We start from the raw sequence: 288,358 nt of genomic DNA, 5'->3' as shown, positions 1-288,358 counted from the left end.
CGGGCCTCCAGCGGTTACACAAACCTGCGAACCCTGGTCGACGGCAATGGACTTCGACGGCGGCGATGTCCGGGTGCTTACTTCGATCTCCTCGGCGGTCCAGTCTCGGGTCGGCAGCCTTTCGAGGGTCTGTCTTCCAGGGCGCTTCGGCGAAGATGGAGCGGTGCTCGATGGTCCTTTGGAGCACGGGAAGAGGGCGCCTTACCAGGTCCTCTCTCGGGTCAGTCTTCGACGATTTCGGCAGCCTTCGGATCGGTCGAAGCAAATGCAGCAGCAAGTCTTCTTCTTCCAGCTGGACGTCGAGGATCAGCAGTTCCAGTTACTCTTAGAGTGAAGACTCAGCTCCAGAACGCTTCTGAACAATTACCAGTGGTGAGAGGTCCCCAGATATACTATTCTGTCTCTCACCCACACTGCTGGCACACATTCAGCAGCCAATCATACAGAAGGGCATTCATGCAGTCAGTCAGCCAATCAGGCACACAGTGCATTCAGGCCACACTCCTCCCTTTCAGACACTCACAACAAGGAATGTGGATTGGGACAAGTACCCAGCCATTCAACACTACACACTGCATTCAGGCCAGTTTCGGGCAGGGCTGTCTCAGTCTTTGTCTCTCATGCCAGAAACCAGACAACCACAACAAGGAGTGTATATTGGTCACACACTCCATTCACCCAGGTCCCACCCACAGGAGGTACCCACAACATACAGTCACTGGGAAGGCTCCAGTCAGTCTAGCTGGGCCTTCACAACAACACCATATATGGAACTTCCACCCAACAGCCAGTCAGGGGGAAGGGACAGAGTCAGGGCTTCCCAGGACTTTGGGAAACAAGGTAACAGGCAATAGAAAGCAAGAGGCCACAGGGGCCATCTTGTTTCCTATCAGGAATCAACTGATCCCAATGGCAGGGCCTGGGTATCCCAAAATGGAGGACACCCAGAGCACCTGTCAAATTCAGCATGGAGCTGCCACCAGCCCATACCCTGCTCTGTGGGCCACCCACAGGTGCCCAAAAACATACACTAGGGGCACAGGGTTGTACCCCTACCCATGGGTGCCATAAGGGTATCCCATGGGTCTGTTCACCAAACCAAAAGAGAGAGCTGCACTGCCAGGAGTCCCACATGGATTCCTGGGCAGAAAACAACACAGAACACAATATGAAAAAGGACTACAGGACAAGGACAGGGAGGCCCTGTCCCTCCAATGCCTTTCCAGCATCACAATGAGCACCTAACTTCCAGGCCGTATACTGTGGCCCGGGCCCTCACATCGCACAGGTATAGCCTCTCGTACCTGGTGATAAATCAAATACAGGTTTTTAGTCAACTGGCTACAATAATCTGAAAGTAATACATTTTCAACGTTTCTCAACGAATTGCATTTAGGAAGGTTCCAGATATTGGCAGGTCTCCCCATTACCACCTAAAATGGAGAGAGCCCAGTCTTAGTTTGAGGGGTTGTACGCATGGATAACAACACGATCGGTAAGGCGTCCGGCCATTTTAATTTAGTGCCGGCGAGCTTGTTCTTGATGATACCGTTGTGTCTTTCTACTCGTCCGGCGCTCTGAGCATGTCTCGCCGAATGGAACCGTTTGTCGATCTGTAATGCCGCACATATCTGCAGAATTACAGCAGTGACTAAATGTGGACCATTGTCCGACGAGATGACTCTTGGTAGCTTGAACCGTGGAAAATATTCCCTTAACATGGTTTTCGCAGTAGTCATGGCTGTAGCATTTTTGACGGGGAAAGCTTCAACCCATTTACTAAAAGCACAGATGACCACCAGCGCATATATTTTGTTGTTGCATCGTTCCATTTCAATAAAGTCAAAGTGGATAACTTCAAAGGGGACAGAGGGTGGCCTAAAACTTCCCCTTGGAGTTGCTGTCCCCTTTCCCACATTGTGTTGTAGGCAAATCATGGAATCATGGAATCCTGGACGTAGCGCTGGGCAATTTTCGAAATTTTGTCATTTGACCAAACGTTTTCTAACATCTTTGTCATTTTCTGGGCACATACATGCGTAGGACCATGGGCCATGATGACCATCATCATTATATACGCGTCAGGGAGTAGCCATTTCCCTTCAGCTATGTCCACCCAACACCGTCTTCATCATGTTTCCCCAAGCCTTCAGCCCACTTATTTGATTCTTCTAACGTGGCATCAGCTTGGATATCCCGTACAGACCCAACACCCTCATCCATTGCATAAGCATTTACAGTCTCCCTTGAAACATACATCTCCGTAAGGGGATCGGTAGCAGTTTGTCTAGCTATCTGATCAGCAAAAGCATTCCCTTTCCCAATGTCATCTGTAATCTTTCGATGTGCTGCACATTTCATAACTGCTAACTGAGTAGGGAGCGCAAGCGCTGAGAGCAGTCATACTATTAGGGAGCCATGTTGGATTTTAGTGCCATTTGAAGTTAAGAACCCTCTCCCTGACCAAAGTCTCCCAAATTTGTGAACCACCCCAAAGGTATACCTACTATCAGTATATATGCATTACTGCAAGCCCTTCAGAAAGTTCACAAGCTTGGGTCAATGCTATAAACTATGCGTGATTCTCTTGGTTTCCACGACCGTGCTTAATGTGGTGATTGAATAAGCAGCTGTGGATGTACCATCTGGAAGTTTGAAGCAGGAGCCATCACAGAACAGCTCTCCTTGCGGATTATCCAAAGGAGTGTCTTTCAAATCAATTCTACCCTTTGTTTCTTGGTCGGTAGTATAGAAACAATCATGTGACTCTTCATCGCTGCAAGTAGTATCTTGCGGGAAAGGTAGGAGTTCAGCCAGATTAAGAACACAACACCTCTTAATTTGAATGTGAGGAGCAAACAAGATCAATTCATATCTTGTCAACCGTGCAGAAGTGAGGTGTTGCATTTGGGTTTGGTTCAGTAGAACATCTACAGAGTGAGGCACCATTAGGTTAGATCATGGCCTAGGACCATTCCCTCACTCTGTTTTACAGACGCAGCAGCTGCAGTGACAGCTCGCAAACATCTTGGCAAAGCGCATGCTACAGGATCAAGGGCGGAAGAAAAGTAACCGCACGGCCTATTCTTCCCTCCATGTTCCTGCGTTAATACAGCCAAAGCACATCCATCACATTCATGCACAAACAACACAAAGGCCTTTTCAAAGTTTGGTGTGCCCAAAACTGGTACAGAGCATAATGCAGTCTTAAGCAAGTCAAACGATTGCTGGTGTTCCGCGTTACATGGCAATGGCGAAGAAATGCCCTTCTTTGTCAAAGCCAACATCGGTTTCATCACTAGTGAAAAATTTGGGATCCACAACCTACAGTAAGAAGCCATACCTATCAAGGCTTTAACTTCCTTCTGTGTATTTGGGACAGACATGCCAGAAATGTGTTTTATTCTTTCAGGTTAACCATATTCAAAGAAGAAAAAGGTGTCCTGGTAGGAGAAACACTGCACTGTATCGTGTCTACATTGCAGTGATGTGGACCAAGCCCAAAGCGGAGTATATATTTCTCACAGCTAATGGGATGTCCTAACAGTACTACCCTATTCATAAAGGGGAGAACTTGTAGGTATATATGTGAGCATATCACAACTCTCTATATTTTGCAGAGAATCCCTTAACCTCTACGAACTCACACGTAATCAACCAAAAAACCACGGTTTCTTTTTTAATTCTAAACAGGAAAGTAATCTTAAAATTAGGATAACACTTACATATTAAGAAAACAATAAATGCAGTGTCACACACATATTGTATACAATTTTGAAACAGCAACAACAACAATATTGCGATAGATTCTGCAGATTATAAATACAAACAAAGACAGAAACATATATTACAAATGATTCTCATATTCTTTCAGGTGTCAATCTTCTTCCCTCCTTTGACAGCAGCAATATTGAAACCTTTTAAGCGAAGCTTTGTGACCATGCTTAGGTAGATGGATAAGCAATAACACAGTGCCCTCCTTACAGGCGCTCTCAGAGTCAGCAGCTAAAAGCAAATCATCAACGTACTGAAGCAATGTACGAGTAGAAGGCAATTCAAGGGTATCAAGTTGTTCTTTCAAAGCCCTACTATAGATGCTAGGACTCTCTGTGTACCCTTGAGGTGCACGAGTAAATTTGAACGAGCGCCCCCTAAGGTGAACGCGAACAAGTATCTACTATCCTTGTGTATAGGAATTCCAAAGAAAGCATTCTTTAGATCCACAACACTAAAGTAAGTAGCTGTGGCTGGAATCATGGTTAATATTAGCTGTGGCTGGAATCATGGTAAGTAGCTGTGGCTGGAATCATGGTTAATATTGTCGTCACATCAGGCACAATTGGAAATTGCGGAGTGACGAACTTATTAATGGCACGTAAATCAATTATGAAACGGAATGGAATTGCATTATTGCCTTTTTTGTACACGGGCAAAGTCGGACTATTGCACAAACTTCCTGAAATTTCTTCAATCACCCCGCGATGCACAAAATCGGAAACAATGCATTTCAAAGCTTGCTCGCCCTCAACTGAAATCTTATACTGGGGAATGCGTGGCAGCTCAATTCCATGTTTCAAAACTATCTTAACAGGTTCAATCTGTAAAACACTGACATCATTGTTGTCAACAGCCCATAAGCTCTCTGGTACATTAATGAATTCTGGCGGCAAAGGTCTAGTCAAGAATTGCGAGACAGAAAATTGCTGCGGTGAAATCGTCATGCGCATTCCATCAGAAGAACAATAAATCACTGCATTTAATTCTTTTAACAGATTCAACCCCAGCAAGTTTTCCCCACAATTCGAAGTCAACAGAAATGGACAGTGGTCCATAAAGGGACCCAAAGAAATGGGTATTGGCGAAGAAACCGGACAAACAACTGGTGTGCCAGAAAACCCTACAGAAACATTGGTTGTCCCTGACAGTGGAATGTTTGGAACCCGTGAATGATCAATGGAACACTTCTGTGCTCCAGTATTTATCAAAAACGGATGTTTCCTATTTCCCATCACCATTTCAACGTAGGGACCTTTCTGATTGATGGGAATATGTGTAGGTTCCAAACTCTGATTCGGGCAATCCTAACGAAACAGAATATCATCAAAAGGAAGCTCTTCAGATAAATATGCAGCAGAAGGATGATCAAATATGTTCCTCGTATCCACACTCGGAGTCTGATTATCCTGTGAAAAAGGTTGCTGAGGATCCTGTGTAAACTGACCTCTACCAGGGCCCCGTACACCCGGGCGACCTCTGGATCGTCTACCCATATTCCCAAATGTGTTGTTCGACCTCTGTCGAAGAATGGGGCATTGTGCACGCCAATGACCCTCTTGACGACAATAGGCACACTGGTTAATGTTCACAGGACCCAAGGGCACATACCCTTGCGGGACATACTGACCTCTAATCTGAGAACTACCCCCTCTGGGACCTCTAACAATTTGCTGTAATAGCACTTTAGTCTTAAAATTACCTTTTCGTTTTTCAACTCTATCTTTTTCATTATTGACACGGTTCTCGTAGTACTGAGCCATGTGCAGTACTTCTGATTGGGACTTCGCCTGCCAAGCGCTCTCAGAAGACCTAATCTGTGACTGGATGTCAGGCAGCAATCCACGCACAAATTTGTCCACAAATAACCATTTGCCAGACTCTGTGTCTAGGTCTTGTCCGCTGAAATCCGAGAATACCTTTTCGAACCGATTAAAGAACTCAGTAGCACCCTCAGACTTCCCTTGGACACAGGCCGTAAGTTTGTCCCAAATAATTATTTTCTCTGGAATTATAGTTTTCAATTTTGCAATGATTCTATCAGGCAAGTTAGTATCACCTGAGGCGGTCTTTCACCAGCTGACCTTTCTGCATCGAGTCTAGTTATATTCACCCATGTATCTCCCAACCCTGGTACTTCGTCTATAGTTCTAACTTGTTTTCACAAATCTATGGGCAGGAGTACAGGAAATAACAGATCAATATCTCCTAAGGTGAACACTGAGGACTGCAAGACGTACTCTATTTCTTTATAGAATCCTGTCGGATTTTTCCTAATATCAGGAATAGATTGCCTAATAGTATTCACTTCCTGTCTTGCGAACGGGACGTGAACGAATTGTGATACATAATGTACAGTAATGTTCACAGCGACTACATTTGTTGCAGGATCAGCCACAATCTCAACCTTTGGGACAAATGTCGGAGGAACCTCTCTCATAGGCAACTGAGAAGTAGGTGACTCCGAACGCTTACTAAGCAACAGAGCTAAGTCCAGCGCTAAAGCAGTCGAAGAAGTGTCAAGTGAAAAAGCTCTCTTATAAATATTCAATAACTCTGTGGGACAACTAATCTTTCTTTTTGCACAATCATCCTGTAGGTACTCTATCATTACCTGTATCACTTTCCTCTGCATTTCTGGCATATACGGACTATATGTGTCATATACTTCAACTGGAGTTATCGACATATCTGAAATACATCTAAGCGCGTCCTTCATACAAATTCGTGCTTCCTCAGATATCGATTTACGACAAGGAAGGAACCGTTTCTGTACATACATACTTTCCCCCTCATCATCCTCATTCTGCAACTTTTCTAACTCCTTTCTATATCCAAATAACCTCTCGAAATGCTCATTTACTTTCTCCAAAGTGTCTCTAGAAAACGCTAAAGTATTTAGATCCCTTAACCCTTGCGGGTGATCTGTATTATTTAATTTTCCCCACATTACACATAAATGAATCCCTAAACCTTCAATAAAACATTTTTCTCAGGAACATTATCCATATTACAAAGTGTGGCAAAAACATTAGCTTGATCATCCCTCTCGATACAAAGCTTAGCCCATGCAATCAAATCACGTTGTTTCTCTGGTGGTACAATATTGCGAGTGACAACCTTCGACCGTGCACCTCGATTGACAACAAGCGGCTCAGGACCACTTGGAAGAGAGGGAGCAGGCAAAATCAATTGAGGTACTGTAACTGGTGCGATAAGAAGAGGTGGAGGAGCTGGAGGAAGGGGAACATTAGGAGGAGCAGGAACAATGGGAACAACAGCAGGTAGAGCAGGAATAGCAGGAGGAAGAGGCAAAGCAGCAGGAAGCGGAACATACAGAGGTGGCGCAGAGGCACCTGGCCTTCGTTCATTCAACAATTTGTCTATGAATTCATCGGAAGCATGGAGGTCTTTGGAAGGATAGATTTTCTGAATTCCAAGTGAGAAAGCCCTGTCCATATTCCTAGTCAATTCAGAATGTTTATCTTGGTCATACAATAATGCCTTTTCTCCGTTCTTCTTATGACGGCGCGCATGTTTTTCTTTTAAGTTGCTGCAACGCTTCTTTTTTCCAATTCTGCAAAACATCAAATGCTGCAGGTCTAGCCTTCTTCTTTAATAGAATTGACTCTAAATACTCAATACGAGGGATTTCAAAACTACCATTGATTGGCCACTGAAGTTCGGAGGCATGTCTGGTTTGTCTGTGCCAAATGTCATTAAATACTATACTTCCAATGCCGTGCTTACAGTACATAGTACATGCCGGCAACCCCTCCTGTGGTGTGTGAAGGCTAAATTCCAAAGGTGTCTATCGCTGCGGAACAACGCCCTGAAGCAGGTAGACAATTTCCCAGGCATATCAAATTATTGGTGTTACCTGGTCAATAATTGTGTCTGCAGATACAATGCGCCAAATTCAAATTATCAGGGTTGAATTAAGAGTTGGGTCGCGACTCACCTGAACAAACCTAAGGAGGTCCGATCGGATTTCAAAGAATCTTACCTAACTAATCTTACCTCGTGTATGGTGATTTCGGCAAATCTGCCCGCGTCGATTAGTGGACCCTCGTCAAGATGCCGTCTCGGACCAAAAGCTAATTGTCCAGGTATCGGGTTGTGCAGCGCTGCTGAGGTGTCGCGTCTCATTCAGTGGGGCCCCTTTTTGTCACACCGTCCGATCCCGGTCCGATAGCCTGCGTCAACCTTCAACAATCCAGCATCAATCTTGAGGGTCCCTATTCGGGTGCCAACTGTGAAAACAAAATCAAAATATCGAGGCTGAGTACCCCAAAAAGGATATACACCGAACACGGGTCACAAAGGAACATACAAATTACTTTATTTTATACTGAATCCAGTTACGAAGAACAGAGCAAAATCAGATAGCTATCGGCCCTCAGTGCAACACAACGAACTCCAGCGTGGTTCAGTGTGTTCAGTGAGAGACGCTGTACATTAGAATGCATTTGTCTTTTATACTCTTCGTGAGCACGATGTCCAGCCCTACTTCGGGTTAATATTCCGCTAATACATCACCGATTTAGGGTTCATGCCGAGTTTCGCACATCCACATGTAACTGGTTTGCTTTTAATACGTATATCAACAAGCCTATACAGCAACTGTGTATTCTGGGATTTCCCATGCAGGTCTTCTCAAACATTATTACAATGTAGTTAAACAAGTGATCTACGTTCAGTATTTGAATACATTGTTCTTAACATATGCTCGCAGATTAGTTTCATTGCACGAGTAATCCTTTACACACAGGTCAACGAAGGACAAGGTCTCAGTTCACGACCTCAACAAGTGGCCTACAGGCAAGTTACATATTAGCTACATACAGAGGTCAAGACAGCCATGTTGTATTTCGGAATGACATCGTCCACCATTTTAACTCAAAGGGTGACTTTACAAAGCGAACCTAAAATGGCGGATTGACCTAAAATGGCAGCTTACATTAATTTTTAAGGTCAGGACCTTGCAACACGGATTTCTTCGCAAGTGACTTGTAAGCAGCTTGGTGTAGGCCAATATATATATTTATCACGATAGGAGGCACGATATAATTTCTCATTTGACAAGATGACATAGCTGTACGGCCAACATTTCACTTTCTATATTCTTTCTTTTACTCCTGACATGCTGCACAATGGTTTGCAACAGTCACTAATTCTGGCAATGGTTTATGTTGCCTCCTATATAAATCATCTTCAACTATGTTTGAAGTTTGTTTTGAATTCCACTGACAAAATGCATTAGCCACTGCCTGGCAGGCTGTGTCTTTGGGTTTCACGATGACTAAATATTGGGTGAACAATACTTTCAATACTTTCAAATGATCTAAGTGGTCTTCCGGAGACTCTCACTTATTCTGCCTGCAGTTGTTTATCTTGCCCAGTCTGTTTTCCTGGGGCATATTTCAGGGATAATCATTAAGATTCTATTTCTAGCTTGCATTAGTTTGGCTCCTATTTTGGGGTTTATTCTCAGCCATTGGGCCTGCTGAGTGAGTCTCTGCCTACCCTTTAGAAGCATAATCACCCTCAAGAGGTGCTTCATGTCAGTTCAAGCCGGGTTATAGCACTGCACTACAGACTGGAGCTCTTCAGAAAACTGATGAGACCCACCCTAATTTTGGGGAATTCCTTAACCAAGTTTTTTAAGTATTCAGGCTCCAGGGAACACATACTGTTACTAGGTCACTTTCATCTGTGCCAGCACCTGTCCCCCGCCAGTATTTCTCCTTATGGTGTTTGTAAAGTGGCCAGGGCCATTTGGTAAATTGTACCTCATCTGGTAAGAAAGGCAGTGGATGGAGAATTAATAAGTAACAGTCCAAATCTGGGGGCAGCCAACCCTCCCAGAGGCCAATGTTTGAGAGTCATAAGTGCTTGGTGGAGGTTGTCAAATCACATCTACTTTGATGGAGTGGCCATAGCGAATGTCAGGGGTGAGTAAGCCATGTTGTCCACCTGCCAGCCCTGTGAAGCTGACGTACCTACGTTAATGAAACAATAAATTACATCTTTGTGTATTATTAACGGTTTATTATATACAATCTGTCAGTAGAGTAGTGTGTGGGGTGGTGTGCATGCTCCCGTACAGCAGCCCTTATTTCTTACATTTTTTTTATTTGGGCCTTCAATTTCTCATTTGAATCATTTAACCCCTGGTAATTTTAGATATATTTTGCCTTTCTGTTGCCTCTTCGTACCATGTGGCATGAGCAATTTCTTTTCTCTGATCTATTTTTCCATTGTTTGATTAAAATGCGTGCTTTAATTTGGCTAGCTTCTCTAGGTGGAAAGTCCATTCTAATGGGAACTGTGTGTGTTGGTTTTCCTGTCTTAAATAGTGTCAGGTCTCGATGAACTTGCTTGTTGTACTAGTATACTTTGTGGGGGAAAAAAAAGAGGGGGAAAAAAAACGGATTCTATCAGAAGTAACTAGCCTGATGTGCCACGCACTTGCAGAAGGTTGGATTGACGATGACGAAAAAATATTCTTAATTAATAACCATCCCATCATCCCGGCTTTCTATTTACTTCCGAAAATCCATAAAAACACATCAAATCCACCAGGTAGGCCCATTGTGGCTGGTATAGGATCAGTTTTGGAACCCTTGTCTATCTACATAGACCATTTTTTGAGACCATTTATCTGCAAAATGCCTTCATATGTTCAAGATACCACATCAATGATTAGGAAACTAGACACCCTACAAGCTGATCAAGACGACCTACTGGTGACACTAGACGTTGAATCTTTGTATACTAGTATCCCACAAAAAGAATGCATACTAGTGCTCAAAACCTATCTAGACGCCAGAACATCTATGGACCCCCTGACCGCTTTTCTTCTTGAGTGCATTCATTTAGCCTTAATGGAAAACTACTTTATTTTTAAACAAACCTTCTATCAACAGTGCCATGGTACCAGCATGGGCGCCACTTTTGCCCCGGATGTAGCAAATTTGTTCATGGACAATTTTGAAAAGATCTCTATCTACGCAGAACACAACATCTTCAAAAATTCAATTGGCTGCTGGTTACGATATATCGACGACGTTTTTATGATCTGGAAAGGCACAGAGGAGGACCTACACTCATTTCTGAAATGGTTAAACTCCCAAAATGCTTGTATCCAATTCACCATTGACTACAATAAAAACCAGATTCCTTTTCTAGATTTAGAAATATCTAAGAATCAAGACAATTCCTTGAATACCACATTATATCGCAAACCAACCTCCAAAAATACTTTGCTAGAGTATTCAAGCTCCCACCCCTTGGGCCTCAAAACGAATCTGCCCTTTGGTCAATTTCTACGTATCAGACGGAATTGTTCCACATTGAGTGAATATGATCTGAAAAGCAAAGAACTAGCAACTAGGCTCAAAGAACGTGGGTATCCTAGCCACATTATCCGTCAGGCAAGAAGAAGAGTCAAACATACCAACCGAGAGATCTGCCTCACCCCAACTGTCAGAAATCAATCAAAGGAAAAAATGACCTGCGTTACCACTTTTACCCCCATGAGTAATTCTATACGAAAGGTGATTCTCAAACACTGGGATAAGCTACACACAGATTGCTTCAAACCGGAAAAACCACGTTTTGCGTTCAAACGCAATCGGAATCTAAAGGACATCCTTGTACACACATATACTGAGGTTGATACCACCAGCAACACCCAACCCACACTATGGCAGCTACCCCCGGTGCAAGGCCATTTTAAATGCGGAAACTGTTCTGTCTGCAGCCTAACAGCGAATATCAAGACCATTGACCTTAAAGGAAATCCGTGGACACTCAATTCCTTCACCAATTGTAAAACCAAATGGTGTGTTTACATTATAAAGTGCCCGTGTAACCTGATATACATAGGCAAATCAAAAAGAGAAATCAGACTACGCATATGTGAACATCAATCGTGCATACGAAATCAGGTCGATGACAAACCTCTGGTGGCACATTTTAAGAAAATGAAACACACTCACAATGACTTATTCTGGGCAATACTACAAACAGTCCGCAATCCCTTCCGCGGAGGCGATAGAGATCTCGCCCTCCGCAAACTCGAACAAAAGTGGATCTACCGGTTGGACTCTGTGAAACATGGCCTCAATATCTCGATTGAATGGAATCTCTTCTTTAACAAATAGTCCATTGTTTCGCTACACCAGAGACTACACTACTATAGCTTATGTGTGCTCATCCTCAAACCATTCCTGTGGCTGACCACTGTCATGACACACCCCGGGATCTGTTCCCCGCTTTCACTATGACTCTTTGTTAAACATCTCTCAATGTGTCTAAAATACCTCTCCAATGACATACATTGATTAAAACAAAGTGCAATACCCTTTTTTTGTTGCCACATGCAAAACAATGTAGTAAAATGCCATAAAACATCGTATATTTGAATATTGTCTTAATCGTTCTGATAATATGTTGTTACGATTGCCTTGCCTTTTCTGTATTAATAACAAACGGACATCTAGCATTGATATCTTGGATACATCAGCCCTGCGCATCACATAAATGGCGCACGGCACATACACAGCCACCAGCATCCTGTCTCACACCGAGACTTGTCCACCACGCCTGCGCACAACCTCAGACCTACACAGCTCACTGGGGCAATTTGTGATTGCAATCTACTGCACACGGATGGCATATTCAAATGACACACCATGTAAAACACAAGGTCAAACAGTGTTTTTCCATGCCAGATTAATGGTGCACCACTATAAATAAGCTTCACAATGTCGGATATTTAATCATGTTTTTCAACGTGGTCGAACTGATTAAGTATACTAAACTGGTGCCTGATGGGCTGGCCCACTGGCGCACAACGTAGACATTACTACCCGGCGCATGCGTACTGACAAACACCTCGACTTATACCGAGGCTTGTCCACTACGCTTGCGCACAGATTTCGACTGACACAGCTCACTTGGCCAACTAATAGGTAAGCTCACGGCCACACTTTTGCGTTCCGTTTTACAATATTTGTCCGATACAATCCCCTTGGACCTACTTTCACTATCTTACCGGCACTCGACCTCCGGCCCATATCTAGAACCACTGTCACGGCACCCATTGTTGATAACTCTGCCGACGAAGTCACAGGGCCCCAAATACTGGCCGTACTTCATTCTCTCCATATGCACAGCAGATATGAAACAACGTCGTACCGCAACATGCATATTTTATTTATTTAGTTTCCACCCTAACCACGTCATTTACTACTGTTGGGGCTTGGCCCGTTTTAGTCTTTTTTCAGCCAACAGCACTCCCGCACTTAGTAGGAGCAAAACTTCTATGCCCTTTTCCTAATAGTCTTTCCTCTCAATTATAGACTCGAGCGCCTGATTTATGCAGTTCGGCCCCAGCCGCACCTTAAGCAGCTGCCCCCACCTATGGACTACAGCCAGAGCGTTTATTAATTCACTGCCTGGTAGGTCTTTGTTCCTTACATTCCCTTTTTTCACTAATGTTAGACAAATTCACCATTTTAAACGTTAGTTTTCCATCTCACTGCAGGATGACGCCATATTTTGACCACTGATGCACACGTCCTGAAGACAGTTCGGTATCCATCTTGCAGCGCTGTCTCATGTTTACCAGCCCTGCGCTCCGCCAACCAATTACCGAACCAGAAACACACATCCAAGTGACGACACTGTTTGATATATTGTGACCTTGAACAATATGTATAAGAGATTGTTATCAACTTAACAATGTTCACTGTACAATGGCGATACACTGAATGTTCTGCAACCACCTTTTACTAACCCACCACCGTGCAGAGTATACATGCACTTTTATATGTACTTGTGTTGTGCCACGGCACATAAGAATTCCTTCAGACAAAACTTCTTCTCTTTTCTTTGAAAATAAATGCTGATCATTGTTTCATGCACATCGTGGTGATTTTTGTCTGTGGTTAACTATCAACACAGTATTTTTCTTGCAAGGTCCTACCGACCACCTATCACGTTACTGGCTAGGGAAGCCTGTTGACTCTACCCCCTTATAATCTAGTATACTTTGTGTACATAATATTAGCAGGTGCCCCTATCGGGCACATAGAGACCTGCTTAGATTGCCCGTGCCCATAGATAACCCTGGTCTCGGCTCGTTTCACACACTTCACCATTTGCGCCTGTTACAGACATACACTGACTCCACTTTCTTCATAGCTCTGAGAGGGAAGGGGAATATACTAACAGAGACTCTGCAGAGTGGTCCTGAGAGGGAAGGGCATTCATCCTTCACATGACCCATATGTCCCTATTCACAGTCCCTCTGACCTTCCTAAGAGATATATGTTGGAGGGTCTGTTGAATCCATTAAAAACATTTTTTTTTATTATTAACCTATATCATATATATCAATATACTCAGACAGATATATACCAGATTTCAATTATTCATACCAGATATCTTGTAACCAGACCATAACATATTAACAAGAGTTCCCAACAAACCTGAATAAGAGAAAAAAACAGAGAGCCTCGTCATACCAATCACTGTGAAACTCAAGTCACCTCTGGGTGGCTACGCAAAAGCACTGATTACAGTCAGCCACCTCCCGACCACCCCTTTGGAGTATTTCAAGTAGGACCACCTCTGTGCATGCAAGCTGGAAGTGTCCAGAATGAAGTGAACCACAAGCCATCAGTTCTCTCAGGCAGCATGACAGGTTCACGTTACTGCGCCAGAATTGTCAGAGAAAGCAAGTTCACTCATCAATTTCAAGAACAAGTCAGCAACAACTTAATTTTATTTACAAGACAAAGAACAATAACATCTCATCCTAATGGGAACTGAACGCAATAACCTAACCCACCGATGGGTTCATTATCCTTTATAGGTTATCAGTCAAGTGGATGATTTGAGAGCATTTGAGAATCACACTCCCATGTACAAGCCTCAAAGTCTTTATTATCGACCAGCTACTCTCCGATGGCATTATTGAGCCCGCCACGGGGCCCACTCCATGGGTCTCACCCCTGGTCATTGTGCCGAAAGAGGGCGGGAGGCTGCGCCTCTGTGTTGACATGAGGATGGCAAACACAGCTATACAGAGAGAGAGAGAGAGACACCCGGGCCCGTGCATTGAGGACATAATCGTGCAACTCAACAATGCCCGAATGTTCTCCAAACTTGATTTGATACAGGGATACCATCAACTGGAGCTGCATCCTGACTCAAGAGTGATAACAACATTTTTCCACGCACAAAGGGCTGTTCTGATACCGGAGGCTGAACTTTGGAATCTCCTCAGCGGCATAGATCTTTCAAGGGGCTGTAAGGCAACTCATCAGGCCCATCCCCGGGGCATTGAACTACAGCGATGACATTCTCATCTTCGGAGCATCCAAAGAGGCTCATGACTCTGCGATCCTTGCCACTTGTTCAGCGGTCAAGGCCGCAGGCCTCACGCTGAATATTGACAAGTGTCGGTTCAGTAAGTCCAGACTAGAATTCTTTGGACACATATTCTATGGGAAAGGGATGACGCCCGACCCGGAGAAGGTCGACACAATTACCAAGTTGAAAGAGTTGCAGCAAGTGGCCGATGTTCGGTCATTCCTGGGGATGACTGGGTACTGTGCGAGGTACATCCCCCACTGTGCTTCGATTATTGAACCACTCAGGAAACTGCTACAGAAAGAGGCCGTGTTTGAGTGGTCCCCCGCATGCCAACGGACGTTCGAGTCCATCAAGAAGGCCCTGATGGAGGCCCACCGCATGGCATATTTCGACCCTTCCTGGTACATGGAAATAACAGTGGATGCCAGTCCTGTTGGCCAGGGTGCCATCCTGGCACAGACAAGCGGAGCTGACATCAACCTGAGACACATCGTGACATACGCTAGCAGGTCCCTGTCCAAGCTGGAGTCCGCCTACTCGCAGGCCGAGAAGGAGAGCTTGGCCATGGTCTGGGCCTGCGAGCATTTCCACAATGTTATCATCAGCAAGACGTTCACCTTGATCACTAACCATTAGGCGTTGCTGTCCTTATTTGGCAACCCATGCACCAAAATGCCCTGAGGATCGAGCGGTGCGGCATCAGACTGCAGGAGTACGACTATGACATTGTGCACACACCTGGAGCAAACTGAACCCGGCGGACTACCTCTCCCACCATCCAGCAGACCCTCCTGTCACCAGAGGGGGTGACGTGGCGTACATTGACTATGTGGCTGCCAGCTCGCTCCCTCGTGCGCTGTCCCTGGACATGGTTGCGGCCGCATCGGCGGTTGACCCGACAACCTATCTTGCCATCAGCATGATGAATACCAACAAATGGAAGGACTACTTACGGGTGATGTTGGCCCACCCGGGGGTGTGCAAGGAGGATATGGAGAGACTGGCAAGGGTGCATTCTGAGATGGCTGTAAAGGACCACAATATTCTCCTGAGAGGTTGTCGCATCATTATTCTGGCCGCTCTCAGGGCTGACGTTGTCCGAACTGCCCATGAAGGGTACCAAGGGGCTGAAAATACCAAAAGACAACTACAACCGCCAAAAGACAACTACGTTGCCACGTCTGGTTCCCTTTCCTAGACTCGTTGATCGATGAGTAAATCAAGAACTGCCTAGCCTGCCAGTGTACGGTGCTGGCCGAGCCCCCAGTGCCCCTTCAACCCACACAAATTCCAGAGCAGCCATGGGAGAGAGTTGCGGTCGACTTCTAGGGACCATTGGAGTCTGGGTAGTACCTCCTCCTCCTGATTGACGAGTACTCTTGCTTCCCTATCGTTAAGAGAGTTGACACCACAGTGTTCCCTCAGGTAGCGGCCACCGTGGATGAAGTGCTCAGTGAATGGGGCATCCCGAGAGTGATCATGTCAGATAATGGCCCGCCGTTCAATGGCCATGAATTTGAGGCGTTAGCGAAACACCTAGGATTCAAACACCTGAAGACAACACCAAGGTGGCCACAAGCGAATGGCGTCAATAAAGAAACACTTCAAAGGGCCCGCATAGAGGCCACCAATCCCCATAAGGCCCTGTGCTGGCTTCTACGGGACCAGTGGCGGCTGGTGACTTTGAAAGCTGGTGGGGCGCACATTTTTGAGAAAGCGTGCGCAGCGCACGTGCCTACACCACCCAAGGGGGGTGCGTGTGGGTTCTCCCCCCGGGAAATCTTTTGATAAATGTCCCCAAAAATGTGCAATTTACTGTCCAAAAAACCCACCGAAATATGACAGAAAGCGTTAGGTTTTACATACTAATGGTTACATTATTCTTACGTGTGCAAGTGTGATGGTGTATTTTACAGCAGCTTGTATTGAGAATAGCTGGTACAATGGTGTATGCATAAAGAAATTCATTTATATAGTCAGTAATGATGGAAACATATATGTTTGTCATGTTGTCACTGGCATTCATATGCGTTCATCCTCTTGCTAAGGTGGGATTTTAGGCTTTTCTGAAAGGGGGGAGAAACTAAGTTCAAAAATATAACTTTTTAATTTTTAACCACTTAATTAATGCAACATTTGTCCTATCTCTAATGGCTGTCTTCCTCGCTGAGTTGCCATTGCTTCAGTTGCTCAAAGTTGAAACACGTGGAACGTACAGGTCACACAAATAGCACATAGATATTGCATGGAGAAAAATGCAACAGAAATAGTGGTGTCAGTGAGGTGGTCGGTGGGCTGTAGGAGGTGGGAGTATCTGTGCATGCCAACTTTCCATATTTAGTACAGCGGGTGCTTAGATTCCTTGTCTGTGCTTTCTGCCTGCAAAATAGCACACCTTCATGTATCTGGGCAAGATGATTGATTCTCTGATTAGGGAAGATGATGAGTGAATAGTGATTGCTGAAGACTATGCTGTGTGCTGTACTCTCATCATGGGATTACATTTAGAACAGAGTCTATCGTCATCGGTGGGCTGGGAGGATAGCTCAGGGGCAACGCGCTAGTCTTGGAAGCACTAGGATGCCGAACGAGCAACCCAGGTTCAGTCATTGGGTCAGTGCTTAGAAATCTCTGGGTGTTAAGCGCGTTATAAATACCCAATTAAAAAAGCTCTTGGCTGGAAGTGACTGGCTGCAATGTGACTTAGACTTTACATTCGCCCTAGTCTGAGAGGGCTGGTTTGGTTGTGTTTAGGTATTTGTTTTCTACAGTACAAAAAGTGTACTGTACTTGCAAACATGATTCATGTAATACCAGTTAGTAGGTTCATGCAAAGCTCTGATTTTTAACTTTGCCTGCTGGGACTTGCAGTTCTCTTTTCTTATTGGGAAAGAGTAGGCTGTGCTTGAGTTCTATGGGATCCCTTGCCAGCAGGCCCCAACCTGAAGGGGTAAAAGAAAAGCCTAACATTGTGCATATTGTTGCTGTGCAGGTGTGTGTGTGTGCATTTTCGAATCCACATTTGAACGTCGTCCATGACGGGCCTTGTTATCAGCTGGAGGCGGAACATGTCATGCTGACTGACATTCAGAATTCGAAGTGCATGTACATTCAACAAATAAATCCGCTTCTAGCGCAAGCAAACTTGGCCATTGTACACATATCTGGAGCCTGTTGACGTATTTCTCCATGCCAGGCTCTGTTCACCATCATACTTCTTCATGACCTGGAACTGTCAGAACAGTTGTCGGTTTTTCTTCCCATAATCTCTGGCCCTGTGATGGATTATTTGAATTCTGCGGCATCCACAGTGCGGGGGGCCGTAAGGTTTGCTCCCAGGATGCATGGCACTAGCCACCGAGTCAGTTCTAAATGGGTGTGGGTCCCATCCTTAACTGTGTTGCAAGTGTGGGATTGAGGACTACGAGTCCCAGAATGCATATTGACGTCAATATGCATTCTGGGAATTGTAGGGGTTCCCAGCTGGGGGCTAGTGAGTGGACGGTAAATACCCCGCTCTGCCCTCCAATTGACTATCTCTTGCTGTCCCAGAGGGCACTACAGTAATTTGTGACGTCAATATGCATTCTGGGAATCGTAGTCCCCAAATTGTAAAAACAAACTGAGAGTGCAGCACTACACAGGGCACGGGAACAGGATGTTGACCCCATGCCCCATCCCCATGACTATCTTATCTTGCCCCACTGGCAGCATGAGCAGTGCACTGTCTGAGATGGACCTCTCCCCACCTTGAAAAGCCGAAGCCATCTCGAACGCACCTCTCTCGCAGTGGCATGACGAGAGAGAGGTGCAGGCGCAGCTGCCTGACTACGTCACTATGCCTTTCACTTATCTGTGCACTGGTGCCTGTTCTTTACACTGCGAAGGCTCTTCCTTGGCCGTGGAGCATGAATCGAGAGTTGCTGTTTTCTTTCTCTTGGGATCAGTGTGGGGGGAAGCGGTCATAAAGCTGCAGCCTAGAACAGGGAGGGGAGGTGCAAGCGAAGCGAGGGGGAGAATCGAGGGTGTCCTAGAACTGACAGAATTCTCCTTCTCGGATCTCTTGCTCACGTCTCAGTCATGCTGCATCTCACTCATCAGTCTGCATTCATTCGTCCGTATTCTTGCATCTCACTCCTCCTCACATACATCACGCATCTGCATGAAGACCCGCGAGAAGTCCAACAAAACCCAAGGCCTCCCCCGCTGCAAAGGCACGCAACATAATGCGACTCATTCACATGTTTGTATTTGACGAGTATGAGCCCAAATATGATGTCCAGTTCCTGGAACACAGAACATTAATGTGAGGCCCATCAAAAAGAAGTCTGGGTCTTGCAGAGCAGAGGATGGGTCCCAAAATGGGAGCAGGAAGTGGCTCACAAGTGAGGGTCAGTGGCTAATAAGAGTGTGCAAATGGCTGCTGTCGGTGTATGGCCAGAACCCCATGTAGTAATGCACCTGACTCCCCCCCCCCCCCCCACGGCTATTTCAAGTCCAGGCTTCTTTGCAGTGCCTGCATCTACCATGGTGGTCACACTGCTTTCCTGGGCACAGGGTGAATGTCAGATGTGTGCTGGCATTCTGGTGTGGGTTGCTTGACATGTGTCCCTATAAACAATAACGAACTTGCAATATGTTGAGAGGCTGCTGTTCCTCTGAAAGTCTTGCAGTGCGTGGGGCTGAGGCGGCCACCTCTCAGTCATCCCTAGAAGGCTGGCACTAGAAAAGGTGTAGTGTTCGGGGCATGGCAGGCACGCCTCAGGCTTGTAGTCCTGGCAGAGATTCCGGCAAGATGTCCGGCCTTTGATTCTGAAGCTGGGTCACAAGATGACTCCATAGCAAAGGGAGAAACGTGTTTTCAGTCTTTGGCTTGTGTCCCAGGCTGCATATTGCTTTCTGGGAGTTGTAGTCGCGGTTACCGTTAAGTTAATGAAACAGATGAAAAAACCCTCAAGCCTGGAGCACATCGGTGTGCCTTGCTGCAAGGGAACAGAGAGCAGACCTACTCTGGGGTGCTAGCAGGGCTGGGGATTACAGGCCTGTGTGTGTCCGTCCAGTCAGTGTACAGACCTGCTGGGACTGGTGAAAGGAAGGTGGGCTGTGTTGTTTGTTTAAACAAAACGTGTAGGGCCTATCAGGGAACTCCCCTGACAGGCCCGACACGTTTGGGACATTTGGTGCAGAGTTCCGTCTGCACACTGGCTTCTGGAGCTCAGCCCAGTTGACTCGAACACTATGAGTAGGCCAAGAATAGGGCAAGCAACAATTAAAAGTTGACATGGCAAGTACTGAAAAAGTTACTTACTGCGAGTCGAAGCCGGAGGCTGCCTTTCTCTCAGGTGGACCATGGGCTCGGCAGAGCAGCACAAACACCAACACGTAATCACGACGACGATGAGAGAAGCGCGGGTGGCTCATGCACCATGAGTCATCATCGGCCCACCCTCACACTCAAGTGATTGGCTGCCTCCTGCATAGATACACTAATGTCATTGGCTGTTTACCAGCCATTAGCAAATAGCCAATGACATAACTGTATCTATGAGAGGGAGGGAGACTATAGATCTTTGGTGCGCTGTTTGCGCACATAGCGATGCTGGTGGGGCCACCCCTGAAGCGCCCCGCCAGCCTCCTACTTAAAAAGGTTACGTAAAGTGCGTGGAGCTATGATCTCCACGCACTTTACTATGGGCAAGAACAATGTAAAACGGGACGCGCCCCGCTGTTGCAGCCTGCTGCAACAATAGGAAGGTAATTGTTGCCACAGTGCCCCCACGCTGCTACAGAGTCAGAAGAACTTAATCTAATCTTCTGAATCTGTTTAACACTCACACCTGGTGGGGGGTTCTAAGTAGGGGGACGGCGCCCTTCCGCCCTATGATAGCAGCCGCCACTGTACGGGACTATCGCAATACTCCGCATGAGGCCACCAACAAGACCCCGGCTGAGTTGATGGTCCGATACGACGTGCACACACGCATCATGAGAGACTCCTCTACTCCGGGGGAGCGGACAATGAGGTGGCCCACAGAGATGCTGATGTAAAGGAAAGGACGAACCAAGAATCCGATGCAAGACGCCGAGCGGTGCCCAAGGACTTTAGGTCAGGTACGAGGTGCTCGTTCAGCAGCCCATGATCAAGAAGATGGATTCTCGGTTTGCTCCGAAGCCCAGGAGTGTCACGACCGTCAAAGGAACGATGATGACGGCCCAGAATGAAGACAAGGCCGTCACGAGAAATAGCTCTCTATTCAAACATCTGGTCACAAGAGAAGTGTGAGTCTCCTCCTCCAACGGAACCAGATCCGGTATCTCGGTAACCTTGGGATGACCTTTGGGTCCCACCTGGAGGAGACCTAGGACAAGGAGAAGTCCTGTTTTATCCTTTGGGAGGAAGAGAAGGTGGAGAGCGACAAGCCAGACCACAGCGGGTGACGCGGAAGCCCTTACGCTGAGTCGAAGAATGTTGACCCGGATATTTGAACATTCATCTGGGGGTGGTGTTACAACCTCCCGTGCCTTTAAGACACATGCCTGCTGGGAAAAGGGGTGTGTCTTATGACGAGGGGCTAGAGGGAGTAGTGTTGGCGTGGACACGCCAGTTCGTATTGTAGTTTAAATAAATTCAGTTGTGTTCCTTATCCCTCCAGCTCTGCGTCTTTCTATCGTGTGTTTCCAAGCCCAGTCCGGGCTATAATCAGTTAGCCTCAACGGTATCAGGTCTGCCAAATCGTGTGTTTTCTGTGTGATGTTTTAAAACAATCACAGTGAAATATATTTGTTCCTATGACTGCCACGATATTCCAAACTCGCTCTAAAGCTGTAATTGTAATAGTCGTGTTGGCCACAAGATGGAGCCTGGCATTCATATTTGCAGTTCAACGAAAAAACAAGCTCGATGTGTGAAACGTAATCAGGAGTTCCTTTTTAAAGAAAATACTTAATACACAAACATATATATTTAATGAACGCAAAACATGCGAAGAAATAAATGCCTAGCTTAAGCCTAGGCCGTTTAGAAGAGTTACCAAACGAGAAAGAAGAGCACCCAGGCGCATAAAGTCCAGGGATTGGGAGACAAACATTGCAAGTAGCGTTAATGCTGTTTCATATTAGTAGTAGGGAATCGTCCTGATGCAAAAATGCATTGCTATTTTTTTGGGCATTTGGCAATGTTTTCACTAGTGCCAAAGCTGTACAAAATGAGACTTGCAGAGCTGCGATATTTCTGTAATGTGGCCCTCGGTGCCTAAGGATTTACCAGGTAGTTTTATACTGACATCTGCACCAACTAATTTTCTGTGATTAGTGCAAAGGTTGTTGCAAAATGCTGGAGCGAAACTGCCCACCAGCTCTGCACTTTGTGTGATCTGGCCCCCAGAAATCTAAGTTAGACAACAATGATCCTAGGCAGTCCCCTGCAGGCATCCTTGCAGGAAGTCTGTATGTTAAGCCAAGCTTCGAATACTATAAATTTCCTTGGGGGTGTTCAGGAGACATCTGAAAAGTGCCAGTAGCACTGGGGACAGTTAGAGACATGACTTTAAATTTAGTGGGAGCAGTTATTTTTTTATGTGTGTGGTTTTCTGTTTACTTATATAGGGGTTTTGTGCAACACAGCATGCTCACCATTGCTTCAGCTGCTGAGTTGTCAGACTCTGACCTGATGCAGTTGGTGCTGGTAGTGGCCAAAAGTGCAAATGGTGTATCATTTGCCTTACAGAACTTCTAGTAAAATATTGTCTTGCACTTGTTTCGCACAATTTGTGCAGCAGGCTTCTGTCATGTTGGGATGCATGTCCAGCCCCCATGTCCCCCAAACCGGTTCAGGTTGAGAAACATATATTAAGTGCATGCAGAAATGAACGTGCGCAGCTGTAGGGGAAGAGGGGTGCGAAGTATGCAGAGTACGGATAACGTGTGGCGCAAAGGTACAATGAATTATGAACTTATAGTTAGACTAGATTTTTGGGTGTATGTATGTCTGTGTTAGTAGAAGATAGTTATGAAAGTGGCAAACATTTATAATGTAACACTCAGCCCTGAGCCCCGTCGTAAGAAACACTGAAACAACAGCATATTAAAAGTGAAGCCTAGATTGCCACAGACTGCAGCAAAAGTAGCAGCTCATCATGGCAACGAGTCCTGAAACACTTTCCTCATCCCCTTTTCTCAGGGAGCGAATCAGACAAGGAGGCATTCAGGCCGATAGATAAACCTTTTCAGGCCTGCAAAACTAGAAAGGAATGTTGATGGCCGAACACGGGCAGGGCTGTGCCCATCCCAAAGGTCATACCCTTGGGAATCAGGGCAGAGGTCCTGGGCTGCCAAAACAACCCATCCCAGATTTAGGCCACTGGAGCGCCCAGAGATAATAGTCATACTATTCGAACTGCCAGATGCTCAAAACTCCTAAATCCCTTACAATTTGACTGATAAGTGTGGTCCTCACGTGCCCCAGTTGGAGGCCCAGGGACGGGTAACTGCCAAGGGGGGAGCACAGAGCACGGTCTCCAGTGATTTGTAGTACGAAGTGCAAGCAGTGATGCCGACAAATCTATGTCTGCGCCGGGGAGGCATGGTGGGGGCACCTGCTTTTCTGGGATTACAAAAAGGGATTTTTTATTCAAGAAGGCCAATTTGGCCTCAAAAGTATCCACTGAGCTCATGTCATCGACCAGGTGCACATTGCTTGATTCGGCCCAGGAGGAGGGTAACATTCTCACATGTCCACCAATCATGTGCCGAGAAACCTAAGTGGCAGGGCAGAAAGCCATGTATTGGGTTTGAGTTAAATTGGATGCAGCCAATCAGTCCAGGTACTATAGGGGACTGGTAGTATGAAAATAGGGAAGGAATACCATATACTGTTTGCGTCATGATTTTCAACATTAGGCCTCATTATGAGATATTCAGTAACCCGCTGGTACTACTGACGGTTTTCCGTTAACCTTGTAACACTGTTTCTGCCACCTGATATCCCAGTGCCACCAGAATACTATAAGTCCCGGCGGCACGGGATGTCACGTGGCGGGCACTGTAAGTCCCCATTCCCGTGGAGTCCCACAGGACATTGGGAATTGGGACATGGAAGCACCGGCACTGTTGCTAACAGTGCTGGTGCTTCCGTGAAAACCATGCCTGCAGGGGCCGGTGATCCTGGCAGGTCAGACCTGCTGGAAACACCGGTAGTCTGGCAGTCCGTAAAGGGTGCCAGTACATTGCTACCACCACCCTTATTTCCAGACCGCCAGGCTTGTAATGAGCCGTATTATCTCTTAAAATGCTGTGTTTGTCGTGAACTAACCAGTGCGCTCTGTGGCAATTGGTTTTAAATGCCCCCACTGACACGTTTCTCCTTTCTGTATATTAAATAAACCTTGTATTCCTTGCAAGAGGTCCACCAAGCCTTTTTTCCTGAGAGGATTATTTTACTTGTCTGGTTGTCTGGTGGTCTGCCTTACAATCATTAAACATAAAAGAGGGTTCAGGTGCTGCAATGTATCAGCTGGACCAAGCCATTCATTTGGAAGTAGGATGCAAGGGCCCTAAAACGGTATTCTAAATGCCACATGTTATTTGCATCTCTACCCCGTATCGCCTTTGCTCTTTGCCACATTCACGCTTGCTACTCTAATTTCGAATTATCACCTATAACAAGAATGTTACACCTATCTTACTGGGCAAAGCAAGCACATTCTCATAACCTAGAATATTCATATACATTATTTTCTGAAGACAGTCTGGTGCACTCATATTGTACTCTTCCACAATACCTTTATGAGACATATAGCACCAATGAGGATTCCTGACTGCTACGCATAAAACGAAAAAGCATTTTTGAAACATAAGAAAGATCAGATTGCTATATTGGAAAACACGTTGGTTATTAAAGAGCTGTATTCTTGAATCACTAAGTACATAATGCATGCTGGGTTATGTGATCTGTGGGCTACACTCACCCACTCAACAGAATTCTTCTCCATAACCAAGCTGTGTTTTGGCAGAAACAGCAAAATGGCTGCGCTGGCTCCTTTGAGCACCACTGCCTCACACCAAAACTGCATTTGGCAACTACAAAAAGATGGCTGCACCATCTTGCCAAGCACATATTGGGCAGGATGGAGCAAGGGGGCGCACTGAAAAAGCCTTCCAGTGTGTTAATTACATGTACAAAATAAGGGGAGTGAAAATGCAGTGCTGCTTTGCTGCAAGCCCAAAATTCCCATTGAAAAAGGGAATATTTCACATTGAAAAGGATGCTGCTCTGATGCTATTTTCATCTATTTTCATCTGTTTTTCTGTTTTCATCTGTTTTCATCTGTTTTTGATCACTGAATGTCAGGCACTGTCAGCCAAATATGGGAAAAATTTCAAAAGCTTTACTTCAGTTACACGGAAAAATGCTTGACTTTTGCTACAAAATGTCAAAAATCACTGCTTGAAAAGAAATTTTAGCTCTCTGCGTACATGTCAGTCTCAAGAGACCTTGGCCTTGTACAGACTGTTGTGTACAAGAAGTTAACTATGGCTACAAAACAATGTGGAAGGCAGATGGAAGAGACAAGCCGAATTTGCAAGGAAAATGCCATCTGGCTTTATACATGGAAAGATGGGCTTTTGTAAACCAGAAAAAAGAAATGCCTGTTTTAAAAGTATCATGTTGAACAAAAACGTGTCTGTGCATAGCAGTGTAATGGGGTTTGTTGCTGGGAAACATAGAGGGGATGTTTTATCCAACAGGTTTGTTTTGATTCAGGACAAAAGAAAAAAAAAGAAAAGGAATTAAACTGCATTGGCTGAATTTTGCAAGCTCCAGAACAGGTTTTTCCCTGCTGGCTAAGCTAAGGCTTCCCCCAAAAGGGACCACCATAAACTTCCAGGACAGGAAAGTGATAATTGCTAGCTTGAAAAACTTTGAATAGACCAAGACAAAGAAAGTTCCCATGCTCGTCAGACATTCGTCTGTGCGCCAGTCTGGGACAATGGAAATCTGGGGCACTAACCTGTGAATTGGAAGCGGCCATAAAACCTCCAATCAAACTGGGAAACCCCCATCCCCACACTGAGCTGAAGTGACAGTTGGTGGTAGCTGAAGAAAAAAAAATGGTCCAGTGAAGGAGAAAAGCCAGCCCATTTGTTTCAAAAGACTATTTTATTAAGAAACTTTGAAGGCAGTTATTTTTGCAGCAGAAATTCACAAAAATGTAAAAAGTTAACAGTTTTCATGTTATTTTATGGGGTTTGATTTAAGACATTGTGGATTTCACTGCCATATTGGGAATAGAAATTGGAGAGAATTTGGTATTCCACAGAAAGTATACCTGATGCCACTGCGAATTTCAATGCTGACATGCCTAATGATAATACACACACATGTATAAAGTTATAGAATTTTAGCCCAAATATTTCACCTAAAAATGACCAAAAAGTATTATCAGGGCGAAACAATGTCTTACAGACTGCAGAGGTGGACTGGCATGTGCTGCATAAAATATGTAACCTGTTTATTTATTTATTTTACTTTTTATTTATTTTGGATTTGTCAAGCACCCAGTCGCCCGGAGGCATCGTGCTGCTGTTACAGAAAATTCAGCTTAGTACATGTTAGCAGCATTGGTTACAGGCAGGTATATATATAATTGTCGTACAGGTGTTCCGTGGTTACAGAGGAACAGTTTTAGAGGAAGTGCAGGGAATAAAGCATTTTTAGTTGAACAACTTAGTTTTCAAGGTTTTTCTGAATGTAGAGAGGGATTCTTCACTTCGAAGACTGGGTGGTAGGGAGTTCCATGCTTTAGGGGCTAGAACTTCAAATCTAGTAATGCCAGCTTTTTCTCTGTTGAAAGCTGGTACTTTGAGTTGGTGTGAGTATTTATTGCGTTTTGGTCTGTGGCTTGGCGCTAGATGTATTATTTCTGCTAGGTATGCTGGTGCTGTTTGAGCGAGGCATCTGTGTGTGATAATGAGAGCTTTGAATGTTATTCGCTCTTTGACTGGGAACCAGTGTGTATCTCTTCTTGCCTGGGTGATGTGCTCTCTTCTACAAATGCTGAGTGCCGCTCTGAGGGCATTGTTTTGTGCTATTTGTAGTCATTTGATGTTGTTTGTAGATGTACCAAGGAGTAGAATATTGCAGTAGTCTAACTTTGCACCTATTGTGGCTCTGGCAATGTTGAGGCGGTTCTTTGGAGATAGGTAGGGTTACACAGCATTTATGATTTCAGAGGTGAGAGCAACTGCTGATGAGATAGCTCTGACTTGCCTGTCGATGGATAAGGTTGAGTCTAGGTAGACGCATAGGGTTTTGACGGGCCGAGGTTTTAATGATTGTGTCTTCAATGATGAAGTATTGTCAAGTCTTTTTAGGGCTTCTTTGGGACCTACGAGTAGTATTTCAGGGTTTTCCCCATTTAGACATAGGCCATTTGCCGCCATCCAGGCCTGGATGTGGGCGTATATGTCTTAGAGGGTTTTGAGGTCTTGCTCATAGTTGTCTGTTAGGGAAATGAGAATTTGTGTGTCATCGGCATAGTTGGTGAATGCTATGCCGAATTCTTCTAGGTCGCTGAATAGGGGGAGGGTGAATAGGTTATAGAGAAAAGGCGAGGTGCATGATCCTTGTGGGACTCTGCAATCGATGGGTGATGGTATGGTAGATGCTTGGTCTGAAAAGACTCTCATGACTCGACCATCCAGGAAGGAGGTGATCCAGTGGGTGGCGTCTTTAGAGAAGTGGGCTGTGCTAGTGAGATGTTTACAGAGGATCTTGTGGTCAACCAGGTCAAAGGCTGCTGAGAGGTCTAAGAGGAGGAGGAGTGAGGCTTTGACTTTGATCTCAAGAAGTTGGTTCTTGAGGTCAAATAAGGCTGACTGTGTGCCTTGGCGGGGGCAGAAACCCGATTGCCTTTTTCCAAGGATAATGTGTGTTTCTAGGTGAGATTGAATCTGTAAATATGCAGCCCTATTCAGAATTTTCAGCAGAAATGGTACTGTGGTAATGGGGTGATAGTTGTTTGGGAAGTCCGGGTCGAGGGAAGTTTTTTTTAGAAGGGGCCGTACCCAAGCTTCCTTGAGGGTGAGTGGGACAGTACTGGTGGCGAAGGATGCATTGATGAAGGTGGTGACAAAAGGGGCAAGTGCTGTGGCACAGTCTTTGATTAGATTGGCTGGGCAGATGTCGCCTTTGCATAGTGATGGTTTGATGTGCTTCATGATTTGGAGGACATGTATGTAATTTGTTAAAATGCTACCACTGTACAAATGTGCCACTTAATGGCAAAACTGTATTTTAGCTAAAGTAAATGTGGGAGGGTCTGGACATTTTAAAACTCACATCATAAATCTGACTGATGCCTTTGAAACCCAACCAACTGAGAGCAAGGCGTCAACCGTTACCCCAGAACCAATCCAATTGTTTAGAGGCATGCTCAGCTAAGCCTGCCCCACCATATAGTTCTATGATGTCATCCGCTTTATATAAAGCGTGGCTGACACGACTCTGGAGGCACTCTTTCCTGAGTTTCCTGCGCTTGCGTTCCAGATTTTCCACATTCATCTTGTCAGATTCCAGATCCCCCTGCAAAGCCAAAGCATAGCTGATTCCAGATCCCAGTACAAGACCAAAGCATTGGTGACCATCACAGCAAGGCCTCAATCCAGAGACCCCAGATCTAAAAAATCCCAATAACCAAAGGGAAAGCTGTGGGTTTCTTTTGGGTAGCAAACTGAAAGCAGACCGGGCCTTTTTTATCCCAATAACTGCATGCCCACTTCAACCCGCTCGATCCCACTGAGGCGTCGCTGTGCTGTGACCAAACCTTTGCCCAGCTGTCTTTTGCCAGGAGAGTCCGCCGTCCGGTGACCCGAGCCCTAGAGTCCAGGACCCAGTTGACTGTTCCTAAACCCTAATTTAAGAGCGGACTGTGAGTATCCACATCCCATCACACATAGTCTACCCCATCTTGATTTGTGTCTTTGTTCCTCTCTCTAAGCAACCCTATCCATTGATACCTTGTCCAACTGTCAGAATTCTCTGTGCATCTTGTCATTTATCTCCACGCGTTAGCGCCACTTTCTTATTCCTCTTTGTCCTGCCTAGATCATAAATCCTTAGTCATATTTTGAGTAATCAAAGTTATTTCTGCATAAGGTTGAATACTGTTGTGACAGCGATGACGATGCAAATCTACTTTGGATCTTACTGTGCCCCTCTTTATCAATATAGTCTTGATAATCTAGTTTAAGTGAAACCTGTCCTTTCCTCAGCGGATTTTCTTTCCTCTTTTGCAGCTTCATTTTACCCAAATTGAACCTTTTTCTATCTTGCATATCTCATCCAGTTTCATAGCTAGAGACATCCTTTCACCTCTGTCTTATCCCTGTGATATACAACTGTCTCCCAGCCAGAAGACTCCATTGAAAATCCAAGTATTTCACCTGTTTTTCATAAAATTAATTTGTGTCATTCTAAACAGGAATTGAAAACAAATGCAATTTTCTAACGTGTGAATTCGGCTGCAGCATGTTCTAGCTTTCCACTTGTTTTAGAATGGTATGCCTTGTATTGATCCATTGCCTTGTGATTGCTAGTGTTTATGCCTTACTACCTTTGTGAGCAATCATATGTGCCTGCTTCATTTAACTGCATATTAATTATTTATTTGTCAATTTCTGAGTGTCATTTTATGCCATTGCAAAGGGTTTAAAATCTGTTTTTCTCTCTTATTTTGTGGGGGAAGCATTTTGATTCTGTTTGCTGCCTCTTATCCTTGAACTATTGCAATGAATTACTTTACTGACTACCATCCTGTCTGTATCCAGAGTAAATTCCCTTTCCTTCTTGAAACTGTCTGTCCTCTGCATTCCTTTACATTGTATGGTGTGCTAGAACTGTCTGTTGTGATAATAATAAACTAGATATTTTTATACAACCTTGACTGGACAGTGCCTTTTATCATTGGGTAATAATTGTATTTTTGCTGTGTTGCAACTAATGAACGGTCCACGACCTTGCAGAGATAAGCCAGCCGTTCCGTCCACATTAGCAAAATTGGACAAGGAGGCTTATAATGTGCTTGTGTTTTCAATCTGTTCCGATACCTTTTGGTGTACTAGAGGTGTGGAGCTGATTGATGGTTTAGAAACCGATATTCATCCATTGGCCACTGGTGCCCCGGAAGTTGATTCGTCACATTGGTGGCAAGCGGTCAGATCTAGTTGGTACCTTGCGCACAGCTTAGTCACCCAACAATAAAAGTACCGTTTCAGGCAACGTCTAGACAATGCTAGATATTTGTAATAATCATGTATCTTGAAATGGAGACTGTAAAAGGCATGATTAAGGATGTCCTGCATGTCCTATGCCAAGAGTGGTGACTTCCCCACAGCACTAAGGTTAATAAACCTGAGCTGCTGACTAGCCTCCAAGCTTGGGTAGAAGCGAGGGCAGTTGGGGAGAACACCCCAGGGGACAGGCTAGGACCTGTGTACCCGAACTAACCAGATTGACCCTTTGATCCATAACAGACAGGAAGACTTTCCGGGAGGGGTAGTGGAAAATGGCGAGGAAGACAGCATGATCAGTGTTTCTCACCAACCATCCCAAAGGTGGCAAGTGTGGTTTCTCAACACTCTAGAGTGCCAGTGAGAACAGGGGCTTGTGCAGCATCCCGCTGATCCCAGGCCTACGCACAGTCTCTAAGGGGCCCAGTAATTGTTCCGGTTGTTAACGAAGTAGTGGTTAGTAAGCTCATGCTCGACGAGAGGAGACAAGCGCTAGAGGAAAGGGACAGAAACAGCAGGAAATGGCAACCATAGAGCTGTGCAAGCTGGCACTCGAAGAGAAGAAGGAGGCCAACAGATCCACCTCTAGAGAAAGCAGCAGTAGTGGCTCAAACCAGAGTGCCCAGGATAAGCCCCGGTGGCACATCAAGACAGACAGCAAGCACCCACGTCAGAGGTGGCCATTCTAGGCGGTGAAGCTTTATGTATCAGTGACCAGATGCAAGGTCCTTTTCTCTAGGCACACAGCGTTGTTGCACGGAGACTTGCTGCAATGTTGTCCGGCGTCCCTCACCTTTCATGCCCTTCGCTCTGGGCGACCTTTGGCGGTGGCCGTGGAGGGAGGGATGTCGGCATATTCTGCAGACCTGGATGGTACCGGGGATCTTTCTCTGCTGCCCTATGCCTGTGCGAGCTCTGATGGTGTCTCGTTGAGCTTCGATGAGAGTATTGCTATTGCATTGTTCAGAGGTCCGTTGTGGTCCCTGCTTGTTAGGTCTCGTTATTCTTCTTCAACTATGGTGCTCTTGTCCTACCCTTATTTTACCCATCCCCTAGAAAGCAAATGCCAGTCACAAGGACATATATCATGAATAACAGGGTCAATAATGCAGACCTGCCTATTGAAGTTGTCTCTGGTACACCGCCTCATGCTAACCTTTCTGTTTCCTTGGGCAGGGTGGAACCCCTGCCACAACCTACATCTCCTGTTCTCTGCAGGAATGGTATTCGCTTGTCGGAAGTCCTGGCACTACATGCAAAAAGGAGACAAAGGCTCCAGAAAGACTGTCTCCTATCTACCACTAAAGTATGCCCCCCCTTTCTATGCCTATGCAGCTAATGAACATGGTACCTTCTTCTCATGATGTTCATGTGGGGGTATACGGGCTCCATTAGAGGGTAAGGGACCTGACAAACCAGAGGGCTATGTGCGTCCCGACAACTCCATCTCAGTTGGTAAAAGCAGGGGAGTCGATAGGAGAAGTCACCCCTGAAGGTTCTGGCAAGGGGTCTGATGATTCAAATATTTTAGGAAATTGGTTGCTCCTCAAGGAACACATGATGCAGGATCTTGATGCATGCTTAAATGCCAAAGATTTCCGTGCTTGGGTTGTTTCTTTAGGTCCCGATACATTCGTGCTACACCTATTAAACTTGGATAAATCCTGTCAAACTGAGCCTACTGGGCAGGAAAATTTCTTTCAAACTCCCCATACCCAGAACTGGGCCCATCAGGGCTGCTAAACCTTATTTGAAGAGTCTCCACACAAAGGAATGAATCCTCAGGTCATGGAAGCCAAGTCTGTTCTTGGCTCAGTTGGTGAATTTTCTTCTGGTGGTACTTTACATCTACTAAACCTGCTATCCCACCTAATCCCTTATTTTAGAAGGATATTCGCCTTAATAAGTCATCTATGGCCAGAATTACGGACCCCATTTTAAGGAGTTTCGCCATGGATTCCAGAAATATTATTATCACCAAAGTGGACAAGCCGAGGCAATATGAATCTAGGGACGCACTTAAAAATAAAATTCTAGCCAATCAAAAAGTGGGCTGTAACTGTGTCAGAACTCAAGACCTGAGAGTCCTTCGAAGGATACAGATTAATAACTGGTGTTGCCTTGACAACAGAGATTGTATTGTTATTGAATGTGGTTTAAGCAGTCTACCCTTGTTTTTGAACAAAAACATACATTTGCTGAATATGTCTCATTTTACTAAGCTAAGAATTATTGAGAACTGCCTTTTTTCATGGCTATGTATGCCTTGCTAACTTTTTTCCTTGATGTTCTAACATGCCAGATTATTTTATGTATTTTTATGTTATGTTTGTATTCCTGCTATGTTGATTTTTTTCAGCACACTGAGGCCTACAGGCGTACTGCGTTATATAAGCAATAAACTAAACTAAACATCCCCAAAAACTTAGTGCAGGCTAACAAAGTATGGAAGGATATTTTTAACTGGTTTGAAGTACTTAAGATGGCTTTTCAGCTACATGAGGTGGACGAGGTACTGTGGGGTGCAGCCCTGATGAGTCGCTTACCGACACCACCGACTGATGCAATTCTTGAGGTAACTCATGAGGAAAGGCCCGTTTATGAGAGCATGAAGGCGGCCCTCCTCAGGAACTTCTGTAAAACCCCAGAACAGTATCTCAAGAGCTTTATAGAGGTTGGAGAGAAAAGTGGCCAGACATTTTAAGCGTTCATACACTTGTCATTGAAATAGCTGAGCGGGTGAGTGGCTAGTAAAAAAATTGACACATTTAAAGGGATGTACAATTTGATTACGTGTGAGCATGTATTGAAAAATTGTGAGGTTGACCTACACCAGCATCTTGTGGACAGGACTATCACAGATCCTAGGGAGCTTGCAAAGGCTGCCAACAAGTTTGTGAGTACTTGAGTCCAGAAAAAGGCTCAGGCCAGCACACCCAAACCGGAAGATAAATCTCAAGACGAAATAGTAAACAAGGATGAGATCAGGTCCCCAAAACAATGATGGGAAATCCCAAAACTTTAGTTCAGCTGCACATACTGAAAATAAGAGTGCAGGTACCCCTAACACTGGTACACCTGCATTCTCACCACTCAAATATTGTTTTGTGGCTTAACCAGTCGTTAATTTGTGCCAGTGTTTGCCGGAGGCCAACACCGGCATGTTTTATTCGGCGGCAGCACTTTTTTTTGGGGTAGATTTGACTGCTCTCAGCAGTGCTGTACTGCGGAACAGACAGATCTTCAAAAAAGAAAACGCTGGCAAGAACAAGGTGGCCCGCGCCGCACAGCGCACCAAGGTCTGTCTTTGCAGCAGCTCAGCTATAGCACTCCAAGGTTTTTATGGCAGGACAGCAGCAACTGCAGGCCTTGCCTTGCCTTGCATTAGGAGGTTGGTGAAGATGGCCCAGGACACTGATTCCACACCGCACCGGGGTGCCATGTGGGTCAGGGGTGACAGGTCACCCCTAACATACATGCCTGCCAGCCAGGGCGTGCCTGATTCGTGGAATAATCTGTGCAGAACAAACGGCACTTGCGCAGGAAATCACGCACAAGTCTCAGTCCATTGATTCATGGAACACAATGCACGGGGCTTACCGTGGACTTGCGAGGAATCTGCACTATTTCACCACGTTACTGCGACCCGAAAAACGCCTTGCGCGAGACTCCAATGAGAAGGGCTGGCCGGCCCTGCACTGCCACCTAAAAAGGGAACACGCGGAATGAGTAAGAACAAGCAAAAATGTGGGAGTTACAATGAATGTTCCACCATCAAAAAATATCCCCGCCCATAAGCGTGCAAAACAAACGTATTCATGGAATTGAACAGGGAAAGCCGGTGCACGAAAAAGCACGTGCAAATCTAGAAACACCTATGCCACACGAAAGCAGGCATAAATGTCAATGCGCACACTAACAAATGCATACAAATCATGCGCGATCAACAAGCACAGGAGGAGGAGGATGGCCAGGGCCTGGATCTTCCATCCAAGGACCAGCCTTTTTGGGATGCCTGACAACCAGGTCTATGGCAAGTATAGGCCCCACCCCATATCATCCTTGACCTGGTCACGTAGTGGGAAGATTACTTCACATCACCCACCTTGTTCTCCCAAGCACTGAGCCCCTTGCAATAGGTGCTCTCAGTTATGCATTTTTTGGCCAATGGCTCATTCCAGTGGACCACCGCCACAGTAGGTGGCATCTACCAGGTCACGATGTTTACACCAGGTGTTGGCAAACATAAATGCATGTCCTTCTGTCTGCCGGCATATCTATATGCCCAGAACACCGGCTGAAAGGCAAGCAGTGGTCCAGGATTTTTACGGGGTGTTGCATTTGCCAAAAATGCTAGGTGCCATTGATTGCACCCATTTTGCTCTGCATCCACCTCGAGCAACAGGGCACATCTGCCGCAACTGGAAACATTGGCACTCCATCAATGTTCAGGTTGTGTATGATGCCAAGGGCATCATTACTGAAGTATATGCCAACTATTCTGGCAGCACACATGATAGTTACATCTTCAGGATGTCCCTGCTACAACAGGCCCCGGAAGCTGGGAAGCATGGAAACACATGGCTCATTGGTAAGTATGAATGGCCATGCACACATGTTGTACACAGACCAATATACACTGTCAACAAATGACAATGACAACCATTCTCACCTCTACAGGGGACAGTGCCTACCCACTGAGCACATAAAGGATGACGCCCATACACACCCCCAACACACCTGCCGAGGTAAGGTACAACACTGCCCATATTGTGACTCGGGGCATAAAGGAGCGCACCTTCAGAGTGCTCAAGCCACGTTTCCGCTCCGTTGACCACTCTGGTGCTGTGTTGCTATATGCACCACCAGTAAGGAGTTTGCAGGTTTATTGTGGCAGCATGTGTCCTGCACAGTGTTGCAACATGGCGTGGCGTCCTGGTGAACATAGTGGTGGCGTCCTTTCCACAACCACAGGCACACTGCTTGTGTATGGCTGGGAAAAGGACACGTGGAGAGGCTGCACATATCCAGCTTGTGCAATCTTATTTCGCCTAAAATCCTTCCCCTGTGGAGTGCACACAATCCTGCCAAATCCCAGGTGCCATTCAATGATGACAATGGTCCAATCCACAGTGCCCACAAAACCACCCTGAGAAAGTGCCCTTTAAAATGCACATTTGTGTGTATTCCTTAGAACTAAAAAGACATTTGTTTTTGTGTTTCCAAAAGAAACACATTGAAGAGGGAAGACACCACTACCACCATGCCAACCATTGATTGAAATCACCTCTTTGGCACCAAAAACATCCCATATCACTAACTAACAACTATGTCAAATGTGTAAGCAGCGATAAATCCAGAAACATTATGTCTGAGCTGCAAGCCATACATGGCCCAAAATTTAACATGGACACAAAATGCAACAAGCACAATGGCATGTAGCTGCACACATGTCCTAGAATGTGCATGATGCATACAAACAAATCCCTATTGTGGGGCGTAGAACAGCAGTGCAGCATCTATCAACAGGTTACTCAATTATGCAACATGACCACAAAAAAACCCCTACAAAAAGAATTTCACAAGAGGTAATTAACAATTGAGACAAAGAGGGCGATCAAGATAAAAGCACATCTTACCTGTCCATTTGGTATGCAGTCAACAGTCAAATGTCATTCCATGAAATAGCCATCATTCCCTGATGGAAGAATCTGCAGACAATGAACAAAATGAAACAGAGTGCAGCTAACTCATCCAATCAGGGGGTCCCCCTCAGTGGCAAAAAAAATCACATGCAAACAACAACTCACAAGACAACCATCAACTTGTGTGCCACTACACATGCAGCAACACCTGCACCCTTATTGCAAATCAAACACACAAAACACACACACTGACAAACAACAACAACCCGCACACTGCCTGTCCCCCACAATGACATGCGGCAAATGTGCATGTCACATATCCCCATTCACAAGATGATGGCACATACACAACGCATGCATCAGTCAACATGCTGCATGAAAATGAGAAGACATCACATGTGCAGAAAATTGAGACCACAAAAAAGCAGGGACACCACTGGAAGACTAGCAATGACATGACAAGGCATGCCAGCACCTGCGCAGTATTGGGACAGTGCACTGAACACAGTCATGGGAGCACATTTATTTATTTATTAAATTCTTGGTCACTTGTTAGGCGCTTATATAATTAGCAAAACTGTTTCAAAGCGCCCACAGGGCAACAGGGTGGGGACAGGGGAAGGTAGACAATGAATTACAACAGAGAAAAATAATTGACTTAATAGTCCTAACAAATCATGAGAATAACAGTGAGGGGAGACAAACCTACTATGCCTTGTGAGTGTTCAGAACATGCAAGTGCATAGGGGTGGGATGTAAGGCAAAAGGTGCTGAGGTGCTCATGGAGAAGTGCTTGGGGTGATGTCCTAAGAAAATAAATGAAAAACGTAAGTGCAACACCCCATGGGGAGGCTGAGCAAGTGCAGTATATAGACAGCCGCTTGGATGAGAGATGTGAGGGCTCAGGGCACCGAGTATACATAAGGGCCCTGTACATCAATCATGCTACTGTATGATTAGCAGGGAAGAGAGGAGGAGAAGGAAGAGGAAAAGAGAAAGGTCTTGAGGCTGTTTCAGAACTTAAGGAGGTCCTGTTCAAGACTCAGAGGGAGAGAGAGGCTATTCCACAGAAGGGAGCCCACAGCGGAAAGTGATCAACCACCAGCTCTCTGTTTAGCAAACCACTTCACATGCAGGGAGTTGGTGCCAGAAGAACGCATGAGTCTAGAAGGGGAGTATTTGGTCAGGAAGCGTTGAAGATAGAGTGGTCCTGGCCCAGATAGCCTTGTGGATGATACAGAGGGATTTGAATTTAATCAGTGCTGAGACCGGGAGCCAGTGAAGGCTTTGTAGGGCAGGAGAGATGCGGTCACTGGACTTGAGGCCAAGGATAAGTCTTGCTGCCCTATTCTGGGTAAGCTGGCGGGGTCGCAGGATGGACAAACAAAGATTAAGGAGGAGGCTGCTGCACTAGTCTAGCCTGGAGAGAACCAGAGCATGGGTAGGATTGATTCTCTGGTGGAAGGTGAGGAAGGGTAGACCTTCTTTGTGAAGGAAGAGCTGAAAGTGGGACTTCTTGACAATGTCCTGAATATGAGGGATGAAGGAAAGGGAGGAGTCAACGATGACTCCAAGATTCCTGGCTTCAGAGGAGGGGGCAGGTAGGGAGCCCATGGAGGAAGGCCGGCCGAAAGGGAAGAAGTAGGGTGCAGGGGATCCAATAGGGAGAATTTCTGTTTTGCTGGCTTTGAGGCAGATGTCATTAGCAGTGGACCAGGCCTCAATGGCAGAGAGGCAGTCAGGGATAAAGGAAGGCATCAGTAGCAAGTTTGAAGAAGAGTTGTGTGTCGTCGGCGTAGCACTGGAAGTTGTGGGAAAGCAGGGAAAGGTATATGTTAAAGAGCCAGAGCAAAGGAATGGAGCCCATGCGGGATGCCACAGGTGGAGGAGGATGTGGGGGAAGAGAAAGGGCCCTTAATGGTTTTGGAGAAATGGTCGGTTAGGAAGGAGGTATGCCATTCCAGTGCCCGCTCCGAGATACAAAGGGTATCATGAAGCCTTTGTATGAGGATGGAATGGTTCACTGTGTCAAATGCAGAATAGAGATCAAGGAGGATGAGGACAGCAGGGGAGTTGGAATTGAGAGATGCAGGCAGTTCTTCACAGGTATTCAGGAGAGCAGTTTCCATGCTTCTAGAAACTCAGAATCCAGCCTGGTGGACATGTAGACTGGCAACGAGTTTGGTATGAGCGTGGAGTTGGGGGAGAGCCAACCTCTCAAGCAGTTTTCCCAGGAAGGGGGTGATGGAAATAGGTCACTAGTTGGCTGGCCTTAAGGAGGGGGCGCACAAGGGAGGGCTTGAGGGAGGATGGAAAAGAACCAGTAGCAAAGGAATGGTTGCAGAGATCAGCAAGTGCAGGGGCAAGAGAGGAGATGTTGTTCTTGATTGTTCTGAAGGAGCATGGGGTAACCTGTTTGGAAGGGACCTTCGTGCAGTTGACAACTCTGGTGACTTCTTCAGGGGAGACAGGAGCAAAGGAGGAGAAAGAGGAAGGAGGAGGGTGATTGGTAGGGGGGCAGATTGTGGAGGGTTGGGTTGGAAGAGTGTGTGACAAGGCTGTGCAATATGTCCCGAGTTTTGTAAAAGAGGTGCGAGGCTAGAGAATTACAAAGAGCCTTTGAATGAGTAGAGGCAGAAGATACTGCAGATGGGTTGGCAAGTTCCCTGCAGATTTTCAGCCTTGATGCAAAGCACAAGAATGCATGTACACAAATACTCACCTCCTGCACTCCATGCCGGATCATGCCTGGTGCATCAATTCAAAGAGGTCGATGTCAGACTGGAAGGCTGGCCACCGAGGCAACTGCCATGGAAGACATAAGCAGACAAGACAAAGCAATGTGATACAGCAAGAAAGGATAAATGCATGATAAACGTAGGATTCAAACTAAAATTGCAAGGTCAATGCAGACTTCATTGTGACAGCATACAATGGCCCTCATTACAAGTCAGGCGGTGGACCATGGTGCTATTAGCACCATGGTCCATGCCGGATTCCGCCATGGTGGATGGCGGAATTACCGCCCCATTCCAAGGTGAGTGGGGCGGTAATTCCCCATTCCCATTTTTGCCCCATAGGGCATAATGGGGATGGGGAAGGCGCTAATTACGGCACCGTAAATTACGGGGCCGTAATTACCACCAAGGTCGCTTAGCGCCTTGGACTTTAACGCCTGCAAAAAGCAGGCGTTAAAGTGTGAATCAGGTGTTAAGGGTTAACGGCGCCAACGGCGCCGTTAAACCCTTAACGGCTGACTTGTAATGAGGGCCAATTGATCCAATTCTGCATTCAATTGAATGTAGCAGTACCATGCACCCAGCTGCGGTCAACTTGAAGCTGCAAACACCATGGTGCAGCATGCATGGGACATGTATGTGAAAACACCAACACCGCTAAGCGTAATGTGCTGGTACACAACATAGCACTACAAATATGTGCATCAATGTTCCTATGCTCTTGGCTTGTAACTGGGGCTGCACACCATAATTGGGAACCCTAAGCAAGAGAGGCCAAATGTGCCGGCGAACCATTACCCCACAAACATTGCAAGGGATGTAAAGTGTCACTCAGTACACATGGTCAAAGTGCAATGAGACACATACCAGCACAACCATCAACACCTTTCAAGGGCCACAAACAGCCAGCCCTGCAACCCACTCCCAAACACCCAAGAAAGGCCCACACATTTGGAACTCCCACAATTTTGAATATGAAACCAGTGGCTCCGCCAATCCAAAGAAATGACACCATGCCCAGACCTATCATCAGAACCACACACTGTGAAACATGTGCTCATGAATTAGTACTGGTGCCCCACAAGACAAGTGAATCCCAAGTGATCACACACAATGCAAGACTCCCAGTCAAACTCCACACAAGTGTCTGCAAATGCCCTTCACTTACCTGCACAGGGTACCCACCTGCCTTGCATACGATGAAACCAATCGCGAGACGCATCCCCTAAATGCAATGACATGCATAATAACTACATAAAGAACATGCACATCCATGACAACACAAGAATTTATCATGAAAATATACAGAGCGCACCCACGGCAAAAGCACCGCTGGGTGCAAGAGGGTGACAGGACATAGAATGTGATCTGCCCATCACTGCATCACTGTAGTGTACCACAACAGAGAGACGGAGAGAGACTGATACCGAGAGGGAAGGCCAAGTTAAAAACATATCAAGGAGTATAGTACCTGGATTGGAGAAGGCCAATGACATGCACTACACCACAGTAGGTGCAACCATAGATGAATTGACCAAGGGAGGTAACACAGTGACATGAGTGCCACTTAAATAAACATCCCGGCATGGTAGCATGCAAAGCACATATAAGTAAAGTTACACATGCAGTAAACATGGTGACCAATGATGCATGCTCAGCATGCAAGACAGTACACATGTTTACCTGCAGACTGCGCCGGCATGGTGTGAATCTCGCATCACCTTCAGCATATATTGTGTCTCCAAATGAGTCACAGGAGGGACAATGCCTGGTGGAGGGCATGGGGAGCATGGACGTCAAAGGGTGCAGGGTGTCTCCCCCGGGACAGCAGTCACCGCCAGATCATGGATTACTGAAACAACATGGGAGAAGACATTACAACAGGCATAGTGAAGTACCATTCACACAGCACACATGTGCGAGGAAACACTGAACCCCTAGTTACCTGCAAAATTCCATCCTGTGCAACACCATGCAAACATGCAAGTTGACCTCACTATGCATGCCTGCATGTCCACAACTGCAACCTGCAAACGTCATGGCCTTGAAAGGTTAACTGCACAACTCAAGGGAAAAAAATTAAATAATAAAAATAAAACCTGGAAAGGGCAACTCAAAAATAAAATGCCAACATCCGGCCATAGGGTCAACTGAAGTATCAGCACTTTTTAAAAAAAATTAACAAAGTCTATCATGGACCTGGGGATGGCACCCAGGAGGCGGGTGGGGCAGGGTGCATGTCAACGTCCACCCAACAAAAAGAAATATTCCACTCCCGGAGCGCATGGCTACGGTGGACTGGGAGGCATGTCTCTGCTGGTACCACCATCCTTGAATCAGAAGGTGGAAGTGATGCTGGAGGCTCACCACACAGTGCCCTGGGCTGGTCCTCAGTGGCAGCGGCCATGCGTGACACTGATAATTTCACCAGCAGACAGAAGGCTTGTAGGTCACTATGCACAATCTCACGGGTTGCATAGAGTTCCTCCGCGATTGTCTGCCTCAATAATAACATATACTGACGGAACAGTCTTCTGCTGGCAGCCTCTTCATCACGGATTGCAGCTCTGTGCGCCAACAACTCATGCCTCAGAGCTTCCCTGTGTGCCCGACCCTCTGCAAACAGGGATGCCTGCAGACACTGCAGATCTGCCCGTCGGCCCCTGATGTTGGCCTCCATGTGTAGCCTGTGGGAGCGGCATGTGGACCGCATGACCTGTAGCTGGTGCTCCACCTGTGTTGCTGTGGGGATCCTGGAACTGGCCACCCTATCCCTGCTCTCAGCCAAACTCTCATAGGCAGCACCCTGTCGGTGTGCGAAATGCAACATTTGCTGCTCCACACTCTCTGCCCAGCCTGCACACGTCCCCTACATGTGCGGGGCCCACAGCTGCCTGATCTAAGGGAGCATGGCCCTTGCTGTGATGCCACTGTCTCCAGCTGCAGGACTGCAACTCTCCCTTGGACATCTACCCCAGGACCAGAAACCAATACATGGGAGTGTGGCCTTGCAGCCGTAACCATCACAGATGGGCGTGGCACCAATGACTGGCCTTGTGAAGGTACCTGACCCCCTGCAGACTCACGGGCCCCAACAGCTCCACCCATCGGAGCACTCACCTCTTTCAGCTTTGAGGACTGCAAATCTGGTAAAGCATCAGAGCGACTTGCATCTGGTGCCTCCTCACTTGCACATGGAGAGAAAAAGACATGTAGAGTCATGTGCAACATGTCTACAGTAAACATGTGCATCACATTGCAACATAATGCAGGGCATGTCACCATAAGAAATACAGCATCCACACACTATGTACAACAAGCTATCTGAGCATGGCATACGGAGCATGGCAACAACATTCCCTGCTCAGGGCCATGCTGCCAGTGGACACATTGCCAACAAACAGGGTGGCTAGGAAGCACATTATGGCCCATTGCACAGCTAACTGTTGACTAATACCAGTGAAATGGGCATGGCCATGTGGCTCTGTGACGTGCAATTACATCACATGGCAACAGGCAGAGACACATATCCACATCCAAGTCCACATCCATCACATGCCACACCAGTGTTGACCTGGTATAGGGACTGTACACAATGGGAACATGCCGTAAGTGTGTGAAAAATGAAACAGTCCCAGTTGATGTATGGCTGTAAGAGTACCACCTAGCCAAGGTCCGTGAAGTGGAGAGATTAAGTCAATGGAGTTGTAGATAGGAACCATGTACAGTGACCCACAAGAGGTAGAGGGGCATGGACCTATGGAGTGTGGACTGAGTCTGGGGGGGTAACAGGGATCAGGCCTCACAACAATTTGCCTCAAGCGTCATTGCCATTTGGGCAGCGGGGATATGCACAGTATAGACATATGCACACTCACTGAGGGCACGCCCTAAGGCATGTTGGGTGTCCTCTTGTATGTTCTATCTAGCATAGAGGCACCTACCTACATGTGTGAAAAGGGATTCTATACCCTGCAGGGCATGAAGTGTAACTTGTATATTGGACACAAGCACATGTCTAGCAGAGCAGAGTCGCTGACATCAAGGATGCAGCGAACAAGAGTACACGTTTTGGTATCATGTTGCAGGGGATATGCTAGTGGGGGATGAGGATTGTCACACGGGCATGTTCATCTGATGTACAACACATGGGTTGCATCCACTCTTGTGTACACTAGACAGGAGTCAGTACACCATGACATGGTTCACCCGGGCAGTCATTCCAATGCAGCCAGATGTGCACCACAATTATACATCTTGGTGATGCTTCACTTCACATGCTCAGGATGCACAATCTTGGTCACTCACCGGATGTGTCCTTGTAATTTTCCAGGCCTCCCATGCCTAGCACCTGCTCCAGTAGAATTAATTGAGTGAATTGACTCATAGACTCTTCATGCTCGGTCAGCTTCTCTTCCTCTGGTGATCCACTCCATTTGCCAGAGCAGAGGCCAGGTTGGCAACCAGCTTGGAGTTGGTGCGACGGGTGAGGTCATTCTAGCGCTTCACTACCGGTCTCAAACCCTAAGGCATTGATCTCATCCATCACATGCTGCCAATGCACCACATGAGGAGCAAGTGTATGTGTGCTCCACGGTTAGTGGCACATGTCACAGTGGTGACTGTCCACATAGTCCATGAGGATCGTTCTTCATCATGGAAGTTCTTTTTCCTCAACATGCCAGTGTCCTGTGCTGTGTTATGGGATTGGGTCTGGTCGTGCTGTGCAGGTTTTGCCTTCTTGCCACTAGGTTTGGTTGCCACCCCTGTGTGGCTGGGTCCACTCTGGGTTCCAGATTCCAGACCACAAGTGGCCTGGTGCATGGCATTAACCCTGGGGCTGGTGCAACTGCCTCTGGCACACGTCCCTTACCCTTTTGGGCTGGGGCAACTGCTTCTGCAGCACGTCCATGAACCCTTGGGGCTTGGACAGCTGCTTTCAGCAGCACGTCCCTGAACCCCTTGGGACTTGGGCAGCTGCTTCCACAGCATGTCCCTGAACCCTTGATGCTTGGGCAGCTGCTTCCACAGGATGTCCCTGACCCCGGCCACATCTGCCCCTTTCCGTCTTGGGGAAAAATGGACGGCACACCGAGCTATTTTACTGGGCAATTTGAATGAGGGGGCAGTCTATGTGATGGAAGACGTAATTCTGTAGCCCAGCAAGGCTCAAATATACCCCAGATGTGAAATATACAGTAAGAAAAATAGATGCGTACATGAGACCAGGATAGCTTGCGGAAAAAGAAAAAAACGAACCCCGGAAAGCTACCTGAAAGGTAAGAAGGTACGCGATACACAGGGGCACCCAGAGTTGAGAAAAATCCGTACGCAAGTCACCGTTACCCTCGTAGATGCGTGTATGCCAGGAGGCACACCCCCACCAAAATAAGAGGTTTGTACGGTCCCTGAAGTGAACGGATTGCATGTCACCCCAAAATACATGGTACTCCACTTGCCCGTCTCTTCCCCTTCGCACACATGTTCAGAGTTGATTCTACACATACTAATGTATCCCTGAAAATGGCATGCTGAACGTCTGCACGCAGCGTGTGTCATCTAATTTATGCACTGAGGGTCTTTCCTTCGGATTTCACGTGTCTACGCTTTCTGCATTTATTATACTCAGTGTCACTCTGTTTACGTCTGCCATCATTGATATACGCGGAAGACCCACACTCCTGCCTCTGTCCCATTTTACCTGCCTCCACCTGCCCTGTGCTGCCTCCATCTTTTCCATCTGCTGCTGCCTGTCCAGTGTGTGTGCCTGCTGCCCACCTGCACTGCATTTGAAGTGACTGCAGTCCAGCCATTGCCTATGCTCCTGTCTTTGGCCCTGTGACCACCTCAGCTGCTACATTGGACTCCCACTGTGCCATTCCACCACCACCGCTCCACAGCCCAGCTCCAGAACCACCTTGCCCTCCCACACCTGCCTTGGGGGTTGCCATGTCTGCACCATCATCATCAGACCAGAGCAGCAACCCCTTGGCATCGAGGCAGAGGGCTATCAACTTCAGCGCCAGGAAAGTTGACATCCTGGTGGCGAAGGTTCTGGGGCATTATGATGCCCTCTTTGACCCTGTGATGTAACGCGGATCTGGTACGGGATCATGGATTCCATCAGCGCAGATGGGGTGGCAGTCCGCTCCTTCAAGACCATGCACAAGCGCTGGTAGGATCTTAAAAACAGGACCTACGATAAGGCACTGCGATTCATCCAGGCCGGTGCTAATGCGAAGGTGCACCGTGCACGCGGGTGCCGGATGTCGGCGAACAACATGCGGGTCCTGGAGAGGTTTTATCCGGCGCTGCACACCCAGGTCTGTGAATTACGGGAACGTCTGTAATTGACTGGTGAGTAGCCATGTGGTGCACTGCTGTACATGGCATATGGCATGTGTGTATGGCATGCGTGCATGGCATGCTCAATCGATTATTTGTGACAGTGGCATGTAGTTTGATGTGATCATGTGGAGTGATGGCCAGGTAGGTGTCTGCATGGATATAGATTGCATGTCCTTGTGTGTGGGTGTGGAATTTTATGGTCGTTCCCTTGACAAGTCATGGTCCTGTGAATGTTGTTGATGCCACGCTGGCTTTGGTGCAGTACACTAATGTTGCTCTTCTGTGTCTCCTTTTCCAAAGTTGCATCTGATGAAGAGGGCTGAAGCAGTGCTGTGGAGCAGGGATGCCTCCACCAGGCAGAGGCGCAGGCCACAGCCACGCATGTTGGCAGGGACCCACTTAGGCTTGCAGCAACTATGCTTCTGAGACGGATGTCTGCATGGATGCCCACAAAATCGCTCTCCATGTTTGCATTGAGACACCTCTTGAATTCAAATGTGCTCTTACTTATTTATTTATTCAGATTTGTAGAGCGCACGTCAGCCCGGGGGCATCGTGGTGCTTGTTACAGACATATTTTAGTTGCATATACATGAGTAATACATAATTTATAGGAGCAAGTTTGACATTTGTACAAATTTACAGTGCAGTATATTTACAAAGGTCAGCAAGTGTGACATATTATTGTGCAAGGAAAGAGGTCTTCAGTTTCCTACGAAAAATTGTGAGTGAGTTCTCCGCTCTAATGTCTGCAGGTAGAGCATTCCAGGTCTTGGCAGCACTGTAGGGGACCAGCTTTGGCTTTTTTTGATGCGTGGGTGTGAAGACCGATGGGGGGTGTCTGTATTTCCGCTCTCTATATGGTAGAGGGGAGGCACAGAGGACCCCAGCCAAGATTCTCAAATACGGTAGCAATGGACAAGCAATCAAGGCCTAGCTTCTCGGGAGGTGATGCAGGCTGGTTCTTAAGGTCAGTGTAGTCCCCAAGCCCCCACAAGGAATGTCCACACACTGTATTACTGAAAACACAGTCTTTATATAATTAATATTCAAAGGTTATGTACACTTATCACAATAACGCACTTTGTGCTCCGGAAAATCAACAATGGTAAATATCTACAATTCTAAAGTGGTACCACTAATATTCGATTAGAGTGCATTAACAAGACTGTCAGAATGCCACACAGATCAATAGCAAGGAAACCAGCAATAGAGAGAGGGGAGAAAGCAGACGGATGAAACAATAGGCAGAAGACTGGCCCTTACCACGGGACGCAGTTCTGAGTGGAGATCCCCCCACCTGGGCAACCTGTAAGATAACGATATATAACACAGCCCAGTCCATTTATTGTTCAAGAGTCTCGTTCTCTCCTACAATGTTTTTACCCCCCCAATGTACCTGGTGGAGTAGAGTTCGTCGGCGAGGCGTCGACAGATCCTTCTTGAGTGACTCCCTTTAAAGCAGGAGCCATGGATCGTCGAGAGGCGTCGCGGACTCGGGGTTCGGTGTCGGGGAATCGACGGCCCTTCTTGAATGCCTTCCCTTTCAAGCGGGAGACACGGGGCGTCGAACGTCCGACCGTGAACCGGGTAGAACGCCGTCGATGAGGCAGCAGGCTTCGATCCAAGCGGTGCTCGTCGATGACAGAGCGTTGGCGTCCTGCAAGGAAGAGGCGTGCGGGGCACCTCGGTGACGATAGTTCTGGACCGCAAAGAGATGAGGAGGAACTGTGGCCCAGCAAGGGCGTCGAGTCGTCGGCGTCTCTGCGGTCTTTGGGTGGCGGGAAACCCACCGGCGGATACTCCTCGTCGCGTCGACGGTTAGGCCTTCTCCAGCAGGAGACGGACACGGCGATGCAGACGAGAGCGTCCGTTGATCAAGAGAAAGTTCTTAGGCAAACGGGAGCACGGCGGCTCCGGTCGGCGACAGCGGTCGTCGACAGTGGCGGACAACAGTCAGGGCGCTTCTCTTTGGGATTCCGCAGCAGTCCCCGTCTCCGGTCGGCAGCCTGTCGTAGGTCTGTCTACCAGGGAGCGTTGGCAAAGATCAGCTGTGCACGATGGTCCCTCGTAGCTCGGGAAGAGGGCGCCTTTCCAGGTCCTCTCTGGGCAGTGCTTGGCGACACAGCAGCTTTCGGATCGTGAAGGAGAGCAGCAGCAATCCTTCTCCTCCAGCAGGGCCTCAAGGTCAAGCGTCAGTTACTCCAGTTACTCGTCGTAGTGGACTTCAGCTTCTGAACAATTTCAAATGGTGAGAGGTCCCCAGATATACTATCCAGTCTCTCATCCATACTGCTGGCACACACTCAGCAGCCAATCGTACAGAAGGGCATTCATGCAGTCGATCAACCAATCAGGCACGCAGGGCATTCAGGCCACTCTTCTCCCGCTCAGACACTCACAACAAGGAATGTGGATTGAGACAAGTACTCAGCCATTCAACACTACATACTGCATTCAGGCCAGTTTCGGGCAGGGCTGTCTCAGTCTTTGTCCCTCATGACAGAAACCAGACAGCCACAACAAGGAGTGCATATTGGTCACACTCTCCATTCACCCAGGTCCCACCCACAGGAGGTACCCACATCATACAGTCAGCGGGAAGGCTCCAGTCAGTCTAGCTGGGCCTTCACAACAACACCATATATGGAACTTCCACCCAACAGCCAGTCAGGGGGAAGGGACAGAGTCAGGGTTTCCCGGGACTTTGGGAAAACAAGGTATCAGGCAATAGAAAGCAAGAGGCCCCAGGGGCCATCTTGTTTCCTATCAGGAATCAACTGATCCCAATGGCAGGGCCGGGGTATCCCAAAATGGAGGATACCCAGCGCACCTGTCAAACTCAGCATGGAGCTGCCACCAGCCCATACCCTGCTCTGTGGGCCACCCACGGGTGCCCAAAAACATACACTAGGGGCACAGGGTTGTACCCCTACCCACGGGTGCCATAAGGGTATCCCATGGGTCTGTTCACCAAACCAAAAAGAGAGAGCTGCACCGCCAGGAGTCCCACGGACTTCTGCGCGGAAAACACGACAGAACACACGATAAGAACAGTAAAGGACAAGGATACGGAGGCCCTGTCCCTCCGATGCATTTCCAGCATCACAGTCGCCCCCCCCCAGACTGAGGTTAGGGTGCCTAATCTCCCACGGGATAGACACCCTCATCCAGACGGTCAACATACCTTCTGGAAAGGCCATCTGCATTATCGTGACTCTTCCCTGGTCTGTGCTCTATGGTGAAGTCTAGCCCTTGCAGGCTAATGGACCACCTGAGCAATTTCGGATTCTCACCCTTCATCTGCATAAGCCACTTCAGGGGCTTATGATCTGTTTGGACCTTGAAGGTGGACCCCGTAAGGTAGGGCCTAAAACGCCTAAGGCTCCAAACTATACTAAAACATTCCTTTTCAACAGTAGCCCACCTAAGTTCTCTACCCTTGAGTTGTCTACTGATGAATATGATAGGATGTTCTCTCCCTTTGTCATCTAACTGGGACAAGACAGCTCCAATTCCGGTGTCGCAGGCATCCGTCTGGACGATAAAGGGTCGGCTGTAGTCAGGCGCACACAACACGGGTGCCCTGCACAGACTTTCTTTCAAGCCATCAAAGGCCCTCTGACAGTCTTCAGTCCAATTAACCTTCCTAGGTTGTTTGGGTGAAGTCAAAGCTGTCAGTGGTGCAGCTATGGTCCCATAGTCCGCCATGAAATTGCGATAATACCCAGTGAGGCCCAAAAAGGCTCTCACCTGGGTTTGAGTAGTGGGGGTCTCCCAGTCGTGTACATCCTGTACCTTACTGGAGAGAGGCTGGATTTGACCCCCGCCTACCTCATGTCCAAGATAGGTAACTTTCCCCTGAGCTATCTGGCACTTGGTGGCCTTGATAGTGAGGTTAGCCCTTTTCAATGCCTGCAACACTTTATCCAGGTGTGTCAAGTGCGCTTCCCAAGTGGAACTGTAGACGGCAATGTCATCTAGGTAGGCCACACAAAAGGCCTCCAGCCCACTGAGCGCATGACCAACCGCTGGAAAGTGGCAGGGGCATTTTTCAACCCAAAAGGCATGACCCTAAACTGGTAGAGTCCCTCTGGTGTTGAGAATGCCGTCTTTTCCTTGGCATGGTCCGTCAGAGCTATTTGCCAATAGCCTGAGGTGAGGTCAAAGGTGCTCACAAATTTGGCAGCACCTATGGTGTCCACAAGCTCATCAGCCCTGGGCAGTGGGTGCGCGTCAGCTTTGGTGACGGCATTGACTCCTCTGTAGTCTACACAGAACCTCCAATCCTTGGTACCGGCCTGGGACCTTGCCTTGGGGACAAGGACCACGGGACTGGACCATGGACTGGTTGAGGGTTCAATTACACCCAGATCCAACATCTTGGCGACCTCAGCCTGGATGTGGTTCTTAACGGTATCTGACATACGGTAGCACCTGCTTTTGACAGGCACGCTGTCACCAGTGTCAATCTCGTGCCTACACCACGGTGTAAGGCCCGGTGTCAGCGAAAACAGAGAGGCATACTGCTGGAGCAAAGCCCGGCAGGCCCTCTGCTGCTCTGTTGTCAAATCTGGAGAGAGATGCACTCCCTCCACTGAGCCGTCCCGAGGGTTGCTATGCAGCAAATCAGGAAGGGGCTCACTCTCATCCTCTTCTTGCCCTGAAGCTAGCAAGAGACATGAGACTTCCGCTCGCCGGTGGAAAGGCTTGAGCCTGTTGACATGGAATAGCTGGGGGGCTACCCCAGGGGCTCCCATGTCAACCAGATAGTTGACTTCGCCCATCTTGGAGATTATCCGGAAGGGTCCAGTCCACTTGTCTGCCAAAGCCCTAGGCTTGGTAGGCTCCATCACAAGGATTTCCTGTCCCGGAGTCCAATCCACTTGCGAGGCTTTAAGGTCATGCCAGTATTTGTTCAATTCCTGGCTGGCCTTGAGATTTGCTGTTGCCTGACCCATCATCTGTGCCATCCTCCGTCTGAGGCCTAACACATAGTCTCCCACTTTCCTGGCGGGACCGGGAGGGGTGGCTTCCAAGCCTTCTCGGATCAAGGCGAGGGGCCCCCTCACGGGATGTCCAAAGAGTAACTCAAAGGGGCTGAAACCAACACCCTCTTGAGGTACCTCCCTGTAAGCAAACAGCAGGCATGGCAGGAGGAGATCCCATTTCCTCCTTAGGGGCTCTTCCAAAGCACCTAGCATGCCTTTGAGAGTTTTATTGAATCTCTCAACCAGACCATTGGTCTGGGGGTGGTAAGAGGTGGAGAACTTGTAGGTTACCCCGCACTCTTTCCACATGGTCTTCATGTAACTCGACATGAAGTTGGATCCTCTGTCAGAGACAACCTCCTTGGGGAATCCAACACGGGTAAAAATGCCCAGGAGAGCCCGGGCAACCACCTTGGCCGTAATCGTCCGAAGGGGTATCGCCTCAGGGTACCTGGTGGCATGATCTACCAATACCAGGATGAACCGATGTCCACCTGACGTGGGATGGTCAAGGGGACCGACGATGTCGATGCCCACCCTCTCAAATGGTGTGCCAACCACTGGTAACGGTTGCAGTGGGGCAATGACCCTGCCTCCAGTCTTGCCAGACAACTGACAAGTTGGGCAGGTCCGGCAGTGGGACTCCACTTCCACTCCCATCCGGGGCCAGTAGAAGTGGGCAGAGAGCCTCTGCTTAGTCTTCTTGGTACCAAGATGACCAGCCAAGGGCACCTCATGCGCCAACTGCAACAGGAAGGGCCTGTAAACCTGGGGTACCACCAACCTCTTGAGGGCACCAGGTTCAGGCTTAGTGGGCTCACTAACAAGGAGCTCACCCTCCCAATAAACCTTGAATGTCCTAGGCACTTCACCTTGTGCCTGGGACAGGGCCTGTGTCCGCAGACCCTCGAGAGAGGGACACTCTCTCTGTCCTTTACAGAAGTCTGCCCGGGAGGGTCCCCCTTCAGCTAACAAGCATTGAAGGTCGGGATGATCCTCCGGGTTGAGAACCTCTCCCACAGGAGAGTCTTCTGTCTCTTCTCCCAAAGGAGTTGAGTTCGGGTTTTCCAGTGGACCCAGCCCGTCCGGAGCCTGGATCCCAATGGGTGCTGTCGGAACAGCAGGAAGAGAAGGTGCTCCCTCCACAGAGGTGGCCTTCTTGGTCTTCCTTCTTCTTGCCTTAGGTCGCGCCTTTGGCTCGGGTACCTGACTCACAGCCAGACCCGGTGTCACCTGTGACCTAGTGACCGCAGCGGCAGTCATGGGAAGACCATCCGAGATCAATCCCAACTCTACTAGATCATTACCTAACAGAATGTTAGCAGGGACATTGTCCTGAACCAGGACAGGAAGCTTTGCTGTCTTGTCTCCAATCATGAGTGTGACTAAGGCTACAGGCGATAATTTGGGAGGCCCACCAGCTAACCTGGTGGTTCTCAGAGGAGCACTTACATAGTCCTCTGGCTTGAGCAGGGTCCTGTCCACCACTGTCATGCTTGCCCCAGTGTCTCTCAAACCAGTAGAAGGCTGGCCATTCAAGAGGACACTTCTCAAAAACCTACGGGTGTTCTGTGGGATCGTCGCCAGTACTTCTGCGTACTGGTCCCAGGCCCCAAGGGACACTAAGGAAATCTCTACCGGAGCACCAAAGGTGATCCCGGTAGAGGAGGGGAGGACGGTGGCCTCCACCTCAGACACGGGGTAAGGGTAGGTCAGGCTGACAGCCTGTACTCCAAGTGCCTTACCTTTACACTTGGAGTCACCCCTTCGGTGATCCAGAGCCCCACAATCCCAACAAGTGCTAGGAGTGCGAGGTACGGTACTGGAACCACTGGGAGCCTGCTTTGCAGCAGGGGGACCACTACTCTTATTCCCACCCACAGAGGACTTATCCCCACTAGATTTTAGGTTCTTAGGAGAGGAAGGTTTTGGTTTACTCGACTGTGATTGCTTGGGGGACTCCTCAGCTTTCTGAGAGGCCCCCTTTTCTTTATCCTTGTCCTTCCCGCTGGAGTCCTTAGGGGACACCCGGTGGGAGACCCACTTGTCAGCCAACCTAGCCAGCTTAAAGGGGTCCAAAATGTTCTGGTCAGCAACATACTGACGCAGCTCTGGTGAACAGGCTTCAGAAAAATGCTCAAAAAACAACAGGTGGGATAATTCAGCAAAAGTTTTCACCTTGTACCCATCGATCCACCCCATCATGTTCATGTGCGCAGCACTCACCCAGTCAACCCAAGCCACATTCTCTCGTTTCTTAAAATCCCTGAACCTTTTAAGGTTTTGGGTAGGTGTCTTGCCAAACTTGGCAATCAAAGCAGACTTCATACACTCATACTGACCCCTTTCTTCCACACTCAGCTTCAGAATACAGTCATATCCAGTTTGAGGCACTCTGCTTAATAAACACTTAGCCCAATCTCTTTTCTCAACATCATGAATTGCACAAGCCATTTCAAACGCTTCAATCCATTGGAGGATATCTGAACCCTCCACAAACACACCAACCAAATCTTTCATAAACTTGGTGGCTGGGGACCTGCCACTCTCAATTGGTCTAGCTGAAGTCTCCACTCGAGCTTTCTCTAACTGGATTCTCTGACATTCAGTGTCCTTGTCTTTGAGCGCAAGATCCCTATTCTTGAGTTCTACTTGCTGTGCCAGCTCCTCTTTCTTAAGTTCAGCTTCTATTTCCAACTTGCGATATTCAAAGGCCAACTTCATCCTTAATAACTCAAGTTCCATGGAATTGCTGGGGTTTGGAACAGAGGCAGCAGGAATGGCGGCATTCCCAGAAACAGATTCAGCGACAACCCCAGGGGCAGAGTCCTCACTGGTTGCATCCCCCCCTTCATCAAGAGTTTCACCATCAGTCTGGTAGTCCACCAGGGCAGCTATCAGCTCAGCCCTAGACTTATCCACAAAGTCTAACTCCCTGGCTTCACAAGCACTCTGGAGAGCCTCTAAGCTCATCCTAGTCAATTTACCATTCGCAATGGACTCCATTGCTTGTAATGCAGTTATTTGGAACACACCTAAACCTTAATTAAATAAAGTGCAGATACTTTGTAAGTGGCACGGTTATACACTGAGTCTTAAAACCATAAGCATCCCACCGCTGCCACCAGCTTGTGAAGACCGATGGGGGTGTCTGTATTTCCGCTCTCTATATGGTAGAGGGGAGGCACAGAGGACCCCAGCCAAGATTCTCAAATACGGTAGCAATGGACGAGCAATCAAGGCCTAGCTTCTCGGGAGGTGATGCAGGCTGGTTCTTAAGTACAGTGTAGTCCCCAAGCCCCCACAAGGAATGTCCACACACTGTATTACTGAAAACACAGTCTTTATATAATTAATATTCAAAGGTTATGTACACTTATCACAATAACGCACTTTGTGCTCCGGAAAATCAACAATGGTAAATATCTACAATTCTAAAGTGGTACCACTAATATTCGATTAGAGTGCATTAACAAGACTGTCAGAATGCCACACAGATCAATAGCAAGGAAACCAGCAATAGAGAGAGGGCAACCTGTAAGATAACGATATATAACACAGCCCAGTCCATTTATTGTTCAAGAGTCTCGTTCTCTCCTACAATGTTTTTACCCCCCCAATGTACCTGGTGGAGTAGAGTTCGTCGGCGAGGCGTCGACAGATCCTTCTTGAGTGACTCCCTTTAAAGCAGGAGCCACGGATCGTCGAGAGGCGTCGCGGACTCGGGGTTCGGTGTCGGGGAATCGACGGCCCTTCTTGAATGACTTCCCTTTCAAGCGGGAGACACGGGGCGTCGAACGTCCGACCGTGAACCGGGTAGAACGCCGTCGATGAGGCAGCAGGCTTCGATCCAAGCGGTGCTCGTCGACGACAGAGCGTTGGCGTCCTGCAAGGAAGAGGCGTGCAGGGCACCTCGGTGACGATAGTTCTGGACCGCAAAGAGATGAGGAGGAACTGTGGCCCAGAAAGGGCGTCGAGTCGTCGGCGTCTCTGCGGTCTTTGGGTGGCGGGAAACCCACCGGCGGATACTCCTCGTCGCGTCGACGGTTAGGCCTTCTCCAGCAGGAGACAGACACGGCGATGCAGACGAGAGCGTCCGTTGATCAAGAGAAAGTTCTTAGGCAAAGGGGAGCACGGCGGCTCCGGTCGGCGACAGCGGTCGTCGACAGTGGCGGACAACAGTCCGGGCGCTTCTCTTTGGGATTCCGCAGCAGTCCCCGTCTCCGGTCGGCAGCCTGTCGTAGGTCTGTCTACCAGGGAGCGTTGGCAAAGATCAGCTGTGCACGATGGTCCCTCGTAGCTCGGGAAGAGGGCGCCTTACCAGGTCCTCTCTGGGTCAGTCCTTGGCGACACAGCAGCTTTTGGATCGTGAAGGAGAGCAGCAGCAATCCTTCTCCTCCAGCAGGGCCTCAAGGTCAAGCGTCAGTTACTCCAGTTACTCGTCGTAGTGGACTTCAGCTTCTGAACAATTTCAAATGGTGAAAGGTCCCCAGATATGCTATCCAGTCTCTCATCCATACTGCTGGCACACACTCAGCAGCCAATCGTACAGAAGGGCATTCATGCAGTCGATCAACCAATCAGGCACGCAGGGCATTCAGGCCACTCTTCTCCCGCTCAGACACTCACAACAAGGAATGTGGATTGAGACAAGTACTCAGCCATTCAACACTACATACTGCATTCAGGCCAGTTTCGGGCAGGGCTGTCTCAGTCTTTGTCCCTCATGACAGAAACCAGACAGCCACAACAAGGAGTGCATATTGGTCACACTCTCCATTCACCCAGGTCCCACCCACAGGAGGTACCCACATCATACAGTCAGCGGGAAGGCTCCAGTCAGTCTAGCTGGGCCTTCACAACAACACCATATATGGAACTTCCACCCAACAGCCAGTCAGGGGGAAGGGACAGAGTCAGGGTTTCCCGGGACTTTGGGAAAACAAGGTATCAGGCAATAGAAAGCAAGAGGCCCCAGGGGCCATCTTGTTTCCTATCAGGAATCAACTGATCCCAATGGCAGGGCCGGGGTATCCCAAAATGGAGGATACCCAGCGCACCTGTCAAACTCAGCATGGAGCTGCCACCAGCCCATACCCTGCTCTGTGGGCCACCCACGGGTGCCCAAAAACATACACTAGGGGCACAGGGTTGTACCCCTACCCACGGGTGCCATAAGGGTATCCCATGGGTCTGTTCACCAAACCAAAAAGAGAGAGCTGCACCGCCAGGAGTCCCACGGACTTCTGCGCGGAAAACACGACAGAACACACGATAAGAACAGTAAAGGACAAGGATACGGAGGCCCTGTCCCTCCGATGCATTTCCAGCATCACAGTGGGATATGGAGTAAGTTGGTGTATTGCGTTCTGTGGGACGTGAGGAGGAGGGTTTGGAGATGGTCTCTGATAGGTAGGATGGGGCGGAAAGAGAGAGGCATTTGTGTGTGAGGGTGAGGATTTTGAGTGTGATCCACTCTTTGACTGGGAGCCATTGGGCTGAGTGTCTGACCTGGGAGATATGCTCTCTTCTTGGGATTCTAAGAGCGGCCCTGAGAGCAATGTTCTGTGTGAGTTGTAGTCTGTTTAGGTTTTTTGCCACTGTGCCTGCTAGGAGGGCATTCCAGTAGTCCAGTTTGGCTCCAGTGGTTGCTCTGGCTATTGAAAGGCAGTTAGGTTTTGAGAGGTATGGCTTGATGGCCTTTATAGGTTTGGTGGTATGTGTAGATAAGGAAGTGATTGCGCTGACTTGTCTGGTCATTGATAGTGAGGAGTCTAGGTATACCCCCAGTGTCTTGACAGCTGTGGATACGGGGATGATGGAGTTGTCAATGGAGAAGTTGGCGTACAGTTTGTCCAGTTTGTCTAGGGTTCTCTGTTGACCTAGTATCATGATTTCAGCCTTGTCTCCATTAAGGCAGAGGCCATTAACAGCCATCCAAGCCTGGATGATGGAGTAGATCGTGTGGAGTGCATTTGCGTCTTCATGGTATGAACCTAAGAGAGGTAGAAGTATTTGTATGGTCCGCATAAGTCGTGTATGTGATGCCATGTGAGTCAAGCTTGTCAAAGAGGGGTTTAGTGAACAAGTTGTAAAGTGTGGGTGCAGTGCAGGATCCTTGAGGGACCCCGCAATGGATTGTAGTGGGTGGGGCATTAGCAGTGTCCGAGAAGACTTTCATGACTCTTCCCTCGAGGAAGGTGGTGACCCAGAGAGCTGATTCTTTAGAGAAATTGGCTGAGTGTGTGAGGTGAGGGTCTTGTGATCAACCAGATCGAATGCGGCTGAGAGATCTAGGAGGAGCAGTAGGGCTGGCTTACCTTTATCCATGATTTAAGTGATCTGACTCTTCAGATCTACCAGGGCTGTTTCAGTGCCGTGTCCTTGCATTGTGTGTTGTAGTGCTGTCTTGCAGACTGTGCACATGCAATGTCACTTGTGACTGCAACATTCCAGGATGGCAAGTGTGCCAGTTGATGCAGTGTAGCCCACGTCATGCGCATGCATGGTGCCCATGTGTATGTGCAATTGATGCATGTTTGTATGGTATACGCAATCGATTGGTTGTGACAGTGGCATGTAGTTTGATGTGAGCATGTGGAGTGATGGCCAGGCAGGTGTCTGCATGGATGTGGATTGCATGTCCTTGGGTGGGGGTGTGGAAGTTTATGGTTGTTCCCTTGACAAGTCATGTTCCTGTGAATGTTTTTGATGCCACGCTGGATTTGGTCCAGTACACTGATGTTGCTGTGTCTCCTTTTCCAAAGTTTTATCTGATGAAGAGGACAGAAGCAGTGCTGTGGAGCAGGGATGCCTCCACCAGAAAGAGGCGCAGGCCACAGCCATGCACCCATGACAGCTCATCTTTGGGGAGCGGTGTGGCTGTGGCAGAGCCAGTGACATTGGGCATGGCTGCTGGTGGTAAGTCAAAGAAGGTGAAGGTGGGAGTTTACTACTCAGCGGCGATGGGGCCAGGTGATGTCACACATGGACCTTCCATGGTGGAAGACACCTCAGAGTCATCCAGGTTGGCAGGAGGGGAGGTGGAGGAGGTGGCCATTGAAGGACAGCCCATGTGGTCAGGTGGGGTTGTTGACAGGGGTGTGTGTACTGCAGTCCTGGCCCAGGGGAATGAGGCTGTGCAGGCCACCATGGAGGTGCCTGTGTAAAATCCGGTCCCTGGGCCATCGAATCCAGCAGTGTGCGCCTGCCAGGCTGCCTCCTCTCGGACCCATCCCCAATTGTCAGCTGGTTTGTCCACCCAGACTGACACTCCATTGCCATGTGATGTGTACATCTGGGATTATGTGCTACCCCTTCTGGCTGGATTGGCGAGGCAAACAGGTGTAATTCGTGATGAACTACAGGCTACTCGTAGTCTACTTGCACATAATTACGGTGAGCTATACCACCCGGTGTTATGGCTCGCAACATGGCTATTCTGTGTTGCACTCTGTAGGATGTTCCCTGATGCAACAACCTCCTCAACTTCGTCCTCTGCGCACCAGTCATCTTCCAGGGTGCCTTCCGGCCCAGGTACCAGCAGGGACCCCTCTACACAAGTCGCACCCCCAATGCCCCATCTGGTGGGGATCACATCCCTGCCCACGTTGGGAGTCTAAGGCACAGAAGCTGAGGTGGCCACCGTACCTACCCAGGCACTGACAGGTGCATAGGCAATGGAGGGGCAGCAGGCACCCATGAGCAGTGCAAGGGTCGTACACCCCCGGGTATCATCATAAGCTCAGAGTGTGTACCAATGTAGCAGGCACCGGGCACTGAAGCAGCAGCGGGAAATCAGGAGGAGGCGATTTTTCACAGAGCAGACCACCCAAAGGAGGCAGGTAGCAAGAGTGAGACAGGGGGCACGCCTCAGGCACAGACTGTCTTCCGTGTTCAGACGTTATGATATGCAGTGTGTGGCAGAGAGGCAGCAGGAACAGTAAGCAGGAATGGTGATGGCCAGGGCTGGGATTGCACTGATCCTGGAGGCAACTTGCAGGGAGGGGGAGGTGAGGCACAGATGATGGACGACCTGCAAGCCCTCCAGGCAAAAACAGAGGCCTGCCTGAGGGGGAGGAGACGTGGATTGGGACCAAGCCCTCGGGGAAAGGCTTATTAAGATCTGGAAGGAGGACTAGCCCGCTGCCTATGTAGATAAATATTTTGATGTAGTTTTCCTTTTTTATTTATTATTTTTCCTGGACTTGCCAGACTGTCCTTCCCAGTTTTTCATGTATATAGTTAGTTAGGCGTAAGGTTTTTATTTCTTTTCTTTTTCCCCCTGGCCTGCTTTCAACTTCCTTCCCCATTTTTATTGTAAATATTTCTATTCAATACATTTTTGATTTTGTTACATTCCACGCTTCATGCAGTTTATTTGCGTGTGTGCACTTCAATACTTCATTTTTCAGTCAGTGCATCTCGCCATTGCAAGTCATGTGTCTTGTGGCGTGTATGCATACATGTGTGTTGTTGTTGCATGATGATTGCGGCTGAAAGAATGCACATGTGCCTGACATGTAGGGGTAGGTCCATTAGACAGTTGTGTCTGCACTGTATGTTTTTATTTGCTTTTAGCTGTGCGGCATCACTGTGTGTTTGCCATCAGTGTGGTTGGGGTGGAGGTAGGTGGGCTCACTGTGGAGGTGTTCCATGGTCCCGTTAATAGCACTTTTTTGTCATTGCTGCATTAAACCCATGTCATGCAGACACACCCACCAGCATGTCCAGTCACAGACTGCCTTCTCTCATATGCTGCTCAACCTTGGAGACTGACATGCAGTAGTGAGTCATGTTTGCTATTTCGGGGTGGAATCACGATTCTCCGTTCTCTGTAACTCATGCATTCTCTGACTGCCCTCCCATCGCCCATGCATGGCCCTGTCATGTTATTTTTCCCTGTCGGGTAATTTGACACACCTTCCACCCTGGTCACTGATGCTCAGGCGGTGACGCACATGGGCATTGTTTGTGTAGTTTTCATTTTTATTGGTATGTTTACTTCTGTCGTGGGCACACATTAGGTTAGTGTGCTTTGATACCTTGGCAAAGTGCCATGGCCAACATGCACATGCCACTTGCCATTGCATTCACTTGTCACATGTGTATGGGGTGGGCTGGTTAAAGTCTTGAGGGGTATTTCAGCAGATGCTCCAGTCCTGTATGGATCTCCAGTGCTTCCAGTTGATCATGTTTGCAGCTGACATGTTGGTTTTACACTTCATGTAGCTGGCAGACCGCGGAGGGTCAGGTAAGCTGCAGACATGCATTGCAATGGTATTGTGGAAAACTGTCAGAAAGGTCCTGGGGGGGTCCAGTCTGGAGTGGGATGTCTGGAGGGGGGTCCAGTCTGGAGTGGGATGCCTGGGGGAGTGTCCAAACTGGAGGGGGTGTCCAGTCTGGAGTGGGATGTATGGGGGGGTCCAGTCTGGAGGGGGCTGCCTGGGGGGTGCAGTCTGGAGGGGGCTGCCTTGGGTGGTGCAGTCTGGAGGGGGTTGCCAGGCGGGGTTGCAGTCTGGAATTGGTTGCCGGGGGCGGGGTGTACAGTCTGGAGTGGGATATCTGGGGAGGGTCCAGTCTGGAGGAGCTGTCCAGTCTGGAGGTAGCTGCCTGGGGGTGCCCAGTGTGGAGGGGGCTGTATGGGGGGTGTCCAGTCTGGAGGGGGTGTCCAGTATTGAGTGGGATGTATGGGTGGTGTCCAGTCTGGAGTGGGATGCCGGGGGGAGGTGTCCAGTCTGGAGGGGGTTTCCAGTCTTGAGTGGGATGCCTGGGGGGTGTCTAGTCTGGAGTGGGATGCCTGGGGGTGTCCAGTCTTGAGTGGGATGTCTGGGGGGGTGTCCAGTCTGGAGGAGGTGCCCAGTCTGGAGTGGGATACCTGGGGGTGTCCTGTCTAGGGTGGGATGCCTGGGGTGGTGTCCAGTCTGGAGTGCGATGCCTGGGGGTGTCCAGTCTGGAGGATGTGTCCAGTCTGCAGTGGGATCCTGGGGGGGGGTCCAGTCTGGAGTGGGATGCCTGGGGTGGGTGTCCTGTCTGGAGGATGTGTCCATCCTGGAGTGGGATTCCTGGGGGGGGGTCCAGTCTGGAGGGGGTGTCCAGTCTGGAGTGGGATGCCTGTGGGGTGTCCAGTCCGGAGGGGGTGTCCAGTCTGGAGTGGGATGCCTGGAGGATGTTCAGTCTGGAGTGGGATGCCTGGCTGAGTGTCTAGTCTGGAGGGGACTTCCTGGGGGGGGTCCAGTCATGAGGGGTGTCCAGTCTTGGTGGGATGCCTGGGGGGAGTCCAGTCTGGAGTGGTGTGCCTGGCGAGTGTCCAGTCTGGAAAGGGTGCCCAGTCTTGAGTGGGATGCCTGTGGGGGGTATCCAGTCTGGAGGGGGTGTCCAGTCTAGAGTGGGATGCCTTGGGGGATGCCCAGTCTGGAGGGGGTTTCCAGTCTGGAATCGAATTCCTGGGGGGGGGTTGTCCAGTCTGGAGGGGGCTGCCTGAGGGGGGATGCAGCCTGAAGGGGGCTGCCTGAGGGGGGGTGCAGTCTTGCAGTCTGGCGTGGGATGCCTGGGGCTTAGGGGTCCAGTCTGGTGTGGGATGCCTGGGGGGGTCCAGTCTGGAGGGGGCTGCCTGGGAGGGTGTCCAGTCTGGAGGGGGCTTCCTGGCCCTGCAAAGGAGGGCTACGTTTTTGCTGGGGTGTGGTCTTGGCTTGCAAGGTGATGCACGTGAATTTGCTGGAGTGCAGCCTGGCCTTGTGAGGGAGGGCATACATTTTCTCTGGGGTGCGGCCTGGGCCTGCAAGGGCGGGAACACCTTTTCTCTGGGGTGCAGCCTGGGCTTGCAAGTTGAGGTGCAACATTTCACTGGGGTACAGCCTGGCCTTGCGAGGGAGGGTATGCATTTTCTCTGGGAGGCAGCTTGGGCTTGCGAGGGAGGGTGCGTGTTTTCTCTGGGGTGTGGACTGGGCCTGACAGCTGAGGTGTGTGATTTTGCTGGGGTGCGAGGGAGGACACACGTTTTCTCTGGGGTGCGGCCTGGGCGTGGGAGTTGAGCCGTGTGATTTTGCTTGGTTGCAGCCTGGGCTTGTGAGGTGAGGCACACAATTATGCTGGGGTGGAGCCTGAGCTTGTGAGGTTAGGCACGCCTTTTCACAGGGGCACTGGATGGTGAGCCAGGGGTGGCGCAAAGGCTTGCGCCGTGTTATAGCTATTGCTTGCTTTTTGCTGTGCTTTGGGCGTGTTGTGGGCGTTCCTCACGCAGTTTGTTATTACTTGCACGACGGCAAGTAAAGTGTCTTTAAATCCATAATATGCGTGTTGCGCAATATTTTTTGTGCATCAAGGTTCGCCAGGGTCCTTCTCGGTGTGGGGACCTTACACCATTTCTGCGCCCCATTCCATTAATCGGGCCCACTAGTGAGTCTGAAGACACACCCTTGTTGCTGCGCACGGGCAGGGAGTGGGAACGACGGCCAATGGCAAAACATCATTTTTTCGGTCCCACATCGTTCCCTTGGCTGGAGCAGTCGAGCCGGACCTTGGGACCAGTGTAGTCCTGTCCTCTCTCCTCCATCGAGTCTCTGCGCCAGTGGGGAACTAAAGTGAGTACAAAGCTAAATTAGCCAGCCGCGCGCATATTTCTCGCAGCACCATAAATTCACTAAAATTGTGTGTGGTGAGGGTGGGAAGCCACTGATTTCAGAGGGTTGGCACAGCTTTGAATGCCTGATGTAGTGAATGACTGTCTTTTCAGGTAGTGTAATGCAGCACAAGGTGTGCCACGTTGTTACTGGTTAACAATTACAAGATTCTTTCTTGCAATGGAAAGTGTGAACGGTGAGTAAAATGTTAGAAGTTTATTTGATAAGCCTTGCCATACTCGGATAATGAGCGACGCAGCATATTCCGGCTATTAGAGATGGAGGAATTTGTGCATCTTTTATATGCGTTAATGTGACTGACTGCACCCCGCCCAGGCACTTCCTCCCTTGCCCCTTCTCTCTGTGCATCTCAGCGGATCTGGCAGGGGTTCCTCTTACAAATGCCTGACCTTGTGCTGCATGAGCAGAGCAGAGTGTTGCTGAAACACATAACAGCACTATTTGTTCCCTCGTTATCGCGTATTTATTTAGAAGTCCCTGTGTCCCGCCTTTCGCTTTGTTCTGTGCTGAAAATAATTGTCTCCGCAAAAATAGTGTATCCTCGATTTCAATACACCACTCTAGGGGTTGCATTTGCTTTCAGAAACCCTGTACACGTTGTGTTGCCGCTTTTGTGCTTCAACAATTTAAACTTCACGTCTCCTGGCATGGTTGTAACAATATGGAAAATACTTGTGTGTTTTTGGATACACATAACCGTTTGGAATGATCTCACTTCCAAATAATTATTTTTGTCGTTGAGTAATCGCCGCTTTTTCGATTAATATGGATGGTTAAGAGAGTTGTGTTTTCAGTGATTCCGTTGTAGCAGCAACTCGAGAAGGTTCCATGCATTGCTACACAAAGGCATCCATTTTATCTCGTTTTACTTTCAAGACTGAGAAATAATTGGCACAGTTTCTAGGCGCTGACATCCCTACGTATACTACCCTGAGAGTATGGTTGAAATTACACTCCATGTCTATACTAGGAGACATAAAAGGTTCATTAACAGTAACTTTTCTTTAGTTTGGGTGTGCGCAATATTGAATCGTTATTCAGCGAGAAACCCTTTTATTTTGGGGGTGCAATTGTCAGGCCACATGTTAGATTGCGCATAAGAAATATTCTTGCATATCTTATTTATATTTACACATGTTATATTCCTGACGCTGTATATAGTGCCAGAAGTTAGTTGATACACACACATATGATGCCATGACACGTGTGTTGTACACTCCCACACAATCCGGCAGCCAGGCAACAAGCAACACTTTTGGGCAATGCCGCAGGGCCGCCCAAGGCGAGGCAGAGTAAATGATGTTACCATCCGGCAGGCTAGGAGAGGGGCAACTCCCACCCCCACGCCTGCTCCTCTCCACCACAAGCGCAAAGACACGCAGTCTCTGTCACACAAAGCCGAGGAAGGGTGAGGTGCAAACAAACGCCTCAGCCTTCCTCCAAACAACAAGGTGCTAAGCACCTACGGAAAACCAACAGGCACGCAGGGCCCAGATTCAAAGACATGCCCCCTCCTCAGGGGGCCAGACATGTCAGCTATCCGGCCGGGGGCTGGTGCACAGCCCCCACTACTATACACATCAAAGACCCAGGACTTCCCTGGGTCTGATAAGAGCAGAATGCTCTAAGAGAACACAATCTGTTTGTGGACCCTGAACGGGGACCCAAACTGACAGGCGGTTCGCTGTTCATTCAGCGTCTTCCATACTTTGCTTCTTTAGCAGTCTTTAAAAGTTCACTGCTTAGGCAGCGTCTTTTCTCCCCTCCTTTGAACATTGTACTGTTCAGAAAACTTTCATCTACAGGCGAACGGCAAAACCGCGCTGCAACAGAAGACACCCCGGGGAGAACACGTGTAGAAGCAGGATCCAAGGCCGCCACGAACGAGCACAGAGGAAAAACAAACAAAGCGCCCAGACGCAGGCATCCGTGTCTATTATAACTTTGCTGACCTAAAAAGACATGGGTCCCAAGTGAAAATCACGGGAACCTCCAGCACTGTCCCAGAAACCGAAATCACCCCACTTGCTAGCGGAGCACTACGGCTGGGCCTGGGTCACAGAAAATATGTACGGCTTACCAAAAGAAGGGGTCCCCATACCAAGCAGTCATGGGGACGAGACGGCACCGGCAAAAGGAAGGAAGTCTGCGGAAGGCATGGGAAAAGGTAACAAAAAACTGTCTAAATTGTACGAGAACATGAGTGAGATGCAGCAATTATTGCTAGAAATTAGGGGCAAACAAACACTTCAAACAGCTGAGTCCAGGCATGCAGACCCCACCTCACCAATAGTACCGGACATCACAGTTACCACCCCCCCCACCAGCAGCAGCTGCAGCAACACCAATGCCACCAACATCAATAACACAGGTGCCAACAACACCAACATCAACCATCACAGTTTTAACTACGCCAATTATGACAGCTCCTGACACAACAGGTGCTTTAAAAGCATGGTCAGTCCCCATTGCAAATACCTAAGGACGGTCAGGAGCAAGCAACAACAACCCAGCAGAGACGGTTATGATTAGTAGTTCCCAATTAGATCAAAAACTTAAATCTTTTCAAGTAGAAATATTGAACAAATACAAAAGGTGTCTAGCATGGAACATTGACATAACAATCAAAGAAGCCATATGGGCGAAAGAGTTCATCGAGATCTTTTCGCTGATAGAATCCGAACGCAAAGGGAAGGATGCTTTTAGGGACCCCAAAAAGATAGAGGAGAAAGCCATAGCCATAAACGCCCAGGTAGAACAGAATTGGGACAACTGGCTACAGGCTTTCGCCATCTTGGCAACTATTTACGAAAAAAAATTCCCCCACAATGGCAGAAAATTATGGGCATACGTGGACAAAATCAGAGAAGTAAAAATCGCTCAAAAAGGGAAAACCTGGCTAGCATACGACATTAGATTCAGGAGAAGTATGTCAGAGAGGCCAGCCATAGAATGGGACAAAGTCCAGAACGACTTATACATGTTAAACACAGAGCCTCCTTCAGAAGAAGAGATCGCGCAGATAACCCCCAAAAATAGCAAAAACTCACAGGGCCCCAGACCCTCCGACAATGAAAACAACAAAAAAGGGGAGCAGCCCTTTCGGAAGAACCAGCCATGGGGGGCTAAATCTAATACCCACCGGCAGAATAAAAACCATTCTCAGAAATCCAACACCCCTTGTAAAAACTTTAGGAAAAACCAGTGCACATGGGGAAAAGAATGCTGGTACAAGCATACGTGCACAAACTGCAACGGTGACCACGCAGCAAGTAACTGCACCAGACTACCAGCCAAAAATACAAAAGAATAGCATCAGATGCATCCCGCCAACCCCATGGCTAACACCGGGCTACTCACCCATCAACCCAGACAATTTTAGGGAGGGCCTCAGGAATTATCCAGACAAAGAAACCAGTGAAACAATCCGGCAGGGTTTCACCAAGGGTTTTGTCATCCCGTTCAAGGGCATTGTGTCGCTGAATGTTCCAAACAACCTGAAGTCAGCCAGGAATAACCCGCAAATGGTCGAAAGCAAAATTGAGAAGGAATTACTATTAGGCAGGATCGTGGGACCGTGGGACCGCATGCCTCTCAAAGAGTACATAATATCGCCTCTATGACTGGTCCCCAAGAAAGAACCTGGAAAAATGAGGCTAATTCATCACCTATCTTACCCCAAAGGCCAATCACTAAACGACGGCATTCCGCACACGGAATCCGCGGTATCATACACACACTTTCAAGAAGCTGTAAGACTCATGCAGGAATGCGGCAGGAATGCCCTGATGGCCAAACTGGACATCGAATCCGCTTTCAGATTACTGCCAGTTCATCCAGACTCACAGCAATGGCTAGGTTTCACTTTTAAAAACACATTTTATGTAGACAGGTGCATCCCAATGGGATGTGCAGTATCTTGCACCCTATTTAAACAATTCAGTTCCTTTTTTCAATGGGCTTTTAAAAGGCAGAGACCAGGGTCCAGGATAGTACACTACCTCAATGATTTCATGGTAATGGGGCCAGTAAACTGGGCGACATTAGAAGAAATGGCAGCGCAATGGGGCATCCCCCTGGCAGCCGAAAAAACGACCAAACCAGCCACCAACATAATCTTTCTAGGCATTGAAATAGACTCCGAAAAGGGCCTATGCAAAATTACAGAAACAAAAATAGCAGAACTACTGGAAAAAATACAAAGCTTAACAACAAAAGACAAAGGCACAGTGAAAGAAATCCAGTCCCTAGCTGGAAGCCTCAACTTCGCAGCCCGAATTATCCCTCAGGGGAGGGTATTCACCAGAAGTCTGGAACTAAAAATCAAATCTTACACCAAACCCCACCTACACATCCGACTAGGCACGCAAAAGGGAAACAAGATCTGGAAATTTGGGGAAATTTCCTTAAAGATTTTAACGGGACAACACTTTGGCGTACGCCATTGAACACATCGACAAAAAGGGTCCTTTTAACCGATGCAGCCGGGAGCAAGGGGTTTGGAGCCATACTAGACACAGAATGGATGGCAGGACACTGGCACATAACATGGCAAGCGGCAGGGTGGACAAGAAACATCACCCTCCTAGAAATATTTCCCATCTGGCTTACTTTGCACATCTGGGGCAGGCAGCTAGCAAACAAGGAACTCTTGATCTGGTGCGACAACATGGCAGTGGTAGGCTCCATAAACATAAGATCCACTAAATGCCCTTTAGTGCTGAAAGTCCTACGAGCCATTACAGCGGTCACACTTTAAGAAAACATTGTGGTCAAAGCAAAGCACATTGTAGGAGCATACAATAATATTGCAGATGCTTTATCTCGCTTTCAGTGGCCAAGATTCCAGGAGCTAGCGCTGCACGCCCACGAGCAGATGACGCCAATACGCGCAGAATGCTGGGCAATAATGGGAACCAAAAAATAACGGCATCAACGCCAACGCCAAAGAGCAATGGCCGGGTTGCCCAACAAGAACCAGGCATCTCAAAAACAGGTGCCAACAAAATAACGGCATCAACACCAGCGCCAAAGAGCAATGGCCAGGTTGCCTAACAAGAACCAGGCACCTCAAAAACAGGTGCAAACAAAATAACGGCATCAACGCCGGTGCCAAAGAGCAATGGCCGGGGTGTTCAACAAAAAGCAGGCACCTCAGAAATGGAGGCCTACAAAATAACGGCATCAACGCCAGCGCCAAAGAGCAATGGCCGGGGTGCTCAAAAAGAAACAGGCACTTCAAAAAGGGGTGCCAACAAAATACCAACATCAACGCCAGCGGCAGTGAGCCCAGGCCGGGATGTCCAAAATGATACAGGCACCTTTAAAACGGGTGCCAACAACTCCCTGACTATAGAAAGTTTGAATCCTGGCCCAGGTTTCTTAATGGAGATGGCAGAGAGTGCACTGGCAAGCACTACTGCAACTCAATACAGTAAGTGCTTACAAACGGTATTTAGAGCCACAGGTTTAAACCATGTCGAGTTAATAACGAATAAAGACATAGAAATATTCTTAAAATGGGCGCGTGAACAGGGCTTTAAGAGGGACTGGGCAAAAAGACACCTAGTACCAATCTCATATTTCTCGAAATTACGTGGTGACTCAGATCCCACCCAGAACGCCCTCATTTCCTACGCTATGAAAGAATGGGCCTGAGTGGAAGGGTGCCAGATAAACACTTGCCGCCCCCTCGATTTCCACAAACTGGTAAAAATAGCACACCAGTTGGAAGCCATATGCTGGCACCCATATGAGATCGTACTATTGAAAACAGCATTTTTTCTGGCCTTCTTCGGGGCCTTCCGGGTGGGAGAGCTCATCACCTCCAGCACCAAAGCCACAAACGGTTTAGGCATCATGGATTTCAGGGTCAGACAAGACAGCGTCAAATAAACTGGGGCCAAAAACTGGGGCCAAAAGAACCATTAACATGTGTTGCATCGACGATGCAACAAACTGCCCAGAAAATATCACCAACCTTTATTATGCTCAAAGGCCCGAGGTTGGGGGGAGGTTTTTAATCCACCGAGATGCCTCGGCACTAAGCTGCTACCAATTTAAAGGGGTGCTGATGAAAGCGATTGACAACGCGGGATGGGGCCCAAAGGAATTTGGTACCCACTCTTTCAGAATAGGTGCTGCCACCTCGGCGTGGCAGGGCGGCTTGGCACCAGCACAGCTAAAAAACATAGGGGATGGAAGTCAGATTGCTACAAAAGATAGACCACAGCTAATATAGTCATCCCCTTTTCGTTTTCTTCCTCTCCCCCCCCTGCAGAACCAACAGGTGACGGGAAGACCTCACTGAACTCAGCATGGATTGTCGGCCACTCATTTGTCTTCAGGAAAGGCCGATGGGCGGAAGAAACCAAAGAAGGTCCGCTGATTAAAAATACCATCGCTTCATTGTGGGGCTACAGGGGCCTACGGTGGGCCGACTTCGACGAAACACTAGCAGAGCTGGTCGCATACAGAGACCCGCCTGAATTTCTTATAATACACTTGGGGGGCAATGACCTGGTGAACTCAGGAAGGAGAAACTTATTTGAGGAAATCTGCTCCTCCTTGGCGGGAATTTCCCACAACTGGAAGGAAACCGAAATATATTATTCGGCCATCCTTCCCAGAAAGAAACGGCTGGGGGCCCACTGTTACAAATCTGTAGACATTGCTAGAAGAAAACTCAACAGGGGAATAGAGAAATTCTGTTCAGCAAGAGGGCTGGGTTTCATAAAACACCCGGCCATTACCCTGGGTGATCCGGGTCTTTTTCACAAAGACTGCACCCACTTATCAATCCAAGGCATGGAACATTTCTTTTGGGAAATCTCAGCAACTCTCGCACTAGAGGCTGTTATTAGGAGATACTTTTGGGGGAACACAGCCAGCCGGTAACCTGCCCGTGTGTGGAGGCACGGGCCAGAGGGGGTAACCCAGGACCCGGTGCCAGAAAGTATGATATTATTATGATATGTGATTATTTGTTTATCTGCATAACCATATCTGTACAATAAAATCCTACGGCCTTTTATTGCCAACACTTTACAAAATGCTGCAAGACTAATCGTTTCGGGTGAGGGTCGGGGTTTGGCTTACAACGATGCATGCATATGGGTTCATCAGTTATGGGCAATGCCGCAGGGGCACCCAAGGCGAGGCAGAATAGATGATGTTACCATCCGGCAGGCTAGGAGAGGGGCAGCTCCTGCCCCCACGCCTGCTCCTCTCCCCCACAAGTGCAGAGACACGCAGTCTCTGTCACACAAAGCCGAGGAAGGGTGAGGTGCGAACAAACGCCTCACCCTTCCTCCAAACAATAAGGTTCTAAGCACCTACGGAAAACCAACAGGCACTAAGGGCCAAGGTTCAAAGACATGCCCCCTCCTCAGGGGGCCAGACATGTCGGCTATCCGGCCGGGGGCTGGCGCACAGTCCCCACTACTATACACATCAAAGACCCAGCACTTCCCTGGGTCTGATAAATAAGAGCAGCATGCTCTAAGAGAACACAATCTGTTTGTGGACCCTGAATGGGGACCCAAACTGACAGGAGGTTCGCTGTTCACTCAGCGTCTTCAACACTTTGCTTCTTTACCACAAAACCATCCCACCCTACAAATAAGGGAGAAGAACAAAGGAAAGAATTACAGGGCACTGTACGGTGTCCACAACGAGTCGTGGGACATGAGAAGGGGCACGAGCCAGAGGGGGTAACCTCAGGACCCGGTGCCCAAAGGTATGATATTATTATGATATGTGATTATTTGTTTATCTGCATAACCATATCTGTACCATAAAATCCTATGGCCTTTTATTGCCAACACTTTACAAATTGTTGTGAGACTAATCATTTCGGGTGAGGGTCGGGGTTCGGCTTACAACGATGCATGCACATGGGTTCATCAGTTACACGCACGGACAGTGAGATTGAAAGAGTTACTGCAACTCATTCAATCTGTGCGTGCGTGGAAGTGGGGAAAAGGAACTAGTGTTACTGGCTGCCGGGAGGGCAGGGGATGTTGAGGGGGCTTGGGGAGTCTCTGAGGATAACACACTTTGTCGCCAAATAGTTAGATTTCAAGGTGTACAGAGAGAGAGAGAGAGAGACTCTCTAGCTGTGACTTGGGAAGAGAAAGACAAAGCATCAAGGAAGCACTTCTTGAGACTTTGAACTACAGGTACTACAGGTACACTCTATAAAAATTAAAAGAACTAGTGGTACGGCGTACCAATGATTTATATTGCACTTCCATCTCTGGCCTAACCTGTAAAAATTGCCAAGCCCAGTCCCTATTATTTGAAAATGGTCAGCTCCTCTGAGTAATTTAGTTCTCAGTGTGCGCACTTCAAAAATCTGCACTCATGGTTTAATGGGCTTTAGCACTGCTTCATGTATAGTAATAGAGAGGCCTGACATATAGCGCATCCCAATTTGTTTCTTGGTGCACTCATAGCTACACTACTTAAAAAAATGGGACCTCTAAATAATCTGTATCCCCATCTATGCTGTGGTATGTGTATTCTGCTCATTGCAGCAGGTGTCCGCTTTCATCAATGCTACAGCAGTTGTACATTCTGTGAAGCCGCTAATCCGATTTGTGTATGCTGACCTAAGTGTACCTTTGGCATACGGCAAAGTATCCATGTCCTGCTTTGCTACAGGCACTGGGGGGGCGAGGGCTGTGGACCGATCTAGCACTGAGCCAGGCTGCCAGCACCGCCGGGCCCGGTATTAGTGAGCCAGGATTGTTTGGGCCCTCACACTTATTTTCTTGCAAATTAAGCACTGGGTGAAACGACCCAGCGCTGTGTAGCGGTGAAGGGCTCCATCCCTGCCCCATGTCTGTTGGGTAATGGTCTTCCTGATCCCGAGATAATCACAGTGGCTACCCGATCAAGGGCCAAAGAGATTGCCAGATTGAACACTCTCGGAGCCTTAGGGCCCGGATTGCTTCCAGAGGGCTTATTGAAAGGACCAGCGTGTCCGGTAGCCCCTAGTCCAGTTCCACAGACTGCTGAGTTGCCTACTGCTGAGGTAGAGGGGCCAGTAGCCACTGAGGACACTACTTTGGTAGCACGGGACTCAGTGACTTCAGAGTTGCCTGGCAAAGCACAGGAACTTGAGATGGAGGACAAAGTGGGTGCAGATCTGAAGGGCCTGCCAAAGCTGATGAGTTTGCATCAGCTGGGGGCCCTGGTCAGACTGACTTCTTCACAGCCCAGCATGAGTGTCCCAGTGCGGTGAGGCCCTGCACTGTTCAAAGTGTATTGGGAGGATGGACTCCTGTACAGTGAGCCAAAAGACTCTGAGGGGAGGGGCACCAGAATGTTGGTGATTCCCCAGTGCCACAAAAAGTTCCTCTTGGATTTGGCTCATCATATTCCTTCAGCGGGTCACTTGGGAGTGACTAAGACATTGGACTGGTTTTCTGTGTACTTTTACTGGCCGCAGTTCGGCGTAAAGGTTATGGTATTGTCAAGCTTCTGGCAAGTCAGGTGGTGCCACAATAGCCCCCTTAATTCCACTGCCCGTGGTTGGGTGGCCTTTTGAGAGAATAGGCATGGATATTGTGGGTCCTTTGCATCCTCAAACCAGCTGAGGGAACAGATATATCTTGGTGGTGGTAGACCATGCCACAAAGTACCCTAAGGCTACCCCTCTGAGGAGCATCAAAGCCTGTGCGGTTGCAAAGGCTCAGACTGGGGTATTCTGCCATGTTGGATTCCCCAAGGAGGTTGTTTCTGACAGAGGATCAAACTTCATATCAACGTACATCAAGGTTACGTGGGAAGAGTGTGGAGTCACCTACCGTTTCTCTACATCCTTCCATCCTCAAACAAATGGGCTTGTCAAGCGGTTCAACAAGACGCTGAAAGGCATGATAGGTGGCTACGAAGAGTACCTGAGGAGTAAATGGGACATTCTCCTGCCATGCCTTCTGTTCGCCTAGAGGTACCACATAAAGAGTAGGGTTTAGCTCCTTTGAGCTTCATTTTGGACACTTTGTACGAGGTCCCTTCAGTCTAGTGAAAGAGGGATGGGAGAGCAACCCTTCATCCCCTACATGAGATGCTGTACACTATGTATTTGGGCTTTGGTCTAAAATGGCAAAGTACATAGAACAGTCAAGGAGACGCCTAAAGGCCAGTCAGGAGCTGATGAAGCACTGGCACGACCAGAAGTCCACAGTGACAGGCTATTCTCCAGGCTGGTGAGTGTGGATTATGGAGCCTGTCAAACCCAGTGCCCTCAGGACAAGTGGACTGGTGCTTACTGTGTGCTGAAAAAAGTCAGTGAGGTGAATTATCTCATTGACTTGAAAGGACCTAAACAGATGTGCAGGGTCTTTCACGCCAACTGGCTAAAACCCCATTATAGCCGGGATGATTTGGTAATGCCATAAGTGGCTGACAGAGAGACTGAGGAGGAGACCGATCCCCTCCCAGACCCCCTGCACACTGAAGTCTCTGATGGGTCAGTTGAAGGTGTCAACCTTGCAATGTACCTGTCAGAACAGCAGCGGACAGACTGTCGCCATTTACTGGGACAGTTTGCTGGTCTGTTTTCTCTGACTCCACGTTGCACAGGCTGGTGCACGCATGATGTGGACTCTGGAGGTAGTAAGACGGTGAAGAGTAGGAATCATCAGATGTCCGATAAGGTCAGGGACACCATCAAGGAGGAAGTTTCCAAGATGTTGTCCCTAAAGCATGATAGAGCAATCCCGCAGCCCCTGGGCTGGTCCCTAAAAAGACAAGTGGTGGGAAGACTGATATTTGCTTTTAATAATAATAATAATTTTATTTGGCTTATGTGGTTTACAAAATTGGAAACCTCTAGCCAATTTTCCAGCAAGCTATATATATATATATATATATATATATATATATATATATATATATATACAAACTCTGACTTCATACAAATAAAATACAATTTCTCCTGATTAAAATAGCTGCTTTTTTAGATCAGTTAGCCCAGTCTTTTATTATTTACAACGATCAGTTCAGTCTTTTCAAAAATTGCCAGCAGAAATTTAGTTAAGGCCAACTGAATATGTGTTTTTTCGCCTTCAATAAGCATTTTACACCATTCTTCAACATCTCTACTGCCGTACTTTGAAATGATTTCACCCAGAAAGAAAGTTCTTTCAGATCTTAACATGGGACGCCTCAAAGTTAAATGCATTAGTGAGTCCTCCGAATCTTTCTCCAAACATAGTCTAAAAGTAGTCTCTTTCGTTTGTTCATCTCTTTTACTTAGAACTTGTCTGGTTGGAAGTAGATTTAATCTAAACCGCATATACTGTGCTCGCAAGTACCAGTTTGGAAAAATGTGCACATAGGATGGTAGTTCATTTAATTTTCGAGTAACAAACTGTTCATGGTGCTTGTATTGCTGCACTTCATTTTGAGCCTCAATCCAATCATTGATGTATCGGGTTTTTTTTTACCCTAGAGGGTTCCCTCATTAATGATTCTATTGATTCATTTAGTTCATTAATAATGCTCTGACAGATGCCTTTTCATTCTTGTAGAATTGTTTCATTGGAATCATTCATTGCCATTTTCAGAATCTGAAATCCTCCTTTCGGATATTCTTCCAGACATTTACGAAAAAAAGCAATAGATTTCCACTTAGCGATGGCTCTTATTGATGTGTAAGCCAATTCTCTCCTTACTATTTGGATAGGGATACTATTTGGAAGTCCCAATACTAATTTCCAAAATACCCCTTTCAATTTGGGCCACACATCTTCAGATAGCATGCATGATGTTTCAGCACCATGTGTCAAGATTGGAATCACTTTCATTCTATAAAATGATATTAACGGGACCAGTGTGAATCAACAGTATCTCTTCCTTTCTACTAGTGTTTACACACACTCCCAAGTATGTAAATGCGTTCACTTCTAGTAGTTTTTCACCTTTCAAGACCACGTCTGACGTTTTTGACCCCCTCTAACACATTGTGTGCCAAATTACATTATGCTTGATTTTGCTGGATTAACTATTAGATTGTTAACTTCCAGGTAACTTTGCAGGGCCTCCAATTGTCGTTGTAACCAAATTGGGGTCTGATCAATGATGACTATGTCATCTGCATATAGGAGTCTTTCAATTATTTGACCAGCAATCTTAGGTGGAAAGACTCGAATTTGAGCAGAGGCCTTTTCAATGTCCGACAGGAATAAGTTGAACAATTTGGGTGCTAGGGGGCACCCTTGCTTTAGGCCCATTGTGGTTCTGACAAATTACCCACATTATCCAACTTGACTCTTATTGAGGTATTAGAATGGAGATAGATCTTTAAGATTTGCCAGTACGATCTTTGGGCATTGCCAGTTCTCTAATATCGACCACAACTTATTTTGTTTGATAGAGTCAAAAGCCTTTGATAAATCAACAAATGCTAGATAGATTTTTTGACCCACTTTCCGTATGGTCTTAGCTTTTAGTAGATTTATCAAAGAAATATTCAAGGCTGTACCAATTTCTTTTACAAAACCCGCTTGTAGTTGATCTCGATAGCCAGACTCCATTGACCATATAGAGAGTTCCCTAAGTAGAATTGTTGTGAACACTTTTCCTGCAACGTCCAGTAGAGCAATCGGGCAGTTCTTTTCCGGGTCTATTCTTAAACCTTTTTTTAAACACTGGGACAACTACTGCCGATTTCCATGACATTGGGACTTTTGTTGTTGTTAGGATACTCTCAAATAAATGATGGAGAAAGGTCGACCAGTATGTTGGATTTTGTTTTAAGTGTTCATTTGTCAAACCATCGGCCCTGGGGCGCTAGATCTTTTTACTTTGTTGATAATTTCCAGAAATGTTTCAACCTCTATATCTAGTATTCGGTCTTTAGGTGTTCTGATGTCCAGGTTCTCATTCTGCTCCTTTTCCAAAACTTGATGTTCAGTAAAGTGCTTGCACCATTTATTAGCTGGGATTGGGTTACTTAGAAGCGCATATTGTGGAGCTGTAGTTTCATTTAAAGTTGACCAAATTGCCACCGTATTTTTGGCTTTTATTTTCTGCAGCATTTCTATTGCATCCTGGTTTAGCATACTTTTTTGTGCCGTTTTAACCAGTTTCTGAACTTTTGTTTTAATTTGTGGATTTCCACAGAATTATTTCCAGAGTTATGCAGCTTCAACCCTCGTATTGCCTTTCTTAGGGTTTTCTTCTTTTGGACAATCAATTTGTCATATACATGTCGATGTTTCATTATACTCTTTCCGTTTCCTGATCTTTTTTCCACTCTAAAACTTTGTAACAGTGGAACATAATCAATCCTTTGATTTATATCACTGTCCTGTTTTAGGTTGATCAAACTTGTTAAGTTGCAAATTAGTTCAGGTAGTTTTTCCCTCTGAATTGGTATTCTGTTGTGACCTGAATTTATTGAAAGTTATGTTGTGTATGTCTCCACCCTATTATTAGTTATTTGCTGACAGACCAGTTTTAACTTATTACGGTCACTTTTTATCATTGGTATAACTTACATGGTTTTGATTATACTTGACATGTTAGTAGAAGCACATACATAGTCCAACACTGATTCATTACTTTTTCCTTTCCAAGTTGGTTTCGCCGGAATGTCTCCTTCAATGGTGCCATTCAAAATTACACAGTCTCTTGACTGTAAAGTTTTCTCCACACCACTCCTCTTTTTTCTTTTCTGGTAAACCCTTGTTGATCATCAGTTTATGCGATCCAAACAGGTACAGTTCAGGTCTCCTACTTTTATAATTATTGGATTGTTCCAAATTTTTTCTTTCTTCATCGATAAGAGCCGCTACTCTGGCATATTGATGTTTCTCTGGTAGATCGGATCACTGTATATATTTATTAGAATTAACACTCTAGGGTTTGAACACTTGTCTTTTGATAGTTTGATTGCTGTTAGTTGATTCAATGGAGTAGGGTTTTTAGTGTATAATAGTGACCAGCCAAGCTCGTTTTTAATTGCTATCAGTTGGCCACTCATTGTCCATCCTAAATGGTTTGTAATGGCTGGGTTTAGAAGTACCCAGTAGCCTTCTAGCAGAGGGACTTCGCATAATCATGGCTCTTGGAGACAGATGACTTCAACCTCTCCAGATTCCTGGTTACTCTCCATGAATAAATGAGCAAAGCCTCTTGTGTTCCAGCTCCGTAGCGACCAGTGTGTTGGCTTCTCCGATTCTTGGCGTTACTGGCTGTAAATTCTTTCTGCTAATAGTCCTGCAGGCCATTTCCAGTTGGCTTCATCTTGATTGTTGTCTTTTTATTTTTCCTTGGAGTTTGCTTACATGGCCTTTGGCCTGGATATTTCAATGTAAGGCTTTTGTGCTGTTTCTACCTTCATATTCCTTCTCCACATTCTTTTTAACAACTTCTCTTGTTTTAGAATTATACTCTCTCAACCCAAATCCCATGGACCTTAATTTAGACGCTTCTTCCAATATCAAGTTTTTAACTAACTTTGAGACAGTATGTAATGCAACTTCATCCATTTTCTGTTCATCAGGAAACTCAATTATACCAAAATCTTTGGATGCTAGAAGTTTCAATGTGGGTATATGATGAAGGAGTCGCCCTTGTTTGCTCTATTCAGCACTAGGCCATCATCCTGGAATTTAATTCTTACTAAATGTAGTTTTTGATTGTTGTCTTTTGGTAGCGGATCCTGATTCTTCACATTGGCAGGATTCTTTTCTTGGTCCTTTGTCACTTTGCTTTTGTGATTTAAAGGAATATTTAAAGATACCTTTATTGTTGGTGCTTGTGCTGGGTTTTTGTTAGTTAATTCAGCTTTCATTCCCCGGAATGCTCTCACCTTTTTCATATTTTCTTCCCTGGTGAATTGTGATTTATCTCTGTTGTCCTATGTGGCTAGTTTCCGGGAGCCAACCTTACATTTTTCCCTTTGGTTTTTCATTTTTCCTGGCTTACCATTCTTTGGCAGGTTTAATTCTCTAGATGGCTCTATGACACTTTCAGTTTCATCATCTGAGCTTTTGTCTCCAGGTTCGTAGGTTTCTGAGGGATTCTCAGTGGGAGCACTCTCCTCAGTTATTGTATTCTCATTCTGTGCTATACTATAAGTAGAAAGGCCCATTAGGTCTACTTCTGTGCCTTCCTCGACATTAGGATCCTGCCTGGTAGCCTCTTTGATTTCTTCTATTGTATCTAAAATAGTCACCCTCTTTGTTTTATTTACTACTTTCGAGACCACCACTCCTTTTTGAAGGAGGGACAGATTTTTAATAAAGGCTCAACTCTGGTTAGATTTTATTTTTGGTGGGTTGGCTTTATTTTTTAATTTCTTAGCTGATTCTTGTAGTTGGATTGTCTTGTTATTTCTAATAAGGGCATTTGGATTGGGTTTAAGGGCTGCTTCTGTTGGTTTCAAACTGTTCTCTTTATTTTTTTTAGAGAAGATCTCACATATTTTCTGATTAGCTGTCCCCTCAGTTAAACTTTTTACTGATCCACTTTCCTCCCCTGGTATCCCAGGTTCTACTGTTAAGTCTTCTATTTGTCTTGGTGGTAAACTTCTTGCATGCCCCACAGCAGAGGCCTTTAGTTCATTTTCCACAGATGTTCGCTTGCCAATCTATAATTCAGTAGTTATTACTTGTTGCAATTGGCCCCTATTCATTGAAACTCAATCTTCCGGAATCACCAAGTGGATTCCCAAGTTGCTCCCTATGGGTTGTTTCAATGGTGTGACTGTTGGGGCTGTTTTCTTTCTCTCCAGGTTTCTTTCCAACTCAGCCTCTTTATTATTCAGAGAGGGCTTCCAGTTCACATTATCACTTGATTTCATATTTGCCCAATTTTCCATACCTGCTAAGGTAGCGTTTTTTGTCGTTGTGTCGAATGGGTCACTGGGTCCTTCTAATTCGGATTGTATTTGACCTGGTCCCACTGAGAACCTTGAAAGTCTTCTTTCGTTTTTTTCTTTAATTATCGGGTCTAAGATATCATGGAGAGGTTGCGCCACTCCTGCTGAGCTGTTTTAAAAACAAAAATTGAATAGCTGTTATGAAGCCTTCCATGAAAATCATTTTCATGTGTACCATTGCCAGCATTGTGGTATGGTCTTTCAGGGTCTCTTCTATAGATTCCTGTAGCTTCATAAATGGAGCTAAGATAGATGATAAAGTAGTTACTAGGAGAAAATCTTTATTTTATCCATTTCCTTCTCCACTATCTCCACCATTTTTTTTTCCCATTCAATAGTCATTGAAGCAGCATCTTTTTTAGGAGCACAATTTTTTTCCTAGCCCGATCTTATCGCTGGTAGTTTGAGTATATTTAGTATTCGCTCCTTCCTTTTCTTCAGCATGCGGCTTACTATTGGCATAGTCAAATTGAGCTTTTTGAATCTCTTTGGTTTTTAGGTTTTCTGCCTCTATGGTGATTGAGTTTTCCAGAAGAACTTGGTCTGAAATTTCCCTTTCATTTATTTGGGGTAATAGTAATGGCCTTTGGCATAATGCTTCATTGCTTACGTCCTTTTGTTTTGCCTCTGGCATCCTGGCGGTATTGAAATAAAGCCGCTTCCCACTTGGGTTAGTTTCCAAGGTCAGTTTGGGCGGGTTCCATGTGTTCCTTTCCCGAGGTAGAAAGCGAAACCGGTTTGCAGTTAGTTTAGGTGTTTTTTCCCCTCTTATCCAATTGCTTGTTTTTGCTCTCCCCATCTCATTTTCTTTCCTCAGTAAATTTTTGTTTAATTTTGCTTTTTTTTCTCTCTGAGAGTCATCAGTAGTAGTGTGCTCGATGTTTGCAAAGGCTTCAGAGGTCCTCAATTTTTGGCGTACTTGTTTCCCTATTTTCATTCAAGTCCAAGCAGGATTTCCTTTTTGTTGTTTCTTTAATTTTCTCCCCCGCCTTTATAGGCAGTCTACCATCTTGAGTCTTTGGTGTTTTCTCTAACCAATGTAGGGTTGTTTCTGTATATTTGTCAGTTGATGCGTCCACGGGCAACAGTGTTAAATCTGTCTTTCCAATTGACTGATCACACTTTAAACCAACTTGGCTTATCTCCTTTTTTTTGTAGTTTCCAATATCTTGAGTGATTGTTTGGTTAGATCCTCTTTGTCTCTCTCCCCATCTGGTTTAAGTGACTGATCCAATTCATGCGTATTAGGTCCTTTGAGCAAGTCAGTCAACTCTTTGTTGTTAAGATTGTCCAAGTTGTCGTTATATAATGCGGTAATATCACCAACAATTACTTGAACATTAAATGGACAGCTTACATTTAATGCTTTGTTTCTAGCCCGCCTCGGACTTCCACCTCATTTTCTACCCCTTTTACAATGGATCCCAGCCTCCCCTTAACCCTCAATGGAAGTGTCTGCTGGTTGTCCATCAATAGATCGGAGGGCCTTATCCTCCAAATATAAACAGAATATGAGATAAGTACAGCACTAATTAACAATGCGTAACGCTTCCTTCCTCTCAATTCAATTCAGTCACTCGCTTACCATTCACAAATCTGCCCAGTATCTTCCGTCCTACCGCCCTCCGCCTGACACCAGACACTCTGACTACACTCTGCTACACTACGCTTATGGGGCAGGTTTTGAAGCCCACGCAGCAGGAGACAGAGTCAGGTGTCTGTAAGTAGCAGAAAGCGAAAAGGGGGCACAGAGTTGCTTTTCCACGCATTCCTCGCATTCCAATTTCCACGTGTTTTTCTGGCAATAAACAGTAGGTCTCCTTGTAGAAATCCATCAGCTGATATCCAATAAACAGAGAGGGTGCTTGCTCAGTCCACACAGCACACCAGACACTCTGACTACAGTTTGCTTTTGTGTGGAATAAAGGGGGCTCAATTCTGTCATGAAGACAGATGCTCACCACATTCCTCGGGCAGATGAGCTTATTGGCAAGCTCGGTGCAGCCAAATACCTAAGTACATTTGACCTCACGGCAGGGTATTGGCAGGTCGGCTTGACAGATGGAGCGAGAGAGAGGTCATCATTCTTGTTAGGGAGAATTTTCAGTTTAGTGCTAGATTCCTCCCACCTTAGAGACCCCCAGCTCTTTTTCCTGAACTTTGGGACTTTGTAATTTTAATTCTATGTGTTTTCTGTGTTTCTTTCTGGTTTTGGAGTATGACAAACTCCATAGGGATTATCTTTGCATTGTGACACACAGCACCTTCAGTGCAGTGGCACAGGGAAGTCTCTTAGATTTCCCAAAGGTTGAAATACCTTCTCTTGGATAAACTACTGTTTCCAAGAGCAGTGAAGTGAAATTGACTTGACTTACAATTTTAACTTTCTAGACCCAGCACACACTATCTTACAATAGGGTGCTGGAGTGGTTACTTAGTAACCCCTTTGTCTAGTTTCTCATGTAATGTTTATGTCACCCGTTCTACAAGTAATGGCTGGTGGCAGTGGTTTACTTTTAACTACCAGTGGGAGTTTTTACTGCGGGCTGCATTCGCAACTGCAGTAAAGCACCCATGGATGCTCATTTTGTCAAAATGGCACCGGTCTTCTTTTTTCGTCATTTCTTGCTGGAAATGTCCTTCTTGAGATTTACTCTGCGTGCCAATCCACATTTGGTCCCTTTGTTCATTTTGTCTTTGGCTCTAGTATGTCTGGCAGGGGCAGGAAGTGAGGGAGGTGCCCGAAACTCCCTGGGCTAAATCCCCTTGGTTACAGGAATGCACCCAAAGGTGATTGATCGGCTAGCTGTCCAGCATGGACAGCCACCCTGCTTTGTGATTGACAGCTAGGCTGGAATGAATGGGAGAAACCTGCATAAAAGGTGAGGCGTTTTGGCTTGGAAGGCAGAGTCGACCACTAGATGAACTTGGAAGAGATGCCTGCAGCAACTCCTGGACCATTGGTTTGCCCGGTGAAGCCCTGCTGCTGTGCTGAAGCTCCGAATTCGTTTCGACTAGAGAAGCCCTGCAAGGTCGACTTCTCCCCTTGTGTTGGTGGGACCAATCAACTCCAAAGTGAACTCATTTGGACATCTTCTCGGAGCTGTCTGTACTTCCACTGCTGCTGCTGGAACCGAAGTGGCAGTGAGATGAACACCAAATGGAGTTCATCACTTTTAAGATGGACCCGAGCTGCTGGAAGATCCTCCGGACTCCCAGTAAGCAATACTGACCAAGCCTGAGCCCCCTCAAGAGAGTGCTAGACCCCAGATGCGAGGAATGTCCAAAGTGGTATCCGTGAGACCGCTGTGGTGCTATTTGCTGAGGAGCGAGGAGCTGAAACCGCGAAGTGCCGCTGAATAGAAGTTGGTCATTTTCTGTTGCCGCCCGTTCCGTTGTGTTGCAGGAGTCCCCAGAAGTCCTCCCACTTGTCCCCACGACTGAGGCACAGGAACAACGGGATCTGCAAAGCCACACAGGAACAGAAGCAAGCTAGAACCATTTTATCTAACCAAAGGTACTGTAAAGTCTGAGAGGACTTACCTCTTGTTGTTGTAGCCTTAGTTGATCTCAGTTTAGATTGGTCTTGGTTGCTTCTGTAGAGTTGCTTGCATCTTCTACCTCTCACAAGCCTCCCAGCTTGTGACCCTACATTGATTTTACTTTTTTTTACAAAGACTTCTAAAACATTGTGCACAACTTTTACCTACCTGCAAGAAGTGCTTCAGCTCACCTAGACCTTTTGTCCAATTGACATTGGCTGGCCTGGCTCCCTGAATGACTCGTCTCTCCTCTGCTTGTGTCTTACCTTCCCTCCAGGAAAGGGTTAATTTACTTAGCATTGGGGGGTTCAAAAGTACTTACCTGCTTCAGAATATGTGTGTCATCTCTTGTTTTATTCTGAAATCTCTTTACATTGACACTCATCTCAGTATTGCTCTAGATGTACCAGTGATATATTAATGTGTACAGTGTCCTAGCTATTTAAGTCACCTGAGGGTGTAGGAAGTGTCTGTGTGCCATCCCAAATGGGTAGTTGCTGATTTAGAGAAACTAAAAGTGTTTATTTTGGAGTGTATTTGTGTATTACTATTATATTGCCCCTTCTGAAGAAGGCTTATTCAAACTCACTGTTAAATAAATTAATAATTGTTTAATCAAGAAACCTTGAGTGTAAGTGTCTATTTGGATACTTGCCACTGTGAATCTCTGTGTAACTCCCCTACTGCTCACATTGACCCCTCTTGAGATAGGCATGGCTGCTCAGCCACACTACCAACCTGTGTAGTACAGACTAATACCAAAGGTTGGGTTCCTATTGCCAGGAGATCAGGGTTGTTGTAGTGCACCCCAAGGGTACAGCTCAAAATCTTGCCTAACAATTCTCAACCCCGGAAGACCCTCAGTAGGGTGGGAGTTCATATGCTGAGGCTGGGGAGCATGTGGGGAATTTGACCATCCACACACTGGATGTGTGCTCACCTGGGATTTTTTTAAGTTACATTAAATTGGATGATGGTAGATCAACCTGCTAATCTGCACACTTTTTCCTATGCTCACCGCACGACATACACATAGACTCATGTACTCTTGGTGGACACAGTCTACAGGCACAGTCCTCCCTGTCGCATTTAGTTGAAATGTGACACCCAGTAGTACATCAAGGCATCTCAAAAGGGGGAGGGCAAAACCTTCCTCCTGCCATGGCCAGCCTGATTAAGTAACAAAGGCTCCATGGATCTACCCTATCCTTTGTTGGCCCTGCTGGTGGCAGCTATGCATACTGATGAGAGTTAATTTGAGCAGTCCCATGAGAGGCCTGGTCACAAGGGCTAACAAAAGACAGGAAAACTCCAAAACCTTTCATATGCATCTGTGTCAACTTGAAGCCAGTTCCCGCCTCTTAGTATCAAGGGCAGTTAAATGTTATGCCTGGGACAGCTGTTTACAGTAGTCATCCCCACAAGGGGACCCCATTCAGAAGGTAAGAGTATGTAGTTTGGCGGCAACCAAAACTCTGGTCTGGCCGCAGCATCAAGGGAGACTGCTGATTTAATCAGGAACTACAGAGAGCTCAATTAATCAGAGAGATCTTTTGATGAACAACAGAAAGGAAGATGGGTGGGACTTAGGAATACATGTTGTCACCTCTTACCTTTCCTGTTCCAAAGCACTCTGGTTATGACCTCATGCATAAAGGAGATTGTTGGTGGGGACCGAGGATTGGTTCATTAAGGTAGGCTTAGCCAGTCGAGACCCTCTAGCTGCAACCGACTGCCCCACTGACTGTTGCCGCACCAGTCGCTAATGTCCTCCGAGATGCCTCAATCTGTGCTTCAGACCCGCCAACCAGCACTGAGACAACGATTCCTGACTCTAGGCCGCTGTGTAGGCAAGCCTGCAGCCACCCGTCCAGCCTCGCTCACCCAACTGCCTGTCGCCTGATACCTGCAGCTGTCTCTCATCATCTTTGCTGTGTTGCAACTAATCAACGATCCATGACCTTGTGCAGATAAGCCTGCCGTTCTGTCCATGTTACCAAAATTAGACAAGGAGGTTTATAATTTGCTTGTGTTTCCAATCTGTTTGGAGCCTTTTGGTGTACTAGAGGTGTGTGGCTGATTGATGGTGTAGAAACCGATATTCATCCCTGGACCACTGGTGCCCCGGAAGTTGATTCATCACAGGAAACTACTGTGCTCTCTCCCCACCTGTTGCCTCACCTTGGTGTGGGGCAGTTTGCTGCGATGCATTCCGGTGCAAATGTCCCAGAAACTGTGCATTGTAGGGTTGAGGTCCGGTTCCTCTATGACCACATTTATGTTTCGCTGATTTCAGGCAACCGTCTCATGGTTACATGTCTTTCCATTGAATCTATTCCATCGAAGATTAATACCATCGAATCTTTTCCATTGAAAAATTTTACATTGAATTCCCATACATAAAGTGCAAAGTGTTTGTGCATTGAAACCCTTTCATTGAATAGGGTTTCATTATTTAAACACTTTACATTTTTTGCATGGAAAGTCTATGAAACATGCATAACGTTCTAATGTTACAGGGAGCTGTCCAGTGCTGAAATCTATAAAGTATTTCAGCACTAGCCAGATTCCTCTAACTTGTGGTGTTTATTGTTTATTGGGGGGGCCTTCAAATCCCCCCCAACCCTCAGGGGTCCTCCCCCCTAATCCTCCAAACCCCATTTTCAAAATGTAACCCTTGTCCAGTGTTGAAATCTATAATGTATTTCAGCACTGGACAGCTCTCTCTAACTTGTGGTGTTTATTGTTTATTGGGAGGGTCTCCCCCAAACCCTCTCAACCCCCAGGGGTCCTCACCCCAAACCGCCAACCCCATTTTCAAAAATGAACCCTTTCCTCAACTCATTGAAATTACAACCCAAACATACATCAATTTTAACGGTATGTTTGAGTTGGAAATCGAGCGAAATTCATTCAGTGAATAGTCTTTTCGGTGGAAAAGCATTTCAAATGAATGCATTTCTATGGACAATGATTGGATGGAAATGATTTTGATGGGAAGACTGCATACCCAGTCTCATGTGTGAAGGTGCTGCAATCCATGGAAAGGGGTGAGGTGTGCACGTCATGTAGCAAGATATGTCCTAATATGTAACTATTAGGACACAACTTGCTACATGATATGGAAAACAGGACCGGAGGGTCCTAATAGGTAACTATGCAAAAATGGGTGCACATTGGTGAAACTGTGTGGAATTGTATAAGCAACAGCACTTCACCAAGCCACAAATCCACATATTTTGAATTTTGTTGAAATCCGTTGAACGGAGTGGGCTGTCCAAATGTCACGTAGCCAGTGTTGTCCGTATATAAAAGTTTTTAATTTAATGAAATTAAAAATGGTGTCTCATGTTTTAACAAACGCGTAATGCTTTCTTCATGACATGAATTGTAATACCAGTCTGAGTCTTCGTGACATCCTGCACAGTTAATAATATTCTACGCGTCATCGCATGTATCTGCAGACTCATATCCATGATGTTTTTTTTTTTAATATGCAGCCACAGATACATTTCCAAAATTCTCGAAGCTTGTTTCGCCCCACTCAAAATGAAATTGAAATAGCAACTGGGTGGGGCGCGTTCCCCGGCGTGGGGCTGTAAGAAACTGCCGTGTTGAGCCCTCGGAGACCACACCCCGTTCCACTCTGGACACGTGCGGGGTTGTTGTTTTGCGGGGAGCAGTGCGCTTAGGTCATGTAGGCAGCAGGTCCGCGAAAGTACACGATTCAGATTGCAAAACACACTAAAAAACAGAAACGTTTTCCCTTGCACAAAAGCTGACTCACACACACACGGAACGCATGCATACATCAGCGTTCGCAATAAGCGCTCGCACCTGCACAGCCCACACTGGGGAGATGAATAAAAACATCGTATTGCAAAGCTGTAAAATGCATCATATTTAATGAAGGGATTAAAAACAGATGTTCATTAACACCGTATAACACACAGATTATAAAAAAACAATATGTGCAAACATACCAATCATATTGTATGAACACACCTTATTCAATTGTCACAACTTAAGCAGACTTGAAATGTGAGAAACCGAACGTCCATGCAAAATAAGGTGTTCTAAAGGAGTAAAATGTGGTAACCTCATTAGAAAGTAGCCACGCTTCACGTGTATGCTTTTTTTATGGAACACCGCGCTGGTATTTTCCTAGTGGTAAGAAGCGCCCCCCCATACTTAGTCTGATGATGGCTTGGAGCCATTTAACCGCCCCTGAACCCACCCACCTCTGACGGCAGCACGGATTGAAATGATAATTGTGTGCTTCCAGGCATATTGGAAATGGCCAATGGGAGTCCCCCGGGAGCGTGGACAGCCGGCATGTCCCCAGGTGACAGTCCGGTGCCCGCTGGCAGATCACACCGTGCGCGTCTACGGGAAGCACGGTGACGCCATGCAGATGCACCCCACCCTCGACCCCGCGGACCCGGCTCCCGAGAGCCCCAACACAGAGGGGCGCCCCCAGGGACCGCCCGCGGAGAGTTGCAAGCAGGGCGGCCACCTGCACCTGCTCTCCTCCCACTTCATAGACAGCATTCTGGGCAGGCGGACGGAGCAAGAGGGGCGCGCTACCTCCGCGGGGCTGCAGCACGCCGACCCTCGGGGTAAGTATTCCCTGCAGTTCAGCAGGGGCGAGGGGGGGGGGGCTTGACTGCTGTCACGCAGTGCCTGATTGCTTATTGGAGTGCTGCATGACTGTGGCTGCCTGCGTGCCTGCGCCCCGGAGACACGCAGCTGTGACTAGGCTGCTGTGATGGGGCCGCTGCTTGGAGCGATTGGCAACTGAGTGAAGCGTGACCAAAGCACACACATTATCTCCCACCAAGAGGCGCACGGACGTGTGACAACTACCCAAACACGAAAGTGCAAGACATTTACTAAGGGGGGGGGGGGGAACTTTCGCTCATTATCCTACGTCCTGCGTGTGCGCCAGTACCACGAACTTTCAATAGGTGCGTGCTGTGCTCCCCTTGGGTTTAGATGCGTGCATCCAGCGGTTGCTTGGAAAATCTCGCACATTGTTTTTATGCAAATATGATTTACACTTTCCATGAGTGCGTGAAGCGTCTGCGGGGTCAGGACCAGGCTTTGGTGTGGTGGTTCCACAAGATGTCCGCGCGAGTGTGAGTGAGCAGCAGTGAATAGACCGGAGTCCGGGGCTGGCACTGGCACTCAGCAGAATGCGAACTTTTTTTTAACACGAGAAGCCTTTCATTGACAAGGTTTGTTTGATGAAGGGAGCCCTTTTCCTTGTCTGCGTTTGACAGCTTCTGGACTGAGACATTCCATTTTGTAGTTTGAAGCTACGCGCGCGCTTGCCAACCCCGTCAAGTTTCATTATCTTGCTTGCCAATCATGGGGGCCGCAAATTGGTATGTCAGACATTAATATTCAAGAACCAGTCAGTACATTTTTGCAACAGGTGAATGCGTTTTGGGGACATCTGCATTGACTGCCTGTGTTTTTATTTAATATTCAAGGGATTCCGTTTTCACTGAGAAAAAATTAAACAAAAAAAGGACAACATTTCACAAAGAACATATCACATATTTCTACATCTAGCAGCCAATGAGTATTCACAAAAAATAAAGCGTGTAGGAAGACGCCACCGCAACACGGAATGTGAAAGCCCACGTTCCCTGCCGCAATTCCTGATGCGGTCCCTGGGAGCACTCTCAGAAAAGGGCAGCGGTGAAGGGGTGGAGGGGGTGAAAACGTCTCTTTATACTGCACAGTGCACAGGCGTAGACGAGGAGTCGCGGCTGTTCCGAGCAACACAGCTGGAGAGTGTAGATTTTCGTGTGTACTTTGTTAGTTGTTTGACCACAATATTGGGTGTTCTTTGGGCAACCCATCCCGTGACACACTGCGACCCGCACCGGGAGCTCTTCCTGCCACGGAGCCGTGATGAGCATAGGCGCGTATCCGCGGAAGGGGCCTCACGCGGGCAGGCCCCCTTCTCCATAACCCCACCCGGCTGCAAGAATGCAAATGCGGGGGGGGGGGGGTGCTGCAGGCGGCCCTCTGTGAATGGACTGCATGCATTCCCATCTGCAACGATTTCAAAGCCCTGTGCCGCGGGCGGGAGGGGGAGTGCACCCAGGCGCACTTGACACCAGAAGGGTCTTGTCATGCGCCAGTTAGATTTGCGCACACACATGGGAATGGGGCAATCAGCCCCTCCCTAAAAGTTTATCATTTGCATTCACGCACGGGGCCCACTTTTGGTGCAGAATTATGGGGGGTATTGTAACTCCTCCAGTTCACAGTACTTGAAAATACACTTTTGAAAAGACGTCCAGCTCCTCCTAAGGGCACGCCTTATATACCCTCAAGGCTGGAACTTGGTTATTAAACTTGGACATTAAAAATGACCTTTGTCTAAAGCCAGTGCTTCACTACATAAGAGCTTGGCCCCCCTCCCCAGCTAGCAAAGTCCACAGAGGTCATTTCCGATGCCCAGGCAGAAGATGTCACCAGTGCAAACATGTCAAGACCGTGTTGAGTGAGCTACACCTCCGTGAACTCTGGGAGAATCCATCCGGCAGAACTGGCATCTCCAAGGCACCAGTCAAGACCACGCGCAACATCTCGGTTTGGTCTCCCTCTCCTGAACGATGAACGCCTGCACCAGAGGCGTTGCTAGGGGGGGGGGGTGCCTAAGGGGGCTAAAGCCCCTGGTCTTTTGGTTGTAGCCCTGGATAGAATCTCAGGACCTACAGCCAAAAGGCTAGCTAGCCCCTAATCTCAACAGTTCTGACATCAGAGTAGCCCCAGGTCTTTTGGTTGTAGCCCCGGATAGAATCTCAGGAGCTACAGCCAAAAGGCTAGCTAGCCCCGAGTCCCAACAGTTCCGACATCAGAGTAGCCCCGGGTCCTTTCCAGACCTAGCAACACCCCTGGCCTGTACTATACCCAGGGGAAACCCTACTGCTCCTTAGAACAGGGGAGATCAACAACACATCACAAGAAAATATTCCCAGCAGAATTATTACTACATTCCAGTCGAAACATTTCAGCCTGGAGGAACCATCATTATCCAGAATATTTTCATTCAGAATTGATGTTCATGAGGAACGCATGCAAGATCAAATGCAGGGTCATTTTCTATTACACGTCTCAGCATTTTTTTTGAACGAATAGAACTGGGGGTTCGCCCCTCTTCACTTAACTACACCACACTGTAGAAGTAGACGAAAGCCGCATTGTATCTTAATCTTCCATATTGTGCTAGGATGAAACAAACACTGCCTAGAGTCTGAATTGGTCTTCACGAGAAACATGTGCGAGCATAGATCGTGGATCATTGTGGTATGCCCCCACTGTACACGAGATAATATTTCGACATTACGATTAGTAGGCACACCATGCCACGGTTTATGTAGGCAGTCCCTATTAGATTTGCACATGAATATGCCCGTTCATGTACCTGACCAATATCCTTCATTGTGTGTTTACAAGCATGGTCCTCTCTGGTCCTGATGAAGGCGGGGTGACTGTCTCTCTGGCGAAACATCCACCTGAAGTAGGCTTAAGCTCCACTCTTCATCTTACCAGAGTGTTTTCATAATTCAGCAATATTGTTTCCTTCTATTGGAAACATTGACCCTGAGTACAAAAGCACTAAGATCTGTGTGCAACAATGGAGCATCGAATGTTCATGAGGGATTGAGCACGCTGGGACTATATATATTGACGTATAGGCTGCAGATATATTGCAATTTTACAAATACCTGTTTGGTCAACGCCATGTGCATTCAAATAAAAATTAAAACGAATTGGAATTAAGTAAAACTAAGTGAAAAGATTTATATATGTTGTATACACTAACCAACAGAACAGCTTTAAGAGCGCATGCATACACATAAGACATAAGAATAACAAAAATGGTATTATTACCCGTGAAACTACAAACAGCTGCATAACGAAAAAACCTGTCATATGTGCTATATTTGCACATTGCATACTTTGCACATTGTATTTTTGCACCATCCTTCTAATTTTTTATGGAGATTTTCACGTGTATTTTTGTATGAATATTCTGGCTTGCATTTTTCTCAGCTGGTTGATGATTCGTGCATGCACCCCATTGATGAGTCATGTATGCACTTTTTTAGGATTTATATCTATTGTATTGTACACGGTTTGTATTTTCGTGTTCAAGATTGAATCAAGTTTGAAATGAGAAATATAAAGAAAAAAGACAAAATAAAATCATTAAACCATTAAGTGAGCCTATTTACTGAAAGCAGTGGACTGCTTCAAAAACGCCATCCTTGACTTTCAAGACTTAGGAAATGCTTGGAATAGAATGTAATAATAATTCTGCTGGGAATATGTTCTTGTTTAGGCGAATGCCCAAAGACATCATTAGCACAAGAGTATTGGCTAGCCACAACTAGTAGAGGCTGTGAGGGTGATCTTGGTTACCTCTGCCCCACACTTGCCAGACCCCTTTATGTCAGGTTTAGGATCAGCATTTTACCTCTTGCTCATTTTAGCAAAAGCTGGAACTCAGCAGGCTCGGCTCTCTGTAGGGTCTGAACACCGAGGGGTCATTACAGCAATGTATGCTTCTTTGCCCAGCATGTAGGGGTTTGAGATCTACTTGACAATGGTATACGAACCACAGCAGGTGCATTGACCGTCTATAACTCTACTTCTACCACTCTGATCATCTGGGGGTTGCCACATTTTTCCATAGAGCTTGGCTTCGTGGGAAGGTATTGGCCAGCAGTAATTGACGGTCATGGATGAAGCGCTTTGAAACACATTGTGTCAAGGTGCTATATAAATAAACCATCATGTCATATCATATGCGTCGCTCTTTTCCGCATTTTTCTTGAGTATTTATTAACTCGTACATTTTAGATTTGTAACCTTGTATGAAGGTTTTATTTTTATTTTCTAAAGTATACTTCTTTTTATGTATCTTGTATTTTTACGGTGTGGTTTTGTGACTCAAGTCGAATAAAGCAAATTGCTTGATAAACATGTGCCCACATTTATAATGCGTGCTTATTGACCGCAGGAAACCCCTCTCATCTAAGCGTGTACATTTTGGGAGACTGACAATTAAAGGGATAAAGTTAATTGGCTAAAATCTCACAGACATAATTTGTGATCAGGTCTTATGGCTTTACAGTAGTTAGCCAATGGAACATCCACCCCCTCGCCATCCTACTAGCCCTCTCCTGAGTGCATGCACCTGTCTGCTTGTTTAGCGTCTTCGCTTGAGGGCAAAGCCTGCATCTACATTATATCAGGCTAGCTAGCCCCACACGTTAAAGCAGCCACTGTAGTATTACATTGAAGATATTGTAGATGTAATGAAGGAGACCTTGGGAGCTCCGTCCCTATCACAATGGAAAAACGCCCATGGGAAACGCAGGCGCATCGACCACAGCCTATCTCCTACCCTACCGTGTTCACAGAGAAAAGGCACAAAGATCCCTTCACAAACTTTAATGAGACCATCAACACCCCCATCTAGGCACGGAGGCCTCCCAGAGACGACACAATCACCCACCCCCCTTTCGCCATCATCGTCTGACTCTTCTTACTCAGAGTCACAGTACAACAAACCAAGCTGCCCCAAACCTCGAACGCACCAACTCCCACAAAATAAGTATGAGGAGTTCTCTTCTGAAATAGTCGGTTGCATAATGAAAGAGATTCAACCGCTTGTAATGTCCTCTCTTGCAATATCTATAGCTCCGTTTTTAAAACTATATGAGCAAGTAGATGGGAACCTCAGAGACCTGTCCACACTAGTTGCAATGATTAATTCAAAACTGGTAGGTCTGGACATGGAAATTACATTAACAAATCAAGTGCAACGAGACTCCAACAAAAGAATTGAGGCTCACTTGAATACTCTCCTGGACCAAAAGAAATCTAACGGATCGGAAAAAAAGTTACTGGCAGAAATCGCTAAAGAAGCACTCAACCTCTTAAAAACAAGGAAAATTCCAACGCAGTCTGCCAATGATGAACGCATTAGTATCCATCCGGATTCTCAAGAGTTGACTTGTATGAATAACAAAACAAGTCCTCACGCAAGCACCAACCTGGAGCCCAATTTGAACAAACGAGTTTCTTCATTGCAACAATTCGAGAGCACAACAATCGAAAGCCAAGGGGTGACTAGCCCCCTGCCTCCACCTATCGATCTAACCAAAGATGACGCCACACAGCAGATAAGTTTATATGATGACACAAGATCGGAGGAGACAAGAAATCCTGAAGTACATGATAACGCAACAAAAGTTATTCCATCTAACATGCACCCACAGGATCAACTTAACAAGCCTTGCTTTCAAACAATCTTAGATAAAACAAGATCGACACTGAATCCAGCCTCCCTCGATCCACAAACACCAACTACCTCAACTGACATCGAGAAATGCGCCAGACTACAAGACTGCGCCTCTGGGCATCTTGACACTGAAACCAAAAGAAATAATGGCATCTTTGCGATCTTCAAGCAAAACACTAATCAGATCACGGGGACACATCTAAACCAAACTAGAAAGGAACCTCAAATTAAAAAAACAAAAAATCAACGCACTAAGAACTCTCGACGTGGAAACAACTCCAGAAAGTTCTTACGTAACATAAAAACAGTAAATGTAACTGTAAACCAGAACATAAAATCCGTGGATCCAACCCTGAATAAAAAAAGCACAGAAAAGGAGGTAATAGGCGAGCTCTCAAATCAAAAAAGCGAGGAATCTGATAAGGAAGCTGAACAAATGAATGAGCTGATAAATATGTCAACTTACAAGGACACTGACGAATTGGAGCCAATCGACCCTAAGACTTCAATTGGGTCACCTTCAAGTCTTAATGATCCTTCACGAGACACAGTAAATAGGAATACAGAACAAAAATCAACATCTACATTGTTGTCCTCACATGTTTCAATGCTACAAAGTACTTGTACAATGATCCCCAAGATTGCAAACATCGAAAAAGCCCCACCGGTGGAGGCTAGCTCTATCTTCCTCACTCTGACAGAAAGACGGGAAAGGCTGCTCAAGAAAAACGAGGATAGAGACTGTCAAAAGACAACAATTCTCAAAAGCCTGCCCGAACCAGAATGCAGGAACGAAAATCGAGAGCCTTATGCTGATGTTCGAAAGTTTGCATCAAACAAGTGCTATGGGAAAGGACCTTCGGTGATCAAAGCTCCCGCAATAAAACAAGCGCCTGGCGAATATAAAGGAAGTGCCCCTCACCAAAATGAACAGCTAGGCAATAAAACTGCCATATCCACTTATAAAATAAAGATTGAAAGATTAGAAAGTCAAGATGACGTGATCATGAACCGTAATAATGTTCTACGACTACTCCACTGCGTCCCGCGTCTGAGAACGATACAATCGTATGACATCAAAACAGTGGAATTCCCACAGGAAGGCCAAAACGACCTCGTTCTACTACATCTGAAATCAAAAATGATAACCAACAGTATCTTGGATGCAACGCCAGAGCTGATGTCGCTCAGATTCGACATTCTGGAACTAACCAACGAAGATAACCACAAAAGCCACTCCAATAAAATTACAGAACCACAGCTAGTCTCATCCTTCTGGAAGAAAAGTAACGAAGCGAAGAGCCCTGAGAAAACGCAAGAGGTTGGCCAACACAATAGAAATCAGTGCATCAACAGTGACTGTGGCCTGAGAAAAGTGGAACACGTCCAAAACGACTCGGTGGAACAAATACAAATCACAGTCGCTGGCACCCAAGCTTTCAACAAGAAAAACTGCACAGTGGAACTGGAAAACAACGAAAACAAATCATCGGATAACTGGGGGTGGCTCGCAAAAGCCCTGAACAAAACAACTCAAAGCTAACGCCAACTAGAAAACTCGCCCCCGACAGTCAAGTTTGGCTCTTGGAACACCAGAGGATTTGCGCATCTATACCAAGAGAGCTGCTTCCCAGGGTTGGATGTCATGTGCCTTCAAGAAACGTGGCTGGATAACTGCCCCATCTCCGGAGAATACGAGATCGCTTTTAATCCAGCCATCAAACAACTGACGGGTAGGCCCATGGCAGGCCTTATTACCATGATCAAAAAAAGCTCTGGATATCAAATCCTCAATACTGAAAACGTGACTCCATACATTCAGGCAACGACAATTGCTCAAAGCAACGTAGGAAACAAGAAAATCCACATCCTGAATCTATACTGGAACCACAAGATTATAAGTGGCAATGGATATATAGATCAAGTTACAACTGTCATAGATGATTGGTTCGAAGCAGACGTTGGTGCTGATACTGTGATCTGTGGAGACTTGAATATGAACTGCCTAACAGCAAACAATGAATCGAATCCAAAAAATCCCAACAAAACACATCTCGCCAGTCAATGGGCGACAGAGATGGAGCTAAGAAACCTCATGCTGATGAACGGAAACTTAGCAGGTGATATTCCAGCTCAACCAACCTGGTCTAGAGGCACCCAACGATCGACGCTTGACTACTTTTATGTCAGTGAGAAAATACATCAACATGCAATATCACTCACGGTGCACCCTATGACCAATAGTGATCATGACTTAGTCATTCTGTCATGCATCACAGCTTATGGAGTCAAACCCATAACATGGAAATTCCCGGTAATGATTGAATCCAACAGGGTGAGATTGAAATTAAAGAAAACAGAGGTTAAAAACATACTAACCACATATGTAGATGAGCAAAAGGAGACTGAATACATCCATCTCTTAGACGACTACAAAGAAAAACATCAAGGATCCAAAGCTCGTGGCTTTGCTGCAAGACATAAATTTGATCTAGAGCTGAGAAAAAGAAAGAGAGAATTAAGAGCGCAAATAAGACATCTACCGAAAACTGACTCCAATAGTTACTTAACTGCAAAAAGAAATTGCAAACAAAAGTACAAAAACTGGTTACGATCACACAAAGCAGATATGATGCAGAACGATTCAGAACTAATAATGGAAAAACTGCAAAACAAAAACTCCTCTGCTTTCTGGAAGATAATCAACAACGAAGGAGCCCCGCAAATGGCATTACTGACAAACGCAATTTCTGAAGCTGAGTGGATACAACATTTCTCGATGCTATATGGCAAAAGAACAACCGCAGCAGAGACACCATCATCTACCTTAGAAAAATGGAAGTTAGAATGTGATAAAAACGACATTGAGGAGATAATAAAAAGAGCTAGCTCCTCTAGAGCACCAGGCCCGGACGGTCTAACAAACCACACAATCAAAGAAAATCCAGAGCTGTGGGCAGAGCTATGCCACATGATGTTCAAAAGAATAGTAGCTAATTGCAAAAGTCTGGATTCATGGAAATGCGCAATAATCATTCCTATTTTCAAGAAAGGGAATCGATCTGATCCAACAAACTACCGACCCATTGCGCTGCTAGATGTGTTAGGCAAAGTGTACGCGACTCTCTTACAACAACAACTTGTGAAATGGGCAGCTGATTCAAAACATCTGGACCCACGTCAGACTGGCTTTGTCAAGGGTGTAGGCTGCTCCTTGAATCTTCTCTTAATCAACCTCCTTAAAATGCACATGCCTTCGACAGCATAGATAGAGAACTACTATGGGAGAAAATGAAGACGTGGGAATGTCCGGAAGATCTGATAGCGGCCATCAAAGAGCTACACACTGGCACAAGCATCAAAATCCGCCTGGACCAAAAAGGCACCCTGTCCAAAGCGATAAACACCTTTTGCGGGGTTAAACAGGGTTGCCCACTGGCCGCTATAATATTCAATTTATTTTTATCGGACATTGGAGGAGCAATTGACAGCGCACGCTCCTTCTCTCCAAAAATACACGGAGCCCCATTAAGCTGGATGCTATATGCCGATGACCTAATATTGCTAGATGTAACACCTATAGGCCTACAGCGAAAGATCGATGCAGTAGACCTATATGTGAGAGCTAATGGCTTACAAATCAACAAAAAAAGTGTGAGGTGCTAACATTGCAAAACTTGAAAACAACAAAGCACAAAAAACCTAAATGGCACTTGGGAAAAGAGTGGCTAAACAACACAACAAACACAAGATACTTAGGCATGCAAATTAATTCAAGCCTGAACGACAGTCAATTGGAACAGGTAGCCAAATCCAAATGCCGGCAATTTGCATGCCAAGCTAGCGTATTACACAAGAAATACGGAAAATTTTCAATAAAACCGGTAAGGAACTTTTACTGCCAAAAGGTAGTGCCGGCCCTGATCTTTGGTGCTGAAAATGCCCTCGGATGCTCCGCGGATGTCTGGTCTACCCTAGAAAACATCTTCTGGGTAAGAGTTCTGCAACTACCAAAGGGTACATCAACTGCATGTATCAGATACGAGCTAAACTTAACATCAATTAATGCACAAGTTAGTTGGAACCTGCTGAGCCTCTTCAGAAAGATGACCATGAAGAAAGTGGCCTTGCAATTTGAAATACTCCAAAATCCTAGCAAAGGAAATCCCAACTGTCTGCTATCAATGTGGTATAAACGCTGCGAGGAAAATTTTGGCTTTTTATGACATCGACCTAAAAACCCTACACGACAATCCGGACGCTGCAAAAATTAAGGTCTGGCGATTGGACTGGATCGTGACTGGGAATTTAAGATCAGCTAACAACTTAATGAAGGAGGTGCCGTGTGAAGCAAGAAATCTAAACACCCTACAGCCTTATATCGATCTGTTTCCAGACAATGGCAGCAGAGCCTTGTTTCTACACTTCAGACTAAACGCATTTAAAACAAGAGAGTGGTCTAGAGAGCAACGCAAAACAGAAGAACTCAATGCAGCCTGTAGATTTTGCAATCAGAAGGAAGAAACTTTAAAACATCTAACACTCCATTGCAAAAGCCTACATCGGGAGAGAACACTGACATTAGGGCCTCAATTAACGAAATTTCAAACGCCAAGTGCGGATGACTGGTGGCAAGCTCTGTTCGACAGTCGGGAGAAACATCTGAATTACGCGTTAATTCGCTTTCTGAGCCTGTTGAAAAAACTACTGATATAACACCTAAAACAAGGGCAAAACTGTGAGATCGCATTAAAGAGGCTCTCAACTAGCGAAGGATCGAATGCGACTTACAAACTCATGATGTTAAGGTGTCAACAGACGAGAGCTACCCGGCCATTTAAGGAGAGAAGAGTGAATAAACTGTAGTGTAATATTTGCTCTCCTTTTTTAAAGGCATTTTATGCATTACAGAGTGCACGTGATTCTTCTCCTTTCCCCCTATTTTCTCTTCTTGTCTCCCCTCTTCTTCTTTTCCTCCTCCTTTCTTCCTCAATATTTTTTCCTCATATCATTTCTACCCCTCCTTCTGTTCCTTCGTCCTATTCTCTTTCTCCTTTATTCCTATACTTTTCTGCCTCAGCTTCTTTTCCCTCTTCTCCTTCTCACTCTAATCCTTCTGCCTCTCCTGCTGACTCCCCTTCTCCATCTACCCCTCTTCCTTCTCTTGATTGTCCCCATTTCATTCGCCCTATCCGCCTCTCCTTCTGCTCCATCTTTCTTCATCTTCTCTTTCTCCTGCTTTCCTAATACTCCTCCTTCTCCTTTCTCCCTCTCCCCATCTCCTTTCTTCCTTTCCTTCTTTCTTCCTCTCTGCCATTTTTTCACGCTTCCTCCTCCGTCTCCTGCTGCCCCCTCTACTCTTCCTCCTACCCCTCTCAACCTCCCTCTCCTCCCTCTACATCCAATTCCCCCTCCTCTTCCGCTCTCCCTATCTTCCACCTCTTCCTCCATTTCCCCTCCTCCCCTTCTGCCTTTCCCTCTCCATTGCCCTCTGGGGAGGAGTGTGGAGTGGAAAACTGCCGCTGTGCATGAGTTGACTGGAATACTGATCTCAGCGCACTGATACGTGGACACACCTAAAACGCTGGGGGGAGTGGGGGGCCTCAACTGATCCCCTGATATAAAGACGCCAGTGCATATTTTACAAAAAAAATATATAATTATGGTATTGTATAGTACGCTCCTCTGGCTGTTGTTGATAACCACGGTCTGAATTGATTAATTATTCCTAGGATATTGTATATTCCCTGTAGTTCCTACAGTTTGTGTGTTTAGTATAGCAAAATCTATGTGCAGTTTTCACATTTACTTTGCAGAAACACATTTAAAATACATGTTGATGAGTTGACCACTATGGCTCAGAAGATAGTTCAGTGTGTTAAGTACTTGTTTCAGATATCTGGGTTCCTAAATCAGATCACAGTTCCAAATTCTGACAAGGCAGATAGAGCCCTTCCTCTCTTTGAGGTCGATAAACTTCATTAGTACCCGGCGAGCGACAATCAGATTGTAAGGGGCTTTACCCGACCAGGAATCCCTCTCCTGACGTTCTTTTCGTTTGTCCCTGGTGGGGGGGTGTGGCAGCCCCTCAGTCAATGAGGAGGCTCGGAACGGGGTAATCTCCGCTCCGAGCCACCACACGGCTGGAGGCTGCCATCTTCCCCCACCAGCGATTCAGGTGTTTTCTCTCCCCCGCCCCACCCCCAATCCAAACAATCCCTCCCCCGCCCCCCCAACCCCACTTAACTGCTTTTTGGTCCATTTAGGGAGCGAACGCGCTGGAAAAACCTCTGTCCCCAGCACATTCGCTCCCGATCCGTGACCGGCCGTCATGGAAAGGAAGAAGAGACTAGAAGGGACTTCTCTCCTTTCCATGCGGCCATTTTCTTGTTTACAATTTTCTTATTTTTTGAATGGCCCTTTTTTCCATTCAGTATGAATGGCAGCCATGGAAAGGGAAAACGGACCTTCCACGGCAGGCATTTGTTTTTCTGTTCTGAAACGCTGGAGTGTTTTGGAACAGAAAAACAATACTCTTAGTACCCCGGTCTTGCAGGCGTGGGGTACTATAAGCAATAAACCACTTGCTGCAGAGGCATTGACAAGTTAGGTAATGCCCCGGGGCATTACCTGACTCAGTAATGCCCCAACGGCTCGGGGCTTATTGCTTAAATATGTAATCTTTGCTGATATTATCACCTGCTGTGCTACAAAGCAACATAAATGCACCAGAAAACGCTAGTTATAAAAACAAATCTACCATCAATATGGTGCGGGTCTAGAGCTTTGCTCCCTTCAAAAAAGGTTTGTAATATCTGAGTTGTCATCCCCATTGAAGAACATAGTGTTTAAGTCAGGAGAGGATTAGGTAACCAAATTAGATACAGTGGAGCCAAATGTTGGGGCCCATAACCGGCACTCCCACCAGATGATACTGTGATCTTGGACAGAGCATCTTAACTCAGGGTATAGCACTCTTCTGCCTTCAGTGAAGGGGTTTGCCTTCTCACATGCTGATGACATTGTTTAGCCCTGTAAATGTACAAAATAATAGTCTCAATTTCTTTTTATGGGATAAACTAAAGGATTTATTACAGCCAGTCTTGCCAGACAGACAGTATCCTAGCATTAACCTATTCCCAACCCTACTAACCCACTCGGCCCTGCAGATAGGCCTTTTTATTTGGTTCCGAGGATTGCCCGTGCTGCGTCGCAAGGCACATACCAGGCCTTCTCGCCTATTATTCCTGCCTTCATTATCACAATTAAGTCCATTGTCTCTGGTGACTAGTCCTTTACCTATGTTTATGCTTATGGAGATATCACCTGACTGAATAGTTCCAAGTGAATATGGCAGCAGTGACATATCTACGATGATGTCTCCCTCAGGTGATGTTCGAAGGCCTCTGTCTCTCTGATGCTTTCTGATGTACATGAAACGTTAGTTGTCAAAACCAGTTTTTTCAGATGGAATCCGTTTGGCATCGAGCAAGCGGCCTTGCGCCAGTAAACCTGATCTCAGCCGAATGTCTGGTCCCGCATATTCCATGTATCTACCTATTTCAGTCCAACAGCAATCAGTGTAATAGAAACGGGAATACACCAGCCAGTGTATTTAAGGAACCATTATAAAGACTCAGGGGCATATATAATGGTGTCACAAGGAAGGTGGAACATTTTTTTATCCAATTCTAGAGACCTTGTTTTCTTTTGTAATTTTTTTATTTTTGAATTGTATTTATTTATTTGTATAGCATACAACAGCCCGTGGGCATCGCTGCGCTGTTACAGAGGTAGGTAAGCTCCTTAGTTACAGTGGTACGTACATCGAATATCATAGATATTACAGCGGTAGGTTACTTAGTTACAGTGGTAAAGGACATAACATGTCAAGTGTACACAGTTCATTGGTTACAGGGAACCAAAAAATGGGGGTGCAGAGTTTAGTCAAACAGCCAAATTTTGAGGGCTGTGCAGAATGCAAGGTGGGAGGGTTCATTTGTAAGGGTAAGTGGCAGGGAATTCCATTGTCCGGCAGCAATGAAAGGGAAGCTAGCACCACCTGCTTTGGCACGTTTGACTCTGGGGATTATGAGTCAGTGGGAGTATGGTGTCCTAGTGGGTCTGGAAGAGCCCGCTCTAACAACTTTTGAGGAAAGGTAGATGGATCTGTGTGAGTGATACACTTGTGATACACTTGTGGGTGATGGCGAGAGTTTTAAATAAGATGCGTTGTTTGATGGGGAGCCTGTGGGCTTCGCGTCTGGCTTCAGAGATGTGTTCTCTTTTGGGAATGTTGAGAGCAGCTCGAAGTGCGTTGTTGTGGATTATTTGGAGTTTCATTAGGTCTTTTGAGGAAGTGCCAGCAAAGAGGACGTTGCTGTAATCCAGTTTTGAGCCTATTATTGCTCTAGCTTTGGAGAGGCAGTTCTGAGTGGATACAAATGGTTTGGCTGCATTTTTCAGCTTGGTGTGGTAAGCCGACGAGAAACAATGACAATAAGCAGGGGAACATATCAGCAACTTTGTTTTGATGGGTGTATTTACATCTTTTAAATACTGTGGACAAGCATGTGTGGGGTCGGAGCACCTCCTAGACACTGTCCAGGGAGGCCTAAATAAGGGGGGAAGCGCAGGAACGCCCCCCCTAGGCAGAGTTGGGCCTGCAGTTCCCCTTTGTGAATCCCCAAGGGCAATGCATCAGGGCGGGTGAAGCAAAACGCATGGCCGATTGGGCATGCACACTGGGGAACTTAAACTGTCAAAGAGAAACCACGTTTCCCTTTGACGGTTAAAGCCTCGCCTAGGAGCGATCTGGAGCGCTTTCCCTGGGCTGCATTTAGCTCGTCCATAATGGGCGACTGGCGTGTCAGCGCCCCAGCTCCCATTACGGAGGAGCCACCCCTGAGTGCCATTTTATTGTGTCAAATTAATAGCTGTTATGTGCACTAATGTTCATCATTGTTGTCGAGGTATTTGTTTTAAAATGAGCCTCCCTGTACAATACATATGATTCGATTTTCCACACCTGTCTCTTTGCCATTTCTCTTTTATGGCCTCGCCTTAAAAGGACTTTGAATTGTTGACATGTATGAAATGATATGATAGGTTATTTATAACGCGCTTAATACCCAGAGGTGTCTAAGCGTGGACCGGAGATCGAACCTGTGGTGCTCCGTGTCGCGAGCACGTTGCCGCTGAGCTATCCTCCCGAGACTTATATCGATAATGCCAAGGTGCATATTGATGGTTATCAAATGCACGGTTTAGAATTGCTGAACAACTCCTCTGAAGTAGATAATGAGCATTGGGGCCTCTGTCCGTTCTAATGTCTGCATTTGCAAAGCTTTGTGCTTTTTCTCCGTCTTGCTTTATAGTGAACACAACCTGGGGCTGGTCGTCAATGTAGAAGAAGGCATCAGCGCTGAATTATCAATGAGACAGCAAGGGCACAAGTACTCTGAATAGGAGGGTTTAAGCAAAATGGGCCAGCCAGATATTCATGAACAAGTATTTTCTTCAGTGTTTGAAATACCAACGCCAAAGCAAGAAATTACCAAAAAAACCATTTTTTTTAATTTCTTTATTTTGGATTTTGGTTAAACAAAATAACCTTAACACAAGATAAGTAAAAAAAAAAAAAAAGTTCACAATATTACCAAAAACATAATACGGTCATAATTCCATTCAACTTATACACCATAAAACATCAAATACAAATGTAAGGGATATACATAAAGTATAGCTCAACATAATAATGGGCTGGAAATGAAGCGCTTACACGAATTTCAAGTGAAGAATATGGTACAGGTAATTTTTCTGAAATAGCCACTACAAGCGTGACAACAAGTGAAACCTTATTAGGGTAGCCCATATATGTTACTTTAAAAGCTTTCACGATGACCTGGGACAAAGGGACCCAAGTATGTAGTCCTGAAAGGTTGCGAAGTGAACTATTCATTAGCCCTAATTAAGGTATTTATACTTTCAAAGGTGTTACTGCATTCCCTGTATGATATCTACAATATATGAAGCATTATACCGATTTAGCAAATTCTACAATGTAAATCATAATGTGGAGAAGGTTAGAGTTAGGCCCAAATAAACCAGGCAGTGGTATAATCCTCCAGCCTGTGCCTTAACAAAATCCTCACTTTCAATGGGAGGTGTTCCCATAGAACAGGTTATTTGGCCGTGTTTGATCTCGGTAGAGGAGCTCCCAGACCTTTTTGTGCATTTTTTAGGAACTTTGGGGTTCACCCTAAGGTACCCAGGGTAATCCAAACTTGGACCCTTTGCTCACTGTGCTTAGAGAGGCACAGCTAAACCTCACTGATGAGGCCCGACTAGGCAGAAACACGTGTCTGGGGTTGCTGAGGGTACTCTTGGTCAGAGGAGAATTGCCTAATATTTTGGTGCTGAACTGCCTTTGTGGGTGGGACAAACCCTAATATGCAAATGGATCTGTGAAAGGTACAGTGAGCTAAAACGTGGTTGGAGAGCCTCCCAAGTGGGCACTTTCCCATAGAACAGGTTATTTGGGCATTTTCGGTCTCGGTAGGGGGGCTCCAAGACCTTCTTGCGCATCTTTAGGAACTTTGGATTTCACCTTAGTTACCCAGGGTAATCCAGACGTGGACCTCTTGCTCACTGTGCTTAGAGAGGCACAGCTCCACCCTACTGATGAGGCCCGGCTTGGCCGAAACACGTGTCTGGGGTTGCTTAGGGTACTCTTGGTCAGAGGAGAATTGCCTAGCATTTCGGTGCTGGACTGCCCTTGTGGGTGGGACAAAGACTGATATGCAAATGAATATTTCTCCTCTGTGAAAGGTACAGTGGGATAAAACATGGTTGTAGACCCTCCCGATTGGGCACCTTCACATAGAACAGGTTATTTGGCCGTGTTCGTTCCCGGTAGCCGGGCTCCCAGACTTTTTTGTGCAGAGTCTAATGTATGCCCATGAGCATTTTTTACATAATGGGCTGAAATTGAACCTCCTTAAAACGAAGATCCTTGTTTTCGACAAGCGAAAGGTGAATTTGAACTGGTCTATGGACAAAGTAACAATAGAGGTAGTCGATGAGTACACATATTTAGGCCTGACCTTCTCCAATAAATGAAGTTGGCAGAGTCACATAAATGCTGCGGCCAAACATGTGGCTGTGGGTTTTAGAGAGCTGCTCGGCTTTTACTTCCATTTTGGGGGGAAACACCTTGATAAATGCCTGCAAGTGATGGAGACCTAAATCTATACAGCCACCCTTTATGGTTCCAAGGTATGAAGTGCCCCCACCTGTAGGTGTCCAGAAGCTTTGCAAAACTCTGAACCCCTGCAGATGTTTTGCGGTTTGAATTGTGCATCTCTAGTATAACCTTCCATGCCCAGCGGAGGTTCTTCAAATTTTTCCTGTAGGCTCAGCTTAGTCCTTCTGTAAATTCAGGTGTTAGCATTGCAGTACGGGAGATATTGTGCTACCCTTGTAACGATTGCACTAGGTGGTATAACAGCACCATTATCCTAATGAAACATTGTTGATTGGGGGATATTGCAGCACTGGACGCCCTCTTGAATGCACAGCGCAAGTATTTCCTTAAGCAAAAGACGGTTTGATTTAGAATTTGGTGTGCTTCAGGACAGGATTGCTAAAATGTCATCCCTACAATTCTATTTACCTGCCTCCAAACGGCTTAGGTCGGTATGCTCCGTGGCCAGAATTAAATCATCTGAGTGTCGCAGATTTATTTTAATGGCTAGACTAAACGTATTAGCACTCAGAGCAAGGATGCCTGGTCTGGAGAGGGTATGTCTGTGTGCTTTGGGCCCTGAGGAAGACCTAATGCATTTTTTCATGACCTGTAAATTCTCTGTAAACTTTAGGAAGAAGGGTCTTATGCCACATTTTATCAAGAATAACATCACGTCATATGCGGATGCTATGGCTTTTTTATGCAATGCAATAAGGAAGAATTCTTATATGATGATTTTTGTTATATAAGATATCCTCTCAGAGAATCTATTATAAAGGAGACTGTTTTAATATAAAAATGGTAGAACTTGTGGTCCAAAATGTAGCTAACCCATCATCGCACCTCATTTTATTGTTACGTGTTTTAATCTGAATGTTTTTGTATAATTGTTCAAGTTTTAATGTTGTATTTATTGTATGTTAAAGGATAATATTCGGAATAAACCTATATTCCTTCCTGATTTGGTTGGGAAAATTGATATGGTGGTGTGTGAAGCATGTTCAAAAACCACGAGTGCCTGATATTGCAAGAACTGATAAGCTATAGGAATATTAAATATGTGCGTTAAAAGACCTGCAATCGTTTATTTGCATTGCGAACTAAGCTGCCTGCTTTAGGAATGTTTCATTAATATATTAAGGGTTAGCTTGAATTTTTAATGTATCATGATATAATAACTTTTGCTTTGCATCACGTGTTAGTTTTTATGATGTCCCACCATTTCTCGTCTCTTTGTACAGATGCGGAAGTTGATGACGACCCTGCAGAGACAGAGAGGCTGTCAAGTAGTCCACAGCGCACTTCCCGCCAAGTGCTTCAGGCATCTTTTGTGAGACAAAATGAGAGTGTACCACAGAAGTGCCAGTCATCTGTGAAAGAAGAAAGGCCCGAGGGCGAGAAAACCCTACAGACTGGCTCTCATGCACGGTTTGGGGGATCTGTGCCTTGGGGCGCAGTGCCTGAGCGTGAGGACACACGACACAGTGTCTCTCGTGCACAGCTTGAGGAATCCCTACCATTTAAAGTGAGGTGTAAGCACAAAGACCCTCTAGATCTAGAAGATATAAGTTCCCAGCAGAAGGGCACACGTGCTGAGGAGGAGGAATCTGTTAAGAGTGGCTCAGGTCATGCTCACAAAGATACCAGTGTCAGGGGCATTCAGGCCCAGAGTGATGATCCCCAGGAGAAGGATGTGTGGCCCAGTCAGCTTGACCGACTTAGAGACACAGCTAGCGCTTGCTCCTCTGACGCCTCGTGCATGGCCGCACCACCCGTGAAGAGGAAGCAGCGCAGGTACCGAACTACCTTTAGCAACTTTCAACTGGAGGAGCTGGAGGGGGCTTTCCGCAAGTCCCACTACCCGGATGTCTTCAGCAGGTACAGCTCTCACTGTTATCTTCAGAATGACTACATTTACAGCTGCAGCATTGCTGCAAGCCACTTCTAATACCTCTATGCCTATATTCTAGATGCAGCTATGGGTCTTAAGACTTTATTTGATGATTGGGGGTCTAGAGGGAATTAACAGTTGTAGTTAGTAGGTGTGGTTGATAGCCCTTAACTCTTCTGATCCACTTGACACAGATATTAATAAAAAGCCCCAGAGCCCGATTCCTAACATGCTGTTAAGTACTGAAAACGTCAAAGAACGCGTTTCCGACATTTTCGGCACTTAACACCTATTCTGAATTTGGCACATTGTTCTGAAATCGGAATGAATACGCCACTTTCAGAATATGTGTGCCATTTGCTAGGAAGTGTGAACAACCAACCTAGCACCCAGCATTTTTGGTATGGTTGATTTTAGATGCCGATTCTCGTGGCACTCCTCCACCTTTGCAAAAGCAAAAAAGTGGCACCCATATATGGTAGGAGTGCCACGGATAGTCAATGCCTGCCTCAGCCCTGATAAGCCCTCAGCTTCGCAGATGGACTGCTCAGTGAACCTGGGGGCTGTGATGTAATGTGCAGTGCATTCCATGCTTGCCATGGTGTGGTGCTCAGCCAAGAAATGGGACCCCATGTCAGGTTTGAGTTGCTCACCCAGTACTGTTGTTTTTTTCTTTGCATTGTTGGGCATGTAGTCCAGAATTTGCAAGGGACTGGCACATCTCCAAGTACCATCATGAAAATAAAACCAATACAGAACGTAATTTATGTAAGGCTTTCCGTGGCATCTGGCAAAGCCATAGGTGGAGGATGGCTGTGCTAGGGTGATGTCAAAGAGAAGTTTGGGAAGCCAGTGACACTGTTGTGTACTAAGTACACGTAGTGCGCATGCGCGAGGCTCTAGGGGCTCGCGCATGCGCGGTTAACAAATAAAGGCGGTGCTCGGCAGTTGCAGCCGGAGACCGGAGCCATCGCACGTCTCCGGCGTGCGTTCTTGGTGTGCATGTGTGTACGAGTGCACGCGTGGGTTGCCTGACTTGCGGATCGCCGCGAGTATCTAAAACTGGCGACGAGGAGGAGACACGACCCGCGACCTCGTTCCAAAGTCACTGCAGGAACGAACGGAGCGCGATGCAGTCGCGGACCGCTCGAAAACAGCCGGCGGCCATTTTGAGCGCTTGAGTGAAGTCGTCACTCGCGGTGGTAGCGGCCCGTTCCGGGTGCTCGTGCGCCATCTGTGAGTCATCAGCCATCACACTAGATAATTTTTGGACACTTCACAGCCCAGCAGGAGCAGGGCTGTGATAAAAGAAGGGACAAAGGTCAACACAGGAGATCTTCGCCACAGCCTGGAGTCGGATCACCAGTCTTCTGTCAAGACCCAACTGTGAGTACCCAGGGAGATGGGTGATGAAGAGGGTGCCGCCGCCCCGGAAACACGCAGGGTGCGCACCACCCTAGCGCCCATGCCCGAGTTCGACACTACAGGCCCACCATCTAAACTCGGCCCCAAATGGCTCACATGGGTTAAAAGACTGGAAATGATGTTCAGGGCCTCAGGGGAAACAGAGGATGAGGCAAAAATTGCCATCATGATGTACTCGGCAGGCACGGAGGTCCAGAAAATATACGACTCCCTCGACATTCCGGTGGCAACTTACGACGCAGTTAAGCAAGCGCTAAGGGATCACTTCCTACCACTTGCGAATGTCGATTTCGACAGATTCGTTATGGGGGCTGAAAGACAACGCAGCGAAGAATCGTTAGACCAATTCTGTGCCCGTCTGAGGCGTCTGGCGAGCTCCTGCAGGTGGGCAGAGGAAGAGGAAATGGTCAGAAACCAACTACTGCAAGGATGCTGCTCTGGAAAACTCAGGAGGCAAGTCCTCAGAGAACCTGGACTCACCCTCCGGCAGATCCTAGACATGGGAAGGGCGCACGAACTGGCGGAGGCCAGAGGATCAAAGATGGACGCAGCCAGCATACCCAAAGGGGAGGAGGAAGCGCTCGCTGTCAGGCGTTTCATGCCGGGGAAGGTCAAATGGACACCAAAGACGGAGGAAAGGACCACGAGATCGAACTTGTCTCAATCTTGCTCGGACTGTGGGTACGATCTCCCTCACAGGGGTGAGTGCCCAGCCAAGTCGAGGACATGTGGCAGATGTGGGGCCCCCGGACACTATGCCAGAATGTGTAGGGCCACTGTGCCCGTAGCAGCCAACAGGGGACCAGAGAGGTTCATGAGGTATGGGGCCCGCAATGTGAAGGGCGTATCCTCTTTGGAACAAGAGATACAGAACATGAACATCGCCGAAGAAGAGGAAGAGGAAGAAGAAGGTGAAATCTTCTGTATCTCCAGCATTGCAAGTGGCCCCGGAACTAGACGAAAACCCACATGCACCGTGAATATTGGGGAAGTCCCCACCCCAGTCCTCATCGACACGGGGGCGTCGGTGTGCGTGCTCGCGGACAGACACTACAAGGCCCTCGCGGGCCCACCGAAACTTTCTCAATCAAGAGCACAAATATATGCGTTTGGTGAGGAGGAACCCCTACCTATACAAGGAGTGTTCATAGCCCCAGTGTCCCACGGCGGGAACAGCATCAAGGCGAGATTTTTCGTCACAAGTGTGAGCCCGCATTCTTTGCTGAGCTGTGCGGCATCGGAAGCACTTAACTTGGTGCACTTCACATTTGCCGTATATCTGTCGGACCTGAATGGCCTGCTGGCACGCTTTCAGGAACTCTTCAGTGGGATAGGAAAACTCAAGGCGGATCCTGTGCGGCTGCACATCGACAAGTCGGTCAGGCCAACGGCGCTAAAGCATCGCCGTATCCCTTTTCACCTGAGGGCCCAGGTGGAAAAGGAACTTCAACTCCTAATAGAACGAGACATTATAGAGAAGGTTGAAGGGCCGACGCCCTGGGTTTCCCCGATCGTTGTTGCCCCAAAGCCAAAGCAACCGGAAGCGGTGCGAATCTGCGTCGACATGCGACTGCCCAACTTGGCTATAAAAAGGGAGCGTCACATCACGCCAACTCTGGACGACATTGTGGGCGAACTCCAAGGAGCTAGAATCTTCTCCAAGCTGGACTTGAGAGCAGGGTACCACCAGCTGGAACTCCACCCGGAGTCCAGGTATATAACGACCTTCACAACCCATGAAGGACTATACCAATACAAGAGACTCAGTTTTGGGATATCCTCCGCGGCGGAGGTATTCCAAAACTCCATCAGAGGAGCCCTGTCGGGGCTAAAAGGGGTTATAAACATGTCGGATGACATTCTTGTATTCGCCAGGTCAGAGGCGGAACACATCAAGCGCCTGGAGGACACTTTTCGCAGATTGCAAGACCTTGGCCTTACGCTGCACCAGGAGAAGTGCGAGTTTATGAGGGACAGCCTGGAATTCTTCGGATTCATTTTTCACGCTGGAGGCATTTCCCCTGACCCGAAGAAGGTGAAGGACATCAGAGAGGCTTCGTCACCCACGTCCCCGGCGGAAGTTCGCAGTTTTTTAGGCATGGTGACGTATTGCGGACGGTTCATCCGGGACTTGGCCTCTATTTCCGAACCGTTGCGTGCCCTCACCAGGAAGGACGTGGCTTGGGCATGGACGGGCAAAGAACAAAGGGCGTTCACAGCCATCAAAGAAGCCCTGTCCGAACTTGACACCATGGCTTACTTTAACCCAACCCGGGAATCGGAGATAGTGGTGGATGCCAGTCCCGTGGGACTGGGGGCTGTTCTCCTACAGGCAGATCAACAGGGAGCGATGAGACCCATCGCATATGCCAGCAAGGCATTGACCAGCACCGAGCGGAGGTATTCCCAAATTGAACGTGAGGCCCTCGCGATATTATGGGGCTGCAAGCATTTTCGTTTGTACATCTTGGGGAAGCCAGTTGTCGTGGTGACAGACCACAAGCCATTACTGCCCATCCTGGCGGGAGCATCGTCCAAGCCACCACCGAGGATCGAAAGATGGATGCTGTCCCTCATGGAGTATGGGGTCAGACTGATCTACCGCCCAGGAACCAACAACCCCGCTGACTACCTGTCCCGTCACCCCTGTTCAGGGCAGTCAGGGGCGACCACAGAAGTCGCGAGTTGTGCGGACTCCATTCATCTGGTTGTTGAATCGGCACTGCCTGTGGCACTTTCAAGGGAGGCAATCGCCAACGAGTCTAACTCTGACGAGGCGTTTCTGAGGGCAAAAGAAGCAGTAACATCAGGCGCCTGGAAGGACCTCCTCTTGAACAACGCCAGGAGGAACGTGGAAGTGCAAAAGGACCTACAGGCCTTGTGGAGCGCACGTCATGATTTGTCCGTGACGACCGACGGACTGCTCCTGAGAGGACACAGGATTGTGATCCCCAGATCTCTCGTTGGGAAGGTCCTTCACCTCGCTCACAATGGACACCAAGGAATGACCAGGATGAAGGCACGTCTCCGACTGAAGGTTTGGTTCCCGGACCTAGAGAAAAGAGTCGAAGTGTTTGTGAGAGCGTGCATCCCATGCCAGGCCACCAGCCCAGCTGACAGAGGACCGCCAATACAGTCCATGGCGAGAAGTGAACTGCCCTGGGGGACGGTCCATGCCGACTTCGGCTCCACCGGTCGAGGACTGCACTTCCTGGTTGTGACCGACCAGTGGTCGCGGTACCCGGAGGTGGAACTCGTAGAATCCACGGCCAGCGATCACACCGTTGCAGCACTGGACAAGATCTTTGCAACCCATGGTTTTCCGGTGGAGTTGTGTTCAGACAACGGGTCACCCTTCCAGGGGCAAGTTTTTGCAAGATACTGCGAAGAAAAAGGGATAAAGCATCGGAAAGTCACCCCGTTATGGCCAAGGGCCAACGGCGAGGTAGAGCGTTTCATGCGCACCCTAAACAAGGTCTTTCGAATTTCCGAAAATGGAGGGGAAGACCTCCGGAGGAACTTGTTTGAATTTCTCCGGGAGTATCGGACAACCCCGCACCGATCCACGGGAGTTGCCCCGGCGGAGGCACTCTTCAGAAGAATACCGCGAGGGCTCATACCAGAGACCGAAGGGCGAGACCCGGGTGTAATAAACAACGAGCAGGTGCAGCTGGATAGAGTGGCCAGAAACGAGAGAGAAACGGCACGGAGACGGCTACCCGAGAAGCAAATAGCAGTAGGGGACACTGTCTTAGTACGAAACCGAAGGTCGGAAGGAAAACTATCGACAACATACGAGACCCAACCGCTAGGTGTAACTCATGTAAAGGGCACCATGATCACTGCAGCCAATGCCAGAGGCACGATTACACGGAATGTGTCGTTCTTCAAGCGCATCCAGACAGCAGAGGATGACGCGGCAGCGGAGAGTGCTCCGGCACAGGAAAGTGTGCCAGGACCGGCAGAGGGTCCTCCAGTAGCCGACATGCCGGCGCCAGAAGTTCCGGAGGAGGCGTCGCCACGGTACCCGAGCAGGGTAGGGCGGAGACCACCTCAGAGGTTCAGGGACTTCATCATGGACCCGGCTCCCTAGCAGAGACGGCTAAGACATATCCTGTTCATGATGACAAGCAAGTTTTTGTGTTAATGTTGCGTTCATGTTGAACTGTTCTGTTTCTGGGGGAAAAGGAGGAGTGTTGTGTACTACGTACACGTAGTGCGCATGCGCGAGGCTCTAGGGGCTCGCGCATGCGCGGTTAACAAATAAAGGCGGTGCTCGGCAGTTGCAGCCGGAGACCGGAGCCATCGCACGTCTCCGGCGTGCGTTCTTGGTGTGCATGTGTGTACGAGTGCACGCGTGGGTTGCCTGACTTGCGGATCGCCGCGAGTATCTAAAAGACACTGGGCGCTGTGTGTCAGCTCACAGCGCGTGTCTTTCTTTACAGACGGTTCTCGGCAACACTTTTGTTAAATTGCGATTTACTCACAATTCAACAAAAGTGCCTCGGAGATTGCAATCCACCCGTTTCCTACAAAACAGGCGGGTTGCAGCCAGTGCACTGTCCTGCACTGCACTGACGCCCAAGCCCACCTCAGAATAGGCGCAGTGCCTGGCCGTCAGGAAAAGGCACAGTGAAGCATGCTGTTTAACACGCTCACTGTGTCTGGTTCAGAAATGGGCCCTCGGTGTGAAATTATACTGCCAGGAGAATTTTCAATACACAAAAGACAAAAGTATTGGCTCTTTCAATGCTTATTTAACTAGCCAACCTTTGGTGTTTGCTAAGGGCTGCATCATCCTTTACCAAACACCAAAAGTTTTAGTTATTCAAGAAAACATTGAAAGAGCTAATACGTTTGGCTTTTGCATATTAAAAAAGCTACTGGCAATATAGACGTGTGCCTTATATGAAATGTATTTCTATCCAGGGGCCAGATGCTGCCATCAAATAGCCACATTACGTCTTGGGAAGACACGTGCTCGCCTTGGAAGCAAGACGACTTGGAGCAACACAGGTTCAATCCCCGGTCCGCGCTCAGAAACCCCTGGGTATTAAGCGCGTTATAAATAACCGATCATATCATATCATATCATATCATCAAATACCCAGTTATTCCTACATGGAAACAGACTTCTTCTATGAAACATCTACAACCTTTACCCATGTTTTCTCCAGTAAGCTGGCATGCATTACACAGAAGGGTGGGTCCACCATCTTGGCCTGAGGTGGTGCCCTCACATTGAATGGTTCTGGTTGGGGCCTGGCTGCCCAAGTTGCACTGAGTATAGAGTGATCGCGACTATTTATACAAACTTAAGTGGGGAAACCTGACAATCGGTAACAAAAGTAACATAAGTCATACATTATTTTTTTCTTGCACTCTCTAAATCTCCAAGTATTGAGCAGGAGTCTTCCCAAACTTCAAGATGAGAGTTTGCTTAAGTTTTGCAAATTCCTGCCTTTCAGCTTTGGACATTTCCGCAATGGCAATGAAGCCAGAATGGGGCAGTCTACTGAGCAACCATGCAACCCTACCAGCATCACCCACTCCTTGTACTTCACATACATACTCAAAAGCTACACGCCAATCAATTACATCATTCTTCTCCTCATCCACATTGAGCAGTACTTTTGGGAACCTTAGATGTGAAGAGGACCCAGAACCATCTCCAGATCCTCTGGAAGAACCTTGTGAAGCCTGAAGCTTGGCAAGCTCCATCTGGTGATCTCTGTCCTTCTGCATCTCAATTCTTTCAAAGTCCAACCTAGCCAAGTTGAACTCGAGCTCTTTTTCCTTGAGCCTGAGCTTCTGTTTTTTTAGGTACAAAATTGCCTCACACTCTGAGGTTGTGGCCGCCAATAGTCCAGAGGATTCACCCTCATCCTCAACCTCAACATTACTACCTCTAGTGGCAGCAATTCCATTACTGCTGATGCGTCCATCACCTGCCTTACTACCAGTACCATTAGTTAGGGAAGGTACACCCTTACTCTTCTCAAAATCAATAATTTTTACAATTAGTTCAGCTTTAGTGCCAGAGACTGTCAGGCCTCTGTCACTACACAACCTTTTTTAAATGATCAACCTTTGAAGAACCTAAGGAAGTTAAAGTAATTGCTTCCATGTTATCAATTCTAGTAGGTGACTGTCCACTACAAAGCAGTCAAATAGTACAGTGTACTGTTTAAGTGTTGTCTGCACTCCACCAGTGCACACAACGGAGGTACCCAATACTGATCCTCACTCACTTAACACATAAATGTTAAGTGGAGAGGGGCATCCCACCACTGCTGCCAATTTATTAGGACTGATATGCTATACTCTGGCCTGGTGTACAGATGTATAGAAGGCCCACCTAGTATTGTGACAGGTACAACTCTGGAAGCTGTACCCAAACCAGTTCAAGGTAGCAAGGCTAGTGGCCTATGCTAAGTCTCAAAAGGTGGTGAGCTTGTAAGGAGACCACAATGAGCAGCCGGAGTGCAGCAGTCAAGGAACAACACTTAGACAAACAGGTTTAAAAAATACGTCTTTACTTATGGGCAAATAACACAGTGAAAAATGACGACAGGTAATAATATCACACAACACTAAAAATGTGATACATATACACAATCACTAGAGTAGGTCAAAATACATATGAAACACCCTGAAAAGTAAGGTACAGATTAGTATTAGTACTATAGGTCCACAGCGATTCAATCCTAACTTCAGAGGTCCATCCCTAAGATGTATGGTGCTTTGTGCTCAAAAGATCTGCTAAGTTCCATACAGTTTTGTGAAGCTAGAAGAAATGAAGGTAGGTTCTATGGGGTCTAGTGAACAGTTCCAAGGGTTAGGGGACAAGTTAATCTGACTAACATGTGTTCCCAACATTCGGAATGCTTGTGTGAACAAGCAATGGCAAAGCCAAAGTAATATGAAAGTTTCTAAAAGTTATCAAAACCTTTAAACAGGAGTTGGGGTGCAGATAAATAATTCTACAACTCACCCCCCATACTCAGATTCCTCATGGGACTTGGCAGGTCAATTGAAGAAGGTGCAAGGTCACTTTTCCCAGCATCAGCCTCAGCCCTTGATCCCCAGGGCTTGCAGGTTTATGCACTTCTCCGGTCGTCGACTAATGCAGATGCAAAGTCTTCCAGCAAATAAATGCTAAATAACTTGATGCAGGGCCCCTGTTAGGACAGGAATGAATGCAGATAAGCACTACAAACCTTCACCCCTTTCTCTCTGATCTTACACCAGGAGTTCCTCTCGCTCCTAGTACAAAGCCACCCATCAGGCTCCCCCCTGCCTGCCCACCCACCCTCCTCAAAAACATCCTAGTCTCAACCTGTGCAGGCATAATCGCACACTCAATCCTCAACCATTCCCTAACATCAGGAACCTTCCCGGAAGCCCTTAAAACCTACTACATCAAACCTCTCCTTAAAATCCCTACCCTCGACCCAATCCTCCCCCAGAACTACCGGCCGATCTCCAACACCTGCTTCATGGCCATATTCATGGACTGCACAGCATACAAGCAGCTTGGCCTTTTCACTGAAGCCAACAACCTTCTGGACCCTGCGTAATCTGTCTTCAGACCGCTCTGAAGAACAGAATCCTCTCTAGTGTCCGTCTGGGACGACCTAAAAAGAACAGCTGATGCAGAAGGCCGCGCAGTACTCATCCTTCTTGACCTCTGTTCTTCCTTCGATACCATCGATCACACCATCCTCCTAGACAGGCTACACTCATTGGGAATCAAAGACGCTGCCCTCTCTTGGATCTCCTCTTTCATTTGTAATTGCTGACAAATCATGCTCCACCATCCGTTCATCTCCACCTCATAACCAGTAACAAAAGGGTCCCACAAGGAGAATCCCTATCTCCCCTGCTCCTCAACATATATCTAAACTCTCTGCCCGCACTCATCCACTCCCACAATCTTACCTGCACCAACTACACAGACGACACCCAGATTTTCCTTAAAATCCCAAAATAGCCAGGCTCCAACCGTCCAGATTTGTCATCATGCCTCTCGGATATTGACTACTGGAGGACGACCAACCACCTCATCCTCAATCCTGTGAAAACTTAAATCCTAGTTTGTGGGAAAACAGCGCTCCTCCCCCAACCTATTCCCTGGCTGCAATCCCACAGCCGCCCACCGGTAACCTCCACCTCGGTGAAAAACCTTGGATGCACACTGGACACAGATGTATCCCTTTCCCAACACGTCAACTCCATATCCTGAACCTGTTTCTTCTATCTATGCATCCTCAGCCATATCTTCCCTTACCTCACCCTGGAGATTGGAGCGTGGCTACCGGGGTGTAAGCAGGCTCTTGGAACAGCACAGGCGGGGACATCCCTGGAAGCCAAGAGACTGCTATCAGTGCAGGGAACCCGCTGGCCGGCAGACTTCAAATCAGCATCAGCGGACAGCAGAGGCATGATACGTAGAAGTGGGTAGAGTACCCTGCCAAGCCGAATCATCCTGTGACCCCTAATAAAGAACAGGCATTTAAATATGTCACTGATCGTTTGGGAACCCTTCCACATCCTTCGACAGTGGAGCGTGGCTACTGGTGTGAAAGCGGGCTCTTGAAACAGTACAGGCGTCGACATCCCTGGTAGCCAAGATATCGCTGTCAGTGCGGGGAAGGCGCTGCATGGAAGGCTTAAAATCAGCATCAGCGGACGGCAGAGTATGAGTAGGTGGAAGTGGGAGAGTACCCCGCCAAGTCGGATCGTCTCCTGTGACTCTGCTCCAAACCGAAAGGGGAAGCCCGGAAGACGACCCCTTCGTAATGTGGTGTCACTGGCGCCTCCAATGTGAAAAGAAACAACAGCTTTAGAAGTCCTGCAGGGACCAATTAACAGTCTGGAAAGTAAGCTGTGCCAGGAAGCAGCTTCAAAAGGCACTGCTGAGACCACCACATGTAGCTAAGAGGCGAACCGGCCCACGGTACTGCAAGTTATAGGGGGAAGTGGAACCTGGGAATATTGTTAAGAGAAAAAGAACAATTTGGCATTGTGTGGTATTTTGGGTAGAACAAACCCGCTTTGCCAAATAAATAAACTTACAGACGGATACCTCTGTGGAAAGGAAGCAGGAGAAGAGATGTACTTCCTCGTACCAGTCATTTGGGGAAATTAATGAATAAATACTTGGCAGGTTAAAAAACCAACACTGTAGAGGGGAAAACAGATACATAGACATTGGCAATACTTGGCAATAAAGTAAACCAAGTCTGCTAGAGACACCAGAATGCTAATGAAGCAATTCTCTCACATTGAGAAATAAAAGGCAAGACCAAGGATGAGGATTGTCCGCTTGGCATTGTTGGAGCATTAACTTGTAGAACTGAATCAAGCTATAATGAAAAAGCCAAGATACATATTACTTTTCCCTTGTAGAAAGTAGTATTAAAAGTGTGAGAGTCAGATTAGGTTTTTGACACATGACACACGACACACAACGGTGAACTTATTTTGGACATCCTGACAGCGATTGTCTTATTAGTTAGTTTTATTGAGTAAGGAAATCCTTCATAGAGTTAGGGCCAGTGAAGCATTTTTCCAACCTTTTTTTATTATTTAAATAACATTATTTGGCAACAAAACCATTATCCGTGTCAGTCTTCTATGTCCGTGCCCTCACACTACATACTTATGCACCACTGGAGTTCAAGTATGAGTAGTGCTTAGACCACCTACTCTGCCCTCACACCCCTACATAACAAAAGTGATCACAAACATAAAGGTAAAATAGCCAAAAGTGAGAGATATATCCCCTTCACCTTTTGTGGTAACATGGGCGAAGGTATATTTTACTTTTAAGTGGGATGTGAATGTGATCCAGTACCAAACCAAACAGCAAACAGTAAAACAGTCCAAAATAAAGGCATGTCATTCAAGGTTCTATATAAATATCTAAAAACACCAGTGTACAACTATCTGCAAAAACACGATCAAAAACCCACCTCTGCAAAGCAAGGAATGCAGGATGTTAAGATGCAAGCACTCCGGATACTTAGCATGGAGGAAAAAGGCAATGAAGTACCACAATGCTAAAAAATGAGATGATTCTTAGTGGAAAAAGTGCAAAAGTGACTTAGCCAGTCTCTAGGGTCCCAACAAATGAACATGGGGGTTGGGGTGTGGGGGTGGGGGACTGGGGCATTCTAAAAGTACTATAATCAGTTCTTGGTGGTTTGATGGTGTTGAACAGGGGGGACTGGGAACATTTAGCCAGAGGGCAAGTTACATTTTGTGGCCCATAGTGCAATGGCCTCAACTTCCAGAACAAGTTATCTCAATACCAGCCTCTCCACCCCACACATTCTCAAGTATGTATAATAGACATTAATGACATGACTTTCCTTTTATGCAATATATTTACCAGTTACGTTCGTGACTTCTTAGAGACCAGGCCCCTGGAAACCCTCCCACGTCCCAACCATAGTAATAGGATTTCACCAGGATTATATAGTTGGTGACATGGGAAGGCTTGGATTTGAGACCTGTTTACAACCTGTTACAGTTTGTAATTCGACAGCTGGCTGCATCTCCTTCAATCCCATCTTTAGTTTTAGAACAATGTAAAAAGGTGGCCAAGCTAGAGAATTCATTGGTAGAGCAGAGCCATTGCTGAATCAGGGGTCTGGGTCTTCTCTCTGAGTCAAACATGAGCTGGCATGGCAACGGCCCCATACCTGGCTTCATGCTTCCTCAGCCCACAGCAGTAAACCCATACCGGCAACCTATCTACCCACCCCCCTCAACATAAGACCCTCACTTGCCATCCTGCATCTTCACTAATATGTTTAACATACATTATTTATAGCATAACACGATTGAGTATAAACCCACATGAGTGAGGCTTTCTCTACAGATAGTTAAGGAAAATAGGGCGCACTGATGAAAAGTAATTTGCTCAGGATCACATAATGTATGAAGTGGGGAAGGTGTGGATTTGAGCCCCCTCTTCCTGGTTCCACAGCTTTCTATTCAGAAAGCAGGTGAGACTTCATATTTTCCTATTGCATCTTCAATATTAGAAACAAAAATGCTTTCTGCTAAGTTCTTATCCAAGGACTTAACTAGTATACTGTTCAGTACATCTGGGTGTCAAAGCACCAATGTATCTACAAGGGGTAAATCTATTAATCACCTGTATCCTGAGGGAAATATCTGAGGAATAGACTAAGATTATAATTGCATTGAAAACTTACTATACTCTTAAAATAGTCCATAGGTACCCATCTGCGAGAACGAACACGGCCCATTGACCTAATCTATGGGAACGTAACCACTCCAGAGTCTGCAGCCACACTTTAGCTCACTGTACCTTTCACATATGGGAAATATCCATTTCATATCAGTCTTTGTCCCACCCACATGGGCAGTCCAGCACCGAAATGCTAATGCAATTTCCCTTCTGAACAAGAGTGCCAACAGCAACCCCATACACGTATTTCAGCCTTGTTGGGCCTCATCAGTGAGGTGGAGCTGTGCCTCTCTGAGCACAGTGAGCAAGGGGTCCACGCCTGGATAACCCTAGGAAACTTAGGGTGACTAAACCTATGTCCCTTAAAAAATCTAAACATAGTCTATGGGCACCCGTCTACGAGAATGAACACGGCCCATTGACCTGTTCTGTGGGAATGTACCCACTCGAGAGTCCGCAGCCACACTTTAGCTCACTGTACCTTTCACAGATGGGAAATTTCCATTTGCATATCAGTCTTTGTCCCACCCACATGGGCAGTCCAGCACCGAAATGCTATGGCAATTCCCTTCTGAACAGGAGTGCCAACAGCAACCCCATACACATGTTTCAGCCTTGTTGGGCCTCATCAGCGAGGTGGAGCTGTGCCTTTCTGAGCACAGTGAGCAAGGGGTCCATGTCTGGATGACCCTAGGAAACCTAGGGTGACTTAACCTAAGTCCCTTAAAAAATCTAAAAATAGTCCATAGGCGCCTCTCTGCGAGAACGAACATGGCCCATTGACCTGTTCTATGGTAAGGTACCCACTCGAGAGTCCGCAGCTACACTTTAGCTCACTGTACCTTTCACAGATGGGAAATTTCCATTTGCATATCAGTCTTTGTCCCACCCACATGTGCAGTCCAGCACCGACATGCTATGGCAATTCCCTTCTGAACAAGAGTGCCAACAGAAACCCCATACACGTGTTTCAGCCTTGTTGGGCCTCATCAGTGAGGTGGAGCTGTGCCTCTCTGAGCACATGTGTCTGGGGTTGCTGTTGATACTCTTGTTCAGAGAAGAATTGCCTACCATTTCAGTGCAGGACTACCTATGGGTGGGACAAAGACTGAAATGTGTATGGAAATGTCTTTTTTGTGGAAAGCATAGTGAGCTAAAGCATGGTTGAGACACTCCCTGGGGCCATCCACCCAAGAACAGGTCAATGGCCTGGGTTTGTAGTGGTAGAGGGTTTCCCAGACCTCTTTATGCACATTTTGGGTACTTTGGGTTCTCATCCTAAGTTACCAGGGCAATCCAGACTTGGACCCCCTGCTCACTGTGCTTATAGAGGCACAGCTCCATCTCATATATGAGGCCCGACTAAGCCGAAACACGTGTCTGGGTTTGTTGTTGATACTCTTGTTTAGAAGAGAATTGCCTACCATTTCGGTGCTGAACTACCTATGGGTGGGACAAAGACTGATATGTGTATGGAAATTTCTCTTTTGTTGAAAGCATAGTGAGCTAAAGCGTGGTTGAGACCCTCCCGTGGGCCACCACCAAAGAACAGGTCAATGGGCCATATACCAGGAGAGGGTTTCCCAGACCTCTTTATTACCATACTCATAGTCTGTACAATTGTGTGTACTTTCAAAGTGCCAAGTCAAATGATAAAGAAACCTTAAATAATATAGTACAAGCATTAACTGAAACATACTCCCTTGTTCCCCTCCCTTTTTGCCTGGTTGCGCTCTGAAACACTTGTGTACGAGTATAATTTCATTTCATTTTCATTTCATTTCATATGTTCATAAAGCAAGTATGTGTCACTTAGTCAGAAAAAATAAATGGGATCAAACCAGTCCCAAAAATTCGTCCCACAATCAGGTGCTGTGGTATGCAGGTCAGGTATAGATTTCAGCAACAGTCAACCTGCTGACCTACCATTCCAGATGTGTACTTCCATCACATTTAGCATATTTTTCTTACCCATCATTCTCCAGTGTCCATCTCTTGCACCACAGTCTCAATGCCTCTTTATCTTACAATCAACTTTCAAACCTCTGCTTCCCCTTTGCTCCATCCTTTAACTATTAATTCAATCCTCTTCCCTTACCTTCCAAGCAACTCCTTCCCTTGTCCACATTGCTCAGTCACCAATTCCTTACCCCTCATGCCCTTTAATTGCCCCATCACAACAAGCCTAATCCTTGCCTCTCGCCTCCTTCCGTAGCCCAGGCTTACAGTTAGACAGCAGACCACCTTAAGTTGCCAGTCAGTCTCTGCCAGACATGGCAAAAAGCAGTGGTCAGAGTCTTGCTGGTAAATGCGCTTATGAGGTCTGCACTTGGATAATGCAGAGCACAAGGAGGGAAAGGCAACGTGGCTTTTTTGTGGGCTCCCAAACGCCACGTTCTTGGTAAGTCGGCTGCATAGTTCATCTCACGGAAGCAGAGAGAACAGCAATGGGAATATACTGTGGACCTGGTGATGGAGAGAGAGCAAGAATGAACTAATATATTTATGTGTGTTTTCAAATAAGGTGGAGTGTGTGTGCGTGTTTCAGCTACTGTGACTCGGTTAATGTGTTTGAGTGTATTTGTGATAGTTTAAAGTATAGGTGGAAGGATCTATCTGTGTTAATGTGACTTTATATCCATCTATCTGAATCTGTTGTTGATTTGCATGTGTCTCTTTTTTCAGTCACGTTAGAGAAGTGTTCCGGACAAGATAATGAATAACAGTCACAAACCTATGCTGTCATTCAGAGTTGTACAGTAACAGTAAAATCATCAGTATTTGGCAAATACCGTTGATTTTACCGTCCACCAATTCAGTCTGATCAAATACCGTTGGTTGTATTCCATGCGAATATAGGCAGTGGTATTTTAGGCAGACCTTTTGCAGACAGTACATCTATTTTTACCTCCGCATCCAAGATGCAGGTAAAAATTCCAAACTGGCCCCACATTTTTTAAATCTTTCTCATTACTGCATAAAATGATATAGCAAGTGCTTCCCTTCAATAGAGGGAAAATGGTTTTTACAAATCACCATGTTTTTTTTAAAAAAAACCTTTATTTTTTTCTGACAGACATAATACAATCATACAAATTTTGGGATTGAATCTTACAGTTACATCTGCAAATTAACAGTATTCTTTTCTTTGTTAGTATTCTTTTCTTTGTTATACACCTGATAGCGTCCATGGTAGTCTAATCCCTCAAGGGGTGTCGTCTGAGCTGTCTTCGACACTGTCTCTGAGATAAGTTTGCAGGCGAGCCCAGATGTCTGTCGGTCTATTGGTGGGTTTTACGCTATTCACGTATTGTTCCTCGGTTTCCTGTACATATATTAAGTCCTGTAGCCATGCTTTGTGAGTGGGGGCTTTCTGGGATTTCCATACCAGAAGTATATTTCTTTAGGCCACTGTACCCGCAAGGCCACAAATCTGCGGGTTTTAACTGATGCCTTCCCTATGTCCCCCAGTATGTATTTATGTGAGATAGCCGGGCTCTGTCGTCCTGTAATTTCACTTACACTCCTGACCACTTCCCTCCAGTAGGCTTTTATTGGGGGACATTCCCAGAACATATGCATTGAGTTTGCATTATGGGCTTTGCATTTGGGGCAGGTTACCTGGATGGTGTGGTTGAACTTAGAGATCTTTTTCGGGGTCATGTGCAGGTCATTCAGGAATTTAAACTGTATTACTACCCGGCGAGGGCGCAATCAGAATGAAAGAGTCATTCTGTTTGGCCTTTGCCGAGTCATTACCAGGCCGGGAATCCCTCCGTCGGGATTCCACAGCCTTTGTCCCTGGCGGGGGGCATGGCAGCCCCTCAGCCAATGAGGAGGCTCGAAGCGGGGCCATGCTTGCTCCGAGCCTCTCCGCCGCTGAGAGGCTGCCTTCGCCCCTCACTGGGGACTCGGGTAAGTCTTTTTTTTTTTATTCCCTTCCCTCCCAGAAACGTACCTTCTTGTTCCTGCATCCCAGGCGGGGGACGAGGGAAGCCTCCAGCCATGTGAAGACTTGGAGCTGGGCCATTCCTGCTCCATGCCTCCACACGGCTGGAGCCTTCCCTCGTCCCCCGCCGGGGACGCAGGGACATTTTTTTTTTCTTTTTGTTCCCCCATCCCACTCCCGCCCTTCAAACCCCACTTACCTTGTTTTTGATCCTTTTTCGGGAGCGGACGTGCTAGGAACAAGTGTTCCCAGCGTGTCCGCTCCCGATGGCTGCCATGGAAAGGGAAAACGGACTCCGTTTTCCCTTTCCATGGCGGCGGCCATTTTCTTGGTTGTTTCTTTATTTTTCTTCCCCGAAATGCAGCAGCGTTTCGGGACAGAAAAAAATGCTTTTAATGCCCCGGTCACGCACATAAAGCGGGCCAGGGTACTAATAGCAATATGACCTGCGCGGCGGGGGCATTACCGACTCAGGTAATGCCCCGGGGCCTTCGTTAAGGCCCCGCTTCACTTGTGCCTATAACTATGGGCCCCGGGGCATTACCTGAGTCAGTAATGCCCCTGCCGCTCAGGATATATTGCTTAATTAGACTAAAGTTAGAGTTCATCGAGATGGATTTAGTGTGCTGACAATACCTAGCCCATTGGGCGACATCTGTGGCACAGCCCAGATCCTGTTCCAATTTCGTTTTCATAGTGTTCCCAGATGGGGTGTGTTTCTGAGCGCACCATACAGTGCTGATATTGATTCCGCAAACCCCTCTTGTGTCATAACCTCTGACATGAATTTGATTATTGGGGGGGCCTCGGGAAATGAGGGCCACTTCTTTTTGCAAGCCGCCTTTATACGCTAGTATTGCAGTGTCGTGATTAGTCCCGACCCCACTTTGTCGTGCACAATTGCAAGTGATGCAAATTTCCCATCTGGGTATAGGTCTCCTATTCTCATCTCTCTGTCCGGGTCCCATTTGCGTTGTAAAGTCGTGTCGAATGTAGGTTCCAGATCGGGGTAGTGCCATAGGGGGGTGTGCGGGCAATATGGGTTCGACATCCCACCCTTTCAAATAGGGCCTCCCAAGCACGGACAGTTGCGTTCACAGGGTCTACTTCTTTAATGGATACTTTGCTTTTGGCAAATGGCATTGCTTGAGTATTAGCTGGGGCCACTGTGAATTTCTCTGCTCACACGTGTGCATGTTTCTCTGCTGTGTCTCCCCAGTATTTTGACAAGTGTGCTTGAGCTGCATGATAATATACCACGAAGTCTGGGGCTGCCAGTCCGCCTGATTAATATCTTTCGCACATCTTGGACTACTTAAGTCGAACCATTTTCCCACCCCATACAAAATGTACTGCTAGCCTCTGTAACCTCTGAAAAAATTCTCTGCCAGGCCATATTGGAATACCACAAAACATGTATACCAACTTAGGTACTACCACCATTTTAAGTAAGGCCACACGCCCGTATATGGATATCGGGAGTTTTCCCCCGCACAGCTAATTTATGTTCTAAGAGTTGCAGATAGGGTTCATAGTTATTCGTGTATAGGGTCTGTCTATCTGTGGCCATTATTATACCCAAATATCACACTGTCACAGGGGACTATTTGAACTCTGCGGTAGCCCTTGATTGTTTTGTGGACGGTGTCAGTGGGATTATTTCAGACTTGGACTGGTTAATTTGATATCCGGAGTGCTCAGGAGAAGGTATTTATTTCTTGCATTATCGGGGGTAAGTGTGTTTCCGGGTTTCTCACATACGACATAGTGTTGTCTGCATACAATGAGAGGAGTTGAGGAGCCCCTCTGATACGAATTCCCCGCACCTGAGTTCGTGTCGGACCTTAGCTGCCATGCCTTCTATCATGAGTGCAAATATGAGTGGGGACAGGGGACAGCCTTGTCTAATTTGAAGTGTGCTGATAGGGTATTGTTGGTCCTTACCATTGCTAATGGGCTCGAGTATAGCAGCCGGAAATACCCCAGAAACACTGGGCCAAACCCCAATATACCCAACATTGCATACATATAGTTCCATGAGACAGAGTCAAGCGCTTTTTCAGCATCTAACATAATTGCCGCCACTTCAGCTTTGGGGTCCATTTGCGAAGTGATTGCGAAAAACCTCCTCAGGTTTAATGCTGTCGATCTGGCAGGGATGAATCCAGTCTGGTCCGTGTGGATTAATGTATTCATGTGCGGGCTCAGATGGTTCGCCATTGCTTTGGCATATATTTTGGCATCTGAGTTGATCAGAGACAGTGGGCGGTAGGATGCAGTGTCTTGAGGCGATTTATGGGGCTTAAGCAGGACTGTTATTATCGCTTCCCTCATAGTTCTAGGCAACTCTCCCCTTTCAAGAGCCTCTTCCCATACTGCCAATAGTTTCGGGGTTATCTCAGCCTTACATTTTTTGTAGAAGTCGAGCGGGATACCATCTGAACCAGGGATTTACCTGCGTGTAGGTCCGAGATTGCTTGGTCAATTTCTTCTGTGGTCAGTGGGAGCTCAAGCAGGGACCTTTCAGTTTTCCCCAACTCAGGCACTGGAAACCAGTCCATGTAAGTTTGCAACTCTCCCGGGGCTACTGTGTCTGCATTGGTGTAGAGTTTAGCATAGAACTGCTTGAACACCTCATTGATTGCCTTTGGGGTCGTATGCACTGTTCCGTCTGTACCGTGGACACTAGTAATATGTCTCGATCCCTGTTCTGCCCTGATTAGCATCGCAAGTGCCTTACTCGCCTTGTTGCCCTCTCCATATTTCCTCGCCTTCATTGGTTGGGTTATATAGTATAGTTCTTTTTCCGCCAGGTTCTGGAATTTTTCCAGCTGTACTTGTATCTTCTGTAAGTGTGCCTTCTCTGCGGCCGCTGGCTGTTGGGTCTCTAGGTCCCCGAGTTCTCGTTCCGTCTAACCCAGCTCCTTTCTGATATCTCTTAGAGCCCCATATGCTGTCCCCATCAGTTGGCCTCTCAGCCACATTTTGAATGTTTCCCAGAGTGTTTTCTGAGTCGGTACTGTTTCTGATTTTCGCTCGAAAAATTCCTCTATTTCGATTCGTAGTGGCTCAAGCACAGACTCGTCTTTCAGAAGTTCGGTTGGCATACGCCATGTACGAGTGGTGCGCTCCGTATCTCTCAGGACCATCTTCACGAGGACAGGAGAATGAATGATCCGATAGCGTGCGCAGGTATATTGAACATTGTTCAACCTCTGCTATCAGCCCAGGGGAACAAAGCCAGTAGTCTATATGGGAACTTGATCCGTGAACCCCAGAATAGAATGTGTATTACCTTCTGAGGGGATGTAGTTCTCTCCATACATCTGTCAGAGGGAGGGTAACCATTGCCTGTTTCAACACCAGTGCTGCATTAGTGCTTTGCCTGTGGCCTCCAGTCGATCAGTCCAGTTCTGGGTCTAATATTATATTGAGATCACCTCCCCACATTAATATTGCCGTATCCAAGGGTGAGATGAGTTCCACTATGCGTAGGTAAAATTCTGGGGCGTCTAGTTTGGGCCATATGTGTTGACCAGAATGACTTCCCTATTGTACAGTTGCCCCCAGATAATTACATAGCGGCCATCTTCGTCTACCATTGATTTGGTCATTTGGAAGTTGACCCGCTTGTGTACCATCGTTATCACCCCCCTAGCCACCGAGGAGTCATTTGTGGCTATTTTTATGGCACCCCAGTTGCGTGCGATTACCTCTGTGACTTTCTTTGTGGCATGAGTCTCTTGCAATAGAAGTACATCTATCTTGTGCCAATTTGCATATGCCATTACCTTCCTTGCCTTTATCGGGTGTACCAAACCCTGTATATTCCATGTAAGCAGTTTAATGTCTTGCATTTGTGGCAGCCACATTAATGTTGCTGCAGGTGTGTTTCATGTCTCTGTTTTTCACCTTTCCATATGCACCATGTCTGTCAGTGTTTTTGTGTATGTCTTTCGTTTCGCTCTGCCATGTAGATTCATATCCCGTTCCATCCCGTCTGTTTTGGAGCCTCTTTCGTACAGTGGCTCTTCCTTTCCAACCAAAGGGCAACAGGCCCAACTCCCTCCCGTTCCCCGACCCTCACCATCCCCCCAACTGGACAGTGTAGATCCCCTGTGAACTTTCAACCTTTGAACATTTAGGCAGCTCTGCACGGTTGTTCTGTCCTATTCCACGTGCCAACCAGGCCACCCATTGGGCCGCCGCGCCCGTTACTTTATGTATCCGTGTGTTCCAGAAGACTTAAGTGCTGTCATGCCCATTGCATACTTTCATGTGCTCGGACCAGGTAGCGGGTTCTTGTTCTTTGTCGGTTGAGGGATATTGCCTTCAATATACCTCATGGATTCTTCAGGGGATTCAAAAAAGTGTGTCTTGCCAGAGTATTGCAGACGTAATTTAGCAGGAAACAGCATCGCATAGGGGATGGACCTTGCCCGAAGTGCTCTTTTGACTTGGTCAAAGTTGGGACGGGCAGTTTGCACTCCGTTTCAGAAGTCCGGATATATATGTATCCTGGTGGAGTCGTACATCAGGGTACCTTTTTCTCATGACGCGCGTAGTATCAGATCCCTGTGCCGGTAATTAAGGATGCGGGCAATGACTGTGCGTGGCAGAGCCCCTGGTTTGGGCAGAGGCGCCAGTGCATGATGGGCTCTCTCAATTAGGAACTGTTGTGATAGCTGTGCCTCAGGGAGAACCACACTGATCCCCTCCTCCAGAAATACCTCCATCGGGACGTTGATTTGTTTCTCTGCTAGCCCAACCACCCTGATATTATTCCTGCGGGACCTAGATTCCAAATCTTTGCACTTCATTTGGACCAGCTTAAGGTTTTTTTTTCATGGTCTCCATGTCCTTGCACTGCTTTGTGAGAGTGTCTTCCTCCGTGCTGATCCTATTTTCTGTTTCCAGCACTCGGGCATTCACTTTTTGGAGGTCTACTTTAATGGATGATATGATGCTCACTATGTCGTCCAGTTTGGTATTTACTGCCGCAAACACTGCTTGCAGCGCCACCATGTATGGATCTGGTGGTGTGTCTATTGCGTTATTTGGGTCTGGTGTACCAGGTTGTGGTGCTTCGGCTGTTGCGTCTTCCATGGTGACATTTGTGAATGCGTTCATGGGCCCCTTTTTGTTTATTTTGTTTCCTGTGGGCATGCTGGATACAGGCTGTTTGTTAATGTGGACAGAAGCGCCGTGCCCGGGTCCTGCCAGATATTTTCCTGTGCATGGTGTATTGGGGCTCCCCAGTTGTCCTACAGTCGACCTCTTAGGGTCTCCTTAACTTAAATTCAACACCCCTTTGAGAGCTGTAGTTAATAGTCAGGGAGACCTGCATATATTTAGGATTTATTATGGCACCTTTTCCACTGCGTTATGTTCCTCGTGCCCTCCCAGAGTGGATCACACGTTCCGTCAATTACTAGTGCGCAGTAGGGGGGAGGAGAGTCTGAGTGTCCCTTTTGTATTATGGCCTCTGTTAGTCTCCCCTTTCCCACCCTGTCTCTTTTGCGGTGCTGTGTTTTACCGTGCACCAACTGAGGTTGACGGCGTGGTGCAGTGCCAGTCCCTGACCCCTGGTATTCTTATGCTTTCCTATTGAGCAGCCCAGTCTGCCTGCCGCTCGCTCGCAGCGCACATGGCGGCGTCTGGGAAGGGGAACCCCACTCCTCCGACTTGCAGGGGGTCTGGTTGCAACGCGCCGCACAGCGCTGAGGGGCGCACATTCCGGCCACGCTGCCTCGCTCTCCCCCACGAGTTAAACCTCCCAGTATCAGGACTGTCTGATCACCGCGGGTGGGCTCTGGGGTGGCAGGACTCGCTCGTTCTTTCCCCTGGGAGGGTCTGCGGGTTAAATGTTCTTACTGTCCCTCGGGCACTTGTGCAAATATGTCAGTCGGGGCCCCCGGCACGGATCAGAATTTATTTCCGCCCCTCCAACAATGTTATTTTTTCCCCGCTGAGTGTGGGTTCCCCTCAACCCGGTCCGCCTGCCACTCGCTCACGGCGGCGACCGGGGAGGGTGTTCCCACACCTCAGACTTACTTGCAGGGGCTCCGGCTATGGTGTACTGTGTATGTCGGATACCGCGCTGAAGGACTCACGTCCTGTCCCGGCCGCCTCGCTCTCCTCCGCAGGTTTCACTGTTCAATGTCGGATCCAGCCTCTGCTTGCAGACATGGGAAAGCCATATGATCACCATGGATGGGGGGAGGGGACGCAGGCCGCGCCAACACTTGTCCCCCGGAGGGACTACGATTCAAGATTTCTTGGCATAGGACGAGCACTGGGTCGATCCAAGAGTGTCCTCTGGTACTCTGCTGGTTCTGCTTTATAACCCTACGTAGCACTTTGGGTTTAACTCACTGGATTCGCAGGATATTAACAGGATTTCTGGCACACGGCGCAGCTGCACAACTAGGCGGCCATTTTCGTCGGCGTCCATCAGCACCCCCCCTACAAATCACCATGTTGAGGGGGTAAAAAGGTGAGCATCTCCAATTGCTCCCTCTCACAACCTTACCCATATAATGCATAAAAGAACCAGAGTTTAAATCTTTGTGCAAAAAGATGATCAACAGCAGGGAAATGAGCCACAACTGTACATAATCCATTTCTCCCTTCAAATTGATGCTGAAAATGCCTGAAAAAAATGTTAAAACTCCTTTTTATATTACCGCTATCGGAAGTGGTATTCCTGAAATAGCTTGAGCTACGGCACGACTGCAGTGTTCTCCATAGCTAGTGGAAGGTGGGCAAGTGAACCCTTTGGATTCGAGAAAAAGAAAATGCACGTTATCCGAATTCAGGACCCTGATAGATGGGAGTTTGTTTTAAAACTCTATTGGGGCGTCTTTCCACTCCTGGATATTAGAGACCTAGTTCTCCCAACAAGAATTGATTAGACCGCACAATACAAACCAGTGCGTGTCAATAGCCCTGAAGAAAGTGGTGACATCCATTCTCATACCACTGAAACCGGTCGGCTTCTTCTGCGACCTGAGTAGATGCACTCGGATCAGACAAGATCCCTACATCATATTGCTTGTAGATTCCAACATCAAGAAGGGATCACCTTTCTCTATTCTTTTCTCCAAAAACCTACTGACGAACAGAGCTCATATACGAAAGAAACAGATCTCCGAATCCATTCAATAACAGGAGTCAGCATTAATGACCACCATCTTTTTGGTTTAAGTCCGAGATTCCAGTCTCTTCTTCTTTTTAACTCCTCTTTTTTTAAAGAAAACATATTTTTAAGCAGTTGTAAAATCCAAGAAACGCAAATAAAAAATGAATGTTGACTTGGAAAACAACACAGTAAATAACATAAAGTAAAACTTGTGGAACCTTGAAGGCACAACTCAAAAACCGACTACCTTGGATTAATTCTAAGAATGAAGTAATAATTGAATAAATATGACTCGGATTCGAGTGTGATACAACATTAGGGAAGATTCGAGGTCCCGATTCCCAACCTAGGTTCTAGTTTTTTGGATACAGGTATTTCAGAAATGCCATCCCAGCTGGTTGTAAACTTTGAGTAGGACATCTTTCAAGGAATATCAGGGATGGAGCTGGTAACTTTCTTCAGCGGGATTAAAAAATAAGCCTGACTCTGAATGCCCCCCTTTGTTTGTAGCCTTCTAATAATTAATACCTAAACATTACATTTTTCTATGTGTGTTTTTCTACAGTGTCCAAAAGTAAGTACCACAAACAGTCCAACAGCTATTTCACTTCAACCACTATATACTGTATGACCTGTGATGAATCACAGGAATTCGTCCCTTATCTCCAAGCGGAGCCCCCCTTGTGAGGATAGGGAGGTGACCCTGCTCCACAACACCCACCCTAGGGGTTGAGTCAAGTGAGACCTCACCAGGAGAGACTCCCCTGTTGGGGACAAGGACTCCTGTTCCTGTGAGGAACTCCCTAGAGAACATTCCTACAATACCTCTGTAAACCTATTTCCCAAAGATTTATGTTTAGTTTAGTTTATTATTTGATAATGCGCTCCAAATCCAGAGGTAGCCGGGCGCAGCAGATACAAGGTTACTTAAGCTTAGGTTACATGCATAGGATACATACAGAGTGAACAATGCATGAATTATTGATTATTGATTAGTGTTTGCGATACAGATATGCGGTGTACAAATTATGAATACAAGATGCAAAAATACAAAGGAGAATGCCAGTCCCTTACATGAGAAAGACTTGTCAGGTTTTCGAGGTATCAAGGTAATTGAGGAGAAAAAAGAACAGGGCCTAGCGCAACGGCGCCAAGTGTGAGTCATTATTAGTCCAGAGCCAGCTTTTCATGTTACATCTGAAAATAGTGTATGGTAGGTTGGCTCTCAGTGCAGTGGGTAGTGCATTCCAGGCACGGGCAGCTCGAACAGGGAAGCTTACTCCACCCACTTTAGATAGTCTAAATCTGGGTGTTTCAAGTAGGAGGTGGTTGGAGGCTCTGGTATGGTGAGTAGAGGATTTTCTAGTCAGTCTGACCGAGATATAGGGGGGCGCAGTGTTGCTCAGACCTTTGTAGGTAAGGGATACCGTCTTGAGGAGAACTCTAGCGCTAATTTTTAACCAATGGTAGTCTTTCCTAATGTTGGAGATGTGGGCTCTGCGGGGTATGTCCAAGGCTGCTCTCAGGGCATTGTTCTGGAGTATTTGCAATTTGTTAGTGACAGTTTTGCTAGCGCCCGCATAGAGGGCGTTACAATAGTCCAGTTTAGACATTACTAAGGCATTGGCTAGTGTAATACAATTAGTTTTGGAAAGGTAAGGTCTGCAGGCCCTAATTAATTTGCAGGTGTAAGTTGTGGAGGAGACTAGGGAGTTAACTTGTTTTTTTAGGGATAATGTGGAATCGAGGTAGAAACCTAGCGTTTTTACCTCTGTTGCCACTTTGATTATGTTGCCGTCTATGTTGAAGGCAAGATAGTTAGGGCTGAGTTTTTTTAGGTTACAGTCGGAACCCAGGATCAGTATCTCTGTTTTGTCATCATTCAGGCAGAGGCCGTGGGAGGCCACCCATGCCTGAATGAGGAGGTAAATCTTGTTTACTAGAGCTGAGTCTTCGACAAAGTTGCCAGATGGTGGCATGAGGATCTGCGTGTCGTCCGCATAATTGGTGTAGGTTACCCCCAGTCTGTCCAATTTGTCGAAGAGTGGCGTAGTGAAGATGTTGTATATAGTGGGAGAGACACATGAACCTTGTGGGACGCCACAGGTGATTTGGATTGGGTCCGCTGATGCTAAAGGGGAGAACACTCTCATTGTGCGGTTGGTTAGGAAGGATTGTACCCAGGCTATAGCTTCACTTGAGAAATGGGCGGCAGACGCTAGGCGGTTGCATAACACTGCATGGTCCACCAGGTCAAAGGCCGCCGATAAGTCAAGGAGTAGGAGCATAGCTGTTTTACCTTTATCCTTCAACTCGTCGATTTGTGTCTTAAGGTCAATGAGTGCCGTTTCAGTGACATGCAGTGGTCTGAACCCAGATTGGTGAGATCCTAGTAGTTGGTTTGTCTCCAAATAGTTTTGGATCTGGAGGTAGGCTACTCTATCAATGATTTTGAGGAGAAATGGGACTGTGGTGATAGTCCTGTAATTAGTTGGGATAGCTGGGTCAAGGGTCTGTTTTTTAAGCAGGGGCAGTACCCAGGATTCTTTAAGGTTGGTGGGTACAGTGCTAATTCTAAAGGAAGCGTTGATTAGTTTCGAGATGAAGGGTGCTAAGTCTCTTGCTGCGTCCTTAATGACTTGTGCTGGGCAATTGTCACCTTGGCAATTAGAGGGCTTTAGCGAAGAGATCACCTTTTCGGTTTCCAGAATGGAAATATTAGTAAATCTGAACGGTTCACAGTTACTTTGGGTGACTGTTCTGGGTGTGTCAGTCGGGTGGGTGGAATGGGTTCTTGTAGGGCTCAAGGATGCTTTCTTCTTTGCAATTTTAGTTTGTAGGGTTGCAGTTTTATTAGCTAAGGCATTTTGGATTCTAGTGCACCAATGTTTGTCATTGGAGACGTTGTCTGTAGGAGCAATAGGGGTTTCCATTTCCCGGAGGATAGAGAAGAGTTCTTTAGAATTAGAATTAGCTTTGCTAATCCTTTCATTAAATGAGTCTTTTTTGGTTTGGATTATTTCTTTCTTATATTTTTTAGCAAGGTTGTCAAGAAGGGTTTTATTCTCTAACGAGGGTGTATGCCTCCAGATAGCTTGGAGTTTACGTTTTTGGATTCGTAATTCTTTGAGGTACGGGGAGAACCATGAGTTGAGATGAGATTCTCGTTTACTTTTACGTATTTTGATAGGAGCAATTGTATCCAAGGCTTTGGACATAGCGCTATTAAATGTCTCGACTAGCGTATTAGGGTCAGGGTTAATATCGCTAGTAGTGAGAGCTGGTAGGGGGAGTGGGAGTAATTTTTCAGATGTGATTTCTTTTTTACTTCTGGTTGGCATGGGTACTATTTCCTAATTGTTTGGTTTAGGAGGCTCTATAGTGGATGAGAAGCAGATGAGGTGGTGGTCAGTCCAAGTTTGTGGTAAGATATTGGAAATGGTAGTATCACAGTTTCGGTTTGCTATCCAATCTAAAGTCCATCCTTTTATATGCGTAGGGGCTAGAACTTTCTGGATGAGGCCATGATCAGCTAGTATAGATTGAATGGAGTAGGCTTGCTTGTCCTCGTTATCATTAAATCCGAGATTAAAGTCACCTAATAGAAGGAGCTTGGTAGAGTCTTTGATATAGTTAGTAAGGAGGCTAGATAAGTCATCCTCAAAGTTGCCTAGTGGGCCTGGTGGTCTGTACACCAGTAGTACAGTTAGTGTACTGTTATTCGAAATAGGTATTATGGCTGAGAGAAGTTTGCAAGATGTTATTTCCGGGTGAGGGGTAAGTCTTGCATCTAGCTTAATTTTGGAAATGATGGCTAGGCCCCCTCCCCTGGAGTTGGGCCGATCGACTCTTAGTATGTTATAATTGTCAGGTATGGCAATCATAAGTGCAGGACCTGCGGCGTCGTGGAGCCACGTCTCAGTGATTGCGAGGAGATCTAAGTTATCCATAGCTAGTATATCGGCAATTTCCGTATTATGTGCTATGAGGGACCTCGCATTTATGAGTGCTCCTGATAGGGTGGGAGTTGTAGTTTTTTCTTGGTTGGGTCTTAGATTGGGAGCATTGGGCCTCCTCTGGTTATGGAGGAAATCAGTTTGTGTTTTATGATGCCTTTCTGCCATTGGGGCAAGAGGATTAGAGTCGGACGCGATTAGGGTTAGTGTAGGGCCTATTGGTCTAGTTCTTTTATTTTTGAGGTCATAAAGGCGTGGCAGTCTCGCTCTAAGTCGTAGGTTTCTATCTTGCAAGTTGCAAGATGTGGAGTTGGTAAGGGCCATTGTTATGGTGATGGTTAGGAGAGTCCAGAGTAGGGTGCAGAGTGTGTATATAAGGCCAATTTTAGTAGTGTACATGTTGGGATAGGTCACAGAGGGCAGCTATATTTGCCAGTTTCAGCAATGACTAAGATGCATACATCTGAGGGCACCTAGATTTGACAATCCCCCGCAATGACTAAAATGCATACATCAGAGGGCACCTAGATTTGACAATCCCCAGCAATAACTAAAATGCATACATCAGAGGGCACCTAGATTTGGCAATCCCCAGCAATGACTAAAATGCGTACATCAGAGGGCACCTAGATTTGACAATCCCCAGCAATGACTAGAATGCATACATCATAGGGCACCTAGATTTGACAATCCCCAGCAATGACTGAAATGCATACATCAGAGGGCACCTAGATTTGACAATCCCCAGCAATGGCTAGAATGCATACATCAGAGGGCACCTAGATTTGACAATCCCCAGCAATGGCTAAAATGCATACATCAGAGGGCACCTAGATTTGACAATCCCCAGCAATTACTAAAATGGGTACATCATGTGAAGAAAATATCAGCATATGTTATTGTCAACAGGAAGCTGTGAATGTTCCTCTAAATGAAAACTCGCCCTTAACTGAGATGAGGTGGATGACATGCAGAAGAGAAGAGAAGCCACTGGAGACAGAGAAAAAGAAACACAGCACTGCGCCGGGGAAGTGCCACGGCTAAGTAATGTATGAAAGGAGAGGAGACTGGAGACGAGCGAGAGAAGCCAGTGAGTTACGATTTGGCTTTCACGCAGACACAGAGGAGAGACTGGATGCAGTGGGTCCTGCTGGTGTGAGGAAGCGAGAAGCTGACATAGACGTGCTGTGTCTGACAACACCCAGAAGCAGAGAAACGGAGCTGGGGGCGTGGTGTTCCAACACCTGGAAACGTGAGTGCTGGCATGATCACAATAAACTTGTGGTGAACCTAGTGTCCTGAAACCAACACTGATACCACTCTGCAACTGCCAAAGCAGAACAAGTTGGTATGTGAAGTACAGAGGAACCACCGTATAAAATGGCATGAATGGAGAAAGAGTGAACGGACACAAGAAGCCAACCTGACAAAAAGAAGAGGCGATCTCGAATGAATAAGACATCCGGTGATGTTATCCCTAAAGGCAACAGGTAAAAGGGAAAATGGGAGACTTGGGAGGGAATCTGAGAAGAATCATTATGTGAATGCTCATAATCATTCCAGTCAAGAAAAACAGACTGTATTATAAAAGTCCAGGGAAACCAACAAGGATCCTTATTTGAATGTGCATACTCATCCCAGTCAAGATAAATAGATTGTATTATTAAAGTCCATGGAAACGAACGTGAATGATTATGAGAACAATCATACACATCCCAGTCAAAGTGAAAAACCTATCAGAGAAATTCATAGAAGAGTGAATGAGAATTATTGTTGGAATGAAGATAGAAACATAAGACAAGACCAAGGAAGTCTAGTAAAAGAAGAGCATTCAGATATAACAGAAAGGTCTGAAGATAAGATTGGAAAAGAAAAGAGGTTAAAAGACAAGTCTCCCGAGAGACCAGAGAATGTAAACTGTATGAAGAAGAAAAGAGTGACAAAATAGAAAGTATTGGATAATCTTACCATGGGAAAAGAGAATAAAGATTAATAAGAAAGAAAGCCAAAAGGAAAACAAGAAAGTAACAGTAGTCCATTACCAAAGAAAGCAGGAATCAAAGTCCTACAAAGTATTGAAGGAGCTACACAAATTGATAAGAACGGTCACCAGGGACTATTTGAAGGTAACATATTGAACTGAAATTTGCATGAAGCAATAACTCGGGAGATGCGTGTCATTTTCCTGTCTTTAGTTATTAGGTTAGTGGTAGGGTCAGAAAGTGTTAGTTTGGACAGTGGACACATTATGTTAAGACATTCACTGATGACTGAAGAGCACTTTAGCTAGTTTTGTCAGGTTGGGACACCTCATATTATAGGGAAAGACAGGCGTTTACCTTTTTCTTTAAATAAATATCTCAGTGAAATGGATTATCTGAGTCCACGACCTTCTTCTTACCAACCACAGAACACACTGGCGATCAAGAAATTCACCAGAACAAAGCGAAATCATTTGAACATATTCAACCCGAGGACAAACTCTAATAAGATATGTACCCATACTTCCTTGGCAAGTAGGAGTCGTGATACGTTTCTGTGGATTCTAACAGACCAGTGGTGTATGGGGAGCAGTGATGCCAACTTAACCATCCAGGGTCACAGAATCTGTGATGTTATTTAAATGCATACTTTGCCACTGGGCTGTGTGGACATGCCCCTGCAGTCTAGACTTGTCTTCTTCCCACTCACTGTGGAGGCCCATGTGTGGGGGCCATCTAGGCACATCTATAACATTGCTGACATCAAGACGAATGCCTTACCCAATTTGACCAGAATCTGAGAAAGCTTTGCAGCACTCAGTTCCTTTGTGGCAGGTTAGATTCTGATGGACTTGATCTTTTTTGATTATTTGTTTTACATTTTGGAGCTCTCGTCCATGGCATAGCAGTCCAGCCAGCCTGGGGGGCAATTGCCCCTTTGCCCCCACTTGACAGTCCACCCCTGGTGTTGAATCAGGCCTTTTAACATTTTACAACCGTTTGAATCAGGTTCTGAGGCAGTGAATCATTGTGATCCAGATGGGAAGTAGGTGTCGAGTTGGGTTCTAAGAAAGGCTTTTTGCGGTCTGATGCAGTGTTTTGAAGAAGCAGATCGGTAGGCCAGCAGGGTCAGTTTGTTGTTCGATCATGAGTCAAAGAGGCTGGTAACTTGCAGTACTTTGTTGAGATGAAGTGGTTCGAAGTCTTCCCACAGTCAGAAACATTGGTTTGAGTCGAAGAAACAAAGTGATCAGTTGGCGTGGTGAGACAGCCACTTGGTTCAGTGATGCAGGGACAGAGTTTTCCATTGGTGGGGTTTGGCATAGTGCATGGCGCTAGATATGATCATGGTCACCATATCCAAAAACTAGGGTCTCCATTGGACACATTGGTTTGAAGGGTCTTGAACACGGTTCAAAGATGGCTCGATCAGATTTGACGTTGAAAAACAGGGAGCTTGGCTATTCTGGATTTCAGGATGCTGTGAGTGCCAAACTAGGAGCTCAGGGATAAGATATGGTCCTTCTTCTCGTTCCCCTAACATATTGGCAAACATTTTCAGGACTCCTTCAATTCCAGTGAGGTCCTGCTTACTGGAAGAGCTGGCAGAGAGGCAGGTCTTGCTCCAATAGCAGGTCACCCCAATGTGTTCAGGGTGGGCCTAGGGAGCAGAGCTTGCCTTTGCCTTGGGACAGTCAATCTTCAACTCACTGGCAGAGGGCTCTGGAAAATTCAACCCTCCCAAAAGGGTCCAAAATGAATTCTTCATTGAGGCCTGGATGGTCCAGAAGTGCATTCCTCTTATATCCAGGAATTAATCAGAAGATGGGTGGAGGGCCTCCTCATTTATAGTGAAAGGTTCACACATGATTGGACAAAAGCAGGCCTGCTTTAAGGGGTCCAGTTACTGTCCTTTTGACAAGTGGTCCTTACCCTGTTCCATCATACCCAAAATGTTTTGTGTTAAAAGCAGGGGAAGAGACAGGACAGAAGGAGAGGTACAGAGAGAAAGAAGGTGTCTGAATCCTGTGCTGAACTCCCTCTGACTGCACTAACCTCACCCCCTTCTTGAACCATAGCATCAAAGGTCTTTTGGTATACAACTCAATGGTTTGAGGGTTGTCCTTTTGTGTAGGGTGTGCCATTTTATTCCTGTTTTTTCGGAACAGCTCCTGCTGGGGAGCTGTCCTGCTGCAAAGAGGTGTTACCTGACCTCACAAAGGATCAAAAAAGAGTCATAGCCATAGTCTCCTGTCCTGCTTGCAGGCATCAACCAACTGTCTGCCTAGAATCCACACAACCCTTCCACAGCTGACCTGGGCACATACAGTGTTGACATCTGTATTATACAAATCAGACATGGCTTTAATAAATATGTGAATTAACAGCCACCAGATCCCAAACTCAGGTGCAGCTTATAAGTAAAGATTAAATGGGAACCAGGATGATACTCCATCATGACTGTGCAGTTTTGGAACAAAGGTACAGATTTACATGAAACCTCTGTGCTGATGGATCTTAATGAAAGGGAGGGAGGTCTGATTAGCAGGCCACCCTTTAGTTGATGGAACTACCTGCAGCCAGGGATTCTGCAGACCTGCCAGATGGCAATTCCTCACAGAGCATCTGGGTAGTTTGTCTGTATCTCTGGCCCCATGGCAAAATGGTTGCTTTCTTTACTGATTAAAAGGTGGGTGGAGTTTCTTTGATATGGGTTCAGCTTTTGTTCAACAGAACACTAGATCAGTGTTCAGAAATTTGCTGGCATATTGCTAATTTTTAACACTCAGTGCAGTGATGTATTTTGTCATACCTAGCACTATACAAGCACAAATAAATTAAATAAATTAAATTAGATACAATGTGATTGTGGTAGGAGGAGTATGAATGTATAAGAACAGGTGCATATGTAATGGTAGGCAGTGTATCAGATGGAATGCTGATTTCGAAAGAGAGAACATAAGAAAACTCATGGAAACAAGTATTTTCCAGGGATGCAGTCTTTAGTACTCTGGAAAATAATATTATATCAAGGTGCTAGTTCTGCTAGCAAATTCGATCAAATCTAATGCATAAGATTGGACCAAAACATTTTTGGTCCCTAGAATTGATATGAAAACAAAATCAGATGAATATAATCAAATAATTATTATTGAATCTACATTTCCAAAAAGCATTCAAAATATCTACACACAAAAACAATGCATGTTCAGACAAATGCATAATTGATCACACAAAGACAGTGGGCCTCATTACGAGAATGGAGGTAGCTATGCCGTACTTACTGGGTCCGGGTTCCCTGAATGGGGAAATACCGGGCCATTCCGACCTAGCAGGGCCCGGTATTTCCCCATTCAGCGAACCTGGACCCGGTACATCCCCATTCCCATTCGAGCCCCGATAGGGCTCAATGGGAATGGGGAGCATGCTAACAATGGGCCCGTTAATGACGGGCCCATTGTTAACATGCTGGGCCGCTCGCGGGACCCGCTAAGAACGCCTGGTAAAACCAGGCGTCCAGAGCGGGTCCCGCGAGTGGACTTCGTAATGAGGCGGTAGGGAGTTAACGGCGCGGCAGCTCTACTGGCACCGTTAACCCCCTACCGCCAGGGTCCTAATCAGGCCCAGTCACTTAAAAATGTTTACACCAAAAGGGAGATCGATAATCAATATATACAATGGGCAACCAATTACAGGAAAGAGCAGAAATTCATAACACATTTTTTATATAACAAGGCATCATCCTTTGACTAAGATGAGTGATTATAACAAACAAATCATCAATAAATCAACTGAACTAAAGTAAAAGCCTGTAGTTATCATTTCTATAGAAAAGTCAGGGAATTCATCCATGCAGTTTAATAGTTAGCATGGGTCATGACTTAAAGCAGGTCAACATGTACAATGTTTCGGCATGTTATTATTGCCTTCATCGGGACCATGACCTCTGTAGTGATCATTGTCTGAATTTCTGAAGCATTTACATTAATTAATCAGCTGAAGCTGCTTGTGTTAATAATACGCTGAATAAAGAAAATAATAACTATTCAGGGGCCCGATATTCAATGATTAAATGTAGACATGACTATAAATATAAGAGAAAGGTAACTACCCGTAGATATTTGTGAAGAATCGATGTGATTGAAATGGCAAAAGTAGGCACTTCTTCAGAAAGTGACAGTTTCATTCATAAAGGGGCCATAGAATGTATTCTATATATGCTAAAGGTTTATGATTCCAATTCACAGTTGAATTATGAATTAGAAACACAAAGTAGATTGTCACTGTTGGTGGTGAGCTGCAGGTTCAGTCTCAATTGCTGTTTGTATGACTAATGCTGTGATGTAGACTAATTATACGGACGGCAGCTTTGTGAGAAGGCTGTTCAGAAACAGAACATGATTTCAATAGGATACATAGACCCGCATAAGAACGGCTTCATATACAAGTCACAATCGAAATTGTATGCCTACCTTTGAATGTAAGTGATAGCACTTCCCTGGGAGTCGACACGATCCATTGATTCCAGTACTATGGAAAAAGCAATAGAATTAGCAACAGGTAGCATGGTTGTGCGATAGCCACGAGTTATGTTCGGGAAGCCCTTGAAGTGTGGGAAGTGTTTTTTGGGTACCTGCTACAATATTCAAAGTATATAATCGGGGAATGTCAAGCCAACTGTCAGAAGTAACTGTGAAAAGTGTAAGTGTAAAAAGATTAATCAGGGACAGGGGTGTTGCTAGGTCTGGAAAAGATCAGGGGCTACACTAATGTCGGGATTGTCGGGACTTGGGGCTAGCTAGCCTTTTGGTTGTAGACTCTGAGATTCTAACCGGAGCAGAATGGGAGAAAGGGAATAGGGTAGAAAGTGACAGCCATCGCTCGAGAGCTGAATTCACTAAAGCCTGATGCAGTAGATGTAGAAGTGAAGAATTGGCACAATGCAACTGCCCTGTGACCTCACCTCCAGCACTATATGCTGAATGCACGATATAAGCACGTATGCTACACATACATTATGTTGTACTAGCAGACATCCAAAGACAAATGCTTGCGTTCTAACGTAGAATAAAATAAGTAATGAAACACATGTAAATGATAAAATCTCTTATGCAATATAATGATAATAATAATGTTGTATTGTATTTAGTTCGCATAACGAACTTTTTACAAAACAAAACATATAATACAATTTTGAATAGGCGTCTGTTTAATTCGTCATTTTATGCAGACTAATAAACATCAGCTAAATTTCACAGTAAAACCGCAGTAAAATACTTAAAAAAGATATCATCAACTGATCATACATGAATATTTAGTTTCCATCTTGCTAACATTAACGTGCTTGAGTATTCTCCTTTTAGGCTGGCACTGATAACTATACAGTGCTTTTCACAGGACACCATCATCACGCCATATAACATCCTAAATTATCTAACAATTTGATCTTTCTGATTGTGCTCTTTTAGATACCCACTTTACAATTATTTCGCACGAGAGACGATATAGCGCAATCTGGACAGTCTCGGTCGGTATTTAAACAATACGTCCAAAACTCATCTGTTTCTATAGAGTCATACCGACTAACGTATTTTCCCAGTAAGCACATATACCTTGTACTCATTATACTACATTGGGTCATGATGTGTTTAGGTGTCTCGAGTATATCTGGGTCCTTACAGATACAGCAATATTGCTGATCTTTGGGCATCTTAGAATACATACACCGTTATCACTCTACTGCACGAGTTGTAATGAGGCCCATGACTACTTTTTTACCTCTATAATGTCATCTTATAGATTTTTATGTTGTGTAGGTTTGACCTGGAGAGCGGAAAGGCACCCGCCCGCAGACTTTGACGGTAGCACCGGCACCATTATCAATGGTGCTCGTGCTACCATCCTCCCCATTCCCATTGAGTCCTATGGGACTCAATGGGAACGGGGAGCTACTTTTTCTGGCGCTTCAGGGGCCGCCGGGGCAGTAATGCCCCGGTGATTCCCTAATGCCAGGCGCGGGAAAAATCACAACTCCGGCGGCAGCCGTGCCATTTTTACTGCCACGGCTACCGCCGGGGTCGTAATGACCCCCAATATATTTTTGACCGTTTTTGATCAGGTTTACAAGTTAGCATGAAAAGAAGATACATCAACCTTATAACCATATGATGTCAGGTGAAAATTAAGAATAAGTTGACCACACGCCACACGTCCTGTTTTTGGGGGAACAGTCCTAGTTTTACAACATGTTCCCTTGTCCCAACAAGATCCGTAAAAACAGATAGGTGGCCCACTTTTGCGATTAGGCTTCAAAGCTAGAACCTTATCAGATCGCCTCACTGATAATTGGTGTCTACAAGTCCAAAGCCTGGTGTGAGGTAGAGATGGTGTCCATTGTGTGCATTTCTTATGCAGCAAGAAAATCATAGAACTCAGAAAATAAAGAGAGAGGAAGAGATAAAAGGGTGTGGTGAAATGATGGAATGGAATGGAAGGAACAACCTGCACACAGGCGTGAGATGCCAATATCAGGTGAATTAGAGGAACGATTACTGCAAAGGAGAGAAGGCATAGAAATGATAGAAAATGAACGTACACCTAGTTCTGCAAAGTTGTTCCACATGTGCCATTCTCATAGTTTTTAATCATTAGTGCAGGCTAACAGTGGGCTTATACGGATGTAACAAAATTATCTATCATATCTTTTTTCATTACCATCCTGCTGTGTAGGTCTGTATTATGTATACATTTTTTTAAATGTAAAGAGAGACTATATTTAGTTTGGCTAGTCCAATTTTGAAATGGTCGTAGCGTGTGATATAAGCTGCGCAAATGTCACTTCTCTGTGCGCAGCTCTAAGTAAATGGTTTACACCTATAAGCGCATAGTGTGTGAGCAGTCCTTGAGTTGCCGGGAAGCTTCACATGGCCCTCAATGTTCTTCTCCATTTCTGGACCTATTAAAGAGCAGCCTCCTCCTCACAATCCACTACGTGCACCTCAACCCAATGCTGGCTTCTCCAGCCTGTCACCAAGCCGCTCGATGGTGTCATTCCAGGATAATACCACTTCCAAGAAGGTGAGCACTGACTGAGGTGTTCACGCTAAATAAAAGAAACCTACAGCATGTTAATGTTATAGGCCCTCACAAATGGGATGAACACAACAGACAGTACGGTGTGCGGAGTGCAGCTGCAGAATGCAGTTACTCTTGAGAACGTTTATGCAGACTCAGCGTTTCAGTGGGGACTGCTAATGAAGAGTACTGCAGGAAGCTAAAGTAGTCGTCCAGGCACAGAGTGCTGTGTGCCGACTTTGGCTGCAGAGTGCAGTTGCTCATGAGAACGTTTGTGCAGACTTAGCATTTCAGTGAGGACTGCTATTGGTGAAGCACTGCAGGAAGCTAAAGTAGTCGTCCAGGCACAGGGTGCCATGTGTGGAGTATGGCTGCAGAGTGCAGTTACTCGTGAGAACGTTTGTGCAGACTTGGCATTTCAGTGGGGACTGCTAGTGGAGAAGCACTGCAGAAACCTAAAGGAGTTGTCCAGGCACGGAGCACTGTGTGTGGAGTGTGGGTGCAGAGTGCAGTTACTCATGAGAATGTTTGCGCAGTTTCTGCGTTTTAGTGGGTACTGCTATTGATGAAGCACTGCAGGAAGCTAAAGCAGTTGTCCAGACGCGGAGCACCATGTGTGTGGCGTGCAGGTGCATAGTGCAGTTACTCGTGAGAAAGTTTGTGCAGACTCTGCGTTTCAGTGGGGACTGCTATGGGAGAAGCAAGAAATCGTCCAGGTGCAGAACACTGTGTGCGCAGTGTGGCTACAGATTGTAGTTACTGCAATTGTTGGTAGCTGATGGGTCTGCTTTCCTGATAAAGGTACGGATTTATACTTGAACCACTACTGGTCCTACTATCTCGGGTCACCCGGCCCCATTATGTAGCCTGTTCACTGCTGATTCTCACTTGAAAGAGAAAATCACAGACTTCTTCCCTCATATACCCTTGTATGCGGACATTGTAGCAAAGGAGCCCACAGTGAAGTGCACATCTTTTGACATGGAAGGCACTATCATTGTATTAGATGACTCACACTAAGTTATGACGGTTATACCTGGGCTAAAGCAGAATCTGACGGATAAAGACATTTTAGATGCCCAAGCATTGATATGTAACCGATCGGGAAATGTGCGCTTGTCAGTGTGAGGGGTCAGGATGATTTCTCAAAATATGCCATTTTATTAAATCATGAATTTTCATATCAAATGCCTCACTATCAATACCCTGATGAGGATTTCCCTGCCTATCAAAAACTAAAGGAAACACTCTAAAACCGGATATCTGGCCATCACACTTACATACATATACAAGAAAATATATAGCAATTCACAACAAATATAAATCATTGTATTTCCAATGTATTCACAGCCTCTCTTTGTAACCTGGGTGAACTCTCCAACCCCAGGTTTCAAGTTAGATTCAGTCCCAATGTTGAATAAAAAGAAACAAGACAATTTGGGTTTGCAACAAAGTTTCAATACAGTTCTTGACTCCTCCTTGACTCCTTCACTTTGTCAAAAGAAAGTTCTGTTAACTAATTTCCAACCAACAGACAAGATTGCACTTCTTCCATGAATAATAATTTCCACTTAATCAAATAGCATCAATGATGTTCTGCGTCACTCTACCTTGCCACAACATAGAAATGTCAGAGAAGAATTACAGTTCCTTGTCGGATTCAAAGAAACACAACACCTGGCAAGGCAAAAGAAGCACAGCTTCTTGTTAGCACTTCTCAAGTCTCTCTGTATAGCATTATGTGTCACAGTTTACATCTTTGTCAGGATGACTTCACAGCACCACTGATTCCACCTGGATAACTCCCACCGCAGATTAACATCTGCAAGGATTCACCATGCAGGTATACTCGCCTGCCCCATAATGTTCCACATTCAACTGTGCTTCTGAAGTTTAAATCTACTGGAATCCAAAGGCTTTACCACATCTCCAACAGTCTACAACTTTGTGACTTTGAACCAACTTTCAGAAAAGAAAGACAAGATTCACAACAGTGTCCCTCAACACCTTCATGTCGGCAAGGCACTCTTTCTCTGAACCTTCACCTTTCAGAAACGCAGCCTGTTTGCCATTTGTCTTTCTGAAAGGTATCCAGGCATTGTTTTGAAAACATTGTTTCAAATCACAAAAGTTTTGAAAAAAATGCATCAAAAAATGCTTTTTTTTGTATGTAAATGTTTTTTTGTTTTTACTAAAATGGGTATTAAGGGGTAAAAAAACAGGGGTTGGGGGAACCCCTCATTAATTTTGTTTTTAAATGCTTTTTTTCAACGCTTTTTTATTCGAAACTTTGACATTACAAACTATGGCATTCAAAACTATCACTAGGAACCTTCTGAAACATCAGTATTCACCAGAGCTTCAGCAGTTTACATCATTGTGACTTTGAAGAACCTTTCAGAAAAGACAAGATTCACTTTAGTGCCTCTCAACACTTCCAAGTAAGCAAGGCACTCTTCTTCTGTGAGTTATATTAATTTTCAGAGAACAATTACAAACACAATCCTCACCATTTAACAGCCTTGCATTTGTATATTTACTTCCTGCCAACCAGAGTAGTTTAACTGTAGGCCTGGTTGTCAGTCTTTTTTGGCTTTAGGCAATGCTTATACATCTCTTGGCTTGGGAAATGCTTGTATCTCTCTTGGCTTGGGCAGTGGCCTGACTTTGTTCGTGCAAAGGGATCAGAACACACTCACCGGCTTCTGTCGTGTTCCTATCACGTGCTGCAGGGCTTTAACTGCTTCTGGCTTTGTATGTACACACACCCTTCCTCTGTGATGGTGTCTGCATTCCCACCACACAGTTATGGAGCTAATCCCGCTCCCAGGACCCTCAGCTATACAGCATCTTTCTACCACGTTCTCTGGCACGCTTCCTGCTGCACAATCTCTGCAATCAGTTTCACATTGGGAAAAGCAGATTTCCTTCACGTCTTCCGCTGCGCAACCTCTTCACTTCAGATTTAGGGGGGGCAGGATCCTCTCAGGACAGGCAGTTGAAATCTGCTGGTCAATGTCCTGGTGTCCCTTTTTCCCACCAAACTCTACCTGGATTGCTAACAATGTGCTCTTTTCTGCTGCTGCTACTGCTGCAACTACTCCAGCCACACCTCCATCTCCAATGAATGGCCTGCACTTGAGGGGGCCTTTTACATCTCTATGCTTCCCTCAGCTGTGGGTCATTAGGCTTAACACACTGACTACTCCTGCTACATTGCTCTGGAGTCCTCTTCCTCGTCCCAGATCCTGGGAAATTATGGGACTTGCAGTCCCAAACAACACAATCAGGTTTTCCTGTCAGCTTTCTATTTATGAATGCAGATGTATTTATCTTAAATGTATTTAAGGCAAAATCATAAGAGTTTACTTGAAAAGGAAAAGGCAGTTCATTCAAGTCATTATTTATAGGTTTCCTGTCTCTGTAGCACTGCTCCTCCCTTGGTGTATTTAAGGATGTCACACCAGCTCTACCCATATCAACAGGCTTAATCTGTGGTTCAGTTACATCATATCGACAATAAGCCATTACATGTTTCTGTACCTTTAAGAGGTTATTCCCTTTTAAAGATACATACTGTGCCTCACCCCACAGGATCCCCTCACGGCCCTGGGCCTGGTCTCCTCGCAGGTGATCCTCCCGCAGCACACCACTGCCAAGGTCAGGATCAGGAAGTCTCTGCCTTTCCCTGACCACCTGGGAGGAGACTTTAGGCAGGGGTTTATTGAGGGATCTGCAGGATTCATCATATCAGCTTATCCTCTGATATTTTGTGAAAATACAGAAACCTCAAAGGTGGGTTACATCAATGCTGTTGATACACTCTGTGAAATGTTGGAGTCTCTTAAAGAATCTTTCAGTCTGCGACCCATATTTATTTCAGCTCTACATTTTGTGTTAAATGCTGTAGCAACAAGATACAATACTATCCATGGAGAACAAAAATGACATACTGAAATTATAAAGGAAAATTGGCACCATGTGAATAAGGTGGATTCAAACATTCCCTTCATTAGCCCAGTCATTTCGCCAAAAGGCCCTTATGTGATTATAGCAGAGGAACTATGCATGGAGGCCCTGGAGATTCTGTGACCGGATGCCCCGAGTGGGCCATGCAAGATTATTAATAATGATGTGGATGATCAATTCCACCACCAATTGCAAATGGCGAATGACTGCTTCCAAGCCTCTGGCACCACACGTAAACGAAAAGGGGGCAAAACCAAAAGAGGTAAAATTCCTACAAAAAGGAAAAAAGCCAGAGATTCACTAGGGCTCATTCAGGAAAAATGCTCTGTTAATGGTAATGATACAGCTGATACAAATCTGAGTGACTATGAGAGAGAGGACAAAAATCCAAGGAAAGGAGAGCAAATAATGGATTCTTTTATTAAGGCACACATGGCCTCTTTTCAGCAGCCTCTACAAATGGCCTCTACAGTGATGGAAGGTGCACATGAAAACATGAACCTCATTTGGAACATTTTGAATAAGTTGATGTCATTGGAGTTTGCTATCATTAATTGGGGACAACAGGATAAAGTTAATCCATGAATCCCCCCTATCAGGAAGAATTAAATCTAGGGGACCCTTTTAATCGCACTAGAGACTTGAAGCTGGTAGGACCTCGAAATAAGTCATCCAAACAAATAAGGAATGATACCATGGCACCTGTAGCCCCAATGCAAACCAAAGTGGAAACCGCAACAACTGCACCCAAAACTTTGATGAAACTGATAAAAATCTGACAAATAAAAATAAAAACAAGGGAAAAAAGTAAAAATCAAAAAAGAAATGATTTAAGCCTACAACGGAATTAATCTAGAAAATTCTTACAAACTACTTCTTTAGTTAAAGAAACAACTGGTGAGAAGCACATTCTGCCTTGCACAAATAACACTCAAGATGGCCAAAATAATCTTGACATAAAGAGGGAAAAAGAACGCATTATGATCAAATCTAATGAACGGAAGGCCCCTGAAAAAAATATGCGGGAGGGAAAGATCAGTCTGAGCAAACTTTAAAAGTTGTATCAAAATTCGAAAACTAGAAAAGCAGATCCGAACCCCTGGGAGAAACCTCCTAACCGCAAACTCACTGCGATAAAAAGAACAGCTAGATTGTACTCCAACTTCTATGGAGGAGTCAGAATCGGAGGAACATGAACAGACACCTGAATCAGGGGACGAAAGCCTTGTGATTGTGGGTAAGGAAACAGAACACAGACATTATATATCCAATATTGGGGTTGGTCTAAAGAACCGAACTGCACAAGGATCCAGTATTAATTCAAAATGCATTGTGCTGGAATCTTTTTTCAGCAAATACGATCCAGTAGTTGTCCTAAACAGCACCAATGTACTACATTTGTTGCATAATATATCTGCATTGAGACAGATAGATTCACAGGACGTTGAACTTGTAGAATTCCTATATGATCCGAGGACTGATCTGGTACTTCTCCACCTTTATTCAAATACAACATACAATCTAATGTTATTATTAAAGGTAGGAAAATTCCTTTATTTGGGATATAAATTATCAATGACCTTTGCATTATGGTCTAGTATGTCACAATGACCATAAGGGAAATGTACAATACTGGGGAGGGAATGTTCAGCCCAGTAAGAGCTGGGAAACAAAGGAGCCTATCAATTGCATAATAACAAAATCGGGCTGTAGGGAAACACACTATCATGGTCTCCTGGAAAATGGAAACCAGGCTGAGGATTGGACTTGGCTATCCGCAACATTGAATAACAAAAAAGGGGCTGTGATGGTCATCCATCCAACCCTAGAGAATGTAAAGGGGCATCTTTAGTAATAACAGAATAACCATTCTCTCATGGAACACCAGGTTTTCTCTCACCTATTGAGGAATCAATTATGGGAACTAGACCCTTTGTAAGGCTAATATTATAATTTCCGAAGAAATCTGGTTCTTTGAAACCCTGTTAATTGATGGATATTTTGTCTATATTCAAAATGCACAAAAAGGTCCCTCTTGACACCCATATGGCGGGGGCTTCAAGTTGCCGTAAGAAATAACCTTGGGCTGATGGTTAAACACTCGTCGACTGACTTCATTGCGATTGTTGCTGTTGTTATAGAAGTTTTACAGAAATGCAATATCTCTATCTCTGATTAAACGCTCTTGCTGAACGTGTATTTGAATCCGGCTGTGTCCAATGCAGATAGCTCTTTGGATAATATAACCGCTCTACGTGAACAGTGGTTTAGTGAACCAGTTCATGCCTCTGTGATACTTGGTGGCGATTTAAATTCTAATTGTGTGGATCCAGCTGTTAGCATGATAGTGTACCTCAATAAAAGAAAGTTGATAAACTTGTCCCCCCAAGACAGGGGCAGTTTAACATGGAATACTCTGGAGACTTGAGACTGCCAATGTTTAAATGTTAATTAGAAGAGATCACTCATCCTAAGCACCACCTGGCAAAGAGGACTCGTTTGACTGTTTTAGACTATGGGGCTCATTACGAGTTTGGAGGTAGCCATGCTTAATAAGGGCATGGCTACCCCCAAACCCGGGTCCGGGTTCCTTGAATGGGGAAATACCAGGCCATTCTGACCATTCCGGACCCGTTCCATCCCCATTCCCATTGAGCCCTCATAGGGCTCAATGGGAATGGGGAGCATGCGAACAACGGGCCCGTTGTTAGCATGCTGGGGCGCTTGCGGGATCCGCTAAGGACATCTGGTAAAACTAGGCATCCTGAGCAGGTCCCGCGAGCGGACCTCATAATGGGGCGGTAAGGGGTTAACGGCTCTGGCACCTTTACCGGCACTGTTAATTCCTTACTGCCCTCCTTGTAATGAGACCCTATCTATTTGTGTGAGAACCCCTGATGCACTTGCTTGCGCTCAGACCTCACTGTATCACTCGATCCTTCTCGGCACTTTGAAATATATCTTTAAACCTGCTGTCAAAAAAGGAAGCAATCTAATATTCAGGTCAATTTACCTGGTAATCATATAAAATGGGTTCTGTCTACTGTCAGAGTTATGCAATCATGACATATTTATACGAGAATCTATTGGAATATCAAAAACATGATCTCTTAACCCCGTGGACCTTTTCTAATTCTCTGTACAAAACAAGCAAGAAGGGGTGGGCTATAGCATATTTCGCATTTTAAAAGACAGATATGCTTCATGTTTTTGATAAACAAGTGCTGTTGAAAAAAAGAAAAAAAGATTAATACATGTGATTCCTCTGGGTAATGTGATTGATTACATAGGTAAGAAAAAGAGACTTCTCTAGCAATATAAAAACTGGTTGAAAATACAAAGAGTCACACTAAATCTGAGAGATAGTGGGATGATGCTAAAACATCTGGCCTAGAGAAACTCAAAAGACTTCTGGAGACTGATTAATGAGAATGGTCAAGCTCAGGCTGTATTGCAACCAACAGCTGTATCTGAGGAAACCTGGGTGTCTCTTTTTACCATTTTGTACAATATAAACAAAACTTAAGCTAATTTGGGATTTTAATTGGACATGGATTGACAAAATGCAATCAGGCCTCTGCAGAAAGTTTGGAACTTCTTTGAACGGCCTCGTCATTAGAATATTATGGCAAGATACGTGCATAAGGTAAGGCTGTCTCTATGCTGCCTTTATTGACTTAACGGCCCCTTTTGACAAGGTAAACAGGGAGAAACTGTGGCATAAAACTAAGACCTGGTGGCTGCCATTATCAATCTTATTGACATCCACACAGATACATAACTCCACGTATGGTTAAATTCGAAATATTGCATCTCCTCCAAAGTTCCTACCTCAAATGGCTTATGACAAGGGTGTGTTCTAGCCCCGTCTTTATTCCGTTTATATGCGGGACACCCTCAATACTGTAAAACCCTTTCCACCCAAACTCTGCGAAACTCAGATCCATTGGATGTTGTATGCTGATGATCTTGTTATATTTAATTTTACACCAATTGGCCTAGCTCGATCGATAGTAGCTGTAAAACAGTACATGTAACTGAATGGCATGGAGATAAACAAGAGTTCATCCACATTAATACCCATCTCTAACACTAGAAAAAAGAGTCACAAGCACCCATTTTGAGACTGATTTATAATCAACTGCAAATAGTTTGGGAATGTAAATATCTAGGATTCCTTCTATCGGCAACAACATCCTCCATTTCTATCTATAAAAGTGTGCGTCAAAAGCTGCTGGTCCTATGTGCACAAATGATTTGAGTTCGTCAACAATATGGAAGGTTCTCAATGGAACCGATTATTAATTATTATAAACAAAAAGTGATCCCCAATCTGCTCCATAGCGCTCAAATTATAAACGTTAATGAGGATAAAAGGTAGTGGGGCAAGATGGAAGTATTGTGGAGACACGTCTGAGGTTTACCCCCTTCATTACCAGTCGCTCTAATGTTTTCAAACTGGGTTTGTCTTCTTTAACGACTCCTCTTTGCACGAAGATATAAACTGCCTGATGCATAATGCATCCTCCGACTTTTTAGTTACTTGGAGCACCGAGTATCAAAATATTTTGTTGGGCGTTTATATACCTTTGGATCTATGTAAATCAATCCCGATTCAGCCAAGAAAAAATTCCTGGAGAATGGGCCTCATTATAAGTTTGCCGGGTCTGCTAACAACAGTACCGGTAAGCTTGCCGATACCGTTGTTATCAGACCGGCAAACTGCGAGTTCTGCTCGTGGGTGCCTTCCCGCCCGCCAGGTCTGACCTGGCGGGCGTACCGGTGCCCGCGAGCAGAGCATGACGGATGCCCCGGCACCTTTCTGAATGGGGCTGGTGCATCCAACCTCCCAATTCCCATTGAGCCCTATGGGGCTGAAATGGGAATGGGGAGCATTTTTTTACGGCGCCCGCAAATGGGCAATTACCGGGTTCGGAAGGGCCATAATGACCCGGTAATTGCCAAAATCGGAAGTTTGGCAGTAGCCTGCAGGTTTTACCGGCATGGCTACTGCCAAATTTGTAATGAAGCCCAGTGATTGGATACACACATGAAATACAATTTTAGCAAAAAAATGATTGACTCCCAGTTCGTGGAGGAAAGAGCAGTCGGTATTAAAACAGGATATCGTTTAAAATTCCCAGATCGGACCTGGAGACATTTTATGAAATTGCGTTTTAATTCTTATCCATCGTCTGAAGTCCTGGGAGCAGGGGGCAGGGGGCGGGGGATTAGTAGAGCCAACAGAACATGCAGGGCATGCAAAGGATCCGACATAGAAACCCTACTATACCCCATGTTGCTCCAACAAAGAATTTCATATTTAGGTACATTTGTTTATGATGTTACGTGGGTAGATGAGATTGTGTTGTGGGCAGGGATACTGGCAGGTACGCGAAACCGCCTTGATACTGGCAGATTTCCTTTTTTATACTTTGGCTTTTTACAGATAATTAATTGAATCCTGGTGACATTTTTTAGTGATTGTAAACTTATTTTAGCAATAAACTGTATTATAATCAATGTATGTAATTTAGGACATTTCTTTTGTCTGCCTGACTTCTTTTTCAAATTTGTGTAAGGTTTGTCGGTGTAAACCAATTCCCAATTTAAAAAACAACAGACAGTACTGAGCCTGATACTGTTTCAGATTTTCCAGTGCTATTAGGAAATGAATGAGATGCCCGATATGCAAATGTCTTTTATGGGCTGAACACAACACACAGTACTGATTCCCCCTTACAGATGCAACAATTATTTTCTCTGGAAACAGCAAACAGTGCAGTCAGTGACAGCCACTAAATGTAATCTCCAACCTGGTACTGGCTCCAAACAATGCTAAGATATTTTTCTCCTAATCTGACAAGCAATATCAAATGCCTTCATGTTATAAAATTGGTCACTGGAATCCTCTCCTCCCTATTACTATGATAGCACACTCACAATCACCAAATAAAATATCCTACTTAAGACTGTTACTGCGTGTGCCCTATTTTTGTGGACAGAGGAAAAGTCTGATGGTGTAGAAAAGTCTTATAACCTATTGGAAGCAGGAACAGACTACATTGGCAAATCAGTACAAGAGGAGAAAATACCATCTTTAGTGCCAACATATCGTGTCAAGGGCATGTGATGGGGGATCCGAGGGAGTTTCCTATCAGCTACGGCATTTCACCAATCTTGTGCATAGTAATTTGAAGGCATCAATGTCACATACCTGCCACACATTCTCAGGGATTGCAATCAGAGTAGGAGGACAATGTTCAATCCACGTCATGGAGTGTGGCAGACAGAGTGTTTGGTGGTACTGGTGAAGAGGACTGTCTTCCCCAGCCCGTTCTTCCTGGACGTGATTTTCCAGCCCCCTTGTTACTGGGAGCCTACACCTTTAACAGGTGAACTAAATATAAAGCACCCGGAGCGCAAAGCGTGCTGCGTGGATTGTGGCAGACAGTGTTTGAGTGTTTGGTGTCTCGGGGTTCTGGGTGAGGGATGCCGGAATCTGGGGTAAGCTCAACTCTAATTGCCGATCATCCAACTGTTTATGATTGGGAAACGTCACTGCTACCGTGCCTCATTACAAGCATGCCGGTCCGGGAACAACGCTGCCAGTAAGCTTACTGGTACTGTTGTTTCAAGACCGGCATACTACAGGTCTGCCTGTCGGAGCCACCGTGCCCGGCAGGTCTGACCCTGCCGGCAACAGCGACCACAGTAGGCAGACCGGCACGGAAGCACCAGCACTGTTAATAACGGTGCTGGTGCTCTTGTGTTTTCCTCATTCCCATAGAGTCCTACTGGACTCTATGGGAATGGGGAATTACTATTTACCAACGCCTGACATTCCGGACCGCCGGGTTTGTAATGCCCCAGTGTTACCGGCAAGTCAGGCGCCGGTAAATATTTAAGGGTCTGGTGGCAACCAGCTGGTAATAACAGCACGATTACCTATGGACCCGTAATGAGGTAACGAGGGGTAGGCAGTGTATGGTTAGGCCAGAGCGGTTTGTACTGAGCTTGCCTTCTGGGGCCATCCATTACCGCTCCAACTGCCCCCTTTGTTGTTTATTTTTTCCTTTCCCGCTATTGCTCTGTGTAGCAGGTTGGACTGAGCTTACCGACTGGGGCCGTAGACAACCGCCTCAATTGCTTTTGTTGTTTTGTTTGTCTTTTTCTCTTTTTTTTTCGTTTGAAGTCCCTGGAATTTTCACCCAACATCTTTACTACAGAGGCTGTCAAATGAGGGTCAACAAGTCACAGCAAGCAACACTATGCAGTGACAAAAGGGCTTGACATAAACAAGCTCGTAGTCCCCAAAACAACAAGAGTTCTGTGGGCACTGTCCCACTCAAAAACAAAATCGCAAGACGAAATTCACAGAATTCTGCCTTGGTTCAGCCCAAAAACGAAGTCCCTTTTTGGCTCCATACCAGCTTGTGCGTGGCCTTGTGCAGCACTATAGCAATGGGTGAAGTACTCATTCACTAGGAGGATGAAGTGAAGTCAGGCTGCAATATCTCAATTGATAACAATGGATCCTTGCTGAAATTGTGCCAGGGCATGAAAAGGAATTCAATGGCCCCTGCTGACTTTGCCTATGATAACGTATTACCATCAAACCTCTCGTGTACTCCCGATTTAGTAAAATGTATAACCACTATGAAGTCTTCATCAGGAGAAAGTGATGATGAGGAGGACCTAGTGTCCCCCATTGGTCCACTATTAGTCAATCCACATAGGCCTAGCACCCAGATAAAGGTACCTGCAGCCGTTTTGGAAGCAAAGATTGAGGTTTTACGCCAACTATGTGCAAATATGTTAGAGGAGCAATTGCATCCAAAAGAAGGGCTGTCTAAAGTTTTGGAAGTTTTGACCGAGGTGGTTAGGACACTCGATGTCCTGGGGACTCATTCTGCACCCCACTTGTCAGGGAGCAGAGACTTGGATTACGCTTGTCAAGTCACTAACTTGGCTACCACTTTCAGGCCCCAAATCAACCTCTCCGCGGGCAGGACCTTTGCAGCTAGATACTGCATATGTGGTGGCAGATTCAGAGAATGGGGCTTTGGAGGCTATCTGTGCAGAGCTCTCACTCCTGAACCACTCTCCCTCCCCTTCTCCACCTCCTAAGCGCAAATATGAAATGTGTAAGAAAAGGGCTAAGTTGCATTCAAAACCCCAAGCGAATGGACAGAAGATTAGTTTGTCCCTTAAAGCGACGATTCAGGTCCAAGAGACGCAAGGAAGGAGAAGAACAATGTCCAAAGTTGGGTAATGGCCAAGTGAGGAAGGTCTCCCTACGGGGTCCTCTCGATGGGTGGCTTTCCCCCACATCAACCGCCATCGGAGCAGGAGTCAAATAAATTATCAATGGTACAGCCCCCTCTGCTGTTGCTTCCCTCTAATACCATTTTGGATGGGCCCCCATAGCTCCTTCCTAGGCTGTATTGTTGCTGTAATAAATCTCTAGCTGCAAAACCTACGAGTCAACTGAGGATCCCATGTGAGGTCCAATAAGCTGGACGGGGAGTTGGGACTTCTCCCATGTCTTCAACTCAATTTACAGACAAACAAGATGTATCACTGGACAGGGTGGAAGGGCTGAGGTCAAAAAATCCTTGCAAGGACAACCAGTCAGAGGTGGCATCGTATTAGGATATCGTCCATATAAAATGTGTAGAGTTAAAGCCAACGTCCAGTAGTGCCTTTTTTAATCACAATTGGTTGCTGGAACTATTACATTTGATTCCAGATCTACGCAATATCTCATGCAGGGATATCCTCATATTGGAACTGCCTCCCCTGTAGAGTGCTGTCAACTGGTCATTGGTAGCCTTTATATCTCCAGTAGTGAAGTGATGGAGCGCATTTGTATCAATGCAGAGATGCAGTACCAACTTGGTTTTTAAATTAGGGTCTTTCACCCGGCAAGCCAAGATATCCAACATAGGCCTAACACTCAAGTGTCATTGCCTATATGGGGTTCAGGCCAATCGGAGGGGATAGTAGCCTATGTGAGGCAACAAGGGCAATGGCGAGAAGTGGGAGGTCAAAGTCGTTGGCATGTGATTTCTGAGAGGGCGTTAAATGTTAAATTACTTTCCTGGAATTCTAGAGGGCACAAATCCTTTCTAAATAACCCTGCCTCATTGTTCGAACTAAGGAATGTGGAGTGTTTTATGTCTTCAAAAGACTTGCAGGCCGATTCATGGAATAATTAGCGCGGCGCAAGTGGGCAAAAACGTGCGAATCGCAGTGGAATAGCGAAAATCGCAGTGCAAGTGCGAAAATCGCACGAAAAGCAGCGCACGTCGATTCATGGAAGTCCGTGCGCGAGAAAACCAGCGGATGTGCGATAAAAAGTGCGCCGCGCATGTTGGCGCACAGGCCATCTAACAGCGTGCGCCAGGTCACAGCGAAAATCGCACAGGCCACAGCGAAATTCGCACATAGCGCGGCGCACGCAACAAAAGTAGGCGGAACACGGGCGTAACACTTGGAATGGGGAACAACTTGCAAAAACGTGGGCGTCACGGGGGAAGTACAGGGCACAAGTGCGCGGAACGCCCACACGCTCGCCTACAACACGTATTCATGGAATAGAATAGGGCAAAAAAGCGCACGCTCAAACCAGCGCACAGGCACAAACACGACCGCCACAAGAAAGCAGGCGGTAGCGTCTCTGTGGCTGTAAGAAATGTGCGCCAAAAGGTGCGCCAACAAATAGCACCCATATACTGCCATGATGAATGTCCTATACTGTGGTCCTCCAAGACAAATGACGTGCAAAGGGGTACCCACAAACACGGACACGCTGACAAAAAATATGTGTGCTTGTATACCGGGGTGCGCGGGAAGTCTCACACGCGATTTGGCCGGGTACGTGGATTTCAGGGGTGCGCGGGAAGGTCCACACGCGATTCCATCAGGGTAGGTGTATTCCAGGGGTGCGCGGGAAGTTCCACACGCCATTCCATCAGGGTACGTGTATTTCAGGGGTGCGCGGGAAGTCCCACACGCGATTACAGCAGGGTACGTGTATTTCAGGGGTGCGCGGGAAGTTCCACACGGGAATAGGCTGGGCGCGTGTATTTCAGGGGTGCGCGGGAAGTTCCACACGCTAATAGCCTGGGCGCGTGTATTTCAGGGCTGTGCGGGAAGTCCCACACGCGATTACAGCAGGGTACGTGTATTTCAGGGGTGCGCGGGAATTTCCACACGCGAATAGCCTGTGCGCGTGTATTTCAGGGGTGCGCGGGAAGTCCCACACGCGATAACAGCAGGGTACGTGTATTTCAGGGGTGCGCGGGAAGTTCCACACGCGAATAGCCTGGGCGCGTGTATTTCAGGGGTGCGCGGGAAATTCCACACGCGAATAGCCTGGGCGCGTGTATTTCAGGGGTGCGCGGGAAGTTCCACATGCGATTACAGCAGGGTACGTGTATTTCAGGGGTGCGCGGGAATTTCCACACGCGAATAGCCTGGGCGCGTGTATTTCAGGGGTGCGCGGGAAGTCCCACACGCGATTACAGCAGGGTACGTGTATTTCAGGGGTGCGCGGGAATTTCCACACGCGAATAGCCTGGGCGCGTGTATTTCAGGGGTGCGCGGGAATTATCACACGCGATTTGGCTTGGTACGTGTATTACAGGGGTGCGTGGGAAGTCACACACGCGATTAGGCTGGGTGGGTCCTCACAGGTGTTCCCTGTACACCCTCCACGACCCCTGCAGGCAGCCCACAAAACAGGGGACTACCCTGCACACCTGCTCATGTCTCCCACCACCCCCAGCCCCCTGCCACCAGGGGCACCCTCCACCAGGCCCCCACTCATGTCTCCCACCACCCCCACCCCCCCAGTCACCAGGGGCACCCTCCACTAGGCCCCCACTCATGTCTCCCACCACCCCCACCACCCCAGTCACCAGGGGCAGCCTCCACCAGGCCCCCACTTATGTCTCCCACCACCCCCAACCCCCAGCAGTGCAGGGGCACCCTCCACCAGGCCCCCACCATGTCTCCCACCACCCCCACCCCCCTGCCACCAGGGGCACCCTTCACCAGGCCCCCACTCATGTCTCCCACCACCCCCACCCCCCAGCAGTGCAGGGGCACCCTCCACCAGGCCCCCACCCATGTCTCCCACCACCCCCAACCCCCAGCATCCAGGGGCACCCTCCACCAGGCCCCCACCCATGTCCCCTATCACCCCCACCCCCCAGCAGTGCAGGGGTACCCTCCACCAGGACCCCACTCATGTCTCCCACCACCCCCACCCCCCCAGTCACCAGGGGCACCCTCCACCAGGCCCCCACTCATGTCTCCCACCACCCCCACCCCCCACCATCCAGGGGCACCCTCCACCAGGCCCCCACCCATGTCTCCCACCACCCCCACCCCCCAGCATCCAGGGGCACCCTCCACCAGTCCCCCACCCATGTCCCCTATCACCCCCACCCCCCAGCAGTGCAGGGGCACCCTCCACCAGACTCCCACTCATGTCTCCCACCACCCCCACCCCCCCCCAGTCACCAGGGGCACACTCCACCAGGCCCCCACTCATGTCTCCCACCGCCCCCACACCCCAGCATCCAGGGGCACCCTCCACCAGGCCCCCACCCATGTCCCCTATCACCCCCACCCCCCAGCAGTGCAGGGGCACCCTCCACCAGGCCCCCACTCATGTCTCCCACCACCCCCACCCCCCAGCATCCAGGGGCACCCTCCACCAGGCCCCCACCCATGTCCCCTATCACCCCCACCCCCCAGCAGTGCAGGGGCACCTTCCACCAGGCCCCCACTCATGTCTCCCACCACCCCCACCCCCCCAGTCACCAGGGGCACCCTCCACCAGGCCCCCACTCATGTCTCCCACCACCCCCACCCCCCAGCATCCAGGGGCACCCTCCACCAGGCCCCCACCCATGTCTCCCACCACCCCCACCCCCCCGCCACCAGGGGCACCCTCCACCAGGCCCCCAGTCATGTCTCCCACCACCCCCACCCCCCCAGTCACCAGGGGCAGCCTCCACCAGGCCCCCACTCATGTCTCCCACCACCCCACCCCCCAGCATCCAGGGGCACCCTCCACCAGGCCCCCAGTCATGTCTCCCACCACCCCCACGCCCCCAGTCACCAGGGGCACCCTCCACCAGGCCCCCACTCATGTCTCCCACCACCCCCACCCCCCAGCATCCAGGGGCACCCTCCACCAGGCCCCCACTCATGTCTCCCACCACCCCCACCCCCCCAGTCACCAGGGGCACCCTCCACCAGGCCCCCAGTCATGTCTCCCACCACCCCCACCCCCCCAGTCACCAGGGGCAGCCTACACCAGGCCCCCACTCATGTCTCCCATAACCCCCACCCCCCCGCCACCAGGGGCACCCTCCACCAGGCCCCCACTCATGTCTCCCACCACCCCCACCCCCCCAGTCACCAGGGGCAGCCTCCACCAGGCCCCCACTCATGTCTCCCACCACCCCCACCCCCCGCCACCAGGGGCATCCTCCACCAGGCCCCCACTCATGTCTCCCACCACCCCCACCCCCCCAGTCACCAGGGGCAGCCTCCACCAGGCCCCCACTCATGTCTCCCACCACCCCCACCCCCCAGCATCCAGGGGCACCCTCCACCAGGCCCCCAGTCATGTCTCCCACCACCCCCACCCCCCCAGTCACCAGGGGCAGCCTCCACCAGGCCCCCACTCATGTCTCCCACCACCCCCACCCCCCCGCTCCAGGGGCACCCTCCGCCAGGCCCCCACTCATGTCTCCCACCACCCCCACCCCCCCAGTCACCAGGGGCAGCCTCCACCAGGCCCCCACTCATGTCTCCCACCACCCCCACCCCCCACCATCCAGGGGCACCCTCCACCAGGCACCCACACATGTCCCCCTGCCCCCAGGTCCTGACGATACTCAATCATGGCAGTAATGGGCAGCATACCCATCACAAACACCCAGGCAAGGATTGCATCCACCCACATAGTGAATGCAATTACATGATACAACCCCAATGGCAAGTATGTAAATGAACACATGTCCGTCACACACACATACACAATGGGTGCAAGTGAATGTCAAAACCCATATCATGACATGTATGAAACCAATGAGAAAATACCACAAGTGAAAGTAAAAAAAAATTGTATTAAAGATGTGAAATAAGTAAACAAATCAAACACACAACAATGGGGATAACAAAATAAAAGGTCCATGTCCGAGAACAAATGTAAAAAAATATAAAAAATTAGGAATCCAAAAACAAATGTAGTCCAAAGCAAAATCATGTGGAAGGAAACTAATGAAAAACCATTTCCTCATGGTGAACACAATAATTAATAAAAGAAATGTCCATTCAAAAAGCAAACTATATACACGAAAATTCAAGGGTCCATGAGCCCAACACCATAAATGAAACCTACTACTACCTAATGAAAAAATATATACAAAAAAGTGGCCATTGTCCGAGCGGTCCAAATAAATAAAAATGAATAAAGGAAACCTAACACTAACTAACTAAATAACTATATACAAAGGCAGCGGGCAAGTCCTGCGGCTCACTCGGTGATGTTGCTGGCCAGGGCATCATCGAACTCCATGTCGATGTCCTGGAGGCGGGACTCTGTCCTGGCCCCGAGGTCTCGCAGGGATAACCCCATGTCCAGCTCAAACTCCCTGCGAGCTTCGTCGAGGCACTCAGCCCGCCTCAACGCCCGACGCATGGAGAACTCCGCCCTGACCATGGTGAGCCGCTCCTCTTCCGCCCGCTGCCGCTCCCCACCTATCCGCTGGACCAACTGCTCCCACACAGAAGACACCACCATCCCAGGGTTGCCCTGCCCTCCGGCCGATGCCTGCCCCTCTGATCTTGATGGCCCCGAGCCATGATGCCTCCCACGTCGAGCCCGCTGCTGCCTCCGACGCCACTGCCTCTGCCAGCACGACGGCATCCAGGCTGATGGAAACCACCGACGCCGTCGTGCACGTGCCCTGCCTGATGATGCTGTCACATCTTCCATCTGCTGGGGTCCAGTTGCTGTGTTGTCCACCCCTGCTGGACCTCCGACTCCCAACTGTGGCAGGGATGGGATCCCCACCGAGCTGGCTGCATTGGTCGGGGCAGGTCCACAGGGGGCCCTGGTGGCATCTGGGCTGGAAGACGGCAAGGAGAACGACTGGTGTATAGCCTGCACAGAGGAGGAGAGGGCCGCCACATTGGCCAACACATGCAGGAAACCCCCGAACATGGCCGATCCCAATTGGGCCACGTCGGCACGGTGCACTTCGTGATGACGTGCGTGCTCCTCCCGGGAAGCACGCACGGCATCATGAATCACAGCCGTGCGCATCGCGACCCCAATCAGGACCTTCTCCGCACGGCCAGGGGTTCCCACGTCCGCAGGTGGAGGGGAGTCAGGTGACATGGACATCCCCTCTACCTGCGGACGGGCCTGGGACGGGGCATCCCTGCTGGTGCATGGTGGTGCACTCACAGGGTCAGGGACAGCGACATGCACAGGCCCCTCCACGGTGACCTGTGCTGCCTCCTGCCCCTGGCCCTGGACTGCACCACTTGCACCAGCAGGGATTCCCCCACCAGGCCCCATGTGTGCCCCAGTGGCAGCCTCCTCCTCCTCTGTGCAAACCACCAACCTGGATGGCTCCTCACCGTCTCCCACCGTAGCAGGCCCCTGTGGGGGCTCACCCACCCCTTCCGCTGCAGCCGTGGGGGCATCCCCGCCGCCTTGCTCCACAGCGCCGTCTCCGCCGTCTTCTTCACTAGCCGCTGCGTAGAGGGAGACAAAGAACACAAGCATCAGGGTACTGTACAATGGTCCCCTAGACAGGATGCAATAGCAGATGACCACCACTGTCAAAGTACACTTCCATCATGTCCCTCCACAACACATGGGTCAGTCCAGGCAAAACACACACAGTAACAGGCATGCTGCATGCCATGGACATTTCCATGCATGTCCAATGGACTCTTGAAACATTCAATGATATGGAACTCACATGCATCATGGCTCATGCATTTCACATGCACACACTTCACCTCAGTCACATCCATCTGGCCCCAAACACAGCGGATACAAGGGCAATTTGGCTGCTTCACTGAATCTGTGCATTTTCACACACATGTGTCATGCATCCATGGCATGCACAAGTCACAGACACGCAGGTCAGCCACACAGACATGGCTACCACATATGTACCTGGCATCGGCACCCATCCCTCACCCCCACCCATGTCCCGGTACAGAGACTGGCATGCTCTCATGTTCAAAATCTGCATAGGGGTCCCCATGCGGCATTTGAACACATGCAACAACCATGTGGGTCACACATCACATGTTGCACATGCATTACCATGATGTCCATGCACACATACATGCATACATGGCCTATGGCACACATACAGGCAAGTATCATAGACCCAGCACACAGCAACATGCCCTGTGTCACACAGTAATGCTTGGACACTTACCGCTCAACTCCAGACGGGCCTCCCTCTCAAGGATCTGGGCATGGAGCGCTGGGCGTACGCGTTCCAGGACCCTCATCTGGATGGAACTCATGCGGCCCCCGGCCCCCCTCCACGAGGCGCCGGGCCTTCACAAGGGTCCTGGACCTCAAGTCCTCCCAGCGCTTCCTGATCTTCTGGACGTTGCGGGTTGCCACCCCCTCCGCGTTGATGGCAACCACACAGTCGGCCCAGATCCTGGCGCGGGACGATCCAAAGAGGGCATCATACTGCCCCAGGACATGCTCCACCAGGACACCAACTTCGGTGGCAGTGAAGCTGGTGCCCCTCTGCCCCTCTGGCCTGGGGTTGCCACTGGTGCCAGATGTGGAAGTGCCCGACATGGCAACCCCAGAGGCAGGTGTGGGTGGGCAACTGGGTCCTGGGGCTGGGCTTTGGAGCGATGTAATCCCAGTCGGGAGTCTTCAGTTCCAGCAGGGGTGGACACAGCAACTGGACCTCTGCGATTTGGCTGATGTGCAGGCACCAAATGGCAGGGCACGGTGGCAGCAGGCAGGCAGGCAGGCAGCAGCAGATGGCACGTGGGAGGCTGCTCGGGGCACGGGGGGCAGTAACTCGGCCTTCTGGGCAGGAGCGTGGTCTTCCGTGTGTTTTCGCGTGGCCAGCTTGATACGGAGTGATTTGGCACGTGAAAATCCGGCACGTCAGCGTGAAATCCGAGGAAAGGCCCTTAGCGCATAAGCGCGTAAGCACGCATACGCGATTCTATTGGTCCAGAGTCCCTCAGCGCGTAAGCGCGTATGTGACGTGACCCGCACGGGTGTTCCCCACCCAGCACGTGATGACGGAGCACACGTGTAAATACTGCACGTCAGAGTGTCATCGCGTGTAATTGGACAAAAGTGCGCGTACACGCGATTGGCCTATGTACGTGTATTTCAGGGGTGCGCGGGCACTTACACACGCAAGTACATCAGCGCACCTGTATCCCGTTGTGCGTGAATTTCCACACGCTATTGGACTGGGAACTGGATTCCAGGGGTGCGCGGGTCACACGCTCGCCTAGAACACGCGCAAAGCATGAATTTGCGCACTTTAACAATAACAAGCCAGACGCCAGGATGAACATACCGTTCCTAGCAGCAGTGGCAGTGGGCTACCAAAGGAGGAGGAGGAGGATAGTCAGGGCCAGAATATTCACACCCAGAACCAGCCTTTTCGGGATGCCTGATGACCAGGTGTATGGAAGGTACAGGTTTCCACCACACATAATACTGGACCTGGTGAGTGAGTGGGAGGATGACCTCACATCACCCACCCTGTGCTCCCAAGCACTCAGCCCCCTGGAGAAGGTCCTCAATGTACTGCACTTCTTAGCCACTGGATCATTTCAGCGGACAAGTGCCATAGTGGGTGGGGTGTCACAGGCCACCCAGTCACGCTGCCTACACCAGGTCTTGAACATCATCACTGCACGCCCATCAGTCCGCAGGCACATATACCTGCCCAGAACACCTGCAAAAAGGCATGCTGCCGCCCTGGATTTTTACGGTGTGGCATGATTCCCCAAAGTGCTAGGTGCCATCGACTGCACCCATGTGGCTCTACGTCCCCCCAGGGCATCTGAGCACATCTATAGGAACCGCAAGCACTGGCATTCCATCAACGTGCAGGTAGTATGTAATGCCAAGGGAATCATCACCTCAGTATATGCCAACTATCCCGGCTCCACCCACGACAGCTTAATTTACTGAATGTCCACCCTATGCCGGGACCTAGATGCTGGGCGGCATGGCGATACATGGCTGCTTGGTGAGTATGTATGCCACTGCACATGCATGCATGTTGGATACTGAGCAAGGTCACAACCCCACCAATGATACCAATCACCACCTCCACAGGGGACAGTGCCTACCCTCTCAGCCCCCACATGATGACGCCAATTCGGAACCCCACCACGCCACCCCAGGTAAGATATAACACAGCCCACATTACAACCCGGGGCATAGTGGAGCGCACATTCGGAGTGCTAAAGTCACGCTTTCGCTCCCTTGACCGTTCTGGCGGGCAGCTGTTATACGCTCCCCCAGTAGTGTGCAGGATCATAGTGGCAGCATGTGTCCTGCACAACGTTGCAACACGCCGGGGCCTGGCCGTGGACATGGTGGTGGCCCCACATCCCCAACCACATGCACAGCCGCTGCGCATGGGAGGGGAAAGGGCACGTGGGGAGGCAGCCCGTACACAGCTAGTGGCTAATTACTTCACATAGAAATCACACCCCTGTGGAGTGCAACCTGCCCTGGCACATTCCATCTGACAATCAATGATGACTCAACCTGACACTGATCCTGAATGTCTGGAGAATGAACCGTGAATACCATATCAGCCTGAGATTGTTCACCTGGAAGTGTCACAATGTGTGCATCCCTACCCACACAGACACCACCAATGCAGTTTTGTGGAGTTACACATTCAAGCAGCTAAAAAGAATACCCACTTGCAAAATGCAACAAGAGGACAGTGCCATGTCAGCCAACCCAACCCCAGCACCGCCACACGACACACCGTGCCATGTCATGCTATTTGCAGGTAAACAAAGTAATCCCCACAACATGACACTAGTGTCACTATGTACAGTGTCCCTATTAGAAACCTGCAACACCTGAAATGCTCACAGCAATGCCGGACCAACAACATACTTGAGCACGTACTACCATTAACATGACATCACAAATTTTACATATTAGTAGTCTCACCACCTGGAAATGCCTGCACTCCCACCACCACCAACTGTGCAGTGTTGGCGCCATGTAGAGTTGTAGGTGCACTGCTGCCAAGCCAACATGGACCCCATCTCCAGACTAGAGGTCCTTGTGTAGACATGAGGAAGGGACCTGCAAATTGGGAGGTAGACACAGAAGATGAGTTACACATCAATGCAACATGCAGTGTACAACACAACAGCAATATGCACTAGGAATGTATACACAGTATTGACTACAGACTGCCCACACAGCTCATGGGAGTCCAACGTCACTGTGTAATTCACTGTCACTTGGGCACACCCTTTGCAAGCCCATGGAAACGGGAAGCAGGAGAGGTGTGTGTGACTCAAACCCAAGCATCTGAACCAAATACATTACAAGCCTGCATGTGCCCAGCCACAATGCAGCGTATGCCCACAGGAACCACGGAAGCCAACAAATCGTCCCAAAAAAATAGGGAATAAAATAAATAACAATAAAAATAAGAAACAATCAAAAATGGCCATTGATGGGCCCGGGGGGGTTGGGGAGGCCACCCAGGAGGTCCGAGGACAGGATGCACATCAGAACCCACCTGCGTGGTTCCTGGGAAAATAAAACACCTCCATGGGCTCATGGCCCACACGGCTACCCTGTTGTGGGAGTATCACTGCTGTCGCTATTATCACCCTGTGCAGCTGCATCCGGAGGTGGTTGCACTATGGGAGGCAGCCCACGCCAGGCCCTAGTCTGCTCCTCCATGGCTGCAAGCATGCGGGTGTGGTAGGTCTGGTTCTGGAGGATGAGTGTGCGGAGGTCCCCATGCAACAACTCACGGGATGCCCGGACCTCCGCCCTCGTTGCCTGCATCTCAGCTGAGAGCGTACGGGTGGGACGCTCCAGCTGCTGTTCTGTCCTTTGGTGTGTTGAAGCCTCAAGCTCAACAAGAGTCGTCCTGAGGTGAAGGTGCTCCTGCCTCAGGGCTTCCCTGTGGCCCTGGGACTCAATGGAGATGGCCTCCTGCAGAGTCGCCAGTGCCGCCCGCCTGTCCCTGTTGGACCCCAACATGTCCTCCCTGTGTGACTGGCAGATGGAGTTGGTTGCCTGCTCTAGTCGCTCCATCAGCCTTTCTGGGGGGACAATGGAAGTGGCCACCCTATCCATGGCCTGAGCCATCATCTCGGATAATGCAGCCTGTTGGGTTGCCATACCGTAAATGGATTGCTCCCATGCGGTATTGCCAGGTGGCGTACGGCCACCACGTCGGCGGGCACCACACCTGTCTGGGGCAAGGCGAACTGCGCCTTGCTGTGCCGGCACTGCCAGAGGCTGCAGGACTGCATTCCCCCTCTGATCTGCTGGCCCAGGAACAGGATCAGATGTCGCAGAGTGTGACCCTGCATCCGTAACCACCAAAGGCGTAGCTGCCAACACTGACATCCCCATGGAGGGTTCTGACCCTGGTGCAGGTGGGTGAGACAGAACAGAATCCCTCCCTGGAACACTCACCTGCGACGGCACGTAGGTCTCATCCGAATCAACACCTGAGTACAGCTCGGGGGAGCTGCAGCCAGAGACACCCCTTGAGAGCATGACCTGCAGCACTTGTGGGTTCTCCCCCACCACCACACCAGGTCCCTCACTGGTGGTTGGTCGGCCCTCGGACCCCTCCTGGGTCTGCACCATCTCCACAACCCCAGCAGTATCAGGTGCGTCTTCCCCTGCAAAGACATAAAAACAAAGAAATGGAAACCGGCATTAGCACCATGGCACACAATGAGGGCTGAGAAGCAAGAGAACCAGTACTTGATTGACACATGTCCCACATGACTAAAACCCTCCCATGCATGCACCCTCACTGCATATGAAGGGCAGGCAAATGGCACACACTGATGACACCAAGATGGAAGATGAACACATTTTCTGCATGCTGCCTGGCAGTGGCATCACACATTGGCCTGTGATTGCCAGGTGAAACACACATGCCATCACACAGATGGCATGTACCATTGCTATTGAGTGAAGATGGAGAGGAGGGCAGCACCTATTCATTCAGTCCAGTTCCCGCATGTAATTGCTTTTCTAATTCTAACAGGTCAGATTTTTCACCTGGAGCTGCCAGTCTGAAATGGTCCAATTGCACAGGGACATGTGTGTACAAATGATATCCAGGTAACAAAGTCACTCCACTTTACCATAGCCATGTCAGACATGTGACTAGTGGACAGCGACATGGCTAGTAAAAGTGGGGGAATGCAAACAATCTGACTGAATGAACAGTGAAAAATAAGCAACCATGTTGTGGCAAGGTGACACTTCAAGGGCAACTGGCGTACTGTTGGCAGAAGGGATACTGCTATGGCCAAATGCAGCTGCGCAGGAAGTATTGCATGAAGCACATGGCTGACCCATACGACTCAGGCGCACACACTCTCACCTGGCACACAAACAGAAGCCCTCACACACACACCATGCACATGGATGACACACACATGCATGTGCACTCACCGGACAATGCCTCGTAATCAGCCAGATCTCCCACGCCTTGGATCTGTTCCTCCGTGACGTAGGTCCCAGCGACTGACTCATGTGGAGTGAGTTCCATGTCTACTACTGGAGACCCACCTCCAGTCACTAGAGTTGCGGCATGACTTGAGGCCAGTTTACTCTTTGCCCTGCGCTTTAGGTCATTCCAGCGCTTATAGCAATCATTGGCTGTGCGCCTCAGGATTCCAAGGGCACTTACGATTTCCGCAACGGTCTGCCAGTGTGCCTGGCGTTGAGCAGGTGTGGTCTTGGATCCTGCAACAATGACCATCTCGTTGTCATGTCCGGACACATACTCGACAAGTGCATTCAGTTCGTCATCCGTGAAGCTGGGCTTCCTGGACGGGCCGGACTGTGTAGCCGTGTCTGTGGCATCAGCCTGTGCCGGACGAGCACTCCTCCTCTTCCGCTTGGAAGGTGGTGGTGATCCTGAGTGTCCTGCGCCGCTCTGGACACTAGGGGCAGGAGCCCTGGTGGACTCTGTATCAGGAGTGTGGGATTGCACACTCAGCATGGGAGTTGGTGCAGGCATTGGCTCTAGTGTGATGGTGTCAGGGGGAATGTCAGCAGCATGGACTAGGACCGACACTGTCCTGGCTGGGTTTGTGAGGGCTGGGGTGGATGGAGCCGCAGCTGCCCCTGCAGCCTCTCCGCCCTGCCTCCTTGGTGCAGCAGATGACCTTGCTGCCCCAGATCCACGTGGCATGATGGCATCAACGTGCACCAGCGCACGTGTCGTAGCCCTGCTGACCTGGAAGTCAGCCATGGAGTCAGCCAGGTCTGGTGCCACAATGGGCTGGTCCAACAAGGGCTGAGCATGGATGGTGTCAGCCACATCAGCCTCAACGGGAGGGGGGGAGGAGGGGGGATTATGGGTGCCCGTGACTGGTCCTCCACACATGGGGGGACAGGCTCACCCTGCAAGTTACGACCACGTCCCCTACCGGATCCACCACGGCCACCACTTGTGGCTCTTCCACCTTTGCCACCCTTACGGAATCCTCGCCTCCCAGCCATGGCACTGATGTTAATGTGCGTATGGGAGTGGATGTAGACTATTGTCCTGGGTAATTGGGGGTCAAAGGGGTTGGGTACCAGATGGTAATTGTACCCTAGTGCTCTAGCAAGGCTGAATGTAACCCCTGGGGAAAGATGACGGGTCACGCAACGCACAGGAGGCCCAAAAAAGGGAGATGACGTGCACGCAACCCCTCCTAGACCACGTGTGCAGAAAGAAAAACCTGCACTACGCTGTGGCACCCAGTAACACAAGAATGATCGTATGCGTGTCACACGCAGCCTAGAATGACCTCTGAAGGGGTAGGCTAAACACGGGGCAAGCACAGATGTTAGATACGTACGTGACTCACCGTCTGCCAGGTAAAAGTGCGTGAAAAATGAGCGCGTTTGGTTGGCAACACCCCCGCCAAAAGAAGATATGTACGCTGTCTGAGGAGACAGGACAACAGTAGAAGGGAACACTGTTTGAGGGAACAGGCCCAGGTAAACCAGTACAAGAGAAAAAAATAGAAAAAGTTGTCAGAGGTAACAGGGAAACGCCGTGAAGTAAATCGCGTGTGAAACGACAAGAAGTACAGAATTCACCCACTCGCTCTCCACGAAAAGCAGTACAAGGAATTGGTGTTCTACACGTACCTTATATGCAGGCCCACACGTACAGCGTCACTTACGCGGCGTGTACGTGCTAGGCCCATTCCCACCAATTACACGCTTTGTCACTTCTGCGTGTAGGTCCATTTGCACCAATTACACGCTTTGTCACTTCTGCGTGTATGTCCATTTGCACCAATTACACGCTTTGACACTTCTGCGTGTAGGTCCATTTGCACCAATTACACGCTTTGACACTTCTGCGTGTAGGGCTATTTCCACCAATAACACGCTTTGACACTCGGACGTGTCACGCAACTTTTTCCTACGCGTGCACGTGACTTCATAGACGCGCATACGCGTTTACGCGCTAAGGGCCTTTCATCGATTTACACGCAGACGTGTGGGATTTTCACGTGCAAAATCACTCACTACTATCAAGCTGTCCACGCGTTCACACACGAAAGACCACGCTCCTGGCCAGGAGGCCAAATTACTGCCCCCCAGAGCCCTGAGCACGCTCCCACCTGCCATCTGCTGCTGCCTGACTGCCTGCTGCCCACGTGCCCTGCCATTTGCTGCCTGCACATCAGCCAGGGGTGCTGTTGCTGTAACCACCCCTGCTGCAACCAAAGGCTCCCGACTGCTTTTCCGTCGCCCCACAGCCCAGCCCCAGGACCCAGTTGCCCACCCACTCCTGCCTCTGGGGTTGCCATGTCGGGCACTACAACATCTGGCACCAGTGGCAACCCCCGGCCAAGGAGGCAGAGGGGCACCAGCTTCAGTGCCAGGGAAGTTGGTGTCCTGGTGGAGGGTGCCCCTGCACTGCTGGGGGGTGGGGGTGGTGGGAGACATGGATGGGGGCCTGGTGGAGGGTGCCCCTGGTGGCTGGGGGGTGGGGGTGGGGGTAGACATGAGTGGGGGCCTTGTGGAGGCTGCCCCTGGTGACTGGGGGGGTGGGGGTGATAGGGGACATGAGTGGGGGCCTGGTGGAGGGTGCCCCTGCACTGCTGGGGGGTGGGGGTGGTGGGAGACATGAGTGGGGGCCTGGTGGAGGGTGCCCCTTGGATGCTGGGGCGTGGGGGTGGTGGGAGACATGAGTGGGGGCCTGGTGGAGGCTGCCCCTGGTGACTGGGGAGGTGGGGGTGATAGGGGACATGAGTGGGGGCCTGGTGGAGGATGCCCCTGCACTGCTGGGGGGTGGGGGTGATAGGGGACATGAGTGGGGGCCTGGTGGAGGGTGCCCCTGCACTGCTGTAGGGTGGGGGTGGTGGGAGACATGAGTGGGGGCCTGGTGGAGGGTGCCCCTGGATGCTGGGGGGTGGGGGTGGTGGGAGACATGAGTGGGGGCCTGGTGGAGGGTGCCCCTGGTGGCGGGGGGGTGGGGGTGATAGGGGACATGAGTGGGGGCCTGGTGGAGGATGCCCCTGCACTGCTGGGGGGTGGGGGTGATAGGGGACATGAGTGAGGGCCTGGTGGAGGGTGCCCCTGCACTGCTGGGGGGTGGGGGTGGTGGGAGACATGGATGGGGGCCTGGTGGAGGGTGCCCCTGGTGGCTGGGGGGTGGGGGTGGTGGGAGACATGGGTGGGGGCCTGGTGGAGGGTGCCCCTGGATGCTGGGGGGAGGGGGTGGTGGGAGACATGGATGGGGGCCTGGTGGGGGGTGCCCCTGGTGGCTGGGGGGTGGGGGTGGTGGGAGACATGGGTGGGGGCCTGGTGGAGGGTGCCCCTGGATGCTGGGGGGTGGGGGTGGTGGGAGACATGAGTGGGGGCCTGGTGGAGGGTGCCCCTGGTGGCTGGGGGGTGGGGGTGATAGGGGACATGAGTGGGGGCCTGGTGGAGGCTGCCCCTGCACTGCTGGGGGTGGGGGTGGTGGGAGACATGAGTGGGGGCCTGGTGGAGGGTGCCCCTGGTGGCTGGGGGGTGGGGTGATAGGGGACATGAGTGGGGGCCTGGTGGAGGCTGCCCCTGCACTGCTGGGGGGTGGGGGTGGTGGGAGACATGAGTGGGGGCCTGGTGGAGGGTGCCCCTGGTGGCTGGGGGGTGGGGGTGATAGGGGACATGAGTGGGGGCCTGGTGGAGGGTGCCCCTGGTGGCTGGGGGGTGGGGGTGATAGGGGACATGAGTGGGGGCCTGGTGGAGGCTGCCCCTGCACTGCTGGGGGGTGGGGGTGGTGGGAGACATGAGTGGGGGCCTGGTGGAGGGTGCCCCTGGTGGCTGGGGGGTGGTGGTGGTGGGAGACATGAGTGGGGGCCTGGTGGAGGGTGCCCCTGGTGGCTGGGGGATGGGGGTGATAGGGGACATGAGTGGGGGCCTGGTGGAGGATGCCCCTGCACTGCTGGGGGGTGGGGGTGGTGGGAGACATGAGTGGGGGCCTGGTGGAGGGTGCCCCTGGTGGCGGGGGGGTGGGGGTGATAGGGGACATGAGCGGGGGCCTGGTGGAGGGTGCCCCTGCACTGCTGGGGGGTGGGGGTGATGGGAGACATGAGTGGGGGCCTGGTGGAGGGTGCCCCTGGTGGCTGGGGGGTGGGGGTGATAGGGGACATGAGTGGGGGCCTGGTGGAGGCTGCCCCTGCACTGCTGGGGGGTGGGGGTGGTGGGAGACATGAGTGGGGGTCTGGTGGAGGGTGCCCCTGGATGCTGGGCGGTGGGGGTGGTGGGAGACATGAGTGGGGGCCTGGTGGAGGGTGCCCCTGGTGGTGGGGGGGGTGGGGGTGATAGGGGACATGAGTGGGGGCCTGGTGGAGGATGCCCCTGCACTGCTGGGGGGTGGGGGTGATAGGGGACATGAGTGGGGGGCTGGTGGAGGGTGCCCCTGCACTGCTGGGGGGTGGGGGTGATAGGGGACATGAGTGGGGGCCTGGTGGAGGGTGCCCCTGGTGGCTGGGGGTTGGCGGTGGTGGGAGACATGGGTGGGGGCCTGGTGGAGGGTGCCCCTGGATGCTGGGGGGTGGGGGTGGAGGGAGACATGAGTGGGGGCCTGGTGGAGGGTGCCCCTGGATGCTAGGGGGTGGGGGTGGTGGGAGACATGAGTGGGGGCCTGGTGGAGGGTGCCCCTGGATGCTGGGGGGTGGGGGTGGTGGGAGACATGAGTGGGGGCCTGGTGGAGGGTGCCCCTGGTGGCTGGGGGGTGGGGGTGGGGGTAGACATGAGTGGGGGCCTGGTGGAGGCTGCCCCTGGTGACCGGGGGGGGTGATAGGGGACATGAGTGGGGGCCTGGTGGAGGGTGCCCCTGCACTGCTGGGTGGTGGGGGTGGTGGGAGACATGAGTGGGGGCCTGGTGGAGGGTGCCCCTGGTGGCTGGGGGGTGGAGGTGGTGGAGACATGGGTGGGGGCCTGGTGGAGGGTGCCCCTGGATGCTGGGGGGTGGGGGTGGTGGGAGACATGAGTGGGGGCCTGGTGGAGGGTGCCCCTGGTGGCTGGGGGGTGGGGGTGGTGGGAGACATGGGTGGGGGCCTGGTGGAGGGTGCCCCTGGATGCTGGGGGGTGGTGGTGGTGGGAGACATGAGTGGGGGCCTGGCGGAGGGTGCCCCTGGTGGCTGGGGGGTGGGGGTGATAGGGGACATGAGTGGGGGCCTGGTGGAGGGTGCCCCTGGTGGCTGGGGGGTGGGGGTGGTGGGAGACATGGGTGGGGGCCTGGTGGAGGGTGCCCCTGGATGCTGGGGGGTGGGGGTGGTGGGAGACATGAGTGGGGGCCTGGTGGAGGGTGCCCCTGGTGGCTGGGGGGTGGGGGTGATAGGGGACATGAGTGGGGGCCTGATGGAGGCTGCCCCTGCACTGCTGGGGGTGGGGGTGGTGGGAGACATGAGTGGGGGCCTGGTGGAGGGTGCCCCTGGTGGCTGGGGGGTGGGGTGATAGGGGACATGAGTGGGGGCCTGGTGGAGGCTGCCCCTGCACTGCTAGGGGGTGGGGGTGGTGGGAGACATGAGTGGGGGCCTGGTGGAGGCTGCCCCTGGTGACCGGGGGGGGGTGATAGGGGACATGAGTGGGGGCCTGGTGGAGGGTGCCCCTGCACTGCTGGGTGGTGGGGGTGGTGGGAGACATGAGTGGGGGCCTGGTGGAGGGTGCCCCTGGTGGCTGGGGGGTGGGGGTGGTGGAGACATGGGTGGGGGCCTGGTGGAGGGTGCCCCTGGATGCTGGGGGGTGGGGGTGGTGGGAGACATGGGTGGGGGCCTGGTGGAGGGTGCCCCTGGATGCTGGGGGGTGGGGTGGTGGGAGACATGGATGGGGGCCTGGTGGAGGGTGCCCCTGGTGGCTGGGGGGTGGCGGTGGTGGGAGACATGGGTGGGGGCCTGGTGGAGGGTGCCCCTGGATGCTGGGGGGTGGGGGTGGTGGGAGACATGAGTGGGGGCCTGGTGGAGGGTGCCCCTGGATGCTAGGGGGTGGGGGTGGTGGGAGACATGAGTGGGGGCCTGGTGGAGGGTGCCCCTGGATGCTGGGGGGTGGGGGTGGTGGGAGACATGAGTGGGGGCCTGGTGGAGGGTGCCCCTGGTGGCTGGGGGGTGGGGGTGGGGGTAGACATGAGTGGGGGCCTGGTGGAGGCTGCCCCTGGTGACCGGGGGGGGGGGTGATAGGGGACATGAGTGGGGGCCTGGTGGAGGGTGCCCCTGCACTGCTGGGTGGTGGGGGTGGTGGGAGACATGAGTGGGGGCCTGGTGGAGGGTGCCCCTGGTGGCTGGGGGGTGGGGGTGGTGGAGACATGGGTGGGGGCCTGGTGGAGGGTGCCCCTGGATGCTGGGGGGTGGGGGTGGTGGGAGACATGAGTGGGGGCCTGGTGGAGGGTGCCCCTGGTGGCTGGGGGGTGGGGGTGGTGGGAGACATGGGTGGGGGCCTGGTGGAGGGTGCCCCTGGATGCTGGGGGGTGGTGGTGGTGGGAGACATGAGTGGGGGCCTGGCGGAGGGTGCCCCTGGTGGCTGGGGGGTGGGGGTGATAGGGGACATGAGTGGGGGCCTGGTGGAGGGTGCCCCTGCACTGATGGGGGGTGGGGGTGATAGGGGACATGGGTGGGGGCCTGGTGGAGGCTGCCCCTGGTGACTGGGGGGGTGGGGGTGATAGGGGACATGAGTGGGGGCCTGGTGGAGGATGCCCCTGCACTGCTGGGGGGTGGGGGTGATAGGGGACATGAGTGGGGGCCTGGTGGAGGGTGCCCCTGCACTGCTGGGGGGTGGGGGTGATAGGGGACATGGGTGGGGGCCTGGTGGAGGGTGCCCCTGGATGCTGGGGGGTGGGGGTGGTGGGAGACATGAGTGGGGGCCTGGTGGAGGGTGCCCCTGCACTGCTGGGGGGTGGGGGTGATAGGGGACATGGGTGGGGGCCTGGTGGAGGGTGCCCCTGGATGCTGGGGTGTGGGGGTGGTGGGAGACATGAGTGGGGGCCTGGTGGAGGGTGCCCCTGGTGACTGGGGGGGTGGGGGTGGTGGGAGACATGAGTGGGGGCCTGGTGGAGGGTGCCCCTGGATGCTGGGGGGTGGGGTGGTGGGAGACATGAGTGGGGGCCTGGTGGAGGGTGCCCCTGGATGCTGGGGGGTGGGGCTGGTGGGAGACATGAGTGGGGGCCTGGTGGAGGGTGCCCCTGGATGCTGGGGGGTGGGGGTGGTGGGAGACATGAGTGGGGGCCTGGTGGAGGGTGCCCCTGGTGGCTGGGGGGTGGGGGTGGGGGTAGACATGAGTGGGGGCCTGGTGGAGGCTGCCCCTGGTGACTGGGGGGGGTGGGGGTGATAGGGGACATGAGTGGGGGCCTGGTGGAGGGTGCCCCTGCACTGCTGGGGGGTGGGGGTGGTGGGAGACATGAGTGGGGGCCTGGTGGAGGGTGCCCCTGGATGCTGGGGGGTGGGGGTGGTGGGAGACATGAGTGGGGGCCTGGAGGAGGCTGCCCTTGGTGACTGGGGGTGTGGGGGTGATAGGGGACATGAGTGGGGGCCTGGTGGAGGATGCCCCTGCACTGCTGGGGGGTGGGGGTGATAGGGGACATGAGTGGGGGCCTGGTGGAGGGTGCCCCTGCACTGCTGGGGGGTGGGGGTGGTGGGAGACATGAGTGGGGGCCTGGTGGAGGGTGCCCCTGGATGCTGTGGGGTGGGGGTGGTGGGAGACATGAGTGGGGGCCTGGTGGAGGGTGCCCCTGGTGGCGGGGGGGTGGGGGTGATAGGGGCCATGAGTGGGGGCCTGGTGGAGGATGCCCCTGCACTGCTGGGGGGTGGGGGTGATAGGGGACATGAGTGGGGGCCTGGTGGAGGGTGCACCTGCACTGCTGGGGGGTGGGGGTGGTGGGAGACATGGATGGGGGCCTGGTGGAGGGTGCCCCTGGTGGCTGGGGGGTGGGGGTGGTGGGAGACATGGGTGGGGGCCTGGTGGAGGGTGCCCCTGGATGCTGGGGGGTGGGGTGGTGGGAGACATGGATGGGGGCCTGGTGGAGGGTGCCCCTGGTGGCTGGGGGTGGGGGTGGTGGGAGACATGGGTGGGGGCCTGGTGGAGGGTGCCCCTGGATGCTGGGGGGTGGGGGTGGTGGGAGACATGAGTGGGGGCCTGGTGGAGGGTGCCCCTGGTGGCTGGGGGGTGGGGGTGGTGGGAGACATGAGTGGGGGCCTGGTGGAGGGTGCCCCTGGTGGCTGGGGGGTGGGGGTGATAGGGGACATGAGTGGGGGCCTGGTGGAGGCTGCCCCTGCACTGCTGGGGGGTGGGGGTGGTGGGAGACATGAGTGGGGGCCTGGTGGAGGGTGCCCCTGGTGGCTGGGGGGTGGGGGTGATGGGGGACATGAGTGGGGGCCTGGTGGAGGCTGCCCCTGCACTGCTGGGGGGCGGGGGTGATAGGGGACATGAGTGGGGGCCTGGTGGAGGGTGCCCCTGGTGGCTGGGGGGTGGGGGTGGTGGGAGACATGGGTGGGGGCCTGGTGGAGGGTGCCCCTGGTGGCTGGGGGGTGGGGGTGATAGGGGACATGAGTGGGGGCCTGGTGGAGGGTGCCCCTGCACTGATGGGGGGTGGGGGTGATAGGGGACATGAGTGGGGGCCTAGTGGAGGCTGCCCCTGGTGACTGGGGGGGTGGGGGTGATAGGGGACATGAGTGGGGGCCTGGTGGAGGATGCCCCTGCACTGCTGGGGGGTGGGGGTGATAGGGGACATGAGTGGGGGCCTGGTGGAGGGTGCCCCTGCACTGCTGGGGGGTGGGGGTGATAGGGGACATGGGTGGCGGCCTGGTGGAGGGTGCCCCTGGATGCTGGGGGGTGGGGGTGATAGGGGACATGGGTGGGGGCCTGGTGGAGGGTGCCCCTGGATGCTGGGGTGTGGGGGTGGTGGGAGACATGAGTGGGGGCCTGGTGGAGGGTGCCCCTGGTGACTGGGGGGGTGGGGGTGGTGGGAGACATGAGTGGGGGCCTGGCGGAGGGTGCCCCTGGAGCGGGGGGGTGGGGGTGGTGGGAGACATGAGTGGGGGCCTGGTGGAGGGTGCCCCTGGTGGCTGGGGGGTGGGGGTGGGGGTAGACATGAGTGGGGGCCTGGTGGAGGCTGCCCCTGGTGACTGGGGGGGGTGGGGGTGATAGGGGACATGAGTGGGGGCCTGGTGGAGGGTGCCCCTGCACTGCTGGGGGGTGGGGGTGGTGGGAGACATGAGTGGGGGCCTGGTGGAGGGTGCCCCTGGATGCTGGGGGGTGGGGGTGGTGGGAGACATGAGTGGGGGCCTGGAGAAGGCTGCCCCTGGTGACTGGGGGGGTGGGGGTGATAGGGGACATGAGTGGGGGCCTGGTGGAGGATGCCCCTGCACTGCTGGGGGGTGGGGGTGATAGGGGACATGAGTGGGGGCCTGGTGGAGGGTGCCCCTGCACTGCTGGGGGGTGGGGGTGGTGGGAGACATGAGTGGGGGCCTGGTGGAGGGTGCCCCTGGATGCTGTGGGGTGGGGGTGGTGGGAGACATGAGTGGGGGCCTGGTGGAGGGTGCCCCTGGTGGCGGGGGGGTGGGGGTGATAGGGGCCATGAGTGGGGGCCTGGTGGAGGATGCCCCTGCACTGCTGGGGGGTGGGGGTGATAGGGGACATGAGTGGGGGCCTGGTGGAGGGTGCACCTGCACTGCTGGGGGGTGGGGGTGGTGGGAGACATGGATGGGGGCCTGGTGGAGGGTGCCCCTGGTGGCTGGGGGGTGGGGGTGGTGGGAGACATGGGTGGGGGCCTGGTGTAGGGTGCCCCTGGATGCTGGGGGGTGGGGTGGTGGGAGACATGGATGGGGGCCTGGTGGAGGGTGCCCCTGGTGGCTGGGGGTGGGGGTGGTGGGAGACATGGGTGGGGGCCTGGTGGAGGGTGCCCCTGGATGCTGGGGGGTGGGGGTGGTGGGAGACATGAGTGGGGGCCTGGTGGAGGGTGCCCCTGGTGGCTGGGGGGTGGGGGTGGTGGGAGACATGGGTGGGGGCCTGGTGGAGGGTGCCCCTGGTGGCTGGGGGGTGGGGGTGGTGGGAGACATGAGTGGGGGCCTGGTGGAGGGTGCCCCTGGTGGCTGGGGGGTGGGGGTGATAGGGGACATGAGTGGGGGCCTGGTGGAGGGTGCCCCTGCACTGCTGGGGGGTGGGGGTGGTGGGAGACATGAGTGGGGGCCTGGTGGAGGGTGCTCCTGGTGGCTGGGGGGTGGGGGTGGTGGGAGACATGTGTGGGGGCCTGGTGGAGGGTGCCCCTGGTGGCTGGGGGGTGGGGGTGATAGGGGACATGAGTGGGGGCCTGGTGGAGGGTGCCCCTGCACTGCTGGGGGGTGGGGGTGGTGGGAGACATGGGTGGGGGCCTGGTGGAGGGTGCCCCTGGATGCTGGGGGGTGGTGGTGGTGGGAGACATGAGTGGGGGCCTGGTGGAGGGTGCCCCTGGTGGCTTGGGGGTGGGGTGATAGGGGACATGAGTAGGGGCCTGGTGGAGGATGCCCCTGCACTGCTGGGGGGTGGGGGTGGTGGGAGACATGAGTGGGGGCCTGGTGGAGGGTGCCCCTGGTGGCTGGGGGGTGGGGGTGGTGGGAGACATGGGTGGGGGCCTGGTGGAGGGTGCCCCTGGATGCTGGGGGGTGGTGGTGGTGGGAGACATGAGTGGGGGCCTGGTGGAGGGTGCCCCTGGTGGCTGGGGGGTGGGGGTGGTGGGAGACATGAGTGGGGGCCTGGTGGAGGGTGCCCCTGGTGGCTGGGGGGTGGGGGTGATAGGGGACATGAGTGGGGGCCTGGTGGAGGGTGCCCCTGGATGCTGGGGGGTGGAGGTGGTGGGAGACATGAGTGGGGGCCTGGTGGAGGGTGCCCCTGGATGCTGGGGGGTGGTGGTGGTGGGAGACATGAGTGGGGGCCTGGTGGAGGGTGCCCCTGGTGGCTGGGGGGTGGGGGTGATAGGGGACATGAGTGGGGGCCTGGTGGAGGGTGCCCCTGGATGCTGGGGGGTGGTGATGGTGGGAGACATGAGTGGGGGCCTGGTGGAGGGTGCCCCTGGTGGCTGGGGGGTGGGGGTGATAGGGGACATGAGTGGGGGCCTGGTGGAGGGTGCCCCTGGTGGCTGCGGGGTGGGGGTGATAGGGGACATGAGTGGGGGCCTGGTGGAGGGTGCCCCTGCACTGCTGGGGGGTGGGGGTGGTGGGAGACATGGGTGGGGGCCTGGTGGAGGGTGCCCCTGGATGCTGGGGGGTGGGGGTGGTGGGAGACATGAGTGGGGGCCTGGTGGAGGGTGCCCCTGGTGGCTGGGGGGTGGGGGTGGTGGGAGACATGGGTGGGGGCCTGGTGGAGGCTGCCCCTGCACTGCAGGGGGTGGGGGTGCAGGGGGACATGAGCAGGTGTGCAGGGTAGTCCCCTGTTTTGTGGGCTGCCTGCAGGGGCCGTGGAGGGTGTACAGGGAACACCTGTGAGGACCCACCCAGCCTAATTGCATGTGATAATTCCCGCACACCCCTGTAATACACGTACCTGGCCAATTCGCATGTGAGAATTCCCGCGCACCCCTGTAATACACGTACCCAGCCGAATCGCGTGTAGAACTTCCCGTGTACCCCTGTAATACACGTACCCAGCCAAATCGCGTGTGATAATTCCCACGTACCCCTGTAATACACGTACCCTGGCCAATCGCGTGTAGAACTTCCCACGCACCCCTGTAATACACGTACCAAGCCAAATCGCGTGTGATAATTCCCTCGCACCCCTGTAATACACGTACCTGGCCAAATCGCATGTGAGAATTCCCGCGCACCCCTGTAATACACGTACCCAGCCGAATCGCGTGTAGAACTTCCCGTGTACCCCTGTAATACACGTACCCAGCCAAATCGTGTGTGATAATTCCTGCGTACCCCTGTGATACACGTGCCCTGGCTAATCGCGTGTAAAACTTCACGCGTACCCCTGTAATACACGTACCCTGGCTAATCGCGTGTATAACTTCACGCGTACCCCTGATATGCACATTACCCGCTTTGCGTTCCTTGTTTGGCAGCCCTGTAGACTGGTCCAGGGTTAGCGCAGCCCTTTGCGATGATTTAGCGATTTTGATGGCTTTTCCTTGCGCGAGGGCGTTCTTGGGGGCGTTACTGGCGCTGCTGCAGGGTCGCTGCGATACTCTGCGCCACGGCTGGTTTGGGAGCCTAAAATCCATGAATACGCTGTGCGCGGAAATCGGTTTTAGTGCACGTGCCTGGCGCAGACAATCGCACGCAGACACTCTGCGCCAGCCGCTTGCGACACTTTTCTGCGAAATTCTATGAATTACCCTGTTGGTTATGTTACTCATTTGAATTGTATGGCTACACACTTTTGTTTATGTTATCCCCTCCGCCCTTGAAGTGTTGCCCAAAGGGTGGTCTCTGTATAAGCCTAATATGGCTAAAGTCAAACTATGACACTTCTGAATATTTACCCTAAAGATCTCACGCAAATTTGTTGGCTGCCCTTGTGACAAATCTTTGGGAAGTGCAAGAAGTCCAAGTGGCCATGTTATACGATCCTCCAGGGAGTAGTTTGTCTGCTGGCCTGATTGAGGTAGTGGTTGAGACCCTTCAATGCTGGCAATCACAATTCCCCAGGGGACTAATAATTCTGACAGGAAACTTTAATGCTAATTATAGGCCAATTTTAAATCAGGAAGGGTGGGAGAGAAAGGGTGAGCTAGCCTCAGGGGACATGCCATCGAAGGGAGTCTTGGCAGAATTCAAGCTTTCGCCCTTGGTGTCTGAAGGGGACAATAACCCATATACGTGGACCAACGGACAACATTGTTCCTATATTGACTTCATTTTTGTAAACACCGGAGTTGAGAGGTGTGTCCCCAAACCTCTGATAATGCCAACCGTGACCAGTGATCATGTGATGCTTCCTTTGTGTTGTGAGGGCTTAAGGCCCCGTTCAGCTGATCGATTAATCTGTAATGCAGTTGTAAATATTCAAGGGAGTAGGCTACGGTGGACTGTGAGTTTCATTGGTAAATTTAATGCAGCCCTGGGGCATTCTGGTCAGGAGGCAAGGGCCATTTTGAGTAAATGCAAGGGTGACTTGTGGGTGTTGTGAACTCTCTTTGCCCTCGCCCCCCCAGACAACATGTATCTCCATAACTATAACCAACGTCAGAGACAATGGGGCATTTTTGATTTAGGTATTTCCAAGAGGAAAAAATAATTGAATGTGTTGATTCAGGGGGCAAAGGGAAACGGCTACATTACTGAGAGGATACAAACTCAACTAATCTCATCATCCAGACAAAGCTACAAGAACTTGTTGAAATGGTATACATTTTCTGTGAACATCAAGGGTGGAAAAAAATCAGCCACTTGATAAGGGGTCATGACTCAAAAAACCTTTAGCACCTTATCCGTAGTTACGGGGCAGGTGGGGAAACCAGAGGGGCGGTGGGCATAACTGAGGAACAGTGGGCTCAGCATATACAAAAGCTTTATGGGGCAAGAGGGTCCTGATAGCGGGGGATTCCGAAAAATCCATATCTGATTCTTTGGTAAGTATCCATGTCCGGCGAGCAGAATTGTTGATCACTATCCTTAAGTCTAAGGATTTGCTGGCCTCTTACCCTAATGGCTTATGCAATTTGATTTTAAAGGCAGATCTGAAATGGTGGGTCTCATTGCTCCTCGAATTATTTATACAGATTTGTGACTCTGGGATTATCCCTCCTTCTTGGAAATCATCCATCATTATCCTTGTCCATAAGAAGAGGACGCACAATAATCCTTCCAACTTTCGACTATTAGCAATGCTGGATTGTAGCTCCAAATTATTTGCTGAACTTATATTAGAGCTGCTATCAGCATGGGCCAAGGAGAAGGGCCTGCTACAATATCAGCAAACAGGTTTCAGCAAAGGCTGGGGGACTACCCTTTCGATTTGGACTCTGCTAACCCTGATCTCGGACACACAATGGGCCTCATTACGACCCTGGCGGTACGGAGTAAAAGGCGCCGTACACCTCATTACGAGGTCCCCTTGCGGGACCCAGGAAGCAACGCCTGGTCAAACCAGGCGTGCTTACCGGGTCCCGGGAGGGGAAGAGGGAGCAAACAACGAGCCAACTCGTAATGGCCCGTTGTTTGCTCCCTCTCCCATTCCCATTCAACCCTGTTGGGGCTGAAATGGGAATGGGGAAAGACCGGGTCCGGGTCCTTGGAGGGAGGAATTACCGGGCCTTCGGAATGGCCTGGTAATTCCTCATTCTGTGGACCCGGACCCGGATGCGATTTTGGCGGCAGCCATGCCGCCCATAGCGGCATGGCTACCGCCGAGGTCGTAATGAGGGCCAATGTTATCCGGGAGTTATGGGAGCAGCTGAATTATCAATGTTATTGATGATTCAGCTGCTTTTCATAGAGTAATTTAAACTAAACTTTGGGAAAAGCTAGAAGCCTGGGGCAAAGAGGCATCAAAGGTGTATTTCATCAAAGCATTGTATAGTGATACCAAGAAGGAGAATTGTCGGGCGTCCTTAGTACCGAGCGGGGGTTAAAACAGGGGTGCCCTTTGGCACCATTGCTATATAATATGTACACATCAGAACTCCCCAGAGTGCTTAGGGCGGTTGAGAATCATCCACCATTGTATGGGAAAGACTCAATTCCATGCTTGCTATATGCAGATGACACAGTGATCCTGGACCATTCCCCTTTTTGGTCTACGGAGATCGCCTTATGCCCTCCATACCTTTGCCGGAAGCCACAACCTTAGCCCTAATGACCTGAAAACTAAAATCATGATCTGAGATAAAGGGGCTTATGGCACTCCATCCTTTGTGCGGAGGATGGGAGAGTGAAGATGGAACAGGTCACAGAGTATAAGTACTTGGGAGTCCCTACTAGACCATTGTTGTCACCCGTACTCCTGGCCAAGCGGATTTCACATGAGGCTTGGTTCAAATGGCTATCCCTTAAAAGGATTATTGATGCACAGGGCGGTAGCTCCATTGCAACAAAAAATATTGCCTACCGAGTTTCCATCATACCGGGTATACTCTATCCCTTGGAAGTATTCCTGTTAAGAGCAGTGGGCTGGCTCCCCAGGCTTGAGGCAAAAATCATACGTTCTTTACTTGGATTACCAGGCAGGGTGCCAGTGGAGGCTATCAGGTTGGACCTGGGCCTCCCCTCGCTACTAGCGCTATAGAAAATAAAGGCTAGTAAGTTGTGGGCAAAGATACATCATGGTTGCCTGAGAGATGATATGCCTCTGAGCCGGACGATGTGGCATGCCAGCAGATTTTCCAGGAGTATCTGGTATTAGGATCTAGAAAGAATGGTAAAATCCAGTCTAGTGGAGATTGGCATGGACAGTGTACCATTGTCATGGCTGGAGTTCAACTTTGCAAAGATCGAAGAGAAGTTGATATGGCATGACGTGGACGCTGCCCTGGACCATCTGGCCGGCCTGCGGAAGTATGAATTATATGCCCATCAGGCATTTCAATTGAAGGCACCCAAGTCTTACCTAGTAAAACTTTGTGTTCCAAGGTTGGTGAGGTTCATTTTGGCGGTCCGTCTACAAACCCTCCCTATGTTTGAACTTACAGGGCTTGGGGGGAGTATCCCTAGGGACGAAAGACTTTGTAGACTGTGCCTTAATTAGGTGGAAACAGCACACCATATCCTGACGCAATGTGTTGCTCTTCACTCTAAGTAAAAGCGGGCTTACAGTAAGGCCAGCTCCCACATCTCGGACCAATTCTGAGCACACTATTTGGGGCATAATCATTAGTGGCTACCACAGCAGCCTTTCATGTCTGGGAAAGGACAGCTCGGAAACTGTCTTTGGTGCTATAAGTCTTCTTTTATCCCCGATGCCTTGGTATGAGATTGTTATTTGTCAGCCTTGTATTTTATGATTGAAAGGTGTTGTCCTTTTTTCCTTCTTATATAGCATTTTATCATTATCAAGGACATAATGGGCCTCATTACTAGTATGGAGGTAGCCATTTTAGCGGGTCCCGCTAAAGACGCCTGGTCTGAAGAGGCGTTCCTTAGCGGGTCCTGCTGCAGACCTCGTAATAGGGCTGCCCGGAATGAACAGGGCCGGTCCCTTACCGGCACCGTTCATTCCGTGGCCACCTGGGTCATAATGAGGCCCAATGTGTGTGTATTATATTGCATTTCTTATTTATTTTTAATTAATCAATGTATAAGGTTATTAAATGTAAACGCATTATTAAAAAAAAATACTGATGAACAGAGTTTAGGAAGAGCATGATGAGTGAGGAAAAACAGCACACGGTGAAGAGGAGCAGGATATACAAAGCTCATGGTCTCAACCACTCACATGCTGTGAGTCTAAGAATGATGATGTTGATGAGGCAGATAATGATTATGACCTATATCAGTTCAGGCAGGAAAACACATGATTCTTGAAAGGATTGATACTGTGCAGGAGGCGGAGGAGGAGGACACATTTACAGAGATGGGAGAGAAAGAGAAACTCCTCCTCCTGCTGTTGGTTATTTTGATGTTGCGGGGTAGGATGTTCCAATTGTGGGCAGGGGCAAATGGAGTGGAAATGAGAGGAGGGACAGGGAGGGTGTAGGGTGCCAGGAGCCGAACAATAAAAGCAGCAAGGTTGGGAGAAGGAGGTTTGTAATCCATGTGAGAATAATGAATGCTTGCTAGCCTTTCTCCCTTGTTCCATTTAGTGAGGGCAATTGAGATGAAGGGATAACAGGCAACCCTCAAGAGCAGCTCAATGAGCTAACCCCCACTACAAAAAGTTGGTAATGTGCACACGCATGTCTGAACATATGACCACCCCAGCTGCTTTCGCATGTAGTCACATCCAGGCTTTCCACCAGTGGGTTGCATGGAGCGAACAGAGACAGCATGTGCCCGATATATATTTATTTTTTATTTGTTTATTGGTGAGTTTTACAGATACAACACACATTATCAAGTATACATTTTCTTTCCTGTAATTCAACCAATATATTAAACTAAATACCCAGTACACATCCATTTAGGTTATATGATGCTAGTCTCTGCTCAGTGTCATAACGTGTCTTATTTGAACCAGGTGAATAGTTCACTTTTGACATTTCTGTGGAAAGAATCAAATTTAATATATACATCTTTTGTATACTAGGATTACAAAATATAAGGTGAACAATGACTAGGTAAAAGCTTCACTGTGGTTTGTCATCTGAGAGGTAGGAGACAGAACAAACAAGTGTTTTCCAAGCTTCAAAAGTAAGTGTGACATCTCGCCCATGTGTATCTATTGTGCCACTCCATGCCCTATTTTCAGCTTCACACCAATGCCAAAATTCCCTATACAATACATTAAATTGTGGGCCTTTGCATGATTTCCATGTCGTTGCTATACATCTCTTAGCCAGTATGCATGCCGGGTCCATTAATTTGTTGGTATGTTTGTGCTTGCACAATGTGGGGTATATAGCCAATAATCATTTGAGCGGGTTCCAATAGTATCTTTGAATCCCAACACCCTCACAAATGATCATCCTCATCATCGCATCTGGACCTCGGAGAGGGCAGGAGCCCTTTCCCCGCATCAGCATTCACCTTTGCTGCCCAGGAACTTCCCCACACTGATCCATCCATGCACATACTTAGTGCATACTTGGCGCAATCATGATGACCTCCCTTCCTTAAAGGTGAGCATTGCCATGATTGTGCTGCCCAGTTGAATCGAGTTCTGCGTGATCTCTATCCTACGCCACTCGTTATTCTCAGCGTTCAATCTGTTATCTTCCATGCTGACTGCCTCTAAAATGGCCGCCTGAGAGATGCGTTGCTCCAGCAACCGGTGTGTTTTTGTACATGACACACCCGCCGGCAAGTGGAAGCTGGCCCATGACCAGAGAAGGGCCGCGATAGAAAAGGCCCTGTTCTGCGCCTGTTCTGCGGATGGCTTGTGGCGTGGCTCACCCTATTAGACCTCTAATATTAAGTTGCCATAAGCCATTCCATGCCTAAACTGGGCCTCTCATCTGGACTGACTACAAACTTGATCTCTTACATCAGATAGGTGTTTCCCTGCCGGATCTTACTCAGCAAATGCATGACCATTTTCTGCAATGCCACGACGCCTCACACCTAGTGGGAATCTAGATACGAATCACACTACGTCGCCCACATGCCCTTAAACCCCCATACACTGACTATTCTTGTGCTGCTCGCTGTTAGGGAGAATTCTCATTCATGGCTAATTTCCCTTATCTATAGAGTCCCCCGGCAGCTTTGCTGGATTTGAGGGGTTTATTTTTTTTCTCCTGCTGAGTGAGATTTTTTTTCCCACTCTTAGGCATGTTTGCTATGTGTGTTCTAGGCTATTTTTTGTGTTTAATGTCTATGGGGTTTTTCTCACCCTCATAGGAACCATCTTTATACATGTGTGGTACACAGCACCCTCCGTGCCGTACCACAGGGGTGTCGTAGCGACCCCCAAACATAGACTCCATACCATGGGACTGACTACTGTCTCCCAGGGCATGTAAAGTCCCCATTGACTTTACTAGTCAATCCTTATGAACAAAACCAGTACAACCCATCTTAATATGGAAGTACTGGAGGGGGTTAATAGTTTTTCCCTAGTGTTCATTTTCAAGGGGGTACCGTAAAGTCCCTCTCTCAAACGTTTCTGGCTGGTGGCAGTGGTTTCTACCATAAATATTCGAGCGCATATATTTTCCTATGGGATTTTCCCATTGTTCGAAGCTACCACTTTTACTGACAGCCTCTCACATACCGCCGGTTTATTTTTATATTAACTTTACTCCGGTAAGTTTTTATTGCCAGAACTTTGATTTAATTTCTTTCTCGTGTCTTTCTCTATAGTCCTAACCCTGGTCGGGGATCCTTTGTTCGTCCTTTTGGCGGGCCTCTGCACAGAAGCCCTCCTCTCAGCGCCACTGAGTCTGGGGTAGACAGGATGTGCGGAGGGGGAATAGGCACCCTGGACAGGGTTGCCTACGCAACCCAAGTCGCACTCTGCCGTGATAGGCTGGGGGGTTCTCCCGCCGGGAGAGCCACCCCACTGTGTCAGTGACAGCTAGGCTGTAGGAATGGGGGTCTTGCTGCATAAAAGCAGGGTCCTGAGCACTGGAGGACAAGACATCGCCACTGGAACTAAGAAGCCGAAGAGGAGAGAAGCTGAAGGCATCTGCAACGACTGAACCACCGGTGAAGCCCTGCTGCAGATCCTCACCACTTTTCTCCAACGACTCGAGAAGATCTTCACCTGCAAGAGTCTTCTTCCATTGAGCTGGTGGGGCCAACCAGTTCGCCAATCGCCTTCCCGAACCTGCCTTGGTCGATTCACCACTGCCAGGCACTAGGAGACTGGATAGCCAGGCACCCGTCCACCCACACCGCGATTTAAAGGAGCGTACCTTTTATTCGTTTTGGCAGCACCGCGTCTGGTTTCATCCCTGGGCAGTGCAGTAACTCGAACCTTCCTCCACGACGAGAGCCTCTCTTCCTCTGCTGGATCTCCTGAACTGAAGGAACTGCCAGGAATTACTGTCACCGCAGGAGCTCTTCCACTTTTAAAGTACATTGTTCTGCCAGGCCACCCTTTTCGTTGGGTACTGCTAAAGGTGTTTTAAATCCTTTACTTACCTATTGGGTTGGCCGCCCCTATCATCTAACGCTGTCTTTCACCGTCTGCACCCGTCTTTTCAAATCGTTTAACAAAGTCTTGACTGCAGCTACAAGAACATTTTGCTCCTGGGCCCTGGGACCTTTGCCCTGTACCACTGACTCTGGCACAGGCGTATTGACTCTGGCTAAATCTGTTACAACTGCCTTCTCTAGATTGCTTCTCACCTAGAAATGTGTTGGTGCACCTAACTCTTATAACCACCTTTTCCTTCCCTCCTTTTAAACTTGTTAAGTGCCATTTTGCTCGGTTTTCACCTCAGTATTATACATGCTAAAGTACTACCTTGCCTAACTTGTTCACAATCTTATCGGGAAGTGTTGCTGGTGTGTTTAAGTGTATATTCCTGTATAACTTGTCCTTTCCCTCCCATTTGAGAACTTGTTAGAGTGCCATTTCTGCTTGGTTTTCACTGTGGCGTTTTGCTCAATTTTCACTCTTGCTCAAATTTGTCTACAATTTAAATAGGGAGTAGTGTATACTTTTCCTTACCATTTTAAACTTACTTTAATAATTGTGATTGATGTGTTGAACTAGAAGTGTGTAAAATACATATATGTTTCCTTGTGCCATAGTATTGTAGTCCTATTGTGTAAACCCTGAATACTGCTCATCTCCCTCTTGAGTTAAGTCTGACTGCTTAGCCACAGCTACCAACTAAATCTGTGTGGTATAGACTGATACCAAAGTGGTTTTATTGCATATACTTGTAGTCTTAATCTTCTGTAGTGCTCCCTAAAGGAACTGCACAGGATTCTGCCTAACACTCACATATACCTGATACCCGATTGCCCTATTGTATTAATAATACTAGTGCATAGGCAGACCTAGCCTTCTTTCAACAACTGCTTTTTGTCAATGCATCATTGCCTGTTCCACCTATTGTTCTAGGAATCAAGCCTACTCTCAATATTTACCTTAGTACCTATTGCCTAACCACTTGTTGCATACATTGCCTGTATTACTGCCTGTCCCACCTAGTGAAGTGGAACTAGCCTATTTTAATGTTTGCGTTAGTGTTTACTGCGTGACCACTCGTTGCTTACATTGCCTGCCAGTGCACTACTGCTAGTCCCACTTATCGAAATGGAACTAGCCTATTTTTTGATACTTGTGTTAGTGACCATTGTGTGACCACTCGCTGTATACATTGCCTGCCACTGCATCACTGCCTGTCCCACCTATTGAAATGGACTAGCCTATTTTGTCTGTTACATGTATATGCTTAACTAGCTTATTCTGCCCATTACATGTATATGCTTAACTAGCCTATTTTGTTCCTTACCTGCAAATGTTTTGTCCATTACATGTATACGCTTAACTGGCCTACCTCGTTCTACTCCTGCTATGCTCACCTAGCCTAGCCACTACCAATATGTGCCCTAGAAAGTCACTGTCAATTTCCTTGCAGTACCTTACATTACCACTAATCTATCTAACTGTGTCCTTATCTAAACATGTACCATGCCCTACTGCGGACAGAAACACTACACTAGACTTTGTGCTAGATTACCACGCCTCTACTAACCTAAAGTTGAGAGCTACAAGGTCATCAATGCTAAAATTAAAACACCCACCTTGTTTCCAGAGAGAACACCCAGGCCAACCACAGCCCACAATAATATGGACAACCTTAAACTCTATCAGAGTCAACCCCAATAGAAATATACCTGTACTACAACATCTGGAGCCCTGAGTAACACCAGATCTATAGTAGCTCACACTACAGAAATAGCTGACATCTTACTGACTAACAACCTTGACTTCCTAGCTGTCACGGAATCTTGGCTGCACGAAGCGGCAGGCCCAGCGCTCTTATTAGCCATACCTAATAATTACCAACTAATCAGAGCAGACAGACCTAACGGCAGAGGAGGTGGGCTAGCCATCATAGTTAAAGCTGACCTTGTTCTAAGACCTATAACTCTATCTCCTCTAAAATCATGTGAACTGCTCACTGCCAAAGTGCCCATCTCTAACTGTCGCACCTTATAAATATATCTAATATACAGGCTACCAGGAACCATTGGCATCTTCGAGGAGGACCTTTCAAGCCTGTTAGCTAATAACCTAAAAGACTTGTCGCAACTACTAATATTAGGTGATTTCAAGTTAGGTCTTAACGATCCAGAGGACAAACATGCCCGAACTATAGCAACTATGCTTGAGGAATATTGCCTAATTCAAAACGTTCTTACTCCAACACATGACAAAGGCAGACCCTAGATTGGGTTGCCAGCCGGAATTGTCCTACCAATATCACCAACAACACCCCTCAATTATGGACGGACCACCACCTAATCAACTTCTCCTTAACCCTAGATAAACCAGTATCTAAATACAAAGTTATGGCACCCCCTCTCCCTACCAGAGCCAAAAATAACCTCACACCTGATAATTTCTTACCACTCCTCCTTCCTACCATCAATGCTCTCCCTAATAACACTGACCCAGCTCTCCTATTGGAGACTTATAACAAAACTATGACCAAAACCCTGGATTCCATTGCCCCTCTCAAGCTACGCAACAGCAAACAACAAACACACCTCAACGCTTGGTTTACCCCTCACCTTAAAGAACTAAGACTACAAAAGAGGAAACTGGAATCCCGTTGGTGACACACCCCGTCCGACGAAAATAAAATACAACTTAAACAATCAGCCAATAACTAAAAAAAAGAAATCCCACGCACAAACAAAAACTAAACAACGAAAGAATGTACAATGCCAGCTCTAATACCAAGGAACTGTTTACTATCCTTAGGGAACTGGAATCCCTGATACCTCCCCCTGACAACATTCCCAAATACAAAAAATGGTGTACTAGTATTCAGAATGTCTGAGTTAAAAAAAATAACAACTCTCCAACTTAAAATTGCCAAAAAAAGCCTCTCTACCCGCTAGTGAGACACCACCTATCAGCCCTACTGAAAACATGCCACGCCCTCACCTTTCAAATTTACCAAAGTTTCTGTGCAAGAAATGGAAAAAACTATTGTATCCCTAAAGCCGTCCAATTGCAAGGGAGACAGTTGCCCAGCCCAACTCATTAAAGACGCCGCAAGGGACTTAGCCCCTTTCATCACAAAGTTAATAAAGGGCTCCTTCCCCACCAACACTGTACCAAGCAACTTAAAGGAGTGTTCCGGGACTTTTTTTTTATTGTTCCTATGGTTCGGCCATGTGTTTTTAAGCATAAATCGGTAGATCGTAGAAAACTTTCCTATGGACCTTACCCGACTTTTCGTCCATTAACGCACTCGAAAACATCCGCCATTTTATGATAATCCTCTCACTTGCCGCATCGCCCTGGCTCACCTGCTTTTGCGGCACTAAATCAAATCCCCCGCCCCTGAAACAGACTTGATCAAAACATTCATATTCCCCGCCTCTATCCGTGACGTGACTGAGCTGCGTAGGCAAACGCGCCCAGGCGTCTTCAACGCGACTCCACACAGAACCAGGAAATCAACACAGATGAGCTCACACAACACAGCGCGCCACAATTGGGAATATGAAACTGTACTTTTAAATTAAACCGCAAGATTGTAAATTTGGTAAAGTACATTTATTTGACATCAAATGTTTTGAGAATATTCAGCGATTAGCATTTTTATTTGCTCACGTTCCAAAAAGTTCGTTTCGAGGCACACGATGTTCCTTTGCTGGGGTCTTAGATCATCTCACAATACAGCGCCACAATTCGGAATATGAAACTGTGGTTTAAAAGCAAACGGCAAGATTGTACATTTGGCAAAGTACATTTATTTGACATCAAACGTTTTGAGAATATTCAGCGATTTGAATATTGAGCGGTCGCACTGATAATCGCATGGCTGTTCCAACAACGAGGCACTAGGCCACCACAACGGTATGTATGTTGCATCGAGCCGTTAGTACCGCGTAAGGGCATACTTGTACTTGGCGATCGTCCCATAAAATGATCAGGGTGGTAACATTGTTCACGCGGAGAAGCAATTGGCGCCTAAAAAAGCCATCCGCCGGTGTCTGGTACTCGTGACACATGCAGTAATGCATGATGTACCTGTTTGAAAAACATAAAAAATGAAATTAGTCTCACCATCAGATCTTTATTAAAATTATTCATTTTATATATTAGGTCGGGAAATTATTTCATAGCTAGGACAGTGAAACTGGGTATTATACATCAGGGGGGGGCCGTAGGATACTGAGACAGTCCCCCAGTGCAGGGGTTGACAGGGAGGCAGTGCAGGTGGAGAGTGGAAGGACCCAGGACCGAGGTCGCAGACAGTGGACCAGTTGTAGCAGTGGAGAGGGAGAGAGAAAGCAGAAGCAAAGAGGAAGGTTTTGAGGTGCTTCCGTAAAAGGAGATGGTTCTCCTCAAGATAGTGCGCGGTACAAAACAATATGCCACATAGAACGAACAAGTACAACTTAACCCGTCTTTAAAGCTACTGTATAGTAATTAAATTGCGGTATAAACTCATCTAAAGAGTTACTTACATTATATTTGCATTTTCCATTGTGTCTGTGCGTAGGGCAGCCCCGAAATACCACTCCTTCTATGCCGACGTTATTTCTTCTAATGAACGAACATGAAATGGCTTTCGTTTCTGAAATTATTTTCATTATCGTGTCTTACGTTATTGACCCACACCCCCAAAAAGAAGTCTTTCGGGATGGTCCCGGCCTGTCAAGGTCAAATAACAATAGAACCTTATACTGAGTCGTGGGCCATTCCGGCACCCGAGCAAAAAATCAAAGCAGCTGACCTTCACTTTGAACGAGCACACATTCCTAGTTAGCTACATTCAACGGACTTGAAATTTACACTCCATCTTTGCATTTCCATCTTTGCAGCCCCAGAGAACCATAAATAGGGAGACATTCTATATTTTTTGAAAAATGTTTTATATTACTGTTTGGTTGGATAGACACATTGCATGTACACTGAGCAATCACTTTTATTTACACATTACATAGATACACATATTCAATGGGCCAGCGACATGAGGAGACTCGAGAGAACAGACAATCAAATTACAATCATTTAAACCGTGATGTGTATTTCTCAATGAGCTCTTCTTTAGGTGGACATGGAACAGAGGCGATGTTGGGTGGCAATGCAGTTGTCCCCTGCACAGGTTCGTTCACAACTCCATGTATGTGCCTATCTAGGACATCAACAATAAGTCTCTCAATAAACTCATATTGCATATCCTCAAACACTGGTTTGATCACCCATTGTTTACTTCTTTTAGTGAAGGCCTTATTGTAGCGAAGCGTCCCTAAAGTTCCGGTCGTCCTACTTTGTTGACGGCCAACATTATTGTTATGTGCCAAGACCGCTAGAAGAGTCCGATTTATCATGCCCTCCATGCCAAAATGCAATCGTTTTGGCCTGTACTTTAGGCACATATTGTGGAACACCTCCAAATCTCCTGTGTGGCAGAATTCCGTGAGTCCCCTCAAATCTCTTGTTATACTTTTATCAAATACAATCTTTTCAATGGCTTTGTGAGTGGGTGATGAAGGAATCAACCACTTCTTCTTCCGTGCCTCCTCTGTGGACAAATGGCCATGTTCACAATTGTGAAAATGTTGGTTTGTGTTCCAATGGTGAACGTTTGTACAGTGAAGCATTACTGACCGCCATTTTTCCAGTAGAATTTCCAACGACCCTCCACATGTTTTTGAGCTCCACCAAAGATGGTTGCTGATTGACTTGGACCACTGTGAAATACCTTGCATTTCTTTTTTTTTACCTGCAGCCGACATTTTTTTATTGATTGTTTTTGCAAGATGCCAAACGTCAAATTGGTGATTTATATTTTTGTACTCTTCTCTCATTGTCTTGGCAATTGAAACGTGTCTGTCCGTGGCTATCAGGTCGATCACCATTCCCCGCGATTGTAGTTCTTGCAATGATGCTACAAAGCCAACTTTCTCCATGGCCACTGAGGATGTACTTTGTGACACCTGCACGACCACCGAACTCACAATTTTCTTACTTGCCATGTCCTGAAAGTGGTAGGTGCAGTACTTGGCTGAAAATCCTGGGCTGTCGCACTGTCCATCACCGGCTAGCCTGAACCGTTTGCCCGCGAATGTACTATCAATAGACATTTTTTCCATTCTCCAAGCTTCGCTAATGGCTGGAAATAGATAATCGGTTTGGTATTTGTAGAACTGAGTTTTCGCAATGAAATGGATTCCCACAAACTGAAAGAAAGACTCTAACTTTTTAAAACTTGAACCACTAAAAAGTGCAGCCGCTGCACAAAGTAGATTGCCTGCTGGCAGTTGTCCCAGCAAGGGTTGTGCAGACCACGAGAAAGGATGATATTTTGTACAGGTGGCATGTATTTTAAGGTTAGTGCCTCGAATTGCACGAGTCACATTAATCAATGGCTCCCCACATACTTCCCCACCTACCGAATGCCCACATTTCAACCGAATAATAATATCAATCAAACAACTATCGAATACAATGAATTTGGCCTCTTTCCTTATACTGTCACTCTGCATCCCAGCTGGTTCGGCCTGTAACGTTGAGGACATGTCACTCACATGAAAGGTAGAATCTCCGATATCGTCTTCCGCTATGTTCAGTGATATTGATGGTGTTTCATTGTAGTCCACTTCATTCTCTTCCATTGCAACATCTGTTCCTTCTCCGGCGATGGGTGAATAAGACAATTTCTTCAACTTTCTCGCGGTCTTAGTTTTTGCAGGTGTGGATTCTGTGAATTGATCTCCGACTGCATCCGAACTACCAGGAGGACATTCACTATCAATGGCTGGTGCTGGTATAGCTCCGTTGTCAATCACTTCATATTCTTCCCATTGGCACGATGCATCTCCAGTCTCAAGTCCCTGCCAAAAGGTTTGACAAGCAACATCTCTCGTTCGCTTCACTGTCTGTGTAGATCTAGTTCGTACACCCACTCGCAACTAGAGGACAGATTGGAAAAGGGATGTTCAGTTTAAACACAACTTACAGTATTGAACTATTAACAGTGAAAAACAACATAATATAGTGACCAGGACACTAACCTTCTTTTGCTTTCTTTTCTTTGAAACTTTCTTGCCTCGAACTTCAACATCAGGACGCTGTTGCTCCGACTCGTGTGTGCATGTCTCCACTTCTAATAAAGCACATCCATCACGCACTGACGCTCCATCGACTCCCTGAAACATAGAACTTTCATTAGTATGTATAATAATATCGAAAACACAAAATGTACTTGGGGACCAATACCCACGTACATCTCAATAGCAAAACACGAATGAACGCTTTGTGTAGAACATTCAAACGGCAATTATTCACGCATAGTTGATCTAGTTAGATGGAACTGTCAAGATCCATACCTCGGGCTCCTCATAGACTTCCATTGATGATATTATTGAAGATGATGCTTCAGTGACTCCCTGAAACACAGTAATTGCATTAGTATGGTTTTCTATTTTGATAAAAAGAACAGAAACTTTGTGCAGGCGTCAACGGCTCATCTAAATAGACCTGCACAAATGATCAGTTGTCTAAAATAAATAATGGATATGTAAATATGATTCGATTTGCTCGATCGTTGGAAGTGTCACCACCCAGAGATCTGCATCAACTACTAGGGGTGATGTTCTTGTAGAAGAAGGTCCGTCATCTCCCTGAAACATAGTACTTGCGTTAATAAAGAAGGAAGTATAGCGGATGTAATCACGTCATATGATTTCGCTTGATCGAACTGTCAGTATCCATACCTCGAAATGCATAAGAACATCAAGGGACGATGTAACTGCGGTGCACACTTCTGCAAGCTGTTGCGCCGAACCGTAACTGCATGCTCCCCCTTCTTCTTGGACTAATGCTCCATCGACTCCCTGAAACATAGGGCTTTCATTAGTAATGAACACAATATTGAAAAAAGAAGACACATAGGAGGGCGACGACAGAAGGACATATCAATGGCTAAAAACAAAAGAAACATTGTGTGTAACAATCACGCTACAAGAATGCAAGATCTGATGATCTCCATCGATGGAACTGTCCGGAAACGTACCTCGAGCATCTGAGTGACATCAACGGTAGTCGTCAATACGTTGGACTCCTCAGCATCTCCCTGAAAGACAGTACTTGCATTATTTTGGATAACAATAATTATAACTGAAAACAAAGACTAGAGGACGAGTACAAGGGTGTACCATTAGGTAAAATAATTACACGATAAATTAAAACTATTGATTTACATGCCTAAAACAAGTCAGTGGCAGAATAGCCAAGTAAGATTACCTGATAGGCGCTTGAAGTGGCTGATGACTGCAATAACGACACGGATGGAGAATCTTCAGCCTTCATATTGAGTGGATACATAAATGGGGAAATTATTGTTAGATAATGCTACACACTACCGCAAGGCCGAGAGATAAATACGTAAACTTGACTCACCAGTGGAGGGATGTGGACGAATAGAGTGGGAATAGCGGTTGAGAGCAATTTTCGCCTCGCTCGCGGTGTGTTCTTCTTTATTAGCAATGATGTGGAGTACATGTCTGAGCAAAAGTGCCTGCTGTAGATGCGGTATCGATCACCCCTCTTGTCCGCAAAGACTTCTAGGACTCTACTTTCAAGCTCAGACGGTGGATATCCGCAATATCGGACCCATTCTCTTATCTGATCTATTGTCTTAGGGAAAACATGCATTATAGTACCTTCAGATTTATTATGGGACTTCGAAGGGCAACCGCCAATGGAACAGGCAGGCATTGTGGAAAGTTCTGAAAAGTAAAGATCAACAATTCTCTATGAATACCAATGTGTTAAAAAATTAAATGACACATAAAAGGTTCAATGCAAGGTTCGTTTTGGTTCTTGGAACTATACACGTTATTCACATGCGGATAAGTATTTGAATAACTTTAAAAAAATAGAAAGATAATTTGACTAGACTCAGAACATGACTAGTTACTTGCATGTACTGTGTTGAACGAAAAGAAATTGAACGCAAAATGATTATGGTACATGGCCTTATCTTGACGAACAAACAGTTAGATGCAGGGATCAGAGTAGTTTCTTGTCGTAGAACAGGGAGCAGTTCACAGGTTGCAAACTGAGGAGTTTCCTCGAAGTGGTCACGGAAGTTCACAGAGACGAAGAGCAGATAACCAGCACCTTCACGGGTTGACTAGCAACGCGCAAAGAAGTTCTCATTAGAAATATGAAGTGGGTTATAAAGGATTGGAAACAGGGGTGTGTTTGTGAATGAATGACGTGTATATGTCGTGGCATTATGTGGATTGCAGGGGGCCGTCCAGCGTGAGGGGGATGCTTGGCAGGAGACACGGGGTCTGGAGGTAGACATGGGAACAACAGCCCATGCTCTGTAGACCACTTTGAAGTGTACATGGTCTTTGGCACCTCTTGGCCTTTATCGCTCCCTGACAGCTCCACTTGCCAGCGCAAGTACCCCGGTGCGAACTGCCTTTGATAGGGCGGGGGGGGTGGGTTGGGGCGGTGGTCGTGCAGACAAGACACAGGAAGACTCGTGAATGGAGACTCACTTATGTGGATTGCAGGGGGCCGTCCAGCGTGAGGGGGATGCTTGGCAGGAGACACGGGGTCTGGAGGTAGACATGGGAACAACAGCCCATGCTCTGTAGACCACTTTGAAGTGTACATGGTCTTTGGCACCTCTTGGCCTTTATCGCTCCCTGACAGCTCCACTTGCCAGCGCAAGTACCCCGGTGCGAACTGCCTTTGATAGGGCGGGGGGTGGATTGGGGCGGTGGTCGTGCAGACAAGACACAGGAAGACTTGTGAATGGAGACTCACTTATGTGGATTGCAGGGGGCCGTCCAGCGTGAGGGGGATGCTTGGCAGGAGACACGGGGTCTGGAGGTAGACATGGGAACAACAGCCCATGCTCTGTAGACCACTTTGAAGTGTACATGGTCTTTGGCACCTCTTGGCCTTTATCGCTCCCTGACAGCTCCACTTGCCAGCGCAAGTACCCCGGTGCGAACTGCCTTTGATAGGGCGGGGGGGTGGATTGGGGCGGTGGTCGTGCAGACAAGACACAGGAAGACTCGTGAATGGAGACTCACTTATGTGGATTGCAGGGGGCCGTGCAGCGTGAGGGGGATGCTTGGCAGGAGACACGGGGTCTGGAGGTAGACATGGGAACAACAGCCCATGCTCTGTAGACCACTTTGAAGTGTACATGGTCTTTGGCACCTCTTGGCCTTTATCGCTCCCTGACAGCTCCACTTGCCAGCGCAAGTACCCCGGTGCGAACTGCCTTTGATAGGGCGGGGGGGGTGGATTGGGGCGGTGGTCGTGCAGACAAGACTCGTTTGCCGCAGGGCCTCACCAAGGAGAGGCCATCTAACTGCATGTAAGAGGCAGGCTGAAGGATGTAGTACATGGAAGGCAGGGGGCAACGCTTGAACAAAGTGGTGTGGTAAGTATTTTTGGGGGAGGAGGCAAGGCCGGGAGGCTTGATGCCAACCCGCAAAATAACATATGTATGTCTGCTGCATATGGGTTCGACGGTTATGTGTGGATTGAAGGTGGGCGGCCAGCGTGAGGGAGGATGCTGGCCGGAGACATGTGGTGTGACAAGACAAGGCACAGGAAGACTATTCAATGGAGACACACCAGATTCATTTAAAAAATCAAAACAACCATTGTTAAAATATATGTTGGGTTTTATTTTAGATCTTAATTTCAATTGAACATAAATAATAAACATTACACATTATAAAGTTCCGGTTGCAGCACATCCAGGGAAAATCCGCGGTATTGTCCACTGTCACTGGGGAAATGTTGTCTAATGGCAAGTACCGCACAGGCAGGTATTACTCTCCGAACGCGGTGTCCGAGCCTCCCGTGAAGCCACCAAGTGAAGCAACGATAGGCCACCAGCCTGTACCACCTGTGAAAATGAAAGATGCAAACTGTATTAAAATGACAAAACTTTCTTATCACTGTCGATTCAGGTAAAAAATGTCATTCTGCTTTGAAAAAAATTCTATCTAGAAAATGCACAATATGGAACCAATTTACATGCATTCGAATGATATGTAGATGTAATTTTATATGTGGGAGACGACCATCACTTAGTAGTGGCATCACTGACATCACAACCAGAGTATACTTACTCGTTACTCGGATTACGCGGACGAACAGTGCCGCGAAGTTCGTGCATAAGCACCATCATCATCCTCAACACGGTCCGTGAGAGGCAGGCTTCCCTGAACTCTGGCAGCTCGGTGATGCATTGCGGACTTGGCTCGCCTTCCGAAATGTAGGCCAAGCACCCGGAATTTTCACGGCAGCAGCAGTTCTCCGCCTCAGTTGGCATTAGCTTGCACCGATTGCACGTGCACCAGGTGGAGACGCCGTCCATGCGACATGGTCCAGGCTCTTCATCCGTTGACTGGTCCTCCCAACTGCCGTCCGAATCCCCATCGTTTTCGTGTGCTTGCCTTTCCAGTAGTTCCTCCTCGGTGTACTCGGGCTCGTACATATACGGCATTATTGTAGCCATTGTGTGGTAAAGAAAGTAAAATAATTTACTGAGATGGTACAGGTGTTCACAAGGCCTAGAAGCGGCGAAGGTAGCTGACCAGAGCACAGAAACGTGTCACAGAATACTCAAAGTAACACAGAGAGAGGAATGGAATCAAAAATCTGCTGCTGTGTGTTGTGAAACGGTGTGTTTATACTTATAGAGGAAAGAGGCGTCCTGCCATTTCCATGGCGACACTTCATTAGCTGAGGCGCAGCGATTGTTGACACGAGACGTGCTTTGGCGTTGGGAAATGGGCGGTACGCGTCTGCTGATGACAGGCTCAGAGGCGGGGGATATGATTTAGTGCCGCAAAAGCAGGTGAGCCAGGGCGATGGGGGGAAAGGATAGGATTATCAGAAAATGGCGGCTGATTTCGAGTGCGTTAATGGACGAAAAGTCGGGTGAGGTCCATAGGAAAGTTTTCTACGATCTACCGATTTATGCTTAAAAACACATGGTCGAACCATAGGAACAATAAAAAAAAAAGCCCGGAACTTTCCTTTAAGAGTCATGGGTTCTGCCTCTCCGTAAGAAACAAACTCTTGACCCTTCTATCCCCACCAATTACAGACCCATCACTACAGTACCCTTCATCCTCAAGATAATAGATAAAGTGGCCTATTTGCAAATACAGCATTACCTTGAAACCAATCATCTCCTAGGCTCCTGCCAATCTGGCTTTAGACCACAACATGGCACAGAGACAGCCTTAATAGATCTTAAAACACAAATTGACGAGCTCAACGACAAGGAAAATACTGCCATGCTGCTCCTCCTTGACCTGCCAGCGGCCTTTGACCTGGTGGACCAAGTAGTCCTGTACAAACACTTGGTATCGACTGCCAACTTCTCAAGAGAGGCTACAGCCTGGGTCCAGTCATTTCTAGATAATAGAACAATTACAGTTTTCTCCACTTTAGCAGCAGCGGATCCTATTAAAACAGCATGTGGTGTGCCCCAAGATTCTTGAGTTTCACCAACTATGTATAATATCTTTACCAAGCATCTATTTGACAATTTGGACACCTACACTAACTATACAGATTACACTCAGATCCTCATTCCCCTTTCGGGCCATTCTACGGCCGTAGTAAACAAAATATACCTTATCATTCAGGCATGGATGGCATCCCATGGCCTCTGCCTGAATGATGAGAAAACAGAGATCCTGCTCCTCGGTTCCGCCGCCAATCTAAAATAACTCAGCCCTGGCTATTCTGCTTTTAACATTGACAGTAATACAATTACAGTATCTAAAGAAGTAAAGATGCTAGGCTTTTACCTTGTCTCAACTTTAACACTGAAGAAACAAGTAAACTCTCTAGCGTCCTCAACCTCTTACACATGCAAACTTATTAGAGCATGCAGAGCTTTCCTAACTCAAGTTTGCTGTATTATCCTCACCAATGTCCTTATACTGTCCAGATTAGATTACTGCAATGCCCTTTACTTAGGAGCCAATAAATACATCACAGATAAAATTCAGATACTGCAGAATAATGTCTTGAGAACGGCCTTGAACCTTCCCACTAGAGAACATATATCTGACCTGAGAAAAGAACATCATTGGCTAAAAATCTGAGATAGAATTGCACTCAAAACAGCCTCACTTACTTTCAAGTGCCTTAATAATGCAGCCCCACCATACCTGACGGAAAGAATAGTCAGAAGAACATCACCTTGTCCTACTAGAACTGCCAACTATTATTGCCTTCTGGTACCTATATTTAGACAAAAACAATCAGGTGGACGTAGCTTCCCGGTTAAGGCAGCCCAGTAATGGAACGCACTCCCACTTGACCTCAGAAAAGACAAATCCTACTACAAATTCAGATGAAACATCCTCACATGTCTACACTCTAACGACCGCCTTGCTTGACAATATACAATGTACCTGTGATCATTTGACTCCTGTTCCCTACCCCTATGCATATTTACGTACTCTTTTTGTATATCCACTAATTAGACCTGTTGATTATGTATTGCCTTTATATTTGCACTTGTCCTCATTCTGTAACTAAGCTTGAAGTAATCTTCTATGCTGTGGCGCCCAGTTACCTGTCCGGTCCGGCACGCTTGACAAATAAATAAACAAACAAACAAATTTGTTTAATTCGGGACCAAAAGTGCTATATCACAACACACTCCCAAAACATGTGCATTAGATGAGCATCATCTTGACCACACTAGGGACAATTAGAAGGAGCATCTTTTTAAAATGTGACCACTCTAGAGGGGGTCATATACGTGTGGTGAAGGACATTCACCAGAATGAGTCTGAATCTGGCATTGCGTGATACATTTTTTACGAAATCCAATGCCAGTGTCAACTGCCTGTCAGTGATTTCCAAGCCTATATCAGCCTCCCAGCGCATCTTCAATTTAGTAAGTTTAACACCAGCACCATCCAGAAGACATTTAAACAACCTGGACACAGGTCTCCATCCATCCTGTAGTTCATACATTAATGTAAAAAAAAGCATTTGACTGTGGCTCAGCAGGCAGGCCACTCCCACCAATTGCGCCTGGCAACCCTTGCTACTTTCATATATCTCAGGAACTGCCCACATGGTATTCCCTCCAGTTGCATGAAATCTGTCAAACCCCGGAATGTTCCGTTCACATACATGTCACCCCAGGTGATAGGCAGCATGTGCCTGATAGCTGCAGCAGTGCCCCTGGCTCTGGACCTCTTTCTCCAACGTTCTCTACATCAGGATGGCAGTTGTGGATGTGGCTTGCACATGCATATTAAAAGTGAGTGAATGCCACTGTGAAATGTGAGCACACATCGTATTTGTACCCTATGCATAATTATGTGTTCTTGCCCTGCCGCCTTTCTTACTGTGGAGCTTGCACACAACTTCACGTGCCTCTGTCAGTACCTTCCAATCATGCAGGAAAAAGTACTGCCACACCCATGTGTGACCCAGGCAGCGTCGGATTGGGTCGTCGGCCAATCGGCCCGTGGCCGATGCAAAATCATGGCCGGAGACCTGGGGGCCGGTTCCTGAAGCCCACGTGGGCCGGTTTCAGCCCAGGCGTGGGCTTCACACTTCAAGAACCAGCCCCCAGGGCCTCGGCCTCGCCGGGCGGATGCAAGTTGCAAAGGATCTGTAAGTAAATAACTTACAGATCCTTTGCAATTGCAGCCCCGCCGCCGGCCCGTCGCAGATGCAGAGAAAGGTAACACTGAAGTGTTACCTTTCTTTGATAAATGCGGCGGGCCGGTGGCTAACTGCCTTGGCCCACGACACCCTGGCGCCAGCAGCAGTCAGTGCTACAAAACACTGGGAGGGAGCGGCAGGGCTGGGCGGGACTGCCGCAGCCCGGCCTGCTCCCTCCCAGTGATTTGTAACAGACTCTGCTCGCCTCTCCGCCGCACACCGCCACTGCCGCCGGCACCATAGGTTGCAACTTGCAGCAGTGAGCTGCTTTCATCGGAATTATTTCTGTGTCCGCTTCGCTCCACTCAGGACTCAGGAGGCATAGAGTGCCTGCCTGGGACCCCACGGGGGAAGACCACCAATCCCAATGGTACGGTAGGCCGGATCTCCCTCCATAACCGTGACTATGTATTTTGCTTTTTGCAAGTTGCAGTAATAGCATGTTTTTTCTGCCGTTGTCTCTGTTACGATCATACAAGACATTCCATCTCTGTATCCTCAGTCACTTGACAAAATCCTTGTGCCTAAAAGCTTGTGTACAGTGTACAAATATTTGACCATAGCATCACGTGTTTGCATTATGCAGGCACCGTTGTGGTGGGTGCTTCTTTGTATCCAGTGTGTTTGGGGTTCAGTTTTACTGGTGGGTGTGCACGCAAACGCAGTCATGGGGGGGTTTGCTGGGAAGGGGGGGGTTGCTGGCGTGTAAAATAAAAAAGTGTTTTTGTCCAAAGAAAGGCCTTGATTCCAGCTGGATGTAATTGGTCTTACGTGAGGGTGTTGGAATGGGGGAGTTTTAAACATTAAACGTATGCAAGGCTTTCTGTGGGGCATGGTAGCCTAGTTATGTGCTAATTAATGGTCCCGTCCCTCGGATGTAGCCGTGATGTATAGGCTACCAGTTTGAGTTGACACGAAGGAAGATCGATCCGGTAGGTGGAACTCTTGAGGGGGGACACGGGATGGCTTGCAGTGCAAGACCAGACTGCTTAGTTGGCCATGCTGGGGGGGTGCCTTGAGTTGCCTCATGGCCCTAACTGGCATTCATTCCAACCTGGCATCCGAAACCTCCTCTCCTCACCCCCCCAAAATATGGGTAACTGTTGTGGTCCTAATGCTTGCACGTGTGTATGAGCGAATCGCCCTGGGCTAGCTTGGGAGATTAGCACTGCGTTGTACGTGTTAGAGTGGCTGCTCCACAATGCTTGGCATAGACGGATGTGGCAGGATACAGGCCTAAGGCTTAGGGGGCCAGCAGAAGGGTTTAGTATAGGGAATTGTCGCCAATCTGCTGCAAGCAGGGACAGTAACCTCCTCCCCTTCTCCCAGCCTTCTCCCACTCAGTGCCGGGAAGCCCCGCTAAGGCGCGTGCTAACAGCACCAGGTTTACCCCACCCCCGGAACTACAAATAAAATAATGCATTGGGGGGACACTCCAGCTAACTTCACCTGCCTGACGCAAAACATTTCAACCATTGGGGCTGAAAAAAAAAACACAGTGTTACATCTTGGAGTATAAACTGTGGTGGTGAAGGCAGGAAAGGAGACGAAAGCAATAACTGCTTACATAGCCATACTGTGGTTTACTCTATTTCAGTCAAAGGCAAATCAATACAATGCAGCTATAGACTGCACAATTATGACTTTGAATCATTTGCTACGATTGTGCACAACACTTACACTTTCATTCTGTAGATTGGTAAAGTGTGTTGGAGTGTGGAAGCATTAAGAACTATCAGGAACAGCCAATGGGATTCAGGTGTTACTGTGGTATAGAATTAGAAAAGGTCCCTGTTAGGCTATAGCAGCACCACCACCATTTTAGGGATTTGCCTGGTCTTCTATTAGAATGGCCATGAAGGGGTTCTAAATGTGCTGGAATAAACTTCCATGGGTGACATATGAGAAGGGTTCCAACTCTCTTTTCCTGTCCTCTGTTTTCAGATACACTCCCAACAGAACCCAAAACCACACTTAACCACAACCGCACAACACTGGAGCTATGGCAATACTCAAAGTATTGGGTAGTTCATTAGGGCGCAACTGGTGTGGGATAGCACATCAAGTGGCTTACCATTGACTTCATTGTGCCACAATGAATGCTTTGTTGTAATGTGGCTATTTTTCCCATCTCCCTGGCATGCTGTTCAGAATGTTTGTTTGCATGTATGAGGTAATGAGTGCTCAGAGTATTCAATGTCCTATGAGTACACTGCTTTCCCTACTATGCCAACCTCTGAAGCCTGAAAAGTAGATGCATGCATGCATGAAATGCAGCCAAATTTGCACCAGACATGCAGATGAGCTAAACTGGTCTGCTGTTAAATCTGGTATCCACACTCCAGAATAATTGCTCATTTTACTCTAGCTGATTTGATAGCTCAGTGGGTTGAGTGCTCGCTGCTGCGATGTGTGTGTGATCTGCAGGTTGCAGGTTCGAACCATCTCAGCCTTTCATCCTTCTGAGGTCGATACATGAGTACCAACACAGGTTAGGTGATATTGCATGCATATTGGTTCTATAAAAAAGAGCTTAAGCGTAAGTGCTATACAATAACATATTATCATTTGGCCTTGGACGTCTGCTTGCTTTCACAGTAATTTGACAATATGGATCTATACAGACAGATATTAATGGTACATATGGTGATCCATTCTTGTATGAAATGTATATCACATTAGTGAAATCATAACCATATTTTTCGTAGTGTACTTAGAAGCAATGCTATTTGATGCCACTTCCTGTTTTGTCAAGGGGTGAAAGGTCGTGTTCATGCTACTCCTGCTCGGAGCTGTGGACCCTGTCACAGAACTGTATGCAAAGTTATGTTATTTTATGTGTTGTAATGTAACAGACACATGAACCCTCCATAAGTAGCATTTTCTGTAAAGTCATGAATTGACGCAATTCACGGATGATGGTTTGAGGGCCACTTTTTTTGAGGCGAGGGGTGGGCCACTTTTTTGAAATGAGGGGTGGGCCACTTTTTCTTGGGTGTCCGGGCCTATTTCTTGTCCCAGTCCGACCCTGGACCCAGGCCAGAAGGTGAAGGAGCAGTACCCTTTTATTTGTCGCATTCCCTGGCTCACACTTTCCTCGCCACAGGTTCCAACATCACCAGCACCGTCAACCCTCCCCTCCTGCCCTTCTTCTTTCTGCCCCATGTCCGCTTCCATCTCGTGTTCTGCATTCGCTTCCAGATGACCTCCATCCACTTCCAACTACGGCGTGGCCACCTTCTCCTCTTCCACTACCTCTTCATACACTACCTGCTGCTGATATAAGCCTCCTCGTATTCCTCCTTCTGCACTGCATCTGCTTATTCATTGCTCCCTCCTATTCTCCGCCTTCTGCTGCATCCTCCATCTCTGCCTCCTTCCGATCACCTGCTGCTGACCACCCGTCAGCACCCAACGATCACATGCCCCCAAAGAGATCCACTTCTCCCATAACTGTTTTGAGGAGCAGTGAGGGAAACCTTTTCACAAGGGTTTCTACAAAGTGTTTTACAGCAAGTTTTTCTTTTCCTATTTTTGGAGTTGTAAAAGGGAAAGGTACTAAAAACACAACATTCACACATGGGTTTTCATGGGTTGAAAGCAGGAAAGGGACTGTGAAGAGGTTACGAAAACAAACTGTCACAAAGGCCTTTAGAAAAAGTTTCACACAGGTTTTTTTTACCTATTTTTGGGGTGAGGGGGATTGGGAGGAAGAAAGGGAAAGGAAAGGGAGTCCCAAAAACATCAGAAATATGTCCACAAAGGTGTTCTGAAAGGGAGGTCAGCCGTTAAGGCACCTCACAAAACAAGTTAAGGGGGTTGAGTCGAGCAAATGGACAGGGGTAGTTGGGGGGGGGTGATCGCTCACAGCCTAGAATATTCCAACAATTAAGTGTCAGGGGAGCGGTAGAGGGAAAGTACTAGAGGACACGCACTTGATAAATAAAACGTGCAAGAGAACAGCAATAGACATAGAAACACATATATCAACACGTGCAGGGTATGCAGGTCTGAAACACAATAACAAAGGATATGTACCAAAGACAGGTTTACATGGAAACTGAAACACAATAAGTGCATGCTATGAGGAGCAACCAAGACATGAGATACGTGACTAAGGAAAGAAACTCATGTCAACACAATTCATAATATTCCTAGCAGTAGGTCAAGCTGCTGTTCAGTGCTGGTTTGAACATTCCTCTCCCCTTCCCCCTCCCCCGATTAACACAGCGCATCCAAGATCCTTGCGGGCAGTTGTTCAGCTGTGTGGTCATTGAACAACGAAGTATCAAAAGCCTTTTTGAAAAATAAAGTTTTAAGTTGTTTCCAAAATCTCAGGTACACCTTTCTGAGCCTACAAGGAAGGTTGCGCCACAGGGTTTCCCCTGCCTCTGCGAAAGCATAGTGCCCAAACCTCTATTTCTTAATTGTGATCACCATGAAAGTTAAAGAGCTGGAGCGTGTGAGGAGTCTCGTGTTGCAGTGTTTTTTATCTTCAAAACAGAAAGGAGGCACCTCATGTTGGATCCCTCATCCGCTACAGGATTAGACATCTATTTGTAACATTTCATCAGTCAGCGTCGAACAGCAGATGCAGTGGGCCTAACACAGCTGTGACAAAGTCCCCAGGCTAGTTTTGGGAACATCTAGTTGGGTGACCAAGGAGCCCATTGACCTCTCTGAGCGTGTGGACGATGGCCCGAGGGCCGTATGTGGAGGATCTCTGAATCACCTGTGCATAGCCCCCACCATGGGGCAGGAGACAATCATATCCCAAGTAATAGTGTTACTGTGCCCTTTAAGAGTCTTGCCAGGTGATGCCCTATCTCACGTGGGAAAATGAAACCCTTCCCCAAGCAGATTCACCAATCTATAGGCCCCAACCTCACCCACAACCATCCTAAGAACTCTAAAGTATTATAACTCTTAACATGGTTTCTACATCCGACGGCTGCAACAGACACTGCTCTGCTTTGATCAGTGGTGGCCCACAAACATGCACTGATTCACATGGACAAGGAATCCAAGTTGACAGGTTAATTTCTTAAAGCCACTGTCTAGCCATCATGTGGATTACACGCTAAGACATGTACGCCACACAAAATGTGTCGGGGGAAAGGCAATTCCACAGCAATCAATCACACAGGCTCACTAATAAGGATACACATGCAGCTCCTAACACCCACACTAGACAAACAGGAGGACCCACCAGCTCTTAAAAAGGGCATTCCAGGAAGGTCATTTGTGGACGTTTAGAGAAGGAGATTGTTGCAGTAGTTTGGAGCAAATTGGTGATCCAGGAAAGAGGTAGTGGCAGGAGTTTGGAGAGGGAAATAAGGGAGTGGAGGATGGCGAAAACAATAGGTGTAAAAGAAGAAACATCAAAAGGTGTTAGGAGGGACAGATCAGGAGGTGATAGGAGGAAAGCAGGTAGTAGATGGATGATATCAGGTGGTAGAGGGAAGCATCATAAGGTGGTAGGAGGAAGCTATCAGTAGGAGGTAGGTGGAAGACATGAACTGGTGATTGAAAACAGACATCAGTAGGTGGTATGCCGAAAATCTCAGACAGTGGTAGGAGGAAGATACCAGGATATATAGTAAGAGGAAGAAATCATGCTGTGGTAAGAGGAAGACATCAGGAGGTGGTAGCTGGAAGAGATCAGGCAATGGTAGTATGAACACATCATGGGGAGTTCTTGAAGTAGGAGAAAGCACAAAGGGGTAGTGAAGTCGTAGCTAGCGAGAGCAGGAAGGTAAAATAGTGCATGCTTGGCTCAAGGCAAATGGTAGGTGTGAGTCTGCGATTAGAAAGTGTAAAACCTACGTTGAGAGGAGGAACAAGTATATGGGGTGATGTGAGAGAGCATAGCGACCAGAGAAGCAGTGGAGTGGTGGGGCAGATGTAGGATCAGGTCCCCTGTAAAGGACGGTGTTTGGGGCCACTTAACCTTGTCCCTCAAAAGTGGGACAAACAAATTAAGTTGGTCCTGTTAAAAGGGAGTGAGACCCTCCACTTGTATGTACAACATTCAGTAAAGATTCAGCAATGTCTACAGAGCCTGTAAGATTGGAGGTAGTCATATCCCCCACCAAGCAGAGTCAAGCCAGACGATTATCGGAGAAAGAACTCTAGACAGACTCTCTGAGTGATGGGCAGTTGCCAGAAAATCTTCTCAACCATTTAAAGGTGGCCTGCCAGAGTGCCTTTTTCTGCTTGTTGAACTAGAACTTTGGAACTGCCAAGAGGAATGCTAATGACTGAGAGATAGAGATAGGGAGAGAGAGACAGAGAGAGACAAAGAGAGAGATGGGGAGAGAGAGAGAGTGTGGGCCGGATTCACAGAAGCGTTTTATAATGGCGCAATCCCATTGGAAAATCTCAGTGTTAAAGTCCTATGTTTGATTAATTCCCAAAGAGTAGGGAAAAATAAACCGTCTTGATTATTCCAGTGAGGACATTTTTGTTGTAGACTTACAATCATTTAGAAAAAGTTTTTGGAAGGCTTTTTTGAGAATGTATCAGCCTAAAATGGTCTAACGGCTGGGGAGGTTCGTTTTTGAGGTCTGCCCAAATTACTTGATGTTTTGCGTTTCTTTTTGAGTGGTCATTAAAAATAAGAATAAAGCTCCTTCAATCCTTATACCAGGCTTGGTCTTGTCTTTGGATCAATTTCCCTAATATACCAGAGTCTAACAAACCCAATGGGTTCTAAAAGCCAAGCTCAACACACACAGATCCAGAAAGTGCTCTGAGTCGTTTATCAGGACAATAAACAGCCCCAGAGTATGACGGGGCTCTGATTGGCCCACTGAAGCTCTGAGAAGTGTTTGATGGATCTGAGTAATCCTTTGGAGCCTGCATGCCAGATATCTCATGAGCAGTCAGGCACAAATGAAGGTAATGGATTGAAATGTAGCACATGACAGTATACATCTATAGTGTACATGCAGACGTAGGCTGATTTTGAGTCCCATGAGGTCTCATGGGACTGCCAAATATCAAAGGGAATATTCTGCTTGTCCTACACGATCAGGCTGCCGGATGTTCGTATATAAAATCCATTACCAGAGACGCCATATTTAACAATTTCTACCCCAATCCTGCTGCACAAATCTACTGTCGGCTTCGTACTACACCTGTAATTCAACCTACCGAACCACCCATCGTTTAAAAGTCAGCGTGGCTTAAGATTTTGATCGTTTTGAAACCCTTGTGCTAGTGACTGTTACCAGTCACTGTTTGCTAATATGCCAGAGCCTTGAGCAATAATAAAGAATGTTTTTAAAAGATGCTCAATGGCTCATTCTCATGGGCAACGTTTGTGTAATATAATTTCCTGTGATGTCATCAGAAGAGTTTAAAGAACAAGTCATGTCCCTTCTGAAATGAATGTTCATTCTGACGTGTAGCTACAATGTAAACATAGTGACCTCTGTTATGTCTGCTTTTTCTGCAGAGAGGAGCTGGCAATGCGTCTTGATTTAACAGAAGCGCGGGTACAGGTCAGTATTCAATGATATGTGTCTAGTGACCATGTTAAGTTTTTACACTTGTTTTTCTCATACAGTTTCTTGGTCGTTTTCTCTTAAATCCCTCTCAAGTCTTGCTGGTCTTCTTTTATGTACTGATTTTTGTAAAAAAAGAATTTGAGCTGAAAGTGTGTAACTTGTCCATAGCTGTGTATACACACACACAATGCCAAGTGTGTATATGTGTTAGTAGAGCTATGTCCTGTAATGCATATGTACAGTCCTGAGAGTACAGAGTGGTAAAATGATATCAAATTATTAGTGTGTCTTTCTTGTCTTTCTGTACATTAAGCAAAGATTTGCTTAACACGGGTGTATTTTGATAATGGTGTAAGTACATGAAAAATTCAGCATTCAAATGCAGTGCTGCGTGCAATTCATGTTCCTCACTTGCTTTAAAGGTATGTTAAATTAGGAAAATAGCTCAGTTGTTTTAATGTAGAAATGTGAAGGTTACAGGTTTGAATCACAGACTGTTAGTATAAAATTCCTACCCTCATGGGCCCACACATTTTGTTGCTTGACCTGCTGGTTCCTCCACCTCTTTTCCCCTCAGACAGTCCCGATCGAGGGCAAAACTGGCAATGGAGCTCCGTGTAATGTGCAGCTTGGGCCCCTACGACTGCCAGGACAGGGTTCCCAAAAGGTACCCTGTAGTCTGTTTCCCTGAGAAAATTGCCCTACTTGTCTCCACATTTTTGAATGGGTGTTTGCAATTCACTGATGAATCCACATTCAGTACGTTTGCCAGGGAAAAAGCCCAGGAAGGTTGGAATGTGGTGACCATCCCTGACTGGTTGCCCGCCAAATATCTGAACGTTGTGATTTCCCTGTTTGGAAGTTGGATGTGTATCCAGCTACCAAGAGTGATATAAATGTAGGGGTTCATGCATCATACCTTTGTCAATTGCACAGGGGCTTGCCCCGAAGAATTTCAAAGCTGCCAGGTGTTTGTGAAATCCAGGTTTCTTTCACACAATGGCTGTTTCTGCTGTGTCTGGGGAATGGCCAAAGGTCATGCATCGGGCTCAGTGTCCACTGAGCATGGGTGCAGGCCATGTGGAGCTGCCACACTGGAGCACTTTGCTGTGCTAAGTGCACGTCTGAAGGCCCTTTTCCAAGGGTGGACATTGGGACACAGCCTTTGGGTCTCTTTCAGGCGACTGGCGCATGGCAAAAGACCATGATTTAGGCGTAGTGGACACATTGGGGGACCTTGAGTTGCCCGGGGCTTGGCTAAATGCCACAACCCTATCAAAGTATCTTTTGCGTATATGGGCATAGGTCATTGAGTGTCTGAGGGCAGCAGTAGGGCCATGTGGATACGTACACAAATACACACACATATAACCCTCCCTAGCTCAAAACAGTGTACTCAAATCAATACAATCTAAAAAACTGAAAAATGAACGTGGAACAATACACTGAATAACATGAAAGGAATACAGTTCAGCAATATGCATAGTCGCAGGACACTACATGTAGGCTCACGCCATCATCAACAACACACACACAAACAAAATAAATATTGGAATACATTTCAACACTATGGGGGTCATTACGAGTTTGGAGGCAGCCATGGTGCTTTTAGCACCATGGCTGCCTCCAAAGTCGTGTCCGGGGCCGAGTTCTCTGAATGGGGAATTACCGGGTCATTCCAACCTTGGAGGACCCGGTAAGTCCCCATTCAAAATACTCTTCCTCATTCCCATTCGAGCCCCCGTAGGGCTCAATGGTAATGGGGAGGGATCTAATAACGGGCCCGCAAATAGCGGGCACGTTATTAGCTCCCTGGTCCCTTAGAGGCTCCCGCTAAGGGACCTCGGAATGCGGCGGTAAGAGGTTAACGGCACCGGCATCCTTCCCGGCGCTGTTATCCCCTTACCGCCGCACTCGTAATGAGGCCATATGTATATACAAGCCCACACCATGATCACACTACGATACACTCAAAACAATATGCGCAGCATAATAATCTGAAAACAATGACCTCAAAACATTACATGTGGGTTAACATGCATGGAATACAATTCAGCACAATAGTCATACACAACAGGCACTGCATACAAGCCTACACCATAGGAACACCATGAAAAACTATAACATGCTCAAAACAATACCTTAAAAACAATATATTAAAAACAATACACTCAAACCAATACACTTGGATTAACATGCACAGAATACAATTTATTACTATAGTCATGCACAGCAGTTGCTGAATGAAACCCACACCATGAGCAAAGTGTGACCATGGATAGGAATTCACCAAAATGCCTGGTGTACCAGAGGCGGCATCATGTGCAAGATGAAATCACAGGAAATGACATCACATGTCCCTTCCCCTGATAACATGTTATGTTATGTTAATGTTATGTGAATGGGCATTTGTATAGCGTCTTTCACCATTGGTATGGTCTCAACGCGCTGTAGGTTGAATGCCCTCGGGGACTGGAGTCCAGGTCAGTGGAGATAGTTAGAGCAGTAAATAGTGCGTGTGTGGACTCTGTATGTGTGCAGCCAGACAACATTTCTCATGGTGGACAGCTGCATTCTAATGCTGGAAGTAGTGCGCAGGGTATGTGAGACGGGCAGTATGTGTGCAGCTAGCTGAAACAACATGAGGGTAGCTGAATTCTAGTGAGAAATAGTGCTAGTATGTGAGATTATGTGTGCAGCTAGGCCGAATTTATCATAGGGGATAGCTGCATTCTAAAGGTCGTTGCGGTCTGCAAGGTGGTATATAATAATGTGTGCAGCTAGGCCAAATTGATCATGTGGGATAGCTGCATTCTTGTGTTGTAGGCAGTGAGTTAGGATATTGGGAGAACTGTGCGAGCATCCTTGGGGTTGGAAGAGGCCTCCCTCTCTCTGATTGCTTTCCTGTGCCTACCCAATTAACCATGCTTCATTTATAGGCATCTGGTGCGTCAGGAACCTCTAGGCCTAGTATGAACTCAGCTCTATCTACAATTCACTCACTCAAGCAAAATGCAGTTTTAGCCTACCTTCTTGCACAATCAGGAGAAATGCAATATTAGGCTACCCTACTAAATAAGCAAAACAAAAGAGGTGATGGCTGGAAGGTTTAGAATAAATCTTAACCTCTGGCATTGCTCTGGTCAACCCTCCAGACCATGTTCTTCGCCTGCCAAGCCATTACAAAAGGGAAAAGACCATATGCAAATCAGGCATGGTCCCACCCCCAAAGGGGTAGTCCAGCCCGAACTGCTAGCTCAAATCCCTTCTGCACGAGACCGCAAGCACCCCCAGACATGTTTCAGCCTTGTTGGGCGTCATCAGTGAGGAGTAGCTTGGGTCTCTAGGCCCAGCAGGCACAGGACCCACGTCTGGGCATACCCGTCCAACTCGGGGTGATAATAGCAAAACAAAAGAGGTGATGGCTGGAAGGTTTAGAATAAATCTTAAACTCTGGCATTGCTCTGGACAACCCTCCAGGCCATCGTTCTTCGCCTGCCAAGCCATTACAAAAGGGAAAGACCATATGCAAATCAGGCATGGTCCCACCCCCAAAGTGGTAGTCCAGCCGAACTGCTAAGTCAAATCCCTTCTGCACGAGACCACAAGCATCCCCAGACATGTTTCAGCCTTGTTGGCCGTCCTCAGTGAGGAGTAGCTTGGGTCTCTAGGCCCAGCAGGCACGGGACCCACGTCTGAGCATACCCGTCCCACTCGGGGTGACAATAGCAAAACAAAAGAGGTGATGGCTGGAACATTAGACCGAAACACGTGTCTGGGGTTGCTGTTGGTACTCTTGTTCAGAGGAGAATTGCCTAGCATTTCGGGGCTGGACTGCCCCAGGGCAGGACAAAGACTGAGTTTGGGATATGTCTTCTCTGTGAAAGATAGTGAGCTAAAGACTCTGGGTAAGTCTCTCGTAACCAGGACTAATGTCTGGCAGAGGAACTCCCAGGACCCCCTTGTTAATTTGCATATTTAAGTAACTTTGGATCTCACCCTAAGTTACTAGGGCAATCCAGACATGGACCCCTTGCTCACTAGTCTTAGAGAGGCACAGCTCCACCCAACTGATGAGGTCTAATTAGACCGAAACACGTGTCTGGGGTTGCTGTTGGTACTCTTGTTCAGAGGAGAATTGCCTAGCATTTCGGTGCTGGACTGCGCCAGGGCAGGACAAAGACTGATATGTTTGGGACATGTCTTCTCTGTGAAAGATAGTGAGCTAAAGACTCTGGGTAAGTCTCTTGTAACCAGGACTAATGTCTGGCAGAGGGAATCCCAGGACCCCTCTTGTTAATTTGCATATTTAAGTAACTTTGGGTCTCACCCTCAGTTACTAGGGGAATCCAGACGTGGACCCCTTGCTCACTATTCTTAGAGAGGCAGAGCTCCACCCTACTGATGAGGTCCAATTAGACCGAAACACGTGTCTGGGGTTGCCTTTGGTACTCTTGTTCAGAGGAGAATTGCCTAGCATTTCAGTGCTGGACTGCCCCAGGGCAGGACAAAGACTGATATGTTTGGGAAATTTCTTCTCTGTGAAAGATAGTGAGCTAAAGACTCTGGGTAAGTCTCTCATAACCAGGACTAATGTCTGGCAGATGGACTCCCAGGACCCCCCTTGTTAATTTGCATATTTAAGTAACTTTCGGTCCCACCCTAAGTTACTAGGGGAATCCAGACGTGGACCCCTTGCTCACTATTCTTAGTGAGGCACAGCTCCACCCTACTGATGAGGTCCAATTAGACCGAAACACGTGTCTGGGTTTGCAGTTGGTACTCTTGTTCAGAGGAGAATTGCCTAGCATTTCGGTGCTGGACTTCCCCAGGGTAGGACAAAGACTGATATGTTTGGGATATGTCTTCTCTGTGAAAGATAGTGAGCTAAAGATTTTGGGTAAGTCTCTCATAACCAGGACTAAGGTCTGGCAGAGGGACTCCCAGGACCCCCCTTGTTAATTTGCATATTTAAGTAACTTTGGGTCTCACCCTAAGTTACATGGGGAATCCAGACCTGGACCCCTTGCTCACTATTCTTAGAGAGGCACAGCTCCACCCTACTGATGAGGTCCAATTAGACCGAAACACGTGTCTGGGGTTGCTGTTGGTACTCTTGTTCAGAGGAGAATTGCCTAGCATTTCAGTGCTGCACTGCCCCAGGGCAGGACAAAGACTGATATGTTTGGGATATTTCTTCTCTGTGAAAGATAGTGAGCTAAAGACTCTGGGTAAGTCTCTCATAACCAGGACTAATGTCTGGCAGAGGGACTCCCAGGACCCCCCTTGTTAATTTACCCTACTTAATCAGGCAAAATGCAGTTCTAAGCTGACTAGCAGTCAGGCAAGATGCAAAATTACGTCAACCTACTCAATCAGGCCAACTTGCACGATCAGGCGAAATGCAATAATAGGCTAACAAGCACGATTGGACAAAAACGCAATAATAGGCCAACTCACACAATCAGGCAAAATTCAAACAAACAGAGACACGCAGCTGTGGGAGAATACACCCAGATTTGAGACATGCAGTAGTGGAAATGCACCTAGATTTGAGACACACAGCAGTGGGAGAATGCACCTAGATTTGAGACACGCAATGTTGGAATGGCGCCTAGATTTGAGTCACACAGCAGTGGGAGAATGCCCCTAGACATGAACGCACAGCAGTGGTGACGTCATATGACCTTTGGCCTTGGTGGCATTAAAGGAAGGGACATGAAAATTCAAAAACCGAATAATTCACTATAGAAATTCATTGTTTGACAATTAAATACAAGGGTCAATAGCCCAAAGATCGCAGAGTCAGTGTTTTGGGTACCAAGATGACTGTAAACAATTGAAGTATGTCCTCTGGTGTTTTCCCCATCACGCTATATATTCCGATTTTCAATATGTGCATATTGAGGTTAATTTTGTTATCTATGTTTCTTGGTTTGATATCTTGCTGAATTTAATATCAATGGGATGTTGTGTAAATGTTACTCATTGTAGTGACATTTTTCTCCTAGTCCATAGTTCCATTTCCTGCATACTCTGCAGGACCAGCACTGTGCTCACTGGGCATGGTCTTCCATCATGCCCTTTGGACATGTTGTACAGACATGACTAGTTGATACTTTTACTGGGGCATAGCCTAACACCATGTCACAGACACACTGAACACACCTACAAAGACCAGTTGGCATGGCCTGCAGCCATGCAAGTGAACATTGTGTATTTGGCCCTGTGCACAGCAAACATCCCCTAAGTGGTAATTAGACATGACATCTGGCTTTAACTAGTGAACACACTCACAGTGCGAATTAGCCATTGCCTGTGGCAATGCCATATGGACGCGTTGCCCAGGGCATGCCCCAGGTAGTATAAACACACCAAACGTGCCCCGGGGTCATGACTGGTGCCAATGCCAGCGAACACCATGCCTAACCTCCCCATCACTGCTAACATACGCACAGTGGCAACTCTGCGTGGCCTGTGGCCATCTCCAATTTACACTGTGACAGGGAAAGGTCTTTATCATTGCTCTGTGCACAGGGAACCTACCTACCAACTTCTTCTTATCCAAGATATCAAATCTGGTCCTCTGTATTTTTCACTTTATTTCCACATTATTTCCCTGTGGGAAATGGTTTATTTTGAACTCCCCTACAACTTCCCACCCCACGCAAGGATGTAGCATCTAAAAAGTTTCAAACAAAAATCAGAGTAGAATGAGTATGTTGTTCAGAAGGTTTCATGCAGCTCCTTCAATGTGGCAAAGTTAAAGGGGAACATTTTGTTTGGATCGCTCCATACAGCCATGTCCACCTACATACTATGTGTAACCTTTGCGCCTAGAAACACTTGTATACAGGTGCGTTATAAATGCCATATAATATTATGAAACCTTCCTAAAATACTTAAAAAAGGCTGTATATGTATTCCGCAAAGTTTATTTTACTTACGTCCACGTGGGCAAGAATTGTGCGTTTCTCAAAAAAAACTTTTCTTTAGTTAACTGTTACTCTTAGTTTGTCTGGAGATACAAACCAAATCAACCTTTAGGACAAGGAACCACGTGACCAAATATTTGACCATTTATATTTCTTGAGGAATGCATAGTCCACCACTGTGCAGTGTGCCTTTGCCCTCTCCTTGGTCCAAGCATCCCCTAGGGGACTACTATTTTACCATTTCTATGTTATTATCACCGCAAGATCTCAATCACATATTTTCAATTTTCTTTTTAAACCTAACGATCTTGGCATATAATAAACTTTGTATAAAATAATTAAATCTGTAACTGAAAGAATTCGAGAAGAAAGTAAAACAGAAAAGAAGTAAAAAGGAAGTCTGAAACCGAGAAAGGACAGAGAACCATAAAGCATTTTGTCAACCAATGTTATCATCAATCCAAAATCAGAAAATAATAATCATCAAACTTTTTTAAAAAAATAATTAATATAGCAATAGCATTAATCAGATTCAGAGACACCACATCCTGCATAAGAATCTAGAATTCAACTCTAAACCTCCAGGAACCTGTTCCAAATGTCTCAGAATTTCTCAATATCATCCGCATTCTTGTAGATGGCTTTCTCATAGGTTGAAGTAGTTAAAAGCTCGTCCACCCATTCATCGATGTTAAAGGAGCTGTTTGACTTCTATGATCTCAATATCATCCTTTTAGCAACCATGCTTGCACGGAGTAGCCAAGTCACCTGCCCAAAAGAGATGTCATCTATCACTGACATGTCCCCTTGAATCAATAAAGTGACTGAGAGGAGAATCGTACAGCTCAGAACCAGTCCCAACCTCTCACATACGCACTCCCAGAATGTCTTCATTTTAGGACAAAACCATATCAGATGACTGAGGGATCCTCTAGCACTCTTGCACTTCCAACAGAGTTTGTTGTCCATCAGTTGTTTCTTAAATAACCTAACAAGTGTCCAGTAGGACCTAAACAGCAGGTTTTCAATTTCTTCTCCTAACTCATCCGCCCAGATTACTGGCAGCCTTGAATCTTCTTTCCTGAATGATTTTAAATAACCGTACATCGTAGCAGCCAGATGAGTAGCGCTCCCACATGACTGTAGCATAGACCAGGCAATATTTTGATCAAGCAAATCAGGCCCACCAAGGCAAGCAGTTCAGCCTTCAGCCTGAAAGCCTTTGGTTTTCTGTATTCAGCAAATGAACAATTGGCCATATTGTGAGTTTGACTCAGCTGTGTGTACAGGATCCAATTTCCTCCATCTATTTGATCGTGGAAGTATTTTATTCCCATCAAGAATCACTCTGGCCAAAAGAAAACTTTCCCTTGACTTTTCAAGGCTGGATTGAGCCAAATGGTGGCATCCATATGCAGAGAGGGTTCGCATGAATGCGTTTTGCGATGTTACACCAGCAATCTTGTAGAAAACTGGTCAAAGGATTTGTCCCCTTCGATTTATTTTTCTTTGATGTTAGCAGTGCTCTGGGCTCTAACTGGGATACAGCGCCACACTCCCACGTCACACACTGCAAACATTTGTCATTCGATTCAAGCATTTTACAGAGATGTCGGGTGGAAAATGGAAGATGGTACTCAATGAAGTTACGTTAGTTCATCCCACCTTTTTTCAATGGGAGTTGTCATTCCTGATTGCGAGTCTTGAAGGTTTTCCATTCCAAATAAACTTTTGCATAAGTTTATCTATTTCTCTGAAAAAATGACCAGGAACCCTGATAGGCAACATAGATAGAAGATAGCTCACTCGAGGAGCCGGGTTAATTTCTATGCAGTTCATTTTACCCCATGTGGACAGATGTAAGAGCCCCCACCTCTCCAGGTCAGAACGTAATTTTGGGAGGAGCAGTCCAACATTCATGTTTAACATGTCTGGATTCTTAACAGATGGGACTGCAAACTGTCCTAGATGACCTAGAGATTTAAAACTTCATTTTGGGGATGACGGCCAGAAAATGATTGCCCGGATTCCCACCAAGCCAAGCAAAGCATGCAAATGCGACTTGACACCAATTTCCTGCACAGGTTTGGTGAAAATCCACCTATTATTTTTTATTGCTGGTTAGGGCATCGACATATTTTGCTTGCACCTCCTCTAATCCACCTAATTTAACTTCAAGAAATATACACAAAACTTCAGAGTCAGATGTATTTTACCGTTGGAAAGTTTTGTTCCGTAACAAAGCATTTACGATTTTTTAACCTTCACATAATACCTACAAACATTGCAAATGCCAAACGTATGCAAGGTACAAACACTAATTATATACAGTTCAGGAAACGACGCAGTATGATTCGAATCTTGACTCAACCTTTTAGTTTGGGATGAAAGGTGGCTGAACGGTGGCAGAGCAACCTATGGCCAAACTAATCCTACAGTGTGAATGTGTGGCATTCTGGTAAGGATTGACCAGTCTGGCTTGCTGGTTCCATCCGGTTGAACAATCATTCAGTCCACATTTTTCTAACACATGGCAGCATCAACCAGACTATTCCTGTCACCCCATTCCGGCAGTAGCACCACCCAGGCCCATCCTCACACTCCCAGATCTAGGAAGAAGAATTTGAGTTTAGCTGCCTGGTCTCATTCCTTATTTTCACTTGCATTCTTTTATGCATTCCAGATGTCAGCTCTCCTGCTTTAGTGAACAGCATACAGTGTTTTCTGCTGTCTAATGCACTCTGCCTGAATTTGAAAAGCAAAACGTGGTTCTGGCAAACACAGGCACACTTCCGACACCCTCTCCTGTAGCTAGGGGTATACCGAAATTCACCTTTGAGTAAGTATTCGCTGAATTCCGACAGAAGAATACACTCAAAGCTGAATAATTTGCCCTAGAAAATACATTAAGTGCTGCATTGATTGCCACCTAGGATCATTCAGGCATGACATGTTTATCCTTCAAAAGGATCTTCAAACAAATGCCGCTGTCACTTTTCTGATTCAGTGCAGGCAGAGCAGAGGTGCGAAAGTGCAAACAAAGTCCATGCCCCTCATATCCTGGACAGACACACTTTCATCTGGTGGTTTTCTTGGGAGGGGCGAGCTGAAGCAAAACTCTGCATATTTTGAATGTATCTATGGTCTCACCTGTATTTTTCAGTTGAAAACCATTGATCTGGAACAATAGTTTATGAAGTCACTATTGGAAAAAGGTATTTTCTTTAGGCGCTTATTGATTTGATGATTCCCTGTGTGAGAAAGCGGAAAATTACACCAATCCCACCAATTTCCAATTCAAACAATAGAATTAAGTGGATTAATATAGTTGCTGTACAAATCCCAGTAAGTTCCAAACCTGGAGCAAAAAAGCTCAGGAGCTAGTGTGCTTGCAGCAAAGAACTGTATTCTGCCTGCAGGCCAAGGCTATGAAGCAAGATTGATGGCTCAGTGGGAGTGTGTCTGTGGCAAGATGTGCTTGTAATATTGAAACATGGGTTACAATTGATGCCCCACAACTTTCTCATGTTGCCAAAATGAGTCCACTTGAATTTAGTGAAAGTGACAGATATTACTAAAGAACATGGCTATATATTCTTTAACCAAAATTCCCCAGTCTTTGGCAGCAGAAATATTCCACCCAAAACTAGGGAGTTGAATAAGGGGGATATTTGTATAATAAAGACAAGGGGAAGAAACACGTTTACAATTTGAAAAGATTGGCGCAAATGGATGTACAAATGAAACAAATGAGTAAAATAAATATGCATATGTCATTTAAAAATCTGAAAGCCAGCACTGTCCTTTCCCTATAGGGTTAGCTGAGAACCACGGAGGACGCAGCATTCCCTATAAATTTGTGTCTGATATCTTTTACTATGCTCCAAAACACTGCAAGCATGCCCCACCCACAAAAAAGAAATAATAACACTATCTATTAAAGAAAATAAACTGTTCAAATGCCTCCTCCCCACTAAGTACCACAGGTAGAAAGCCTGGCTTTAGCATCCCAAAGGTTGTATTCAGTAGCACCTAAGCAGTTAGCAGGGTGCTAATTGATGTAATCACTCCTTTTGTGTTTTAGTGCTGGAGCCAGAAAGCTGAAGATGGGCAGGCCCAAAAGGAACATTTGAAAGCACAAATAGACACATCGCAGTCTCCCCTTATTATTTTTTATTTTTTATTTTTTACATTTGTAGAGCGCTCTACAGCCCACGGGCATTGAGGCAATTAAATGATTGCATATATATATGCCATACTTTTGGGCTAGTCTTAGTTACTTGGGCCCTGCCCAACAAGTGACACCTATGAATGCACAAACATAAAAAAGGTGCTGTTATTGAACAGGTTATTTTTTAATAATGCAGTCCTTTCCTGTTTTACACAAACATATTCCATAGACAACAAAGAAACAATATTCAATAAAGAATGAATATACATATGTTAAAGGGGGTTTTAATTTACAAAGCGTTTTTCTTGTCTACATAACTTTATTAAAAAGGTGACTATTTAGCTCTTTATTCTGCTCCAGCCAAATACTTGTTCAGCCATTCGTTATTCGGCCGAATACTAAATCTGCTATTCAGTACACCCCCACCTATAACTACTTACACATGAGTTAGCAACATCCATCTCAGGAACCATTTTCTTTGAATCTTTTGGCCCCAACCCTCTGCTCCACTAGAGGTGTAAAACCCTGATTTCCCCAAAATTCTCAAATTCTTTCAAATAATGGTCTTTGAGACAGGGAGTATCACTGCCGGCTTTAAGAAGCATCTGGTATATTTCCAAAACTATTCCTACCGATCATCTGGGAGCTAGCACCTGGAGGGGCAAGGCATGATTGGAGGATGTAGATCTGTATGCAGCACTTTCAGGAAGCATGGCAGTGTTGCAACATGATCGAGAAAGACATCAAGCCTGACCCAGAGAAAAACCCCACATTCAAGCAACGGTGAATGGGGATATAGCCAACACCCCTGGGTTGTATGACCTGACAAGACACCCGTTGGTCTGGAATGAGCACAGATATGTAGAAGAGAAATATGCATAACTATCCTGCATGTGAGTGAAACAGGTCGACTAAGGCAGACGTGGGTGAGCATCTTGCTTTAGGGATGTTATGACAGGAGATAGCATGCGCAATTGGGCCAAAGACTTTGGTAGAAATACCATGGAGTACCTTGATTAGTGTTATTCTGCGACACTGGAGACGGCTGCAGTCAGAATGGGCTCTGTGGGCAAAAGGAAGGAGAAGAGGAGGCACATACTTATGTGAACTCAGACAGCCTCATCTGACACAAATTCTAGATAAACAGGAAGATTGTATTGTGAAAAAACTTTATATATCTGAGAAAATGTCAAAATATAGAGTTGATAATAATGTAACAAAATCCCCAAAGGAAGACAATTCATATAATAAGAAGAGAAGGAGAAAAAAAATCCCCATCTTCGTCTTCCTTTGCTTTTTTCATGTCTTATTCTTCCTAATCTTCTTCATCATCCACGAAACGGAGGCCAGGATAGCAACTACCAGCGGAATATTCCTCGGCAGAGAGGCAGTAACAATGGTACTGGAATGTAGGTGTTGATGCCCAGAAAGCCCTGTGAATCTCAGCAGATCTAAAAAATAGGCTGCTTAATTATTTTGTATTTTGTTTGTATTTTGTATTGACCAATTAGGGAATGCAGTGAACCCAAAAAACAGCCCAGCTGATATACCTTTCTTAGACATATCCACTGTGGGGTGAGGAACCATCTCATTCACGTTGACATTTGTGAAGTTTAAAGGGGTGTTCCTCGATGGCTGCTGAAGAGGCAGTAGTCAATGACCAGGTTTACATGAAAGTGGACACTGCTCTGAAAAGGATGTGCCCGATCCCAAATGTCATTGTGAGTAAATATCTATGCTTCCTACATCTCTGAGGCTGTGTTGAGACCTCAATAAGGCAATTGATATTGGAGCAGACTTCACACCCATTCTAGGAGCTACAAAGCATCACATTGAGTTCTTGTCAGTTCTCACCTAGGGCTTGGCCAGACCCCCAACAATGGCAATGGGGCATTCATATAAATAAAGATAAACCTACACGTTCGTGAATGGCTTTTGCAAAGCTCCCAAAAAAGCACTACCATGATACCCTTCTACTAAGTAGAAGGGTATCTTAGTAATACTACTAAGATACCCTTCCAGGCGGCAACATTATTTGGTGACCTATTGTAAGTGAAGGTGCATAAAGGGCTTCATTACGAGTGTGGCAGTCCGGGAACAAGTGGGCTGGTAAATTTACCGGCAACCTTGTTTTCTGACTGCCACACTACGAGTCTGCCTGCCGGGGCCGCTGAACCCGACAGGTCTGACCCTGCCGGGCGCAGCGGCCCCGGTAGGCGGATCCTATAGGACTCAATGGGAATGGTAAGTTACAAAATCCGGCGCCTGACTTCCCATGCCATGGGAACTTGTAATGTGCGGGTGGCACTGGGAACTCAGGCATGGATTCATTGTTACAGGGTTGGGAGCAACACGCCAGTCGCACTGTCGTGTTACCGCCAACCTCTTAATGAGGCCCGATGTCGTCTGTGTTGATAAACACTTTAAAAAACAGAGAAAAAAGGCAGGGGCTGGTTACGAAATCCAAACCTGCAGGCTACAAAAGACAATACAAGGTGTATGTATTTTCTAGAACCGGGATTTGGTGAATACTGAGAGAGAAACAAAACACTCCAGCAGAAAATTCTCATCACTGCAGAAACAGCTTTAGTCTTGATGCCCAAAGCAGACCAATGGGGTCTTGATTATTGCATTTTGCAGAAGCCGGAAATAAAATGACAACAGGCACAATGGCTTCTGCGGGTTATGAAAACCAGGCACATGATAGAATACAAGAATCTCATATCCCCACCGTGATTATATCTACTAATCTGTCGAGAAACAAAGTCAAAAGACACGATACAGGGTTTGGAGGTGAAATTACAAAAGGAAATAATCTCATTGGTACCAGAAGAGTCATAAGGAGGCCGCTTTTACTCCATAATCGTTCTGATTCGCAAACCATCAGGGTCATATAGATGGTTTTTGGACCTAAAGAGGCTTAAAATGTTCATTAAAAACTGGCATTTCTTTTCCAAGATGGTGCCCGCAGGGAGGAGGACATGAGAACATTAGCTCAACTGGAGGGCCTCAGAAAATAAAGATGCACAACCCAGTGAATCAAACAGAATTCTTGGATGAAGGAGGATATGCCACCCGGAACTTCAATGTCATTGAATGCAACCCTTGAGAAAACCGAAAGACCAAAAGATCACATCAAGTGGGCCACCACAATCGGCATGGGAGTAGCGAATGTCTTGGAACAGTGCAACGAGGTAAGGGATAGCAGGCGCACATAGTGATGTAGTTTGGGAAGGGGCAGAGACGTAGCCAGGATTGTCTAACAAGTGGGGCCTGAAGGTAATGTAAATGAGCCCACCGCAGTGACATTAACGTCTGTAAATGACCACACAGTAGTGCTGAGTGGTCATTTACAGATTTTGGGGGGGGGCTTTGCCCACTCAAGCCCTATCCTATCTACGCCTCTGGGAAGGAGTCCAATGACAGCAGAGACACAGGGAGCGCAGACGGAGTGACGGTGAAGGAAAATCACTGATGCAGAGCCCAGGCGGAAAAGAGCGCCTTGTACATCCACGGCTCTCCAAGGGCATGAAGCAAGCCCGGTACGCACAGAGATAAGGCATGGTACTGGGGAAGGAGGTTTTATAAACAATCCCTGGGACAATGGCTGGGGTTGTCCAATAGACAATACAAAAGGGGTGCACAGAAGTTAAACACCAAACCTTCCTGGCCTAGCGGTCACAACGAGCTAGAAGAACGGTGCAGGGGTTCACATAATTATGCTAGGAGGAGAATAGTCAAGAGTATGACTGGGGATAAAACCTCCATACAATGACCCACGGAATTAGCTAACCTAAGGCCTCATGAATGGTTAATATCACTGCCAAAGCATCAAGGTGGCTAATAAATGAAAGTGTGGATGGGCCTGCAACCTCTCATTGGAATGGCAGATATAAATACAGCACCCATGTGGAAATGGGAGAAGCGGAGCACAGATTCCTATGAGAGCTCAAGATTAAGAAACGCAGGGGATGGGAAATGTTACCTTATCCCTACAAGAAGGCACCAGACACCCCGGAAGGGGAGCGGATGTATACCTATGGCATTAACGGTATTAGCATATCAAAAGGAAGGGGTATATTTGCTATCTGAATGCCGAAAGGAAAGGGGAAGGGCACTCCCCCCCGTCTAAATCTCAACGCCTCCAAGCCAAGCAGATGGGGGTCTGCACCGCTGTTGGCCTCTGAGAAAGATCCAAACAGCCCACAATCAAAGGAGATGTTCTGTGAGGAGCAGGAGGAGGATCACGTGATGCAGAGGACAGTCAACAAGAAAGAACTGGTGCTGTATCTCAAGGAGTTTAAAGAAAAAAATGACAGCGATGTTTTCAATTTTCTATGTTGAAGACGGAGCTGTAACAATCCATGCTGGAAATGAATTGGGAGATATCTAAGTTAGAAGAGTGCATATATACTACGGAAAGAGCCCTACAGGATGTAAGTGACGATGCCAAGAAAAACAATGAGATCCTGCAACTTCTTTCAAGACTCTCCCTGAACCTGGAACTACAATGCGAAGATTTAGAACACAGGTTAAGGAGATCAACATACGGCTAAAAGAATTGCTAGAAGTTGTGGGGGATAAGGACCTAAAGGAGAAGATCCAACATTTCTTTGGAGGCTTATTCTGAGACATACCCATGGAGGACATTCACATAGATAGCATCCACAGTGTTGGGCCCAAAAGAACAGATCCTGGATCACGGGCAAGAGGCGTTCTAGTAGCTATGACATCATATGGCAGAAGGAAAATATCGTGATGGCGGTGCATACCGCTTGTCCGACAATTATAAATGGCGATCCAGAAATGTTATCATGGGGAAATACTGCTTGAAAATACTAAGGAACACCTACAATGGAGTCACAGATAAACAGGAAACAATATATAAAGATATAAAAACAAAGGGTACTTACTATTATGCCACAGAAGTAGCTAATTCAAACTACTGTCTTATTATATTAGAGGTTTGAGTTCCCCAGAAAGAGAAGAAAAGGTAGACCATCACCTTACTAGGGAGAAACCTGATAAAGTGGCATTACAAGAGACCCACATTAGAAAGCTAGATAAAAGAAGGTTTATTTTATGATTTTATCTCCATGTGTTTCAGGCTAATGCAGTCAACAAAAGTGGGGGGCTGGGAGTGGGGTTCTCATTGTGTTAAAAAATATTCTCAACCTAAAATTCCTAGGGATGCGGGAAGACAAAGGGGGCACGTTTCTCTTTGTTAAAATACAAATAGGTAATTTCATATTCACCAAAGCAACGGTATATGCCCAAAATACGGGACAAGATGGGTTTTTGAGATGTGTGCCATCCCAATAGGAAGATTTTGCGGTGGGCGAAACTGTCGTAATGGGCGATTTTAATTTAGTGTGGTCACCCATGGAAGATCGTAGTAATGGCATTTACCAAGGGCAGTTGGCACCTTCGAAGGTCCTTAAATAAAGATGTGATCACCTCTCCCTCAAAGATTCATGCAGGGAGGTCAAAGGAAAAGAAAGGAGATTTACATTTTATTCTTATGTTCACCGATCTTTTTCCCGTATTGATTACCTTTGGGTCTCGGGGCAGCTGGTAGGGAGGGTAGGGGCAATAGAACTAGGGTCAATTGCACTTTTGGACCATGCTCCTATTCTTACTACGAAACACCTGTCAATCAATCATAATGGAGTGTGCAAATGGTCCTTCCCGAATGAAATTAAATTCTTAACAGAATTAATAGGAGATCAAACTTGGGGATATTTTGATGCCAACTCATCAGCGGACTTACACCCAGGGATGGTATGCAACACTTTTAAAGCAGTCATTAGGGGGGCTTAATAGCTGTTAAGGCACTAAGAGAGAAACAATAGAGGCAGCTGGACGACGAACTAGAAGTTTAATTTAAATTATTTATGCAAGCAATGGCGAAACAGCCTAATAAAAATAACCTGAAAACCTATAGAAGCATTAGCATACAATTCGACATACTGCGTACTAAGCGAGCAGAACAAATCTGTTAAATATTAAACAGAGGTATTATGCAAAAGCCAACATGGCAAATCGCCTCTTAGCAAGACAATTCTGCATACCTACCGCGGCACAAACCATTTTAAAGCTTAAAAATATGGCAGATGAAGACCTTTGAACATATAACCATAGAATATGTCCATGGAAATATCTACCATTTACAGACTAATTCATGGATTATTTGCGCCGAAAAAAACGGGATTTGTGCGCCATTCTGCCCGCAAATCCCCATTTGTTAAACAGGGATTTGCGGGCAGAATGGCGCACAAATCCTGTTTTTTTCAGCACAAATAATCCATGAATTACCCACTTAATCTGCTTGTGTAATAGAAAATGGAACATATTGGTCAGCCCCCCAAAGTTAACAGATGCCACATAATATGAAGGGTTACACATGGGTATAAATCGAATAGATTGGCGTGCCTGTAATACCAGAATGAAAATAATTTTGTTTTGTAGGTGTTCTGATCGTTATTTCTTTTCATTTAATTTTCAAGGTTTGGTTTCAAAACAGAAGAGCAAAGTGGAGGAAGCGTGAGAAAAGTGACATTCTTGGTAGTGTTCCTGGCCTGACGTTGCCACACCCTCTGGGCCTGTATTTGGATGTCCCAATGAATCACCCACCTCTGTTTGAATCTGCCTGGAGGTCTATGCCAGTCTCAGCCATTGCTCTGCCACCTTTCCTACCCAGCTTCACTCCAGCAGCGTTGGGGGCTTTCGGTATTAACAACCTTACTTGGACATCTCTCTTAAGAAATCAAATTTTTACCCCATATTTTGGAAGGTATGTAAGATAAAGAATTTTTTTTTAAAATGTCCTCTTTATTTCCTTTACTTCTGATTTTGCAAGAAAACATAATCTTTCTCTCAAAAACAGAATAATTAGCTGCTATCTTCTTTTAAAAAAAGCCTGCCTTTAATCCTAATGAAATACTAAATTAAGAAAATTGGAAACCTAATCCGCATAGAAAAGATCTATCTCCCATGAAATACCACACACCAAAAAGCCCACCACAAACGTTTTTTGAGGTATTCTCCTGAAGACGTAGGTGTGAAAATTCACACTTTAAAACACCCATTTTAAGGTGCCTTGGACTATGCACTCTCTGGATTCCAGCTAAACTCCTCCCCTGGACAGGAATGATTTGCATACTCAAAATGTGCTGCTGGTTTGTAGTTCTCTCAAACCCTGTTGCCTTCCCAGAACGAGCATCTTGTCAATGTCACCTGGTTTTTGTGGGGTCAGGTGACAGCAATGAAGCAACAAGGGTCATCATGGCCTTGAGCATTTTTATATGTGAATTGTAGCTACAAATGACAAGAGAACTAGATCTTTTAATATGCCTATGCCACCTCTAGTCAGGAGATTGATTCACGGCTCTTGGTCTGGCCATCATTTCCATGTTATCTTTGTCTTTGCTGGATTGTGGTAAAGTGAAAAGAAACCTGATGAGCAAGTGCCTGGAAACAATGAGGCAATAAGTGTTTTTTTGTATTCCTATCAGCAGACAAGCAGAGCTATTGACTCTCGAACTATCTGTCTTCTGGTACGAAAATGCTTCCTTCCCTGAGTTTTCCCTCATAAAATGTATTCGGGACATCATGGAAACCCAAGACAAATTGCTAATTTGTTTCTACATATTTCAAGGATATTTGAAAATGAAGGACCAAAAAATAATGTAGACATATTTCGTTATTTTGACAATTTCTTTATCAAAATTGATGATAACAATTGAATGTCAAATTTCAAAGACAGAACTTTGACAAACAACCTAGATGTTGAAATTGCAGGATAAGCATTTACCATAAAAATAAATAAAAGGAAATGGTCAGTAATTTTAAGGGGGAGTACAGGGTGGACAGTTATGTCAATGGTTAGGGAAGGTGTAGAAGATAAAGCTGAGGGTATGGGAAAAATAACACAATATTTAAGAGAGAAAGACAGTTCAGGGTTAGGGTAAGGCACTGGAAAGGCATAGGATAGAGAAAGGTGTTAATTCCGGCCAAAAATACAAAAGGAAATGTAAGGACACAAGGTAGGGAGAATGTTTCATTTTTAAAGTGCGTACCTATCTCGAGAGCAGCAGAGTGGTGTACGGGGTGTAGGTAGCCAGCGAATGGGCTGGCATCTTTTAACAGTAGTCCAGTACTGTGAGTTACGGTATGTGCATCAGTCTGTACATCCATTTGGATTAGTCCTTGGCCAGGTGTTGTTGGAAAAGCCACGTTTAGAGAGATTTGCATAATTGCGGAATTGTGGCATTCCAATACCAGAATCGAGTCCCAAAGGGTGGGTACATTACAAGAGAAGGATTGTTTGAAGGTCCTCTTTTTTCAGGCAAGTTGTGATTCGAGCCAGTTGGTCGATTTACTTTGCAGAAGTGTGTGCCAACCAGATATTTGGAGCATAGACATCAGGTACAATGGTGTGCTACTTGTGACTTCTTTGTAGATGATACGTGCAGTCTTGAACAGTATCCTGGCCTGGAGAGGAAGCCAATGTATTTTTCTTAGAATGGGGGAGAGTCAGTCAAATTTATGCTCACCTGTAATACGATGTGCTGCAGCATAGTGGACTGATTTTAGGGGAAGTGAGTGGCTGGGAGCCCCATCAGAAGGGAATTTCCCCCATAGATGTTTGAGACCACAAGTTTCTGCACTATGGTTTGGATGTCCGGTGGAGGAATGAAGCGTTTGATTTTCCAAAGTATGGAGATTTAGAGCTAGGTGATTTGGTCCTTCCTGGCTATGTGTTCCTGAAAGAACAAGCTGCTGTCAATAGAGAAGCCTTAGGATTTGTCTGAATCCGAGAATTGTGGATCAAATCCTTCTAGGCGGATATCATTGAGCCACTGTTGGACAATTTGTTGTTCAACCGGGCTGGTGAGGACAAATTCTGTCTTTGATGGGATAAGGCACCTCCCTCACCTCATCAACGTCCTTCCTTCTCCTGCTATTGCTTCTACCATTTATCTGGCTTCTCTGCCACATCGTTCTTCTACTGCTCTGGCTCCGATGCCATCTACTACCACTCTGGCTCCTTGGCCACCTCTGTACTCCATCCCTCTGGCTCCCTTGCCACCCACTATCTCTCTGGTTCCTCTGCTGCCACCTCCTTCCACCTCTCTGGCTCCTCTGCCACTTACGATGGGTACTCCTCTCCTCTGTAGCCCCCACCCCCCGGAAGTCTAACAAAAGTCACAACCTACTCCACACGGCCACTCTCAACTCTTGCTCTGCTGTCAAACACTCCTCTCACATCTGCCACCTCTTTGAACTCCTGGACCTGGATGTTCTCGCTCTTAAAGAGGCATGGTTGAAGGCCAGCTCTGTCAGAAGTTTTGACACACTCCTCCCCGAGGGCTACAATATCCTCTCCAAGCCCAGGCCAAATAGGCCCGGAGGCAGAGTAGCCCTGATCTTTCCTGAGTGGATCCCTGCTTCCATCATCCCCACTCAGACCTATTTCTCCTTTGAATGCCTGGTCTGCAGTCTCTCTATCTCGCCTGGCCTCTCTCTGACCTGAGCCATCATCTTCAGGCCACCTAGCCAGATCACGCTCTTCCTCTATGAATGGGCTGACCTCACTTCCTCTCTCCTTTCCTCTACCTCCCAGCTTCTCCTCCTTGGGGATCTCAATATCCACCTTTACTCCCCAGACTCCTCTGGGAATTTTTGCAACCTATGCAACTTGCTTTCCCTCTCTATTCTACCCTCTGGAACGACTCATTCTGCCGGCCACACCTTGGATGTTATCTCTTCAGACATCCCCCACTCTAACTACTCCTGGACTGACCACTTTCTTCTTTCTTCTCACTTGAGGCTTCCTGTTCCCTTGACAAAGGCCTACCCAGCACTGCCACCTTCCTTCGTAGTCATTTGACCTATGAAGCGAGTGTCAGTGGCCACCTTTGCCTCCACTTTCTCAGGTGAGTGATTCAAATGAGCTTGCATGCAAAACTTTGATAAACTAGTAAAAATAAATAATCAATAGAATCATAGTCTTAGAAATGCGTAACCCAATTAAATGCCCAAGAGCTGCCTTTTCAATCTACGAAATTAAATGTTGAATTAAAAATTAATAGAGGAATAATAAAGATGGTAATTGGTAAATCGTGTGCACTAAGTTACCTGATAATAACAAATTCATCATGGATAAGGTGTCAAACATGATTTCCAAAATTTGCTCTAAACACTGTGGATAGATTTCTGTTACATGGCCCAAGCTTCGCTTGCTTTCTGTACCCATAATGTAATCTGAATTTATGTCATAATGTGAAATTATTATACTTGTTGATGTGATCCCCATTCACTGTCTAAAATGAGGCAAAAAAGATACTTTGATTTTTCAAGTAAACAGCGTTTATGCAAACAATGACTTGCTGTGAAATTGCTCTTAGCATTAACACAGTTTCATTATATATATGAACAGTCAGCGTAGAACCCTATGCCATTACAGTGCCTTGAAGAAAACTGTGCATTATGTGGCCCCGGAACAGTGAAAGAGGCACTTACAAGTTTGACCGGGATCCCATATTTACCACCAGCCTGTACACACCCAACAACAGAAGATTTGGGATTGTATTTGATGATTGCAGTAGGCCATCTAGACTACCTCTGCTTCCATTGGGCCTGAAGAACCGCAAAAAACATAGCAGCATTTGGGGGTGGCCGGCACTTAAGCACCCTTCCTTCCATAACCTTCCCTAAGGCTAGGCGGGCTTGTGTCTTCTATATTTGTCTGGGGGGTAAGGTCCACATTGCTGTAAACTGCAGTGATGTCACAGCAGTGAATAACTGGGCTCAGGTTCAGCACTTGATGCTCTGCAGCATCTAACAACTCTGCCGACCTTTTCAAAATATGCAGGTAGCTGGCCAATCCTGCTGCAGTCTCTACCTCTCTGGTCCCTCCCAGGCCCTCTGCACGACCTTGGTCTTTCATTTCACAACTAAATTTAAAACATCCTGTCCACCCTCTCTTGCTATACCTCCTCTTCCTCCTCCTATATCACTCCTGGGCCATCTGAGGCTGTCTCTCCTCCTCCTTTCTCCTCCTTTCCTCTGTTCACCCCTGACAATGTTTCTCGACAAGTCCGATCTATAAAGTCTCATCAAAGCAAGTTCTCCCCTGCTCATCCAGAACCATCAACAACCACATCAACACCATTTCTCCAGCCTTGGATGATTTCTGCAATCACTCCTTTGCCACTGGAACTTTCCCCTCCCCCATAAGCACTCTCTTGTGCACCCCCTTCTAAAGAAGCCCTCCGCTTATCCTTCTTCTCCAGCTAACTATTGCCCAATCTCCATCACTCCTTTCCTGGGCAAACTCTTGGAAAAGCTGGCCATCTCCCAGCTTAATCTACATACTGAATATGTTGGTTGCCTCCATGACCACCAGTTGGCTTCAGAGCTGCCAAAAGCACAGAAACTGCTCTCCTGAACACCCGTGAAGACTTGCTCTACAATCTTGACTCTAATCTCCCTTCTGTCCTCATTCGCCTTGATTTATCATCTGCTTTTGACATGATCAACCATGCCATCCTGCTCAATCGCCTCTGCAACAACCTTGGTATTACTGATCAAGTCCTGGCCTGCTTGACCTCCTTTCTCACCGTCGACCCTCTCAGGTCCATATGGTTTCTTTCCTCTCATCTATATCTCTTTCTACTTGTGGTGTTTCCCAGGGCTCTAACCTCTCTCCCTGGCTCTTCAACCACTACCTGTCACATCTTGCCCACCGCTTCGCTACTTTCTGCATCAAATTTTTTCAAGTTATGTGAATGTCACTTAGCTTTCTTTCAGGCTCCCCTCGGAAACCTCTGCTTCTTCTCTCATACCAGATGGTCTAGCCGCAATTCAGGAATGTCCACAAGGCTTTCTGGTGCCTGGGACTGTTCTACCTCCAACTTTCTCTTCCAATACATCTTCCTTCTCGAGCTCTTCGCTCATCCATCTTCAACTCTCTGAGGATCAGACGCTTCTCCAAGCAGAGAGTTGGGGGCAGATCTATCTCCTCAGCTGGGGCCTCACTCTGGAACAGCCTCCCTGATTCTCTCAACAAGACCTTCGTTTCGTTTCCGCTTTCTCTCTTCCTCTCCCCTTCTGATGCACCTGACTGCTCCGTGCACTGGTCAACTGGTCACCCTCTGAATTCGGGCCCTGGCTCCTGCATGTCCAGTTGCCCTTGCACAGCCTCCATGCTCCCCAGCACTTAAGGGTCTGTATCTACAAACGTACATTCCCTTCTCTCTGCACTTATGAGTCACCCGCTTGCTGTACTTGTAAGTTAACTGCCCTTCCCCCTTCCCCTCCGCCCTGGCACTTCTCCCCTTCCCTCTTCTCTGCATTTGTGCGATCTGAATGACAGAAGGCCTTCCTTTGTTTCCCCCTCCTTGTCTGGTCGCGCCTAGAAACACTTGTGTACAGGTGTTATAAATGCCACATATTATATCATACCACTGGCTCTCAACGAAAGTCATACAAAGCAAATGTATTAGTAGACACTATTCCTGTTAAAATAAACTAATAATAACCCAAGTCAATCAATCAGCAGTGGTACAGTCTCAAAAAGTGAGCCTATAAAGGGCATGATGTTTGTGGATTAAATAGTAGGTTATGGCCTCAATGGATAAAGTTGCCTTCTGACTTAGTTGTTTTCTGAAGAAATGCCCCTTCAACCAAGAGCTTGGGAAAGGTGATGTCTGAAGAAGATGCACAAATTACAGATTCATTCATTCATTTTGTCATTTGTATAGCGCCTTTCACCATAATGATGGTCCCAACACGCTGTTGGTTGAACGCCCAATTGGGAGGTGATATTATGCATGTGTGCATTTCAGACATTAAAGTTACGTGAGGGTGTCCAACACCTTGCTAGTCACCCATGTCTGAATGGAGTGTGTATGGGTGCAGCGTTGGTATACTGTGAACTAAAGGGGGGATTGTGTTTAAGGGGATAGAGTTATGTGGGAAGCTACAGTTCAAATTTGTGGCATTAAAAGTAGCTTCATTCTTATTGCAGAGGTGTTCTGCAATAGTGTTTGTCTTATATGTGAGTGCAGTGCATGTGGAGTGAGCCCATGCCTTCCGCTAATGTGCGAAGGTGTGACGTGCGAGAGGATAAAATGTTTAGCTTTACAAACAACAATGTCTACATCCTGTGTTCCATCTATGTACAAGGAGTAGTCTACATTTCACAGACGATCTAAGTGCTAGATGAATGAATAATACTCACCCTCTGATCTTAGAGTGAAAATTGCCATCCCTAGTTCCTTCTAGTGCGAAACAAGATCCCTATTTCGTGATTAGATGTGGCGGCATGGCCCACCCTACTGTGCTTTAGAGTTACATGCAGTGCCAACCACGAGCGAGGGATCCAAAGTGCCCGATTGTCCTCCTCCCGGAGGATCAGCTTGATTATCACAGGGTGCATTTTAAGTGCAATGCATTGCCCACCCTACAAGCCCATTTGAGTGCAGAACCCAGCCCACTGTCAGGATTTGTTGCAAGTGCAAGTTAATTGAATGACTTCATGAGTCCTCCCTGTGTTGTTGGCGGCCCCCAATGAGGGGTTGGAGGTGGCAGAAAAAATCAGTCAAAAGGAATGAAGAGGCTAGTAGGTGAGAGAGGGAGAGGTGGGAGAGTGTGCGTGGGGGCTGCTGGATGAAACGTGCGTGTCAGTGGTGGGATTGGAACGGCGAATAGTCGGGTTACTAGGGTTTTCCTGAAGGCAAGGTGATTCTCTGAGTTGTAGAGCGAGGTGGAGGGAGTTCTAGAAAGTGGGTGCGAGGACAGAGAAACAGGCACCTCCTAATCTGCAGAACTTGAAAGTGGGGACTACCAGGAGGTGTGCAGAGCCTGATCTGAGGATTCTGGTGGGGCTGTGGCATGTGAGCTTTGTTTTGGAGGAATTCTGGGCCTTTCTTGTGAATGGCACGGTGGGTAATGCACAACGCTTTGAAGGAAGCTTGATGGGCAGCCAGTGAAGTGTCCTCAGAGCCGGGGAGATGTCTTTCAGTAGCTTAGTTTGAAAAAAATATTAAACACTATTAGATATTCCTTTTTCTAAAGAAAGCTTCTTTTGAACATGAGCTGGGGAAGACAAAGGTGCAATAAGCTCAGGTTGGCCTGGAATTTAATAATATCACATTCAGTAAAATAATTAAACACCATTACAAGGATTTGCATTGAGAAAATTGTGGTAGAACCCTCATCTAAAAATAGTACACTCATATACATGTCCTATACTATATTGCTACAATGATTGTAGAATTTCCTGTTTAATGTTAAACAATACCCAGCTTTTTTATTAGGAAATATGTGCGTTACATTGTATTCCGAGTGACATGAAGTCATGTGCCATTGGATTTATTTGGACTTAATGACATGCAAATAATGTACAGGTGCCAGTGTAAAGTTTATTGATACACACAGGTGCGTTGTATACAGAAACGTTTGCTTTACATGACAATTTATCAAGCTGAAAAAACATCACTTCAACAAAATAGATTCAAAATATTAAAACGCATTACAATCTGTAAATATATAAGCATCAGGTCAATGCGAAACTTTTGAAAATGTTGTGTGCTGGACACAAAGACAGTCAATTGTTAAGCCTTCATTTATCAGTACATTTGTGGAAAGTGAACTTGGGGTGAGAAATGGAGCAATTCCCGCCTGAAAAGAATTAAAAGCTTTGAGTAAATATGCGATTCCCTCGTTTTTCTCACAGGTTCCAATGAAGACATGATTATGCCTTATTTGTTGCATTTGTTGTGCCTTGAGAAGACTAACACCCTTGTTTTTTTCAGGTTTTTCAATGCTTTGAATCCACTAGTGACCACAGCCTCTGCCCCAGGGCCCCCTTCTGAGCAAGCACCTGTTGCCTTCAGCGATCCAGCAGCCGTCGAAAGAAAGACGTCGAGCATTGCCGCCCTAAGACTCAAAGCCAAAGAGCACTCAGCACAAATCCCTCAATGAAACCTAACGTCCAGCCTCGCAAGTGCCAGCAAAGAACATTGATAGACACTTTTCAATAGCATGGTATAGAAGACAAGCACACATTGGCCATTCATGTAGAGTGGATCATCGTAACAAGATGAGAAACAGGAAAACAGGGATTTTGAATACTTGACCACATTTTCACACTTTATAATTTTATGAAGAGTTCTAAAATGTATATTTTGTTTAAGTTATTTGTTGTCATGTTCATGGCAGTGGCAGATGTTAGTACACTTTAAGTTTCTTTTGTATTTTAACTTAATCTAAAGCAATAGATTTCTTGCCTATCTTCTCCAATATTATGACAATCCTTGCGTATTCAATTTGTTCTAAGTAATATATAAAGTTTTTGTTCTATTGAATGGCCTCTCTGGTTTACATGTATTAATTCCACACTTATTTCTCCCGGCACCAAAGCCGTCGACGTATTTCGGGTAGTGGAGCTTTCATTTAATGTCCCATTACTGAACAATGGTGCTTGTCACTGGCATTAGCTAATATTCCTCACTAAACGTCTTGGCCTAGCCCACAGATCCGGGATCATCGTGAGGGTAAGAGACAGTGGGCCTCATTACGACCCAGGCGGAGGACCATGGTGCTAATAGCACCATGGTCCATGCCGGTAATTTACCGACTCCGCCATGGAGAAAGGGGGAATTACCACCCCATTACAAGGTTGGCGGGGCGGTAATTCCCCCTTCCTCCATGGCCCTTCCCCATTCCCATTTTTGCCCCACAGGGCTCAATGGGTATGGGGAGGATGCTAACAAAGGGCCCGTTAATGACAGGCCCGTTGTTAGCATCCTGGTCTACTAGCGGGTCCCGCTAAGGACGCCTGGTCTGGCCAGATGTCCTCAGCGGGACCCGCTGCAGACCTCGTAATGAGGCGGCCCGGAATGAACGGTGCCGGTCCTTTATGGCACCATTCATTCCATGGCCGCACTAGTTGTAATGAAGCCCACTGTGTCAGTCTGCCAGGAGGAAGCCCTGTAGCGAAGTTCTCAAATCTCTGGTCCTTCCAACGGGCACAGGGAAAGGCACATTCTGTTACCGGCTCCACCAAGCAAAGTAAATCTATTGCTGCTTACCTGCGGGAAGCCTGAACTGATGCTGTTACTACAGGGCAGGTAGAAGCAGAAGGGTCAGTGTTGTGGGCGTGGCTTCTGCCTATGGATCGTGTCGTACTACAGGTGCTGAAGCCACATCATCCTCCAGTTCTGTGAGCATGCCATGCCCCCAACCCATACCTTGGCATATCCTTCTCCTTTGTGTTTATGTCACCATTACTGCCAAATAATGGGCACAAAAGGGAGCTTGCCTGCCCCAGCTGCTGCTGTGAAATGGCTCTTCACTGAAGCTATAGCGTAGCCCACCTCTGACCTCTGCCTTAGAAATGCCTGACAACTCCACATTGCAAGCCCTGCCTGGGAGTAGTCCAGGCCTTATTACTTTATTCACTACTACTCTTGAAATGTTATGAGCACACAAAGAGCCTCAAGGAAACAATGGCATCCATTATCCCATCTGTGAATGGGTGTCTCATAGGAAAATAATAATGCACTTCACACTGCAATGTGAAGGGTTCCTTCAGAACTTGCCTTTATTGGACAGATATATGTTCTATCAAATGTGTATCACAGAAAGAATTTGACAAAATAAATGTTGTTCTTACTTACAAGGGCTAAGGGTTAGTCGAGCTTCAAGAAACTGCCATTCAGACCAGAGCAAGAGATTTCTGAATATTTTTTTAAAAAAATGCCTTAACTTCAAAAACAATACAGTCTTATGTTTTTTAAAGAAGAAAGTGCCAGTAGCCACGGCGACCAGCTGCCACCGGAGTGGCTTTCATCCACGCCCACCAAGCATGCATAGTGATTCATTTGCTGCAGAAAAGGCTTTGTCCACATTCATTGGCAAATATTTTTTGTGAGAAACCTCAGTGACTGAGTACCAGCTAAGGAGCATCTATGCCACCAGCCTGACCAGAATCCCACCGCCCCGGCCCAAAGGTGGAATGGGTGTGCATGACCACCGTGGCCAGATTCCATGGGCCGGCTGCTGGCCTCCAGCTCAGGCCCTGTTGCGCTAAAGACCATCCATTACCTGCACCGTGGCGAAACAACCCAAACTAAATGATTCAACGTAGCACCAATTAGCTGTTCACATACATTCCTCTAGGAACTGTGTGTTACGCATAAAGCCGGCAAAGCAAAACCCCACAGAACAAACAGCATTGCACATCATGTAACCGGTACCTCAGTTATATGAGAAAAACATAGGAAAGCTACATGAAGGAGGAGGTCAAATAGGTTCTATGTGGTTTCACCTGCTTCATATTGATAAGTGCTAGGCCTGATCATCACTTTTTAATATTTGCATTTTGGGTTATTATAATTATTATTGTCATGGGGAGTCGATCCACCAACCCCGCCCACCTCCTCTCGTACCCCACCATCGCAATGGTCAAAAAATGATAACCAAATCTACGTCGTTCAATATCATGGAGTTGAAACCACTGCATAGCGTCAAAAACAAGCAACCGTCCAGTCAAAGCATAGCGGGATGGGAAGGATGCATGAAGGAGCCAGATTGGGGACGGATTACACTTTAAAAAGCTGCTCAATGCCACCTTCTGTAATTCCCCATTTTGGGATACCAGCACCACACCGTATTAGATTAAAATGACTTCAGGACTCAGCAATGCCGAATGGCCGAAGCTACCAGAGCACCACCAATATGGCCAAAAAAAACACATTCCTGTCCTTCCCAGTGTCCTGCACAATGTATAACTTTGGATATTACTAGTAGGTAAAATCATCCCACCATCCTTAGATTTTCCAGGAAGATGAGCAGCCAAGACCCACCCAAAATCTGTAAATGCCCACTCAGCAGCGCTGAGTGGGTATTTGCAAATGTTAATGTCACTGTGGTGGTCCCAACTACATTAGCTTCAGGCCCCACTTGTTAGACAATCCTGGCTAGCCTGTGGTTCCAGGTCCCAGCCCATGCACGCTCCCTTAGTACTGTTTCGGCATCCTCCTACATTCAAACTGGCTTCCAAAGATGGGCGAGAGTTTGCAACATTTGGGAAAGCTTGTCACTAGAATTACGGGCAGCCAAGAGACTTATTTGTTTGTGGGCTCCACTGAAGACTTTCCTCTTCCATTAGGCAGTGTGGAATAGCGCCCCAAAACATCTTTGGTTAGTGTTGCACTACAGAAATGATTGAAATCAAACAAAGAATTAGTGCTATTAAGAGAGAAGTGCCCTGAGGCGATTATGAATGCATAGTTTCCTATTTATTTTTTGCTTGCTTGTTAGATGCTTATACTGCAAGTAAAATACTGTTTCAAAGCGCCCACAGGGCGAGAGGAGGGAACAAGGGAGTAAAATACATTACAAAACACAATATTTAATAAGAGCAGAGGAGGGAAAAGGAGGAAGGACAGACCTACTATGCCTTGTGAGTATTCAGAACGTGAAAGTAAGTTTCTTAGCTTACAAATTACAGTCTGCGCTTTTTTCAAGTTTGTACGTTCAGGAAACATTAATTCTCTTGTGTGATTAACCAGTTTATGTTAATTCCTGACTATAGACGCCTGTATAAATGGTTCTGTAGGCAATGTGTTTGAGAACATAAGCATGCTTCATATTGAAGTATACATCATCTCAAAATTGCAACTTAAAAGAAAATAGCATTTTTTGAGGACACGTACTTATATTTGAACACATGCAATTTGAGGTGAGAATAGATGTATTACGTTTGTAGCAGCTTTGACAAAACAGGTACGCTCTTAAATCACAGAAACAGCAACCAATGTTTTTTTGTAAATCAAATATGCAAATGACTTTAAAACGACTTTGAAATTAAGGTAGACTAAAACGCAATATAGTCCTTTAAAATATGTGTTATAGGTACTTCTTCAATGTATGTTTTTCGTGCGTTCTATTTAATTTTTATGAAGTGTTTGTATTTATATCATGCAAAAATGTCATTTATGTAGTTGTTTGTATCCAAATTAAATTATTAAAATAACTAACGACCTTCAAAGGTGTTTGGAAATGATGTGGCTTCTTACCTGTTCTCATTTCTCACCTGTAATATTAATTCCAGGATCATACCGATGCACAATAGCTACTCACTTGAAAATGTCAACTAGCTTCATAGCATATTGGCAGTGATACTGAAGTTCACTTATATTCACATGGTCTGTGTTATGTTAATCTTCAAATGTATGGAAATAGTGTGATAAGCATGCGGTACAGATTCAGTGCTAAAAGAGAACCCTCCATTCTCCTGCTTCCAAAGCAAAGGAAACAAATAACAGTGCCACGCCCCTCCACGCTGCCTTCAAACGTCACCGGTGGCCCACCTCCATCTTTACTTTATTTGGAAGTTTTGTATGGTGCCATCCCAAAGTACCGCTTCAAAGTGCACTCGAACAGGTACATACAGCAGCAGAAGAATGAATACAGGGAGTTATGAACTCAGAGTGAAGGACAACATGACAATGAGATTGAGTTGAAGTTACATACCCGAACCATCGTTATCGGTACAACAAGAGTTGAAGAGACCTGAAATACAATCTCAAACGACATGAAAGATAACCTTTTAGAGTGTCAATTTACAGGTTACCAGACAAAGTGGTCATAGAGGCCAGTGACTACTAGAAGTAAGTGGTGATTAGGCTAAGTGCTTCGGAGGAATGTGAATGACTTAGGTGAGGTCAATGGCCAATCCAAACAGTTATACAGAGACTTGTAGCCCATGTCAGCGGGCCAGAGCGTCAGCTCGTTCTTGAATCTTCTGAAAGTCTGCTTGGTTCTCAGTTTAGCTGCAAGGCTGTTCTAGTGTTAAACATCTAGGTTTGTGATGGATCGACGTCCTTCTTTCAATTGGTCGAAACAGCTGTTGAGAGGTTGCTGTTTAAAGAAGTTCTTAGGAATTTCTATAGGCAGTGTTTTTTAAAGTATGCATGGCGATAGCTATGGCAGCTATCTCCCAGGATTCAACATGTGATAAAAAGTGCCTTCTATGTGATCCATTTCTCGACAGGGAGCAATTTCAGGCATATCAGACCTGTGAACCTATGATCACCAGGTTTGAGACGGACAGTCTTCCAGATCTCTTTTGAATTAGTTGAAATTGTGAATTTGGTATTCTTGAGTTGAAAGTATAACCTAATACAGTAGTCCAGGTGCAAAAGCACCATTGCTCTAGTCGTGTTGGTTTTCTAGAGCATATAAAAGTGGGGTATGATTTGTCTTATACCGAGGTGATATGCCCCGAGGCGGCCGGCAGACCCTGTATGTAACGGCCGCCGCCCTAGTTAAGGGCCCAGGCACTGCAAGGATCCCTTAAAGACAGTGGTGGTGCTGTTATCTACAGGGTCAACCCACTGCTGCAGGGCATATCACCATTAGCACCCGTGTAGTTATCTGCACGAGTGCTAATGTTATTTATAAAAATAAAGTACCCTTTAAGCACAGCTCAATGCCACGCAGTGCTGTTGGGCAGAAAGTCTGTTATCAATGTTGATGACATTGGACGTTATCAACATTAAAAACGGGCTACCTGGATGACAACACAGCATGGCACTGTGCCATGCTTCAAAGGTAAGTTTCTTTTTTTTATTTAAAAAACACAATCTTAGCCCTCGTGTAGGAAACGACGTGGACGCTAAGAGATGAGGTGGGAGAAGGAGCCGGGAAGAGGGTGCTGGCTGCACTGGCAGCTCAGTACCATACAGTATACCCCGCATTCCGAGTCTCTGGATTGGCTAGCGCCCCCTGCAGGGCGTTAATGTAGAGTTGTTTTTTTTTTTGCTCTGGGGTTTATTTGACATTAGGCGTGAAGGTTATTATCAAAAGGTACCCCCCCCCCCCCCGATGCTTTACCTGAGTTGAGGTGGTAGAGTTGGTTTAAATGGAAAGGGACTGGGGTTGGGAATAGTGAAGAATATGATCCCTGTTAGTCAGATAACCATTTAAAGGCTGATCCTCCTAAAGCCATCTGGGATTTTAGTCTTTTTAGAAGGATTTGGTGAGCTGAAGAACGGCTGCACAATAAGTGATCGGGTATGTTTGTTTCTGTCCTGTGATTTCAGAATGTCCTCCTTCATGAAAAGCAGGCTGATCTCAGTGCTCCTGTTAGGCCGGAAGATGGACTGACTTTCGTGTAGGAGTTTTTTTTCCTCACTATGGCTGTATGGTGGTGACATTTTTGAGGATTTTATTGATTAATGGGACATTGGATATCAGACAGTCATTTTCGTAGATCTCAATTTCGGGGTCTTGTTTTTTTAGCAGAAGGGGGATAATGCCTGTTTTAAGTGATGGTGGGGTAATCTCTGTTTCTAAGGAGGTTTTACAGACCTCAGCTATCAAGATAATGAGGGTCGCTATATGTTCTTTCAAAGAATCACAGGATAAGGATCTCTGTGTTCCCTTTTGCCTTTTGTTTGTTTATCATGATCAATTCCTCAGGTGTGATTTTACTGAACTCTCACTAGACCAGTGCATTGGTTTTATTTTCACAGGAGTTATTGTTGAATATTTTATTTGACTGTAATGATATATGGAATAGAACTTATGTTGTCCCAAAAGCCAATAGCTGAAATATAAGATTTTGGGGTGTTCTTAGTTCGGTGAGGGGCAGCTAAATCCTTGTAGAATTTGAAAACATCTTTGGATTTGCACTTAGCTGAGAAGATATCGTTTTGGTAGAGGTTTGTTTTTCATTGTTTTTTTTATGGTGCCCTCTGCTGTGTAATTTGGCAACCAATTTTTCTTTGGGTAGCTGAGATTTGCTCCATGTGTGCTCCAAACTTGCAGCCTATTGCGTTTAGTGTTGTTAATCCATAGTGAAAACGTGTTGTATCTGTGGAAGTTTTGTAAATTCCATTTCAACTTTCTTTTTGGGTGCGATAATATCTAAGGCTTTAGTCACCACTGTATTTAAGTTATTGCGGAGGGGATTGGTGTCCATTGGGCAAGATGATTTCCTTCTTGGGTGGTAAGAAGTTCTCCCCAAATCTTTGTTTCGTAAATGTTGGTAATTCGTTTCCCTTAATAATATATATTTATTTTTTAAGGGGTTGGTTGTCTGAGGATTAGAGATTAATGTGCGCTGTCTTTTTAACAAGCATTCAAAGGAAAACATTACATCCAATGCATGACCATTTGCGTCTGTTGGTTTATTTACTGAAAGGGTAAACCCGTGTTAATCAGAGTTTGGGAGAATATGCAGTAAATGTGTTGCAAGGTTGGTCCAACCAAAGATTGATTTCACTCATATTCGATATTCTACCTCCTGAAGGGTGGCTTGTTAGCCGGACTATTCCTGAATGCAGGAATTACTTGGGCCGTAACCCACACACCATGGCTATAAGTGCAGTATTCATATTAACGCAACATTTACGTATTATTTTTTCAAAGTTAGTGGTAAAGGCGATCTGTTTAACAAGGTGATCTGCCTCCTCTTTTGCTGATCCGTTTTGTGGTTCGTATTTTATATCCTTCAGGTCGGATGATGTTGCTCACATGATCTGTGAACCGTGTTTTTGTTCCAGGGGGTCGATGGTGAATTCCTTTAGGCACTCGCTGACATGTGAAGCACTTTTGTTTATAGCTGATTGGCTATTGATAGCTAACGGTCCAGAGGGAAAACCACACACACCAGAGCCCATGGACCCGAATGCCATGAATCTGATGGAATTGTCCCAACAACCCTGGCCCCAGATCAACTCTATCTGATGTTGGCCCCCGTGCGTAATGGCATTCATGACCTGTACTTCAAAGCACAGGCTATGTGCTGAGGGGAAGCTTATATGGGATTTCTGGGCCCTGTTAAACCTGCATGTGGGATAAGAACCAAGACCCTTATACGGTGCCTGCAAGCACTACACCATCTACATCTGCATCATGTGGCCTGTGCTATCAGGACCATTTATTTGCGTCACTCACCAAAGCCCTTTCACAGTTTGTCTTCCTATTTCAAAACACACAGCAGGCTAAAGTGAATTTTATGTTACGTTTCTCAGAGAACACAAGGGGGCATTCAATGCAATGCCATGGGCATATGATCTCCACATCAATTGCCAGCATGCTGTGCCCTCGCCGCCGCTTCAAAGAAAAGGTAGAAGAGCAAAAACTGCGCAGCTTGGTTGGCATACAGAAAGGAGACCATCGAACCAAAAATAAAAATCTTTCTTTTATTTCCATCAAAGGTGCCTAAGTTTACTTGCACGGTTATAACTGCTGAACCCATATGCATGCATTATTAATGGCCAAACCCCAAACCCTCACCCATAATGATAGGCTCACAACTTGTTTCAAGTGTTGGCAATGAAAAAGCCATAGGATTTGATTGTACAGACATGGGTTATGACAATAACAATATCACATATCATGATGGTATCATACGTTTGGGCACCGGGTCCTGAGGTTACGCCCTCGGACCCATGCCGCCTTCTTGTGTCCCACGACTTGTTGTGGGCACCGTACAGTGCCTTGTACTTCTTTTTGTTCTTCTCCCCTTTTGTAGGGTGGGTGGGTTCTGTGGTAAAGAAGCAAGAAGATTTGGAAGACACTGAGTAAACAGTGAACCTCCTGTTTGCTTGGGTCCCTGTTCAGGGTCCACAAACAGATTGTGTTTACTCTGAGCATGCTGCTCTAATTTATAGGACCCAGGGAGGCCCTGGGTCTTTGTTGTGTATGTGATGGGGGCCGCTGTTGTCGCAGCCCCCGGCCGGATAGCCGACTGTCTGACCCCCTGTTTGGGGCAGATCTTTGAACCTGGGCCCTGCCTGATGGTTGTTTCCTTGTGGCGCTTTAGCACCTTGCTGTTTGGAGGAAGGGTGCGATGACTGTTCGCACCTTACCCTTCCGTGGCTTTTGTGCTGCTGAGACTGCGTGTCTTCATAGCTGGGGGGGAGGAGAGGAGCAGGCACGGGGGTTGGGGCTGCCCCTCTCCCAGCTGCCGATGGTAACAGCAGTTACCCTGCCTCGCTTGTGGGATGCCCATGCAGCATTGCCCATAACTGCTGAACCCATATGCATGCATTATTAATGGCTGAACCCCAAACCCTCACCCATAATGATAGGCTCACAACTTGTTTCAAGTGTTGGCAATAAAAAGGCCATAGGATTTTATTGTACAGATATGGGTTATGACAATAACAATATCACATATCATGATGGTATCATACCTTTGGGCACCGGGTCCTGAGGTTACCCCCTCGGACCCGTGCCGCCACACACGGGCAGGTTCCCGGCTGACCGTGTTCCCCCAAGAGTATGCCCTAGAGACAGCCCCTGTGAGCAAGTGTTGTATTGATTTCCCGAAAGAAATGTTCCATGCCCTGGTTAGACAGATGGGTGCTGTCATGGAGAAAAAGGTCTGGGTCACCTAGTGTAATGGCTGGGTGTTTTATGAAACCGAGTCCTCTTGTCATACAGAATCTCTCTATTGTCCTGTTCAGTTTTCTTCTAGATATGTCTATAGATTTTTAGCAGTTGGCCCCTAGCCATATCTTTCTTGGTAAGATGGCTGAGAAATATATTTCCGTACCCCTCCAGTTGTGTGAAATGCCTGCTAGGGAGGAGCAGATTTCTTCGCATAGGATGCGTCTAGCTGTGTTATCTAGATCGTTGCCCCCTAGATGGATGATCAGGAATTCTGGGGGGTCCCTGTATGCCACCAGTTCTGCTAGTGTTTCGTGGACGTCAGCCCAGCGTAGGCCTCTGTATCCCCACCATGAAGTAATGGTGCTTCTGAACGGTGGCCCTTCTTTGGTCTCTTCAGCCCATCTGCCTGTCCTGAAAACGAAAGAGTCGCCAACTATCCATGCTGATCATAGTGTGGTCCTCGATTCACCTGTTGTTTCTGTGGTGGTGGGAGGAGGGGAAAAGAAAGAAAATGTTAGTGCGGAAGGCTATATCAATTTTGGTCTGATATATCTTTTAAAACAGTCTGACTTCCATCCCCCTATGTTTTTTAGTAGTTGCGGTGCTAAACCTCCTTGCCATGCTGCAGTGGCGGCACCTATCCTGAAGGAGTGAGTGCCGAATTGTTTGGGATCCACCCTGCTCTGCTGATTGCTTTTATCAGTACTCCTTTAAATTGGTAGCGGCTTAGGGCCGACGTATCCTTGTGGATTAAAAAGCTCCCCCCTACTTTGGGTCGTTTCGCGTAATAGAGGTTGGTGATACAAACTGGGCAGTTTGTTGCCTCGTCGATGCAACAAATATTGATGGTTCTTTTCGCACCCATTTTCGACTGTTGAAATTCTATGTTAACATTCTCTTGCCTCACCCTGATTTCCATGACACCCAGGCCGTTTGTGGCCTTGGTGCTGGAAGCGATTAGTTCCCCCACCCGGAAAGCCCCGAAGTAGACGAGGAAAAAAGCTGTTTTAAATAACGTTATCTCGTATGGGTGCCAACATATGGCTTGCAAATGGCTTGCTATCTGCACCAGTTTGCTGAAATCAAGGGGTCGGCGGGTGTCCACTTGTGGACCCTCTATTCTGCCCCATCCCTTCATTGCGTAAGTGATGAGGGGGTTCTGGGTGGGGTCTGAATCGCCCCAAATGTTTGTAAAGTATGAAATTGCCACCAGGTGTCTTTTTGCCCAATCCCTTTTGAAACCTTGTTCCCGGGCCCATTTAAAAATACTTCTATATCTTTAATCGTTATATGTTCTACGTGGTTTACACCTGTGGCCTTAAATACTGTTTGCAAACACTTACTGTACTGCGTTGCAGTGGTGCTTGCCACCGCCCTCTCTGCCATCTCTGTTAGGAAGCCTGTGAGGTTGTTGGCACCCGTTGTTGATGTGCCTGATTCTTGTTGGGCCTGGGCTCTCTGGTACAGTCGTTGATGCAAATGTGTTGTTGGCACCCGTTTTAGAGGTGCCTGCTTTGTATTGGTCATCCTGGCCTGCACTCTCTGGTGCTGGCGTTGATGCCAATGTGTTGTTGGCACCCGTTTTAGAGGTGTTTGGTTTTCGTTGGGCATCCCGGCCTGTGCTCTCTCGCGTTGGCGTTGATGTCGTTATTCTTGTCTTCCCATTATTGTCCAGCATTCTGCTGGTATTGCCTACTCTTGGGCGTGCGGCGTTAGCTCTCGGAATCTTGACCATTGGAAACGAGATAAGGCATCAGCAATGTTATTATCTGCCCCTGAAATGTGCTCCACTTTGAGTACAACGTTTACTTGTAGTGTGACTGTTGTAATGGCTCATAGTACTTTTAGTACTAGAGGGCATTTTGTAGACCTTCTGTTTATGGAGCCCAGTACAGCCATGTTATCACACCAGATCAAAAGTTCCGTATTCGCTAGTCGCCTGCCCCAGATGTGTAATGTTAGCCAGATGGGGAATATTTCTAGTAGGGTGATGTTTCTTGTCCACCCTGCTGTTTGCCATGAATTGGGCCAGTGTCCTGCCACCCATTCGGAGTCTAGTATGGCTCCAAACCCCATGCTCCCAGCTGCGTCGGTGTATAGGACCCTGTTTGACCGGGTATTTAGAGGCGTTCGTCAAAGTAAAATCCAGTTGAAATCTCTGAGGAATTCTCCCCATGTTTCCAGGTCTTGTTTCACCTCTCTGCCTAGCCGGATATGCAAGTGTGGTTTGGTGAGTGATTTGATTTTGAACTCCAGGCTTCTGGCAAATATCCTTCCTTGAGGTATTATTTTTGATGCGAAATTGAGGCTGCCTGCCAAAGATTGTATTTCTTTTACTGTCCCCTTTTCTCTCTTTATCAGGTTTTGTATTTTTGCCAGGAGTTCTGATATTTTTGTTTTGGGGATTCTGCAGAGTCCCTTTGCTGAATCTATTTCGATGCCCAGAAAAATTATGTTTGTGTCTGGTTTGGTGGTTTTTTCCCTCGCTAGGGGAACTCCCCACTGTGTGGCCATGTGCTCGAGTTTTGCTAAAGCCCGGCCGCATTCCTCGGAGTTTGGTGGCCCTATGACCATGAAATCGTCAAGGTAGTGCACTATTTTTGTCCCTGGTCTCTGTTTTAGGAAAGCCCATTGAAAAAAGGAACTGAATTGTTCAAATAGTGCACAGGATACTGCGCACCCCATGGGGAGGCATCTATCTATGTAGAATTTGTTGTTAAAGGTGAAACCTAAACACTGCTGTGACTCTGGATGGACTGGCAAGAGTCTGAAAGCAGATTCAATGTCCAGTTTGGCCATCAGCGCGTTTCTGCCGCAGTCTTGGATGAGCCTTACCGCCTCTTGAAAATGCGTGTAAGATACCGAGGATTCTGTGTGTGGGATGCCATCATTTAAAGACTGGCCTTTAGGGTAGGAGAGGTGATGAATTAGTCTCATTTTTCCGGGATCTTTTTTGGGGACCAGGCCTAGTGGAGATATTAAATAGTCTTTTAAAAGCATGAAATCCCAGGGACCTGCTACCCTTCCAAGTTGCAGTTCTTTCTTGATTTTGGTTTCTTCTATCCGGGGGTTGTCCCTGGCTGACTTTAGGTTCATCGGGATGTGTTGTGACCCAGTGCCCTTAAATGGGATGGAAAACCCTTCGGTGAAACCTTGCGATATTATCCTGCTGGTTTCCTAGTCAGGGTAGCTGTTTAGGGCGCCCCTAAAATTGCCCGGGTTGATGGGCGTTAGTCCTGGTTTTAAAACTGGGATATAATTTATTATTGGCTGGTAGTCTGGTGCATTTGCTTGCTGCGTGGTCGCCGTTGCAGTTTGTGCAGGCGTGTTTGTACCAGCATTCTTTGCCCCATGTACACTGGTTTTTCCCAAAATTTCTGCATGGGATGTTGGATTTGACCGCCTGCTGTTTGTTCTGTCTGTGGGCATTATTTTTAGCCGCCCAAGGCTGGTTCCTCCGAAAGGGCTGCTCCCCTTTTTTGGATTTATCATTGTCATGGGATTTGCTTACTTGGGAATTTTTGCTATTTTTGGAAGAAGACTGCATGGTACCTTCTTCCTGGGGAGGTTCGGCGTTGAGGGTACATAAATCATTCTGAACTTCATCCCACTCAATGGCCGGCCTTTCTGACATGCTCCTCCTAAATCTAATGTCGTATGCAAGCCATGTCTTCCCCCTCTGTGTTACTTTTACTTCCCTTATTTTATCAACGTATGCCCAGATCTTCCTGCCATCCAAAGGGAATTTTTCTTCGTATATTGTTGCTAAGATGGCGAAAGCCTGTAACCAGTTGTCCCAGTTTAGTTCGACCTGGGCGTTTCTGGCAATAGCTTTTTCTTCTATTTTTTTGGGGTCCCTGAAAGCATCTTTTCCTTTGCGCTGGGCTTCTATTAGGGAAAAGATTTCTATAAATTCTTTGGCCCATATGGCTTCTTTGATTGTGGTATCAATGTTCCATGCCAGGCATCTTTTGTATCTATTCAATATCTCTGTTTGGAAGGATTTCATTTTCTGGTCTAATTGTGCATTACAAATTGTTACAATGTCAGTTGTATTGCTGCCGGGTGCCCCTGTCGCGCCTGTGTTGTCTGTGCCTGGGGTTGTCCAAGCTTTTAGGGCACCTGCTGGATCAGTTTTTGGAGTTGTGGGGGCTGTTGCATTTATAGCTGTAGGGGCTATTGGCAACTGCTGTGCTTGTTGTGGCGGGATTGCTATAGGTGGTGTTACGGGTGGGTTGACAACCGTTACTGTAGGTTCTATTGCGATGGTGGGGTTTGAGGCCCCAGGTTCCCTTGTGGGCGGTGTCTGCTTCCCCCTTATTTTACCATTAGATGCTGTAATTCCGCTACATTCTGACAATTTTTTGGTACCTTTTCTGGCGCCTTTGGATATTTTTCTCCTTTTTAATGGTGCAGAAACCTCCTCCTGGCTGGGTGGGCTGGTAATGCCTTCCCTGGGTAGGCCGTACATGTTTTCTCTAACCCATGCACATCCGTAGTGCTCTGCCGCTTCAATGGCTGCTAGCAGTTGTGGAGATTTGGGCTTCTGCGCTGGTGTTGGGGGTGTCCGTGTTTTTCGTTTGGGGCCCATGTTTTTCTATGCCTGCTATAGGAAAAGGAAAAAAGGAGTTTTATCGAGGAGTTATACCGTTGCTATTGGCGAGTTCTTTGCCCTTGTTCTATTTGTTGCCCGTGCTGGTTAACTGTTGACTGGTGCCTTCTTGCCTGGGTTCAGAAAATTGGGCAGCCCCCAGGTTTGATTTAAATTGGTTTCGCTGTGAGGTTGCCCTGCAAAATGACAGAAATTATTTTAAATCTGCAGTCTTTGGGCCCGCCGCGCTTGGAACTGTGTTCGTTAGCTCTGTGTGGTTGTAAAGCAAAGACGGGGTCCCAAGCTGGCTTGTGACTCTGCCCGAGTTTAAAACTGCCTTGTGTTATCTTGCCCCGTCTGCCTTATAACGCGGGGGTTCCGGTCCACTGTAATCAAAACTTCCGGACATAAATGTCTATTTATCCTCCCTCATAGCCCCAGCCCGGTGGCTCCCCTTAACAGTGTTGAATCGTACGCCGTCCGCGCAGTGCTTGTTCGTGTGCAGCTTCCCCCTCGTTCGCACTGGTTTTGGGGATGATTCCACGGCACGCGTCTTTGTTTGCTTTGTTTCGGGCACGCTCGCCGCTCGCTTTTCGTTTCCATGCCGAAAATGTTGAAATTGACAGCGTCCGCGCTGGCTGTTCGGTTGCCGCTTCTTCCTTCGTTAAAGCTGTATTGCAAATGCTTTGAACAGTACAATGTTCGGGAAGGAAAAAGATACCGCGATGTGCAGCGAACTACAAGGATTGCTAAAGAAGCAAGAAGATTTGGAAGACACTGAGTAAACAGTGAACCTCCTGTTTGCTTGGGTCCCCGTTCAGGGTCCACAAACAGATCGTGTTTACTCTGAGCATGCTGCTCTCATTTATAGGTCCCAGGGAGGCCCTGGGTCTTTGTTGTGTATGTGATGGGGGCCGCTGTTGTCGCAGCCCCCGGCCGGATAGCCGACTGTCTGACCCCCTGTTGGGGCAGATCTTTGAACCTGGGCCCTGCCTGATGGTTGTTTGCTTGTGGCGCTTTAGCACCTTGCTGTTTGGAGTAAGGGTGCGATGACTGTTCGCACCTTACCCCTCCGTGGCTTTTGTGCTGCCGAGACTGCGTGTCTCCGTAGCTGGGGGGGGAGAGGGGCAGGCGCGGGGGATTGGGGTTGCCCCTCTCCCAGCTGCCAATGGTAACAGCAGTTACCCTGCCTCGCTTGTAGGATGCCCATGCAGCATTGCCCAGAATAGCTGTGCTGTACACAACCTTATTGCAGACACCTTGCCAGGTGCGGTTGTAATTACATATTCCATTTCATTGCTTCCGTCCCGTGCCAATACTGTGCAAAATAGTATTACACTGGTGCAAATTATTTGTGTTGAAGCCCGTCATTTGCCAACTGCAATGTTTGCAGCAGGACACTCTTCCTCATCAAAGTGCATCGGACCTAAATAACATTGTATTACATCGTGTTGCATCATATTGCATGGTTCTGTGCTGTATTATATTTTATTCCTAAATTCACCCACCCTTACAGAAGCAACCTTCAAACCCACCCTCTTTGTGAAGTATGCTATCTGTTTCTACAGGGACTCCGGTTATAATCTTCCGAACACCATTTTGGCCGTGTTTTGAACAGGAGATACAAGTTCAATCAACAATCAATATTTTTTATTTTAAAAAAAACACATCATGAAACAGTGCAAATGTATTAGATGATCCACCCAAATACAACATATAACCAAAATGCACAATCTCACAATGATACTGCAGGATGGTTCACTGTGTCCAGTGCAGAGGCGTAGCCAGGGTTGTCTAACAAGTGGAGCCTGAAGCTAATGTAGTTTGGCCCACCACAGCGACATTGTCACCTGTAAATGCCCACACGGCGCTGCTGAGTGGTCATTTACAGATTTTGGGTGGGCCTTGCCCGCTCTGGCCCTACCGTGTCTACCCCTCTGGTCCAGGGCATAAGCATTTCAGAGTCAGTCAGATTCTGTTTGTGCTGGCAACTATAACATAACGGCAATTCCGCTAAGGACTTTTCTAAGAATTTTTGCAAACATTATTTGTTATTTATCATTAAATAATACCAGAGAACCATAACGCCCTTCACATTTTTTATATATTCAGTGAACATGTTTTAGTTAGAGAAAGTTAAGTCGAAACGGTTGAACTCAATAAAACCATTGAAATTAAGTAAACAGCTTTAGTTGAAGTGATGCTAATGTGATGGTTTAACACAAACAAACCCAGGAAATTCGGCAAGTGTTGGATTCTACACCACCTTAACTCTGAGTCCCCGGTATGCATCCCATGCAACACATCACATACAACATCAACAATGACATCAGAGATGCGAGAACGCCGTGCATTGGTGAAAAAATGGCGGATTTCAGTTCTGAAAAGCCTCTGTTCTTGCGATGCACCCTGTGAGAAATATAACAGATTTTGGTACTGGGGTACCCTGCTCTCGGTCAAATTTTAAAATGACTACTAAATGAATTTCCATCAAATATACAAAAGGCACATCAGCTACACATGGTACGACGTAATTTCATGGCTGGATGTTTTTTCGTGGGGTTTTTTGCAGCGGATTTAAAAAAAAATCATCAAATTTTTTGGGGGAGGTTAACAAATTATATAAATTGGGTGTGGGTATACGGGGATATACAAATAATTAAAGGGGATGGGGACTTGGGGGGTACCCCCCTTTAAAAAATAAAAAAAAATCGATTTTTTTCCAAACAAATCCACGGTAAAATAACACGCAATGAAATCACATGGAACCCTACACATTTGTGTTGCTCCTGAAACAAATTTCAAGCCAATCCATCCATGAATTTTGGATGTGCACCTGTTTAATGACTGTGCATTTTTTCCAAAGGAAAAACAATTCAAAACATTAAAAAACACTCTTTTACACACTTTACAATGTTTAAAAAACTGGATGAATTTGCACCAATCTTTCCAGTTTTTGCGGGCTCTGACCAGAACATATCCTTGAAAACCTACTTCAGCAATGCCCCAGGCAACCCAAACCCATGACCTGCTGCCATGCCCAGTGGGCACGTTGCCTGGGACATAGTATCTGCACATGCTCCACAAATTTTTAAGCAAGCCCTGTGTCAACATTGCTTGCTCATGGCTCTGGCCATGCTCCAGGCACCTCAAACTCCCCTGATGTGCCAACTGGTCAATGCCTGCATCACCCCCAAACCATTCACGTGTGTCCATGGCACAATGGCAATAATGAGTCTTGTGCTTTGTCAAAGGACTCAGGGAAGATAGCTCTCACTCGTCTGAGCTTTTATCAGATGTTTCGTCCCACTCCCTGTCTCCTCATCGGTGTAATACCTGCCCTTCCTCTCCCAAGACCTCACTCTTTAATAACCACTTCTCTTTCTCTTTGGCGTGCCCAAGGGGGTCTGGCTGCAATGGGCCTTACAGGCTTTCTTTCTTCACCCTTGCCCCGCATGACTCCTGTCTGGGGATTCTCCTCTCAGGGCTTGCATCCCTTGGGAGAAAGTAATCAGCTCCTTCTGCAAGCTACTGCCTTGGGTTAAAGGACACAAGCATGTGCTGAGTACCCTCTGTACTGCTTGTCCCCTGTTTGGCTCTGCCCACCCTCTGCTGGTGTGGGGCTCGCTATACTCATTACTGGAGCTGTGTGTTATTACAATATGGTGGGTCTCTGCAGGATTCCTGGGCCTGCCCCGTCAATACACAGCTCTTAAGTTTGGGTCTGGGATATTTCTCTGTATTGCAGGTTGACTTGTGCCTGCGCCCGTCAGATGTGATATGCACAATCACTGTACTTGTATAAGGGTGCTTCTGATCCAGCTATATCAGCAGGTGAACTGTTTTCTGATGCACAAATGTATATTATTTCTTGCCACTAGGTAGCACTAGCTCCCCTCTCCAGTGTTGGGTGTCCTGACCCACGTTTAAGCTACCCTGCTACAACATTTGGTGCTGTGGGCTTAGAAAATTCAAGATGGCGGAAAACCCACATGTGCGCTGAAATCCAGGAAAGCTGCGCAGTTTGTGCGCCCACCAAAATGGTTGCCTCACTTGCCACCCACCAGTGCGAGAATGAAAGGCCGGGTTGCCATGAGGGAAATGGGTTGCCAAAGGAAAAACAGTAGCGCCGGTTAGCTTCAAAGCGCTTTAAAACCACCATTGGACTACCCGCACAGTAGTCTGAAACCATTGGGAATGGCAATGCTGATTGCCAAATGCAACCTAGAATTGTGGGGAATTCATTTCTTAAATCCCAAAAATGGGTGCAGTACCAGTACTCACCACTATCCAAAAGCCGGCGTTTTAAAACCACTCTGTGTGTTTTTCTGAAGGCAAGCAAAATGCCTATTTCAAACCTTGCAACATGTGCAAAATATTCACTGAACACCAGCAGACATTTGGCAGAATGGAGTTTTGTGTGCCTACAAAATCTGGGAAATGAAGAGCCCAAAAACAATGCTTATAACAAAAATGCTATGGAGTCAGCAGCTTAAGCCTAACTACAACTGGATTTAAAACCACCAAAATCGAAAATGTTAAATTAAATGAGTGACCTATGTTTGGTGTCACATGCCTTTGTAACTGTTGAAATGTCATAGTTTTGCGCTTAGAATCAGCATTCTAGCTGCATGTGTAAAATTACAAGTTATTTTAAAAGCAACAAAAAGTTAGCTGAAGGTCTGGCTTAAGGAACTTGATTTTGCCTAGCAACTACCCATCAGCAGTGAAACTTGAGTCACCACTGTGTTCCCAGGCCAACCTTCCTTTTGCTGCCCAGGCTAAGGATATGCCATCTATCTGATAATTGAATTTCCTGTGCTCTGCCAGAGAGTGAACAAAGCCCTCTCCACTCAGGCAAAGGTTTTTTATTACAGACGTCGTAAAAAGTGGCTTCCTCCTGGAGAAGCTGGGAGGAGCACTGCCTGTGAGAAGCAAGCTGGCTTGGCAGAAACTTCCATGTGACCTGAAAAGACACACCCCTGCAGCAAGGATATGGTTTTATAAAAAGGGGGATAATTCATAGAGCGGACATGTGAAAATTTTATAAATGATACCATAATTCTTGTGATTTTTCTGCCCACAGTTTAAGACGTGGTAGGAACCGGTGGTATGTTCAGGGGGGTTTTAGCGGAAAAGTGGATATTACTCTAAATGTGTGCATGTTAAAAATCTGAAACTTCATCAGTTAATGTCCCTACCCCCTGCACACATGTATGTAAAGTTGGGTCCATGTCGGAAATTGGAAAAGCAGTTAAAAAGTCAATTATGTACACTCTTTGAATGCAAGCTCCGAGAATGAGCAGATTTGGACATAGACATGGCTAAATTCAGCCACACCATGTATATGTAATTTTAAACAAATGTGTACCTGTGCAAATATGTTTTTAGGTCAGATATAGATTGTGTGTAAAGTTGACAGGGGTGGGTTCTCTGTATCATAAACAGACCTCATCATGATGACACTTCATTTCATTCCCCCAATCAAGGGGACGAATGAAAGCTGACCAATGACGATTGAGAGGGGCAAGTCTAGTGATGCAACACACACACCCATTCTCAAGAAACAGATAAAAGCAGAGAGTCAGGACACATAGGGAGATTCATTTTTCATCTGCCGCTGAAAGCTCTGCCGGAAAAATCCATACTTACCTCCATCAAACTCCAGAAAGCCAAACTAGAGACTTCAATCTATCCAGAGCAGAGAGACCCAAAGAACCGGTGCCTAGCAGAGACCAGACCCCTGTGAGCAGTTCCAGAGGCCAGGCGCTGTGAGCAGAACCCGGAAAGACCTGACCAGACTGAAGTCCGTGACCAAGTCGCTTTCCTGTTCAAAATCTCTTGTGAGTACTTAGCAAAACTCAGAACACATCTCTTAGTTTAAATTCATCTAATTCAATCTATTTAACCTAAGTAGAACTGCCTCCTAGCTGTCACCTGTCATTCTAGCTGCAAAAATTTGTCACTTGTCATTTTGAAAAAGTGTGCGTTTAAAATTTACAAAACCAAAAACGACCTTTACTAAATTACTCATATCTCCGCAACCGTTTGGGCTAGAGACTTGCAATAACTTTCATTTGGAAGCTGAGATCCCAGGCTTTTCTAGGACCCCAAAACGGTAGAGATAGTCCTTGCGGTTCCTTTGTAATAGCGCTCGGCGCATCCGCGAATTTTACCGCGATTTGCAATTTCTTCACATGTAAAAACTGCTGCTGTTTGCTTTCCATTGGCCAGAAATTCGTTTAACCTGCTAACTATCCCTGCATCATTGCTAGTGTGAGCCTGGACTAATATTAACTAGATACCACTCACCCTGAACCTCTATAAGGGAATTAAAAGCAAATTTAGCATATTTCTCATTCATTGCCAGCACATATCCAAGCATTGCCTGTGTTTTCAAAACTCCTATCTGTTTTCTGTAAGCTTGCTGGGATTGAACTGAATTACAGTTGATTGCATTTCAGAGGACTGTGTGTTTTCCTTCCATTTCCTTGCATTGCATAAAGAGGGGGGGAGGGAATAGCCCGAGAAAAGTGATTACATTGTCTGGTTGAATCATATTGCGTATTTTCTGTACTGCATTCATTGAATATTGCATCCACCTGAGCTACATAAAGCATCCTCTACCACATTATACTTTTGTTCCTATTTACCAGTGTGCTACCTTATCCATTTCAGGTCAACTCATTAGTCATTATAAAGAAGTGTGCTAGTGCCAGATTCTCCGTTGTTAATATTTACCATATCAGATTAAGTGTGATATTCAATTATTAATTTATTATAAAGTGTGATATATATATTTTAATTTATCAAATAAACCTTTTAAACTTGCAAAACAGAACTACTTCTTGGCTCAGTGGGGTCAGGGGGATTCCAAGTGAGGGGTGTTATACAAGGGTAGTCATCCAGGACGCATGAACTGGACCTAAAGATATATCAATAAGGGTTTTCATTCAGTATTCTAGACTAGGCGTTAACTTGGCTGTAGTGCTGAATTGAATCCTCTTACAAAGTGGGGGCTCGAGCCGAGACGTTGGGTTAGATTTACCATTTGTGCAGATTAATACAGTGTGCTAACTGACGGGATACATACATCCAGTCGGATCACCACGCTGCATTACGCTGTGAAGCATTCCTCAAAAGGGACACTCCAAGAAAAGTTCTGTTCTGCAAAAATAAAATACAAACTTCTGTAAGTCAGGACAGAGACCAATCTCTAGAATGACGACCTTAGTAGACATGAAAATAGCCAGAGAGCACCTCTTGCATAAGCTATTTGTGAGAGGTGAATGGACCGAACAGGGCCAGGATGTGTGGTTGCAGGCCATCACACAACAGGTCACTGAAACAGGGTCAGATATATATAGAGATCAGGGTCCCTTACATGTGGCCCTGAGTGAACTATATATGGCTCCTAAAGCCAAAGAGGAACACAATAAGATTGCCAGGATAGCAGCATACCTGTACCTATACGTTGGAGACATGCAGGATAGATGTGCGGAAAGCCAAAATCTGGCAAATAGGCAACAGATGGCATTACAGAAGGCCCAATCTGATCTGGACTCTTCTGAGCAGAGGCTGCAGAGGAGCCAGGAGTCAGAAAATGACAGCAGACGGTACATCACTAAAATAAAGGAGGATATGGATGTGCTGCAAAAGGAAAAGTCAGAACAGGATACCAGATTTCTGGCCCTACAGAAGGAGCACCAAGACAGTTTGGACTCCTTACTGCAGAGCCAGAAAAAGCTGGAGCAACAATTAGACTTTAACAGGGCATGCACGGAGCAGGTAGCCACCCTGCAAAGTCATCTAGATAGAGTGAAGGTAGAGAGCAACAAGCTGATCTTGAAAGACCTGGATACCCAGGCAGAGTTTGATGAGGAGCGCCAAAAAGCTGGTGCCCTTCAACGGCAAAGGGACGACCTGGCGGCACAAATGCAGGCTCTTAGTCAGGAAAGAGACGCCTTAGGCCAGGAAGTCTGCCATTTAAAAAGGAAAATGGAAGAAAATCACCTGGCCCACCAGGGGCTGGGTGACCTCCAAAAAGAAAACCAGAACTTGGTAGAGCACACCAGAAGGGTGGAGGATGCTCTAGCAAGAAAGGAGCAGGCCAATAGGGACACAGCTCAGGAGGTAACCCTCCTGCAGCAAAGACTGGCCCAGTTCTCCAGGACCAACCAGGAAGCACAGAGGGAAAATGAGGCCCTCTGTCAACACAATGATAGGCTCCAGCAACAGGTAGCGATGCAGGAGAAACTGATAGAGTCGAGTAAGGCCTTAACAGAGGAACTGAAAGCACAAATGCAGGCTCTTGCATTGCAACAGGGAGCAGGGGCGGATAGAGATGAGGTCCGCTGGGAAAGAGAGACTCCTGACCATAACCGCAGGAGCCCTAACACCAGGGGCCTTCATCTTCCCCAGTCCCTGGACTCTACCACCCCCGTGTCCCCTGGCGCACATGAGCACAGGGCCACAGGGATGGCAGATTACTATCCAGCTAAGAGTATGGGGCTCATAGGCCAGTACCATCCAGGAATGGAGGGGTGGGCATCCGGGTATGGGCACCCAAGTACAATACAGTTCAGTGGGGAACCCCAGGAGAGTAGGCCCATTAAGGGCATCCTGAAAACCTCTGCCCAGTTAGGTCAGTGGAGGGGGTACCCATCAAATCCTGACAGCAAGGAGGAATCTGAAGACTCCTCTGAACTGCGCAGGACACAGGAGACCAGGTCCCCACATTCTGCCAGCCATTCCCAGGCTCGCAGAATCCGGGAAAACCTGGAAGAACAGACGGGAACCTCTGGGAGCAGTGCCTCTGAGTCCGACGAAGAATGGACAAGGGTTACCCGAACCAAAAAGGCCAATAAGGCAAAAAGGGCCTTGCTCAAGGACCCCTTAAAGCAGATTAAGGCGATCAGGAGCGTCATCACGCCTTACCATAAGAACGCTAAGTATTCTGTTTGGGAGCACTTAGAGTTGTTTGAACAAATGATGGAGACTTTCCATTTGAAGGACAGCCAAAGCTGCATTCAATATGTAAAGTGGACCTTCTCCCCGGAATACTCCAGTTTCTTTGCGGGGCTGGAGGACCAAAATCATTTAAGATGGTCCACCTATAAGGCGGCCATCCTGAAACATTTTTCTGTTCACAGAAATCCTCAAGAGGCTCGCAAGGCAGCCTACAATTTGCAATGTGGGGAGGATCAGGCCCCACAAGAATTTGTGCAGGAGTTAAAGCGGGCTTTTGCACAGACCACAAGAAGGGTGCGCACGGATAGCCGTGAATTTATAAACACGTTTTTCCATGCCTTGCCCAAATATATCATGACCCAGCTCGTGAGGGATTTTCACGAGAAAAGATCTTTAGACTGGGTCATTGAACAGGCTACCCGCATCTATGAGGTGCAGAAGCCCATAGAAAATAAAAGCAATGCCCAGAAAAACCCCAAAGCCAACAGCACCCCTGCTGCTGCCAAGGTGGCAGAGGTAAAGGTCACCCCCGTTTTGGATTTGGAGATGGGGGGGCCTAAAAACCTACCTGCACCTAATAATGCTAGGCCCAGAAGGTCCTCGGGCCAGTCGCAGACAGGGAGCCAGGGAGGCAGCCCCACAAATGGGGTCCCTCGCTCTCCTGACTATGTAAGTCCTCGCTACAAAGGTAATCGACCCATCCTGGGTTATGTGTGGACTCCTCCAGCCCAAGGGGGGGGATCCAGACAAGCACCTAACCCAGGGAACTTCCCTCCAAACTTCCCACAGGAGGGCAGAAATTTACCAAACCCTGGGCAGAACTTTTTCCCCAGATATCCACCCGACTTCCAACCCCAAAATCATCCATCCTTCTTTCCTCAATTCCCTGAGCCCAGACCACTGAATCCGGGAGAGGGGAGGCCAAGGGTGGAGGGGTACCAAAATCTTCCCAACCAGGGGTACTACCAGAGGAGGGACAGCTACCCTTCCCGGGATCAGCCCAGGGGAGAAAACAGGGCCCCGTATCAGCCTGAGCGGGTTTCCCAGTTAGAGCGCCAGGTTCAAAACATGGCGCGGGATATGGGTCATATACTGAGGGCACAGCAGAACCCTCAGATCAGCATGCCGGCGCAGAACGCACCCAACTCTGGACCTGGTGCTCCAGAACAATGACGGGGGCAGCACCCCGATAAATCACCGGTTCCCAGGGAGGAGGCACAAAGGGAAGGGGGGTGTAAAGCCTTGGAGGAAGCTTCCTTCCTCACTTGTAAACAGCCCCTGGAAACCCAGGAACCGGAAACAAAATCTCTTGCCCCTGAAAGTCTGCCTCCTAAGGAGCAGAGGGGGGGTAGGAGAAACAAAAGACCCAAACAGACTCAGTTTGAGGAGGAGGTACAGATCTTCCAATTTGAGGGAGAGGGATCCTCAGAGGATCCTGAGAAAAGGATCTTCTCCTTCAGAGAGGGGGGAACTCCCCCCAAAGAAAAATGGGTCCCTAGAGATGCAAATCCAGACTGGGGAGATGAGGAGACTGAGCTACCGCCGCCCACCATCTCATCCCAGAACCAACAGCAAGAAAATCCCCTGGTTCAAACCCATCCTGGGGACTGCCTCCAAAAAGGGGGGGGCAGCCCAGAACCGGAACCAGGGGAACCCACAATGGCTCTGATCTCCAGTTGCCAACTTTTTCTTTCAGATTCCCAAGACTCTCCACAGAATTCTGCCCAAATCTCTTCGCTATCGATGTCCAAAACCAGAAAGTTAGCCCACCAGTTGTCCAAAAATGTACATTATCTGTGCCCCCTTGAGGAGAAGGAGGGAAGATATTATGCCCCGGTAAAAGTACAGGGGCAGGGTACAATCTCGGCACTGGTGGACACTGGATCTCAAGCTACCCTTCTGTCCAGAAGGGCCTTTGATGAACTGAATGCAGGAAGGGGAGAGAATTACCAAATTCCTCTCACCTCTCTTCCTGGACAACTCCAGAACTTTGACGGGAAGGAAATTCCTGTCGAGGGGACGGCAGACTTGGACATTAAAATTGGGCGACACAAGCTGAAACATCCGGTCATAGTTGTGACCCCAGAGGGCACCCCTTGTTTACTAGGGAATGACCTCCTGAGAAGGTTGTCACCCCTAATAGATTGTGTAAACAAGGTCCTCTGGACCCAGACTAGCCGACCAATAAAATTAAAACAGAGTGTCAACCATGTTAGTTTAAACGGCACATGCCACATGGTTGAACAAAAATCTGACCAAGTAGAATTTCACTTCCAGAATAGCCAAATTCCAGACGTGACAGTAATAGCAGTAGGACAACAGACTGGTGATGGGGGGTCCTCTCTATTTCTGAAAATCAACCTTCCTTCCAGTTTAAGGTGGTATTCCACGCTGGAAGGAAACACTCTGAAATTCTATACCAATCCACAATCTGAAACTCCCACTCCTATAGTCCAGAAAGATGTGAAATCAGCTCAGAGTCTGGCTGATATTCAGCAAATTGGAGAGCAGTTGTTCATCCCTGTTCAGTTAAATGATGGGAAGGACTCTGTTCTCGCTCGAGTGTGTGTGAACAACGGTAAGAGCTTCATCAGCGAAGCCATGTTCCGCCAACTCCCAAAAGATCCAGCCATTCCCACCTTCAAACTGATAGACAAATGGGAGATGGACCTGGAAGCACCTAATTCCAAACATCTCCTGCTAAGCAGGTGTATGCTCAAAATCTCCATTGGCAACAAGAGCATAGTCCACAATTGTTGGGTCGTGCGAGACGTCCCTGCCGCCTTTTACTTAGGCAGTGACATTCTCAATCGCTTTGCCATTAGTTTGGACCTAATAAACTTCAAAGCTTGGTCCCGATTAGCGGATAATCCCATGGGCTTTGATGATCCAGAAAAAGCATTTAGGTCAGCTCAATTGCTACCTTATGCAGTTGAAATTCAGGTTAAAGAGGAAGTCACCATCCCGGAAAGGACCCGACAATTCTCCCTGGAAGTGAAAGTTAAAAGGGGACAAGAGTTGAAAAACCCTGATGCTTACATACATCTAAATGCTTCTCTCCAACAGCAAGGGTTGGGGGTAAACCCAACTCCATTAGTCAACATAGAACATGACACCATTCCAATAGAGGTGGATAACAGCGACTTAAAGAGTATTACTCTAGCCGCAGGCACCATTATTGGAATGGCGGTTGATGACCAACATTTCTCCATTGATCTTGTAAATGAACTGTTAGGACCAATCCCCAAGGACTGTTTTGACAGTGACAGTGAGGACAATACAACACCAGACAGGATTTTTACCCGGCATGGGGGGAACTTCCTGGTGTACACTTCCTGCCCCTATGGTAAGGAAGATGTGACTTGTGACTTCAGGAGGGATGAGGTGATTTTCCAGGTCCATGAGGGCTGCCTTTCCCACCTGAAGCCTCCGGTCCAAATCAGCACTCTGACCAGGGACTTCTCCACCCAGCTGGAGGAGGCCGCGGAAATAGCCAAACCAGAAGTCTTTCCAGGCTTCAGGCAGATGGTGGAAGAGAGGGTCAACCTAGCTGATGCCTGTGTGACTCTGGAACAAAAGCAAAAGTTGAAACAAGTTTTCTTGGATTTCCAAGATCTCTTTGCGGTAGACTCATATGACTGTGGTCGCACTGACATCCACACAACAACAATCCCCACGGACCCTGGCATGACTCCTGTGTTTGTGAAGCAATATCGCTTGCCTCTCGCATCAATGGAGTCCCTTACTGAAATAATTAAGAACCTTGAGTCCCGGGGAATAATCTGTCCAGTCCACAGCACCTTCAATAATCCGGTGCTGGGAATATTGAAGCCAAACGGCCAGTGGAGACTCTGCGCTGACCTCAGGGAGCTCAACAAACGGGTCCACACTTCCCGATGGCCTCTTCCCTACATTGACCAAGGGCTGGCCCAGATTCAGGGGTCACAGGTATTCACTGCAATAGACCTGACCAATGGATACTGGACCGTGCCTGTCAGTAGGGAGGACCAATACAAGCTGGCTTTTACCTTTGGGGGCCAGCAGTACACCTGGACCCGGACTCCCTTCGGATACCTCAACTCCGGCAATGAATTCAACATTTTTCTACACAAGGCCATGCCTGACTTGGGTGCAAGGGGTAACTTGGCTTATGTAGATGATGTCCTCATCAAAAGTTCATCTGTGGAGGAACACATAGCAGAGATCCGTTATGTTCTGACACAGTTGAGGGCCGCCGGAGCAAAACTTTCCTTTCAGAAAGCACAGTGGTGTAGAACCCGTGTTAATTTCTTGGGGCATGAGATTACTCCTCAGGGCCTCTGTCCCCAGGAAAAGAAAGTGGAAGCACTTCAGAAACTGAAAGACCCCACAACTCTGCGGGAACTAAGGAGCCTCCTTGGACTGACTAATTACAGCAGAAAGTTCATTGAGGGCTATGCAGAGATCACCAGACCCCTGATTCATCTCCTGAAGGGGGGGGTCAAGTGGGAATGGGGTCCAGAACAAGCCGAGGCGGTAAAACAACTCAAAAGAAGCCTCTCACAAGCGCCTTGCCTAGCTTACCCTGTCAGAAACAAGGAGTTCTTCCTGGAGACGGGGTTCTCTGATACGTGCTTGACGGCAGTATTATACCAAAAGCATGACAAGGTCAATAAAGTAATCTCCTATGCGAGCAAAACTTTATCCTCTGTGGAGGAAAAATTCAACGATTGTGAGAAGGCACTCCTGGCAACGGTGTGGGCATTGAAGAATTACCGCCCGTTTATCCAGGGGGAACACATCGTAGTGGAGACTCCACACCAGCCTCTGCAATATCTCCAAAGTGACAGAATCCGGGCCGGAAATGTGAGTAATTCCCGAATTACTTCCTGGATTCTGTCAATGCAAGGCTTTCCTGTGGAGGTCAGATATGGCCAAAACAAGAAGAGTCCCCTCGCGCAAGGTCTGGCTGACTTGCATGATTGTGCCAGAGAAAACTGTCTCGAGGACGAAAGTCTAAAAATAAAGGACAACATGGAGGCATACCTTAATTCCCCACACAAAGTCTTTGAAGAAGACAAGTGTGAGGGAATGCCCACTGTCTATGTGGATGGATGCTCTTACCATGTTGACTACAACGGGGAGAAAGAACTAGTGGCCGGCGTAGGGAATGCATGGGTGAATGAGTCCCCAGAACCCTCCGCTGGATACAAAATTGGTCCCCGAAGTAGTCAGGTGGCAGAATTGATGGCTGTGCATCAGGCCATCCTCACTGCTGTCCAGCATCAACTCCACGAACTGGTCATAATCACAGATTCGGATTATGTACGGAACGGGTTCGTGGAGCACCTGGTTAATTGGAAGACCAGAGGCATGGTATGTGCTAACAACAAACCCTTGAAACATGGGAAGTTGATCCAAAACATTGATGATCTGGTCACCTCGAATGGGATGACCATCTATTGGAAGAAGATCAAGGGTCATTCCAAAGTAGAGGGACCAGACAAAACTGGAAATGACTTAGCTGATCAGCTGGCCAAAACCGGGGCCATCCAAGGGGATCTAATTGAGATTGAGTCCCTGTTGGGGGAAATCCAGGTCACTGCTATCACTAGGTCCCAGACAAATGCTAACAACGACCTTTCAATTGCACAATGGAGTAAGGAGACCCCTGATGCTGATTTGATTACTGCTCAGAAGGGGGATCCAATAATTGGTAAATTTTACCAGCACCTTGAGGACCCTGAGAACTTTCCCCTGACGGATACCGATTACATTGGGAAAGAGGACCTAAGAGTGTTGATGAAATGTCCAAAAATGTTCCGAATCCAAGACGGTTTGCTGGTAAGGAAATCCAAAGCTGGCCACGATCAGTGGGTGGTTCCTACCTCATTCCGAAGCCTGATGTTAAGTCACGCCCATGATGCGGCCACGGCCGGTCACAGGGGGTTTCACACAACATTGGAAATCTTAAGAGAGGTTGCCTACTGGCCACACATGGGGCAGGACCTCGACCAATACTTGAAGGGGTGTCTTGTGTGTGCACAATTTCAGCCATCATCCCTCACACACCGGGCGCCTTTACAAAAGAGGGGAATGACACTGCCATGGTCAGATTTACAAATCGACTTTGTAGGCCCTGTGATTCGCTCGGCTAGGGGGAATAAGTACATGTTGACCGTGACATGCTTGTTTACCAAGTGGGTGGAATGTCTCCCAGCCCCAAATTGCAAGGCAGAAACTGCAGCGGCCTTGATGATTAACCACATCTTTTCCCGTTTTGGTCTACCTCAAAGGATTGAGTCAGACAGAGGTAGCCACTTCACCAGTGAAGTAATGACAAAGATGTGGGAGATACTGGGGGTCAAGAGAAAGCTGCATATTGCTTATAGACCAGCTTCTTCTGGGGCAGTAGAGAGATATAACCGGACAATTGTGAGCATATTAAAGAAGTTTGTGGCAGATTCTGGGCCAAGTTGGGATATCCGATTACCTCTGGTCCTAATGGCTATCAGATCTACCCCTTCATCTGCAACCAAAATGTCACCATTTGAGTTGATGACTGGGCGCAAGATGGTGCTTCCGCAGCATTTGCTCTACAGGACCCAAGAGCAGACACTGATAAATGCCTCCACTACTCATGAGTATGTAGAGAATTTAAGGAAACACCTCCAACATGCTTTTGCTTATGCTCAGCGGAATCTAGAAAGATCGGCTGATAGCATGAAGACCCATTATGACCTGAAAACTTCCAGGAAGGAATATCAGGTGGGAGACCGGGTCTATTTATACAACTTCCAAAGGAACCAGGCCAAGCAGCGCAAATTTTTGCCTACATGGAAGGGATCCTTTGAGATCGTCGATAAGATCTCCCCTGTGGCCTACAAAATCCACATCCCCAGAGGCGGTTCGGCAGAGGGGGAAGACAAGTGGGTCCACATAAACCAGTTGAAATGTTGCCATCCCAGGCACACTCTGCAACAACTGGAGGAATCCTCTGGAATCCTAGCAGGCACTGTCTCAGACTAATTCAGTTCCAACCATAAAACATACCACATCTAGTCTCTAAAATATTGTGATTTGCATGAAACTGTCTCTTAGTTATACTGTTTTTTTTTTCTCAAAATAAGAATGTAATGTTTCGTTATGATAAAATGCATATGCTGCCCCACTATCTCAACGGTGGTGGAAAAACGTCTATGAATAGGTATTGCCGCTCTTCCTTTGTCGTCCTAGGAGAAAGAAAACCTTGAGACGGGCCAAGGAGGACGATCCGGAGACCGGGAGCTGAGACGCAACGGGCTCGGGGTACCGCCCAATACTCCCATCAGGACCGGCGAGGAGAACCGATCGATCAGTACCGGATGGAGAAGAAGATGCTGAACTGTGCCATCTACAGAAGAGGAAGAAGATTATGCGGACAGACCGGTGCATGGGTCAAAACCCTTGTGCACGCGACTCCCCATCGACTCAAATTCAAAGTGCAGTCGCGTGGGGGGGACTTGTTGGGTGTCCTGACCCACGTTTAAGCTACCCTGCTACAACATTTGGTGCTGTGGGCTTAGAAAATTCAAGATGGCGGAAAACCCACATGTGCGCTGAAATCCAGGAAAGCTGCGCAGTTTGTGCGCCCACCAAAATGGTTGCCTCACTTGCCACCCACCAGTGCGAGAATGAAAGGCCGGGTTGCCATGAGGGAAATGGGTTGCCAAAGGAAAAACAGTAGCGCCGGTTAGCTTCAAAGCGCTTTAAAACCACCATTGGACTACCCGCACAGTAGTCTGAAACCATTGGGAATGGCAATGCTGATTGCCAAATGCAACCTAGAATTGTGGGGAATTCATTTCTTAAATCCCAAAAATGGGTGCAGTACCAGTACTCACCACTATCCAAAAGCCGGCGTTTTAAAACCACTCTGTGTGTTTTTCTGAAGGCAAGCAAAATGCCTATTTCAAACCTTGCAACATGTGCAAAATATTCACTGAACACCAGCAGACATTTGGCAGAATGGAGTTTTGTGTGCCTACAAAATCTGGGAAATGAAGAGCCCAAAAACAATGCTTATAACAAAAATGCTATGGAGTCAGCAGCTTAAGCCTAACTACAACTGGATTTAAAACCACCAAAATCGAAAATGTTAAATTAAATGAGTGACCTATGTTTGGTGTCACATGCCTTTGTAACTGTTGAAATGTCATAGTTTTGCGCTTAGAATCAGCATTCTAGCTGCATGTGTAAAATTACAAGTTATTTTAAAAGCAACAAAAAGTTAGCTGAAGGTCTGGCTTAAGGAACTTGATTTTGCCTAGCAACTACCCATCAGCAGTGAAACTTGAGTCACCACTGTGTTCCCAGGCCAACCTTCCTTTTGCTGCCCAGGCTAAGGATATGCCATCTATCTGATAATTGAATTTCCTGTGCTCTGCCAGAGAGTGAACAAAGCCCTCTCCACTCAGGCAAAGGTTTTTTATTACAGACGTCGTAAAAAGTGGCTTCCTCCTGGAGAAGCTGGGAGGAGCACTGCCTGTGAGAAGCAAGCTGGCTTGGCAGAAACTGGAAAGACTGGTTTCTGTACCATGTGACCTGAAAAGACACACCCCTGCAGCAAGGATATGGTTTTATAAAAAGGGGGATAATTCATAGAGCGGACATGTGAAAATTTTATAAATGATACCATAATTCTTGTGATTTTTCTGCCCACAGTTTAAGACGTGGTAGGAACCGGTGGTATGTTCAGGGGGGTTTTAGCGGAAAAGTGGATATTACTCTAAATGTGTGCATGTTAAAAATCTGAAACTTCATCAGTTAATGTCCCTACCCCCTGCACACATGTATGTAAAGTTGGGTCCATGTCGGAAATTGGAAAAGCAGTTAAAAAGTCAATTATGTACACTCTTTGAATGCAAGCTCCGAGAATGAGCAGATTTGGACATAGACATGGCTAAATTCAGCCACACCATGTATATGTAATTTTAAACAAATGTGTACCTGTGCAAATATGTTTTTAGGTCAGATATAGATTGTGTGTAAAGTTGACAGGGGTGGGTTCTCTGTATCATAAACAGACCTCATCATGATGACACTTCATTTCATTCCCCCAATCAAGGGGACGAATGAAAGCTGACCAATGACGATTGAGAGGGGCAAGTCTAGTGATGCAACACACACACCCATTCTCAAGAAACAGATAAAAGCAGAGAGTCAGGACACATAGGGAGATTCATTTTTCATCTGCCGCTGAAAGCTCTGCCGGAAAAATCCATACTTACCTCCATCAAACTCCAGAAAGCCAAACTAGAGACTTCAATCTATCCAGAGCAGAGAGACCCAAAGAACCGGTGCCTAGCAGAGACCAGACCCCTGTGAGCAGTTCCAGAGGCCAGGCGCTGTGAGCAGAACCCGGAAAGACCTGACCAGACTGAAGTCCGTGACCAAGTCGCTTTCCTGTTCAAAATCTCTTGTGAGTACTTAGCAAAACTCAGAACACATCTCTTAGTTTAAATTCATCTAATTCAATCTATTTAACCTAAGTAGAACTGCCTCCTAGCTGTCACCTGTCATTCTAGCTGCAAAAATTTGTCACTTGTCATTTTGAAAAAGTGTGCGTTTAAAATTTACAAAACCAAAAACGACCTTTACTAAATTACTCATATCTCCGCAACCGTTTGGGCTAGAGACTTGCAATAACTTTCATTTGGAAGCTGAGATCCCAGGCTTTTCTAGGACCCCAAAACGGTAGAGATAGTCCTTGCGGTTCCTTTGTAATAGCGCTCGGCGCATCCGCGAATTTTACCGCGATTTGCAATTTCTTCACATGTAAAAACTGCTGCTGTTTGCTTTCCATTGGCCAGAAATTCGTTTAACCTGCTAACTATCCCTGCATCATTGCTAGTGTGAGCCTGGACTAATATTAACTAGATACCACTCACCCTGAACCTCTATAAGGGAATTAAAAGCAAATTTAGCATATTTCTCATTCATTGCCAGCACATATCCAAGCATTGCCTGTGTTTTCAAAACTCCTATCTGTTTTCTGTAAGCTTGCTGGGATTGAACTGAATTACAGTTGATTGCATTTCAGAGGACTGTGTGTTTTCCTTCCATTTCCTTGCATTGCATAAAGAGGGGGGGAGGGAATAGCCCGAGAAAAGTGATTACATTGTCTGGTTGAATCATATTGCGTATTTTCTGTACTGCATTCATTGAATATTGCATCCACCTGAGCTACATAAAGCATCCTCTACCACATTATACTTTTGTTCCTATTTACCAGTGTGCTACCTTATCCATTTCAGGTCAACTCATTAGTCATTATAAAGAAGTGTGCTAGTGCCAGATTCTCCGTTGTTAATATTTACCATATCAGATTAAGTGTGATATTCAATTATTAATTTATTATAAAGTGTGATATATATATTTTAATTTATCAAATAAACCTTTTAAACTTGCAAAACAGAACTACTTCTTGGCTCAGTGGGGTCAGGGGGATTCCAAGAGAGGGGTGTTATACAAGGGTAGTCATCCAGGACGCATGAACTGGACCTAAAGATATATCAATAAGGGTTTTCATTCAGTATTCTAGACTAGGCGTTAACTTGGCTGTAGTGCTGAATTGAATCCTCTTACACCAGGCTGTGCTCGCTTTAGCACACGGGGGCTCCTTGTCACCTCACTGTGACTTGTCCCTGAAGCGTTACCTCTCCAGCCTGTAATCCCTAAGGAATACTTCTTGTTTAGGCAAACAAACTCCACTTCTGCCACTCCGAACTTACACTCTGTCTCCTTCCTCTCAGACCGAGCATCTCCCACGGAAATGATACTGTTGGGGTGCCGCAATTATGATCCCGTCGCCCTGCTGTGTCTTCCATGTAAGAACACCCTCTAAAACCTTTTACCCCGTGTACTTTCAGAGGCCCATCATGCCCGAAATCCCTCAACTACTGTGGAAATGGTCTGCCCGAGTGTAAAGACTGGTAGGGGGTGGTCTGTACTTCTGCTCTCTATATGGTAGAGGGGAGGCACAGAGGACCCCAGCCTAGATTCTCTATTCGGTAGCTATAGTCGAGCAATCAAGGAGGTGATGCAGGCTGGTTCTTAAGTACAGTGTAGTCCCCAAGCCCCCACAAAGGAATGTCCACACACTGTATTGGTTAGAACACAGTCTTTATATAATCAATATTCAAGGTTATGTACACTTATCATAATAACTCACTTTGTACTTAGGAAAATCAACAAAGGCAAATATATACAATTCTAAAGTGGTACCACCCTTTGTATTAGATCTCATTAAAGTGCATCAACAATACTGTAACAATGTCACACAGATCAATAGAGTGAAACCAGCAATAGAGAGAGGAGAGAAAATAAGACGGTTGAGCAATAGGCAGAATACTGGCCCCTACCACTAGACACAGTCCTGTGTGGAGATCCCCCCACCTGGGCAACCTGTAAAATAAAGATATTGCACAAGCCCAGTCCATATATTGTTCTGCAAGTCTTATTCCCTCCTATAATGTTTTTACCCCTCCAATGTACCTGGTGGAGTCTAGTTCTTCGAAGAGGCGTTGACAGATCCTTCTTGAGCGACCCCCTTTCAAGCGGGAGTCACGGATCGTCGAGAGGCGTCGAGAAGCGTCGAGGAACTTGGCGTTCGGCGGCGGGGAATCGACAGCCCTTCTTGAATGCCTTCCCTTTCAAGCGGGAGACACGGGGCGTTGAACGTCCGTCGAGGAACTCGGCGTTCGGCGTCGGGGAATCGGCGGCCCTTCTTGAATGCCTTCCCTTTCAAGCGGGAGACACGGGGCGTCGAACGTCCGACAACAAACAGGGTAGAACGGCGTCGATGAGGCGGCAGCTTCGATCCAAGCGGTGCTCGTCGACGACAGAGCGTTGGCGTCCTGCAAGGCAGAGGTGTGCGGGGCACCTCGATGACAATTGTTCTGGACCGCAAAGATTGTGGAGATGGGGGCCCAGCAAGGGCGTCGAGTCGTTCGAGTCTTTGTGGTCTTCGGGTGGCGGGAAACCCACCGGCAGGTTTCTCCTCGGCGCGTTGGTCGTCCTCGACTTTCTCCGGCAGGATAAAGCGGTTGACGGTGCGGACGAGGGAGTCCTTCGATTCAAATGTTCTTAGGCAAGGAGCGGACGGCTCCGGTCGTCGGCGGCACGGCGTCAAGTGGTTCCCACGGCTGGGCAACACAACTTCGACGGGCCTCCAGCAGTTACACAGACCTGCGAACCCTGGTCGACGGCAATGGACTTCGACGGCGGCGATGTCCGGGTGCTTCACTTCGATCTCCTCGGTGGTCCCGTCTCGGGTCGGCAGCCTTTCGAGGGTCTGACTTCCAGGGCGCTTCGGCGAAGATGTAGCAGTGCTCGATGATCCCTCAGAGCACGGGAAGAGGGCGCCTTACCAGGTCCTCTCTCGGGTCAGTCCTCGACGAATTCGGCAGCTTTCAGATCGGTCGAAGCAAGTGCAACAGCAAGTCTTCTTCTTCCAGCTGGGCGTCGAGGATCAGCAGTTCCAGTTACTCTTAGAGTGGAGACTCAGCTTCTGAACGATTCTGAACAATTACCAGTGGTGAGAGGTCCCCAGATATACTATTCTGTCTCTCATCCACACTGCTGGCACACACTCAGCAGCCAATCATACAGAAGGGCATTCATGCAGTCAGTCAGCCAATCAGGCACACAGTGCATTCAGGCCACACTCCTCCCTTTCAGACACTCACAACAAGGAATGTGGATTGGGACAAGTACCCAGCCATTCAACACTACACACTGCATTCAGGCCAGTTTCGGGCAGGGCTGTCTCAGTCTTTGTCTCTCATGCCAGAAACCAGAGAACCACAACAAGGAGTGTATATTGGTCACACACTCCATTCACCCAGGTCCCACCCACAGGAGGTACCCACAACATACAGTCACTGGGAAGGCTCCAATCAGTCTAGCTGGGCCTTCACAACAACACCGTATATGGAACTTCCACCCAACAGCCAGTCAGGGGGAAGGGATAAAGTCAGGGCTTCCAAAACAAGGTAACAGGCAATAGAAAGCAAGAGGCCACAGGGGCCATCGTGTTTCCTATCAGGAATCAACTGAGCCCAATGGCAGGGCCTGGGTATCCCAAAATGGAGGACACCCAGAGCACCTGTCAAATTCAGCATGGAGCTGCCACCAGCCCATACCCTGCTCTGTGGGCCACCCACAGGTGCCCAAAAACATACACTAGGGGCACAGGGTTGTACCCCTACCCATGGGTGCCATAAGGGTATCCCATGGGTCTGTTCACCAAACCAAAAGAGAGAGCTGCACTGCCAGGAGTCCCACATGGACTCCTGGGCAGAAAACACGACAGAACACACGTTAAAAAACAGTAAAGGACAAGGATTCAGAGGCCCTGTCCCTCTGATGCATTTCCAGCATCACACCGAGCACGCACCCCCTTGCCTGCTAAAGCTTGCACACAGGAAAATAAGTAGAATTATTAATCACACAAGTCACAAGCACACACAACAAACTGAAGTAGGATACATTTGTACTTAACTGCTGCCCGAGCAGCAAAAAAAGAGGAAAGGATGACAAGGTTATGGATATAAGGAATGGTGATTGGATGAAGGAATCACGAGTTATAAGTATCCCTAACAGAGGCGTTGAGCCTTCTGGCCTGCTTCTTGCTTCGTCATCCGCAGTCCCTCTCAACCATCTCTGCACACTCTTGCGTCCCCCATGCAGCACCACAGGCCATCCCGGCGCCGCGCTGAATGCACTTGTCTTCCGTGCAGAACGTGCTTGCCTTCGGTGCAGCACCTAGCCTAACCAGTGTTCCTGCGTGCGAGCATAGAGCTTGCGACCGGTCACTGATGTGGCCTGCAAAGTCTCAGTCACCACATCACCCCTCCCCTAATTATCTAATAATAAACTGCTAATTTGTATATGAACTTTATCATAACAAATGGTAAAACCCAATTGGTTAATTTGACAACATAACTTTTAACTAACAACTCTATCTTGATCAACCACCATCCCAAAAGTCATTACCTCATCTTTCCATCTCTCTGGCACTCTCATCTTCCTGTATGGTAGCACTCTAAAAGGTGCCAGTTCAATTCTTAGATTTGGTGCTACAAGTTCCACACGACCATTCTGTCAAGAAGCTCTCCACAGTTCACGCAAATACACCTTCCCTCTCTGATTCCCATTTAATGGTCTCATCACATCACAAGTAGGTGTTTCTTTTACAACTCTATTTTAACTCCCATTCTCCACTCTCACTGCATATGTAAATGTCTCATTTACTTTGATTGGTTCTGAACATTTTGATCACCCTTTCTTATTCCACACCCCTTTTTTAATCCTTACTACATCTCCCGTCTTTACTTCTTCTTTGAATCTCTTGTGGATGTGTTTATCATGACTATCTTTGCATCTCATGCATGAAATTTCTTTCTTTATTCTTATTTCCACCTAACCAATAACTCATGCAGGAATCATTTCATTCACCCATACTGGAATAAGAATAGAATTGACTTCCCTTCCTCTAATGTGCCCAAAAAAAGACACTCCTGATGTTCCGTTTGGGGCAGATCATACACTCCACAAAACTGTAACTATGGTCTTGTTTATGCCTATGTTGTTATGAATGCCCTGTTCCATGCTTGCAGTGATCACCTGATTGAATCTTTCTATGAGACCATTTGTCTATGGATGATACACTGCTGTGTATTTCCATGTGATCCCCTCACTTTTGCCATATTCTCTCACCAATGAACAGTGGAACTATGGACCATTATTGCTTACTATCTCTGCAGGATAACCTTCCCGCTTACAAATAGCTTCTATAAACCCCATCAAGTCTTTCCCGGTCTCCTCATGGATTATTTTGACTTCTGATCACATGGAATTGCGGTCTACCAGGACCATCAACAACACTTGTTTGTTAATGTAGTATGGCCCCACAATGTCAATCTCTAGGTGTTTCCATGTGCCCATTGGTATTGGTAAAGGAGACAACTGTTGATTGGAGGTTTGTTTGGAATTTAAACTGTTCAAAATCTGGGTTTATCAGTGTTTTCCCATTTGACCCCTTTAAAAAAATCACAGATATCTGTTTTTTCCAGTATAAACACACAAATATTCTTTCATTGTTTCAATGGATGCATAAGTAGGGTAATATCAATCAGAGCAAGATGTTATGAACACTTTCCGGAGAATAAAGATGAATGTTGCAATCCAGTAATATCTACCATTTCTACAAGTCAAATTTAGAAGAAATGCCCATGCAGACTAGGGGAAAGCAGTTGAAAAATACCCAACCTAAACCGCCTATGAGAAACCTGCCTACATCGTTTCCCCTGAGGTTATCATGCAGAAGTCCTCCTTGCACGCAGTATGATCTTAATAGGAGGGCGGTGATGGCTATCTTCTCAGAGATCCACCATCTACAGGATATAGTCTCATCGGACTTGTCATTAGTGGAGTTCCCTGTTCGAATTCAGTAATTTTGTGGTTCAAATCAAGAGTGGTACAAAATATAACCTGGCAGGCTAAGGATGAGTTGTTCATATTGGGATTTGTGGTTGAGCCGCTATTGAACACAACACATGAGGGCCCTCCCCATGGCTCGAGGTCTAAGGCCCCTGGACAGAACTAGTGTGAGGATGGGGGCGGGAGGAGTTGTCAATGGTAAGCTGGAACACCAGAGGATTTTCCCACCTCATAAACAACAACCAGAATGAGCTGTGTAAATATGACATTGTATTTTTACAGGAGACGTGGCTCATAGATGTCCCAATATGGGATAATCATGACCTACTTCTAAATCCTGCAGTGAAACCCCAAATGGGTCGCCTGATGTCAGGACTTGTGATAGCCACGAAAAGGGGCAGAGGCATAAGCTCTGAGCTTTGGGCCATTCCAAATAGCTATATGATGTTGGAAAATTAACAGCTGGTATAGAGGTTTATGCTCTTGTGAATATATACTGGAACCCCATTGCCATGTTGGATGACTCCTCTTTTAAAGATCTAAATAGTATTCTAGATCTTGTGGTGTTGGACCCAAAGATAAGGGGAATTGTAGTGGCAGGCAATTTAAATTTAAACTGTTTGAGTATGGCGGGTAGCAAAAACAAAAATAGATGGAAAAGATGGGACTCCTTCGTAAAAGATAGAAGTTTGATAATCCTTAATGGTGCCTTCCCATCTGATATACCCACGGCACCGACATGTTAAAAAGGAGACAGTAAATCGGTTATCGATTATATCTATGTAAGCACGGATCTCGGGCCTGCGGTAATGAACTTTTGTGTGATAAAAACAGAGGCGAGGGATCATAACAAACTGGAAACCCAAAGAAGATGGGATCCGCTAAAGGTCTCAAAAGTGGATAAACACAAGAGTTCATTCTGTACAGTGTATGCAGAGGGAAAAAAGCTATGATAGTCAGAGAATGATGTAACTAGCCTTGACTGTTTGTTAGAGAAAGACCACCACGATTACACTGTGCTGTTAAGAAACAGTATGAAGGAACATCCAGAGTTAATACAAATGCCCCGAACACAAGGCACCAAATCAAAGCAATCATCGCTACATCTTCACGTCTTTGATAAAGATGTAAAAGAAATTAAATCAAGACTCTGCTATGAACTTAGAGTAGCCCGTAATGCACCTCTCCTGATCAGGAAAACGCTGATTACGAGAGCGAAAACAGAGTATAGAAATTGTGGCAGAAGACATCGAGCGATCCTGTATCAGGAGGATGAGGCTAGTATGCTGAAAACCTTAGTGAGCAAGAACATAGCGAAAATGTGGTCAACCATAAATCACGCAACCACAGGTTCCCAGATAAGCCTACAGGTGAATGGGGCGTCTACTCAGAAATGGATTGATTATTTCTCCCTTCTTTATGCCTGCTCCTCCCCCACGACCATTAGCGAAGTTACCAGGCCCTTAGCACCCTTTCATTTGGCATTTGATTTAGATGATATTATATATCTGATTGTTACTGCTTCTAACTCAAAAGCTTGTGGTCCTGATGATCTGTCAAACTTTGAGTTAAAAAAATTCCCTAAAATTTGGGCGACAGTCCTTTATAAAATCTTCAAGACTACAAATGTATCGCAGAGCCTCCCAAGCTCGTGGACGCAAGCGATTACTATTCCGATTTATAAAAAGGGGGATAGACTGGAACCGAGCAGCTAGAAGGCCGATCTCACTGCTCGATGTCCCGGGAAAACTTTATTGTCGGCTAGTTCTGAAGGAACTACAAGCTTGGGTGTCTTCTAGAAAATTGGTTGATCCATTACAATCCGGCTTTGTAAAGGGTTTAGGAACAATTCCTAACAATCCCTAACATAATGATACTCAACCTCCTCCAGGCACAGCAGCTAGAGAGATCTTATATACCCTTATATATGGGCTTTATAGATTTCAAGGCAGCATTTGATTCTGTGTATCGCAAACTGCTGTTTAACAAACTGAAAGCGTATGAGTGCCCGATATCTCTACTGTCCCTGATAATTTTTTTGCATTCTAATACATTGATGCGGGTTCGTATGAGCTTAGATTGGAAGCTATCTCCAGAAATTGAAACATCACGTGGCTTGAAACAGGGCTGTGCGTTGGCTGCATTTTTGTTTAACTTTTTCATTTTAGATCTTGGGAATGAACATCTGCATTGTAATGGTGATCCGCCAAGGTTTGGGGCCCAGCAGACGACCTTGTCCTTTTGTCCCAGACCCCACAAGGTCTACATCGGTTGCTTGTAAGGCTTGGGGAATACGCCTGTGAAAGCAGATTGGTTATTAATGTCAGTAAATCACAAGTAATTGCCTGTCCTCCCAAGCCGGGAAGCAAAAGGATGTCCCCCCTTACACACACATGGTCGATACAAGACATCAAGTTGAAAAAGGTGTCTGAATGCAAATATGTGGGGATAGAAATCTCAAATAGGCAATCTAAGGGAGACACAGGAACAATGGTGCAGAGTAAACTACTCCAATTGACCTCACAGTCCAGAATTATTATTAAAAAAATTGGTAAATTCTCCCTGAAACATTCAGTAGATTTCTACAAAATGAAAGTCGTCCCAATTATATTTTATGGCGTGGAGAGCATGGTGTTAGACAAAGGCTCGCCATGGGAGGCCTTAGAGGCTAAGTATTGGAAGGCGATCTTAGGCTTACCTAAAGGAACGCTGATCGCTATGGTGCGGTATGAGTTGGGGTTGGTGTCTTTGTATGCACAGGCAAGGTGGAGACAGTGTGCCCTTCTACGGAAGTGCCTGTTGGGTATAAATAGTGGGACAATTCTGGAGGTTTTGGCCTCTGCCTTGTTAAAATCACGTAATATATATCCAATGAAATGGCTGAAGTGTGTATTTAGCCATATGAGTGAAGCAAATGTAACAATTGAGCTGTTACTCCAGAACCTTGGCCGTGCTAAAGTAAAATTCTATTGCGCTGATTGGGCGGGGACTTTACCGAAGTGCTCGAACTACAAAGACTTTAATATTTGGGTGTTTGGTGTCAAGCCTTATGGTATCATTGGTCAGTACCTGCTGAAATGTCTATCTCCAGCTATACGATCCGAATTTCAACGGTTTAGATTTAATCTATGGGGTACGAGGGTATATTATCTAGATGGAAACTGATCCCTCAGAAACAAAACTACTGCAGATATTGCACTGATGTTCAGCAAAAAGAAACTCTGCAACATCTGCTAGTAGACTGTCCATTCCTAATGTTGGTGAGAGAAAGATATTTTCAGAATATTATCACCTTTCACACTCACACTTCAAGCGACTACAAATGGCAAATTATGTTTTCGACCTCAAGAGAAAATGTACAGATCGCTATTGTCCAATATTTAAGAATGGTTTTGCCTGTTGTAGCCGCTCCAAATTCATTTTATATGGGGTCCTACTAGTTCATGAGATGTGTTTGGTTTGGTCATTTTATCTTTTGTTATTGTATTCAAATCATCTGGAAGGTATATGAAATGTAAAGTATTTTGTTTTTATGCATTGTTTTTGTCTAATATGTTTATCTTTTGTACCCTTGGTATTTTATTCCATTTCTCTTTTTTGTTGCTTTTGTATTATTGTGTATTTCTGCATATATTTGAAAAGTTGTGTATCAACTAAATCAAATTAAATAAATAATAACAAGTCAAATTTATTGTAGCAAATTATGCAATACGTTTTCAGGGACTCTTTGCCTATCCTTGCCCTTTCTTTTCTTCCCATAAAGACTTTGATTTTTGAAAACGACCTTTCCACATTTGCCCTGGACACAGACACAGGTAAAATATGTAACACACAAACTGATAAATCTGGCCACTGTTGGCGCTATAGTTGTGTACGGTACAGTGGTCAAATAATGCATGGGATCAGAGTGGTGGGCTACCCTAGAAGGGGTTGCAGCTTAGTTATAAGGATTCCCCTCTCTCCAGAGAATGTGGAGCCCAGCGCCCCATCAGGGAGGCCCCAACCTGGACTCAATACCCTAACAAGTAAGAAGGACATAGTGTGGCTCACCAAGTCTTGAGCTATGCCGCAAGGGTTGCAGGTTGTCAGACAGGGGCCATGAGTGTTCAAGCCCTGATGTGTGCAATATGCACAGCGGCTTAAAGGCAGCTGATACCCCCTTTCCATCATGGCAGTAGTGAGGAGGAATTGGGCACCTCAGGAAGCCTCCATCAGTAATGAGATTCAACAAATGTACATTGGAGCACAACTCTGGGAGAAGGAACCTGTCTCAGCATCATCCCACAAAGCAAATGTTGCTGCAAACCTCCAGAGTGGACAAGTCTGCTGTGTGCTGACTCCCCACATGGGAGTCTAGTAGTTTTGTCTGGCTTCTCCCAGCACACCCCACAGTGGCCCACTGACTTAAGTGTGCTGAGAGTCGCTACATTGGAGATGAGTTGATATTGGTGATGAAGGGGCTGCCTACCGATACAGACTTCCACAGCCATCCATGGCAGAATGGGGGAAGGGTGACTGCTGGAGCTCTTACAGGTGAAGTGGTTTGGTACCAAGCTGGGTTCCCCACCGCTATTTATTGTTGATTGTTGTTAGAGATATGGAGTGTGGCAGTTTGCAGATACCTATTGCTAAGGAGCTGCACCCCACTCTAGTCCAGTCCCTCAGCTCTCTTCAAGCCACCAGTCATGTTAAGGGCTGAGGTGGGGCACTGCAGTAATGTACAAATGGCACCATGAGCACAAGGTATTGCATTGATAGTAAGAGATCCCACGACAACCCCCATGCGTGGGTGGATGTGTTGGTGTTACTGTCTCCTTCAAGATCTCTAAGGGCTAACTGATTGAAACCTGCACGCTTTGGCATGTGGCTGACCAAGGTATAGTGGAAGTGTTCTACAGCGCTTTCATTCTCACAATATCACCTTCCTGTAGCTACGTCTTGCTGTGAAAATGCAGCCCCCACTTTGACAGTAAAATGTCTTTATGTGTGCTGTTTGTTTTGTTCCATCGATAACCCATATATGGAACCAGTTTTATACAGAAATAGCACTCAGTAGAAGGACTTGTAACTTTGGGCGAATCCAATCTTTATAGTATTTGGTAATGTAAATGCAACCAAGTTGTCTGCAGTGGGGTTATACTGTTATCTTGATTGCTTGAGATAAAAAGTTGAACGTTCCACAAATATGTATCTCCCCTGTTGCGCCAACCGAAACAAATGAAATAAATTGTTGAAAGGTGAGAGCCAAATGATTCTTGATTCCAGTTTAGTGATTTTCAAGTGTTTTGTCTTTAATGTATTTCAAAGTGATATTCCAGAATTATCTACACATGTTTCAGCCTATTTAGAGCATAGGGATCTTCAAGGGAGTATCTCTTTCTTGTCAAAAGTTCAGTTTATAACATTAGTTTTTTAACTTATTCTTTTTGTTAATTCTGAAATTCGAGATATATCCAGTTTCCAATATTTTAAGGTTGCTGGCCTTTTGTTCAAAATGGATTCAGAGTCCAGGGGGGATCCGATTGTCCCCCTTCCCAGTGTAGCAGATGTGAACCAGGCTTATCACCGCATTGGAAGATAGGATGGTTGCTGCACTGGATGCACAGCTGAGAGAGGAGAGACCTTCGGGTGGGGGGCATCCCTCATAGTGACCTGTAGGATCATCCCAATGTTACATCCTTGGGAATGAGGATGTTTCCGCTGGGGGAAATAATATAATGCCTGACAACAATTGCCTGTCTATGATGAGGTTACAATTGTTTGCTTAGCATATATTACCAGAGAACAATAAAAGCACACACACATCAACGGCCATGTTACCTGCAGTTTGTTATTCATTGTTATTGAAGCAGTTGCCTATTCATTATTCTGTTACTTGCTCTGTCTGCCACCTGTCTGAACTTCCTTTTTCCCTGATAGCGTTCCTCGAAACCTTGGGACAAGTGGAATAGTTAGCCAGCAACAACTATATGGCTGGAATTGATTGCACAAAATAATGGTTGAGAGGGAGAAGGGAGAAGAAAGAAAACAAAGAGCTATGGTTGGGAGGGAGAAAAAGAAAAGAGTAGCTTCCAGGGAGTGGTAACCCGAGGTTTTCCCCATGGATCTCAAGATCTGCATGGTACAACAGAAGGTGTAGGAAGAGTATAGTGTAGTAGAGTGGTAAGGAGAGAATAGTACTGTTGAGAGGGGAGAGTAATAGCATGGAGAGGGGGAGTATGAGAGAGGAGAGTATTAGAATGGAGTAGGGAGAAGAGTAGTGTGGGTGAGGAGAGAGTTGAAAGTAATATAACAGAGATGGGGAGTAGTAGAGTGGAGAGGGGAGAGAGTACAGAAGAGAGGGACAGTAGAAGCAGAGAGTGAAGGAGGGTAGAAGTAGAAAGAAGAACATTCATGCGACAGTGAGAGGAAGAAAGAGGGAGAGAGTAAAAGAAAGGGAAAGGGAGGTTAGATCATCAGGGTGGGGAGTACAAGAGCATGCAAGGAAAGGACTAAGTGAGACCTTTGTGATTGGAAGGAACCCTTTCTTGAAAACATTCTTATTGTGGAACCCAGGTTAAGATTAACCCAGATTGCTCTCCTGGGAAGTAAAACAGAAAGGCCGTTGCAGTTAGGCTATTTTTATGAGGCTCGGAAAGCCTCTAGACCCTGCACTGCAGGGCCGCACAGAGAGGCCCATGGGACACAGTATCTAGCTCCATGCTCTGCAAGTGCAATGCCTTGCCCGTGGTGTGATGTCCCATTTATTCAGCCAGTGGCCTGATGTCACATGTGTCAGGTCTCTTAAAGGCGACCTTAACACACTCCTCCTTATTCATATAATTGAAAAACATTACAACACATTGACCTTCAAACCAAACATTTAACCATCGCTGCTGTGGAGCACAGAAATGGGACTTCAGTCCGAACCCCAACCATGACACGTGCCTTCATCCTATGCTTATCACATATTCATACAAACATGCTGGCAGCCTCCTGGAATTCCTTTGTGGAAACCGCCTTTCTGGAGGCAGGTCGGGACCGGCTTCTACTGCCACCTCCAACTCTCTTGGACCTTTGGGATGTCCCTCCTCTTCACCCCTTGAAACCTCCAGGTCTTCCTCTTCCATCCCTTCGACCTCTGAGGGATATGGTACGGGTTCCCTGTGTCCACGAGCATGTCACCCTATCTTCTTAAAGAAAAAAGAGTTCTAGGTCACTCTACTATGGCCCTTGGAAGCACTGATCAGGTACCACGTAATATCCACAATCTCCAATGGACGTGGTTCATAAATCAGGGATAACATTCCTTCTGTGTATCGGCTTTTTAACAGAACTGTATCCCATAACACAAAGTCATAGACCTTCAGGCCCCTCCCAGTATTCTCATATTTGTTCCTTGCTCTGCGATCCGCCACTGTTGCTTGATCATCACCCGGTGTTCCATGTCAGCTATCAGCCCACTGGGACATCTATTGAACAACCCCTCTGCCGGGGGCCCTCCAGTAGAGCAATGTTGGGCTACATGGTACTCTCTCAGAAATTAGCCTTGTACTTTTCAGAGACAGGTCCCTTTTCCATGGGCAATTCGGAATACTTTATTGACTGTCCTCATGAACCTCTCCACCTCTACGTTGGCCCTTGGCCATACGGGTGATATTCTTCCGATGATGAACTCCACACTCTCCCATGAATTCAGAAAACCCCTCACTCTGGAATGGTGGTCCATTATCAGAGCACCCCTCCTCGGGCAGACCAGGTGACGCAAAAATCTTCTCCAGTGCTGGTAGCACATCTGATAATGCTGTGGAGGGGACAGATTCAACCGTGAGATACCGAGACCATTGATCATTTGAGACTAGGAAGTGAGTGTCTCTTACTATGGAGCCAAAATCCACATGCACCACCTCCCATGGCTTGGAGCTGCGTGGCATTGATTCAATCCTTGGTTCCCTGTTCAATGGGGTCGATGCCTGACACCACAGGCACTCCTTCACGCAAAAAAATGTCAACCTTTTCTTCTAGTCCAATGAACCACCCTTTCATCCGCAACTGGGATTTGGTTTTGGCTGATCCTTGGGGCCCATGATGAGCCATCTCAATCACCCTGGGAAACAAATGGCCTGAGATCACGATCTTTGACCATCTAAGTACCAACCCATTGTCTGTGAAGGTGAATTCACTCTTGACCTTCCAGAATTGATTCAAAGTCTTACAGGAAGTCTCTGTCGTCTTGTCCAGACTGGCCAATACCCATCTCCAATCTCCAGGATGTGGAAGCTGTCATCCTTCTCTGACCCCTCTTTCAGCTCATCTATCAACATTGAGGTTTTTTATTGGCATTTCTTAATTATACATTACATAATTATACATTACATTTAGCTTATCAACCATGTACAGTATCGTCTTGCCTTGTTTACTTTTATGGTCAAATCAACATTCAAACAAACATTAACAGTGAACAGTGATCATCTTCATTTACTGTAACAATTCGGATAGTGCACTCTGTGTTATAAAGGGGTGTGACTGTGGCCCGTCCCCGGCGGGCATGGAGGGCATCGATATAAGCGAGTACTGATCTGTTTGTGCTTCGAGCATTTGCAAACTCGTGCTCATTGGTACTCCTGTGTTCAGGGGGCATATCGTCTGAGGGGAGGAACATGTCTCACGTGAGGGCTTTCCATGCCTCGAATGTGCCACTGGCTTCTCCTGTACGTCCCGCAGTCCCTGTGCCCCAAGTCTCTGTTTCAGCTGCGGCCCATCTCTCCATTTCTGATTTCCACCTGGCATATTGCGGGCCACCTTTTGATTTCCATGACATTGCTATAGCTCTTTTCGCTAATATACACACCATGCCCATGAGTTTTACTATGTGCTTTATTTTGCCTATTCTGGGGTAGGTGCCCAGGAGACATTCCTTTGGGGACCATTCATATCTGGTGACACCAGCATTTCTACACACCTGCATAATTTTCCCACAGAAGGCCTGCACCTTCGTGCATCTCCAAAACATGTGCATTATGTCCGCTTCTTCGTTGCCACACCACGGGCATGCTGAGCTGGTACGATTATTGAAACCCGCCACCCTCTTGGGGGTCATGTATGTTCTGTATAGTACATTCATTTGTATCAATCTGAATCTGGCGTTCCTTGACACCTCTTTAGGGTGCATTAATGCCCTCTCCCCCTCTCTTTCAGTGATTGCTGTCCCCAAGTCCCTTTCCCATTTATCCTTTAGTGTGGCTGCGCGGGGGTTGGGTCTGTCATTCAGTTGGGCGCATAGTCTCGACACCGGCCGCCACCTATCCTCCAGATTGTACATTTCTGTTACCAGTGGGTTTGCCTCCGGCTCTTCCTGCCACTCACTCCAGTTTTTTTTTAGCTTTTAGCTACGTGTTTCAGCTGTAGGTACCACAGGAATTGCCCTCCTGGTAGTCCTTCTGTCTCTTGCAGTGACTCGAACTCTCTGAATGTTCCGTCCGCATACATATACCCACATGTGTACAGGCCCAATCTTTCCCAGATTCTGATGGTGTGGAGGTCCAGGTGTACCGCTCCTGCCCCTGCCATTAGTGGCATTTCGGGTGAGTAGGGGTGTGCCAGGTGTTGGACTGATCTGACCCTGTTCCATACCTTCCTGCCCAGTGACACCAGCATTGGATCTGTGCCTGTGTGGTCTTGTGGGGACCGTAGAATTTCTTTCAAGTGCATTGGGGTGACTAAGTCCTGCAAGAGTCTAGTTTCGGCGGTTACATTGTCTGACAGCCATCTGGTTATATGGCTAAGTTGTGCCACCAAATAATATCTTTCAAGATCCGGAGTTGTATGCCCCGTGCTTTGTTATGCAGAGTAAGTGTGGTTAGTGCTAGCTTGTGGCGAGTGGTTCCCCAGAGAAAATCCCTAATCATTGCCTCAAGGGTACGAAAGAAAGGTGGCCTAATGTAGTGGCAGATGTTTAAGAAATAGTACAGGAACCTCGGTAGGATGATCATTTTGGTGATTGAAGCCCTTCCCATCATTGATAGCGGCAACTTGGACCGGAACCTCATTGAGTTGCGTAGTCCCTGTATCACAGCTCCAGTGTTGTGCTCGTGTGTGAATTCAGGTGTGTGCCAGATTCGTACCCCCAGGTACTTGAATGTGTCTCGTTGCCACTGTATCCCCACCACCGGCAATTTGCTAATCTCAACCCCCGTCGTCAATTCAGCTAGTAGGAACAGGCAAGACTTTTGTCTGCTGAAACCTATCGCGGAGTAGCGTGCAAAATTATCCAGTACCTCCAGAATTGTTGGGGCATTATTTTGCGGGTCCCTTAGTTAGAGCAGGACATCATCCGCGTAAAGTGATATTATGTGGTGTTCCCCGCCTATTTTTATTCCGGCATCAAAGAAGTGTTTTCTGATGAATATTGCAGCGGGTTCCAGTCCTAGGATATAAAGCATGGGCGATAGTGGGCATCCCTGCCTGGTACCTCTGTGGATGTCCCAGGTCTTAGATATCGTCTTCCCTGTTTTAACTCTAGCCACTGGGTTTTTATACAGCACCTGAATCCATCTCACAAAGCCTTCCCCAAACCCGAATTCCCGCAAAACCTCTGTCAGCCATTCCCAGTAAATGGAGTCGAACGCCTTTACCGCGTCTAATGACATCACGGCCAGGTGTTCTTTCTCATGTTGCGTCTGCGCCATGATATGCTGCAGTCGGCGGAGGTTAGCAGTCGTGTTTCGACCTGGCACAAAACCGCACTGATCCTCATGTATTAGACCACCTATTACCTTGGAAAGCCTCTTGGCCAATATGGTGGTCAATAGCTTAGCGTCATAATTTAACATGGCCAGGGGGCGGTACGAATCGAATTCGTCGGCTGGTTTGTTTGGTTTAGGCATTGGTACTACCAGTGTTTCCCTCATACTGTTCGGGAGGATTCCCACCTTGTATGCCTCACTGAATACCTTGTGTAGTATTGGGGTCAGCAGCGGCTCGTATGCCTTTTAGAATTCGGGGGGTAGCCCATCACTACCTGGGGTCTTGCAGGTGGGCAGGGATCTGATTGCGTCAGTTACATCTTACGCAGTAATTTCCTCGTCTAGGGCCTCTCATTGTAATCTACCCAATTTGGGGAGTTCAATTTCCTCTAGTGTGGCGCGTATATCCGCCGGTTGCACCTGGGTATTATGCGCATATAGCTTGGTGTAAAAGGCTGTGAAAGTGTCGTTAATAGATTGCTGTGTGTTGTGCGCTATCCCATCTTTCCCTTTAAGCATGGTCGTTGGGTGTCTGGGATGGTCCCTCCTGCATAGCCACTCGAGCAGTCTACTGGGCTTATCCCCTTCTTTATGTGCTCTGGCAGTACAGGCTATGTGGTCAAACTTGGATAGTCTCCCCCACACTTCTTGGCACTTGGTTCTGGCTTCAACTAGTTTCGACTCGTCCTCTCTGGTCCCCCGGGTAACTTATTCCAGCTGTTTTATGCCGTCCTCATGTTTCTCCAGTTCCTCTTTCAATTGTCTCCTAATACCTCCCGCTCCTGCTATGACCTCGTCCTGTACTACAACTTTCAGGGCCTCCCACAATGTACTCCAGTGCTCGACACTGCCCTGTCATCAAGTTCCTCTCGGAAGGCCTGATCAGTAAGCGCCTCCTTGGGCATATGCCATATTGGGATGGGAGGCCGGGGCCCTGCTATTGCCCACTTCATGAGGCGGGGGGAGTGGTCGGAGATTGATCTTCCCATATATTCTATCGAGTCTTCTTGTGTTAGGAATGTTTTATCTGTAAAGAAGTAATCTATCCTCGTGTACAGACTGTGTGGTGACGAGTAGTGAGAGTATGCTCTATCATGGGGGTGGCGTTCTCTCCAGGCGTCCAACAGGTCGAGATGTACTAGCGTGAGGTTCAGCGCTGCTGGGGACCCCTCAGCTCGGTTCCACAGGGGTGCAGACCCGTCTAGATCAGTGCCTCTTACGCAGTTAAAGTCCCCACCACAGACGTACAGGCCCGTACGGTGTTGGAGTATTTTAGTATAGAGCATGTTCAGATGTGCGGATATGCCATGATTGGGGAAGTAAGAGTTTACAATGCAGAACTCGATTTGGTCTATTGCTCCCCAAAGTACTAGGTATCTGCCCTCCGTGTCCGCTTCGTTCCCCAGCAACCTGAATGGTACCCTTGGGTCAATCCAGGTAAACACCACCCCCCTTGCGTACTTGGAGTAGGTGGCCCTGTGCCCTTGGCCCCCCCAGCAGTTTTTCAGTTTGGCCATTGCCTCGGCCGTGAGGTGGGTTTCCTGGAGTAGTGCTATGTCCACCTTTTTTCTGTGTAGATAGGATTTAATTCTGTTCCTTCATATATAGGTGCCCATCCCACGCACATTCCATGTCAGGATGTTAAGTTTCTTTTCCATGACCTGTGTTTAACGAGTCTAAATCGTCACTCCCCACCCTCCCAGTACACACTCGGCAGTCTTGGCAGGGGTCCCAATTCCCGATCCTACCATGTACCCTGTTCGCTGTCCATCGAAATCCTGGACCCGAGCCACCCCCTGTTTTACATTATGAAGACATCGAAACGGTGTATAGAAGAGAAGGAAAGAAAAAAGAAACCAACAAAAACAAATAACACTAACCAAACAGTTGCGCCCAGCCACTGCATCATGACTGCCGTGCTCAGGCGCCCCCGCGCTGTCTTGCCTGCTCCAGGGCTTCCAGCGCGAGTGTTCATGTGTTGACAACAGGTCCGCACTGGTCATTCTGTGGGGTGTGCTTTCGTGTGCAGGCTAGTCGGCCATGTGTGATGTCCAGCCATCCGGTTAAAAGATATTGCTTCAGCAGTTGTTACTTTGTATTATCTCAGCCAAGTTTAAAGTGACCTCAATGGGTCGCAGTTTCCAGGGTTTAGTCATTACATAGTGTGGCCGTGTGTCATATGTTCTTGTCTTTGTGGTCCACCAGGTTATTATGTTCAAGCCACATGTTGGCAGCCACTGGTGTCCCCAGGAATATGGCCCGCCCTTTGTGTATTATTTTCGATATGGAGTGGTACAGCAACATGTATTTCATGTCCAGTTGTCTTAATCTCGCCTTGATCGGGACGTAGGAGTTTCTCGCTCTCTGTACAGCTGGTGTATGGTACCGGATATATGGTGATTCTAAAGTCACCACTCTCTATTATTCCTCCCTCCCTGGAGTATCTGAGTATAATCTGCCTGAAAGTTCAGGATCTTCGCGATCATTGGGCAGGGGTGTGATCCTGATGGTGGTTTCTTTTGGAGGGACCTGTGGGCTCTCTCCATGGCGAAGCCCTGCGATAGTTTACCAGCTCCTATCTCTTGCTGCAGTAGCATCTCTACAAATCTCGTCGGGTTTGGGCCCACTGTGCCTTCCGGAATCCCCAGCAGCCTCACGCTGCTGCGTCTGGATCTCCCCTCCGCTCCCTCTGCCCTTTTTTTCCAGTATAGCCACCTTCTTCTCCAGTTCAATTACCTTGGATTTCAGATCTGCTGTCTTCTCCGTTGTCTCCAGCAGGCCTGCTTTGGCAGTGGTTACTCTTTCCGTGAGGTTTCTTGCACCTTGTCTCATCAATTGCATGTCCGTCTTAACCTCATCTATTTTGGTGTCAATGAAGGTTCTCAGGGCTGCTATAGCCTCTAGCACTTGACCATCTCGAGATTCCGGTGCCGCTGTTTTGCTTGGTTCCGCAGAGGTTTTCCCTTCTTGCTGCGAAGGGCGTGCTTTTGCTGCCGCATATGAGTCCATGATAGTTGATTTTGCCTTCTCCTTGTCCTTGTTTGAAGGCATGCTGGTTCGTGAGCCTTGCAGCGGTTACGCAGCACTGGGAGGCCTCAGTATGTGGCTCTGCAGTATTTCCTTTGTGGCCTCAGTGGCAGGGCTAGTAGTTGGTGAAAGTGGTTATCCCCGCTGTGTTCTGTGTTAGGTCAATTAGTTTATGGGCACCGGTTTACTAGGGCACGTTTCAGTTTTTCGCCAGTTGCTTCTCTTCTGCGCTGGCTTCTGGCTTGTAAGTGCCTCCGATGTGCTTATGCCCCCTGAGTTTGTACCAAAGTTCAGCCTTATCCGTGGTGCATGGCTCCCCCTGTCAGATGCGGGCGGGGAATGCTACCACAGCAGATGCGGCTTTGGGCCTGGCTACGGCGCGTGTTGCGCACTGGTTTTGGTGTGTGATTCACACGTGTGCTGCTGCTCATTTAATGTTGTTTACTTCTGAGTCTGTTCTGGATTGACTCCCCGTAGTGTTGTTATTGTAGGGTCGTGGTGTGTACTCACTAAGTTGCTGTTTGACTGTGCTGTGCTATTATTGCACTGCTCTCGTAGGGCACACTCCACTTCCTCGTGCTCATTAGGTATTTGTGTCTCCCCTCGTTCCTCCCGTGCCGCTCACCTCATTTATTATGCTCGGCCGCTGCAGATTCAGGAACTCGGTGGAGCTCCCAAGCCTGGCCAGCACTTCAGGATCAGATGGCTTGTGAAAGGGGGGCAGTCAGCCCGAAGTTGCTGGGGGCCTCCTCCCGACCGCCAGTTTTTCACTCGAACAGGCATTTCTCTCCTGGTCGTGGGCAGCGACTGTTGTGCTACGGTGTGTCGGTGGCCTCCCCACTGTTGCTGTTTGGGGGGAGGTGCCCTCTTCAGTGTGTTCCAGGACTCCGCTGCTAGTCTCGCCGGTCGTAGTGCCCACTTACCAGAGGTCCCGTTCCAATCTTGTGGCGATGATGGTAGAGGATCGATCCGAGCACCGGCTGGCCTCAGATCTGTTGCTGTCTGTCGTGGAGCGACAAGCGCCGGCAGCGGTGGGTGGCCCTTCCCCCCGCGCCGCGATATTGTATACTCACGTCTGCCATCTTGGACTGACAAGGGGGGTTTCCTTATAAAGACCTTTTTCTAGCGTTCCACAGCTCCATTTTATATCGCACTCTTGCCCTGGATGTTCAGCAGTACTTCTTCCGACGGTCGATGCGGTTTTTAAGTGGATTCGCAAGTTTTAACCGCTCGTTCAGGATCTGATGTGAGGATCTTGGCTGGAGCTCAACCAAACAGCCGCCTTACGCCATGCACGCCAGGCCACGCCCCCCTCAACATTGAGTTAGGCATCACCACCTCTGTTACTAGACGAATGAAGTCTTCAGTCTCATCTACCTCATGGTCCAAGGGCATTTCTCCTTGTGGGGGATGCCTGAATAAATAGTCTGCATTATTGTTGAGGCCTGGACAGTACCCAAGACTTAAGTTATACTCCAGCAGTGACAGCATCCATTTCTCGATTCTTGTGGGTGGTTTGGATGAGGATCCAGCCAAAATGGGGATCAAAAGCTTGTGATCAGTTATGATGGTCACAGGCCTCCCGTAGATATACAAATGAAATGTCTGCAACCCCACAACACTGCTAAGGCCTCTCTCTCAATTTGTAAATTCCTCTCCTCTATTCCACTGCAGATAACGCTCTGCTTGCAAAAGCTACTGGTTTTACATAGCCATTCTTGTCCATTTGAATGAGCACTGCCCCCAGTCCAAATGGGCTTGTGTCAACGACCACCTCTGAGCCCTTGTCCGGGTTGAGAATGCATCATGGTGTCCACCGTTAGGGCTTCTTTATGCCTTCAAAGTCTCCTTGCTCTAGCAGGGACTATCTCCATGGCGTGTCCTTTTTCGTGAGGAACCGCAATGG

The 288,358-nt window shown here is 47.3% G+C and overlaps 1 protein-coding gene across 1 annotated transcript; it reads left to right on the top strand.

Annotated features, from left to right (window-relative positions):
* Positions 1–104,045: 104,045 nt before the first annotated feature.
* LOC138480523 (aristaless-related homeobox protein-like) lies at positions 104,046–234,249 on the top strand. Its single transcript, XM_069612281.1, has 4 exons — positions 104,046–104,713; positions 208,101–208,146; positions 225,765–226,051; positions 234,081–234,249. The coding sequence occupies exons 1-4, from the start codon at positions 104,046–104,048 to the stop codon at positions 234,247–234,249; spliced, it is 1,170 nt and encodes a 389-aa protein (XP_069468382.1).
* Positions 234,250–288,358: the final 54,109 nt, after the last annotated feature.

The sequence above is a fragment of the Ambystoma mexicanum genome, chromosome 5p (genome assembly GCF_040938575.1).
Source record: "Ambystoma mexicanum isolate Mex_15411 chromosome 5p, UKY_AmexF1_1, whole genome shotgun sequence".
NCBI classification, from domain to species: domain Eukaryota; kingdom Metazoa; phylum Chordata; class Amphibia; order Caudata; family Ambystomatidae; genus Ambystoma; species Ambystoma mexicanum.
Note: the sequence above shows the minus strand (reverse complement) of the source record. Positions and strands in the feature narration are given on the sequence as shown.

Bases quoted from the DNA above. Each gene is read 5' to 3' on its own strand.
- LOC138480523 (XM_069612281.1), top strand. From the start codon at position 104,046: ATGTCCCACCATTTCTCGTCTCTTTGTACAGATGCGGAAGTTGATGAC. The intron at 208,147-225,764 runs GTCAGTATTCAA...TTAATTTTCAAG, and splicing joins TAACAGAAGCGCGGGTACAG to GTTTGGTTTCAAAACAGAAG. The intron at 226,052-234,080 runs GTATGTAAGATA...TGTTTTTTTCAG, and splicing joins TTTACCCCATATTTTGGAAG to GTTTTTCAATGCTTTGAATC.